The sequence below is a fragment of the Mixophyes fleayi genome, chromosome 3, assembly GCF_038048845.1.
Source record: "Mixophyes fleayi isolate aMixFle1 chromosome 3, aMixFle1.hap1, whole genome shotgun sequence".
In the NCBI taxonomy this organism is placed as follows: Eukaryota; Metazoa; Chordata; class Amphibia; order Anura; family Limnodynastidae; genus Mixophyes; species Mixophyes fleayi.
In genome coordinates this window covers 318,657,339-318,945,696 of record NC_134404.1, presented here as the reverse complement: position 1 = coordinate 318,945,696, position 288,358 = coordinate 318,657,339, and the positions used below count along the sequence as shown (strand labels likewise).

The 288,358-nt window shown below is 39.7% G+C and overlaps 2 protein-coding genes and 2 long non-coding RNA genes across 5 annotated transcripts; 1 reads left to right on the top strand and 3 right to left on the bottom strand.

Annotated features, from left to right (window-relative positions):
• Positions 1-62,705: 62,705 nt before the first annotated feature.
• On the bottom strand, positions 62,706-163,805 carry LOC142143026 (uncharacterized). The gene is made up of 3 exons (XR_012689470.1): positions 163,579-163,805; positions 64,287-64,439; positions 62,706-63,840 (listed from the first exon to the last, which is right to left on the bottom strand). It is a non-coding gene; the product is annotated as an uncharacterized LOC142143026 (long non-coding RNA).
• Positions 163,806-177,166: 13,361 nt separating this feature from the next.
• LOC142144842 (uncharacterized) lies at positions 177,167-201,314 on the bottom strand. The gene is made up of 3 exons (XR_012689793.1): positions 200,834-201,314; positions 181,462-181,551; positions 177,167-177,241 (listed from the first exon to the last, which is right to left on the bottom strand). It is a non-coding gene; the product is annotated as an uncharacterized LOC142144842 (long non-coding RNA).
• MSH6 (mutS homolog 6) lies at positions 201,014-216,331 on the top strand. The gene is made up of 10 exons (XM_075204107.1): positions 201,014-201,315; positions 205,004-205,206; positions 206,098-206,261; positions 207,747-210,279; positions 211,442-211,713; positions 211,897-212,014; positions 213,261-213,350; positions 214,967-215,121; positions 215,191-215,390; positions 216,168-216,331. The coding sequence occupies exons 1-10, from the start codon at positions 201,116-201,118 to the stop codon at positions 216,238-216,240; spliced, it is 4,008 nt and encodes a 1,335-aa protein (XP_075060208.1). The 5' UTR covers positions 201,014-201,115; the 3' UTR covers positions 216,241-216,331.
• Positions 216,258-267,072, bottom strand: FBXO11 (F-box protein 11). Of its 2 annotated transcripts, none has more exons than XM_075204108.1 (23): positions 266,737-267,072; positions 241,265-241,389; positions 234,533-234,614; positions 234,023-234,167; positions 232,739-232,868; positions 231,962-232,045; positions 231,544-231,676; positions 231,241-231,347; positions 230,553-230,664; positions 230,329-230,435; positions 227,044-227,181; positions 225,916-226,133; positions 224,937-225,022; positions 224,754-224,848; positions 224,465-224,587; positions 223,856-223,941; positions 223,434-223,510; positions 223,207-223,350; positions 219,935-220,045; positions 219,729-219,836; positions 218,511-218,619; positions 217,719-217,817; positions 216,258-217,643 (listed from the first exon to the last, which is right to left on the bottom strand). In XM_075204108.1, the coding sequence occupies exons 1-23, from the start codon at positions 266,825-266,827 to the stop codon at positions 217,514-217,516; spliced, it is 2,640 nt and encodes an 879-aa protein (XP_075060209.1). In that variant the 5' UTR covers positions 266,828-267,072; the 3' UTR covers positions 216,258-217,513. The 2 variants fall into 2 exon arrangements, with proteins under 2 accessions (XP_075060209.1, XP_075060210.1); XM_075204109.1 differs by having other exon boundaries at positions 234,023-234,164.
• Between the last annotated feature and the right edge of the window lie 21,286 nt (positions 267,073-288,358).

The window sequence follows — 288,358 nt, the reverse complement described above, 5'->3', positions numbered from 1 at the left end:
GGGGCTGATTCATTAAGGAAAGAAAAGCAAAAAAAATAGAAACTTTGGACCTTGACAAAACCTTGTTGTATTAGAGGGAGAGGGAAATTTAAAATATGGGGACAGATTTATAATTAGGGTAGATTATATCCTAGAACAACTTTTAATGTCAGTGAAAAAATAAAGCTATCAAGTATTTGAGTGGTACATGAAAAAACAGCCAGTATTCTCCTTATGGGCAAAATAATAAACTCATTTGCACCCCTTGCATTGCAACATGGTGTTGTCCAGGAGAAAACTTATTCATTTTTTTGCCTTAGTTCCCTTAATGTCTCAGGCCCCAAATGTCTAAATGAAAAAAAAAATTCCTGTGCTACATACATTTCAGACCATGTCATATATATCATCGGTGTCAGTAATGGAAACATTTCTAATCTTACTTTTATGTTCTGTCAGATGCAATCTAACCTTTCTTGAAGTCTGACCCACATAAGCCTTCAAAATGGCTTATTTTCCTGCAATTCTAAGGGGTTTATATACCTTTTAAAATGTCCACGTGGGAAGGCGTATGTGGGTCAGACTTCATGAAAGGTTAAATGTTATCTGACAGAACACATAAGTAAGATACGAACTGTTTCCATTACTGACACCAATGAAACGATAAGGTCTGAAATGAGACCTTTGCTGGAGGTTCCAGGTTCCTAGAGGTAACGTTGCGAGATAATTTCAGCCTTTTATCTTATCAGTGTCGGCTGAATGTCTATGTAAATTGAAGTATGATATCACTATCTCACTAGTCTCTACTAGGGATTTTCAAGAAGGCAGAATTGTCCTTCCCTTTATCTGTATCAGCCCTGTTTCATTGTTCCCCATCACTTACCTTGTCCCTACTTTGCCTAATAACAGTATATATTTGGTGTATGCCTATGAAAGAATGTTTTGCTAGCACAAACAGCACAATGAGTATTTGTCATCATGGCCAGACATAGCAGACACACAAGGTCAGTGTCTAGGGGTGTTAGAGAGGTGGATAAGGATAGGGATATTTGTGGTTGTGGTCTGTGACCTATGGCTGTTAAGAGGCCCAGACCTTCCACATTTAAGCTTAGTGCTGTAAGTTTGACTATTGTCAAATGCTCTGTATATGGCGCTTCCAAGGGAAAGGGGCTAGTATATTGTAATTACATTTAAATTTCAAAGTGTTCCCAGGAGACTTTAGAATTATGAATTTGGCATTAGATGATCAAGCATGAAAAACTTATCTAGAGTGGTCCATGGCTTGGCTAAAACCCAATACTCATATTAGTCCCCTACTGTTCCCCTTCACAGTGCACATGCCAAACTCAATACTCTTTAATCATCAAATAAGAGTATAAGAATACATTAGAGCAAATGAGAAAATATCAACTGATGTAAGTGCACCTGAGACAAGGATGAATTGTGTAGAATGGTAGTAATACATTCTGCTCTGCAATACAACTGGAGGTGATACAAAATGTTAGTTGTGTATGCTGAGGGTGCAAAAGGTTGTGTGTCTACAGGCTCTGATTAATTAAATCCAGCTATGAGTGTCACTACTCTATGCTAGAATGACAATGGTGCCTAGCAGAACATTTTTTTCTCCATCCATAAAATACTGATATCCTTTGAAGCTCATCTTTAATAGTAAATGTCAGCTTGATTACTATAGACCTAAGCTACAGCCCACCTCTAAACTTACATATTGTTGGTATCTCTCCTCTTGTGAATGACTGTTTGAAAACATGACCCTTAAACATTCAGGGCCTGATTCATCTTTGAATGTAACTTAAATACAACTTGCGTTTAAAAAACAAAAATGCACGTAACTTGTATGCAAGCGTGCCTGTAGTCAAATCTAAGCAGATCTCAGGACATGTTTCCATTGGAATATGGGTATAAGTACATTGTGGCTAAACATTACTGGCCGTATGTAGTACAGTGAACAGAGTGTAGGATACACAAATGAATATGTACAATATAAAGCGCGCATGCAAAAAAATATAAAAAAAGGAACAACTCTTAATACTATAATAATTAATAAAAATGTGTTTAAAAAAATATTTTTTTTCTTATTTCTTTACATGAAGTAACCTACATAATTCAGGATGTTCTTAAAGCGTACTGTATGTAAAATGCATTTTTAGATTTTCTCTTACTTGCAAACACATTGTCTGTGCTATCCGAGCTTGTACAAATGTTATCGCTAAACAGCACATACTTAAGAGAAATCCAGAATTTTAATCGGTCACATCTGCGTTAACTCGGCCTTACTGTAAATCACCTAAGTCTGACCGACCGTCATCCCCACCCCACCCACATTCCACCCATCAGGCTGTAGGCAGTTGTAAGTGTCATTTGCGTTCGGACATTAATTGCATGAAGTTGCATTTACTGGCGTAAGTCATGTTCTGGCTCATGCGCAGAGCTATTTCATGTAGGATATGCTACGAAAATGGATTTACATCGGAAGGTGAATCAGGCCCTCATTCTTTTCAAATAGACTGTTTAAAAAAATATTATCAGTTTTAGGGGCAGATTCTATTAGCCGCGATGTTCCAAGGATGTTCGCAACTACGATAAAAAGTAGCGCTCTCTTTTGCTAGCGTCTCTATGGGGCGTGAGAAAAAGTAAAGAGGATATTTCAATTAAAAAAAGGTTGCATGGTGTCTAGCGGTCATTCCGGGACACTATGAGGCAATTTATTTTACAATTGAATCTGCCCCTTCATCATCATCATCATCAGCATCAGGTATTTATAGAGCGCTCCTAATTCCACAGCGCTGTAGAGAGAACTCGCTCACATCAGTCCCTTATAGTCTTACTGTGATGTAAGGTAAACCAATGTTATGCAAAATTAGATAGATAGATAGATAGATAGATAGATAGATAGATAGATAGATAGATAGATAGATAGATAGATAGATAGATATTATTATCTGTAAAGCCTGAATAATAATCTGAATATGTTTTTGTAGTTGTGTAGAGAAAACACAACACTGAGACTTGTAGGAACATTCTCGTCATATTCCTGAGCATAAATAGAACCTCACTGTGTTTTCATTAAATATAAAAAAAAATTATGTTCCAAAATAAATAAATTATATGACTGAAGCTTGCTCCACTGGCAGAAGCAGTTTATCATTTGCCTCTCGGCAATGAACATTCTTTCTTATATTGTTGTTATTCTCTTTTACTCTGCAGTCACCAAACTCACAGAGTGAAAACAAACTTCAAGTGCACTACTGAGAAATCAACTCTCAGCTAAAATAATACAGACAATAAAACAACATTAGATCACATAGCTACAACATTAATATATCCTGTATACTTTGCACACGTGGCCATTATTTGTTACACAGAACTGACATGTAATCAAGCATTTTAACATAAATCCGTTTGTTTACAATGTCATATTTATATGAAAAAAACAACAGTAATATGGACAGTGTATTTGTAAACAAGAATGGGGGAGGGAAAGTCATAGAAGGGGGAGGAAGATGAGGGGAGGTATGCAATTGGATTGCAAGACTAGATGATAGTAACACGCACAGTACATATAGGCTGCTGAATCTGCAGAAAGCGTAAAGTTTTGAGGAGGCCTCAATCTGAGGTTGGTACATGTCGGAATCTTTTAACACTAGCCAGCAAAACAAGGTGAAGCTGAATTCAGCATATTTATCTTGGGAAAAGGTCCTCTGTATTTCATACTTGCCTACATTCGGCAAGTGTAGTCTGGGAGAGGGGCGTGACTGGGTGGGAGGGGGCGGGGCATGGCCAAACACGTCATTTCTCCCCGCCCCCGAAATGGAAATGCCGTTTTGTCACGGGATCGGGGCCAAAATGACGCGATTCACAGTGAATCGCGTCATTTGGCCTAGGCAGTTGTGGGAGACTTGCCTGCTCTCCCGGGAGTCTGTGAGACCAACCCGAATTTCGGGAGTCTCCTGGACATTCTGGGAGAGTCAACAAGTATGCTGTATTTATTCAAAAATCTATCTTTCTAAACCAGTCTGTGATAGAGAAGGGGCTGGTCTAAAGTCCACTGAACAGCTGTTTGCGACACTATTTAAGTGCTTCAAAAGCGAATTATTTTTCTGTAAATAGAGTCAGGACTTCAAAATAAAAAAGAAGTCAGAAGCCAAGGTCTTCTGGGCCAGTAATTCTGGTTATTTGTGCTGAAATCCGAAATACCTTCCGCCAAAAGCAGACGATCCATATGCATTCCTATCTATAGCTGAACTGCACCTCCAACAAGTGGAGGTAATATTTGTGGAGACCATGATAAGGAGGCTAGGGCACTTGTACCATTTGGTTAGGATCTTAAACTGCATTTCTATAATGGAGAGGTTAGGGGAACAGTCACGAATAATTTTAAAAATCTTTAACCAATGTTTCTCATCAAGAGACATTTTTACATTTCTTTGCCAGGCTTGAGTATACTTAGACAATAAAGTATATGTGGACTCAAGCATGACCTAGTAGATTTGTGAGATACTATGCATAGGATTTTGGGCAGTGATGCATAGGCCTCCAAGGCACCTGGGTGGTTTTGCTATGTAGGACATGTTCCTGACACAGATACAGCAGAAAATGCATAATTTCAAGGTAGGTCCACTGTTATTTAATGAAGAGAGAGAAGGGGTGCACCCTATTTGAGTTGACCAGCTGGCTGATTCTAAGTGTGCCCCCAGTATGACAACACCTATGAGTGTGTACCCATTGGGAACCTCCTATTGTGTAAGACTGAGGTTAGTGGGGAACAATGGTGGATATGTGTTTACGTGCCCTAAGCTTTCTCCATGTCTTCAAGGTCGGTGCAATTCTTGGATGTGAGGTTAGTCTAGTATCTGTATGTTTGTTCCCAATTGTAAAACGCTACGGAATTTGCTGGCGCTATATAAATAAATGTTGATGATGATGATTATGATCTTGCATCCAGGGGATTATGTCTAGTGGAATCAGTATTGCTTTGTTTTCAATTTCCAGCCACTGCTTAGTCTTAGCCTTTCCGATCCACTCCTGGATTCTATTTAATGTGGTTTCATAGTAATGTCTCTTGCATCTGGCACCTTTTGTAAAAGGTCATGCTTAAAACAAGCCCCCATCCATACCAAATAAAGTCCCTGATGGATTTGTACAAGACATGGAAGTATTGGTTTGGGATATGGATAGGTAAATTGTGGATATATATAATGCACTCTGAGAATGATATTCATCTTCATGATATTAATTCTTACAAGGAGAATGTGTGGGTTAACCATCCCTTTAATTTGGATCTGATCTTGAACATGTTTCATTCTTTAATTTAATCTTTATTGAAGCATATAAATGTACATCTTACAATGACTGATTGCAATATGAGAGACAAGTAATTGTATATAGCATTGAGATACAAAAACAGAGATAATTAAATGAGTATGCACAATGATTATACGAAAACAGTTATTAACAGAGACTATGTAACCTGAGACATTACAAGGATAAATACATGTATTTGCACACCTGGTAATTAAAGCAGCAATAATCAGAGCTGAAATAGAGGAATGACATCTTAAACTATTGAGAAAACACTTTGTGATGAGGCACGGGGAGAGCGACACGGCAAAGGAAACAAAACAAAAAGCATCCCACTTGAAATTACAGATATATCAGTGGATGTGGTCTTGGCATAGGTAAGTATCGCACAATGCAGGATGATGAAAGTACTTCCAGACCTGTTTGTTTGTGGAAGGTAGATGGATATGAATAAAGCGAGGGAACACTCTGGATCCACATTTGGTGGCTGTTTTTTCCTGCAGCTGCTGATTTCGGAGACTCTGATTCCATGTAAAATGGAATCAGACTGAATGGTCTAAATGGTCATAGGCAAATATCCAAACCTGTAGAAGTGTTTTATCTTATGACAGCTCCAGAAGCAGTGGAATAGGACAGTAATTGGAGTGTTGCATTTTAGGCATATGTGATTGTCAGAAAATCCTATAAAACAATCTTCTATATTGTGATAAATAGGACGTGCATATTGAATATTTCACTACAAGTCGTAGCAGGGGACATTTTATTTAAGTCCTATAGGGGTTGTAGCAATATTTCCAGTGAGAGGAAGGTGAATTGATCCGTAATTGATTCATAACATAAATGTATAATGTAAGGAGATTGCTTTGCGCATTGGGTAGTGCTGGAGAAGAGCACAGTTTAGGGATTATTACAATCCAAGCCTGAAAGTGCTCTTGTTGGTCTTGGAAAAAGGCAGAATTAACAGTCGGGTCACTTCATATTTATCTACAGCTTGTGCAAAGCTGTATGTTTTTATCAAATCAAGTCATTAAAGGATTTTCTGGCCAATTTGTCCTAAATCATGAAGGGATAGGCAGCCATGCCATCTAGAATTTCCAGGTATTGTAGTTAGGATGTAGATTACTAAGCGTTAATTTGTATTTATGTGGGACCATTAGCAGAAAGTTGTCTATGACATGTGGTGGAACCTCTTGGTCCTGTAACTGAAGGAAAGTGGTAAAGTTTGTCTCGGTGATGATTGTTTTTCTTGGGAAGTATTGGAATAGTTCTCTTAGTCATGAATTAAAACTCAGCTATTTCAATTGATAGGATTATGTCAGGGAGGTTAATTTCGCGATTGAGTTTAGATGATTATAATTTAATCAAACTTATCTTAGGCCTTTTTTCCATAGATATAAAGATGCAAAAGTTATTATGTAAAAGCTTGAGGTCTTAAATGTAATGACGCTAAAATGGACGGAAAGGGGTTTCTGCACAAGCTCAGCGGTAGCGGTCCATACTACCACACTATTAAGCCCTGTGCCCCCTGTGCCCACAAGGATTTTGATGATGTTGCATTAACTGGGTGACATTTAAATTATGCACTTGGAAACCCCCCTCTAAAAATCCTGCATTTGGCCCTAAAGAGGTACATTAGGCAGGTAGAGTAAGGACAACTGGAGATTATGATAATCCTCAAGATAATAGCACTAAGAGACCTGGTATTATTTGGACATAAGTATGTGGCCACTGCTGCTGTAATACTACTACTACTACTACTACTACTAATAATAATAATAATAATAATAATAACAATAATTTATTGTATATAGTGATTTTCTCTTAATAGGACTGAAATCACTTCAGCTAAATTTTGATTCCCCCCCAATCGATACTTTGTGAGAAGAGAGGAAAGAATGTACTGGAGTCTCATGGCCAATAATTGGCCATTTTAAAAACTATGATTGGACAGAATGATGTAACCAAATTTACATCTTTGACCCTGACCTAGTCCATTATCATCATCTTCATCAGCAGCTATTTATACAGCGCCACTAATTCCACAGCGCTGTACAGAGAACTCGCTGACATCAGTATCTGCCCCATTGGAGCTTACTGTCTAAATTCCCTAACATACAGACACAGACTGAGAGAGATTAGGTAGCGTCCATTTGATAGCAGCCAATTAACCTACTAGTAAGTTTTTGGAGTGTGGGAGGAAACCAGAGCATGTGAAGGAAACCCATGCAAACACAGGGAGAACATACAAACTCCACAGAGATAAGTCCATGGTCGGGAATTGAACTGGCAGCATTAAATTCTTGGGCTGTGATATATACCTTATAGCTTTACAGATATTGTATAATATTCATAGAATGCATTAACAATCTCTTCAGATTTCATTAAAAAATTGTGCATGAATGTTCTGAGTGTGTGTACTTCACTAGGGAGTTGTAAGCAGGCGCGGGCTGGGAGAGGGATGGCCGGGGGGCACACAGGCGGCCGCATCATATTGCAGGGGATGCAGCCGCGTCATTGATGTTTTTTGCATCCGGGGGGCGGCCGGCCGGCCTACCCCCCGGCCCTAATAGGCGTCTAACCCAGCACCCTGCCCCCCGGGCCAGCCCGCCACTGGTTGTAAGTCTTGTAACATTTTCTTCTTTATTTTTACTAGCTATATGCAGGCATGCATTATGGGACAGACTACCGGGGTCTGCTCACATCAGGAAGCTCCCACAAATTTTCCTCACTGCCACCAATTCCCTATCTAGCGTGGCATGCATGTATTAAGAGAGCTATGCCCACACTGCTCTCACTCTGGTCCTGTAGCCCTGTCCTCAAACCCTTTTTAAAGAATAACAATTTAAAGATCCCTTCTGCTGTATGTATGTAGCACTTAAAGGGAATACAAACGTACACTGTTTAACTGTGGAGAACAGAGCAGGTGGCTTACTGAGCACTTCAGTGCCACTGCAGACAGATCATCAGTCACTCTCCGACCAACACCCACTGCGACCGTTTGGCAGATTGCAGACAAAGCAAAGCTAAACAAATGTGCCGCAGTGCACTTTTCACCTGAAGATGGTCTGGTGCTCACCAGTAAAAATTCAAACATTTAATTTGTTGAGTTTCATAAAAATAGGCAGAAAGTGTAACAACACAGATGTTGCATTAAATAACCCCAACAACCAAATAACACGTTCATTTACAAAAAATGTCACTGATAATTTGGTGAATTGATAGTGACAGAATCAAGAGTTACAGCAATAATTACATTTCTATAGCAAATGAACTTTAAGAAAAAAAAGTATAATGGTTTATTTACAAAATAAAAGCATGTGCTGTGAAAATACCACCCAAATTTCAATCTCTGAAATTGTGCCTCTATAAATGAAGAAATTGTTTTTATCAGTAACAAAAGTAGGTTATATTACAATTCACAAATGCTATATTACAATTGGTTGAGGCAGCATATAGGAGTTTCTTGTTCCATGAGGTGTGCAATGGGGTTTTTTAAGAAATTTGGGAGTGAATGAATCAAAATGCAATTTTTGCAAATCACCGATATCCGGCAACTTTGCATGGAAAATTTAAAACGTCAATAGCTATAATGGCAAGATTTGCCTTTAGTGATTTTTTCAAAAATCACTATTTGCTACATTTACTCCTTCAAGTGTCTTTGTCCATTACTGATTATGAACATCTGTTCTTTGAATTAACTCTTCCACTGCTGCTCACATCACTCTCAGCTCCCATACGTGGATCCAATTGACATAAAAAATACTGACGTGGAAGCCAACCTGATTGACATAATATTGACGCTTTATGGTTTATATTGTATCAGTAAAGCAATAAAATATTCTTATGTATTATGTGTCCAATTCTGTTCTCTTCAGAATTCAGCTTGAAGGGGTCAAAGGTTTAAATGGTTTGAACAGATGTATTCTTAGCGCAGAAGGACAATCTTATTTACCTATAGGTTTAAAGAACAATGACGAAGGTCAGGCTAAATAAAGTGAAGTGATCCCAACAGTTATAACAATATTGGTTTATGTAGTTTCTTTATCTCAAGGTAGCCAATGTTTAATAGAAACTTCTTTACCATATTAGGAAAATGTAAATAAGAGTACAGATCATCACATTGTGTAACAGATACTATTCAAATGTATAAAAGCTTGTACTTGTAAGCACAAGGACACACTTCTCTGTGCTTGAGAGGCGTCCACATCTGATGTCAATGCAATAAAGACTTCATAATTATTTCAGAAGACTTTGAAAATACTTTTCGCTTTATCAATACCACATCAAACAAACAAAACAGAGTATAAATATATGTCTTACTAACATATTAGCTTCATCCAAAAATTACTTTGACAGTTCCCCCATTTTATAGTTACACCAACTATCATACTATATTTAATGAGTCTTTATTTGTTTATAGAGTTCTATAATTTCTTCTCCTGTACTACTAACTCTTTCAATTTCTTTTTTTTACAAAATTTCAACAGTACCGGTATACATTTTAATACAAAATAGATAATCAATAATATTCCTAATATAATGAGAAGAAATCTTCGTAATGAATGCAACAATAAGTCAAACCATGTACTAAAACCTTAAAACCAATTTTTTATCTAACTACCATGTATCTCCTGCAGATAACGTCATGTATCATTGCAAAATCTTTCTTCAATTTTCACTACTTCATCCATATATTTATCAATTATCTTCTCTAGATTATCCCTGCTATTTGTCAGAAAACTTTATGTTCAATAGTTCATTTGTAATGCTACATAATAACCTCCTGTTTGTGCAGTAAGACAGTTTAAGCTACTGTTCCCAAAGATCTTTTTGATCCAACATATCTAAATTTTGGATTTTTAAATGCAGGACTCTTCTCAATTTTACCTACAAGTTCACTTCTCTCCTCTATATGTCTATTAAAAGTGGTTCCAATCAATCCAAATCACTTCAGTTCCCAGGTTTTAACCTCTTGTGTACCTGTAAAATGTATACATAGAACACCTTCATCAACACATGTGCAAACAATTTTAAGCAAAGTGGTCGTGTTTCGTTATATCTGTAAAATTCAAAAGGTTCTGGCAACAATTCAGCATCTGGGGGTAAATGTATGAAGCTCCGGGCTCTTCAACAGCCGCGAGTTCGGCGTCTTTAGCGCTTAAATTTAAAGCAATACTGACACATACACATTTCAATTGCCAGTTTCTCACCACAATCTTCAGGTTCATCTCCAATCATTTGCCTTTTAATTCTACCAATACATATGTCATTATTATATGTTATTAGTTGTGAATAAAATGAATGATGAAGACAGTTCTGATTTACCATTTTTACGACTATATGCCCCCATTTCCTCCAAACCACTACCAGATCTTACCATCAGGTCCTCATTGAAGAAATTTACACAAATAATATAAGGTATAACAATTAAAGAACAGATCATGCCTATAGCAATGGCAACAGTAATAAATATATTATCCTTTGACTAATTTGGGTCTAATTCTTCTTCCCGAAACACATCTTTGACAGAGGCCTGAAACAAATTTATTTTATCTGGTTCGAAAAAATGTACTAGTCTCTGCGACTTTCCAGGTCAATGTCGGATTGTCTACCTTCTTGCAATGGGATATGTAAATCCAAGTATCTCTTTCAGGAACTTTCAATGCTGTGGTCATTCCCATTGATTTGTCAAACAACTAGAACATTAAACATTTCTGACCATAACATATTCTTCTGGCTTTATATCCTGAAAGTTCTCAATAGGCATTTGTAGTACAATCAGTTTTAAAGTCTCTTGTTGCTTTTGTAATTGCTTACTCATGTCAATCAGGTACTTAACAGTTACATCTTGAATGCATGATCTATCTTTACCATCTCTCCATATACCACTGGTATCTTGTACACAGGGCCAGACTGGGACTAAAAATCAGCCCTGGCATTTAAGGTACACAGGCCCACCTTAGCTCCAACAAGAAAGAAAACATGTGCCACTGCACAGCGGTGGCGCCGAACAGGGCGTGACCTCATTGTGTTGTGGGTGTGGCCAACATGGGGCATTGATACATACATTATAATAATACATTACATTTATCATTTTAGACAAATACACAGGCACTACTGTTAGAAGCACACAGCTTTGCCTTCACAAGCAGTACGTTGTGAAGCGGGACATACCTCCCAACTGTCCTTGCAGACCAAATCCTGACTAAGTGAGACATTCACCCAAATTCAGGACTGCCCGACCAGATTCAGGACAGTTGGCAGACTGTCCTGCTCTCTCCTACCTGTCTTGGTCACTTTCACCACTTGTAGCAGCTGGTTTCTTTAGCTCAGTTCATTCTTGTCTTGATCCTGGAATATTGGATGCCCTATTTTGAAAAAAAAAATGGATACATGAGATTTAGAAAACTCCCCGGTGTTAAAACAATAGCACTAACGTTTTATAATTAGGCCTCCCTCCAGTCCCCACAATAATAATATTCACATTTAATAAGTAGACCTATTTCCCTCCAACCAGCTCCAACATTAAATTAACAGTATACCCATTTACTCAAAAAATATTTCCCTCCCTCCAAACAGCAATAAATTAAATAGCATTAAAGTTTAATAAATATAGCCATTTTTCACAACCATCCCCGACAATAAATAATTCATATTCACATTTAATAAATAGCCCTCCTCCCCAATATCAGCCCCATATTCAACTGATAGCCCTAAACCACCCCAGCATTAAATTAAAGGTTCCTTCACCTCACCTTAAATAATTAGCCCCCACCTACACTCCACCATTAAATAGCAAACCTCCCACACTATATTAAGATCTTCCCTTCCCTCACATATTATATTAAAATACTGCACGCGCGCACACACACACACACACTATGTGAACATGGCCAAATGCACACTATAGCAACATGGGGCCACACAGAAACACTATTTGCCACACAGCCACACTATTAGCCACATTATTACCCACACAGACACACTATTACCCACACAGACACGCTATTAGCCACACAATTTGCCACACAGCCACACTATTAGCCCCACACACTATTTGCCACACAGACACATTATTAGCCACACAATTTGCCCCACAGACACACTATTAGCCACACACACTATTTGCCAAACAGACACACTATTTGCCAAACAGACACACTATTAGCCACACAGACACGCTATTAGATACACAGACACGCTATTAGCCACACACACTATTTCCCACACTATTACCCACACAGACATGCTATTAGCCACACAGCCACTCTATTAGCCACACACACTATTTCCCACACTATTACCCACACAGACATGCTATTAGCCACACAGCCACTCTATTAGCCACACACACTATTTGCCACACAGACACACTATTTGCCACACAGACACACTATTTACCACACAATAGCCACACTCACTATTTGCTACACAGCCACACTAATAGCCCCACACACACTATTTGCCACACAGCCACACTATTAGCCACACAGACACGCTATTAGCCACACAGACACGCTATTAGCCACACAGCCACACTATTAGCCACACACACTATTAGCCACACAGACACACTATTAGCCACACAATTTGCCCCACAGACACACTATTTGCCAAACAGAGATACTATTAGCCACACAGACACGCTATTAGCCACACGCACTATTTGCCACACAGCCACACTATTAGCCACACAGACACGCTATTAGCCATACAGACTATTAGCCACATAGACACACCATTAGCCACACAATTTGCCCCACAGACACATTATTTGCCAAACAGACACACTATTAGCCACACAGACACGCTATTAGCCACACACACTATTTGCCACACAGCCACACTATTACCCACACAGACACGCTATTAGCCACACAGCCACAGTATTAGCCACACACACTATTTGCCACACATACACACTATTAGCCACACAGACACACTATTAGCCACACACACTATTAGCCACACAGACACACTATTAGCCACACAATAGCCACACAGCCACACTCACTATTTGCTACACAGCCACACTAATAGCCCCACACACACTATTTGCCACACAGACATATTACACACACACACGCACAGACACTTACCTTGCTTCCAGCAGCAGCACTGTGCGCGCAGCCCGGCAGAAGGAGAATCAGTGACAGCCGCATACGTGAGCAATCACATGGGACGGCACCACAGGTGCCGTCCCATGTGATTACTGCATAGGCGGCTGTCACTGATTCTCCGTCCGCCGAGCAGTGCGCAGAGTGTTGCTGCTCGGCGGACTTGCAGACCGGCCCCACTGGCCATCGGCCCTTCTGGCATTTGCCAGAAGTGCCAGATGGTCAGTCCGGCCCTGCTTGTACGCATCCCTTCAAATTCCAGAGGGCCTCTTCCTGGGGATAACAAAACTTTTACATTCTGATTAATTTCTGATCAGTAATTAACTGAAACAACATCAAATTCATGTCCTGTGAAGAAAGGTTAGTTAGTAATGGGCTTCTTCGTACACATATTGCAACTTCATCTGTCCTTTTATTACTTAATGCAATTGTATCGGTATTACTTGCGTGATCTTAACACTTAATCACTGCTACTTGCCATGACATCTGAATAGAATCTAACAACTTCTTTACATATTGACAGTGTGCTATCGGACTACCTACTGCAGTTAGAAAATCTCTAAGCCACCACAATGCACCAAATATATACCTACTATCTGTTTACATGTTTAACTCTTTTACCTTGCGCCAACTCACACACTGTTGTGAGCGCTACTTGCATATCCTATACTTAACTCTCCAATCTTTTATCTATGATAACTACCATCTGTATATAAAATGAGATCTGCTTCAAGTAAGTGTGTATTCTCAATGTCAGATCTAGAAGTAAAGGTTCTAGTCCAAAAACTCTATACACTCATGAATGGGCATTCATTTAGCAGGAATCATATACTTATCAGTATTGTCCTGATAAACCTCCACCCCTTGTGCATGTTCATGCACACTAAGTAAGAACATATCTTAATTTATCATGATTAATGATCAACTCTTTAATTTTGACAAGTCTTAAGCCTGCACTCTAGGGTTGCAATTTAAAGTCTGTTTCTTAACATCTCTGCCAACACTTCAACCCCAAACCTTTTTCAGTCATTTATCTATGCTCTGTTATGAATATATATATATATATATATATATATATATATATATATACATATATATATATATATATATATATATATACAGTGCTGTAACTAGACATTTTAGTGCCCTGGGCGAAACAGGGCACCGGCGCCCCCCATATCTATGCACAAAAACTAATAAACCCTCTCTCTGTGTAATTATGTGTTATATATTAGAATTTGACTTACCGTCCCTCTCTCAGTGATGGGGTGCAATTGAAAAGACTGGTCCATCCTCTGTGCCCTCAGACAGGTCAGGTTGTGGGTTTCTCATTCTCTAGTTGTTTTACCTGGTCCTGATCTGGGGCATGGGGGTAAGCCATTCTAGAGAGGGGTTTCAAAAAAAATTGGCTTAAAACAAAAATAAAAATAATATAGCAAACACAGACAGTGGCTGACACACACACACACATACACAGAGGGAGGGAGTCAGAGGCTGACACACACACACACACACAGATGGAGGGGGGCAGAGGCTGACACAGAGGGAGGGGGGCAGAGGCTGGCACACACACATGGAGGGTGAGGGGCAGAGGCTAGCACACACAGAGGGAGGAGGACAGAGGCTGGCACAGAGGGAGGGGAGCAGAGACTGACACACACACACACACAAACAAAGGAGGATGGGGCAGAGGCTGACACACACACATATACAGAGAGAGAGAGGGGCAGAGGCTGACACTGACACACACACAAACACACAGAGGGAGGGGAGCAGAGACTGACACACACAAACATAGGAGGATGGGGCACAGGCTGACACACACACACACACACACATACACAGAGAGAGAGGGGCAGAGGCTAACACTGACACACACACACAAACACACAGAGGGAGGGGGCAGAGGCTGACACACACACAAACACAGGAGGATGGGGCAGAGGCTGACACACACACACACACATACAGAGAGATAGGGGCAGAGGCTGACACTGACACACACACAGAGGGAGGGGGGCAGAGGCTGACACACACACAAACACAGGAGGAGGGGGTACAGAACTCTCACAAGCAGAGAAGGAAAGCAGAGGAGGCAGAAGTTGTCACACTGTTGGGGATTTGTTGAGGAGATAGAAGATGCACATTTGTATGAAGCTCCATCCACTTTCCGAAAACTCTGCCCCTCAAAAGTCAGTGAAATGGGAGTTATGCTGACGCTGTCACAGAGATGGGGTGAGTGAGGGGAGAGAGACTGTCCTAAAGGAGAGTAGGAGAGAGGCTCACATACTTATTGCCCATTCGCAGAACCTGAGTTTCCAATGTCCAGCCGTTATACAGCATGGGATCTTCCTCGACAATCTGCAGCCTGCTGTAACAGAGCCAGGACACAGAGGCAAGTCTCGGGTGGCTGCTGTGCCCCCTTGGGCTTGCACCCTGGGCAACGGCACCGCCCGCACATACCTGGTTACGGCTCTGTGTGTGTATATATATATATATATATATATATATATCCATTCAATCCTTAGAAGATTTACTATCTTGATCTTTTGACCTTAATCATGAAGATTTACTATCTTGATCTTAATCTTGAAAAGTTTCTGCTAATTAAAAGATGGAAAGAAATTAATACTCAGCAGCATAATGATATTAAATATTAGTATTATTAGTCTGATTAACCATGTCATTCATGCACAGCATCTATTATTCGCAAGCACAGAATTATCACAAAACTGAACAACCTTTAGTCCCTCAGGCATCACTTCTGGTATTGCAGCCATTCTCTATTCAATTATTTGCATCTAAAAAACCCGAATTACTACTACCATTTGATTTTCTGTAAGTAATCGGAATCACTTTCTGTACTGGAATAATTCTCCAGCTATTTTATTTTTATCACGTGTCTTTTCAGACATAACTGTTTCAGAATCACCTAGATCAGACTTAGGTGACTAATCACCTAGATCAGATTTAGGTGACTGTAAAACACTCTTAATCGCTTCAAATCCTCAGCCACAGCACTCCACAATGGCAACCAATACTTCATAAGTAACTTTGTTTTATGATTATTAAATTTCTCAATTTTTGTTTGCACATTATCCAAAATATTTTTCTCAAAGGACCCTGGACTTGGAAACTGCTTATCACAAGGATTTGTCATATTCATACAGTTTTGAACAAATCTCTCAAAACACATATTTGTAGCCCCGCAGTTCTACAAACATATATTAGCAGTTTCATCTCGAAACTACTTTTTCTATCTAAACCTATGGACAATCTATTTCCCATAAATCTATTTCCCATAATTCACTTAGAATTTAACCAACACAATCTATAAATATTTATTTATTTATTTTCAATTAGATTGCGTCCTGCAGTCCACAATCCATAGTGACCCAGCAGTACCACTATCCATAAAGTCCACTTAGGCCCCATATCTGGGAAGAGAGCCTAAATGTCAATACTGTATTCAGTGACCACATAGATTTATTTACTCTGTATTTTTATTTCTTAACTTTTCAACACTTACTATCACACCACTCATACATACATACATACATACATACATACATACATACATACTTTGATAAGCAGTTCGCAAAGCAGCTTCCCCTGAAATCAGGCAAATATTATTTATATTACCTACACTCCAATAACAGAAATATTTATGATGTATTGTTTAGCAAAGTGGCAAACAACAATATGTAACACTCTAAACCAGCGGTTCCCAAAGTGTATGGCGCGGCTCCCTGGGGTGTAGCGGTGCTGTCACAGGGGTGCCGCGGCCGCCCTTGCAAAAGAAGAAGAAGTGAGATGCTGAAGGCGGGGACAGAGTTAGATACTGAAGGGGGGGGACAGAGTGAGATGCTGAAGGGGGGCGACAGATTGAGATGCTGAAGGGGTGACAGAGTGAGATGCTGAAGGGAGGACAGAGTTAGATGCTGAAGAGGAGGACAGAGTGAGATGCTGAAGGGGGGCCAGAGTGAGAGCTGATGAAGAGGGGGACAGAGTGAGAGCTGATGAAGAGGAAGACTGAGTGTGAGCTGATGAATAGGGAGACACAGAGTGTGAGCTGATGAAGAGGGAGACAAAAAGTGTGAGATGGTGAAGGGGGACACAGAATTTGAGATTGCGAAGGGGGACACAGAGTGTGAGATGGCGAAGGGGGACACAGTGATTTGATGAAGGGGATGCAGAGTGATATGGTGAAGGGGCTCAGTGATATGATGAAGGGGCACAATGTGATGGTGAAGGGGCCTAAATACATCTTATGTTATTTTGACCCAACTACTTAAAAAACAGGACTACACAGTAACTATTTTGGCTTAGGGGTGCCTTGGAAAAATTATGGTGACCCTAAGGGTGCCTCGAACTGAGAAAGTTTGGGAACCACTGCTCTAAACCATACATTTTAAATTGTGAAACAGTTACTATAAACAAAAAATAAAGTAAAAAAAATAAATAAAATAAAAGTTTGAATACACAGATTTTAGTGAAAAAAACACAACATAGCCAGTCTGCAATCTATGGTGTACATTTTGCAAAAGGATAAGCAATAACTTACCGTCCTCTACAAAAGAGGACTTTCACTTTCCACCAAATATTGCAAATCTAGCAATCCAAATGTCCTTTCCAAAGCAAACTTTATAGAGAAATCTCAGCAGTGCCTCCACTATTGTTAAAGCAATAATTGAATTTCTACAGCAAATAAACTTTAAAAAAAAAAGTATAATGGTTTAGTTACAAAATAAAAGCATGTGCTGTGATAATATCTCCCAAATTTCAATCTCTGAAATTCTGCCTCTACTTATGAACCAGTTATTTTATCAATGACAAAATTAGGTTGCATTACAATTCACAAATGCCATATTACAATTGGTTGAGGCAGCATATAGGCGCTTTTTGTTCCATCAGGATGCTGTGTCTGCAATAGATATTTTTAAGAAACTTGGAATGTCTTTGTCCATTACAGATTAGGAACATCTGTTCTTCGAATTAACTCTTCCACTGCTGCTCACATCCCTCTCAGCTCACATGCAAGAATCAAATTGACATTTCCACCAGTTTAACAGGAAAAAGCATATTAATGAAAGAGTCAGCTAGTCAAAACCTTGGGTGCTCATCTGCTGCACGTTTCAAATAACTCCTTCTATGGGTAATATGAAGGCACTTCCAACAATTTTGAGCAGCTGGTGCTTTAAATAAGGGTGTTCCTAAGCATAAAATTTAATCAATTACCCCATAATGATGGTAAATACTATGAAGCTAGTGTCTATAGCTAAAATCATTTAATAGCAATAAATTGCAACAAAGTCCAATAAAACTAAATTTAAAAAGTATAATATGATTTGTGGACAAAATATGTAATGTGATTTAGACTTTCTCAAAGCACTATAGAACTTAGGAGGAGATGATAAGCATGAAAAGATATATTGAATTCCTAGACACATCACTGATTACATTTTCTACTTCATACCATTATAATTATACATTTTAATGACAATTATGGATAGAATTAATTGTCAGAACACCAGCCATTTAACTAATTTAAAAAATAATTATTGTCTGTCCATGGCACAAGGATCATAAGGAAAGCTATAGTTAGTTTAGGACATATTTTAATTAAGAAATGGAGAAGTTTATCATGAACACATCTGCTGAACTGCACTATGGTAGAGCTTTACGACTTTGCCAGCTACGTTTTATGATAGTGAAGCAGAAACTGAATTCAAATTAAATTACCCTCCTGTGTAAAAGCTTCATGAATTTCCATACATTTGACATCCAGGTTGTATCATATGTGCTTTGTACATTGATTTCATAGGACAACTAAACCAATGATATAACATTTTCATATATAAACAATGGAGGTAACTATATCCATGTAGTTTTTCATGAACTTGAAATGAGCATCAATTATGATCGAAGGAATGTCTCTTATATTTGCACTTCAGGCTATTAGAGGTAAGCTTGCCCTTAAATTTTCCCTTTTCCAAGATGGGCAGTATGGCATCAAAGAGAAGCCATCTTGGATCCTGCTTCCTGTTTGTGCCTATAATAAGCACTTCCTGGATCAGACCTTTGCTTGAGTATCCTGCCTGCTCAGCTCCTGCTTCTTGCCACACTTCCTTGCATCCCTAATTACCCACTTGTATACCGACGCGGCAAATGTCTGACTACCCACTTGTATACCACCAGGCAAACGTCTGACTAGCCACTTTTGTACCGACCTGGCTAACATCTGACTATTCGCTTGTATATCTGTTTGGCCATTGGAATTCAGGTAATACCACCAGTATCGTTACACATGGTTGTATATTCAGTATGAAAAAACAGACATGTTAAAAAAATAAACATCTGGCACACTAACATACACATTGCATTAATCACACCAATTGTTTTAAGTCTGAATTGGTGTGATGAAATTAGTTTGACAAAACCTTAACCAGCCTGTCCCTCGTTTTTCACAAAATGTGGAGTATAACAACATGTACTTTTTGTAGCCCTGCTAATGTTTTCCAGCTCACCAGAGTGCAAATGCAGTGTCTAATTACATGTTTATAAGGGGACATTGTAGCCATGCCTATACAGGAGACTTTTTCATTTTATGTTACCCAATGTAAAAATGTGTTTTTTGTTATTGCAGTGAAGCTGTTATGCATTGTTCTCAAATTGAAGCCAGGTGAGTTATGGGTAAGGATTGAGTGGGGTCCAGTTTCAGGATACAGGTGAGGGGGTGGTAGCTGCATTCATTCTCCCCCTCCTTACTCTACAGGAAGTCCTGATCACCTGGAAGCTAATTCTGGCTTAAAAATCTTGTAAGTGGTTAATACTGTGAGTGTCTTGGCCTTTCCCCTTAATTAACTTGAGTATGTCCCCATTGTCGCAGTTTGCATTCCACCAGACTCCTTGGAGTCATCCCAGCAGGGGACCAAGGACTGTATTGAGATGAGAAGGGACAGCCCTGTAACAGTCCATTTTGACAGACAGCCACTCTCAGAGGATCCCACCATCTAAGGCCACACTGACTCAGCCCTTGGAGCGTGGGAAAACTAGAGGGTATAGAGGATAGAATGAGACACAGGGGAGGTTAGTCTTTTTTATTTTATCCTGGGAAGAACTCCAGCGTTGAGGTCTAGGCTTCTGCTGCACTATGCATCCTGCTGGTATATCTGCAGCTCAGATGGACCCCATGAATCTTGGATTCTGCAAGTCAGGACATCCAGGGGACTGTATCTCTTTAAGCTATTGGAGTAAGGGACAGATAATGTGATACACCTGCCTGGCATTTATTTACTGTTTATATATAATAGTCTAGTCTATGGTTGTTTTTATTACAATAAATGTACTGTTGTACTTTTCTAACTACATTTGCCTGAGTGACTATAAGAACCCTAGACGGTACTGGATAGGCTTCCCTGGCAAAGTAAGGCACCCCCCGGGTGGCCAGCCAGCGTGAAGTGGGTATAATTGGGCCAGAAAAACCTGGTATCTTCAGAATTGGCTAAGAGTCTCTTTTTTGACCCACTTTTTTCTAATGATATTACTTTCACTTGTACTATTTTTTAATCAGCTGTCTTTGGGACCATATGCAAACATGTAGTTTATTGGTAATAATTTGACAGAAATTGTTCAATACATTTGAGATATCACTGGCCCCATCTGTATTCTCACATTTATACCCAATAGGGCTATTCTCATGGAGGACTTACGAACATTGGGTCTGATTCACCTTCAAGTGCAACCTGAATGCATGTTGCGTCTTTAAAACAAATACGGAACTTGAGTGTACGTATGCTCTTATTTAAATCCAAGCGGATCTCAAGATAGGTTTACATTTGAATATAGGTATAAGTACAGAACACAGTGCAGGATAAACACATGCATATGCAGTATAAAGTCCTATAAGAACGCATGCAAAATGTTTTTTTTTAAAAAAGTAATTAACAACTCATGATACTATAATCATTAATAAAAATATGTGTTTTAAATAATACATTTTTGTTCTTAATGCGTACTGTACGTACGATTCCTTCTTTAAAGTTTCTCTTACTTGCATATTCTAGCTCTGTGCTATCTAGTGGCACACATATGTGTAGTTTTTACTATAATGACAATGCCGTGTTAGTCATCACTATCAGTTGGCACGAACACCTGCCCTGTAGCTGGTGTAAATGACACGGCTAAAAAACACATGCTTAAAAAACCCAGAATCTGAATTGTCCGCATTTGTGTTTGCTCTCCCTCAGCAAGCCCTTACTGTACATTACCTATGTTCAACCACCCCTGACCTCCCCGTTTCTGCCTTTCAAGTCATAGGCAGTCGTAAGTGTCATTTGCATTCAGACATGAATTGCATGCAATTGCGTTCATTGGTGTAAGTCCTGTGCTGCCGCATGCGCATCCCTATTTCACTCAAGATACGCCACGCAAATGAATTTACGTCCGAAGATGAATCAGGACTATTGGATTCATCCAAGGTGTAAAAGGTTAGCATTTTCAGCAGATGGGAGCAGATGTGGTCAAGCAGGTCATTCCTTTTAACAATTTGTGTATACATGTAGTTTTTGTGTTCTTAATGTACATAAGAGTTAATACCATGTGTATTTGTTTGTGTTTTGTTTTTGTGAAATGTGTTTGTGCTCAATACCAATTGCTAAGCAGATACATGTCATCAATTATTAACATTTTTCCAGCACATGGTGCCAAGCAAGACACAACGATTTATCAGCCCAATGACTAATTACATAGAGTAGTAGATACTATACCCCCTGGGGTTACATAAACAGTGGTTTTGCTACTTCCTTTGCTGCTGTTGTTTTTAAGTCTCCTGGTAATAAACAACAGACATGAAACCTCTGCATATCAGGGTAATGACACTATATCAAGTTAGTAGTTTATCAATGGATATTTATGTAATGTATTTTTTTTGTTTCTTGTATAATGTAATATTGTTATTATTTGCATTTTTATAAAGAAAAAAACACATCTATATATAAACACATGCATACACAAGAGACAAGAAAATATGTAAAATAAGCATTTAAAATGTATCCTTCTGGTTAATGATAAATAATGATGTCATTGCTTTTATTTATAAAGTGAAATAATAAATACTCTTTGATGTATTGGAAGCGTCTTCTCCCCTTTATTCTTAACTGTGTGATTTTGGGGTCGATTTATCAAACCTTCTAAAAATGAAAATTGGAGGTGTTGTCCATAGCAACCAATCAGATTCTAGCTATCACTATCTAGAATGTACTAGATAAATGATTTAGGGGCATATTCAATTCTTAAAAAGTTCCGCGGCGTAAAAACTATTAAAGTTAATACAGTAAAATCTAACTGGATTTCAGCTCGCGGCTCAGGGAGCTGCGAGCTGAAATCCAGCGAGTAAATTACCGTATTAACTGTTTTTCCGTGCACGATTACCGTAATAATAATTCTGCTGGACTTCCCCGCTACCTACCTGCACCTGGACAAGTCTTCTCACCATAGCAGTGGTACAACTTGCTGTACACAGACCACTGACTTCCCTACTACCTCCAAGCATCTGCTCACGTCCATCCTGATCTCCGTGTTCAAATCTGCCTTTCCACAATATCAGCTAGTCACTGATTCACTGACCAAGATTGCTGCAAGTCACTGACTTTCCTATTCTGTATTGGCATTCTCTTCTGCTGTGAGATATGTTCCGCTAGTCACCCTGCTACCAGAGGACCGTTGTGTTAACTTCACTACTCTGGTAAGCCCAGTCATCTGGTGAATTCCTGGGCAAGACTCCTAGTGCCCGTGACAATATACTTTAAAAAAAAAAAAAGATTGGTAGGGTGTGGTCTGCGTCATGTAGGGGTGTGGCCAGAAATAATGAGTAGTGATATTCCTCCTGAAACATTTTACCTTACATTTGTTGAGCAGTGGTCTCACTTGACTCATTCTGAAAGTGTTTTGTGATGGGATATATAACAGTCAGAAAGGGGCAGAAATCACCTGTGTATGAGAAGCACCTTATATAAACAATCTCCTTTGTTTCAAATCAAAACTAACATATTTCATTGAGGAAGGGATTTGCCATTGTGAGTGATGCACATATAAATTGCATGCCCAATTCCTTAATTTTTCCAGGGTCCAACAAAATGCCAAAGTAGGGGAAAGCGGAAAATGACCATGCACTTATTATTTATTACTACTTATTATTACTTTTAATTATAACTACAGATAGAAAATAAGCCTTTCTGTCTTTGAATGCTCCTGATCAATAGTCATGTGATTTTGTGCGCTAGCGTATGCTTTCCGCATTTCAGTCTTATGCATTTTATTTGTTTGCTTGATAAATAAAAGATTAAACAGTATTTGAAGTTCCTGGCTTTTGTGGTTGTATTATTAGATTTGCTTCCCTGTGATCCTGGGAGAGAAAGTACTATAATACACATAATAGAAAGGCAGATTGACATGTACTCTGTACATTGATGTCTATTATGTATTTTTCATTTGTTTCTTTGTTTTACAGTTGTCCATTTGAGCTTTGTCTGGACACAGTAATGGTAATTTCTTAGAATAAGCAGTTCCTTAGTGTGTTAGCGTATGCATATGTGAATTAATATATCGATTTGTGTGCCTGGCACATACATAGGTGCACAAACTTAGTTCCCTAATTGGGAAGTGCCCAAGTGTTTGATTTCCCGCCCAGATGAAAATGCACAAGGTGGCAAAGGCAAAACATCACTTTCCATCCCCTTGATTTAAACTTTTCCATTTATCTCCTAAACCACTGCTCATTTAAACTTATTTTATGTCTTATTTGAATGTTTTTATATTACCTTGCTATTTGTGCACATAAAAATGCGCTTTCTGAAAAAAATAAGCATACTTGGGGTAAAAGGTTTCCAATTGAAAGTACAGAGAGGTGCAGGCGGACAGAGAGACTTGTGGAAGGAAAAAGGATGAAGGAATGCACTCTCTCCACATCTCAACACTCATTTAAATATTATGACCTATACGACAATAATCTCATTGGTTGTATACGTGTGCAATATAATGAGAGCACCTTACCCACATTCCGTACGGAATGCTACTACTGCCCCCTCTTATCAGAAGGAGCAACATTATGCAACGTGCATGCACCCACAATCTTCACCTTCCACGCAACACTCTAACCTTCGTAAAGAGGCACATTGGCACAGAAGCAAATGCAGGGCTGATTCAGAATGATTTAGCAAATGCTCCATGTTCTTTTCTGCTAGATTTCCATAAAAATTCTGCTCTACTGATCTGCACAGTAATTGAATTCCATCCACCATTCTCACCCACCCATCTATGCCTCTATATACAGCCACCTGCTGCATCCTAGACACACGTACGTTTCTGTTATTACATAAAGCAGTTTAAGTTAGGTTTAGGGCTTGGGCTAGGATTTGGAAAGCTCCAGAAAACTACCCATAACCCAAACACATCACAAACTGTAACCCCAGCATAATCCTTCATTTTAAAACAAAGCCTGAAGGATATTTCATATCTCCCTGTGCTTTTTAATAATTTCCTGTAGTACATTTGTTCATGGGAAATCATATTCGAGAAAATATTTAATAAAAGTACACAATTGAAATATACATGATTTTTTTTAATTCAGACTCATTTGAAAAGGGCAAAAAACAAACAAACATTAAAACAGAGCCACGCACTGCTTGTATGTTGCACAAGTGGCCTTACTGTCCCCCCGGAGCATTTCAAGATGTACGCCCTCTTCCCGTTGTATGGAAACACACAGGGATGGGCCCACGCGTCCATGTTTGTGCATGGCCTGGTAAGTGCACATGGTTTAAACAGTAGAAACCTCACTACAAAGTCCCACCTTATCCTCTTTAGGACCAACCTCTACACTGAATTAAAATTTTACACTTCTAGTGTATGACATCACAAAAAAGCATTTACTTTTATTTGTGCCTTAGTATATTCTTTCACATTCTTCTTTATAAAGCATATAAATCTTGTTTATATGTATGCACTGATTTATGTGGGCCAAATATTGTAGTAAAATGTTTACTTCAGAACACATTTAGGCATGCATTATTAAACCGTTGTACAAAGCTATTAGCAAAGGTGAACATCCCTCCGGAAGATGTTGGTGCTTTCTAAATAAATAATAATAACATAGAGAGGAAATGACTAATTAAAAGAAGAAAGTCAAAAAATGACAATAGTATTACAGAGATGGGACTACTGTTATGAACTCAGCATAGTATATCTGCATAGTTGTCCTGGAAACCGAATTGTGCAACTAAATGAGCATCATATTAAGACAATTGTGACATTTTGGCATCTGCTTTTGCTGGAATGCCACTAGTGTTTTGCTGCCAGGAACTCTAGGATGCTTTCTGATGGTTTGTCACAGGAATGTAATCCAAAACTTCAAAAATTATAATTTAAAGAATTGGGATTTAGTAAATATTAATTTTAAACAACAAGTAGAGATGATTAAAAAATGTCTCACTCTCCCTGTTATTTATGTGTTTGTTCATTTTGTTATACTTATATGGAAGAATAGTGATTGAAAAGCAGATTGTTATGCATTGGTTTTTTTTCAAATGACCCAAAATACAGTTTTGCATGGGTTTAATTTATCAGACCTGCATTTAAATCTACGACCAGTGAAGGAATTACATATGGGCAATGAAGCCCAATTTGTGTTGTTAGTAAATGATGTGGCTGCTCCATTAAGTACAACATGACATGCTGAGAAATTCATAATCACAATCACAATATTCGTCCTACAAGACTCTCACAGGCCACAGGAGCCCTATAGGACCATCATTATGTCAGCTTCAATTCCAGACTTCTAGAGCAAAAATAAAAAGAGAATGTGATAATCGGATCTCCCTCTCTTAATCACTCACATCTATTTATAACTCCATAGACAGAATTTATTTATTATTGTCACAAACTTACTTGCTCCTGTGCTGCTGATTTCCCTGCCTCTGTGAACAGCTCAGCACTTCCTGGTTGGGCAATCACATGATCGTGGCTGGGAGGCGGCATATACAATCTGCAGACTATATAAAGCTCACCTTAACACTGCAGCCTTGTCAGAGCAACAAGGTACCGCTTTGTGTCTGGCTCTCCCTGTGTATCCTGTGCTGTTTCTGGTGTTTCCCTGTGTTTGACCTTTGGATTGTTTAACCTCTGCTTCTGAATCTGCTGCTGCCTGTGTACCTGTGTATCCGACCAGGCTATCCTTATTGACTACTCTGCTGCCTGTGCACCTGTGTATCTGACCCGGCTATCCTTATTGACTACACTGCTGCCTGTTCTCTTGTGTATCCGACCCAGCAACTTGCCTGAGTGTGGTGTGTCCCCAGTGTATCCGACCTGGAGTTCCACTGTATACGGCTTGGATTCTCCTGTATGTGCTATGTCTCTTCAGCTACTGATCCTGCTCCTCTGTGCCATACTACTACCTCTACTATTCTCCTTACCAACCGTCTGTCACCTATCATGTCAGTGGCCTAACCTAAGGGACTCTGGCAGCAAAATTCATCCCGGGGGGTTCGTTAGACTCCACACCTTAGGAAGGCCAGCGCTAACACTGACTGATAGAAAACTCCTGACAACCGTAACAATTATATGTCGGGATCATATATATTAGTTTGCTTACACAAATAAATACTATTAGATGCCCAAAGTACAACATAAGTGTATTGTTAGGTGTTACTTTCCTAGATAATCCAAGAGTATAATGGATATGTTAATATAAGATCCAGACAGTTCAATAATGCATAATTAAATATTCCTTCCATGTATCAAGGTTACAAATGCCATGGGCGTTCAATTAGATGAAAAATGAGTACTATAATAAGTAGTGAACCAATGATTGCAGAATTTCTGAATACACGTCATCTTACTAACTACAGGTACAAACATACACTCATCTGTGGATATCGGTTGTCAATTAAATGTAGGTTTTATTATATTTTAAGGTAAATGAAACACACAGCAGCTTTCTAAGTTTACTTTACATTAATAATTGGATAACAGGATAATTTCTTTCAAATTCTCCTTCATTACATTAAATCATAATTTGGATATTGCTAATAATTCATCATATCCTGAAATAAATAAATGGTTAGTGATGCCATGTAAATCACCTATTAGAGTATATTAGTGTGTGGCATGTCCCGCATGAAGGATTAGCATTATGTTTATCTGTTTCATTTTAATTCACTAAACATTTTGCACTGTATGTCATGCAGTGTGTGTCCACACACAGGGAGATGACGTTACTAAGCCCAGGGGCTGTCATAGAAATTGTGCTGCCCAATGCGACAAGCAGTGTCGTTAGTTATCACTAACTACCATTAGCATTTAAATATGAGGTGTCTGCAGTTTAAAAGACAGATATTGTAGGTTTTAAGCATTGCTAGATCTACCGAAATCGTAAATACCTTATATCAAGAAAGTTATTAACTTTAAATGAATTCCCTTCATTTAGCTGACCCCCGAAACTGGCTGCCTGAGATAGCTGCTCCAGTGTGCCACATTATGGGCACATCATTGACCATACCCCAAATGTTTTGATGAAAGATAAATTCCATGCATTTAATTCAATATAATTTTACTGTAATTAACGCACACGCTTTTCTTTTTCCATTCACAAGTGGAACCATACTGAGTTCTGCAGCACACTTATACATATGGAAATATACTTATATTATTTTAATAAATATTAAATATTAGGTACATATATTAACTTGGTACCAGTATTGCCAACAGGACAGCTAAAGTGTCAAAATTGAGTATAAAAAAATATCCTTTGATTCCTAAAACCCATTTTCTTGCCTATTTGCCCATAATAAAAATATTTTCTCATTGCCAGCGAAAGATTTCCAGAGGGAGAGTTCGACGGATTTAAGGCTTTTCCATATTTGATAAATAGACAATTCAGTCAGTAGAGGTTATCTGGTGAAATGTGCACATATTTTCATGGTACTTTCAAATAATTGACAGTCATAATTTGATGGAAAAAAATGAGTCAATAGGGTAAAAACGTACAGAAAGTACTTTTCCAAATAACTCAGCTTAGAAGAAAAAAATAGGATGTACTTGGTAATCATTTATATTCATAAGGGGGTAGTCATTAAATATTTAGGAAATAGGACTGGGTACATACTACAGGGTGTTTAGATGATTATTAGGCTAATCACACGATAAACGACCGTTCGGCCTAATATCGCAGTAGTGTGTACGCTCCAACGATGAACGATTATCGTTCCAAAGCTCATTGTATAGTTTCATTCGATTTTTAAACTGAACTAAAAATCTCGTTCAATGATGGAATGATGTCAAACCGATTCTGCAGTGTGTATGCACTCATGACCAACAGTGTAGTTAGATCTTTTCAGCCGATGGTTATGACAGATGAAGAGCACAGATCTGAAGGTAAATCATGCAAAACATGTTTAGTGTGTACACATGAATCAGCATGCTGATTCGGTTATTTAATTCTTCTGTAAAATCGTTAAGGATAACACATCGGGAGACATTTTGTATAGTGTGAACCAAGCCTAAGGGATTGCTTGCTACACATTCACTGATTTATGGGAGTTCTTGGTAAGAAAATGGTTGAGAAACCTTGTTCTATTAGCTGTTATTGTGCTTTGTCTGCTGGAGCACAATGTAAACAGAATATTCAGTATGGCCATTTTATAGCCTTGTGAAGTGATGTCATAACTCACATTAGTAATGCATGTAAACAAAGATATTATACATTTTATGTTCCCTGGCTGCAGACTCTTCCTTAGGAGGAAGCAACCTCAGCAAAAGTGTTAATATTCATCAGTACATGAGTTGTCAATACTTGTGTACATGGGTGGCTGATGATGTGTTGAAGGAATCCTGTGTGCTCCGTAGAAATCTGCTTCTATCAGCATATTGTTGCAGCTTAAACATGTTCTCCGAGCTCAGCGCCTGTGATCTGTATAATAGGTGCTGTATGAGTTGCTTCCTAAACTGATTTGCTGTGCTATTTTTACACAAAACTGACACAAAAGATTCTGATTTTGAATGACATTAGTTGGAGGTTAGTACATGTGACAATGGTGAACAAAACACATATAGACAACAGCATCATTAAAGGTACATTCTGTCCTTTAGATTAAATTAGCGCTTATTATACCATGTTCAGTTGTGGTAGCAGGTTTTCTTTAGTGTTGAACTAAACCCTGAAAATTTAGTTGTAAAGTTCTAAAATGCTATACTTATGAATGGGATAAATGAGTGTTATATATTGAATTAATTCAGCTCAGTTGACAGTGGGCTCCCAATCTTTACATGCTATAAGTTAAAAATAAAGTGTAGTGTAGCCCAGTGGTTCCCAAACTTTTGCCGTTCGCGGCACCCTTAGAGTCTTCATAATTTTTTCAAGGCACCCCTCCAAAATAATTACCGAACAGTCCCGTTTTATAAGTAGTTGGGTCAAAAAAACGTAATAAGTATTTGTCAAGACAGAAATACTTATTTAGTTGTATGCCAAAATAATACACATAAATCAAAGGGAAAAGAATATTTTTATATATTTTTTTCAATTATATTTCTGTCAAAGAATAATTTACAGCTAACACACTGTGCCCCCTTCATCCACACACTGTGCCCCCTTCATCCGCACCTCTCACTCTGTGCCCTCCTTCATCTCCCCCTCTCACTCTGTGCCCTCCATCTCCATCCATCTCACTCTGTGCCCTCCAGCTCACTCCATCTGTGCCCTCCATCTCGCTCCATCTGTGCCCTCCATCTCACTCCATCTGTGCCCTCCAGCTCACTCCATCTCACTTCATCTGTGCCCTCCATCTCACTCCATCTCACTCCATCTGTGCCCTCCAGCTCACTCCATCTCACTTCATCTGTGCCCTCCATCTGTGCCCTCCAGCTCACTCCATCTGTGCCCTCCATATCACTCCATCTCACTTCATCTGCGCCCTCCATCTGTGCCCTTCATCTCGCTCCATCTGCGCCCTCCATCTCGCTCCATCTGCGCCCTCCGTCTCGCTCCATCTGCGCCCCTCACTCTGCCCCCTTGGCCAGGAAGAGGGAAAAAAAATACTTATCAATCCGGAGGCGCCCGGGACCCAGCATCCTCCTCCCTCCTCGCTTCTCATTGAACGTCGGGCGTGATGTCATCACGCCCGGCAGTCAGTGACAAGCGGCAGGAGGGAGGAGGATGCTGGGTCCTGGGCGCCTCCGGATTGGTAAGTATTTTTTTTTCTTTCTGTTTTTTCCGCTATCTGGCCACGGCACCCCTGTGACAGCGCCGCGGCACCCCAGGGAGCCGTGGCGCACACTTTGGGAACCGTGGGTGTAGCCCCTTGGCGCTCAGCTAGTAGCCAAATTTGAGTAGTAGCAAGATTAATATAAATTATAAATTTATTATTAGTGATATATTGAATATTGTTCCGGTCAGAGCACACAAATGAGCATAACATATAAAAAATTGAATGCAAAATTGATAACAAATTTTATATATACAATACGTCCAAGGTATTGGACAAATGAGCCACGTCCACAAGCTGTATATCAGTCCAAATGTGGATGAATATATTTGTAGCAGGAATCATACACTATTGGATTAATCACAGTCCAGAGTCAAAAAGTGTGTGATATATAAACAGGTAAAGGACTTATAGAAAATATACTGTAGCAAACATTGCTGCTAACAAGTCATTTTACTTATTCATTTTTACATGCTGACTAAAGATATGACACAAGCTAATATATACTTGCTTGATATTGGAGGATCCAGATTTGGAGAGTTCACACTATACCAGGCGGCAATCGGTTTTGAGCGAAACTCTTCCACAAGTCAAAAAAGATAAATTGTGTATGTGCCAATGGGGAATACAGTTTTTATATAGTCAACCAATTAAGTACAGTACTTGCAGGTGTATTATACAAAAATGTAAATAATAACAAGTTTTACATAGTTAACAGGAAAGTTAATTATCAATAAAATTACAAATTTCATTAAAGCCCTATGGAGAAATGGTCTTTAATTGAAATATCCACTGTGTCTCACACCTTCTAAGTTGTGCAAGGTGATTACTGATCTCTCATCCTGTTGTAAGTGTTCAATTTCAGAAAAAAAAATATGAATTACAGTCATGTTTTTGGCAAAATGCTTTTACATTGCATGAGCATTTTTTTTATTCTAATATGTCCTTGATGCTCATTTAAGTGGGTACGAGAAGCTTGAGTTACTCTGCCAACATACATTGATTCACATAGGCACCATAAAACATAAATAGCAGTTGTGGTATCACAAAGCATAACTCATATCACTTTATAAATCGTATTATCATTAGGTTTTAAAAGCCTATACAAAATTCTATACAAAAAAAAAAAAATATTGCTTTGAAATTAGCTGTACTAGTCCAGAGTTGTCACGGAACAATGCAGGAATACAGCTAAGAAGCCACGAATATGGTGAAATACACTCAATGTTTATTTGCTGAAGAGTACAAACAGAAGGTATAATAATGAGCTTTGCAGTAATTACCCGGTAGACGGTTGATGCAGGTAAGCAGGAGGTATGGAGAGATCCCAAGCAGCAAGTGCAGAGGTAAATACCAGGTTCACAGGTGATGCAGGTAAGCAGAAAGTATGAATAGATCCCAAGCAGCAAGCAACCCAGGAGCACAGCAGAAGGAAGTAACAACAATGTAACAACAATAACCAGCAATGTATGCTGGGAGTAACAGGTATACATAGGGGAACACCCAGGTGTAAGGAATAATTAGTTCAACAAGGTTAACTCCTAAAGCACAAGAAACAGGCACAATAGCAGCACCTCTGGTGATCAGAGGTACTGCTGCTAACACATAAACACAAATAAAGTCCAGGAGGCAGGAGCTATCGATACAAAGCAGCAAGCTTGTAGGCAGGTCGTTACAAGAGGGTAGTGTTCTTTGATATGATGGCTATATTGTGATGCTTAGTTAACTTTAGAACCCATTGGCAGCCACCTGTCATTATGTCCTTTCAAACCATAAAACCCAACACAAACATTTTTCAATAATTTTCCACTATCTGCATAGCAAAGTAATGCCTCTTTCAACCTCAGCATGGCTCCGGAATTGCTGATGATGGTGATTACTAGAAGTGTACCACCTTCTTCGCACACTTTCGGTTGTATGGCCCATCCACAACCCACACCCATCTGACATTACATTAATCAAAGTTCCATTTGAATATTTTGCCATACTGGTACTGAGGAGGGGGGGGGGGGTTATGTGCCTGGGTATGGAGTCACACATCATAAATCAGGCAAGAGTGGTTACATGTTTTCAGAGAAGTCAATCTTCATCATTACTTTTTCAGAATAGGAGGCCAGGCGGTGGTTAAGAGGGACATGACTGTACAAAGTAGCTGCACTAGTGCCACCTTCTATTGAAAAATATGTTTGTGCCCCCCTCAGTGTGGAAAATTACTCAATTTGTTGTAAACTGTATAATCACTTTAAAATAAGGAACAATGTTTAAAAAAAGGCTGTTTGTAAAACATAGTAAAACAGAATAGAAATGCAATTGCTATGTAGATTCATATAGCTATATAAATGCAATGGCCTCATGTACATACTGTGATAGTTGCAGGCTAGGTGGTGCTAGATTTCAACTTCTTCATAGCCTAGAGTTTGGCATCCTCCCCAACAGCATTGAATAGGTGTGTAACCACAGCGGTCTGAGTGGGCCTGTGGTATGTCCTTGTGCAGGCAGGAGGGCTGAGATCTTGGACCAGTTGGAGACATGCCAACAGACTGTCTTCTGAGACCTGAATTCCACTAGAAATGAGCCCACTAGAAATGAGCTTAAGAGAGGCCTGCGTATCAGGGCCCAGACATCAGATCAGTTGGAGACAAACAGTGGTCTGTCCCCTAAGGCAGTGCATTGGTACTAGATTCTAACCTCAGAACAGCCGGATAACGTATTAGTTTGGTCTAATCTGTGGTCAGAGGAATTACAGTAGGTAAGTAGGCGTCAAAGTGGGTTCCTTAAGCAGTGATATTTATTAGCTCAGGAAGTCCTAAAAAGGACAGTTACATACACTAGTTTGAGGTGCTAGTGATATCCAGAAAGGTACAAATGGAATAATGATGCATGGTCAAACAGTGCTTGTTTTTATACAGTTTGGACACAGCCTGGCAAGAGGTAAACCAGACCCTTTTCTGACAGCAGGGCCGCCGAGAGGGGGGAAGCGGGTACTAATTACCCGGGCCTGAGCCTACCAGTGGTTCGGGCCGGGCCCTCACTCTGTACTCTTTTTTTATTATTATTATTTATTTTAAACTTTTTTTTTTTTTCTTTCGGACTGGGGGTGGAGGGGAGGGGGGGTCGGTGGCAGCGGCGGCGCGATCATGTGTGTATACAAATACTCACATGATCGCGGCGCCGGCGTCCTTTTCCCTTCCTCTGTATGCAGTGAATGTTATTCAGTGAAGAAGACAGAAGACAGAAGAAAGTCAGAAGAAGAGAAAGACACAGGGGGATGAAGGAAGGGGGGCAAATTCAGCATGGCACAGGGGGTTGAAGAAAGAGGGGGCAAATTCAGCATGGCACAGAGGGATGAAGGAAGGGGGGCAAATTCAGCATGGCACAGGGGGATGAGGGAAGGGAGGGCCAATTCAGCATGGGAATACTATTATTTTAATGTTGGGGCTGGAGGAAGGCCTAATTATTAATCATGGGTGCTATTGATTTAACGGCGGGGCTGGTTGTAACTTTCTAAATGTAGCCATTTTTTTGCAAATGGGTCCCCCAAAATTCCAAGAGCCAGACAAGCCGCAACTAAAGAAACCTGTGGCCACATGGGATGAAAGTGAGAAGAACGGGTAGGAGAGCAGGAGAGTGTGTGAAATGTTGTGATTCTAGTGGGACAATGTAAATTTTTGGTGAGTGTTCTGCCCAATGTAAGGTACAGGCCAAGACTGTGAATTATGTGTACACACTGCATTCTTTGTGTATTCTGCATTCTGTGGTGCTAGATGTGTTGAAAATCAGGAGTGCTTGGACGTATGTGATGCTCCAGTGAATTCAGGGGCTAGCGCTTTTCACCACCAGGCATGCCCCAATGATGCATAGCCACGCCCCAATTGTATGACCACACCCACTTCCAATTTCGCAAGTTAAAAATTTTTGCAAGTTCAAAAATGTAAAAAATTTTGCAAGTTAAAAAAGTTTGCGCACCTGTAAGAAGGGCCCCATGAATTTGTTGTACCGGGGCCCTGAATTCCTCTTGGCAGCCCTGCCGACAAGGCCCCAACAAGTCTGAAATATTTCATTCATAGACTAACATCAGGATGTGAGATGTTCTTTAAACTTGGATGTTAATAGCAATTTATACTTAACAAAATTTCCACTAATCTGTGATATTCTAAATCACATTGTGCAGACGTTTCCTTTCACTGTAACAAGGCAGGAAAACAGGTAACAACTCCCTGCTGTGTTTTCAGGATAAAAAGACGTGTTGGTCACTTCATATAAAAAGAATTAATTAGCATGAGGCTTCCTTTAGAAAAGCTATGCAAATCCAATCTCCTCCCCTGGCACTAAATACATTTCCTGTGCTGAGATACAACTCAATGTAAAAAAAATCAGTACAGTGGCAATTACATAAATTGGCTCCCTGCGCTATTAAATTACAATAATTTATACAATAAGTTACTTATAAGTGATCCAGCCAGAGTATGTATTGCTGGTACTGGAGGTGTAGTGCAACAAGACTCATTCATGATGATGAGTATAAGCTGTACTATGCTGGCCACTCTTCTTGGCTGTTTACTTAATTGGCATTTTCATTTGGTTTATAGCAGGAAAGAAGATTTCTAGAAAAGGAAGCAAATTTGTATATTTTTCTTATGCAGAATTCTGTCTCTCGTTTTCCCCTGTTTATCCACTTCCCAAAAATGTCCTCATCTGTACCATAGCATTTTTTAATAATAACATCACTGATTTTCTCCTTCCCTCCCCACAAATCTCTTCAAAATAGTCCAATGGCAAGCCCCAAAAACCCCTGTTGCTGTTTATTTAATGTTAAAATGGTGAATTAAACACCTTGTATTCTTACTTAATATATTTTCAGTCCATTGTCACAATATTCGAGGAAGGCAGTGGGTGAATGTTGGTGCCTCTTGAGATTTTTAAGCCGTCTTTCGCTGGAGGGCCTGGCATGGCTTGGCTGTTTTAATCCGTTTATTTATATTGAGGTGCAGACGGAATTCACAGCTACGCTTCCCTGTACTATGTTCACATAAAGGAGCAGAAAACACATATTTATATTTTTAGATTTTATAACTGTGGAAAATAACTTGCTTTCTAGCATTACAATTTCCAAGCAATCTGCCCAGTGATTTAAAGAAGAAAAATATATTTACATTTTACATGCTTTTTTGTCCTGCAGTTCGTGTAAAATACTCTCATTGATAAACAGCCATGAGAGCTCAACTTAAATTACTTCATAGCGTAATTTGTAAAAGCAATGTGACATGATCCAGTATTGCTTTTCCAACGTATGACTAAGTAGGAATAGATTTTTTTCAATATTGGTGTTTACAGCAAAAGGTTTAGATGACATCGAAGTGCTTCTTTAAAGGTTTCTTATTAATATAACTATCTTGATTTTTTTTAATTGCATTTTACTAAAAGACTAATATACAATTGTATTATCCTTAAAAAACAATTTTAAATGCTTATGGGCATTGGTATAAGTTGTAAGACAGAGCCTTTGATAAATTGGAAAAATATATATTTAAAATGAACTTCGATGCTCTGACATGTTAAAATCTAAACTGTCAGTAAAAGGAATAAAAATTACAATTTCCAACGTATAATAAATAGTCAAAATTGACCAAGCCTGTATTTTCAGTTAAAAACAACTACTGACTTTGGACTTCGGTTAATAAGCCCCTTTATCTTCAAGCTGACATGTTATAATTAAATGTAGCCACCCAACTACTGTGTTAGAGACATTGTGGGCTATTTATATTATGATGTCATGAAACACGATTTATAGGCCCGATAAATATATGGGATTTTTGTGCCTCATGCATGAACCTAGGCAAAAGAAAAGGCCTTGCTGTAAAGGGCTAGAAGAAAGATGCAAAGCAATATTAGCAATAACAGGATTTTGTTAAATGTCCTGGACAATGTAGAGGATATTTGCATATCTGCTGCCAAGTTGTGCAATTGCGCTAATATACATGCGCTGTGCAAATTTTTATGAAGAGTAAATATTCCTCGTTGTCTAATAAAGTGTATTGAATGATTGCTTGAATGTCAAATAATTACTGTACACAATATATACAATATTTACATGTACTTTCAAATGTCATATGCTGGCGTATAAATCTCTCCCTTATTGTCGTATGTGTGAAAGGGAACTCTGATTCTCTCTTTCTCTCTGTGCGGGAAGTGCAGAAAGTGCACAGAAGATCAACAGACAAGAGATGGCCAGCCCAATGATGAGGTAAGTGCAATGAGTGTGTGATATTCAAGTAATATTTGAAGAGAGGGGTGGTATTGGTGTAATGTGTGGGGAGAGGGGTGGGGGTGGTAATGGTATAATGTGTAGGTATAGGTGATGGGAGTGGTGTTGGTGTAATGTGTGGAAAGAGAGGTGGGGATGGTATTTTCGTATTGTGTGGGGAGAGAGGTGGGCGTGGTAATGGTGTAATGTGTGAGGAGAGGGGTGGGGCTGGTATTGGTGTAATGTATGTAAAGAAAGGTGGAGGTGGTATTGGTGTAATGTGTGGGGAGAGGTTGGGGTGGTATTGGTGTAATGTGTGGGCAGAGATTGGGGTGGTATTGGTGTAATGTGTGGAAAGAGAGGTTGGGGTGGTATTGGTGTAATGTGTGGGGAGAGGGGTGGGGGTGGTAATGGTATAATGTGTAGGTATAGGTGATGGGAGTGGTATTGGTGTAATGTGTGGAAAGAGAGGTGGGGATGGTATTTTCGTATTGTGTGGGGAGAGAGGTGGGGGTGGTAATGGTGTAATGTGTGAGGAGAGGGGTGGGGGTGGTATTGGTGTAATGTGTGGAAAGAGAGGTTGGGGTGGTATTGGTGTAATGTGTGAGGAGAGGGGTGGGGGTGGTATTGGTGTAATGTGTGGAAAGAGAGTTTGGAGTGGTATTGGTGTAATGTGTGGGGAGAGGGGTGGGGGTGGTATTGGTGTAATGTGTGGGGAGAGGGGTGGGGGTGGTATTGGTGTAATGTGTGGGGAGAGGGGTGGGGGTGGTATTGGTGTAATGTGTGGGGAGAGGGGTGGGGGTGGTATTGGTGTAATGTGTGGGGAGAGCGATGGCGGTGGTATTGGTGTAATGTGTGGGGAGAGGGGTGGGAGGGGTATTGGTGTAATGTGTGGAAAGAGAGTTTGGAGTGGTATTGGTGTAATGTGTGGGCAGAGTTTGGAGTGGTATTGGTGTAATGTGTGGAAAGAGAGGTTGAGGTGGTATTGGTGTAATGTGTGGGTAGAGGGGTGGGGGTGGTATTGGTGTAATGTGTGGCGGTGGTATTGGTGTAATGTGTGGGGAGAGGGGTGGGGTGGTATTGGTGTAATGTGTGGGGAGAGGGGTGGGGGTGGTATTGGTGTAATGTGTGGGGAGAGGGGTGGGGGTGGTATTGGTGTAATGTGTGGGGAGAGCGATGGCGGTGGTATTGGTGTAATGTGTGGGGAGAGGGGTGGGAGGGGTATTGGTGTAATGTGTGGAAAGAGAGTTTGGAGTGGTATTGGTGTAATGTGTGGGCAGAGTTTGGAGTGGTATTGGTGTAATGTGTGGAAAGAGAGGTTGAGGTGGTATTGGTGTAATGTGTGGGTAGAGGGGTGGGGGTGGTATTGGTGTAATGTGTGGGGGTGGTATTGGTGTAATGTGTGGGGAGAGGGGTGGGGTGGTATTGGTGTAATGTGTGGGGAGAGGGGTGGGGGTGGTATTGGTGTAATGTGTGGGGAGAGGGGTGGGGGTGGTATTGGTGTAATGTGTGGGGAGAGGGGTGGGGGTGGTATTGGTGTAATGTGTGGGGAGAGCGATGGCGGTGGTATTGGTGTAATGTGTGGGGAGAGGGGTGGGAGGGGTATTGGTGTAATGTGTGGAAAGAGAGTTTGGAGTGGTATTGGTGTAATGTGTGGGCAGAGTTTGGAGTGGTATTGGTGTAATGTGTGGAAAGAGAGGTTGAGGTGGTATTGGTGTAATGTGTGGGTAGAGGGGTGGGGGTGGTATTGGTGTAATGTGTGGGGGTGGTATTGGTGTAATGTGTGGGGAGACGGGTGGGGTGGTATTGGTGTAATGTGTGGGGAGAGGGGTGGGGTGGTATTGGTGTAATGTGTGGGGAGAGTGATGGCGGTGGTATTGGTGTAATGTGTGGGGAGAGGGATGGCGGTGGTATTGGTGTAATGTGTGGGGAGAGGGGTGGGGTGGTATTGGTGTAATGTGTGGGGAGAGCGATGGCGGTGGTATTGGTGTAATGTGTGGGGAGAGGGATGGCGGTGGTATTGGTGTAATGTGTGGGGAGAGGGGTGGGGTGGTATTGGTGTAATGTGTGGGGAGAGTGATGGCGGTGGTATTGGTGTAATGTGTGGGGAGAGGGGTGGGGTGGTATTGGTGTAATGTGTGGGGAGAGGGGTGGGGTGGTATTGGTGTAATGTGTGGGGAGAGGGGTGGGGTGGTATTGGTGTAATGTGTGGGGAGAGCGATGGCGGTGGTATTGGTGTAATGTGTGGGGAGAGGGATGGCGGTGGTATTGGTGTAATGTGTGGGGAGAGGGATGGGAGTGGTATTGGTGTAATGTGTGGAAAGAGAGGTTGGAGTGGTATTGGTGTAATGTGTGGAAAGAGGGGTGGGGGTAGTATTGGTGTAATGTGTGGGGAGGGGTGGGGGTGGTATTGGTGTAATGTGTGGGGAGAGGGGTGGGTGGTATTGGTGTAATGTGTGGGGAGGGGTGGGGGTGGTATTGGTGTAATGTGTGGGGAGAGGGGTGGGGTGGTATTGGTGTAATGTGTGGGGAGAGGGGTGGGGGTGGTATTGGTGTAATGTGTGGGGAGAGGGGTGGGGGTGGTATTGGTGTAATGTGTGGGGAGGGGTGGGGGTGGTATTGGTGTAATGTGTGGGGAGAGGGGTGGGGGTGGTATTGGTGTAATGTGTGGGGAGGGGTGGGGGTGGTATTGGTGTAATGTGTGGGGAGAGGGGTGGGGTGGTATTGGTGTAATGTGTGGGGAGAGGGGTGGGGGTGGTATTGGTGTAATGTGTGGGGAGAGGGGTGGGGGTGGTATTGGTGTAATGTGTGTGATTGGCATAATAATAATGTAACTCAGACACGGAATAGCATGTGGGGTCACCTGTCACAATGAATAGCATATAGGGACATCTGGAAAAGTTAATGACATGTGGATGTCACAGTGAGGGCACAGTAATACTATATGTGGATGGCATAAGATGGCTGGGACACTAGGTTGGGGCACCTTGTACAGTGAAAGGTATGTGAGAGGAAACTAGTACAGTGAATGATATGTGGGATGCATTTGGTACAATGGTTGGCATGTCTGGACATAGGGAAGGGCATGTGCAAGTACACTGGTGGCATGTCTGGTTTTGGTGGTGTTATAATGTTGTTGGAGACTCCCATATCCTTTAGGATGGCGGTAACACTTCTGCTTGAGTGTCATGGGGCAAATATACAGTCTTGCACTGTAAAACAATGCTTATTTATTATATTAGTAGCAATATAAAGTAGAGATTTTCATATTTTCAGGCCTTTCATTTTTTTTTCTCTTTAAAATAGATACATTTTTTGTATTGTATATGCCTTTTACAGTGCCTTTAAATGTGGAATACATAGACAAGGAGTCAAAGAAATCATTACAAAAAGGTGTTGTGACAAGATTTTATTTGCTTTGTTCTGAAATCTAACATTTGGAAACCTCCCCTCTAGAAATCCTGCGTTTGCCACTGGGCAGCAGTTTAGCCTGGACATCATTCTGCATCAGACATCAGTGCATTGGGACTGCAGCCAGCCAGAAGGAGGTATGAGTTATTATTTTATTTTACAAAAGTCAAGTGTGTGAGGGGCTGGGAAATGGGTATGGGAGGAGGCGGTAGGCTAAAAATTTGCAGAGGGCACAGAGAAATCTTGCATCGGCCCTGCTCATGTCAGTAATGAAAGCAGAAAAGAGGAAGTTTAAAGGGAAGAGAAGATCAATAAATATACTTTAGAAGTCCCTAGATCATTTTGTTCTCCCTGCTTATAATAGTTTTATAGACTGAAGCAGAATTATTTTGAAGGCATTCTAAAATAATCTATTGGGATTCCCTCTACTGTTATTTCCACACAGAAGAGGAAATTACTAAAGTGGTTTGCAAAGTATCACACAAGAGGAAGTGGTTTTCAGATCCATATCACCATTTGGAGGGGGAAAATTGCACCTGCTGTGTGGTGGTGTGTAAACATCTAAACTGCATGGGGTTTAGGCCAAAATGGCATATGGTTTATGCCAACTTATATGGGGGCAAAGAAGAATTCATCTGGAATGGCCCATTCAGGGCAAGCCTGGTGCTCTATAGCCAGTAAATTGATGATTTATTTATTATTTGGGAAGGGGGCACAATCTGGTACAGAATACATTAAGCACTTCAAACACATACAACCTTATGTTCACTTATCATTTTGATTATAATAGTATGAACTTCCAGGATGTCATCCTCTTGACAACTGGTGAGAAAATAATTTCAACTATAAACAGTTGATTGAAGTAATTATCTTAACTACAATACTGGTCACCATATACTAAGAATATGGGGCAGGCTGGGCTGGGGGGCAGGGGGCCATCTGCTCCCCGGGCTGGTCCCATAATGGGCTACCTTGGGCTTGGTCAATGGGCCACCTGCATTTTTATTCCTTTAAAATAGGCTGCCGAGTCGAGTTTTGTCCCCCGGGCTAAAATTTGCCAGCCCTCCTCTGCTACCAATATACCAAAAGGACAATTCAGTAGAATATGGTGAAATTGCATTCAGGATATATTTTTGGGAAGCAGGCTGATAATATGGTAAACAATTTTATACAGAGAGGATATTCTAATGGATTATTACAAGAAAACAGTAATCTACTGTACTAATTTGGATAGACAATTCTTATTCATACCAAAAGAAAGGAAACCAAAAGACATATCTTCAAAAAAGTTTCTTCTATTTGTGTCTAAATTCAATAGGAACTCCAGACAAAGAACATTTTGTGCAAAAACTTTCATATTTTTAAAACAGACCTATATTAGGGAAATTGATTGAGGAAAGACCTACTATTATCTTATAAAAAATATAAAAAAATAACTAGAATCTTAGAAATATGTTAGTCCCTAGTGAACTTAAAGATTTAAAACAATCAGTGGAAAAAGACTCTTGGTTTTCTCTGAAACTTTCAGGCTGTTTTAGATGTAATAGAACGCCCTGTTTAACATTTTATAGGCAATAAAGCAAATGAGGTTGACTCTATTGTCACAAAAAATAAATTTCAGACTCATCAATTTCTCAACTGTGAACCCCCTTTTGTCCTCCAATGTCTCTATGGTTTATAGTACATTGGGAGGACTTCAAGAGAATTGAAAACACGATTTCGGGAACTGCTAAGAAATATTTTTGAAAATATATTGATATAATTTCATAATGGGAACCCAGAAGGCCTGACAATACTGGATGCTGAAAATATAAAGAATACCAGTCAGAGGAGGACATGGGTATTGTTGGTTATCCAGGCCCTCTGGATATTAAGGTTACAGTACATTTACAGGTCACATTACTTCCTCAATGACATGTTGAAATTTAACTAGATCCTTTGAAGTTTCAGATAGGTTGTATATTTCTCTGTTATCCCTTTGATTATTTTTCTGATATTGTGGGTTCACTTATATTTGTATAGCTTATACTGTAGCCTGATGGTCCATTTTCTACTTTATACCATGTTTTGTTTATGGGGTGGTCACTGTATACAACTTTCTTGATATACCATCTTTTACTATCATTGTATACGATTTTTAAAATTAAAATGATATTTCCTATTGAATGTTTTCTAATGGGACAGATAAATAAGATCGATATAGAGACATTAGTGTTTATTGACTTTAATAACAGTATTAGTTTGTAGGCTTTTATTTTATTTTTATGTTTGTTATTATTACATATTATTTTTTTGCACTATTTTAAGGCACATATTATTAATTTATTCAATATAATATACATCATATTGGTCTATATACAATGCTCTATTTAGGGTTTTGCAAATAAGCTATTATCCTATAGGGATTACTGACCTATACTGAATCACTAGAAGTGCTGAAAACAATAGCATTCCTTTGTGACTAAAGATAAATATGATCAGTCCGAGAGTTGTAAATTGGTAAAGTATGTATTCCCCTCACACACCCCCCCCTTCCCCGCATTTATTGAATTAAATTGTCTGAACCAGTAAATAACATACATGTGTATCTCTTATTGTTAGTATGGATATTTATAGCTAGAATTATTACCTGGGATCTAATAGTATATATGATCTTTTAAATCTTCCCGATTATTCCTTATGAAAGATTGTATTATAATCAGATATTAGTGAGACATCACAGGTCATACCAATACAGAAAAATAAATGAAATTAGGCATCCAAAGTAAGGGTTATCCAAATGGTCTACCTTCACCTAAATAGTTAAATCAGATATCTTGTCATATCAAATTAAAGGAAATTCTCCTTTCAACTAAAAGTATGTAAAAAAGTGAAAAGAGTATGTTTTAGCTTTTAGTTGTTATGGAGTCTATTTAAGAAGTGCTGAAGAGCCCAGGTGCCGGTGTGAATACTGTTATCCCTTTTTTTGTTTTTTTTTGTCAAAGTGTTATCGCTGTAATTCATAAATTTCTCTAGTATTAACCTCATTACTAGCAATTACACCTTTAAGGTTTAAAATACTACTATGGAGGTTATTGTGGAGGTTAGCTTATCTAGCTGTTCCACTATTTATTAATTCAGGCTAAACCGTATGTTATAATCGGATGTGAAACATCCATTTTTATTTTTATCCCTTACATTCCATAACAGCCCAGCCTATTCAGCATTGGACTCTAGGGAAATTCCCAGAAAAGTGAATGTGCCCCCGCACCTAGATAGTCACAGCCCAATGCTGAGCAGCACTGGGACCCTCCTGGTATCCCCGTGGCCATTGATTACCAGGGTAAAAATTTCAAAACATAGTGCAAGCTGTTGTGGCACTACAAATTTCAGCATGCACTGGCAGTCCATGAGTGTTGCAATCTTGCGCTTGTAGAAAAGTGTTAGCATGCACAAAGGAAAAAATAATTACTACCCCTGTAGTAAACATAGATGAATTACAGTTATAGGGATTAACCCATAACATAATTGTTGGGAATACGGCCTAATCATAACTGCATTGTAAATACTGTGTATTAAATTAAGCGATTTATAAATTGAGCTACTAAGGTGTAAAATGTGAAGCCAAAGGGTCTGGTGTGTGTTTAATTGGTGGCTCTGCATACCCCTGTATTATTAGATAACAGTTGTCACCTTTACTGAGTAAATAGCTTCAAAGTCCCCTGGGGTGAGCTGCATCCTGACATAGGAAAGTTTTTTGACACCTAACAAGACTTTGGACAGACAGGAGGGAGCCGTTCACAACTTGTGGTCTTACACAAGGAGACCACAAGATTAATTGCTATATTTCATATAGGCAAATATATTTCAGTTTCCAAAATACCACTTGAAATCAACAAAAGTAGTGATCAACCACTTATTCATAAATAGCATAATGAAGGGCAGCCCATACGGCAAATAAAGCATGCTGTCACACAGAGAAGTTGAGGAAATGAGTATAAGCTCAACTAATACACTGGACCTAGGCCTATTTGGTATCAATGAATTGGAAAATTTTTAGTTGATCTATTAATAATAAAATTGGGTCTGCGTGACACTCCACAGGAAAGTTATATCACCTAGTAGAATTGGGTTTTAAATCAGGGAACATGCAAATTGTGGTTGCAAGCAGTGTCACAAACCACAACCCCTGGAGGTGGGGAAAGGTGTACAAGTGTCTTTAAAAAGCTGAAACCAGTTACAAGAAATGGTCAGTCTTTTGGGAAATCATCATTGATAAGCTGTCCATATTCATGCCAATTTCCCTTGGTGCAGATTATACCACTTGTCTGTAAGTTATACTCTGAATTGTACCCTTTTATTTTACATGTTTTGCTATGTATTTCATATCCATTGTTTATTAATTGTTTTTTAGAACCTGTAAGCATTGTTCTTTTGGTATATTAAATCTAAAATTTAATTAGCGCAGTCATTATTGTTCTAAACAAATTCAATGTCTGTTTAGAAGAGATAGATTGCTTAACTGACTTAACCCTTTAGATACCAGTGTGTGAAGTGTCAACTGTTTAGCTACCAGTGCACAGAGTGTACGCAATTGGGTACTTAAGTCATAGGTTTGCTACATGCCATATACGTAGCTGGTGGCAGTTGCGGAGAGGTGTGGAAGCATGTGTCTGTGTTGGGAAAGGAACCAGCTAAATCTGTAGCCTGAGAGAGAGGTGAGTGTGAGGCTTAGGCTGGAATCCTGTGTGTTTATTTACAGCAATGCAAGCTTCCAAGTCACGAGTGTGCAGAGTGCTGTTTGGGACTGGTAAAGGTAATTAGAATAGATTTCCTGAGAAAATAGAGTTGATATTGTTTGACTCTGTGAATATATGATAAGATATTAAATCAGGGAGTTGCTATAGATGGCTATCCCTGGCAACCCCCATAAGGCAGTAAGGCAGGGGTAAGGCAGGCCGGGGATGCGCCGACGGCTTAATGTGTGTGCACACCAGGTGTAATTACATCATTTTGTATTACTTTAACTATCTTAGCTGTATTTTTTCCAGTCTAAAAACGTAAGAAGTGTAATTTTAAATTATTGGCTGTAATTGCAATATCTCTCCTTCAGTCAAATGATACACAACAGCTTTTCTATACCTTTTCTTGATTTACAGACAAACACTAAGAATGAACACACAGCAAATATGGAAATAAAATAATGCGCCCAAAATCCATAGAGGTGAGAGGTAGGAGCATAATTAGAGTTCCCGATAATCCACAATTTATGTGGCAATTTGCACAAAATATTGATGTCTCTTAGTTAAATGATAGTTTTGTTGGCTTTGTGATAACATCTCCTTGGTGATCAAAATTTTGCATATTCTGCTATGCTTTCAACTATAGAAACATAAGAATGTTGAGGAGGAAGTAATGATAATTCCTTCTGATTGCTGTGAACATTGGACCTTGTCAGATGTTAATTATACATTTACATCTTCTAATGCTCTGTTCTTCCAGTGCGATACCACTCTAATAATAACTGGGGATATGATAGTAAATGATGAAGTACACTTTACTTTTATATTGATTATTACTTATCTCATTGTTATTTTTATTACTATTGGTTTTTTTACATTATCATACACAAATACACATATAACATTTTGTAAATTATATGTGTATAAAACGTGAGTTCTGATGTCATCCCTTATAGTTTAGCATTCTGTTTTCAGTTTTAACAAAAAAAAGCCAGAAGAAACCTCAGTGAGAGATTTCCTGGCGTTTTTGGATAAAACAAAAATAAAATCCCAAAATCTGATTAGTGAAGCTTGAAAGGATCATGCTGTTCTCATAGCAACACAGCCATATTAATATGGGCTGGTAAACAGTGAAGTGATGTTCCTGAGTTGATCTGCCACTCACTATTTATCAACATGGAGAAGAAATTGGACTGGTAAGTGAGAAAGGGAGTGAAAGATAGAGAGATAGAAAAACAGAGAGTGACAGGAAGAGAAAGGACAAGAATCTGAGAGAAAAACTGAGAGAGAGAGAGAGAGTCTGAGGATGAAATAAAGCACCTATAAGAGCTAGCCAATGGCTCATGAACATAGTATGGCATGAATTCCTACTGCTGCTCTGAGGGCAGGGTGATCTGGTATGTTTTGGTTTTGGAGGATGACAAGATTACCTCTGTAGTGGTAGCAATTGTTATTTGGGCATCCGAAACCTGACATAGGCGTGTTAAGAAAGAAAGGGCAGGAGAGAGAAGTGAGCAGCTCTGAACAAAGGTCTAGGAGAACGGTCCAGAGTGGTTACTTTTACAACTGTTCACCCTGGAAGTGGGGAATCCAACTCCCAAGCTAGGGTAAGATCCACAGGAGCGGCTTCTGTCGCCCAAACAGGGCTGGCGAGTCAGCACTGGGGGTTTTGTCAGAACTAAATAGGGGTATGGCAGATGAGAAGAAACTTCCTGGTCTATTGGACATTGCATTGTGTTATGCCAGGTCTGAAACCTGGTAAGACATAGCTGATCAGACATTTTGAGATAAAAGGGGGTGTTGCCCCAAAGGGATTGTCATGTATACTGTTGAGAATACTGCTGCTAAGACTAAATATGGTAGCAGAAATCGTGCTCAGAGCTTAAACCCGCCCTATAAAAAGTCAGAAAGGATGGGTCTAGGAGTTTGGGATGCGTTGATATCTTACGCAGTTGTTAGGGCATCTGGTAGATGAAATCCTGAGGACACCAAGGCCTCAGTTGCCAGCAATAAGGCTTCCAGTTAACCAACAGAAAGGAAGGCTATAAGCACTCCCCTATTGCTATTGGCATGTTGTAGGTGGCTGTCATTCACAGGTGAGGAAGTATACAGTAAGCAACAAAGTCTCAAGAGGTTACCAAATTAGAACTTCCTATTTAATCAGCTGAAAGGTAAAAAGTTGGAAATTGAGTAGAAGGATGCGGCAGAGGCAGCTCCATGGGGCGGCTCGCTTATTTATGGTCCCTTCAACAGGGTTAGGATAAATAGGAGTACAAAATATCTGAAAGTGCATGGCTTGCAACCAAAAAAGGTATCCCAAATGAAACAAACAAGTGTTCAAGTGAACACTAAAAAGCTTTAAATTTTTGACCAGATAGTACTCTCTAGGTTATGCAAATCAGAGTACGACCAAGAAACCTCTTTGTGGTTGCACTTACTTTCCCAAGCTTTAACACATGAATACTCCCCAAGTTCCAAATATTAAATTCTTAAAGGTTGTCTGGTCTCCTTGGTTATAAATCTCAAGCAAAATAGTTCTCATGCAACCAAAGAGACAAAATGAGAATCTCGCAACACACCTCTTTATTTAGAGGAGAAAATATTCTTAAAATCTATTTCTTATGCACTCACATAAAAATATAAAATAATACAAAGCACTAAACTTCACATAAAAACATTCCCCTGCTGAGGTAAGCGAGTTTCTCCTACCGGAAGTCCAGACACAGGAGAGCATATAGAGCATATAGAAGAAGACTTTGAAAGCATTTTTAATGTTTCTCATATGTTTTATGCTGCAGGTGTTCAGAAGGCAAATGTGTGTCCTATATAGAAAGTCCCACAAACACAATCTATTAGGTATACTATGTTTTTGTATGGCATGTGATAAATTGGTTATATAGTGTAAATTACCTCAAAATTCTGATTTTTACTATTCTTAGCTTTGCATATCTTGCACACAGTGTTAAAGCACTTTTAATCTGTTTATTTCTAAAGTTGGGGGTCCTTCTATATATAAATTTCAGTCTCGGGAAATTTAGATTACATTAATAAGGATTTTCCAATGTCTCTTGAATATCTTCTCTATTTCCTTATGCTGACAACTATATTAGGGAATGAAGGCCCATCCAAAGCTTTTCTTATTTATTTTATTTGTTTTAGAGTTCTTTGGTATCAGGAGAGCTTTCCTGTCTATATATATTACTTGCTCTTTTACTTTCTCTATACTGCGTTCATATCCATAACTAATAACTGTCCCTTCATAGCCTTTATTTGGGCTTCCAAAACTTATTTTTCAGAACAATTATGTTTTAATCTCTTAAATGAGCCCAAATTATAATTTTCAACCAGTTTTGGTTGAGTGAATAAAATAATTAGAATCAGTTGCTTTCTTGGTATGAATTTTCCAGTTTTTTATATAAATCATTAAATCAAGAACATTTACCTTTAGTGGACTACTCTCGAAGGTAAGATGTATGCTAAAACAGTTACTGATAAGAAGTGTACAAAAATGTTTTAAACTTTTCTTATTACCTTTCGAAGCATAAAGAATATCATCAATGTAACGATTCAAGGACACTAGGTTTGCCCCATAAAGGTGGCCAAACTTGGGAATCCTTTCAGTAAACCATGAATAAGATGAATAACTTGTGGTGATCCAATTGCCCATTGCTCTAATAATATTTTGAACATAATAATCACCATTTAAATAGAGAAATATATTTGTCAAATAAAATCTATGCCCTCTTTTGGGGCATTGCTAATACTTTTGTGGACTTTCGATAGGACATAAATCTGCAACAGGGAGGAACGTAACCTCTTCTTCTTTATTTACACCTTTTTCTTTATATACTTCTAATATACTTCTAACAGTGAATCAAACTTCCTCTGGATATTATGAATATTATCTGTAGCAACTCATCTTATGATAAGTATCTTCTTGATTGATTAATTCAAATCCTTTTATTCGCACATAAATATTGCACAATATATGCTTTAAAATATATATGAGAATGTGGAAACATGCTCCCTTATAATGGTGTCAATCAGGGGAGGGCTGGCAAATTCTAGCCCAGGGAGCAATACTTAAATCAGTAGGCTATTTTAATGGGAAAAAACTGCCGGTGGCCCAGTGACCCAGCCCAAGGTAGCCCACTATGAGACTGGCCCGGGGGACAGTTGACCCCTGACCCCCAGCCCAGACTGCCCCTGGTGTCAATAGATCTTCGGCATCTCAAGCTATTGGCTTTATTACTGTGGTAACGTCTGTCCTAAAGAGGTTGCGCAATGACGTGCACTGCATCTCATAAACATGGAATGGTGTAAAAAAATGTATCGAAGGTTAACTACTAAGGGACTTTAACATATTCCAAATTAAAATATTCCTTAATACACCATACTTATAAATGGAAACAATTAGACTTCAAAATAAGTCTGAGAAAAAAAAATAAAATATGAAGTTTTGTATTTTTTAAGGCATATGTCACTCACCGGACCGTGAGTGCCTCTTCCCGGACATTTAGGAACCGTGGCTGTCCTCCATCCTGAGGGTCTGCGCATGCGCAGCCCTTTCCTATACTTCAGTGTATGTCCCTTTAACTCAATTGGCAGATCAGGCAACACTCCCTATATTAAGCACCTGTGGTCAACACCACGTTGCCTGATCTTGGAGTCTCATTCCCCATGAGTCTCTGAAGGTGTTCCTATGTTTCCTCGTGTATTCAGCGCTGCTGATTCCTGTGGTTTCCAAACCACTTCTACCTCTGTGGTTTCCAAACCACTTCTACTACTGTGGTTTCCATACCACTTCTACCATCAACTGTATCATCGTGACTGTTGGCTGATTCCTATCCGCTGCCTCCGTGCACTACAGTCTTCTATACCACTTCAACGCTATCATATTCCATTGTGACTGTTTGCTGATTCCTATCCGCTGCCTCCGTGCACTACAGTCTTCTATACCACTTCAACGCTATCATATTCCACTGTGACTGTTTGCTGATTCCTACCCGCTGCCTCCGTGCACTACAGCCTTCTCTCCACATCCACTCACCTGTTCATCATCAAGTCTGTGAGCTGATTCCTATCCGCTGCCTCCGTGCACTACAGTCTCCAGCTTGCAACTCGTCTGTGTTCATCATCGTGACTGTTAGCTGATTCCTATCCGCTGCCTCCGTGCACTACAGTCTCCAGCTTGTAACTCGTCTGTGTTCATCATCGTGACGGTTAGCTGATTCCTATCCGCTGCCTCCGTGCACTACAGTCTCCAGCTTGCAACTCGCCTGTGTTCACCATCGTGACTGTTAGCTGATTCCTATCCGCTGCTCCTGTGCACCTCAGCCTCATCTCACCTCTCCCGTGTTTCCTCGAGACTGCTGCTATTATTACCATCTGCTTCTCTTCGTGATCAACAGCTCCTGGTCTACTCTGCTCTCCCGTGTTCCATCGCTATTGGTACCTGTTGGTTGCTACTGGTTACCTCCGTGTGTCCGCAGAGCCCTGCTGCTGCTGTCAGCGCTATCGTCCACCCGCTGCTGATCCTCTCTCCACGCCTTCCTGTGTCCTGCTGGTCTCTACCCTCCTGTCAGCATTGGATTCGTATCTCATCAGCTACTCCTCTGCTAGATCATCTCCATTCTCCTGGGTCCTCCATGAGTCCAGTTCCACGTTCTACTGATTCCTGTGGATTCGTGTCCCTGTTGGTCTACTTACCTGTGCGCTGCACCTACTAGACTCTTCCTCCCGGGACTTCTCACCCTGCCGGCCTCCTGCCGCTCAGGTATCGCTGCACTCCTATCTGACTGCCTACTTCTGAACCACGGTATGCATACTTCTCATTGACTGTGCTGGTGTATTGCATACCTTGCTGGACTGTGTTGGTTCTCCTCTGGAGTCTGCTATCCGCTGAGTCTATTGCCATCATTGACTGTGTTATCTTGTGCTGGATTACTTCAAGAGACTTTCTATATTTGCAGACCTGTTCAGTCATTTATATATATTGTGCATATTATTGTGGATCGTGTTTAAGGTGCCCGTGTACATCCTGTGTTGCAGTCTCTCCCCGTACACCTCCTCACATATATATTCAGTGGTACAACTTGCTGAAGGCAGACCACTGATCCCTGTTTCCAGTATCACCTGTTCCAGTATCCTCTCACATAGCAGTGGTACAACTTGCTATCGCAGACCACTGACTACCTTCACGTGTCCTTGTCCATACAGTTCCTCGTGTATTAATACCTCCATATTACCAGTGTTGCTAGTCATAGACTTTCCTGAGCATCTCATCATCTACCATTGCCTGTTCCGTGATCACCCTGCTACCAGAGTACTCTATTACCATCTACATTGCTCTGGTAAGCCTACCACCTGGTGATCCCTGGGTAAAGACTCCTAGTGCCCGTGACAGTAAGATCAGGCACTGACAGACCCAGATACGGAACCTACAGCCAAGGAGATGCTGCAGCATCTGGTCAGCCGTGTGGAGCAACAGGATGCCCGCCAACAGCTGTTACTTCAGTGTTATCAGTCATTAACCTCCCAAGGAACATCTGGACAGACTGTGACAGCTACTCCTGAGGCTCCTGTGCTTTCTTCCGTTTCCCCAGTGCCATCCCAGGTGTCTACAGCTTCCACGCTTCACCTGCCTACTCCGTTAAAGTACGATGGAGACCCCAAAACTTGTAGGGGTTTCCTGAACCAATGTTCAGTCCATTTTGAGCTCCAACCTCAAAATTTTTCTACCCATCGTTCCAGAGTGGCCTATCTTATCTCTTTGTTTTCAGGACAATCCCTGGCTTGGGCCTCCCCTCTGTGGGAAAGAAATGATCCAATATTACAAGATAGTGCCAAATTCATTTCTACATTCCGAAGTGTGTTCGATGAACCAGGTCGTGTGACCTCCGCTGCTTCCAGCATCCTCCGCCTACGACAAGGATCTCATACAGTAGGACAGTACGTCATTCAATTTAGGATCTTAGCCTCTGAACTTCAGTGGAACACTGAAGCCCTAGTTGCCGCCTTCTGGCAGGGGCTCTCCGATAAAATTAAAGATGCACTGACTACTCAAGAGCTTCCTTCATCACTTGAAGATTTGATCTCTCTATGCCATCGTGTTGATATGAGATTTCGTGAAAGAGAGGCTGAGAAAACAACTTCTGCTAAAGCACCTCTTCGTTCTAACCCTCAATTTCGTCCAGTTTCACCCTCTGTGATTCCCATGGAAATAGGACGTTCCAAATTATCTTCCGAGGAGAGGAAACGAAGAGTAAAGAATAGACTCTGTATCTATTGTGCTGGTTCCACTCATATTCTCAGCTCTTGCCCTAAGAGATCGGGAAATGCCAGGCCCTAACTAGTTCTGGAGAGGTGAAGTTAGGGTCCCTGGAGTCCTCTCCATCTTCCATGAAATCTAAAGTCTGCGCTTTTGATGTTACGATTTCCTGTGCTACCAAAACCTTTGAGTCACAGGCATTGATTGATTCCGGAGCAGCAGGAAATTTTATTTCCAAATCGTTAGTAAATCAATGGTCTCTACCAGTGATCACCTTAAAAACACCCATTACTGTGACGGCTATCGATGGATCACGTCTCATCAATGGTCTCATCACCCAGAGTACGTCTCCAGTAACACTTCAGATTGGTGCCCTGCATCATGAAGAAATATCGTTTTTAATCCTTCCTGTTACGACAAGTCCGATTGTCTTAGGCCTTCCATCTCTCCCGCTGGAGCTGGGTTCTTCTTCGTCAAAAAGAAGGATGGATCATTACGCCCTTGCATAGATTTTCGTGGACTCAATGCCATTACTATCAAGAATCGGTACCCCATTCCGCTGATCACTGAGCTATTCGATCGCATCAAGGGAGCCCGTATTTTTACTAAGCTGGATCTTCGTGGTGCCTACAATTTAATCAGAATCCGTTCCGGTGACGAATGGAAGACAGCGTTTACCACCAGATACGGGCATTACGAATATCTGGTAATGCCTTTCGGGCTGTGTAATGCCCCCGCTGTTTTTCAAGGCTTCATCAATGAGATCTTTCGGGACTTATTATATGTATGTGTCGTCGTCTATCTGGACGACATATTGATCTTTTCTCAGGACCTGCCTTCTCACCACCAACATGTGGCAGAAGTCCTCTCCAGGCTACGAAAAAATTCATTGTTCTGTAAATTAGAAAAATGTTCATTCGAATTGCCCCAGATTCCATTCTTGGGGTATATAGTTTCCGGAGTTGGCCTGAAGATGGATCCAGATAAGGTGAATGCTGTACTACATTGGCCCCAGCCAACTACTCTTCGTGCTATCCAGCGTTTTTTAGGTTTTGCCAATTACTATAGACGCTTCATTCAAGACTTTTCTTCCATTGCATCTCCTATTGTGGCCCTGACTCGGAAAGGGGCTAATCCTAAGCAATGGTCGCCTGAGGCTCTTCAAGCCTTTCAAACACTCAAAGAGTCCTTCTCTTCGGCTCCAATCCTTCGACAGCCTGATGTGACACTCCCCTTCTTTCTGGAAGTAGATGCCTCTAATGTGGGCTTAGGAGCCATTCTCTCCCAACGCTCTGAACAGCAAAAATTCCATCCTTGTGCCTTCTATTCTCGGGGTCTTCTGCCCGCAGAGAAGAATTATACTATTGGGGACAAGGAGTTACTGGCTATCAAAGCGGCATTGGAGGAATGGAGATACTTATTGGAAGGAGCTCGCCATCCGGTGACGATCTTCACGGATCATAAGAACTTGTCATATCTTCAGTCTGCCCAATGCTTGAACCCTCGTCAAGCAAGATGGTCTCTTTTCTTTTCCCGTTTTGAATTAATAATAACCTTCAAACCAGCTGCCAAGAACAAAAAAGCTGACGCTTTATCTAGAGCTTTTGTGACGTCCTCTGACATAGAAGAGGTTTCCAACCATACCATTCTAGACCCCAAATGTATCTCACTGGCTGCTTCATCCACCAAAACGCTACCATTTGGGAAGACCCTCGTGCCTCCTACTCTAAGGAGGAAAATCCTTTCGTGGTTCCATGCCTCTCGCTTTTCTGGACACGCCGGTGAACACAAGACCTTTGAGATTCTCTCTCGAAGTTACTGGTGGCCTTCAATGAGGAGAGACGTCAAAGAGTTCATTGCTTCCTGTGAATTATGTTCCCAATTCAAATCCTCCCGCAGAACTCCAGCAGGGTTGCTGCGACCACTACCCATTCCGTCCAAACCGTGGACCCATATTAGTATGGATTTCGTTACTGATTTACCACCTAGTAAGAATCATAACACTATTTGGGTGGTGGTGGACCGATTTTCGAAGATGGCTCATTTCGTCCCTCTGTCTGGTTTGCCTTCTTCGTCTATCCTGGCTGAACATTTCATTAAAGAGATCTTCCGCATCCATGGATGTCCGTCTGAGATTGTGTCAGATAGAGGAGTACAATTCGTTTCCAGATTCTGGCGAGCCCTTTGTAAAACCTTGGGCATATGATTAGCACTCTCATCGTCTTACCATCCGCAATCTAACGGACAAACTGAACGTGTCAATCAAGATCTTGAGACTTTTATAAGGATGTTCTCTTCAGCCAATCAAGACAACTGGGTAGAGTTGCTTCCTTGGGCTGAATTCGCCCATAACAACATGTACCATGAGTCATCATCCAAAACTCCATTTTTTGTGGTTTACGGTCACCATCCGTCTTTTCCGGAATTTCCTGCCCTCCCGCCCACCCAAGTCCCTGCGGTGGAGACTGCTTGTCAGACCTTTAAAAATATCTGGTCTCAGGTCAAAACCTGTTTAAAGAAGACATCTATCAAATATAAATCTTTCGCAGATAAGAAGAGGCGGGCTATTCCACCACTAAAAATTGGAGATCGTGTCTGGTTATCTACTAAAAACATTCGTTTGAAGGTTCCATCTATGAAATTCGCCCCTCGTTTTATTGGTCCATATAGGATCATTCAAGTAATCAATCCAGTATGTGTGAAACTTCTTCTTCCTAAGAATCTTCGGATTTCTAATGCCTTCCATGTGTCTTTACTCAAACCTCTTATTATCAACCGTTTCTCAAATCCTCCCTCAGCTCCGCAGCCAGTTCAAGTTCATCAGGAGGAGGATTTTGAAATTACTGAGGTACTAGACGCAAAAATTTCGCGAGGAGTCCTCCGTTTCCTCGTTCATTGGAAGGGCTTTGGTCCTGAGGAGCGCTCTTGGATCAAAGCTGAAGATCTTAATGCTCCTGCCCTTTTGAAGAAGTTTTATTCCAAAAATCCGGACAAGCCCGGTTCCAGGCGTTCTGTGCCCACCTTTAAAAGGGGGGGTACTGTCACTCACCGGACCGTGAGTGCCTCTTCCCGGACATTTAGGAACCGTGGCCGTCCTCCATCCTGAGGGTCTGCGCATGCGCAGCCCTTTACTATACTTCAGTGTATGTCCCTTTAACTCAATTGGCAGATCAGGCAACACTCCCTATATTAAGCACCTGTGGTCAACAGCACGTTGCCTGATCTTGGAGTCTCATTCCCCATGAGTCTCTGAAGGTGTTCCTATGTTTCCTCGTGTATTCAGCGCTGCTGATTCCTGTGGTTTCCAAACCACTTCTACCTCTGTGGTTTCCAAACCACTTCTACTACTGTGGTTTCCATACCACTTCTACCATCAACTGTATCATCGTGACTGTTGGCTGATTCCTATCCGCTGCCTCCGTGCACTACATTCTTCTATACCACTTCAACGCTATCATATTACATTGTGACTGTTTGCTGATTCCTATCCGCTGCCTCCGTGCACTACAGTCTTCTATACCACTTCAACGCTATCATATTCCACTGTGACTGTTTGCTGATTCCTACCCGCTGCCTCCGTGCACTACAGCCTTCTCTCCACATCCACTCACCTGTTCATCATCAAGTCTGTGAGCTGATTCCTATCCGCTGCCTCCGTGCACTACAGTCTCCAGCTTGCAACTCGTCTGTGTTCATCATCGTGACTGTTAGCTGATTCCTATCCGCTGCCTCCGTGCACTACAGTCTCCAGCTTGTAACTCGTCTGTGTTCATCATCGTGACGGTTAGCTGATTCCTATCCGCTGCCTCCGTGCACTACAGTCTCCAGCTTGCAACTCGCCTGTGTTCACCATCGTGACTGTTAGCTGATTCCTATCCGCTGCTCCTGTGCACCTCAGCCTCATCTCACCTCTCCCGTGTTTCCTCGAGACTGCTGCTATTATTACCATCTGCTTCTCTTCGTGATCAACAGCTCCTGGTCTACTCTGCTCTCCCGTGTTCCATCGCTATTGGTACCTGTTGGTTGCTACTGGTTACCTCCGTGTGTCCGCAGAGCCCTGCTGCTGCTGTCAGCGCTATCGTCCACCCGCTGCTGATCCTCTCTCCACGCCTTCCTGTGTACTGCTGGTCTCTACCCTCCTGTCAGCATTGGATTCGTATCTCATCAGCTACTCCTCTGCTAGATCATCTCCATTCTCCTGGGTCCTCCATGAGTCCAGTTCCACGTTCTACTGATTCCTGTGGATTCGTGTCCCTGTTGGTCTACTAACCTGTGCGCTGCACCTACTAGACTCTTCCTCCCGGGACTTCTCACCCTGCCGGCCTCCTGCCGCTCAGGTATCGCTGCACTCCTATCTGACTGCCTACTTCTGAACCACGGTATGCATACTTCTCATTGACTGTGCTGGTGTATTGCATACCTTGCTGGACTGTGTTGGTTCTCCTCTGGAGTCTGCTATCCGCTGAGTCTATTGCCATCATTGACTGTGTTATCTTGTGCTGGATTACTTCAAGAGACTTTCTATATTTGCAGACCTGTTCAGTCATTTATATATATTGTGCATATTATTGTGGATCGTGTTTAAGGTGCCCGTGTACATCCTGTGTTGCAGTCTCTCCCCGTACACCTCCTCACATATATATTCAGTGGTACAACTTGCTGAAGGCAGACCACTGATCCCTGTTTCCAGTATCACCTGTTCCAGTATCCTCTCACATAGCAGTGGTACAACTTGCTATCGCAGACCACTGACTACCCGGATACCTCCACTTGGATTCCATTCCTTCACTCAGACAGCGGTACAACTTGCTCTCCACAGACCGCTGACTCTCATCACCTCCTCGTTGCTGTTGGACATTCCTCCTCACCATAGCAGTGGTACAACTTGCTATCGCAGACCACTGACTACCTTCACGTGTCCTTGTCCATACAGTTCCTCGTGTATTAATACCTCCATATTACCAGTGCTGCTAGTCATAGACTTTCCTGAGCATCTCATCATCTACCATTGCCTGTTCCGTGATCACCCTGCTACCAGAGTACTCTATTACCATCTACATTGCTCTGGTAAGCCTACCACCTGGTGATCCCTGGGTAAAGACTCCTAGTGCCCATGACAGCATATTTCGATAATTTTTGCATGTGAAAAAAACAAGAGCAAACCCAGAATCAATAAACACTAGCGGGGCTCATGTAGAGTCAGACATGAGTCCAAAATGGAAACGCAAAATGTGCAAAAAGCAATACGTCTCAGTCTATATGCAGATAGGCATATCTGTTGTGGTGGCTTCCCCCCCTGGTGCAAGATCCGTGCTGATCATCCTTGCCTTGTTTGATAAAAAAAAGGGTAAAAAAATGTAAAATCAGCTTTAGTGCTGCCAGCCTAGGCTATTAGGGATAAAATAGGGAGGATGAACAGCATGGGGTCCCCCTGAAATTGCTAATATTAACATTAGGTTATGCCAGCCAGGGCTGGTGGCATGACAGCACGCAAGCCCAGAGAATGGGCTTGCCCTGTCATAGCTCCAACCAGCTTTAGGCATGTGGCTGAATTCCCTATGAGGATCTGGTCAGCAAAAATAAGTCCCCACCAGGAATTACCAGCCCGTGCTGATAGCACTAGGGCTATTCCCACACCCTCGGTGGGTGTGGGTTAATAAAGAAAAAACATTGACTGGCATCACCTAGTTCTAGTGTCACGGTAACAATAAGGAAAGATACACAGTTAACTGCCCACAGGGGTTGGATACTGATGGCTGGTAGCAGGCAGATCCAAAGAGGAGAGTACTGATGGATCAGGAGTGGAGTTGGGAGGAAGAGAGGTCCAGAAGTGTAGTACCTGATGAAGATGGATATGAGAAATGGGTCCGAAATGTATGGAGAAGAGGATGCACAGAAGTGTAGTTTCTGATGAACACCAGACAATACAGGGAGACAACAATGAGAATTAAACTTCATGGTATAGAGATACAGTTCAGATATCCGTCCGTTTGTCAGACTAAATAGCAGAATATTTATAGCGAAGTTCCAAGGGATTAAGCAGTAACAGATCCAATATTACAGAGCCAAGTCAGTAAGCACAGTTCCAAGGGGGCAAACGGTAGCAAATCCAATAGTCCAGAGCCAGGTAGGTACACAGTGTAACAACAATCAGTAAAAAGAGATACAGGGGGTTATCCTGTAGCAAGTCCAATAGTCCAGAGCCAGGTTGGTACACAGTGGGTCAAAAAGTCTGTAAGCAGGGTTCCTAGGGATTAAACAGTATCGAGTGCAATTGTTCAGAACCAAGTCGGTACACAGCATAGCAAAAATCAGTAAGCATGGTTCCAGGGTCTTAAACAGTAACAAGTCCAGAAAGTACAAAGGAAAGTCAATGCACAGAAGAATATAACAAATACAGAGGCTGGATGGTAACATAATTACCTAGCAATGTTGACAGTGGGTCCCTTTTATAGTACCTGTCAGGGATAAGCCCCTCTAGCTACTCCCTTATTAGATATCTCATCATATATTCCAACTGTCATACAATATATCACCTCTATTTTGTCAGGAAACTGCCCCTGAACCCCTTTATCGGACACAAACCGCCCTCTGCGCACTTGTGACTTGGAAGCTTACTGTAAGGGAACACACAGGATTCCAGCCTAAACCTCAAACTCACCTCTCTTTCAGGTTACAGATTTCACTGGTCCCTTTCCCAACACATACACACTCTTCACACCTCTCAGCAACTGCCACCAGCTACGTATAAGGCCCATAGCAAACCTATGACTTAATCACCCAATTGCGCACACTCTGTGCTCTGGTAGCTAAACAGTTAACCCTTCACACACTAGTTTCTAAAGAGTTAATTCAGCCAAGCAATCTATCTCTTCTAAACAGGCAACAAATTCATTTTAGAGCAATAACAGAACTATTAAATTATTAGATTTAATATACAAAAAGTACAATGCTTACAGAGAATAAAAAAAACAATTAGATAAAGATTTGACATACAAGTAAAAAAATGCAAACAGTTATAAAAACAAATGGGATGAAAGTACAGAGCATCAGTTACATATAATAATCTGTATGCCTGAGGCAGGCAGAAAAGATGGACAGTCCTTCAATGAGATTGATCCCTAAGAAGCTGTCAACTTGTCCCTTCAAAACACAGGTTTTTAAGCAAACTCAAATGGGACGGCATTCACAAGGGCCGTGTGGATGCTAATGTGGGGGCGGAAATGTCCCTTGGGTGTCACCTAAGGCTTGTTCAAAACTATTCCTAAGTTTTGACCGGTCTTTTTTGAGTTTTTTCTCAGATAGATCCCAGAGACATAACTTCCCCTTCAATAAACCGGTCATAACTTCCCGCACATTTAAATACCAAATATGATGGGCTTACAACAATATCCGATCTCGTCCTGAAATACATGTGACTATGGCTTTTCTCTGCATAGTTGGTATCTATGTTTTAAAACCCTTGTGTGGTTTTTGCCCCTCAGTACGTAGTGGCAAAATGATTTCCCAAAATATGAAAAATTAAGGCATTTCCTTTCAAGTTCATATTTCTATATACCTGCTTAAAGACCCTACAGGTTTTACAGGAAACTCCAAGATTCTCACCTAGGCATATGAATCTCTAATTTACACCTAGTGGTTAGTCTGTGTTTAAAATACCTATTGAAAGGAAGTCAATTAGCTAGTGGAATACATGATCACAAACAATGGATGTCTGTGATCTGCATATCTTAAGCTGGTGTCCTCACAAAGGGTTTGCCTAACTTAATTACCTCCTACTGGGCTAATTGTTTTCTTTTTCAAAATGTTTGGTCACACATTTATCTGAGTTGAAAATCAGGTTAATTTTATATCCATGCAATGTTTTATTTGGGTCCTGACATTCAATATTCTATTTCATCATATCAGATTTATGCTCTCATCCTGACAGTACCTGTAGGTGCATCTTGATGACATCAGCAGGAAACTTTCAGAATGAATAGGAAGTTCTGCACATGCGCAGAACCGCTGTCAAGGGTTGCTAGTCAGCGCAGGAAGCCGGACTCGACTTCCAACGAGCTTGAGCAAGACAGATGAAAGCAGAAGAACAGTAGTAGCCGGCAAGCCGTGAGAAGAGGCTTGCCCTGACAGATAAGGTGCAACATTTTTGGAGCGGGTACAGACACGCTGCTGCTGTAGTCCCCGCTGGGGGTGACAGGTGGTATTGCTAATTTTAGTGGGACTTCATGCTTTTTGACCCCCAGATCTTGCCAGTACCAGCCTAGGCTGGCAGCTCTAGAGCTGGTTTGGCTTTTTGGGGTTTGAGCAGGGCTGCCTTATCAACATTAAAGGCCCCCGGGAAAAGCAGTGCACTGGGGCCCTACCTATGCAACCACTCTAATTGATGTACAATTAGTACGTGTACGTTGTTTTCGTCAAGGTTAAGATATGTATTTGCAACAGCAATATAGCATGTACAGATAACAGCTAATACTGAGGTGATAAGTCCACCTAAATGTTTTAATAAAGAGGGTTTGAAGGTTATGAATAAATCTCCCAGGATAATATGCTGAAAAGTTTGTAAGCCTATGGAGCCCCTATGCTCGAGGGGCCCCCAGGCAACTGCCCAGAGTGTCAATGCGTTAAGACAGCCCTGAGTTGAAGGCGCTTTTTTTTTATTACGTAAATTATGTTCCACTCTACATAAGGCTCTAAATTCCTAATTATAATTAGTTACTTCAGTGTTCATTAGGAAATCTTGTTTATTAAAAGAAATAATGCATCCATTACTGTAAAGTATTACTGATATTAGAAACCATCTTGGATTTCTGTGGCCTGTAAAAGAAGACACTTGGCCTGTAGCCGTATACAGAAAAAATGTTCTTTAAATGAATACATTTGTTAAACTAAATTGATATACCTACACCTAAACTTTCTACTCACAAATCACAGCTATAACCAGTTTTTATCTCATAAAGTCATATTATTGCGATGGTGCATGTAATTGTATTAATCTCTCAGGCTTCAAAGCTGTTTATAAATTAACCATTAATATACTTTGTTTTGTCATTTCTTTTGTATTACATTATGTTAGTTATTTAAAACATTTTTGCATCTAATGTCTATAGGGAATATTAAATAAAAAAAAACAAATCTATGAATATATGCTTTTCAGAATATGTATTAATTGATCATTTACTTTGTGTGGAAAACACTAAGCAAAATGAGTTTAGAATTATCCTGGTAATTGCTAATAACCCGACTAGATCATTATTGAGCTTGTTGTTTGATAAAAACAATTTTGTTAAACTATGTGACAAGTAAAATGACACAAGTCATTTGCTATGACACAATATTTAAGATGGAAATAATTAGTTAAAGTCTAATCATTACTATACCATTAGGGGAAATAAATATATATTGCAACGTTTTATTTTCAACATAATAACATATTTCTAGTTAATTGTTGTAATTAATTTAATTGCATGTTGCTCAGTTATAGATGTCCATCACTTAAAGTTTATAAATACTTCGAAGCTATATGAAGCTAAATTAAAGACACAAAATAATATATCAACTGCAGTATGCAGAATTAAGCTTGCATAATTTTCACATTATTTTCATCATAATAAATTGCATTTTATTTATAATTATGATTAATCTCCTCTGACTGAACTGAAGCTCTATTTGTATTTCCATATCCAAACCTGAATTTATATATTGTGCTGTCCAAGATAACAGTGATTGAAGAATCCCTAAATTAATAATTGTGCACAACAAATTCTCATTCTCTCCTAACATCCTCTTTAATAGTTTGCATTAAAAAAGTTGATACAAAGATTGAAAAAACCCCCACAAAAAACAACAAACGCATAGGCATAACTTGTGTTCTGTGGTATACATTTGATTCATTAGGTTTATTTCATTAGAGATATTTTGAAAATGTCATTTATTATTATTATTATTGTTATCCATCATTTATGTGGCACCACAGTGCCATACAGCAAGTGGGACACAATTTGTAAGCAAGACAAATAATATAAAAATGTCATAATAAAATAGGATATAATAAAACATGGGGTAACAGACAGGTTACATGGTACAGTGCAGAAATGGAGGAGGTTGAGGGAGGGATATAGCAGTGAGTAGCGCAAAAGAATGCTGGCTAACAGAATAGAACAAGATAGAGAACTAGCATGAGTGATGAGGTATAATATTGTGCTTTGGGCAAAAGGAACATTTTGAGCGGGGGACATTAGGACATAGGTATGGAGGTGTTAGAGGGTGTACACAAGAGGAGGGAGTGTGGGGACAAGAGGAAGGGGGGCACAAGAGGAGGGAGTGTAGGGACAAGAGAAAGGGGGGGCACAAGAGGAGGGAGTGTGGGGACAAGAGGAAGGGGGGGCACAAGAGGAGGGAGTGTGGGCACAAAACGAGGGAGTGTGAGCACAAGAGGAGGGAGTATGAGCACAAGAGGAGGGAATGTGGGCACAAGAGGAAGGGGAAACACAAGAGGAGGGAGGGGAAACACAAGCAGAATTTACAATCTAATGGGGGAAGGGGGCTGAAACAAGAGAGGGTGACACAAAGAGAGGGGGTAATTGAGGGAGATAGAGGGGTTATGGGGTGGATTAGAAGAGAGGGATCGAGCTAAGTCCATTTTCCTGTGTCTTCCTTGTATTAAGCATACACAATTAAAATAGGATATTCTTGTAAATTAATTGGGAAACTAGACTTACATTAGGTACCACTGCTACATGCTGTTGGGCTTTAGCATTGGTACCCCCTCATTGGACAGTGTGAACTAGAGCTCTAGGATGACAGCTCCTGGTGGTGAAGACATTCAGGTAAGTAACAGAAATAGGGTAACATTGAGGGATAAGGTGTTTGAACCTATTTAAACGTCCATATTCAGAAAATATTTACATTTTACAATCCCTCAAAAAATCTCCTTCAGACAAATGTATACACATGGGGTGTGCATATATTTCTCATATCACAATAACAAGGCAAAGCCCACCAAAGCTATAACATACAGAGTGGGGGACATTTTAAGTAAAAGAGTGTTGTTGCACCTATCAAGATGTTTGCTTTAATTTATGGTCCTGCACTAAAAGGGACTGTAAGAGGGAGATGCAAACCAAAAGGTAAATAAAATGCATGGGAATGAGTATACCAAAGCAAGGCCAGTAATTTTCCTTTTTGCATACAAAATGACATCTATCCAGGTGATGTTGCCAGTTGTGCGGACGGACATGGAATTCATTTGGACAATAGATGAATACTGATGGTAACATGCTTAAATAGCTTAATGCCTGTTTTGGGTAACTCACACTGCAGAAGCATAAATAAATATAAAATATACAACCCTGTTGATTAAATAAACAGAATGGTTGTTGAATTGTAAAGCTTGGAAATGAGCCTTTCATGTGAATGTTGAAGAGATTGTTCAGAGCACAAGCAATCTGGGGTTTATGCCAAGTAGCCTTAATTCAGATCTTCAATGGAAAGCTGTTTATAAATGCATTTGTTGAGCCTTTGCACACTGAAAAAGTAATGTAAGTAAAGTATTAAACATTTCCTCACTTCTCTGACTTGGATAATAATAAAACAAGGGTAAATTGAGATATATGTAAATAGCCATTTTGACGAGAAAAGGTATTTTTGCGAGAAGTGACCAAAGGAGCGAGGGAGTGCCCGAACCAGTATCCTACCTACAACCACATGGCATCTTAATCCGACTCTGCAAGGAGTGCATGTCGAATGCACAACTTGTGCATTCGACACAATGCCATCCAGATCTGCCAACCTGGCAAATCCATTATATGCCCATAAGTGTGTACACAAATGTATGTTGAATGCAGATGAAGGAGACGTGCGTTCCATACATTGGAACTGTAAAACAGTTCCAATGTATGGAAACCAAATATACATTTTATTAAAACAATAAACAAAATAGTGGAGATTTTATAATATTAAGGACTTGCTTACCTGCCCCCTTTCCCCGATACTCCTGAATTCTGGGTAGGTTTTCCTTGAGAGCAGGCCTCCATGACGTGGTTCGTGGTGAATCACTGTGAATTTTGGCCCTCCCATGTGACAATATGATGCTTGCGCTGAGCCCCCTCCGTCCTCACACTTCACCTAACAAGAAAACAGTTTGGATTTCACTGGAACAATCACAATTTTAGGGCTCTGTCATGCCCATGGCCATGTTTATCCTGTGGGTGGTAAGGCTGAGTGGTATCATCTGTTCACAGTTGCTCTGCATAGTGGAGCAGCGGTGAACAGGTGCTACTGGTGTGTATGGTATTGTATGGGTGTTCAGAGAGGAGGTTGCTAAGGGTCAGCCAAGCATTTCATCTCATTCTCCCTGTCCTGATTCCAGCATCTCAAATATTGGGGTGTATGAATATATGTTAGATAAAGTTTTAAAGTTTACTTTATGCAGTTTCTTACTTTATCCATGATTATTATTCTCACTATTACATTTCCACTTAAAATATTTTTCCCTTATTATTTCATATTATCTTCTGATACGATAAAATAAAAAAGGGGAAGAATGGCTCTGGGTGAGCCTGAAGATCTCTGCTGTTGCCAGGGGAACGTCACAAAACAAAGCTGTATCTCTGCACTCGTGTCAGCTTCACAAAATGCTAGATTCAGACATGGAAAGACAAAAAAAAACATAAATTCAAGCACATGAAATGCAATCCTGCCTTTTATCTGGTGAGTTCATGTTTTAGTACTATATGTACAACTGGTATTATTATTATCTTTAATTTATAAGGCGCCACAAAGTGTCCGCAGCGCCGTACATGACATATACAGAAATCGGTGACCAATGACACAACATGATACAGAAAGAACAAAAAATGAAGAACAAAAATCTATACACACACACACACACACACAGGAAACATGGTAATTCAAATCAAATTATTTCTGGGACAATGAGTGAAAGTAATGGTAGAAATCAACGAGAAGTAGGCCGAAGCTTAAGAAAACAGGGCTAGGGAAGCAGGCCAAGAGGTACAGGGGGTGATGGAATAGTAGAAGGAGCACACATATATCTATCATGCTACAGGTGCTACACTGTACATGTACATCCATATTGTTTCGAAGAGATAGGGGATTTTATTCAGGATTTTGTAATAATTTTAAAGTAACCAGAGATTTGAGTGTAGGTTTATTAAAACTAAAAATGGTAAAGTGGAGATGTTGCCCATACCAACCAATTAGATTCAAGCTATCATTTTCTAGAATGTACTAGATAAATGATTGCTAGAAGCCGATTGGTTGCTATGAACACTTCCACTTTTCCTTTTCAGATGTTATAATAAATCGACCCCTGGGGGGTTGCATTGTATTGTTTATCTGTCACTAACTAGAATATTAGAATGCTCACTGGGTCTCATTTATACAGTGCAAAACAGCCAAAAAATAATCTTTGGTGGTGCTAATACGCCAAAGTACTTGGGCTTGTGGAGCAAAATGTTGGCATTTGAGAAGGAAAGAAAATTTGCACTGGCCAATGACAGGGGTTGGGTATAATTAGGGCGTTCTAGGCGTATTTGGCATAATATAAAACAAAACTTCAAAAACACAAATTTCCACAAGTAATAAAGCCCGCACCAATGTCTTCTCATTCTCATGATTAATTTAAGCCATAGGGGGAATACAATTGTGGCGCGCGCTGTGCACATTGACGGCAATTATTATAAAAAATCTCAGCTCATGGAGTTAGAGGAAAAATGAGAGAAGACTTCTGTCAAATCTCCGCCCCAAAGTGTCTCACGGGCACTCCAGAGATACTTCACCGCTAATTTGATTCTCCCCATTATGAGGTTGAACCAGTGATGGGCAAGAGGCAGCCCCCCAAACCTTCACCTATGGCCCCCAGCTTCTTTCTGCTTTATTGTCAGACTTGTTTTTTATATAGTTTGTAACACTTGTTTAAAATGCCTGTTGATATGTTCAAATAGGTGTCTCTTTCTATGTTTAAATATATTCTCCTAACTTATTACTGAGATTACGGATAATGTGCGGACATTTTGAAGATTAGAAGGCCGCCCCATGCGGACCCTTGAAGTTTATCAGGTTACCCATCACTGGGCTAAACCAATACATTTTTATGAGAATGATTGAAAGTATGGTTTAATGGAGGGGGTGATCCTAATATGGTAGGAGGTGATATCTGCTCTTTTACACAGTGCACCTCTTCAGATTTTTTCTGCTTCTCTGAACACCTAGACACACTTCTAGTTTATGGAGGTGTTTCCAGAGAGTGAAGAGTGAGCTGTGTCTTGATCTGTGCTGGGAAGACCAGCTAAGGCACCGCATTGCAGAACCAACGTGTTTCATAAATGAGGTCCGATGTAATGTATATCTGTTATGAAACTCTCTAGTATATTATTCCCTATAATGCTTTCTGTATTCTATAGTCACTAGAATATTCTCTGTATTGTAAACTGGATACCAGAAAGGTTCTTGCATTATATTCTGGTCACGTGAATTATCTCTGTATTGTATAGAGTTCACTAGAAAGTGCTTTGTGTTGTATAGAGGTCACCAGAATGTTATCTGTATTTTATATAGGTTACTAGAATTCTCTTAGTACTGTGTAGAGATCCCTGGAACAGGCTCTTTATTGAACACTGGTCAATAATGGGACTTTGCTGTCTGTTTAGATCTCTTTGAAATTAAACTTGTTCATATATTTCATTGGCAATGTAATACTATGCCGACATTTGACAAATCAGGCCCACTCACTTGCAGTGAGCAAGCTTGGAGTAGCTGTTTGTAGCCCACTGTTTTTCTTTAGTGTCATGCCCACTGCAGAAAAAAGAGAAGGGACACTTGTTCCTCATGTTTGGTGGCAGCTGTTGTCTCCAAGAAGGCAGAGGAGATCACCAAACCCAAACGAGGCTCTTTTCTAGCAGTGAGCATGACACTAAAGAAAACTACTGGGCTACATATAGCTACTCCAAGTTCACCACAGGACGCTGCACAGAAATTCCAGTCGACAATGACTGCATTATTATTGGAGGCTGATTATGCTGCTGCTTTACAGTACTGTCACCTTTGCTTTCACCACCTGCAATGACAATGGTTATTCTGTGACCTTACGTATGAAGACTGTAAGCTCAGAGTCGTCTTTACCTTCTGTTTTATGTCATTGCATGTCATTTGTTTGTGTCACGATCTCCTCAATGTATAGCGCTGCGTAATATGTCAGCACTTTACAAATAAGAGATAAAAATAATAGTACAAGCAGAGCCAGCACAATCTACAGTCTGACTGGGCAATAGTTTGAGGCATCTGTTTGTTTGGGTAGCCAAAATAACTGATTTTTTTTGCATCCAATTACATAACACAACTTTCCTCCTCTCCAATCGGTCCTCTGCAGCGGAGGCTGCGTTCACCATCCCAGGTAATACTCCTGGGCGCTGTGACAGTGCTCTCTCAGGGGTACATGCAGTGCCGTAAACAGACATTTTAGTGCCCTGGGCGGTCGAGACAGGGCACCGGCGCCCCTCATCTAAGTGGGTGTGGCCAACCTAATGTGTGGGTGTGGCTAGCACTTTACTGAAATTATATATATATATATATATATATATATATATATATATATATAAAAGAGAAATGGAGGAGGAGGCGCACAATAGTCTAGTATATTAATATAATATTGGAATCACACAGGAATCCACAATAGGACCAAAAACACCAGTGTAGAGGAAACCAAAAAAATTAGTGTAGAGGACACCACAAAAAACTGTAGTATACCCAATAATGAGGGTATAAGTGTACCAGATGTATAGTGGCAGCTTATTAGCTTATAGTAACAGGACTTGTAATATTTCCATGTTCTATAAGTGAAACCCACATAAACCAAGACACACTTGTGCAGATATATGCGTACCAGAAATCAGTATTTTTCAACTTGTCTGTGTAGAGATCTCACAGCTGATCAGGGATAGATCATAAAACTGGATGCACAGCTGACAGCCTCAGGAAAAAAGGACACACAAGGGACCATAGATGTATTATCAATTAGTACATTTTAATAATAAAAAAGTAGCAACTTACAAGTTGAACAGCAAACACAGGAAACATCTCCCAATATAATGGGAATCTCAGTAGTAACTTCTCAGCAAATTCTCAACGCGTTTCGTCTATATAAATGTCAGACCTCATCAGGAGAAAAAACAGAATCAATATATATATATACATATACATATACATGTACATATATACACACAGTGGTGGGATTCCAATAAATTAACAACCGGCTCTCTGCCCTAATGATCATTTAAAGTATGCAAAAAATATATAGCGATAGGTATTCTAATATTTTATGCACTTAATACTCAAATAAGAACAGCAAAACTGTGTGTGTGTGTGTGTTAAGGAATTTATACTATAAGCCCCAATGGGGCAGGGAGTGATGTAAATGAGTTCTCTGTACAGCAGTGCGGAAGAAATTCATAAGTTTAGTTGTTTTATGTAGAGGACAAAGTATATATTTATTTTACACAAATACTGAGCATGAATTTAAGGGGGGGTTCACATATACTTAATTCGATTTGTGATACTAAATTGTCTGTGTTATTCATATAATGCCTCAATGTAACTCAAATACTGCAGTATGTGTAGGTTTAAGTTACTGTAATATATTGTGAAAAAAATTGTCATGTGTTATCCTTGTCTCTCAAACAAACATAGCGGCAGAAGTAGTTGAAATCCTTTTAATATTATGAATTTACTTCATATAATCAAATTTGATGAGAGAGAGAGAGAGAGAGAGAGAGGGAGAAACTAACTTACAAGAGTTTGGTGCTTCTGCCTCTAAGTTCCGCAGTGGAAAGCATGTACGTTCCACTGACAGGCAGGTAGCGGGCGGCTGCTACGCCCCCTTGGCCTTGCGCCCTGGGCGACCGCACCGCCCGCACCACCCTCGTTACGGCCCTGGGTACATGTTATTTGATGATGCCATGTTTATAATTGGTTTCTCCCATTCTGTGATGTTAGCTGCTACTACACAATCTGTATGAAACACAGTCTTTTGGGGGCCTCTAAGGGGCACATTTATCAATGTTCGCATAAAGTGACAAATAGTTTTTAATCCTTATCGCATTGATAAGGATTGAACTATTTCTCAAATTTATGAAGAACCCAACACAGAAACAAGAGAAGTTGGCGCTACAGGATATAGCATACAGGATACCTTAAGGATCCTCTAACACAAAAAGTCACTAGTCCGTAAAAAAGAAATTCCCAATAAGACATGTGGATTCTTCTTCTTTAACAATCCCGATTATTCATACTCCTCAGATGAAAGTGCATGAAATGAAATAAAAACAGACATAGCACAAACAGACGTGGTAGATATTGATACAAAATCAGCCGTGAATGTCCCGGGTAACAATCCTTCGCTGCACGTCTTGTTACCCGGGACATTCACGGCTGATTTTGTATCAATATCTACCACGTCTGTTTGGAAGATTTGTAGGGTAAGGGTCCGCCCTTTTTTTCCTTTGAAGCGGTGTCTGACTTTTAAAGTGCCTAAGAGTTATGTATATGAGGAATAAAAGTTGTGAGGATTTTACACCATGCAATCTTCCTTTCCTTTATTAATATGATGGAGTGGAGGGTTGCGTTATGAGATACAGATAGAAAATGAAGATGACACATGATCTGATACGTCTGACTTGATCTGATTCTGATACGCTCTATGTTCATTGCTTTCTAGTAAGTGTATACCCTTGAGGGGTTGAATTAGACCCTCTTCTATCACGTGGTGTTTTTGTGAAGTAATATAGAAAGCACGGAGTGTTAAAGGGTCTTATGTGTGTACCTATGATTTGTATATACAGGCTGTGCTATGTCTGTTTTTATTTCATTTCATGCACTTTCATCTGAGGAGTATGAATAATCAGGATTGTTAAAGAAGAAGAATCCACATGTCTTATTGGGAATTTCTTTTACGGACTAGTGACTTTTTGTGTTAGAGGATCCTTAAGGTATCCTGTATGCTATATCCTGTAGCGCCAACTTCTCTTATTATTGTGGTCTATATATTTGTTTCAGTACTCGAGGGATTGTGTACTATAAGGGAAGAGGCTGCTTTTGGATAGACTGCGCAGACAGACATCATTGCTTTATTTTTTGTTTTCCAACACAGAAACAGCAGTTCCGATAAACTGCTGTTTCTGTGATGAAAAAAAACATACTTACCCCGCCTCTTCGGAATGCACTGTCTCCAGATCTCCTCCTTGTCCTCTTCGTTTTCCTTCATACTGCAATTGCGCATGTGCAGTTCGAAGAACAAACATCTCCGTTCTGTCTCTGCAACTATAGTTGCAGAGAGAGAGCGGTGAGTGACAGGGAGGGATCATGTGATCCCTCCACACATACGCTGTCCAGCTCTGCTCTAAGGAGCAGAGCTGACAGCATTGAATTTTTTCAATTAGGCTAATGTACGCCAGCTTCAGAAACATGACAAATTTCCGAAAAAAAATTTTTTCGGAACTTGTTAGATTGCAAGAGAGAGCAGTCACCATACTATTGAATGGTGACTGCTCCCAAAAATGAAGCAGAATGCAAAGCACCAGATATCCACTATATCTGCTGCGATGCACCGTTCTTAAATATGCGGGACACTACGAGTGCCATGGATTTTACGGTAAGTGCCCGAAAGTGTTACTTCGCTAGTTGTTAAATATGCCCCTAAATGATTCTAATTTGGTAAAAAAAAAATGATCATACTTGCCAATTGAATTTCAACATGTGGTCAGCTTAATGTTTTATCCTGGAGAAGTTATCAGAGATTAGAAAGATTCTTAATGGAGTAAAGAACAACACAGCAGGCGAATTATACTGTATCAAAGGATAAAAATGAACGTTGCAGAAAACTTTTTGTGATTGATCTATAATCTATTTGTAGCTTACCATTTCTCTGAGTTTGAAAGGACTTGGAAAAAAGCTATTATTTAGGGTAGACAGATAGCAAGGAAGCTGTTGCAAAGTCATATAATGAAAAACTGTAATAATGAGACTGCACAACATTGAAATGATTTATCGTATCTTTGGCACTTGAGTTGCTGTGCATTGTAGAACAGTCTGACATAGAAATAACAAGTGTGTCTCTGATATAAATGCTTTGATAGAAAACCCAATGATTCATGAAGAGAACAAGGTGCTGAATATTTGTGACTTTGGTGGTATTCCGCTGGGTTATGTTCTTTCTAATAATGTAATATTATTGCATCATGCATTTTGCAGAATATTGAAAATGACTAACCTTGATCATCCCATTAAGACTATGGAGAGAGCAATAACCTTTAAAGAACTGAAATTGATATTATTACAATACCCATGTGATACTAATATATCAGTAAACCCCTGTAAATAATATCTGTCAGTTCTGATGTAGTCGCTTATAATCGGTGAATTCTGATTTCATCACTTCAGTGTTCATAAGGAAAATGTGCGGATTATAAGGAGTAACGCCACTCATACTGTGAATTATTACGGATATTAGAGAGCAATCAGGGGGTAAATGTATCAAGCTGAGAGTTTTCCGGCGGGTTTGAAAAGTGGAGATGTTGCCTATAGCAACCAATCAGATTCTAGCTATCATTTTGTAGAATGTACTAAATAAATGATAACTAGAATCTGATTGGTTTTTCAAACCCGCCGGAAAACACTCAGCTTGATACATTTACCCCCAGAAGTTTATTTAAGCATTTGAGTCTATGCCCCAGTAGAGCTTACAATCTAATTTCCCCTACCACACATTAATATACCAGTGTGTGTGTGTGTTTGGAAAACCCAGACAAATCCCAGAGAGAACATACAAACTCCATGCAGGTCGCACACCGGCTCATCATTGCACCATCGCACATTGAATTAGGAAATGATAAGCAGTGTGCCAGTGTCCACTGAGCCACCATAAATAGAGCAATGGTCACATGATTTTTTTACTAGTAATACATTAAATTGTTCATTAACCCCTTAGTGAGGTATCGTATGCCTTTTCGACCAGAATAAATGTCACAATTTTGTATACAAAGTTAAACAGAAAATAACTTATTTACTACTATGAGTTGATTTTTTTTTTGTGTGTAATATACACATTTCTGTACTGCGTACGTGCACTAAAAAAAGGTGTCTGTATATAGATCTCTGCATGTTGCATACTTGCGTGCCCTTACATCTGGAGAAGTGGAATGGGTAGCAGCAATTATAAGCTGAGCACACCAAGGGCATGTTCACGTAAGAGCCTCAACACGTTCGTGTACATGTGATTGAAACAAAATCATAAGTGGGTACAATAAGGGCGTGGTCATATAAGTACAACAAAATTAGACATGGACAAATCCCCAGATATGCCTGTTAGAAGGTGTATCTATTGCGGGTGCTGAAAGAATAGTTTAAAGATATGTGATGATGATGATGGCCAACAGCAGTACTCTCTAGTCCCTTCTAAATGGCTGTTTGTGTATTGACCTCTCCAGTTGAACGTAATTAATTAGTGTTGCGGCTATATTATATCAAGCTGCAGCAAACTTTTCAGATTACTTATTTGTCATGTCCATGAAATACTATAGTAACGAAGATTCCCTTTAGATTTTTGGGGAAAATTGGACATATGTTGCATTTATTAATAGCAATCAAGACAATATTCTCTTTTGTGTATATGAGATGTCATTACATTATTATATTCTATATAAATAGTGCAATGTGCCTTTAGCATTTACCACTAACACTGTTAAACCGCATCTCTACATTGTCATTAAGCATAAGTATACACATTTATATGCCAGATGTAGATCTAAATTTGCACCTGGCCTAAATATTACTGTTTTTAAGTTGGATACATCTTGAGCTATAGCCGACTCAACATAGAAAATTGAGCACGCTTTGTTTGCGCAAGTCTTTTTATGTGTATTTTTAGTGCACAAATGTGTCCAAATGTAAATGAGGCCCTTTATGTACCCAAGTAAATTTTACATTGTTTCTTTTAGAACAGATAGGACTTTCGTTTGGGTGCATAATTGAATCTAGTTTCTTATGTTATTGGAGTTAGACAGGGAAGATGAAGAGAAATAATTAATTTAACCACGGACATGGTTATCTCTGAACATTTAGTGCAATGCCACAAATATTCCCCTAAATGTATTGGGAAACTTCTAACATGGGACAAATACTCCCCCCCCCCCCCTCTTTTCCTTGATGGGTCTCTCTTGCCTGGAAAACCCATTGCTACACTGTGTTTACTGCCGCTGTCCATAATCAGACACTAGTGGTGGAGAACTGTGGCTGCCTGTAGCATTTACTAAACAGAGAGATGTGTGATTGGGACTATGCACCTGGCTTGATTGGCAGTGGCATCAACGAAATCAAGTGCTGCATTCAATACAAACCTCAAAGTAACAAAAAAAAGTTCCAGGTGGAAAACACATTGTAACACTCACATACTTGAAAAATTGCTGCATTTACAGATAATCTCGCACCTAATAATACAATAAGTTATTATTTAAACTGTCAATTTTTTTTCACATGTCTTATATGCATAGACTTGCCAAAAGGCTAAATGGACTAATAATCCCACTTGATTTAGCTCTTAGCTTCTGAAGCTGATAAACAGCGACATCTATTTGTATAATGAGATCTATCTGTAAGTCTGATGCTATACAGTAAACAATTACAATATATTCTAAAACTGCATTTATGTACTAAGCAAAATAACGTGAGACTGAGGTAGGTGCAGGTAAGGTTTGATAAGCAGACTAAATTAAGCTACATGTTAGAAAATTCTAAAGAAACTCTGGCCTAAAATAAAAAAAATAGTAGAGACTCTCTAGTCTTCTCATTAAAATATAGCCATCAGATCTAGGTTGGGGGCTGTATTCAATACAAGGTGACAGCAACCTTTTTGTTTAATTTGTGTCACCTTCAACTGTATTGTTTTTTTTTGGAGGGGTTTTATAGTTTCTGCTTTTTGTATTTCATTTCAACTCTGACAGATGAAGAAAGAAGAAATGAAGATTTTATATTCTATTTGGACTGTAACAGATCAAGCAGAAAATAAGATTTTTTTTAGATTAAATAATTTGGTGAACACGAGCTTTGGGGAGTCATTTATTCAAAGTTTCATTTACTTAAGTTTAAGATGTCCCAATCTTGTACATTACCCTAGCCACCTCAATTTAGGGTGGTTGAAAAGAGCCTCAGGGCTTTCCAACGTGTGGATCAGTAGTCTTTGGGACTACTGTAGTCTTTGGGACAGGCACACTGACTGGCCTGAAGCTGGTTTTCCCTATGGCAGGGAAAAACATGTGATCTCTCAGTGGAAACCAAGGTGGCTGTCATTGGGACTAGTTGAAGATTTTTGCTGGAGTCTCAATATGGAGACTTTTTTGTTTCTTTAAACATATACAATGAGTTCCAATCTAAAATTAGAAAAGCCTGATTTTGAAGTTGTCAAATCACAGATTTGTTTAAATTTTCCTTTTAAAAATGTCAATTGTTTATATTAAGAGACAAATGTATTAATAGTACATGGCAGGACTTCTATAAAGGTGTTGCAAATCTTGCAGAGCTTTGCAACACCTTCCCTACGGTGTCATTTTTCTGCTTTTGTCTCATAATCCCTAAATTTTCTCACAAAATATTCCTGTCAATCTTAGTCATGGGTGACCATCCTTTCACAATACATCCTCTTGGGGGAGTGGCTTTGTTACATGGAGCACATCTGACATACCTGAATGAATTGTATAATGGGGACATAGCTTAATACAGAAAGCACTCGTACTGTCTCCTACAGTTGATTCAGCTGCGGGATCGGGGCACCACCAGTGCAGAGGTTACTCAGGAAGGGCAGCAGGCAGGTGTGAGTACATCTGCACATACAGTGAGGCGAAGACCTTTGGAGGATGGTCTGGTGTCAAGAAGGCCAGCAAAGAAGCCACTTTTTTCCAAGAAAAACATCAGGGAAAGACTGATATTCTGCAAAAGGTACAGGGATTGGACTGCTGAGGACTGGGGTAAAGTCATTTTCTCTGATGAATCCCCTTTCAGATTATTTGGGGCATCTGGAAAAATGCTTGACAGAGAAGGAAAGGTGAGCGCTACCATCAGTCCTGTGTCATGACAACAGTAAAGCATCCTGAGACCATTCATGTATGGGGTTGCTTCACAGCCAAGGGAGTGGGCTCACTCACAATTTTGCCTAAGAACACAGCCATGAATAAAGAATGGTACCAAAACATCATTCAAGAGCAACTTCTCCCAATCATCCAAGAACAGTTTGGTGGCGAACAATGCCTTGTCCAGCATGATGGAGCACCTTGCCATAAGACAAAAGTGATAACTAAGTGGCTCTGGGATCAAAACCTCAAACTTTTGGGTCCATGGCCAGGAAACTCCCCAGACCTTAATCCCATTGAGAACTTGTGATCAATCCTCAAGAGGCGGATGGGCAAAAAAAAAACCCTACAAATTCTGACAAACTCCAAGCATTGATTAGACAAGAATGGAAGGCCATCAGTCAGTATGTGAGCCAGAAGTTGATTGACAGCATGCCAGGGTGAATTGCAGAGGTCTTCAAAAAGAAGGGTCAACACTGCAAATATTGATTCTTTGCATAAACTTAATGTAATTGTCAAAAAAGCCTTTGACACTTATGAAATGCTTGTCATTTTACGTCAGTATACCATAGCAACATCTGACAAAAAGGCCTAAAAACACTGAAAGAGCAAACTTTGTTAAAACCAATACTTGTGTCATTCTCAAAACTTTTGGCCATGACTGTACATATCACTGTATACTAGATTTGGATAATACAATTAAAATTTTAAGGTATCATACCTATAATTAATCATGGCAATTTTAAAACTGTGAGAACAGCAAATATCCACTGACCTTCTAAGAATAGGCTTTCTACATGGGGAGCTTTCAATGTTCTGAACAAAAATAATGATATTTTCCCGTTTCTTTCAATTACATTCCTTATACCATCTTAGTTATTCCAGTCTACACTCTTTCTGAATTGATAACATCGCAGGACCCTTTGAAAGTGATACAGATACATTTCTTTGAAAACAATGTCTACAAAAAATACAATGTTCAATTGCAGTACAGAAGAAAATGAATGGAAAAGGTGTTATTATTTGAATTTAATGCCTTTTCATTGCTCAATAGTTTTGCAATAATTTTTTTACATTGTTGGTCTATTATAAACTATTTTTCTTTCACAAAGTGAACTGAAAGGCCAAGTCTGGGTTTACATTTCCTCTACGTATGTTGGCAGAGATTGACCTGGCAAAGCAGTGTTGATCCTAACCACTCTTTGTCAGTATCGCCAAGGTAGTTGAGTAACGCTCAGCTGCCTAGGCAAGAATTTTATTGATAAATTACCATGAAAATAGAGTAAATAAGTAAATAAGTGGTGATATAAAGTCATTGTTATCACCGCTTGTTATTAAATAGGCTCCTATGAGCTATTGTACTGAATGACTGAGAACAAGAATTTCTATGACTGTCCACGTCAAAATATGTGAATGAGCAGGAGGTTATTGGTCTCCATAAGGCTTAAATAAAAGATCACTACTAAAATTATATATCATACAAGTTAACCCGTGCATGATACTCATGCATTCTAGTCAAATCAAGCTACTTAAGGTGTTAAAAAGGTTCTTGTCATGCATTTGGGCCATAGCCCAGGCCTCCTCAGGGGAAGAGCGTTACTTCCCGACGCAAGCGCCCTTTTTTAACGTGGTTTTGTCCACATGTCACCACCTCATAATTTTTCTCCATCACCTCATCCTTCATCTTCATCGCCACATCCTTCATCAAGCTACTTAAGGTGTTAAAAACTCCCCACTGTCACCCCCGGCAACCAGCAACCACTCCCAACTGTCACTTCTCCTTCAAGAAATATATAGGTCAGTGTATAACTCTGCCCAGCAGGTGGCGCTGCAGCTTGGGTTTTTTTTCACACACGCCACTAGGCATTTATATAGTAGATATATAGCTCTCTACTGAGCTACATAAATTCATTTAAAGCTATAACCAACACATTATCAACAGTCTGAGTCCACCTCATTTAGTAACCCTTCAGGTCTAATTGCCCATCAGAACTTAAATTTTTCCTTCCCCCATACCAACCCACCACTACCCCTATGTTCCCTCCCCCACTGTACCCACTCTCCCCACAGGAAAATGCCCACCAACTAAAACTAAACCAACAGAACCAGACCAGCACATTCAAGGACAACAGGTACAACCTACGAGGAAAATAGGTACATTTTACAAGAACAATAGCTACACACTACAAGGATGTCATTACATTTTTAAAACATTTTCACCACACACCATCTGTTAAAACAAACCGACCACTACTATACACACCATCCAAGATCTACCACAAGGCAAATCGGAGGTACAGTATATACAAGGTGAGCTTTTCGCACCCCTCTCCTCTTCTCTCCGAAACAGATTGACAACGTACCAACCTCTGCACCAAAGAAACCGCCACTGACAGCTCTACGCCACAGGGCCTGGAACATCTGTCCCCTTGGTAGGCAACGCACCAAACATCACACAACACAGATGATCTGATACCATTAACAGACTCCATGGGGCCTGCTAGCTGTGAGTGAAGATTCTCTGCACATGTGATAAGTCAATTTACCACATATCGCTCCACCTAGAGGAACTAAGTGATGCAGACTTCATGGGGAGTGCAAACTTTCATAAGCTTTCAAACTGTCATTGCTATTTGTCGTCTCTTGGTATTTTGCTGATCCTCTTTATTACTCAGCACCATTGTACTAGCGCTTCATTCTTTCCTTAACACCCTGACCATTTTATATAATCCTGCATTTTTTCATTCTGATATGTCCATCAGGGAGTGAAACGTTTTTGTTTTGTTCTGTTGTACAGACATTTTATGACTTCGCTCGCTGCCTTGTAGTTTCTTTTTTATGGGGATTGCCCTCTCTATACCACAACCATGACCAGATGAAAACTGATTATCAACCTCTTCCACATACGAATTAGGCACTTTGCCCGTCAACCAACAGTAACAATGCTAAGTCTTCTTACTGCAAATCATACTACACACTGTAGTACCCAAAGGTATCTTCTTTCAATGCTTTCTGGACCTCCAGCTTGTTCCTTTTGGAGACTCTCCCCAACTGACAACTCATCATCAGAATGATTCCAAATGCTGACTTTTTAACAAATTACCATTTTTCTGAGACAGTTTCTTGGGACCAATAAACTCACCCTGTTTACCAGGAGCTGACACTTTGTTCCTTCCTATAGTCATCGCCTTATTGGCCAGCTTATTATGCTCAATCTCCAGAGCCTGGTTGACCTGGTTCCCAAACTCTCTGCCACCTGTTTTGTCTGCTCATGCTGCACAGACAGGTTCTTGATAACTTGTGCATAGTTCTGTTCAAGCTCCCGGACTTGGACTTGTTTGCTGAGACTTTCTAATTTCCTATTAATCTCCTTCAACATTTTTATCTCAGAAACTCTGATTTTTACTCAGCGTGAGTCTGCAACAAGCAAAGAGATTTCTGTTTTTCTTCAAAGCACTCCTGCAGAGCCTCATTTAATTTAACAACATATTGTTCACATTCTTTGTGTTTTATGTTCAGATGTTCTCTCTCTGATTTATACCCCACAAGTTCCACTTGTAAAGATTCAATCAAACAGTCTCTTTCAACATTGGAGTTTGATGGGCTACTTTCTCTCATGCACACTCTTTTTCTTTTAGTCCTTATGAGGGAGACACTTTGTGTAACATTGTCCTCTGTTCTAGAATCAGTCATTTTAGCTGTGTACCAAAGCTCCTGGTGCAATCTGACTTTGTTGCGTTTAATCACAATCACATAAGAAACTGGGTTGTTAAGTAATACACACAATGCATTTACATAATACACACACATTCAAATAATAGATTGCTGACCGCTTCCTGCACTGGGATCCACCCACAGAGCTAAATATACAAAATAGATGAAACACATTATCTTCCCCTCTCCCTATCCGCTCCCTCTTCATGGCTCCTGGGCCTTCTTCCCAAAATGGATCTCTGCCCAAGGAATGGCTAAGTACATTGACTGCAATGTTAGGACTATGTGATTTTTGTTATTAAGTCATTCTGGGAGCAGTGAGGTAAATGGGGACAGGGGTAGACTGTGAGACTATAGTTGATAGTGGACAGTGCTGTGTTTGAATGGAGTTTGTATAGTTTGTGATGTATGAGAAATGGTGAGTGTGACTTGTGTGTTGTGAATGTGTGAGGCTGCATTATGATTGTATGTGATATAAATGTGTATATTAATTGAATGGCTCCAAAGGTTTAAGGCTACTGGCTGTACATACAATCGTTATGAGGACTGTTATATACATAATGACAATGTGGTATGTGGAATGTTTGTGAGATTTATGCAGATTGTACCAACTACAATGTTGTATTAATGGTGTTTTATTAGACCAGGGGTCGGCAACTCCCAGCAGGCCTGCCAGACGTGGTATGTAGATGATCTGTTTTTACCAGCACGCTGGTCCTCAGTCCACGTCCAGATGTTGGATCTACGCACTGTTATAAGACCTAATGTACAGCTGCTTCACTCAAGTGGCTATAGATGGCCAAAATGGGCTGATGCACATGCACAGCAGTTCCTCCCATGAACTGAGGATGTCTGGACCTGTGAACTGACTCCAGAGCCACTGCTATAAATGTTTTATTAATGTATGATTGTATTGGTAAATTGTGTGTGTATACATGAAATTGGTGGCACTACTGTGTGGTATAATAGGAACTGGGGGCACTACTGTGTGGCATAATATGAACTGGGGAACTTCTATTTGGCATAATATGAACTGGGGGCACGACTGTATATATATATATATATTTGTACAACAGGCTTGAATAGATTTTAGCCAGCACACTTATTGGTTTACCCTACCTTCACTCACCCTACCACCTATTCTTCTTTTCTCTCATTTGTAACTTTCTTTATCAAATAGAACATTGTCAGGACTAATTATCTCATAGCGACAATATCTCAACAAATTTCAGAGTGTGCAGCCAACTGATACTAATAATGCTCATTCCTCTTAGCCAATAATTTATCTTACACTCCGACTATTAGGGTCAATCAGGTCAGTAAAGGGGTTTATATATTGGTATGATATGTGCATCTAGTTCACTAGGGCTCTGTCAGGGTCAATCAGGTCACGTTAATTAATCTCAGGGGTTTAAGGAGAACACGACCACCCAATAAAATAACCAATAATATTTATTCCTCTAAAGTGAATATGGATATTCAAAACTTTACCCAGCGAGGGAGATTAGACTGGGATACTGGTTAAATAATTATTGGCTCTAACTCATTATAAGTTAAACACTCAGACTTACACACAGATAAGTGTAAGTAGGGTAAAACCATTATAAATCTCAATAGAACAGCAAAAAATATCTACATTAATTTAGTGGGAAGTGGCAAGCACTCTTTATAAGTAATATGTAGTGTATTATGTTTCTGTCTACATAACCTTGCAGACAAAAAGAGTTCCTGTCACGGAATTGCAGAGATGGCCTCTAACCAGTATTAAAAAGGAGGCATGCAGTCTAACATACCCCCGGTATTCACCAGGGACCCCAGCAAGGGAGTTTGGGCTTAGCTGCAGAGGGTACACAGGTCGCAGTCTCCAAGACAGTCACAGTTGTAGCAACAGTAGTAGGCAGGTGTAGTCAGGCGGTCCTGGTCTAGCCAAACGAGTAGTGCAGTACTTAGGGAAGATCCATAGAAAAGTCAGGACCAGCCAAATAGTCAAACCAGCTGAGCAACAAAGTACCAAACGTGACATAAGAGAGTAGTAGCAGACAAGCTGAGTCAGGACCAGGAACACAGGATCAGAAGTTTAGGAAGTGCTGTAGTAGGGAGTGAACCAATACGCTGGCACTCAACAGGTGTCAGAGGGCGCTATATATAGCATAAGATGCACCCTAATTGGGTGATGGAGAGCGGAGGTAGCGCCCCGTTGCCTAGCAAGGGGACGTGATTGAACTGGGCATGCGCACGCATAGCGTGCAAAGGAACAATGGAGCGTCCCGTTGCTATGCAACGGGATGCAGCTGCCGGGAATGTGCAGGCGTCCGTCTCCTGTAAGTGCAGAGACGGTGCCTGACAGTACCCCTCCTCCACTAAAGAAGAAGAGATGAAAGTCTGATTCTTCAAAAACTTTGACAGCATGTAGGTCTTTCTTATCCACCCATGACCTCTCTTCCGGGCCATAGCCTTTCCAGTGGATGAGGAACTGAGTCTTACCACGAATAGATCAACCTCATATTCATCGCCCAAAGCTGTCTTGATGGGAGGAGGCGGAGGCTGAAAGTTGGAGAATTCATTAAGAATCAATGGTTTTAATAAGAAATATGAAATTAATTATGCACATGGAGTGAAGGAGGTAGATGGAGCTTATAGGTAACCGCATTAATAATATGGGAGATGCGGAAGGGAGCAATATATCGGGGAGCAAATGTCATAGATGGCAGCTTGAGTCTGAAGTTGCGCGTACACAGCCAAACCTTGAGCCTGATTGATTAAGGATCTTAAATGAAGAGGTATCTTATTTCAGTCTCCTGGACAAAACCATGCTACAATGCAAGGGGTGCAAACTAGTTTTCTGTTTTGCACATAAGTTAAATACTGACAGTTTTTTCATGTAGCACACAAATACCTGATAGCTTATTTGTACACTGAAATTTAAAGTTGATATTTGTGTGCTACATGAAAAAACAGTCAGTATTTAACTTATGTGCAAAACAGAAAACTAAGAGAATCACAAGGTACTCATAGTGCCTGTCTCTCATATTAAAGGCGGTTTTCCACTCGTCACCTTGGCGAATATGAATAAAGTTATAGGCCCCTCTAAGATCCAGTTTGGGGAAAATCTGTGCTCCACGAATCTGATCAAAGAGTTCTGATATGAGGTGTAATGGGTAACGTTTTTTTGAATGTTACTTTACCCAGGAAAGCTAAAGGGTTATTGACAATGGTCAGAAGGTCCAGCTGAGGCTAAATGCCACTTCAAAACCTATTTAAAAAAAATTCAATAAGGATACTCCCCTCAGTGGTTTTCATTAACATTTTGTTCATCAATGCACGGTTATACTCTAGTGTTCACTGATCCAATAGAAAAAAGGTTGTTAAAAAAAGTTGTTGCTATTCAAACGGTTTACAGTAAGCTCTGAAAATCATCTATGTTCCACTTAGCAGTCCATAGATTTGATCATATATTAGTGGCTTTTCTTTGAAGTTGGCAAGATCAAAAGAAATGACATATTAATATGGTATTGATCTCTGTTACAATCCGGATGCCCCTGCCTGACAATAAGGCTCACTTTTGGAGATTCCATTTTTACTTATACCATACCATTCAGAAAATTGGGATGATACAATTTTGCGAGGCTTCAAAGGCGGTAATCTACCAATGACAGAGGAAAATGGAAGAAAATAAATCTATAAAACAGGCAATGTTGAATTGTTATAACACTTATGATTCTGATCTGAATGATGACCTCTTAGATACAAACAGTCATGCAGTTATAGGAAAGCTTTTTATTATAACAAACCAAACTTCAAATTGACTATACCAGGAACACATTTTATAGATAGGTAATCGTGCAGGCAAACTTTTAGCCAACATGGCAAAAACTGCTAAATGTAGAAAGCACAAATCGTAGCCATGAACACAAACAGTCAAACACATTTATTATGAAACCCAAGCTAACCGCTGAGCAGCAATAAATGGTTGAAGTGGACATAACTCAGAAAATAGTGGCAGCTATCTCTAATGAGAAACTACACAAATAACCAGAACCAGTAGGTTTTACTTCTAAATATTATAAAAGTATGTAAGTGGAAATTCTTCCTACAATAATTGAACTTTACAGGTCATGATTGTCTTACCAAACTTTAAACATAAACAACTTTAATATTAAACGAGGTAAAGTCCCTAAGTCAATGATATCATTTCATCTAATTACCCTCCCTTAGCTTGGACTTGAAGATCTTAGCTAAAATCATAACATGTATAATTCAATCCATCATTTTCTTACTGTTGACAGAAAAAATATTTCTCCAGTTTGTGCTACGAGCCGAGACGGAGCCTCTAACCGCCGCAACTCGTTGTTTCAGTCTGCCCTTGTTCTGGCCATCTCCATGATGACCGGGACACACTTCTGGTTTTGCCTTGGCCATTGCTAAGGCAATAGTTGGGACACTCTGCTGCTAATCGCTGCGTCCCGGCATGAGGGGTAGCCAGGCGCGTGCGCATCCTGTTTAAAAATTAATTACCAGCCTCCTGAGACTAATTTACCCTGCTGTGCCTCCTGGCTTCTGATTGGGTCCTCTATGTATTTAAAGCAGAGAGGGCTTAGCCTCCCTGCTGGTTATAGCATTCAGTTCCTGGCTGCTAACCTGCTCTTGTGTACTGTGCTGATTCCTATATTTATTTTCTATGTATGACCTTTGGCTCGTTTCCTGGACTGCTTTATTGCTGGTGGCCCTGACCTTTTGCTTATGACTCGCATATCCTTTCTTTCTGCCAGCCCTGAGCTTTGCCTGAACCTTACCTAGCTGCCGGCTTCTGCCCTCGGACCTCGGCCATTTCCTGACCATGGTTATCTCCTGTCATCAACTCCTACTGCACTACAGCGATATTCATAAGCTTGCACTACGCTAAGTTTAAGACCTGGGGGCATCATAAGCTTACATCCTGTTCTGCAAGCTTATGATAATCAGCCAGTAGCCATAACAGTTTGTCGGAGGTCATCACCTTGTGAAGGGCATTTGTACAGCAAAAGCAGCAGATGCATCATTGTCAACCCACTTCTACTAGTATGTCATTCAGTTTAGATGCAAACGTAGTTATGACTTTACACAACTATTTTATAATATAACGACCACTTCCCTATTGATAAAAGGACTAGTGGGGGGAAAAGTAGAGATGTGAAGAGGCACACATCAAGGCTGCCCTATGTTTACATTGCTCTTTAAACCTGGTCTTGGATCACATGTTATGAGTCTTATAGGACTGGCCACAACTGTGGAGCATTCTGATTGGGAACAAGACAATTAAAATAGCAGCTTTTGCTGCCAATATATTAGAGACACTATGTTCACTAATGGTAAGGATTAAGGAATTTGGAGCAATCTCAGGGTTCACAGTTAATTTTATGTCTGGGCAATTACAATTAATTGGGAAAAAACTATTTCAAATTTAGTGTGGCAGTTACAGGCTAGGGGGCGCTTGTTGACCACCTGGGCAAACTTAGGAATATAGGAACATCCCACACAGGAGGGAAAAGGTGGGTTACACACCTGTCTACAGCACCTGGGTAGAGCCCAGATTGGGTTCATGCAGCTGAAAGACCTGCGGACTGGAGAGAGGCTCAGCAGGCAGCCTAGTACAAGTGAGAGAGAGGTTTGACAGCACAGCTCTGTGAGAAATGTGAGGAGACAGCCAAGTACTGGGCTGTGGGAGAGCTTGCAAAAGCTCAGAGGAGCTCAGCAGAGGGGCTGGAGTGGGTCATTGTTTAACCTGTATAGAGATGGCAGACAACAAGTCTGCAGGAGAGAAACTGTATGATATAGTGATTGGTTAGAGAGGTTCAAGGAGCAAGGAGGTACCCTGAGTAGGGGCTAGGAATTTATTATTTTTATATTATTTATGCTGTCGAAGCATTTTATATTTAAAGTTTAAGGTTCCTAGCTTGAGACTATTAAATGGCACCCAAACACACAGCACTGACTGAAGGCACAGAACAGGTCCAGGAAAATAGAGGAAATATAGAACTTTGGCCTAATGTGACGAAACGTCCTGTAAACTGAGCCATAGAAGTTTGACTCATCTCTATTACTTAGCAAAATCACTGACCTAAATTTAGTATTTGCCATTTAAGTGGTATAAGTGTTTCACATGACTGCTTGTAGAGTGTATCACAAAAAGCAATCAACAAAAATAAGTAAATTGCATATACAGTGGTCGAAGTGGGCCATACTACCACTTCTTCCATTGCTGTTGGTGCCTGAGGCAATTGCACATTCATACTGAGCTATCAATCAGCTAGATGTGACATCTGAGACATTGGGACTGGGTGAGAGGAGTCCTGAGAGGCCTGCAGCTCACGTCTGATTTGTCAATACCAGTGCCATGCCGCTGGCTCTAATGCCTACTTCCACATTCAAGCCGGTGGCTCGCTTCACATGGGACCAGCACTTACCCCCTGAGCAGTTACACGTGACTTATTTGTATGGCAAGCCACTCTGCTCCCATGTGGTCAGGCCTGCAGCCTTCATCTCAGTGCGCTTCATTGCCTCCCTGCAGCCATCTTCCTCGCAGGGATCACACCCTTCTTGCATTCCCATATGGCCATGATCTCGCTGGTCTGGACCTGTCAACAGATGAGACCACCCCAGCTCCCTTACTTGAACAATTGGGTGATGCTGATGCCTGACCCATTTTGCAGCCTTCATTGTCCATTACCTCTGACAACTATCAGAGGTGGACAACTATCCCTCCTACAGATAAGCCCCAGTACCAAGGCAGAACCAGCAGAGCCTGTAACTCAATCTATGGTACCAGTGTGGAATTCTCACCTGGCCTGTGCCTCTTCCAAGTGGCATACATCCTCCAGCCTCCAACACTGGACATAGCCTTTCTTATTCTTCTTCTTCTTTACTCTAAGACCAGCTCCCTCACTTTCCAAATACCTGGCAGGAACTTGGCTAAAAGCATATCTACTTTCCATCAACCTCAAACCCAACTGCAAAATCCCATTGTCCTGTGACTATCTACAGTCTCCAGCCTGTGGCTCCACATGAGCCTCCTACAGTGACACCACTCAGGAAAACCTCAAATTCCCCAATCAGGCACCTCGTCAACTTCTATTTATGACTTTAATGTTTATTTGATGTGATGGAGCCCAATGACTCTCAGGATAATAATAAGAAATGTAATGAGCATGATGAAGACAGGTTTGTGGGGGCATGGGAGTTACTGTTATGGGAACTGGTGTAGAGGCTATGGGGTTAATGTTACATGGGAACTGGAGGACTTAATGATATAACTATCAAATTCCATTTGCATTTTTTATACTGCCTCTTTTAAATTTCCACTTAAACCACTGTGCATATTTATAATATACAGTATCTTAGTACTATATAAATCATAGTAATATATTAGTAAAATATGGTATATTAACAATTTATAGTGAGTATGTATATGTATATACTTTCATCAAGTTTTCTAATTTTCTTATAAGATAACCAGTGTAAATTTTTTGATCATAAAAATAATGTATTAATATTAACTTATTTTTTAAATTAATGCAATGCAGCCAGCAATTGAAATAATTGCTCTGGAAGACAGATAATTAATGTCTAATACCCTAGACATGATTTTATGCAATGACATATCATTTAATGCAGACAGCTATTTTATCATTTCTAATCTTGGTTTATTGTTATGATTTCATATTACTGTACTTTGAAATTTGTTGCAGATATGTAGAAATGATAATAACAGTAGAGAGATGGCAGGCTGGGCTGGGGGGGCAAGGGGCATCTGTTCTCTGGGCCGGTCCCATAATGGGCTACCTTAGACTGGGTCAGTGGGCCACCTTCATTTCTTTTCCTTTAAAATGCTAAAATTTGCCAGCCCTCCCATGAGAAAGATGCAAACCTCCTTCAACTCCTTTTCTCTAAGAGTTGATTATAAAATGATAGTTCTCATAACCATGATTCATTTTAGGACTGGCTAAAGGGCAGAGCAGCTGACGTAATTGCGTTAGGCATTAAGGTCTTACAGGTCCTGGTTACAATATTATTTCATTAGTTAAAAAGATTATTTCCTAACTTGTTGCCTGTGAGGCTACAATTTCTGTACCCAACAAATCAGCAAGAAGTGGCAGGCAGTACCTATCTGCTATTTTCTACCCTATGGTTTCATATCCATTTTTAAAAAATGATTTATGCTAAAATTAAACTTTTATTTGTCTTTTCTTTATAAATTGAGTTTTCTTTTGTCACTAATTTGGAAATAATGGTTTAGGATCTGAAGAGAGGTAGCTGGGGGGGGGGGGGGAAGAGGAATTAAGTGAAGGAGCCCACATGTTGCTCTCACCTCTGGCCAGAACCGTGCTTTATCCATCGCTATGCACGCCTCTTAGTCAGTGAATGCAATAAGCATCAGTAAGTGAAATGCACATAGGATGGAACCATTAGAAAACCTTATGCAAAGGAAAAGGTGCTGCTCTTTGCAGCCAATCACATTTAAACTGTCATTTCCTAGTGCAGTTCAACATATTTTTCATATAGCTTTGATAAATGTCCCTAGTATGTTTCCAATTGTGTATAACATTATTAACTATCTGAATGCAAGTATTGCCCTTTGTCAGCAACCATCTCTGCTGGCTTCTTTAGTCTTCCATTCTTGGAGAAGCAACGGTTTGTGCCACTGTTAATGGGAACAGCCATCCAAAACATGGGACCCTCTGCTTTTTCTAGTTATTTATAATAATGTTCAATATGAATCCATTGTCCTGAAAGGGTAATTCCATTAAAAGACGGTTTTATCCATTTATGATAATTGTGCCTGATATTATAATTAACCGGATACCTCTTGATATTTGAACTAGAATTTTCTACCTGAAATTGCCTGTTGAAAGCTGAAAAATTGTTGCTGCCATTTAACAGGTTGTGAATAACTGATCTCCCTTAGCAATATCTGTAGTCATGGAAACAAGCAGAGTAGTCCACCGTTTGTTCCCATGGTTACACTTTTTATTTTGTAAGGTCAGTTATTCACAATGAGTGGGTTTCTCAGTTTTTAACAGGCAATTAGGAAGTCCTTTTTCAAGTATTAGAAGTTAATAGAGTGTTTGAGTACCAAGCAAAATTATTTTAATTAGGCAACATTATATTTAAGTGGAGTTATCCTTTAAATACATAAATATCTCTTTCCAACAGTAGGCATCAGAAAAGTTAATAACAGTAAATCTAAATCATACATTTTTTAAGTTGGGAAATATTAATTTTGTGTGCACTTTTTTAAGGTAGTCTTAAAGACAATATCTAAAAAAAGAAAAGGGTACATTAGCACTGTGTTTACAACAATAAAGTTAACCAGCGATGTGCAACAGGTGGCCATAGTGTTCAGCAACACAGCTGGCTTCACGAAAGATGCAGGGCACAAAATCTATCACAGGAAGGAAGGCTAATCCTCCCATGCAATTTAAAGTGCAGAAAACCAGTCACATGCTCCTGAAGATGCAAATTTACCCGCCGCAGGGACAGTCTGAGCTGGTCACATGTCCGCTACAGCGGACAGAAGAAGCTTCCCAGCTGCTTGGCAACCAGTCTGGACATAGCAGCGTGGCCACCAGTCATAAAACATCCTGGCTGCCTCTCTCTCTCTCTCTCTCTCTCTCTCGGTCTCTCTCTCCCATCAGGATTTTGGATTAAGATGAAAATATGAAAGTTGAAAGTATGAGGGATGATTACAATGATAATTAATCAGCTACATTGCAATTTTCACTATATGGATAGTATAGAGTAATGATGTGGGAGCCATGTGGGGGAATGGGTGGAAGTGTTGAATGGAGAGTAATAAAGAGCAGGTGATTGAATAGCTGTCATGAGAGAGGAGAGTGGTTCAAAATCAGTATAATTTCTTCCTACTTGGAATGGCAGACAAAGCATTAAGTAGAACTAAAAGCACAGTGATGAGATAGGGGACTGAAATAACTGTAGCATGGGTAGGGAGTGGTTGAGTAAGTAGTACAGCAGGCTGATTAAACATAGTGGATTTTGCAGTGAAAACAAACTAACAGATAAAACAAACTTTCATGAGATGAGAAGGAATTAAGATCAGAGTCCAAAACAGTCCTCATGCTGCATGGAGCTTGTAGCCTGGGTGAGCTGAAAACATCAGAGGTAGAATATGGAGTTTCAAGTGAATACTGACTGTAGTCCTTGTGTAGCTGAGTTAATAGGCAGAATGTTCTTCTCCTGTTTAACTCCGGTATAACTCCGAATTATTCTATTTAAATTTGTTACACTTGTAACTGACACACTTACAATTAGACACACACTAACTATGCAGCCAACACTGGCTATGCAGCCATTCTACAATGAATATATCTGGTTAACAGACACATGTGATAAGTATTCTTCAATTAAGCCCTCAATAAACTCCCCCAACCAACACTAGCCATAAAAGGTTTAAACAAACAAACAGTGAAAGGACAACTTGCAATAGGGCTGGGGTAATTACCATTAGAAATAAAATTGCACTTTCTTAATTTCAGATCAGACTCTGTTGCAATAGGGCTGGAGTAATTACCATTAGAAATAAAATTGCACTTTCTTAATTCACAACATAAGAACATCTTTTCGATGTAGTTAATTAATACTTAGATATTAAGTATGTGATTCTCCTTCACTTTGGAACTAAACTCACCTGTGGGAAGTAGCACGTGCCTGCAATATTAAAGTCACTCACTAAATGAGGTTGATTAGAAAAAAGACCATATGCACGAAAAGAGGGGTGTGCAGGGCTGGGGAGCAAGACATGTGTCCCCCGGGCCCGACCTCTATTGGTGGGAATGGAAGTTTAATGCTACTGTTCTGGTAATGGGATATGAAGATCTGAGGGTGAACATTCTGAGGTTGGCCTAAAAGGTTGTACATGGGCGCAAGTACATGCTGGTACTTGTAGTGCCATAAGTGTGCAGTATAAATGGTGCCCCCACAATGATATGATAAGCCTTGCACATTCAAAAATATTTTTTAATGTCCCTGTTATGAATTGTATTGCCCCTACTAATATAATTATGATAAATTTATATTGCCACCATAAGATAATTATGAATTAATATTTCCCCGTTAATCAGGAAATATATAATACATCTACGGTGCTTTTCTTATGTTGTGAATGGCTTAAGTCTACAAAGTCAACCCTTTTACTGGTGGTTTGGCAAAAATGGTTTTAACCGGATATAGTTTGGGACTTTTCAAATTTTTGGGATAACTAATCCTGCAGTTTGGAGCTGGATAACTAATGCGATATATGGCAGTTTCAAAATGTTCTCTTTCACAACTAAAAAAAAAATAACTATGTATTTTATATGTTAAAGTTGTGGATTTTACAGAACTTTACAGTAAAGAACCGAGTCCACCCGAACTTCACCGATCCGAGTACCGAGCTGTCTCGGCTCAGTACTTTCGAGATGAGACAGCTGGTTTGTTGTCTGTTGCAACTAGAATTAGAGGATCAGTTTTATAAACTATACATAATTTGGATGATTAAAAATAATTTAGTCCTACACTTATGATTTTTCATATACTTGTTATTAGATCTTTTTATAGTATTTGTTTAGCAAATACGTCCAGTCTTTTTCCTCTCACTATTTTTTCTCTTGCCCATTCACTCTTTCTTTTTCTGTCTTCTTTTCAAAATGTTTAGCTCTCCTTGTTCTATCTTGCGCGCTCTCTCTTCTTTTCTTCTTTCTCTGCTTCTCTGTTTCTCTCTTGTTATCTTTAAAGTTTCCTTCCTCTGTCTTCATTTCACTCTTTTGCACTTCTTTTTCTCTCTTTTTCTCTCTTTTTCACTCCCATCTCTTTTTCTTTCCTTTACACTCTGTTTTCCTCTCTCTTTATTGGCTTATTCCTCAGTAATTTTGTCTCTCATTTTCTTTTTTTCTCTCCTTTTCATGCTTTATTCTCTCTCTCTCTCTCTCTCTCTCTCTCTCTCTCTCTATTTCTTTTTTTTCTCTCTCTCTTTCCTTTCCTCCTTCTCTTTATCTCTTATTCTCTATCTCCATTGTCCTTTCTTTCCTCTGTTCTCTCTCTCTCTCTTCTTTTCTCTCTTTCCTTCTCTGTCTTTCTCTCCAAATCTGTAGTTTCCTCACAGCAACAGTTAGTGGGAGAGAATATTTTATAGTGCGTTCTGTGTTTCATGTTTAACTGAATGATATGTAACTACACCACTGGGAGAAGTCAAATGGAACAAAATTGATTGGTAGAATTCCGCCAGAACACTTAAGTCTAAATTCCACTGAGAAAACTGCTAAATTCTATGTCCAATGGCAGAATGAGATGAAAATTTCACAGAACAGCTTTGTAATTGAAATATTACTCATGTCTAGGGTTAGGATTAAGTTTACTATGATAAAGTTAGTATAATTTTATTATTTTTATAATTTGATGCTTTGACCCAGAAACTACTTTACTTTACTTCAAGAAACTCACATTAAAGATTGAAGATTATCTTGTTTGAAACAAGTAGACTGAGATAAAAATCCTTTTTAGGATCTCCCATCAAGACTCTATTAGTAGTAAATGGTTTATTGGTGGTCCGTCTTACTTTATCTATATTAAGATCTATAAGCCTACTATAGTGGTTGTTCCTCTCCTGAGTTTGCTTCAAAAATCGCTACATACAACACGCTGCATCCTAGCAGCGTGTTTAGTAAACACATCACTGTTACACTGTCAGAGGTCCCGGCTGTCAAATGTGTAAAAATAGATAAAATGTTTTTTTTTTAAAAAAGCGTGGGGTCCCCTCGCCCGTGCACTATTAACCATAGTGCTGCCAGCCTACTGCTGGTTATGTGAAAATCAGAGAAAAAAATTGCGTAGAGTCCCCATGATTTTCAAACCAGCCTGGGGTGGGTGGCACTATAGCAGGGGGACATGCGGCAGGTGTATCCCTACCATAATGACAAACCAAGCCCTGGCTGTTTAGCGCTGGGCTGGATTTCCTAGGGAGTGGGGCCCGCAGAAAAAAACGAGTGCCCCCCGACCCCTCTAGGAATAACCAGCCCAGTGCTGAAAGCACTAGGGCTCTTCCTACACCCCTGGGTGGTGGGTGTAGGATAATAACGGCGAAAGTAATGTAAAAAAATAAACAGACGCCATTTTGTTTGTGGAACTACAAGTCCGAGCCAGCCCGGGCTGCCATAAACAGTGTGGGCATGCTGATACTTGTATAACTACAAGCACCAGCATATCCATGGCAGCCAGGGCATGCTGGCACTTTGTGTTTGACATCGCAGCAAATCGCCAGAGATGACCAGCAATTTTTAAGATCAGAGTTAAAGTCACAGTTTAATACATCTGGCAACTTTTGGACTAAAATTGCGCATTATCACCCGCGATTTTCCGTGATTTAAAAACACTGAAAAAAATCGGACCTTGATACATTTACCCCAGCTGTCATTTTGTAGGATGTACTAAATAAATGATAACTAAAATCTGAGTTGTTGCTATAAGCAACATCTCCACTTTTTCAAACCCGCAGTTTAGTAAATATTCCCCAATGACTTTGATTTGTAGCTTTTTTCACAAGTGAAGTACTATAAAGTTATTTCTGTGAACAGACTTTTTAAAACATGTGTGACCAAGAGAAAAGGCCACAGCTGTAAAATAAAGAGTTCATCATATTTATCCTTTCATCTTCTAGATGTAGAGGAAATGACAGACAATTATGGTGACAAGTAATAACTGGAATAAAATACTGATTTCATCAGAACAATATTTCAGATCAAAGGATAAGAAGCGATGTAGGAGTATGTTGGTACTTCTGCAGCTGGAAATTATAGACTGTCAACAGACAATGCTGAAACATTAAAACAAAAGTAGAATAGCTTCACTAAAGCTTCCATGTATTAATGAAACATGGGAAGACAATGAAAAAGAAAGATTTACAGCAGGAGATTCTGTTTGATAAAACTATCATTAATATGTACTGTATGTACAGTGTTATTTGAAATTAAAGTCCAGTTTGGTTTTACTTTTTGGTTTTGTTATGAGACTCTTTATTTTAGTAGGTCGTTACTATATATATGTACAGCAGGCTTTAGGGTACATACACATGTTTTTTTTTTTAGCCATACTATATTTACTGGAGTGCTTTCAGTTAGTTTAAAACATGGATTAAATGAATCTGAAATAGAAAAGGGGCTGAATAGTGCATCACTGGACCCCATAGCAAAATTTGGGTAGTTTCTGTTTTCGCCATTAGACTCCACCCCCCCCCCCCTCTCTTCTCATATTTCTTGTATTCATTTTTTTCTAATGAAATACATTTATCAGGATGTTATTAATGTCTACTGTACATAAAACGCATTTATATAGTTGCTCTTGATTGCAAACACATGTTGTAGCATGCATACACATCCGTCATCGTTACTATTCGGCACTCATACCTGACCTGTAGCTGGTTCAAGTGATACAACTGAAAAACACATACCTGAGAGATGCCCATAGTCTGAATAGGACACTGCTGTGTGCCTGAGCTTGGCACGGCATTACTGTACATTGACTACCTGCATATGCCCATTTCCCTCCCCGCCCTGCCCATCAAATCATAGGCTGTCAGAAGTGTCCTTTGTTTTCAAAATGAATTGGATGTTCTTGCATTCACTGGCATATAGTTTGTTTCTGGGCATGTGCAGTGCAATTTAATGCAAAGTACGGCACGAATCGACATTTACGTTCCTTAATGACTCAAGCCCATACTGCACAGATTTTACCAGCACTGACCACATGCTTTTTCCAGTAATACCCCAAGCATTTCATACCAGTTGTACTCCCAGCTACCAGTAATGATCCTTGCTCTTGCTATACAAGCATTATCCCCCTGACATTTCCTATGTCACTTAATAGTAAGATAAACTTCTCCAAAACGTATGAGACAGGACCAAAAGCTAGAAGCCAACAATTTTGTAAGAAAAGGCATAATGTGCACAATAGTTCTGGTTGTGTGTCCACCAGTAAGTACTAGCAATCACCAACATGAATGCCTAGTGAACAGTTATTTTTCTCTTATCAGAAAACATACTTGTAATTTATGTAATTATATTAGAATATAAATTTCTTGGCAACATTAAGTTTATATCCTGCCCTTGCCCTTTTCTGTGGCCCAAAATTTGAATTAACAAATTATATAATAATGACTTGATATTGGTACAGTCACGGCCAAAAGTTTTGAGAATGACACAAGTATTGGTTTTCACAAAGTTTTTTGCTTCAGTGTTTTTAGACCTTTTTGTTAGATATATGGTATACTGAAGTAAAATTGCAAGCATTTCATAAGTGTCAAAGCAATTGCATTACGTTTATGCAAAGAGTCAATATTTGCAGAGTTGACCCTTCTTTTTGAGGACCTCTGTAATTCGCCCTAGCATGCTGTCAATCAACTTCTGAACCACATACTGACTGATGGCCGCTCATTCTTAGCTAAATAATGCTTGGAGTTTGTCAGAATTTGTGGGTGTCTGTTTGTCTACCCGCCTCTTGAAGATTAACCACAAGTTCTCAATGGGATTAAGGTCTGGGGAGTTTCCTGGCCATGGACCCAAAATGTCGATGTTTTGATCCCCAAGCCACTTAGTTATCACTTTTGCCTTTTGGCAAGGAACTCCATCATGCTGGAAAAGGCATTGTTCGTTACCAAACTGTTCTTGGATGGTTGAGAGAAGTTGCTCTTGATTTTAATACCATTCTTTATTCATGACTGTGTTCTTGGGCAAAATTGTGAATGAGTTCACTACCTTGGCCAAGAAGTAACACATGAATGGCTTTGGGATGCTTTACTGTTGATGACACAGGACTGATGGTAGCGCTCACCTTTCCTTCTCCGGACAAGTGTTTTCCCTGATGTCCTAAACAATCTGAAAGGGGATTCATCAGAGAAAATGACTTTACCCCAGTCCTCAGCAGTCCAATCCCTGTACCTTTTGCAGAATATCATTCTGTCCCTGATGTTTTTCCTGGAGAGAAGTGGCTGGCCTTCTTGACACCAGGCCATCCTCCAAAAGTCTTTGCCTCACTGTGTGTGCAGATGCACTCCCAGCTGCCTGCTGCCATTCCTGAGCAAGCTCTGCACTGGTTGTGCCCTGATCCTGCATCTGAATCAACTTTAGAAGATGGTCCTGGCGCTTGCTGGACGTTTTTGGGTGTCCTGAAGCCTTCTTCACAACTATTGAACCTCTCTCCTTAAAGTTCTTGATGATCCGATACCTGGTTGATTTAGGTGCAATCTTACTAGCAGCAATATACTTGCCTGTGAAGCCTTTTTTGTGCAAAGCAATGATGACTGCATGTGTTTCCTTGCAGATAACCATGGTTAACAGAGGAAAAACAATGATTTCAAGCACCACCGTCTTTTTAAAGCTTCCAGTCTATTATTCTAACTGAATCAGCATGACAGAGTGATCTCCAGCCTTGTCCTCGTCAACGCTCTCACCTGTGTTAATGAGAGAATCACTGACCTGATGTCAGCTGTTCCTTTTGTGACAGGGCTGAAATGCAGTGGAAATGTAGTTTTTGGGATAAAGTTCATTGTCATGGCAAAGAGGGACTTTGAAATTAATTGCCATTCATCTGATCACTCTTCATGATATTCTGGAGTATATTCCAATTGCCATCATAAAAACTGAGGCAGCAGACTTTGTGAAAAAAATATTCCTGTCATTCTCAAAACTTTTGGCCATGACTATAGGTCTTGAACAGACAAGTAGTGTGAGTACTCTCATATATAGCATAGAAAGAGTCCACAACTGTTTTCTATAAAAAGTTATGCAAACAATCCCACAGAAATTTGTTACAAACACTCTAAAGTTTAATAATATTTTCAACTAAAATACTTCCTCCAAGATAACTCCTTACAGCCATGAACCCTTCCGGCAAGAAAATGTTACACTCCAGGGGGTAAATGTATCAAGCTGAGAGTTTTCCGGCGGATTTGAAAAACCAATCAGATTCTAGCTATCATGTATTTAGTACATTCTACAAAATGATAGCAAGAATCTGATTGATTGATTGATTGATTGATTGATTGATTGATATAGGCAACATCTCCACTTTTCAAACCCGCTGGAAAACTCTCAGCTTAATACATTTACCCCCAGGACTTCAAACTTCATTTACAAGTGCACAATTACCAGATTGAAAAAAAACCTATTTCAACAATGAATTAATTCAGCTCAAGTAACTGGAATAGTAAACGAAGGGGGAAGTTTAGGAGCAGAGCAATTTGTGCTAGGTTGAAGGGGCCGTGTTGGATGGCCTGCTAAAGGAGCAAATTAGAACATTGTATTGCATAAAATTACCCTTAGGATGTAAGGATTGTAAAAATATGCAGATTGCTAAAGTTGAGTCTTTAAAGATGTATTATTTTATTCTAATATCTGTGCTCTTTTGTAGTCTAATGTTACAATATACAAGCTATGATATAATAAAAACTAAATAATACTTGTAATTTTACCAGCTGAGAGCTTGGCTCTCAGTTGGTTAATTCAAATAAATCTATAAAGGGGACAAGTCATGTTGTGCATAGTAGTGTATAAGACTATGATTAGAAGTCAAAGAGCTAAACATTCTAATCTGGTTTAATGCCTTTATGTCACAAATAATGGAATTTTTCTGCATTCTCCTCAGAGCATTTGTTAAGTTTGCACTAGGCATTGACATGAGGTTAGATTATATTAAAATGAGACTATACAGTAGCAGATACACAGCAATGTATGGTCGGCAGGGAGTACTGCAGAAGGGAATAATAAATCACAAGCTATAACACTGATGTCCAAAGGTTAGTTCACAGAAGACAGAAGGATGAACTTCACTTTAATGAATATATACAATTTCATAAAAAGGTGACCTTATAGTATTATACTTTATTACACAAATGCCAAACAAGAGCACAATTCATTTATAGGAAATACAGAATTCACCAGGTTATGTTTAGATTATTGGATTACACTATGCCGCAAGATTGTTAAATTACTTGCAAACATTTGTCCAAAGAAGAAATATTTTTGATCTCATACCAAGTTAAAAATGTTCTAGCTGAGTTTAATAATGGATATCTGGGGCCTGATTCATTAAGGATCTTAACTTAAGAAACTTCTTATTTCAGTCTCCTGGACAAAACCATGTTACAATGCAAGGGGTGCAAATTAGTATTCTGTTTTGCACATAAGTTAAATACTGACTGTTTTTTCATGTAGCACACAAATACTTGATAGCTTATTTGCACACTGAAACTTAAAGTTGATATTTGTGTGCTTGGTTGTTTCAATCTCAGTTGTGGTAACACAGAATTAGTCCCCAGAACTGACACTCTTGCTGAGTGAAACTGAAACTCTGTCTATCAGTTTCCTGCCTCTGTTCTACCAAGGTCACTCCATTTACCTGATCTCATTTCAGTCCAGGGTCTACCTCTCAATTCTACCCTGGACCCTGTCACACTTGGTACTCTTGGATGGGCAGACTAAAATGGTACAACTGCAAGGATGACTCTCAGAGTGGACATCCATGTTCTCAACACTTGACTATCTAACAAGTCAGTCTGAGAGCACTTAGCTTGTTTGCACCTCTTGAGTTTCCCAAACTCTCATCAGCATTTCTGATTTATATGGCCATCACTGAGCTCCAGAGCCTCCTTCTCAGAACACAGAAACTAGGCAGGCAACAATTACAATTACTGGATCCTGGAGCCAACCTCTCATCTCTCAGTCTCACTCTGGCACTTGGCTACAACCCACATCTCTGCTGCATAAGATTCCAGTGACATGCATCTTGATGGTAAGGTCATGCATCTGAAAGGCCAGGAAGGGATCCTTCCCCAGTGGAATTCTATCCTAAAGGAAGCCTCTAAAGGGATTTTTTTCCTAGGCTCCAGCATGGGTAATTAAAGCCTGTCCTGCCAGTACACTCGATTCCTGTCCCAGAGGTGATACACTCAGTCACACCTCACTCTGAGGCGCCACTCACATACATGCATACAAGGGGGTGTCACTTATCAATTCTAAAATCTCAGTTTTTTGACAATTGGGGGCAGTCATAATGTGGGTTGTAATGTGATGTTTTTGCTGAGAGCAAAGGAAATTATATGATAAATGCTTTAATCTGATTGTCTATTGTCAAGTGTAATATGTGAATAACTTTCATTTTAAACTACTAGAATACCAGCTAGCACTGAAAACTGAGAAAGCAAAATAATAAATAAATAATCCCAGGAACAGTGTGATACATATAAAATATGTACATTCAATATAAATATAAATGCATGGCAAGAAACAAAAACACCCTATGAGAGAAATAAGAATCAACAATAAAACTACCACTGTGCTTCTCAATATAATCACTATGATGAAAGTCTTCAAATGTTAATTAAAATGTTATTTATTTATACAAATAGGAAAATGTACAAAACATATGTAATATAAACATACAGATGCAGACCCAAATGATTACAATATAATCAAAAATGTATTTCGGTAATAAAATAGTATAACAGACAAGCCTCAATATTGCAGTGGTGAGCAGCAATCAGGCAGAGGAACTCATGGAGGAGCAGATCCTCACTTCCTCTATATTGACTGTGCTGCTCTATACTGTAATTTATTGCTTTCTCGTAATTCGTGGAAGCTGAACCTCTTTAAATATTGGATCTAAGAACTCAGGTTGTGAGAATGGAACTCATGTTTAAAGGTAAACTTCTTCTTTTTATATCTGCATTATGTAATTGATAAATTCTTTCCTCTGTCGCTGTAATGCCTTTATAGAATTACAATCACCACTACCCCTAATATGTAAAAAAGCTACAACTATTTGCCCTTAGTACAGAAATAACCTCATAAGAACTCAAGCAAACAATCAAACCACGCAAGAACTCATCCACCCAGGTGCCGATGGCTTCACAGTGGTCCTCATGCACCTCCTTCTAGGCTTGTTCAAGTCTATTATCCGGGGCAGAAAATTTGATGAGGCCACCACCAGAGCGGATGTCACAGTCATATCTAAAGACAGCTGTGATTCTATCTTGTGTTCTAGCCACAGGTACATCTCACTACTTAACGTAGACCTTAAACTATTTACAAAATTGTTAGCAAATAGACTAACCGCAGCTATACCTGGTATACCCTGTACAGGTAGGATTCATTCCCGGCCACCAAGCAGCAAACAACATCAGAAAAGTCATAGATTTCATCCATGCCACTAACAAGATTGCAGTCACCACTCTGGTGTTGGCCTTTGATGCAGGAAAGGCCTTCGAATGGGACACTTGACCATTTATGCGCAACACTCTACGGGAGATGCACTTCTCCGTTCCTCTCCTCAGAGGCATCTCCGCACTTTACTGTAACCCAAAGGCGACAGTCCTTGCAAATAACTGCTCCTCACACCCCTCCTCCTGATCAAAACAGAACCAGGCAGGGTAGCCTCTTATCTCCACTCCTTTATGTCCTCACAATGGACCCTTTACTGTTTCTCTCCAGAGCAACTCTAGTATCATGGGAATTAAAGTTGGCTGTATGCGCAGATGACACACTCTTTACATTGACAATTACACACATCTCTGACCTATCGTCATTGCTGAAATTAAGGGATTTGGCTGGATATCTTTTAAAATAAACACTGATAAGACAGAAGCCCTCCTCCTTAATATCCCCAAAAATATGTTGCAAATACACAAAGTTAATTTTAAATTTAGATGGCAACCTCACAAGATGAAATACCTAGGAACACACGTAGCCGAGTGAACAACCAATTATTCATAGCCCAATTCCTACCTCTTCCAGAAGCTCTATAAGAAGATCTGCACTCCTGGTTCTCCCAGTGTATTTCTTGGATAGTTATAGTAACAGAGGTTAAGATGAACACTCTTCCCAAACTTCTTTAGCTCATCCAAACCCTAGTAGAAACTGAAACAGCTTCCATCCTTCTCAAAGATCTCCAAAGTAATGTCACAAGCTTCACCTGGGCTGGTAAAAGACCTAGGGCTAGATTTACTAACGGGCGTGTTTGGCCGCGATTTTCCGGCGGTTTTGCATGTCAAACAGCCGGATTTACTAATAGGCGATTTTAAGCGATGTAACAGCGGGATATAAGACTCCAAGCCGCCAGTGGCTTGGAAAGAAACATGGCGCTTTTCCTTGAAAAAACGGCGGTTTTGTGATAAATTCATCATTATCGTACTCATGGTCTATAAATAGACCTCTCGCAAGAGCTATGCTCAATGCATATCGGGGTTTCTACAGTGTAGAAGCTGTTTGCGGCGGTCCAGCACTTTTTTTATTTTTCTTCAATCAAGCAAGAAGATTTGGGGATGTTACAAATATGGGGCCCCCCTGGTTGAGGAATAGAAGACTGCAAGCAACAATGGGCCCCCCCTGGGCAGAAGAACAGAAGACATTACAAGCAGGACTTTTGGAATTACAATTTTATTTGGACAAGGTCAAGCAGGACTTTGGATACAAATTTAATTTGGACTTTGGTGACAGTCATTTTTGGATTAAAAGCTGCTGACAACAGAAGAAAATTTCATTGGTGGGTATATCGGGGATTTATTATTTTTAATAAAATATGTGGTGTAAATGAGGGTGTTTACTGTCATTATTGTGGGTTTATTATTTTTATTAAATGTAAGTGATTTTAACAAGTGTGTTGTGGTTTTGTGGAACTACAGGCTCCAGACAGCCGTGGGTGTCAGGGCATATTGGCACTTGTGGTTCTCCAAGTGCCAACATGCCCTGGCTGCTGTGGGTATGCTGGTGCTTGTAGTTATACAAGTAGCAGCATGCCCACACTATTTATGGCAACCTGGCTGGCTGGGAGCTGTAGTTCCACAAAACAAAATGACGTCAGTTTGTTTTTTTCACACTTATTTCGCCGTTATTACCCTACACCCACCGCCCAGGGGTGTAGGAAGAGCCCTAGTGCTTTCAGCACTGGGCTGGGTGTCCCTAGGGGGGGGCCCGCTCATTTTTTCCGGCGGACCCCACTCCCTAGGGAATCCAGCCCAGCACTGAACAGCCAGGGGTTGGTTAGTCATTATGGCAGGGGGACCCCTGCTGCGTGTCCCCCTGCTATAGTGTCTCCAACCCCGGCTGGTTTGCCTAGTGCTGGTTCCGTGAAAATAGGGGGGACCTCACGCAAAATTTTTCCCCGATTTTCACGGAACCAGCAGTAGGCTGGTAGCACTAGGGTTAAGACTGAATAGAGGGGGGACCACACGCTTTTTTTTTTTAAACTATTATCTTTTCTTTACTATTTTGAAAGCTGCCAGAGCTCCGACAGCATGCATTGCTGTTTGAGCAATCTCGCCGCTGACAACCAGCTATTTATTTTGGTCGTTTGAATGGAGCTTTTCCGGCGGTATGCCAAACCCCTCCATAGTAAATCCAGCTGTTAGTATGTTCATCATTGTTAAAATCGGGATGTCGATTTCTAAAGTGGTAGTTTTGAAAAAAGTAATTTCTGGCCGTTTGGACGGCGGATTTGCCTTTAGTAAATCCGGCGATGGCCAAACCGCTGGCAAACTAGCCGAAAATCAGCTGTTTGAGCAACCCGCCTGTTAGTAAATCTAGCCCTAGAATTCACCCTCAAAATGCTTCACACACATCCAAGGGATGGAGGCTTGGGCCTCACCTTCTTTTACAAGTACTGTCTCGCTGCCCATCTCACGCAGATTGTGCTAGCCACATGCAAACGCTCAAACCAGACTGTGGGTAGACATAGAAGGTAAGTTACTTCATATGCTTTGACCTTTCGTCGTTTTCTGGATAAACCAAAAGGACTGCCACACAGCCCGCATGCCTCCATCCCACACTTCATTTTTCACTGGCGATTCGTAACAATTGTATTAGTATCTTGGATCTCATAGACAATCTATCACAATCGGCCCGGAACAAGGGGTCCTATATACTTACCTACTCCAGATGGGGGTCTCCCTCGTCGGTCCGGTGGCGTTGGCCATCTTGGTTTCGGGTCTGCACATTCGCAGATCCTTCCTTGTATTTAACACCATCTCTCTGCTCCCATTCATCTAGCCCTCCAATTAGCTCACTATTTAAGGCACCTGAGCTGACACTCAAGTTGCCTGTTCTTTGTTTGTCTATCCTGACTGTGCAAGACGTGGCTCCCTTTGCTTCAGCTGTTTGTTCCAGTGTTTGTTCACCACTGCTTCAATGTAACCCATATCTGGATATATGCTCATAGCGTTTAACCATTTGTTCCAGTATTCCTACACAACTGTCCAGTGCAACCCATCTCTGGATAGCTGCTCATAGAGTTTACCATTTGTTCCAGTGTTTTTACACTGCTGTTCAGTGCAACCCATCTCTGGATACCTGCTCATAGAGTTTAACCATTTGTTCCAGTGTTTCTACACTGCTGTTCAGTACAACCCATCGCTGGATATATGCTCATAGAGTTTAACCATTTGTTCCAGTGTTCTACACCTCTGTTCAGTGCAACTCTTCTTTGGATATCAGCTCATAGAGTTTGACTATTGGTTCCAGTATTTCTATACCGCTATTTAGTGCAACTAATCTCTGCATATCATCTTATAGAGTCAACTACTTATTCCAGTATTCCTACCCCACTGTTCAGTGCAACTCTTCTCTGGATATCAGCTCATAGAGTTCTACTATCTGTCCCAGTGTTTCTACCCCACTGTTCATTGCATCTCATCTCTGTGCATCATCTCATAGGGATCAGCTATTGTTCCAATGTTCCTCTACCGTTGTGCCCTACCACTGCCCCACAAATTCTGTCTGTTGCTTTATGGCCCTCACTGCTGTAATCCCTCTTGAGCTCATCTCCTACATATAGGTTTCGCCTGACACTCTCCCGGAGGGCCACAACCTGCGGGCAGAGGCTGTTCAGCCCATACCTACTTGCGGAGGCTCCTGGTGAAGACAACCTGCCTCGTTAGATTCCGCGCCTTCGGATCAGAGTAGCGTCAACTCAGACAGACCCAGAGATCCTATTTTTTGTCGTTAACCGTGACACAATCCATGCAGGATGGCCCCCTTTGGAACAATCCAGAATTTACCCGAGGACTAGACCCCAACGCTTTTGTACACTGGACAAAGCATAACATTAAATTCTTCCGTGACATAGCGCACCTGAATTCTCTGAACTTCAGGATTACTTTACCTACGAATGTTTTTTACCTACAAGTCCATCACTTCTACAATAGAAAAATTAGGCAGTGGATTCCTCATCTCCCCTCTGCACTGGTAGCCTTTTCCCTGGGCAGGTCCACCTCCAGAGAACTAATATTAGTCTTCTACTCATATTTTACTAAACACGGCCAACAGACCAAACAACTCCGTGAGCTCCGCTGGGAGTAAGACATGTGAAAACTGGTACTGAATCCGTGAGAGAGTTGCTAGGAGCTCAATTTGCATGCGAATAAAAAAAAATGTGCATAAATTGCTGTTCTGCTGGTACTTAGTGCCATCAAGACTTAGCGTCATTTACCCCTCGATGTCCAACTCCTGTTGTTGTGGCACCCTGTCCCATATATGGTGGAGTTGCCCCAAACTTAAAAATTTCTTGAAAGTAGCGCGCAACCTAATCGCAACTGTTACTCAAGTCTACCTTCCCCGCAACCTCTATTATCATCTACTCCCACATCCAATCCCTGTTGTATCGAAATACACACAAAAGCTGATAGGACATATTTTCACAGCAGCCAAGTGCCTCATAGCCTATAAGTGAAAAAACGAAGATTCTCCCCCCCCCCCTCTACTGCTCAAGAGCTTATTAACAAAACCTGGCAAGTACACAAACTGGAGCATATCACCAGTATAATACATGACCACCCCATTCACTTCTCCAGTGGCTCACCTGGAACATACACTATGATGTTAGCCCATCTCCTTCTGAGTGAAGGATAAGCCTCCATACTCCATGCCTTCTTCTCATTTGTGATCCAGTCGCCTCCACTTTCTACCCACACTAAAAATCCCCCGATCTCCCCCCGTCTAGCTTCTGTTGAATTCAGATTTAATTCTTCTACAAAATGTTTTATTGTTTACTAATTTGATTATCTACATACTGTTAAGCTTCTTTGATATGCCGCTCATGTCTCCTCAAACCAAATGTACTTATTGCTCAATTGAGAAAGTATCCCTTTCCCCTCCCTCTTTCTTCTGTACCCTCCCCCTCGACTTATCGTCGTAATTGAAAAAGCAAATGAAATTTTACCTAAAAAAAAAATGAAAGAATGAAAATTACCCAAATTATGCCAGCAGCATCAATATTAGTGTATGGGTTTATTACATATATAAATTAACTTCAATACATTTTTGATGGCTCAAAGAAAATATTTCCTTAAGTTAGAATGTACTGGAAGGTGATGAGCTGCAAAATGTCTGAGAAACACACACTGACCTTGATTCACACGGAAACGAGACATGTTGTTCTGCAAACGCTCATTATTATTATTATCATTATCATAATATGGATTATTGTGAGTTATGCATCCTTGATGTTTATGCTCATATTACAATAATCACAGGCGCTGTCATAAGCAGAATTTAGTCTGTAGTAAACATGTATATATTAAATATAAACGTATATTCAATGTTTTAGGCTATGTAAGTGTCTGAATTGTTTATATTAGGACAGCTCTTTGAATTGCAGTGCATCATCCTATGTAAGATTGTTCTCTAAATGAATTAATCTTCTTTTGTTTTTAACATTCATTCTGGCCATTCATACCTTCTGAAATCGTCTTACTAATTTGCCAGACAATTACTTTCTATAAGAAATTGGATTCCAATGGCTGGAGTGAGGAGACCATTACATTGCAGTCGAGGAGAAGCAAGTTCAATTGAGGTATTAGGTATATTTTCTCTATGGGTTTTGCTTTGGTAACTGCTCTCTATCTCCCAAGCAGTATTTTTGGAGAAAAACTGAAAAGTTTAAATTAATAATAGTTGGTGGTATCCAAAATGGTAGGAGGCTGGAACTGGATGTGACATTTACACTTTGCACAGTGCATTCTTCAACATTATTTGTCTGGCTGCACAAATAGGATCATTTGTAGATTTTAGAGGCATCTACCAAGTGCAGAAAGGAGGTGTGCACCTTGTTGTGTGCAGAGAGGACCCTGTAGGTTCACTGGTACAAAATCAAGGTATTTTGTGATGCACATCCACAGTGCTTGGTCAATTAGCTGACTGCAGTCTAACAAATGTACTGTATAGCTACAATAAAATCTTTATCTTCTATACTTGTAAGCAATCATGTATGCCACTGCTGATCAAACTTTTTTGAAGGGCTTTCAATGGCTGTTAGGAATAACTTTAGATAATTCAGTTTCAAATACATAATTAGAGTATAATGTAATTATAAAGATGGATTAGGGTCAGTTCTGTTAAGCCAACTGATGAAAGCTTAAACATCATGTCCACAGAGTATACTAATAGGCTTCTACAGGAAGGTCACATCAGCTTTTACATTTCATGTTTCCTCATTTTAAATGAATCTTGAGGAGATCAACACTGTTATGTGATTACTGTCTCGTCTTACATTGCAGAGGTCCACGCAAAATATTTTTATAGAACTTCTAAACATGAAGCATATTTACAAAGTTTTTTCTTCTATACATTTTAGCCATTTTAGGTTGGAAAAAAGCCACAAACGTCCATATAGTAACATGTAACTCTTTGCATCCAACTTATATGACAAATAAATATGAAAAAAGAAATTACTTTTTCTTGTGTCATCGATTTAAAAGAAGCAAATTATTGTTTATTAGTGTATTATTTTTTTAAAAAAAAACAAAAACCTAGGTTGGGAGGATCCAACTCTCCAGTCACCGGCTGCTCCTTACATTAGGATTTCAGTCACTGACACAATAGGGGGAATTCAATTCCCCCGCCAAGTAACGCTGCGCTAAACCTATTACCGTTAATACGGTCATTTTAAATCTGCTCAGGGAGCCGCGAGCAATTGCCGGCATTGAAATTACCGTATTAACGGTACTTACGCGCACTATTACCGTAATAATGGTAATAGTGCTGCGCTACTAATGCGGCCAATTGAATTCCCCCCCAATAAGTGGAGTAGGAGCAGGACAGTGAGAATACCCCATCTCTTAGTCACCACACTACAGTGATTGCAGGCAGGAGCATCACCCTGAACTCCTTTGTCCAATTCCTTCCTGATGGAGGTTGGAAGAGTCAGAAGGCAGAAAGACTTATGGGTAATGTTAATTGATTGCAGCCCTTTCAATCAATGACCCACCTCTTTATTTGCTATTTTTTGTTTAGTGTAGCACAGTTTTGTTTCAATTCGTCCACCTGTGGAGAAAGACTGGCCTTATTGCCGATTTTGCTGCGATCACTTGCTATCTGTACCCCTAGGAAAGAGAGAGAGGTGAATATCATGTGCAATACAAATAGGGTGTGTTCAAAACATGTAGCTAGAGTAAGGCGCTGAACCATCCAGACGCTTCTCTCTCGATTTGTTATATCCTGGAAAAGAGGACTATTGTGCAGATACCCTGCTCACGCCACCATGACAAATGTATCAAGAAAGAATGCAACAAGGAAAGGAAATACCGCAAACTACTCTTGGTAGCTATCTGTCTTCCTGACTGCTGTCTTCTGCACGGTATCAAATGCAACAGCCTTCCCTCATAGCACTAACCCAGCCAGATAGTATATACCACCCAAACGAGTGTAAACAAGATGTGCTGACTACTGGCTGATCTAGAGGGGGCTATCAAGGCTATCGGGGCAATCAACCACCCCACACACACACACATCCATAACAGCAATCTTCATACCTGAAAATTGCTGCTGAGATGTCCAAGCATCAGGTAGAAAGAAGGCGGGGCCAACCAGGGCCTACCAATCAGAGTGAACTAGGGGTGTGGCAATGAGAAATCACCCCCCCCCCCTCTAAAAAAAAACATCTAGTTCTATCCCTGATGCTGACCCAAACAAAACTCTATGTGGTCAACGACTGTGCAACTGAACTAAACATAACTAGATGTAACACACTAGCTTAATTCTCCACTAAATAATAACATTAAGAAATAAAGATTATACATTTGAGGATCAATGGAAAACAGCTAAGGCATGTTGATAAAAAAACAAAAAATATAACATAGGGCTTCAATATTTATTTTCTCACTGAAGTGAAGATTGCCGAAATGAGGTTCTATCAGTTATGATTTGTAGGAAAAAGTTTTGCAGTCGTGACAATTTCACAGAGAGTAAATATTATGTTCTGAAAGGAACATAATACCATGTTATATTTTTTGCATTTTCTGAATAGAGAAACCAGTCTTCCCAAATTGTGTTTTTGAAGAATGTGTTCAGAAAAGAAGTACTGCCATCACAGCACACAGAACACACTAACAACCAAAGAATAAGAGGCAGTGGGTCCATCTCCTCCAGCAGTGAATTTACATGAACAGAATCTCACTAAAAAAAAAACTGTCAAGATGAGCTGAGCAAAACGGATATTTTCAGCAACACAGAAAAAAAATTCAGCCCACCCTTATCAAGAAGCAATAGTTATTAAAGTTTATTGTTAGAAGGGCATACACTTAGGAGGGATTGGCTATTAATATTTGGGAAATAGTAAAGAAAAAGTAGAGTAAATAATTAAAGGCAGACAGATCTTATAGCCTGAATTAAAAAATCAGATGAATGAAGGTATTGGTGAATTTTAGTTACAGGGAATCATGGGACAGGTGCAAAGTTACTCATTTTTTTCCTTAATGAATCAGGACTTTCATCTCTAAATACCAAAATCACTATAAAATCTCAAGTTACCAGGGCATGGAGCAAAACATAAAACACTGTGACCACCAGGAAAAACCAAATAGATTTCTCTATTTTAAGATATTGCCTGAAAATTAGCAACATATGTAAGTGACTTACTCTTCAAAATAATTATACATGTCTGTTATATGTTTATACAGTTAGTGCTCCTATCTGTCCTAGTTTTCTTGGATTTCTGATCATGGAAAGCTGTAATATAATGTTTCTTGCCCAAAGTTCAGACTTATAACACATCTATAGTTATATTATATTAGTGAGATTGGTGGTTATAGACAATAAGGGGGTATTCTATACAGGTGGCAGTGGTGCACGCAGGGGGGTTTCTGGGTCTCCAGAAACCCCTCCCCTCCGCTAAAGAAGTGCCCCTTTACTATCCAGCAGCCGCGGCGCTGTCAAAGAAGCGTTCGCGGTGGTGCTGTATTGTATACAGCACAGCCGCGGACACTTCTTTGAAAGCGCCACGGCTGCTGGATAGTACAGTGCTGCTGTTTTTTTTCTTTTCTTTTCCTTTTTTTGGGGGGGGGGAAACCTCCCCTTAAAAATCCAGTGTGCTCCCCTGGGTGGGGGGGATTTTAAAATGTGTTTAAAAGGGGCTCAAGTGTTGGATACACTTTTTTACCCTGTAATTTACGTAACTCTGTTCAGTCGGGCTCATCTCAAGATGCCGTCAGCTGTGCCACGTGTATGTCAGGAGTAACAAATGTGTATTATTATTATCGTCGATTTGTAATGCGCCACAGTGCTTGGCAGCGTGTGTATACTTACTCACCACGACAGCGTAGAGAGAGAGTAGCGATTGGCTTGACAGTGTTAGTAGTAAATGCTCTTTAGCCTATTTGTGCACAATATGATAATGCCATGAGGTGTCATACAGACAATAGTGACTGGACACAAGTAAATATATGTAAAAGATAAATGCAAAAGATGCATTTAGCATATAATATAGAATTAAATACAAATACAAATTATCGTATGTCGTTCTCCCCTTTAAAATTCAAATGGGAATCCTATTTATGGCTGCTTTCAAAATAGAAATATCAATTAAGTAATGTAAATAGATGGACACAACTTCATATAATATAGCAGCCACGCTAATGAATTAAGTACTCAGCTAGAGTGATTAATCTGCAAACAGTCAATCAGTAGTGGATAGCTAGTGTTGCTGATCATCATCCCCATCATTTACTGCATTTGGGAATAAAAGGTAAGCAAGGGGTGGCAACTTTAAAGTAAAACAAGCTCCATGGTACAAGGATGTCCCAGTTCACTGACTCAAAATTGTTTGAACCCTACACACAGTAAGCTAAGTGACTTTCTATAATTGCCACTCAATGCTTCCGTTGGATGTCAATTGCAGTGAAACTTTCGAAAGGTGTCTTTCCAATTAAGTACGTTAATCAAGTCGAGTCTGAATTCTAGGAAAATCATCATTGTGAGTTATAGATTTTCAGCAGCAAAAATAGGACAATTCTAGAACAGTCTGGACACTTGGAAGCCCCTATATACATGATTTTATTATGGCCCAACACAGCTTAACACAGAACATGTATTCATTAACACATTTTGGAAATATTTAATAAGTAGAAATATGTTCCACTGAAGGCATGCTTAGGGCTATATTTTCTATTTATAAATCTGGCAAGCTCTAAGCTAATTAAGCCACAGTGCAAGCGTATGATAAGTTACATGAAATATTTGTATTTTGAGAGAAAAAATGTATTTTAACGGTAATTTTAATACCATGGACTATCAATTCAAGTGAAAAGGCAGAAAGATTAAGGGCTAGATTTACTAAGCTGCGGGTTTGAAAAAGTGGGGATGTTGCCTATAGCAACCAATCAGATTCTAGCTTTCATTTATTTAGTACATTCTACAAAATGACAGCTAGAATCTGATTGGTTGCTATAGGCAACATCCCCACTTTTTCAAACCCGCAGCTTAGTAAATCTAGCCCTAAGTCCCTTAGAAGAAGAAAACATATTGGGCCTGATTCATTAAGGCACGCATACTGAGCGCAACATGCGTTTGTGTAAAGACCCACGTAAATCAGCTCTGCGCACTCCCGAATTCAACAAGGAACAAAAAGATACGTTGATGAATTCAGTTGTAGGTCTGCTCTGCTCTACTACACAAGACACTGCAAGATACGTTAAATACCTATGTGGAATATAAATTCGCAAAAGAACGAACAGAAAGAAAAAATAAATAAGCATTAATGACAGCACAGTTAAAAACAAGAAAAAATATTTTCCCTTATATTTTTTTCTCCATTAAATACATTTATTAGGATGATCTTAATGTCCACTGAATAGAAAATACATTTTTACAGTTGCTCCTGATTACAAACACATGTAATAGCATGCATACGAGACTGTCATCACTAGGACTTAAACTAGCTCTGTACCTGGAGCAAGAGCTACAGCATAAAAAAAGAGTAACTTTGAGATGCCCAAAGCTTGATTCGGAAATGGCTGCATACGCTGGAGCTTGGCACGTCCTTACTGTAAACTGACTATGGCGAACACCCCTTCCCCGCCCTGTCCACTCCCAGAAACCGTAGGCAATAGAAAGAGTCCTTTGCGTATGTAAATGCATTGAACGCTGCTGCATTTAGTTGCGTATGGCCCAGTTTTGGCCATGCACAGAGTGATTTTGAATGCGATACTCACAAAATCAGCAGGTACGTGCCTTGATGAATCAGCCCAATTGTATGCAAAATAATCAATACTGTAATAAGAATCACATGGTTACAGTTTTATTTCAGTTTTTAAACTTTCATATGCTTTATTCTTTCTATGTGCCTTAGTTTACCGGTACTTATTAAAAAAGGGTTTCCAAGTTGGCATGCATAATGACTCCTATGAGAACACAAATGCAAAATAGTTTAAAAAAATTAAACATGCTATTCATTGTTAATATCCGGTACCAGATATTATTATTAAATTAACTTGTTGAGTGTCCTTATCTCTTGAAAGAACCTAATAATTATACACAAGTATGATTTTTTTGTATAGTTACATTGTTTTGTTTTGCATACATTGAATAGTTGTGTTATTTTAATATAATTTAAAACTACAATCAGATATTTTTTTATTTGATACACTTATGAGGAAGCCAAGTAGACTCCTCCAGAATATAGCAAACAAATTCCAAATTCTAATTTATTTTAACAAAACAGAACTATATAAAAAAAATTGTGCCAGAGGCTACACTGAAAGCAAAGCTGGTGTGAGAGATAATGAATCAAGATTATTCATGTTGTTTTGTCTTAATGCGCTCTTATGATCAGTACATGACACTGTGCTGGATGCATTTTTCATGTGGATAAATGGAAGAAAGCAGCAAGGTGAGGAATGGTGTTTTATTGTTCTCGTTTAGCATCTAATAAACCAAATCACAACATCTGAAGAAAACCAGCTGATGAGTTTACTCAGAGATGTAATCAGCTTTGAACTTGCTATATATGCAACACAATCTTGCAATTAACATAGTTAATAATCCTCAATTAAACTTAATTACCATAACAAAAGCAAGTCAGTTTTTTGAGAAATAATTATGTTCCACTAAACAAGCAATATCAGTTGAACCACTAAGCTGGACACACACTCTGTGATATTGCAGCCACTAACAGTCATTTGACCCAATATGTTGCAGTGGGTATGGACTAAAAATGACCTACCACTGTACTGTTAAGATACAATTTCAAGACCTGACTACCTATGAACCTGATAGAATCACCACAATCATCTCAATCTTAGACCTCTAAAGGGACTAGAAAACCCTTATTGTATTATGGTAATGACTCCTGTACTATTAGAAATGTTTTTACTGTTCTATGATATTATGTGTTAGGAATTCACAGGAATACAAGGTGATGTTGTAGTAAAGACAATATGGAGTTTATTTCAGCTCACCCCATATAATGGTGGTCTGACCACAAGCACACTTGATATTGCAGCAATCAACAGAAGACATGTGGCAACACAGGCTCTGCTGTAGTGCAGTGATTTGTCATAGGCAAAATAAAATGCAGGAATATAACACAATCTTTGTGGCAAAGCAGTTAGATAACACAGTCTTTGTGACAATGCAGGACTATAACACAGTCTTTGTGGCAATGCAGGACTATAGCACAGTCTTCGTGGATCAGTGCAAGTGCCCCACAGGGAGAGCAATGATAATTGCCTCACTCTGTGTCTGAGGATACTGTGAAGAGGCCAGAAGTTCACAGGACACAGATACAGTAACCAGGAAGCTGGCATGTAACACTATCACTGGCAATAAGTGCAGGACAGGTGAGAGCTTATAAAGTGCAGCCTTCCATTCACCACTCAAAGGGAGACACACCTAAACTGTATAGAAGGTCTGAGTAACAAGCAGAATGCAAAACAGATGAAAACCTAACAGTGTTCATCTCTCATTATGTATGTAACCCATCCCATTCTTCCCTTTTTATGTGTATCCTTCCCCCCTCCACCTTTTTGCTCTTTGTACCACCCCCAAGCTTGATAAAAAAAAGTTATAAAAAAATATTGATGTTAAAGATATAATTGCAAGTCACCCTTTCAATTGTTGCAAATGGGAATTTACAGCAGTTATGATTACAAATTGAGTTATCATGGTAAAAAAAATATGCATTATATTAGGTTATGTCAATCAACTTGACAATAAATGTAACAGTATTTCAATGGTACACAAATCTACTGAAAAACTTCCCAAAACTTAATGGAATTTATTAAACCGATTTAGGGGTTTTACCTTTAGGATGATGATATTAAACTATAATTTCAAATACAAGCCAGTTGCATTTTTTATATTAATTTTTGTTGTACAATTATTTTTAATATATTTATGAAATAAAAGTCACTTGGGCCAAAGTACCATTATGCAGGTATAGAATAATCTTACCATAAGATATAGGGGGCCTATTTAATAATTTTCGTAATTTTACCCCGCTAGGTATCATCTGTCATTGCAGCAATAACGGATGAATTTTCAGGGCAATTTACTATAAAAGTAATGTCATGAGAGGGCGTCCGATAGGAGGCTGTCCCTGCGATAACTCTTATAGTGAGCACTCTAGTTTCTCAACTGGAGAGCAGCAAGACTGCCAGAGAGGGATCCGAAGTCCCCTCTCCTGCGATGCTCTTCCCATAGGACCAAATGGCTAATGCAACTGTGGCTCTCCACAGGTTGGCCAGACCTGCCTTAGAGCATGTGATGCCACGCCTAGCAGACCTAATCATAGAAAGAGTGCATATTGCATATACACAGGACACAATTGCCCACAGGCAGCTGATAACTCACTGTCCTGTGACAAATATTAACTTTTATCCCCAAGCTGAGTGACATAAACGCTCTTTATGACATAAGTCAACCACATGATCAGCCCTGTCAAAGCTGTTAAAATGAATACTAACACTTTTAGATATCAGTGAGAAATCACAGTTTGTGTTCACAGGAACGACTCAAATTGTTTCTTCAGTAATTTTGTACTAGTGCCGGATGGGTCTTTTCAAGGTTAAAAAAAACCAAATTGCGATATTAACAAATTTACTGTGTTCCAGTGATTTCACTCCTCAACCAAATAAATAAAAATAAATAAATATTCTGTATTTCAACATATCTAAAGAACGCAGAATCACAATGAGATTTTTAAGAAGCTTGTAATATTTCTTCGTACGGTACCTTATTACAACACAAGTTTGAAGACCTAATACGTCTATACATGTTTACGTATGATTGCAATGAAAAAAATGATTATTGGTTTCAATACCACTTAATGAAAACATTACTTTTTTACTGCAAGGTACCCTATATGACCATCTACATAGTGCATTTATATAGGGCTCCCGGGTGCCCTGGTTTTACCTGGAAGGTCCAGTTTTTCTTGTTGCAAATCTGTTTCAATACAGATCCCCACGCACCCAAATAAAAAGAAGGAGTGAGAATATGTCATTATAACTTTAACAGACTGTGGAACTATGGATTAGATTCTATAGACTAAGCCAACAGCAGGTATCATGGGTGTCCTCATATTCTGTCCTACATTAGCACAAACTATCATGTTTGGATGACAGAGAGATGCATATCCCATCCTTCAACAGTATGTGCAAGTAGAGAAATAATGGAAACATAACAAGGGGCAAGAATTGTGGACACGCAGCACTGATAAGTATGTCAGACACATGTGGATACATTTTAAAGAATACACATTTAAGGGTAGGAGAGTAGTGGACAGAAAGCTGCAGAGGAAAGAACACAGGGGTACAGGCACACTGCAAGTCCAAAGATCCTGAAAGGAGAAATTGTTGGGCAATGGCAGTGGGAGCAGATTGTAGAAGAGGAAAGTCTGGTGACGTGTTAGGAAAATGGTCAGATAGTAATGGAATTAAACAGGATTAAGCTTTGCAACAAGCTATTGAGATATTCATGGTTGAAGAAGTTGTAAATGAAAGTTAACTTTTTACAAACAAACTGATTGTTCCAGAGGGCAGAAGAGAATTGAAATTATTAGTATTAATGTTGTTAGCAGGATTGTATGGATTGGTCCAGAGATACGTTACCGGCAAGAAGCAAGGGAAGCTTAATAGTAGAAGACTTGGCTTTGATTCTTTGGAATAAAAGAATATATCTTTTAGATTTTCTTAGAAATAAAAAATGCAAGAATCTCCATTAGATTATGTCAGGACAGTGGTGAATGGGAGTATTTAGTGTTTAATTGAACTCTATTTTTACACATGTGAATTTGTGTTTTATTTACCTTTTTATACTGTTTGTATAACGGGAATGGGTCTTACGGACCTGGAGTTCCCTGGGGTGGCAAAGACTCAATATTCCTTATTGCTCTGGTGTCCTGGGAAGACATGTTATCCCCTTTGTTCAACAACAGAATCTACTGTTTCAAGTCAGTTGTTTGACCATGATCATTTACAAACTTCTGGGTGAAATAGAAAAAATGTAAAGAGAATACTAACCTTAACCTTAATCCTTACATCTCCCTAGCATTAGTCCAAGTCGTAAATTTAAACCTACTACAAACTTTAACCATAAACTCAGCCCGAGCTGTATTACTTAGAGAGCCTTCACAATCTAATAATGTAGGAAACCTGCTTTGTGCTAAAAGAAATGTCAAGAGAAATATAATACCTCCTTTCTTGAAAAAACTTGATACACTCTACTATTAAGACACAATTTGAAGATACCCTTCATTTATTACAAGGGGGAATTTACAGTGACCATGATTGCAATAATTATAAAAAAATATATACATTGTATCAGGTTATGTCAATCAGCTTGTTAATAAATATAATATGTTTTTAATAATGCACATCATTAAATCTGCTGAAAAATATTCCAAGATTTACGGAATTTATTAAGTCTAACACTATGGGGTTTTACTAGTATTTCACCTAAAAATCAAGTGCATTAGTGATATTAATTTTGAATTGGACTTTTTTTCATATATATTTGATACAATAAAAGTTACTTGGACATAAGTACCATTTTTTCAGATATAGAATAAACTTACCTTGACCTATGTGATGTCAAACCAAGCAGAAAACAATCACAGGAACAAACTATATACAGGACACACTTTCTCACAGGTAGCTGATAATTGACTGCTCTGTGCCAACCACTAATTTTTATAACCAGGCTGAGTGACATCACAAGAGCTCTTTATGATGTAAGCCAGTCACATGATCAGGTTGGTCAAAGCTGTTACAAGTTTATAATGAAAACTGTCAGTGGATGATCACAGCTTGTATTCATAGGAATGAATTTTGAAATCAAATTACTTGCCTTGTACTTTGTTTCTGAATGTCCTTGTCTTTTTCGATTTTGTTTATTAGTTTGAGTATTTACATATACATATAAAATACTGTCCTTACATGTTTCACGTGGCCAGAAGCTGTTAATGAATGCCTTCAGTATGATGTTAGTGCTACTACTTATCTGAGTAACAAAAGTTCTTAGTTGAGTGCACAGTCCTTGGCACTGTCCTTTTGATCCAGGTGTTTGTCCTTTGCACAGGGGACCTTGTGCTCTTATTTGGATGCTCTAAAGGATGCTGCAAATAGACTGCCCAGCTTATGCTCCAGGAAATGGACCCCAGTGGCTGGTGGCTGTGAGAGTTAAATAGATCTGTAATGTACCAGCAAAGGGATATCCAAATGGCATTTAGAGTCAAGAATATTAATGGTAATATTAGTGTAAGGAAATTGGAACCAAAAATCAGGATCACTTCCCTCAATAGCGTAAAATACAGCAAGGGGCGCTGACAGTTAGTGCCTAGGGGTATCAGTAATTGTGGTCAGGTCATATGCCACAGGTCTGGTACGCCAAGTAGTCAGGATAATATCAAGTCCCAGACTGTAGTTACTAAAGATAAGGCAACTTTGTTCAGCCCACACAGGCTTCAAGATATAGATGTTGGGAAGGTAAAAGTTATGGAGAACCAATACTCCTTGTCAGAAACAAGCCAAGGGTCTGGTACACAGGATGACATGAGGAGCAAGTATAATGCTAGATGCCGGAGAACAGGCACACAATAGTCTGGATTTTGCATCAAACTGGCTGCGGTGTGTGACAGATGCAATGCTTCTATCTCTACCCTTCTGGTCACTTGTTTTCCTTGTCTTTTGGATCTCTCTTTTCCGGCCCCTCTGTAAGTCTCTCAGGTCACAACTACAGGGTACAAATCTTCCTGTCAGCTTCTTGCTTCAGCCCCAGTACTCTTTGCCCATCAGATGTTACAGAGACAACAGCAATGTTCAAACTACTCAACTTTATCGCAAACTATCATTTTCTAATATGAACATCTGACATATCTAGTAAATTTACATCAAATACTACTACATTTTTTATAGTTTCTATAAAAAAATCTTTCTTTCTAAAATTCTTATACACTAAAACTATTTGTAGTGCAGTCCACGGCACTGCACAAGTGCTACTATAGTTAGTGGGACGTGAATAGCGGGCTTGGGCAAAAGTACAATTATGGATTCGGCCAGAGTTGGAGATGCGTTACCTGCAAGAAGCAGGTGAAGATTAACAAAATAAGATTAATAAGAGATTTGGCTTTGATTTCCCTTTGGATTAAAATAAGATCTATTATAGATGTCCCTGTGGATCACCAATTAAGAACATCTCCCATGTGCAATACAGATTAGTGACTTTTTTTTGCAAGAATTTTCATTAGATTACAGTAGGACAAGGAGAATGAAATATATTTTTTTAGAATGAAGTGGTGAATGAGGGTTTTATTTACATTTATTTAAACTGTGTTTGTATAACAGGCTGGGGTCTTATGGACCCCTTACTGTTACATCGGAATCTCCTGGGGTGTCAAAGAGTACCAATATTCTTTATTGCATCCTACCCACAGCCCAGGGGTGACAAAAAGGGTACCAGTGCTATTCCGTGCAGGGCTGGTAGTCTTTGGGATGCTGACCAGAGTGGATCAGGTTCTTCTATTACAGGGCACCCCACCCTGTTAACAGTGGGAACCAGCCCAGGCTGTCAGTGGAGATTTTACTTGCAGGAAACCCAATTCTATTGAAATGAAAATGTATCAAGTGCATATCAACTGCAAGTATTCCGCATGGCAACCACATATGGGATGCATGCACAAATAAATAGTAGTAATAGTAATATCTTCTTCTGGATCAGTCATCCGATCGCAAGCCACATTATAGGAATGCAGGAAATTGCCAAAGCAGCTCTTCTATTTGGGTGTATATTAGACCCTACACTTATTAGTGCAAATTCAGAAAAAAAAGACTGCAAGGACTTGTATAATAGTATTTCAGCAATGACAAATTCAGCAATGGAGCTCTTGTCTTTGGGTGTATATAACACCATACACTTTTGTACACTACACCTACTCTCTTTCTCAATCTATCCTACCCCTTCTGTATCCCTCTCTCAAATGGCGCTGGATCACCGTGGAGGACGGTATTTATACATTCCAAAACTCGGAAGTGCCGAGCCAACGGCACAGTACTCGGATCCCCTTAGCTCGGATGGGCTCGGTTTTCTGGAAACTGAGCCTGCCCATCTCTGCTAAGAACCCAGCTAACATTTTTACCATCTTTGCAGCCGCTAAATTACTAGCTCCACCTCTTTAGCAATTATAATGGTTTCCAAACCGAACTTTGTGACATTGTTCTCTCAGTGCTCTTCTGTGGGAACTTGCAACTAGAGAATTGCTAATGTATTCTAAACAGGTTGTGTAGATTGCAAGGAGTGAGAAAGTGAACTGGGATCGTACAAGGACAACAGACATGGTTAACAAGGAGGGGGGAAAACAAGAGGTAAACGGAGGAACAAACAAAAAGTAAAAAAGGAAAGGACAAGCAGATGTGAGACAAGAGGGGGCAGTCATAAGGGAAATTAGGCAGGAACAAGGAGGGCAGGCATGAGGTGGACAGACAAGAGACAAGTTGGATAGCTTCAGCAAAACGCCAGAAAGAGAAGCAAGGCAGAGTAAGGACCTGATTCAAATCAGAACATAACTTGCATGCAACTTGCTGTTTTAAAAAGAGCACAGAACTTGAGGGTCGTTCAGACCGTATTCAAATGGAAGCGGATCTAAAGATGCATTTCTATGTGAATCTGGGTGTAAGTACACTCTGCCTACATATTATGGGCCTGATTCAATTAAAGCTATCAAGTATTTGTGTGCTACATGAAAACACAGCCAGTATTTAACTTATGTGAAAAATAATAAAATAATTTGCACCCCTTGCATTGTAACATGGTTTGCCCACAAGAAAATTTACTCCTTTTATCCCTTACTTTCCTTAATGAATCAGGCCCTACTTGTCTTATATAGACAGACAGAACAGAGTGCAGTGTAATATAAGGTCACATCAGAATGCATAGAAAAAAAGAAAAGAACCACTCTAGACAATGTAATCATTAATAAAATTATGGGTGGTTTCAAAAAATATACATCATTTATTTTTTACATTAAATGCATTAATCAAGATGTTCATACTGTACATACAATTAGTTTTTATGGCCTATCTTATTTGCATACACATGTTTTGCACTAGCTAGTGGCACATATACATGTACTTTCCCAAGACTATGCAGTGACAGTCATCACTGTCAGTCGGCACTGGAACAGTGATACAGCTGAAACAAATGTATTTAAGAGCAACCCAGGACTTGAATCAGCCGCATCTGCGTTGGCACACCCTCAGCACGCCCTTACTGTACATTGCCTATATCTGTCCGTCATTCCCTCCCCTGTTCCTCCTTCAAATAGTAAACAGTCATAAGTGTAATTTGCGTTCAGACATGAATTGCATGCAATTGCATTCATTGGAATAAGGTTCGCATCTGAACATGCTCAGAGCTAATTTCACGCAAGGTATGGCAGGAAAACGGACTTATGTCCGAACATGAATCAGGTCCTAAGTCATACCTGCCTACACTCCTGGAATGTCCGAGAGACTCCCGAATTTGTGGGAGTCCTCCCGGAATCCTGGGAGAGCACAGCAACCTCCCGGATTGAGCCCACTTCATTAGTGCAGTGGGTAGGGCGGAGCTTAGTAATTACGCATCATTGTGGCCTATTGTAGTTGACCAAATGGTGACATTTGATAGGGGGCAAGGCCAAAATGACGCTATTCATCGAGCCCTGCTCCCATACACCCACCTCTCCCTGAATCCCCGGAGGACAACCATAAAAGTTGGCAAGTATGTCCTAAATGCCCGTGGAAGGTGTAGGTTTGACGTGTGGGGTGTTTGTGAGTTTGGTAGGTTGTATCTATTTCACTGCACTGACAGCAGAGCCCAGGAGCTCTTAACTATTTCACTGCCATCCCCAACCCCACACTTGGTACTAGTCACTGCTGTTTGGCTTGCATAGTAAACAGTTTATACTCAAAGCCTGTTCCATAATTTGATAATAAGGTAATATGACTAATAAGCATGGCTTGCTGTAGTCTTATTATGTTTAATGCAGGGTACTGTAAGAACGTATCTTCTCTTATCTATATGAATACCCATCATACAAGAGGAAAGTACAGATAGTCTACTACAGTATGGCTCAGGATGATTCCTATACATGTGTCTGACACCATATTAAATGCATTTTTTGCTATGGTAGCTAATGAATCCCCGAAAGACATGATGCCTGTTGTATAAATAAAATATCCAATGGGCACTGAACTGAACGTTCTCCTTAGATCAGTATAATTGGTATTAAAGTCTGTATGTGTCACTTTTAAGGAAGGAACGGGTAATGACGCTTTGATTAATGCAAGCAGTTTTTATTGAAATCATTAGTGAACTCCAGCACTCCATTAAATTGTTCTAAACTAGCAAGTAACAAGATAAATGTACTTTCTGTGGGGAAAGGAGCACATATAAAGAGATACTATCAATCTTCTTGACATACTTTGAAAACAGGAAAAACATGTGGAAATTGCATTGGGAATGGATGTAGGATAGGATTTGTTAACTAATATTTCACTGTTTTCAAAGTGATATTTATTATTTTTTACAGCACATGCACTTAAGTTTTAGCTACAATGAATGAAAAAAATATGCAAAATGAACGAGAAAACTGGAAGGTAAAAAGAAAACTGCCTTACATGCATTATACCACATGGCTTGGAAATACTTAGGGGTATATTTACTAAACTGCAGGTTTGAAGAAGTGCAGATGTTGCCTATATCAACCAATCAGATTCTAGCTGTCATTTTGTAGAATGTACTAAATAAATGATAACTATAATCTGATTGGTTGCTATAGGCAACAACTCCACTTTTTAAACCCACAGTTTAGTAAATATACCTCTTAGGGGCATATTCAATTGTCGGTGGAAACGCCGAAAATCTCACGCTCCGCGGCACTATTACTGTTATTACGGTAATAGTGCGCGTGAAAACCCTTATTACGGTAGTTTTCTCGCTGGATTTCAGCTCCTGCAAGCTGAAATCCAGCTAACTATTACCGTAATAACGGTAGTAGTTTTAACACCGCGGAAAATGGCGACAATTGATTATGCCCCTTAGAATCTTATGCTGGTCACACAGTTTACTAGCACTACCGAATCAGCAAAAGACCCAACAAACAGCGTCATCGGCCTATCTACTGTGGTTCATATCTTTTCCAATAAGATCGTATTTTGATAGCGCAATTAAAAAAAACTTAATTGGTTGCTAGATGCAACTACAGAAATAAAAATGTATTTATTTCATAACATAAAATATTAGCGCATACCTCTGTGCCCATGGGTTTTGCAATGGTGAAGGAAGTTCATATGAGTTTTGTGCAGCTTATTAAGAATCAATAAACGAAAGTTCACTTTACAGATTCAACGTCACTTAGCATTAAAATTCTGGGTGCCGTTTCACCTGTACGTCCTGTAATATTTGAATCACAGTCGTGTGTTTGTCCCGGCTGCCTCGTATTATCTCTTTGATTTGATGGAGTAATACAAAGGGCAAATCTGTCAGACTACAAGAGAGGTCTGTGGGAGCTTGGCTTAAATAGACATTCTGTATGACATTAGATTATGGAGATATGCGAAAAGGGCTTCATGTAGAAAATCTAACTGGCACAGTATGTATCCCTTTAAGAAAACCAAATTGCTGTTTTGGAAGAATCTGCTGTTTCCAAACTTTATTAATTTGCCACCTCTAATCCCTTTAATCCTTTTACCCTTTTAGATAAAACATGACATTAAGCAAAACCTTCTCAGCATAAGCAATGCTCAAGTCATTTTACATCAAGGAATGCTTAATACTGACATAGACATGTTGTAACTACTAATTCATAATCACTAAACTTAAAATATCAATTGTTCTTATATAAAAGAGCACTCAACCACATTTTTTGGGTTTAAAGGTATATGTAAGCACACTGTGACACTGAAGGTGTACTAAAGTTATAGTCACTGGAGGTAATGCCAGTGCAAATATGTGTACCCCAACAATGTGAGTATGTGATAGCGGATTGCATTGCTTGGGGCTGGTTTAGGGTTCAGGTTGCTCTAGGCTTATAAGCTTGCAGCACCCCCTTGTATTCCACTCCAGGCTAATACGCAGTAGGTAGAATCAAACTCATCCTTAATTTAAAATCTGGCTTTCTTCAGCCAATGTTTACTTACTCTGTTTTCGATTCTCAGCTCCACTTGGCTTTTTAAAAGGGCCACGACAATCTTTGTCACTCTCCTAGTTTTCATTGAAATCAGAACTGTCTAGCAGCATGGAGGCATGGACGAGAGCTATGGAGGGTGAAGGTATGGGGAGGGGACTGTCACCCATGCACCATCCTTGTCTCTTTTACTCACTTATCCTCAAGCACTCACCCAAAGATGACGCATTGTCTTCTGCCTTTACCATACAAATACATAAACATTAAAACCTTACTACATTTTTCTTTTCATGGTTTCTTTTTACTTCAGAAAGCAACTATTCTTTTATATTTTAAAATTAATTTCAGTTTATACCTCTCGATGTTACAATTTTGCAACCCAAAAAATGTAGCACCCCTCTCACGCCCTAGGTTGCAGTCTAGTCAGCCTATTGGATAGCCAGGCCCCAAATTTTTCTTGCCAGCCCTGGCAGTCTCCTATACTTTTCAGTCAATAAATTACTGTTTTTCATACTAATAGATCAATGTTGTGTCTACTGGATCAGATAGTAATCTATCAAAATAGATCCTCACACTTTTTTTTTTAATTAGGCACTCTCAATGTGTACTGCAAAACATCTTAATTTGCACCTCGATAAACAACCCAACGTACATCTCATGTTTGAGCTCTCAGGAGATGTTTCCACAAACTAGAAAAGTGTCTCGACTTTGTGGAGAGGTGGGTAAAAGCTGAAGATGCACATTGTCAAAAAGTTTAAATGTCAGATCAAGAGTCCAACCTCCAAGCATTTTAGAACCAGTATTTCCAGTTTTGTCTGCTAAAATAGTCTTGTGTTTGAAGTCATTATTGGTCTAAATTAGTCTTTAGAATGAGGAAAGATTAGGACTGTATTCATTACACGTCTCACTGTTTGAAACTTTGGTATACATTGGGCAAAGAGTACTTATAAATTAGAGATGGGCGGGCTCGGTTTCTTGAAAACCGAACCCACCCGAACTTAGGGGATCCGAGTACCGAGCCGAACCGAGTACTTTCACGCTAATTCGGATTCCAAAATAAGGCAAAACATCATTGTGACGTCGTTAGATCTCGGATCTCGTGATTTTTGTAATCTATAAATACCGCCCTCCACGGCAATCTAGCGCCATTTGAGAGAGGGATACAGAAGGGGTAGGATAGAGTGGCAAAGAGAAGAGCTCCATTGCTGAAATATTAATCTACAAGTCCTTGCAGGCTTTTTTTTCTAAATTTGCACTAATAAGTGTAGGGTCTAATATACACACAAAGAGAAGAGCTGCATTGGTAAATTTGTCAATGCTGAAATCCAAATATACAAGTCCTTGCAGGCTTTTTTTTCTGAATTTGCAGGCAAATTCAGAAGTGTTATATAGGTAACAGACAAAGAACAGTGCTCCATTGCTAAGAGTCATTGCTGAAATACAAATAGGAGGGCTAGCAGACTTGTCTTGTGAATTTGCAGGCAAATTCAAATGCATTATATAGGTAACAGGCAAAGAGGAGTGCTCCATCTCTAAGAGTCATTGCTGAAATAGAAATAATAGAGCTGACTGTCTTGGTCTAAATCTGCAGTTACATTTTATTGTACCAAAGCTCACTCAGAAACAGGAGAGGTGGCGGGGTTCAGTGCTGAAACAGAAATTGCAATAATAGGGCTGTCAGTGTTCTTCAAAGTCTCTAGTGACATTGTATTATGCCATAGCTCATGCAGAAACAGGAGGGGTGACATTGTTGTTGTCACTCTCCAGTCTCAGTCATGATGATACTATTCCCTCTACCTCATGTGCTAAAGCCTATGTTCAAGTGCATAGTGGTTTTAAGTCAGGGAAACAAAAATGTAAATAAAAAGCTTGTACCTATTTATAGAAAAAAATACCTGAAAGCTGAAAGTTTACTGTAGAAAAACATAAAAATGCCAAAATACCATTCTACCCAAAATATTACCAGGCATATCAGCATCAGGTAACTCCCCTATCTTAGCTAGATTTCAGCACCTGCAATCTACACTGTCATCATATTTACCCTTATTATTGTGTACATCTTCCTCAAACAATACGAAATCATCCCTGCTGGAATCCACCATCACAGAAGTCTGTGTACTTTGATGCAATTGCCGATAATGGCCTTCCTCATAGAATTTGTAGTTCATTTTGTGGCAGAGCTGTCATGATTTTTGGGCAATTCTTTTAGAGCAGAGAAAATGTCAAAATGTTGTGCTGACTCATATGTATCTGCATCTCCACTGGGTGTCTTGGGAAAGCTAATTTTTTTCCGAGAAGCAGTTGCCAGAGAAACTGAAGGGGCAGACGTCATTACAAGATGTTGATAGCTCTTGGATCCTGGCAAAGCGAATTAAGTCCGAGATCTACAATTACATTATAGTTAGTGGATTTGCTTAGTTTTATTTCATCCTTCAATTTCTCTAGCTGCTTCTCCAAAATTATAATTAAGACAATCACTTCACTCAAGCTAACCGTGTCTGCACACTCTTCACAGGTGACTACTTCGCTGAACTAAAGTACATTCTCCTCAAAATCTAGTCTTCTTGCAGCTGCTGCATTCTCCTACATGCTGTTGCAGAATCCCGATAATGACCCTAAATTTTTTGGGACACAAACAGCATTTCTTGCATGTCATTGTAATTTTTTACTTCTGTAACAACAAGTTGATTGTGTGAGCAAAACAGGAAATGTGATGGAATTCCCCCCCGCTGTAATGCTCTAACAATATTGGTGTCGTTATCAGAAATCACATATCCTCAGGAGAGTCCAAGCAGGATTAGCTATGTTGCAATGACATTCCTTACTTTTGTAACAGATTGTCAGCTGTATGCCTCTTAGTGAAGCCGCTGATACACAGAGTAGCCTACTTCTGAAAAATGTGACATACTTGGGTACATGCTGCTGCTGTTCCTGTTGGTGAAGGCAAATCACCAACCCAGTGGGCTGTCACAGTCATATAATCTTTAGTTTGCCCAGTTCTGCTTGTCCATATATCTGTGGTTAAGTGTACAGTGGGTAGAATGGCATTTTGTAGCCCAATAATTAAATTTTTTACGAACTTTCTGGTAGAGGTGAGGAATAGCTTTTCTAGTAAAATGGTGTTGTGATGGAATTTGGTAATAGGGACAGAAGACCTCAAGTAACTGTCTAAAACCAGCAGCATTAATAGTGGACATTGGACGCAGATCTAATACTAGCATAGACCCCATGGCGTCTGTGATCCGCTTTGTGACTGGATGACAGCTTTCTTACTTTCTTCCTCTAGCAAAGGATTGTTTAACAGTCAATTGTTGTAAACTACTAGTAGTATTCTTCTGGGTTGAAGATCGACCCCCAGCAGCAGCAGCAGCAGTGGACTAACGCTCAATAATTCTTCAGAGGAATCATGGTTAGTGGAGGAGTCATCTAGAATTAGGAACTTGGATGCAGGACTAACTCCCATCACTTCTGGGGATATTGATGATGAAGGTGTGTAAATTGCAGGTGCTGGTATATAGATGAGAGAAGGGAGGTAGCTGATGCTTGGTGTTATTTTTTAACATACGTTTCTGATTCTCCCAACAGCTTTCCATGAACTCGCTTCAAATGCCGTAACATGGATGAGGATTCTAGATGGTTAAGGTCCCTACCTCTACTGAGTGTAGCTTTAAAAACGCTACAAATGGCTAGACAACTGTTGTCAGGATTTGTGCAAAAATAATTCCACACTTAAGAGGTGGCTTTTTGGTCTTATGCAAGAACTGCTGCAATCTTTGTTTGAAAGTGTATGAAAATAATATTGTGACCTGTGAGGTGGTCAAAATTGACAGCAAATTACTTGAAATTAGTGTTATTGAGGTTAATAATAATGTAGGATCAAAAAAAGAGCAAAATTATGTGATTTTAGCATATTTTAGCAATTTTTTTTTAAAAAAAAAAATACAGATCCAAAACAAAACCAAAACCAGAACACACAAGGGTGGCTTTGCCCAAACCAAAACCAAAACACAAAGCTAATCCAGATCCAAAACCAAAACTACTTCACACGGGTCAGTGAGCATCTCTAATATAAATGTGCTTCTCCTCCAAAGTACAACTGGATGGCACAAAATACTTCCCATTAAAAGTATATTTTAAGTCTAATCTCAGACCTTTAATGGAGTAAGGAATGCCCCTAAACATGACCCCTCACCGCCCCTTTTATCTCGTTTCAATAATCTTGCTCTGCAGATGAAATGTCATTTTTGCAATGCTCCACAAAAGTAAGCACATTCCGTAGGTACAAGCCGTTGTGCCTGGAATGCCCCCTGCAGACCATTACTATATATGGCCTATGTTAGTCCACCACTTACGACTCCAGTTCCCCATCTCAAATACTAAGCAGTCATAAGTGTTATTTGCATTAGGACATGAATGGCATGCAATTGTGTTCATTGACGCAAGGTCCGTTTTTGGGCATGCACAGAGCTTTTCACAGAAGATACCCTAGGCAAATGGATGTATGTCCGAGCATAATTCAGGACCACTGTGAGTATGTCACTGCCCTACTTCATGTAGGATGGAGCTGGGGCTGGTGATTCCGCCTGTGAGCAACACAAAACAGCGTGAAACTGGCCAGACTCATTCCACGGTAATTGCACTGCTCATGAAGGGCATATGTGTGTGTGGAGTGGGCCAGGCAGCGCCCCCCACTACCGCCGATCCATGGAGTTCCTTCTGAGCGTGAGTCAGTGTGTATGAGAGAGGGAGTATGTGTGTGAACTCAGCTTAGCATAATAGACACCCACCCTGCTGCCGGACAGACCATTCCCCAACTCCATAGGCAAACAAAGGGGAGGGGGGTTACTAGTGCCTGGGGCACTGAATAATTGAGGTGGCTGGACCCTGCCCCCACTTCACATGGCTCTGCTTGAAAAGGGAGTGTTGCGTGCACCTAATAGTAGTGCACACCGCATTGCTCATGTATATTATAGGGAAAGGAAGAGTTGGAGAGCAGCCAAGCACTGTCTAATATTATAGCCACGACCCCATGCATACTGGTCATGCCCACTGGTGGCATGGTGTGGAAACCCCCCTCTACAAATCCTGCGTTTGCCCCTGAACTCACCCTCCCTGCTGCCAGACACACCATCTGCCACTCTTCCTCCCCACTGTTGCTGGACACACATCTGCCGCTCTCCCTCCTCCTTCTACCAGACACTCTATGGGCCGCACTCCCCCTCTCTGTTGACAGACACCCTATCTACCACACTTCCTCTCTCTGCAGCCATGCTTCCAGACATCCCACACTCCCCCTCTTTGCTCCAGACACCCAAACTACAACATGACCCCTCCCTGTTCATTGCCAGCCAGCCCATGCTGTCACTAGCCCCACCAACACAAGATCACATTAACTTTGTTACTATTTTAGCTTTTTAGAATTAAAATAGCAATTTTGGTTGAAAATTGTTAAATATAGATAAGATATAACTGATATAAAATTCATAATAATTTTTTAACTTATTTAATTGAATAAAGTCTGTTCTTTTCCTTTGGTACTTGTTAATAATACGAACGTCACAGTAGCTCGCAAGTGCTGTGCTGCAACATACACTTGAGGCGATGTTTTCAAACTTTACACGTAAGATTTATTATGGCGTTCATATAATTAACAATGATCAAGAGAAAAGAATTTATTTGCTGGCAAATGACCGCACCCTTTCAGTGACGGCCCACTGCTTTGCGGCACCACACACACAATATGTCACGGGCCCCTACCACTGCATTCCCTTGGTTGGCCCATCATGTGCCAGTCCAACACTGCTCCCATAATCTCCATACACTTTGTACAAACATCCCATGGCCCTGAACAAAACCATATATCATCTGTATGAAAGAGTAAGATATAAGATTATTCTACCAATAATCTTAACTCAGATGATCTATGTCACATATCCTCATCAACATAATCACACAAGTAGACAGATCAGGTTTGTTTACCATAGGATGGATAACCTCTAGGTGTGGACAGTGTCTGAGATGGATTAGCTGAAGAGAATAGAAATATAAGGCTACCAGTCTAAAACTCATACTGGTATTAAACCAGAGAAAAATCGACTACTTTACAGTTTTATGTAATATCTTTATTTCTGGCTATTTTATCGAATGACACTTTATCCCCCAACATAAAATACCCCAAAGCAAAACAATAGCCAGCAATACATGATGTGTTATTAGAGAACTAACAAGAGAGGCTTTTCATTATAACAAGTATTTAAGTATATTTCACAAAAATAGCATTCCACTGTTATAAATATGCAATTACAGAGGGCAAAAATCCCAGTGAGCTTTTATAATTTAATTAAAACAATGAAGGAGCACTTTAAACCGAGAGCAGCAATTATACACCACACAAGGGTTCATCTGAACTGAAAGAGTCTCCCTGGGTTCTTTCTGTATTCATCATAAAACCTCAATAAATAATTTTGCATAGAACAGTGCCTGTGCTGGTAATTTATAATTCATCTCTGCTCATGTAACCTGGAACTAGTATTTAACCTATTATTTATATAAACATTCCAAAAAAAAAAAAGCTATTGAATAACTTCAATCTGGTGTCCCACTTTCATCAATCACAAGTATCTTGTTTATTTAGTAATCTTATACAAAATCATTTTTAAAAAATAAATCATTTTTGCGCATTTGAACCTCATGTGATTGTCACTGTGCCATGGATGTCACTAGCATGTGGGAAAGTGTGAATCTTTACTTGAGAGAATGATGTTTGTGGGGCCGTGAATGCAATGTTTGTTGACTCCATCCATAAACCCATCTGAAATTGTATGTTAATTTTTTTTTGTGATGCTACATGTAGCTCTCCTTCCATCTTTGTGGTCCCTAATGGCTTATACGGCTTTCAATTAAATGTGGTCCTGTCCATTGTAAACTTAAATGCTGAAAATCAATCCAATCAGATATGTTGGTAAATGTGGTAGAGTCGCATTACCGAGATGAACATTAGCTATTTAAGTCAACTGGTGAAGTGTGCACCGGTGACTACTTTTATATGAGTAAGTATCCAAAGCTGATATCCATATAGAATATAAAATGTATTTCTAAAAATCACAGCTAGGGGATGGGGTTTCTGTCCAATTGTTTCCTGGGTTCCCTGCTGAGCTTGGCTCCATTTGGTCTGGAGATAAGGGATGCAAAACAATGGTGAATCATACACCATACTCAGGGGGCAATCGCTGATGATGAGCATATAGCTGGAAGGGTTTACTACCTTTCTTGAATTAACTACTAAAGCTGGATACACACTACAGGTTTGTCACCCGATTATCGTACTGTAAACAATGCAACAATGATGGGCAAAATCTGAAATGTGTTTGCACTCACGACCAGCAGTGTAGGCAGATCTCCATAGAGTTTGCAGAGTCATGATCTTTTCAGCAGCTGGTTATGACAGTTGAAGAACACAGTTCTGAGGGTAAATCGTGTAGGCGTTAGTCACATTCACAATTATTTTGCACACTGGGAACATTAACACACATGAGAATTTAATGTAAACATTTTATGGTTCCTATTAAGACGGGGTTCCAGGCAGGGCCAGACTGGGCTGGGGGGCAAGAGGGCATTTGCCCCACCGGGCCGGTCCCATAATGGACTAACTTGGGCTGGGTCACTATGCCACCTGCATTTTTTCTCCTTTAAAAATAGGCTGCTGAGCCAAGTCTTGCCCTCCGGGTTAAAATTTGCCAGCCTTCCGCTGGTCCCCGGCGGGCACAATATTTATTAAATGTGCCTGGTACCTTCCACCTTGTCACAGCTATGTATGATGATTATTACTATCAGCCGTGTATGCCATGTCCGCCTGCACTAATGGGCCCAGCTTTGCTAGAAGAGATCGGGGTGCTTACCTGAGCTGCCATGTGTGGTTGATAATAGTTTTTTATATTTTTGCAAAAACCTCTGCAAAACAGTTAACCTATTATACTATAAAGGCGCTTATAAGAAATGTTTTTCAATCCTAAGGAGGCACACACATAAGAAAGCCAATGCTGGTAGGCATACAAAAGAAAAAGAAGTGATAAGATGGTGAAAGAATGGGCAACGGGACACCCCTGTAACACTAATGCCCCATGCATATTCCTATGTGGCCTTTACACAAGCCTGGGCCTGTGCAACCCAACATAATCTCAAAATCTGTCTCTGCTATTTGTTAGCAAAACCAAGACCTACAATGTATATAATATATGTGCTTGAGACAAGTATGCCTTCTATTCTGTCATTTAGTGTAGTTTTATATGCTAGCTCTGATTAATATGGAAAATTGTTTTTTCAGACATGTGATTTATTTTCATATACATTCTCCAGCAATACTCAAGTCATAGTCTAGCTTGTGGTGAGAGCTGTCAATCATCCTCTTTTTCTGAGAAGTATTTTCTTTTTCTTTAATGGCATTTTCATGTGTATCTATTTTTCCTTGTGTTTATTAAGTTAAGCTTTAGAATTAGAAATAGTAATACCAAACCTACATTTCCATGGGAAGAATAATGCTTAAATCCCCTGAAATGAGTCTTTCTACTGCACATTAGAATAAGATTAGGTGCTCTGCAGTCTAAATTATTTATATTGTCTTCAAGTAACACATTGACTATTACCACTCATTCCTTTTGCTGCAGTATGGCAAGAATTTGTAAGTAAGCTTCTGCACCACAATGTTTTAGATGAAGCATAAGAGCAAAACAACAAATAGTTAAATTATTCTTGTCTTCACACCAACAGTATAATAAATCAGACTGACTTTGTATAGACGGTACTAGGGAAACCTAAGAAACTGTTAAGTCAAAATCTGCTGTGATAGGATGTATTCAAAGAGTAATTATTCAAAAATGATGATGATCAGTTTAATTCATTAATGCAATGTACTAGAAGTTACTGGATTAACAGTATCAGCATTTATTCCAGTAAATTGCAGTATTCAGAATGAATGATTTTAATCATCATTTTTGTGTGGAGTTAAAAATCTTTTTTTTTTTTTCGAATTTTGTCGTCCCTTTAAATAAATATACATAGGGGTGTATTTTGAAAAAAAAAAATGGTGCAAAGTTAAAAGACCATAGCAACCAATCACATATTTATTTTTATATTCCGTGCATTAGAAATGTAATGTTAGTTAGAACCTGATTGGTTACTATTGAAAACACCAAATTTTACATCTGCACCAGTTTAAATAACTTTCCAATTTATAATTTGCTTTAAAATTGCATGTATTTTTGCTTTTTTGTGATTTATACAAATTCAGATATTTGGAAATTACACAGATATCACAGACTGCCTCAATATACTGGCAATGTGTGGTTCTCAGGTTGTTGCTTAAAATTAATTTTTAAAATTAATTACAAGCAGCTGGTCAGGAGGCCATTCCCTGATCTACGCAGCGGAAATGGAAAAGTGTGCAATGGGCCTGTGGCTCATGGTGAAAAGGCTGTAAGGTTGCAATTCAGAGTACATGGTTAGAGTCTTGCAGCACCAGGTTCCTCCTGGACATTGTCATGGACATTGACAGTGTCTAGTGTCACTAGAAAATCTGTTTCAGAAAACTGATCATGCTATTTTATCAAAAAATTGGAACTTTATCCTGCGTCCCTGCATCATTACAAAGTGGGTTTGATGGTGTATTGAGACAAGGGGCTAGATTTACTAAGCTGCGGGTTTGAAAAAGTGGGGATGTTGCCTATAGCAACCAATCAGATTCTAGCTATCATTTATTTAGTACCTTCTACAAAATGACAGCTAGAATCTGATTGGTTGCTATAGGCAACATCCCCACTTTTTCAAACCCGCAGCTTAGTAAATCTAGCTCAAGGACTGAATTAGTAAGAACCCTTAATGTCCACAAACAAAACACGTCACCTAGCTATTATGCTCACTATATAAGAATCTGATCTGCAATACTTATTTTGTATTCCACTGAGTCTGCCCACAAGAATTCCAAGCTGAAATATTCTAAAAAGAACAGCTGCAATATACAGAATGATTCTTCGTGATTGAAAGTTGCTGTCCAGACAACAAATCAGGTGCGCACCTGTTATTTTGTATCGGAGATACTAACCAGCTAGGACAGGGGCGGCCTGGTCTGGGGGGCAGGGCATCTGGGATGGGGGGCAGGGCCCCTGGACCGCTCGGTCTGGTACATCCTTTGGGCCGCTGCCTGTTTGTGAATGCGGTGCCGTCCGCATATACAGAATTCCATTCAGTGCTCACATGACACTCGATGCGGTCGCATCATTCATCGAGTGTCATGTGATACGGCTGCCTGTGCACTGGATAGCATTCTGTATATGTGGACGGCACTGCAAATACATAACAAAATCGCTGGACAGTGCTACAGCGCTCCTCCCATAGCCTACGGGAGCCCTGTAGCAGCAAATCACTGAGGGCCAGGGTGTCAGATAACACGTTGAGCTCTGCCTCTCCTCCACATATATAAAATATAGGATATATATTCTTTATATAAATATACTATATTTTTTACTTTAATTGTATTTTACAGTTACTGGGTACTATATAAACTGAAAGTCAGCTAGATGGCATAGGATCGTTTTTATCAGTTGAAGCAGCAAAAATGTAATAGGATTTGCCATTTTATATTTTATTAATCATTACTAAAGTAAGTACTGAAGCCTGCCTCTAAGTTTTAATCAGATTTCATATATATATATATATATATATATATATATATACACATATATATAAATTACTGATTAATAAGATAGTGGATCCTCTAACATATTTGCTGCATTATATATATTGCATATATGTATGTAATATAATCTAATTATGAACTTTTTTTTGTGGCTTATTTTTCTATTGATCATATTTGAAATGTGCATTATCATTGCTAATTTTAGTGTGCGTTATCAAAATTATTTTTAATGTGGGGTAACAATTGTATTTGTAATGTGCGTTATCAATGCTAGTTTTAATGTGCGGTATCAGTGTTAGTTTTAATGTGCGATATCAGTGCTATTTTTAAGTTTGCATATGTTGTATGTGTACATAACATTTTTCATTATGTGCATTTTTGTAAAGGTTATTTATGCATATATATGTTTTTGGTTACATTATTTATTTTCATTATTTATAAGAATAAAGTACTGCTGATTAAGTAACACTAAATTAACCTCTTTTTATCTTATGAAATATATATTGTACTGAAAAACACCCTTCAATGCTGGGCCGTTACTTATGGGCCAGTGCTGTGTGCTTGCCCCCCAGGCTAAAGTCTGCCAGCCCTCCCCTGAACTAGGAGACAGCTGGAGCGGAGGAGTTCGGTTGAAGTAGGAACGAGCACAGACTAGTGTTCTGGAGACTGTAAGTGCAAGACTTTGCTAAACTCCTTTTTAATCCATAATTATGCCGGTATATGTGTGGAACTCCTCCCATTGTATTTTCTCCGTGATGATAAATGAATAACAAGTGCAATTTGCTTGTGAACTTGGACTTAGTCGACTGTTGAATACAATACTGTCATGGAATTTATTGTCGACTCAGAGTTCTAACATTTGAATTATTTCCAGAGAGATTTTTAATTTGCAGTATCGGTTCCTTCATTTATTTATCTTTTATGTTGAGGAGTTTTGATTTAAACCCTTGTGTTTTTATATTTTGTGGAGTATTTTACCTTTAATAATGTTTTTATATCATATATGCAATCGTAGGGGAATGTTATAAAATGATTTACATTTGCAATTGCCTTGGATGAACTCTTTTTATATTAATTGATCATTAATCACCGTGTGTATCTTCCTCTCTGCGCTGTGTGTACATTTTATTTTAAGGACCCTTAATGTACCTCCTTTTCTCCATGGTGACTAATAGGTTTGCCTGGATGATGAGGGAAGGAAGCAATGAATCCTGGTGCAGGGACAATAGCTGCAGATTTCCAGAAACTTTCTGCCAGACTATAGCCCTTCTTTTTAATAAAGTATTGGAGCAGGCTTCTGACCTTCTGGAAGTCCAATATATCCTCTATGATGTATTCCAGATGTCTCAGAACTGGAATGGGTGGTGGAATATTTCAAGGTCTTGTTGAAAACAAGCAGATTTCTAAAAGGACATAATGAACACTAGATGTATCCATTTAATTGGTGAACTTATATAAGGCTTTTTTGTAAGCAAATTTGGCTAATGAGAGTAGTTGTCTTATTGGAAATTAATTTATGCCCATAGATATTGTTCCAAGGTGTGAATTACTCACTCTGTTTATTCATTTGACTGTGGGTGGTAAGCTGTGAAGTGATGTCTCTTTATTTGGAACATGGCACAGAAACCCTTCCAAAACTGTGCATTAAACTGGATGCCCCTATCTGGGCACACATGGAGGCAGTGCATTTGATGAAAATTTGGGCTATACTTTCCTAGAATATGACAATTTAAAGATTATGATTCAGTGAGTCTTATACCCAAGTCTCTATCCCAAGCTTTATTATACTTGACTCATGAAATTATATGTGTACTCTGCAGAATAATTCCATAGATAAGATGCCATGTTTAGGGTCTTTAAAGACAGTACATGCCAATTCAAAAGGAGAATATTCCCTACTCCCTATTATTCTCTACTAGGTTATTTTCCCAACCCAAATTGTGTAAAATGTGTTTTATTTTCTAGCAAGACCACTGCTTACGTACATTGAGGGAGAGTGGTTCTTGTAACTCTAAAAATGGGCATACCTCAGTAGAGCCCATCATCTGGACCTATCGTGGGATGCTAAATATTTGGAATATCTTGTATCAAGCGAGATACATTCAGCGGTATAGATGATGAAGAGTTTTCAATATCTATCCTCTAATAACCTATAAACCATGGTAATTTCTTATCTCCATGATGGTTATATCTCATGAGAATACCATGCTTGAATCAACACCCTAACTAAATCTCTGACTATTTTCTGAAGTTCTATAAAGAAACTATTGTATTTAAGATCAGAATAATACAGAATGTTGCAGAGAAAATTGTAGGTTCGCCTAATCTGTGACCACAGTAATCCCTAGCTATTGAATTTGGTAAGGATGCCAGGTGAATGGAAAGGAATGCTTATTACTGAACTGGAGTATGATGTCAAGGGCTTTTGACTTGTAATAATTAATTAATCTTAAAACTGGAATATTCTCCAAATTTGTTGAATTCATTCATTACACTTGGAATAGCAGTTACAAGATTTGTTATTGCAGCAAACAAATTTGGTGCAAAAAGTGCAAATTTAAAATCAGTATTAATTAATTGCATGTTATTATTTCTGTATAATGGTAGTTCCCCAAATCTGAACATCCTGAACTCATCTTCCATCCTTGGTTTGAGCGACCTAAGCACCGCTGAACATTGGAGTGCACTTTTAGGAATTATTTCCATTCATTGCCATTTCCTTTACAAAAAATGTTTGTTTGTTAGTAAAAGATGTTAATAATAGGGATTTTCCTTCACATGTTGCTTTCATCCTGGCATTCTAAGCAGCTGTGTTCATATAATGAAAAGCATTCTTCATATTTATGCCCTCTGGTGTCCCGCCAGTGCTTCTGAGAAAATGCTGATCGCCTCTGTCAGAGATAAACTTTCACTAAGGCTCAATGCTAATAATGGATCAAGATCCAATTATTTCTGAACGAAAATCTTTCGTCTTCTGTATTCCTGCACCACAATGCCCTGAAATAGACATCGTCCATTTGTGTAGTCATAAAAAATGCTATGGAGAGAATAGTTCTTGGCATCTGAATCTGCATTTTTGTGATCCAAAAATATGCAGTGGCTGACCCATGAACAGTCCCAGAAATTATCATCATCATCATCACCATTTATTTATATAGCGCCACTAATTCCACAGAGCTGTACAGAGAACTCATTCACATCAGTCCCAGCCCCATTGGAGCTTACAGTCTAAATTCCCTAACACACACACACAGACAGAGAGAGAGAGAGACTAGGGTCAATTTTGATAGCAGCCAATTAACCTACTAGTATGTCTTTGGAGTGTGGGAGGAAACCAGAGCACCCAGAGGAAACCCACACAAACACGGGGAGAACATACAAACTCCACACAGATAAGGCCATGGTCAGGAATTGAACTCATGACCCCAGTGCTGTAAGGCAGAAGTTGCTATAGGACCTAGTGACTGCATGCTATACCCATGGCTTAGTAAGTCACAATTATGTTCTTAAACCTTATGACTATATGTCTGTCACATGGGGTCATAGCAGAATTTGTTATTAAGGAGTCGTTGCATATAATGTCCCCAGATCAGATTAGCAGCAATGGAAACCACAGGATTGTGGTCCATCATTAGGCAAACCAGAACATCTGGGGCCAAAAACACATTCATGCTTGAAAACAGTTGAGGTCAGTATCAGAAGCCTAGGTCGAAACCGGAGAATCGAAACATGGGACCAGTACAGGTCAGTTCAGCAAAGTTAAAACAATGATCTGGCAGTTGGTTAATGGGAGAGGACAAGTTTAAATAGGCTGATATATCAATTGATTGATAGAAGCTGTTGAACCACAGGTGTTACTGGAATCGAATTGAACGTAGAACCTATAGGTTTGCACAAATTGGATATCATCAGTGTCTGCAAATTTCTCCTCAACTGTAACTATGTTCTTATGTATTTATTAAACACCATTTTATTATATTATAGTCATCTGCTATGTTTGCTATTGTCTATTGCAAATTATAAAGATTTGTTAACTACAGATATTGCAAACATATAAGTATATGAATATCAATGTGTGCATAATTATATGTATTTTTATTTCATACCCTTGGGAGAGGAAATGTTATTTCTGGCAAAACATATGAAATTAACATAAATAAACAGTTGCATTTCAAATGGAACTCGAGATAAACCGCCGGGGAAATATTGTGAAATAAAAATATTTCAATCTCTATCCTGTGCCACCTGTGCAATCCGCTAGGACATCTGTGATATACAGGCTGCTGTGCATTCTGTTTCTTACTCAGACCTTCTATGCAGTTCTGGTGTGTCTCCCTCTAAGTGCTGTACTTTATTATCTCTCATCTGTCCTGTACTCATTGCAAGTGGTAACGTTACATGCACTAACTTCCTGGTTCCTGAATCTGTGCTTTATATGTTTATGACCTTGCATCAGGAGTTCCTGGTTCTGCTTTCACTTCGTCTGCATCAGCATTTGCTTCAGAGACTGTTATTTCCCTGCATTGCCTCAGATTCCATTATATTCCTGCATTGCCTCGGAGACTGTGTTATATTTCTGCACTGCCTCATTGACTTTTGACTATAACTCTTCCCTGGATTACCTCATACCCGGTGTTCTCACCAGTCTACTTTTTGATTACTGACAAATTCAGTGTACTTGAGCTCTGTCCATTATTATATGCGGTGTACTGCAATAAACTCCATATTGTTTTACTACAAAATCACCTTGTAATTCCTGTGATTTCTTTACAAGAGGGAGATAGTTTGAAACAAGTGAAGAGATGTTGATGCAGTTTTGTTGATGACATTGTTTATTATTAGAATTATTTTAAATTTCAGTAAAAAACAGGCAACCAATGTAGAGACTGACAGAGCAAAGCAGCAGTGAAAGAACGTTTTGCAAGGAAAATCAGACTATTCGCTGATAATAAGGGTGAGAGTCTGGTTCAGTTAAAACTTATAAGGAGGATATGAACATGAATGATGGGTCATTTGGTAGAAGTGTGAATGTGGGGAAAGTAGTAGTGCAACCCCTCCTCCTTGTTTGCCTCCTGGTCTGGGGGTGTGGGTGAAATAGAGGCCACCATGTAAAAGGGCTACAGTAGAGGAAGTGTCTGATTGCCTGAGTCATGTTTCTGTTATTGTCAGAAGGTTGAGGTTGTTTGAGAGAAATGGGTAGTGTGATACAAACAGAGCATGAAATTCATGGGGCACATTTAAAGGATTATGAAATAGATGAGAGTCAGGTGACGTGTTTGAGGTTTGCTGGATTTCTGTAGTGTTCTGAATAAGATATACATGTATGGGGGATGTGGGATATGTGAAGGGATCTGCCAGCCTTGTTTCCTAATAGATGTAAATACATAATGGCTTTGATTGGACTGATTTGTGCCTTTTAGGAATGGGAAATTGCCCACTTGCAAGAACATCCCAATGAATAATCAGACAGTCAGTGACACAGAGAGGAGGAATAATTTTTTTTTTTCTTTAAGCAGATGGAAAACACAAGCAGCTACGTATATACTGAACAAATATAGGATCTCAAGAAACCTTTCTAGTTGAATACAGGTGTAAGTACGCTCTACCTATAGGGTACTTGCCGTATGCAGAGAGACACAATACACTACAGGATATGATCAATGACATATGTATATATAAGGTCCCATCAGAATGAACATATAAAGAATAAAATTAATAAATATATTAATACCTATTAATAATATGACCATTAATAAAAAACATTAAAAAAAAAAATATTTTTATTTTTTCAATTATTTACATTAAAAACTTTTATCTAGATTTTATTAATGCCTACTGTATAAAATGAATTTTTACAGTTGTTCCAGATTGCAAACACGTGTTATAGCTGCATTCGTGACCGTCATCAATATCACTCAGCACTTACACCTGCCCTGTAGCTGGTGCAAGTGACATGGCGCTTTATCTGGGCACCCCTCCCCTGTTCCACCCTTGAAATCGTAGACTGATGGAAGTGGGGTTTGCTATCAATTTCCCAATATGTGGCAAGAGTCCCACAAGTGGACAGTATTATATTATAATTATATATATATATATATATATATATATATATATATATATATATTATATTATATTATTATATTATACTACATGCAAAAAATATTAGTGATTTCAGGAGTTAGGTTATGGTAATTTGAGGCAAAATGGTAACGAATGAATGGTGCCATGTTATAAAATTATGACACACCCGGGGGTAAATGTATGAACCTCCGGATTCTTCAACTCCGGCGAGTTCAGTGTCTTCAGCGCTTAAATTTAAAGCGGCGCTGCCTTGTAAAGGGAAGTTTCCCTTTACAAGGCAGCGCCGCTTTAAATTTAAGCGCTGAAGACGCTGAACTCGCCGGAGTTGAAGAATCCGGAGGTTCATACATTTACCCCCAGGTGTCTCATGAATACTTACTACATCTATATGTGCAGAAAAACAGAGTATAATAGTGCAGACTTGGCTATTTCAGTCACTATCCTCGCTCTATTTCCTGCCACAGTGATGGACGCCTTCCAATCCCAGAAATGCGCGCCCGTCACATAGCAAGGTAAGTGACTTCCGGGTGCTATGTCAGTCAGACCAATCATGCACTAAAGTTGCTAGGATGTATTTTCAGTTCTATGGTTGGCGCTCAGCTGGTGTAGGATGTCACTGGAATTGTAATTAGCCTGCCTATTTAAGGCAAATTCTGGCACTGCACCAGTTTTACGTCACTTTCCTGCAGTCTTGTTCTGGTTCCTCTATGCAATCCATGCTACAATATTCCTTGGGTTCTAATTCAGTCTTGGCTATCTTGGTTCTGACATCTGCCTGTTCCTGACCTTTGCCACCCATATTGGTTCTGTTTGGATCTCCTGCTTTGACCCCAGCTACCCTGACTACTCTTCTGCCTCACGAACTGGCTCTGTTTGGATGTCCTGATTCTGACCTCGGCCACCCTGATTGTTCATCCTGCTACTTATGTGGTTTGTTCATTATGCTCTACTGGTGACTCCAGTTATCTCGCTAGCAACTGGCTCTGAGGGCCATGACATGTTTCATGCAGCTAAGACCAAACTTCCTTTTAGGAGTCCTTGGTGACCACCAGGGACATGTTAGACTCTGCACTTCTTTGCACAGTACCATCATCTAATTGCAGGTAACACATCCATTTTTTCCAGTGATTCATGTGAGGCTAACATACATGGCTTATCAAAGCTCCAATGTGCTGTTAGTGGTTAAGGTCCTAAATCAAGCACCTCGTGCTTTCGCCACTGCATGCTGACTAGATATAATAATAACTGATATTATAGCTATTAATAAATATAGCTTGCATCCGATCTATTAGTAATAAAAATTAGGGACCTATTTGAGCCTCTGATGATGCCTATTAGTCTCTTCTGGTTAAGAAAAAATGGAAAAAGTGATAAATTAAACTTAATAAACAACAAGATAATACCTATCCCTGCTTCTGTTTCTATAACTAAGGCCTTGAATAAAAATAGACATATTTTGTAGTAACAAGAAAAATACAGTTCCAGGTCCATTTTCTGGGATTGCTCTATATATAAATTTAACCATAGGAATAATTATAGAAAACTATATCTTTGTTATTTTTGTCTGGTTTTCCCCTAGGTAATGGATGAATGTAAAATAAAAATCTATCTATTTCGTTTTATTGCCAAAAGAAACCCTAAAGCTCCCAATACATGATCAATTAAAAAGTAATTCCAACAAAGCCATTGCAGTGCAAAAACAAATTTTCTCTGGGACGAGATGTTAAATTCTTTTGGACTTTTCCCCAGATCTTGGTCACCTGGATTAATAAAGAGTTTGCTTTAGATTCATTAGAAGAAGAAGTAATTAGAATGAGTTTGGATGTCTGCCATAAATGCAAAACAAAGGTGGTCCCAGTAGATGGCAAACTCATCCAAATATAGATAATCCGCCCAATGTAACTAATTCTCTGACATATAACACCTTAAATATTGTTGGCTCGCTTGTTTTCCTGTTTTGGGGTGAGTTAGCAGAGGAAAGTAGAGGAACATAATAGTCTGTTACCTACACTATTACAAAATGCTTTCCACAATTTGGAAATAAACAGTGCCACTCTATCATAGACCATATTTCCTGAAATTCTATGTAATTTCAAAATGTTCTAAATAGATTGGCTAATTCACAAGCTAAAGATGTCTGTAGAAGAAGAAAAAAATGGACCATCTTGCAAAAATGGTCAACAGTAATCTAAATCACTGACTATAACATCCATAAATAAAGGTGTCCATGGTTTATCAGGGAAGATACCCAGAAGAGAGAGATGTCAAAGATTTCAGCCTAGAGCATATTGCAGAAGAATCCTTATAGACATCAAGTGGGAGGCAACCAGATCTATGAAGAATTAGAATAGTTTTCTTAACACCTAGATGTTCTGCCAGCTTTGAGTCATGTGACTCAGACCGTTTGTGTCAAATGAAGTCTTACAAAGAAAATATTTGGAGTTACATTAAAAAGAACATGATCTTGACTAACAGTTTTGAAGAGAGGTCAGAATAAAATGACAGGGTAAGTGTCTGCTTTTGTTTTAACCCAGTAGATAAGTGACAATTGAATTTCACTGGATAAGGAAAGGTGCCTATTTATCCTGGGGAGAATTCAGTATCTTGGCTTTTTTAATTAATTATACTCTTTTATGATGCTTTTCATGATCAGTAAAAATCATAATATGATTAACCACCCCCTCCAGCCAATGTCTACATTCTTTTTATTACATTTTATTACTAGAATTTCCCTATTACTAAAGCCATAATGGGCTTTAGTAATTATATGATATCATCTTTGGAAAAAGAACTTACAAGAATATCACCTAGTGAAAGATGTTTTAAGAGTATGGTCCCTATTGTAACTCAGAGTTGTCTATTCAACTGCAAAGGGTCACTGGGAATCCAGATGTATGAGAATGGCTACCGAACTAAAGGCCTCTTTTAAAACTTGAAAAGCTAGAATAGCTTCAGATGACTAATTTCTAGGATTATTTACCATTTTTAGAAAGTGACATAATGGGAGCAACTATGATAGAAAAACTCTAATAAAATGTGTGCAATTAATTAAAAATCCTAAAAACCCTTTATAATTTTATAATTAGTAAACTAAGAAGGGGGATACTTAATCTGCACTAGGACTTGGGGCCTGAGTCATTAAGGAGAGCAAAGCATAAAAAAGGAGTAACTTTTCACCTGGGCAAAACCATGTTGCTTTGGAGGGGGAGGTACATTTAAAATGTGGGGTAGTGCATGTCCAAGATCAAATTTAAATTTCAGTGTAAAAATAAAGCTATCAAGTATTTGTGTGCTAGATGAAAAACAGCCAACTTTAATTAATGTGCAAAGTAATAAACTAATTTGCACCCCTTGCATTGAACATGGTTTGTCCCGGAGAACATTTATTCCTTTTTTTGCCTTACTTTCCTTAATGACTCTGGCCCTTGGACTCCAAAACTACTTTCATAATATATATATATATATATATATATATAAATCACTTTGTTATTGCAGATGATGCTCCCTTGAACATTAATACAAATACGTAGAAATAAATAATGTTCATACCTGGGCACTCAGCTGGTCTGAAGTGTGCCCGTGCCATATATCTTGTGACATGGGCACACTTCAGACCAGCTCCCTAGACACCGGTCACTGTCTGACATCGGTCACACTATACAAAAGAAAAAGACAGGTTTAAATAATTTACCCTCCTCCTACAGCCCTAACTTGATGGACAAATGACACTCCCACCTTGCCTTTAAAAAGGAGTCCTCTGCGGGTGCTCTGATTGATTGCAGATACACCTGTCAGCTTGTTGCTAGCTTTGGAAAGAAATGCTATTAAACCACTTCAAAATATGTAAGTTAAATCAGACTCTTTACTATTATTTTGTCACACATATGTCCTCTACCTGTGTATCTTTAAAGTAGGTGCACTATTGTACAAATGTGTAACTCTGCAGCCTTTCTCTGCAGATTGCCAGCTAAATACCTAACTCCTCTTTTAGAAACCTGTGGCAAACCACTGCAGTGGTTAAAGTGGGCTGGTAGTGGTATGCCATACTGCCACTTCTCCTACTCCCTAAATTGTCAAATGCAAATTCCACTTCCATAGATAGACAGATAGATAGATATAGCGATATCACTGTGTAAATACGTTCTCTTAAGTTCAAAGCAATGTGAATTGTACAATGTTGCTCTCTGTAACAGTTAGCAGCGGTATTAATCTGCTCCTGCTTGCTTCAAGTTCAAAACCTAAGCAACTAAGCAATCTGTGGTCTCACATTCAGTTCTGGGCTGTTAAGATAAACTCCCCACAGCTTCCAGTGTTCCAAAGTTAGTTCAAAGTTTCAATCGTCCCGCAGTGAGTATAAGTAAGTGCACCTGCTGACTACAGTCCCAGTGTTCTATCCAAGTTTAAGTTTGTAATACCCATTAGAAATTAAAGCAGTGTGACCAGATAGAGACTGAAGCAGGTTTTTCCGTTTCACTAAATTTTCTTTTTCAGTGAAATTGCTATATGACTGTGTAAAATTCACAGTTCTACATGTAATGTATTTGGAATTTAAGTTCAAATTACATAACTGCTGAATGGCAGTCAATTCAAAACTGTACTAACTGTACAGCAGCATTGCTATGCTTCATTGAAATAGCTGAATAAGGACACCCTGTACTTCTCGCAGTCATTGAGACTCAGAACTGTGCCAGCGGATGTATTTATATAGTGACAATACACAATGCTAGACTCACCAACCTAGTTTCCAGTTATCTCTTGGGTCTCATGATATGGTGATTATTTCCAGTGTAAAAGTCTTATTAGGCATCTCAACAGCCATAGATGAAATCACGCTGGGTCAGCGATTACCAGATGTGTGTATTGCTGGCGATTCTTCCCCTTGAATAACTGTTAATAAATCAATAAATAATTTTCTAAGGTGACATTTTCAGAACCTAATTATATAGGGCCTAATTCATTCAGGATCTTAACTTGAGAAACTTCTTATTTCAGTCTCCTGGACAAAACCATGTTACAATGCAAGGGATGTAAATTAGCATTCTTGTTTGCACATAAGTTAAATACTGACTGTTTTTTCATGTAGCACAGAAATATCAACTTTAAATTTCAGTGTACAAATAAGCTATCAAGTATTTGTGTGTTACATGAAAAAACAGTCAGTATTTAACTTATGTGCAAAACAGAATGCTAATTTGCACCCCTTGCATTGTAACATGGTTTTGTCCAGGAGACTGAAATAAGAAGTTTCCCAAGTTAAGATCCTTAATGAATCAGGCCCATAGTCTTTTCAGCATCAGTACTTCCAGGGCTTGATAAATTGGGCACAGGTGGTGGTAAGAAAATATAAAAGAGCTTGATTATCATTCCTGAGGCCCACCCCTAATGCAACAATCAATTCAATGGCTAATCACATAAATGTATCCAAAGTAAACATTCACTAGATCGTCTTTCACTCTGTATCGACTAACCACGTATGGAATTCTGAGCAATACTACTCAGCTGACTTGCGCTCTTGCCTTCAGTTTTGCAGAGCTTTCTTAGCTGACGAAGGATGGTCAGGATCACGATATAGGAGACCTAGGGGCAGATTCAATTCCAAGCAGAGTCCCACCGGAGCCTCGCGCGTTGAGACTCTGCCTTGATGTCTGGCATGAAATATCTGCTCATTTGTTCTTGCACCTCATAGAAGCTTCAGCAGAACTTGACAGCTCATCGAATTGTATTTGATAAAGTCCCATAACAAGACTTGAACATTCAACCCTCAATATATAATATCTCAGGAGTTTAGGGGACTGGGAAAGAAATGTGAATAATGGAAGAAATAGAATAAGTGAGAGAAAGGCAGGGACATATCAGAGAGGATGGGGATGCAGATACATTTAATGACAACATTGATACTGAAATACAGGAGGAAACAATGAAATGAGAGAGATAAAAGTAAGTTCTTACCAAGACGGCCTAAGCTATCTATCACTGTGGTGTCTTTTCCCACCTTTCTCCATTCCTTTACAGCTAACCCTTTTCTTTCTCTGTCAATGACATTACCTATCTCTCACCTTAGATGTTGAGCTGGAACCTTGCCATTGGTAATGTTAATTAAGGAGGGACTCAACACACAGGAATTCTTCTCCACAGTGCAATAATGAATAGCACCTTGAATGTTTATAAGAAAACCTGGATGCTTGCCAGGGATTAGCGTGCGCACAGAGAAACGTCTGGCTCTTGTCCATAAGTTTTATGAATAATGTTCAGCACAGTATGATAGAGGAATTAAGGACAGCCTCTGGTCAGTTTATGTGCTCTAGGAGGGCTATTTATAAAACATGTCAGATTTTCTTACATGCATTTCTTCTGAACCACAGAATCTACAAAGGACAAAAGGAACGGCAACTTCTTCATGCTGCATGTGACTGCAATTAGGGAAAAAAAATCTATATAATAAAAATAGTAAAATGTATTTCCCGATTAATTCTAAAACACATCTCAATTTCTCATGGTTTAACCAGTCTGTGAAACATATTATTACAATTATACAGAGTCTATCAAACTAAACGCACAACATGTTATTGTACTCAAAATTCTGACCTTAGGGCTGTGGTGCTTTGTATTCTGACTGCATGAATCTAAACTTCAAGGAGTCAATATGTTAATAATGACCTGTCTCTCTGGTGAAGTGATGAATGGAGCCTCTATTGTTTTCAATTGACTTGGCATATGGCAGTTTTAACCTTTTTTATTATTGACTCTGCAAAATATAGAATAGCGTTTTATAATCAGACGATAATGGTATAACTTTGAATCAATGAGTGTTTATTTTAATACTGCAGACATTGCTAGGAGGTACGTCTAAGAGATATGTCTGTCATAGCACAGGCATTCAATATATGGAATACAATGCATTTGAGGATGGGCTGGGAACCAGAAAGCCCATTATGGCAAAATTTCCACTTCTCTAAATCAGAGGAGCTCAACCTCAGTCTTCAAGAGCTACCAACAGTTCATGTTTTCAGGATTTTTTTTAATAATTCAAAATCTATTTTTCTGTGCCAGTAATTATCCCATATGTTTCTACAGACAAAAATCCTGAAAACATGACCTGTTGGTAGCCATTGAGGACTGGGTTTGAGCACCTCTGTTCCAGATGATTAAAATTTGGGGGAAAATAATTTTGGATTAGACATGGGATTAACCAGAGTGGGGCAATTTTATATGCAGGAAATCACTTAAAATCCTTTGAAAAAATTAACATTGATAGCCCTACAACTCATGTTTTCAGCTATTTACAACTTTGCCATGCCTTGACAAAGCAGTTCAGGTGAAAGATGCCTGTCCTGTTAGGTACTCCTATGAAAAACACTTATTAGCATAGGGGCACAATAAATTAATCTCTGCAATTTATACTTATTTAATAATACAATAGACTGAGGTTTCTGTATATTTAAAGACTCCAAAACAGCTATGATTGGTCTAACAATGAATAGTTTTCAATAAATCATGTAGGCAGTATGTTATTAACCTCATTACCTTGGCCCGTGGGTCAAGACTTCCAGGGGCAGATAGATTTGGTCAATGATACTATTGGCCACCATTGATTTATATAGACCAACAGAATGCTCTTTTAAAACTCTTATCTGTCTGGTACAAACGGACTGGTCCCAATACGCATTAAGTGGGATAAATAATGATTATATGTGATTATTTTGGGCGCCCAGTTCCTTCTTTTTATAACAATGCTCTGCACTTATTTCAGCTATAATATTGGTGAAGGAATTACACAAATGCTTATATTGTATTGTTTTCTATAATCCAACTTCCTTGTCAACAAGGATATTATATACTGATTGTCACTGCAAATTATGAGACTGTTAATATATTTATATTTTATTTTTGTTTTAAAAATGTAATAAAATTATGGTGTATCTCTGACCTATTTGGTAAACACCCCACAGTGTTAAAAGAAAAAATGTCAAGGTCTAAAATTAAAGGTGGACTTGTCTTTCCCAAATTAGAATTTTATGAACTAGCTTCCTTATTGGATCTGATTAAGGACTGGCTTCTTCCGGACTCGCACAAGCCTTGGGTTGACATAGAGAAACTCTTCTCAACGTGTCAAACTCTTTGGATTCCAAAAAGAGGTCCCTAGCAGGCATTTCCTTATCTATCTAACATATGCGATTCTCTTAAGGTCTTATTCACTAGATTTTGGCTCTGGCTAAATTGATTCAGAATCTGAATTTATTGAACTGGCATTCTGGGGGTATTGTAAGCATATCACCTCCTTGAGGGCTCCACGCTATTTCCTTTTTCCCATTTGCAGGAACAATATCATATCCCTTCCCATGACTTCTATAAATATTTACAGGTCAGACACTGGCTTCAGTCCCAGGTGGGTTCCTCACCACCCCTGAAACAGCCTCCGCCCTCCATAAGCCTCTGTCTCTCAATACCTTGACATACAGGTAGCATCTCTTCCTAGTATGTGCTCCTCTTGTTCTCTATAGAAGTTGACATGCTTTCTGTACAGTTTCAATGGGAAGATGACCTTCATTTGTCCCTGTCAGACGAGGATTAGGAGCGTATTTTTCAAAATGTCTCTACAAAGTCGCAATGTATTAATCATTTAGAAATGTTGGTTAAGCTCATTCACTGAATTTATTTAACACCTGAGAAGATCCATAGATTTAAACCTACTGTCTCTAAATTGTGTTGGAGGAATTGTGGTGAAATTGGGAGATTATTCCTTACCCTTTGGAGTTGCCCACGTTTACGTCCTCTCTGGTCTGAAATATTTGCCCTGATTGCACGGGTAGTGAATATCTCCCTGTCTCCTTCCCCAGAAGTGGCCCTTTTTCCCTATTATCCCCGCAGCCTGAGCGTCGTGGGTGGTATATAGTAGGTCACATCCTCATCACTTTGAGACCTGCCATAGCCCAATTTTGGAAGTCTCCTTCCCCCCCTTGTCTATTTCAGAAATTACGACCAAAATGCGAAAAAGTTCCCCTATTCATCTTCCGTTTCATCTCTCCTTATCAAATGACTCGATTGGAGCGATTATTACTCTGAGCACCTGACCCCTCCAACTTCCTCGTACCCTCAGTGACAGCTTGTTAGTCTTTGTTACATACCATGAGTGTTTATTGATGTTCTCTGATGTACTGATATAGTTATGCATAATTGATCCCTCCCCATTTTTCTTGTTCCCCTGTCTGAATTGTGTTTATGTTTTTCTCCTTCTGCATATATCAAAAATTCAATGAAATTATTATTGGTAAAAATGTAATAAAATAAGCATAATTTTAAAAAATCACTAGTCAAGTATGACCATATCTAACAGATGCAGTAATGGTAACTTATTCGTGCGAGCAAACTGCCCTTGTAGCACATTTGCTATTTTATTGGTGTTATTTTATTTTTTAGAAGAAAATGTGATTATTTATATGTCGAGAGCGTGTATCTGCACATCAAGATTTTTTTTTGTGTCGGGTGCAGAATTCAGCATCTTCCGAAAGGATGAACTAAGCAGTTTGTTTGATTGGATAACTAAAGTCAGACTGGGCGCATGATCGCAACTGAAATTGTGTTCAAGTGCAATCATTTTGTTTTGCACGATGAGATATTTAAATTAGATTCAAGTGGAAAGAGAGATTTTTTGGGGGGTGGGCATTCCTTGGTCTAGAGTGGCTGCAGAACATTCTTCTCCCTGCAAAGGGACTTTTTACAGGGGCTAAGGAGGTAATTTGCCTTATACTTTTGTACATGACCTTATACTTTTGTATGAATTTGTTTTTAGAACCCATGTACTTTTGATGTGGGTAAGTGCATTTATACGCCAATAACGAAAGAATTTACCCTTATCACCCGACCAAGACAGGAGCCCACCAGCTTGCTAAGGCCCCAGACTCAACCTAAAAAGCTGGTTGAACTGGTGGTTCTAGAGCAATTTGCACAAGTTGTCCATAGAAACATTAAATGACACTTGTCTTCATGCGGAAATGAAGCCATATCTATTGAAATTAAGATATATGGAAGGAAAGCAAGGTTGCAAGTGGGACTTGTGCCACTGCATAAATACAAAGGCGCTGGCCTTCCTTTAACACACTGACGTCCACTGCTAAGAAATCAACTCCATCTCTATTATGAGATGTTTCAACAACGTGGGCCTGATTCATTAAGGAAAGTATGTAAAAAAATAAGTATGTTTTCTCCTGGACAAAACCAATGCAAGGGGTGCATATTGGTTTATTATTTTGCACATAAGTAAATTACTGGCTGTTATTTCATGTAGCACACAAACACTTGATAGCTTTATGTTTACACTAAAATTTAAAGTTGATCTAGGACATGCGTACCCTAACTATAAACCTGTTCCAACATTTTAAATTTACATCCCCTCCAATGCAACATGATTTTGCCCAGGTACAAAGTTACTCTTTTTTTTTACTTTCCTTTCCTTAATGAAACAGTCTCTGTGTCTCCGTCCTGTTGATTCCAGACTGCCATTATTGCAGGGACATATAAGATAAATTGCCTTATATGTGAAGAAAAACAGAGTTTAAAAACATATATTGTAATTCTAAACTATATAGTGACATCATGTCCATCATTAGTAAAATGTACCAGGAGAGCTATACAGCTGTGTAGTCATTTAACTTGTAAAGTACAGATAATCAAACACGTTCCAATGCAAATGAAGCTATTGATTACTAGTGGGCAATCTAAGGGGATTATAGTTCAAGCATCCCACATACAGTTTACTCTGTAAATTACAAAAAGGAAATATTAATACATTGCAAAACATATCTGACTGAATTGGTTTTAAAAATGCAGAAAAACTGTGTGGATGATAGAAGTATACAGATCAATTATTTTACATTTGTATACTACAAAGAAACTTAAACTGCAAATTAACAATTAACTATTATCAGTTCTGCATTCGAGCTTACATGCCATATTCATTCTTCCAAAAATAGTAGGGAGATTAAAAGCTAAATGCGTCTTTAAGGACTTTTTTTTTCTCTAAAATGGATATAAAGGACCCAAACAGTATTTATTGCAAATATGAATCTTATCTTATATTTTATCTTTAGATACTCTCTCAAGCAAACTACAAAAGGCTGAAAGATAATAAAGTCAGCTAGAATTTTTGGTTCGCAAATACAATTAAATTAATTACAGGATCAAAACAAGTCCAGAAAGGTGAACTTACGCTTTCTAAACTAATTCGACAGCTGTAGGAGATTCTACGCAGCCATATCATAACACACAATTACCCTGTACCAAATTTTGAGGGAGAAAAAACAGATATACACAGTAAAATCCCCATAGCGGCGGCAGAGGCTACTCCAGCGGTAGTTATGCCACTGCTAACCAGTGTATATGGGCTGTATAAACTCTACCCGTTATAAAGTTTAGATAAGGTAACTATGCTCCTTAATTAGAGTTCTGTTTGGGACACTGGTCTAGTGCCTTAGTATGCAATCTCATGATATTCCAGGAGGTAGCACCAGTTATTTTGCAAGGAGACAGCTGACAGGTTTTCTAGAGTATCTCAGAGAAGAATGATATCATTTTTGTACCTGTCACTGTTGTTTATGGCAGTATGATAGCAGTGCTAACAATGCACCCACATTTGTCTTCCACTTTCTCAGTACAGTCTACGTGTTCTTTGTACTTATAATCAGGGGAAATTATAGACCTGTGATTCAGAAGTTATAATCATTATTAGTAAACTCTAATATGTATATTATCCTTTATATTGCCATAGAGGCTACTAATAAGAGAACTACCGTAATCGGGTTAATGTAATACATCGTACCTGGATACAAAAAATGTTTAGAGATATTCTAAGGAGAAAAATGCTTGTAATTATAATTGCTTATTTTCCAATACTCGGGACAATGTGTACTGGACCAAAGTAACCAATAAGTTATAAGCGGTTTTTTTATTCTAGTGCAAGTTTGACCAAGAAAGCAAATGTCTTATTTGCTGCTGTAGTTTAGAGAAAAAATTGCATTTAAACACAATAATAACATCAACCGGAATGTGAGGCTCCTGATGAAGTTGAAACCAAAACATTTATGTGATGTGATTATAATAAAGTAAATACATGAAAAGAAGACGGATAGCATGTTTGTGGGGACAGTATATTTTGTGTTGCGTCACTTGGAGTGTGAGCTGAAACATTCACCTGGTTCACAGTAATTCTCGTATAGTGCATGGATATTGGATTGTGTTCGGATTCTACTGTCGTACTTTGATTATTTAAAAATGTCAATCAAATATAAATTAAAAGCATCTGTCCCATTCCATTGACAATATCCTTGTTATACACCCCAAAATGTTGTTTATATATAAGTCATGTCCCACACAGTACACATTAATCACATGTTAGGTAGACATCACAAGTTATATACATCATTAATCAATTATATTACTATTCTTTTCCTCCATGTATTTCTGTGTCCTCTTAGGAGTTATATCATCAACGTGACATTCCTCTACCTCCATATTACAGGGTTCACTGCGTTCTGGGAATTAAATCAAGTATTACCTTCATTCAAAATTGTCTTCCATCATCATCAGCAGCAGCAGCTATTTATATAGCGCCACTAATTCCGCAGCGCTGTACAGAGAACTCATTCACATCAGTCCCTGCCCCATTGGAGCTTACAGTCTAAATTCCCTAACATACACACACAGACAGAGGGAGAGACTAGGGTCAATTTGATAGCAGTCAATTAACCTACCAGTATGTTTTTGGAGTGTGGGAGGAAACTCGAGCACCCGGGGGAAACCTACGCAAACACGGGGAAAAAATACAAACGCCACACAGATAAGGCCATGGTTGGGAATCAAACTCATGTCCCAGTGTTGTGAGGCAGAAGTGCTAACCACTAAGCCGACATGGCAATTCCAGTCATAGTTGCTTATTTTAGTTGTCCTCAGTTATGTCAACAGATCTGTTGTGTACATGCAAATTGTAACTCTTGTTGTATTCAAGGAAATGATTTAAATAAAAACTCTTTATCAATGGTCCCTTTCAAAAGTGGAGGAACTTGAGCAATACTCCAAAGAAGAGTGGTCAAAATTGCAGTGACCAGATAGGTAAGAGGCTTAGGCAAATAGATCACCGTTGTGATTACACCTACAGATGCTTCTCGCAAGTATTAAAGCAAGACAGTGATTACTTATGTAATCAATTCTTGTCTTTTTTTAATTCATTAAAAAAAGCTTTAGCATTCCTGTTTCTGTCATTTGACATCATATAATATTTTATGTTGTTCAGTGGCAGTGACTTCTGAATAAGTACATTTTGGGCAAAAAAAAAGGAGTAACTTTGCACCTTGGCAAAACCATGTTTTATTGTAGAGGTCAATTTAAAATGTGGGAACAGATTTTTACTTGGGGTAGGTCATGTCCTAGATCGACTTTAAATTTTAGTGTAAAAATAAGCCTATCAAGTATTTGTGTGCTACATGAAAAAACAGCCAGTATTGATTTATTGAGGAAAGTACTCATTTTTTTTACTTAAGTTTTCTCCTGGACAAAAACATGTTACAATGCAAGGGGTGCAAATGAGTTTATTATTTTGCACATAAGAAAAATACTGGCTTTTTTTCGTAGATCAACTTTAAATTTCAATATACAAATTTTACTGTAAAAATAAAGCTAGCAAGTATTTGTGTTCTACATGAAAAAACAGCCAGTATTTTCCTTATGTGTAAAATAATAAACTAATTTGCACCCCTTGCATAGCACAATGGTTTTGACCAGAAAACTTAAGTAAGAACACTTATTCAATTTCTTGCTTAACTTTCCTTAATGAATCAGGCCCTGTAATATGGTTTGTCCAGGAGAAAATTTACTCCAAGTAATGAAAAAAATAAAATGTCAAAGAGTGAATATTTTTATAGCCACTGCCCCTTAATATCTCATATGAGTTCAATTCATTGATATAAACATGTTTCTCATTTATTATTTCAGCCCAGGTAACTTCAATAAAAAATAGATGGTGAGATTTACAGCAGAGCATTGTGGGTAAAATGAGTCACATTGGAGGGTCTTCTAACACTTTAAATAAAATAGGTTGGTAAACCATGGTGTACATCTTACAGTATGTCACAGATAATTTCCATTATCGTTAATGGATAAAAGTATAACAACAGTCTAAATTATGCTAAGAGGTTAAATGCTACAACAATAAATACATCACATCTGTAGCAACTCAGTAAAGAAAAAGATACAATTCAAGTTTTTTTCTTTTAAAAGATTTTAAATAAATTGGTTTTGATGCACAAAATCATGTGTATGATTTCATATAATATATTTTCAGACCGATAAAACTAAAACAGCAAATCATAACTTTTAAGATTAAATAAATTCATGCACCTACAGTAAAACTTATCCGATAGACACTATTGAGATAATAGCTTGTTTAATCAGTTTAAGCTTTATACAAAGAGGAAGTGATCAGCGTGAATTCTGTGCAGGGGAAAGGAGACAAAACACAAAAAGAAAACTAAGAGGGTATAAATCCATCAGATGTCAGTCGCTGCTGAGCTATAACTTAACACATGTCAATGATATGTCCAAGCAATTATTCTATTTACCTGCTGTGAGCACAGGCAGCTGCATTCAGAATATTCACATGACACGTAATAAAGTATTTATGGATTATTAAGGATCGTTGCATCAGAATGGTAACATTCAGCAAATACATGCATACTCTTCACTGTCAGTTGAAGAAGAATATTTTGTCTATTTACAGAGTAGCACACTTCCATCTTGCTTCATTCCACTCACAATATACTGTAAGGAAAAATGGCAGATTCTAGTGTTATAACTGGAGGCAGGATGAAGCCAGGGGAAATCACTAAAGTAAGACGTAGAGGAGCCCACATTTTGTTGTGTGAACCCTGCTTATTGTTTCCTATTAAACCCATACTTACCTACTTTCTTCAGCTCCCTTCCGGGAGCCAGCCAGTGGAGGGGGGCGTGAAGGGGCGGGGTGGCCGAAATCGCGTCATTTCGGCCCCGCCCCCTGTGACGTCATGACGCAAAATGCGTCATTTGACAGCGGGGGCGGGGCCAAACGCCGCGATTCACCGGGAATCGCGGCGTTTGGGATCTAATTCTGCCCACTTCACTAGGAAGTGGGGCACTTCCTAGTGAAGTGGGCAGAATTCGGGAGATTGCCACACTCGCCCGGGAGTCCGGGAGACTCTCACAAAATGCGGGAGTCTCCCGGACATTCCGGGAGAGTTGGCAAGTATGATTAAACCCTGAGAAGTGTCACTTTTCTTCTTCTGTACAATGGAACATGTGACATTAATGGATTCGGAATTCCTCTTGATAAGTGAGGCAATTTAGTTAATGACATTAAATATTTTCTATAAGTTCATAACCGCAGCCATTACTTTACATGACTGATCTTACTACTTTCCCGAAACGTACCTTGTGTCTCACAACGTTGTCATTCTGTGACTTTTATAGTCCTGGCACTGGTTTTTAATTTTTTCATACAATGACACCTCTGCCAGACAACCTCAACTATAAATCTTTATAGGCTTCCTTATTCATTATATTACATGAGCAACTGGCAGCACGGTGGCACAGTGGTTAGCATTTACTGCGCTGGGGGTCATGGGTTCAGTTCCAACCATGGTCCTATCAGTGTGAAGTTTGAATGGGTTTTCATTGTTTGCTGGTAGCTTGATTGGCTTCTGATGGAATTAACACCCCAGTGTGTGTGTGGTAGGGAACATAGATTGTAAACGCCACTAGGGGCAGGGACTGATGAAAATGATTAAACATTCTCTGTGACAAGATCTATATAAATAACTGTTATTAAATAAACTTGTAATGAACACCCCCTAAAACTGTTTTGAAGATATAGAATAACCATCCGTTCACAGCAAAATGGTATAAAATCGTGTCCACCAGTGGTGAACTAATTGATATGTAAAATAAATCTAATATAACAAATGGTTATAGACAAACCCACTGGGGTTTAATAAAATTGCAGTTTTTAATAAACGATGGCAGATCGAGAATCTGCGTTTTTTCGGAATTGCAGCTTGATAAATATACCCCTTGGAGTTCGATTTTTTAAAACTGCATAAGAGATACACTTAAGAAGCATTGTGTGAGTGTTTAAATAAGATTTTGTTATGTCTATTGAATTAATATCCTACTGTATGTTGCCTGGTGAAAGAAAACTCCAGTAGTCTAGGATAATATTGGTCTCTATTGAATGCTGTCCACTGAGTGACATATATATATTCGGCCCAATACTGTTCACCATAAAGCTTTTTGTACATATTCCACTTCTGTCGGACTCACCATTGATATGAGATCTTTAAACAAGGCAAATACCCTTGAATGTATTTTTAACATGGGAATTCAATATGAATCAATGATGAGAGTCATTAACAAGCATGAGCAGCCGAGCCTGCAAACATTTAGGCCTTTGATAATATTATGTAAAGTTGACAGTTCTGTTTTTTCAAGTTTTTGCATTAGTAATGTTGCTGCTGCCTTTCTGTAGCCGCTGACAGCATTAAACAAGCATTGCATGGTAGTAGAAATCAGCATCACAAATACAAATAGACATCTCTTTTACTTTTTAGATTCCAGATATTGCTGTGTGAGCTTGAAGATGCATCCTAGATGCCAGCATTGAGATGTAATAGTAAGTTGACATTTGCAGAACATAGATATTTAGCTATTTTTTAGAAGCAGTTATTTAGTAATACTCTGGCAGAACTGAGCATTGGAACAAAGTAAAACACTGGCATTGTCCAGGTAACCTTCTTGTCATCCATAAGTTTACTTCATCTAACTTGTGCCTAGCAGGCCTAGCTGTAACAATCCGAAGAATAACTTCAAGTGACAACTAGGAAACTCCTGTGAAGATTGTGTATTACAGATCATTTTGGTCAACAAAATGAAAAATAGCTGTACCAAAAACTTAAAATGTATTGTTTGGTTCACTAAGTCATAATAAAATACAGAGTTCTTCTTACCTGGGGAGTGGAGTTCCCTGCAAAACCACAGTGAAAGTAAATAAATGGAACATGCAAGGCCTGCTTAATGTTCAGACATAAGTTCCTTTCTGCTGTATCTTGCGTGAATTAGCTCTTCGCAAGGTCAGAAATGGACCTTTTGAACGCACTTGGATGAAATTCATGACTGAACGCCAATAACACTTACGATTACCTATGAGTTGTAGGGCGGAACAAGGGAGGGTAGGGGTCTGGGGCACTGGGACCTGAGTGGGGGGGGGGGGCTGGAAATGGATGAAGTGGTGTAATGACAATCCTCACTGCTGTACTACAGCCACCCTATCTACGGCAAGTCCATCATTGCCGTTTATTTATATGGCACTACGGATTCCGTAGCCGAACACAATCATACAAATAATACACACATCCATGAATGCAATTAACAAAACAAATTGCATGGCATACAAACACAATTCTGCATAAGACATGACACGGACAATGACAGGTACATGGGTACAGAGAAGAATAAATGCATGGATGCAATTAACAGAACAAATTGTATGACATACAAAAACAGTTCAGTATAAGAGATGACAGGGACAAGCAAGGAAGAAGGAAGAAGCGAGGAAAAAGCTTGGATTAGCATCTAAGAACATATATTAATTTTCAACTATATAACTGGTCTAAGTTACTACCAACAGCTGAGTTTGTGTACAGCAGTGCTCTCAATTAGTCCACTAGCCAAACAACTTTTTTTGGCAATTGTGCTTTTCACCTAGAAGCTTACCCTCCTTCTTGGACTGGATGTGCTTTACCAGCTATTTCTGAGATACATCAAACCATGTATGAGACATAAATCTTTACTTAAGGCTTTTCAAAAGACTCAACGTTCTTTCTACTTTCAAGCGGTCAAGAGTAGGTCTCCTCCATAACCATATCATGTGTGCTAACATGTATGGTTATCTACTTAAAATCTTCACCTCGGACAACCAAAATTAGCAAAACAATATGTTGGCCTTTTCAAATTATAAAGGTACTCTCCAAAGTAAATTTTGAACTCCAGTTATTGAATAATGCAATAGTATTTTAGGCATCTTTATTAAAACCTTCAAAAATCTCCATCAGATGTTCAAGTTCAAGGGCATCTAGAATACATGGTGGAGGATATCTTAGACTCCCACAATGTCAAAGACCAGCTTCAATACCTTATCAAATGGAAAGTCTATAGTCTGTATTCCACACTCAACTTTGTACTTAAAGGTACAGTGTCATTTTTATTTTACTTATTGTAGAGACTGTAATTTTTCGCTTCTGCAATTGAAATACACAAGTTTAATATTTGCTTTAACAAATATCTGATAGGGAAATTACCTGTCTGATTTTTAATACATTTTAATAGTTACTAATATTTTTTAAAGTATGTTTCTCAAAGATCTGAGTACCTTATTGCATTCAGACTTTCCCTCGCAAGTCCGAGATGTTTGTGATGTTTTAAAGAATCTCTGGCCAATCTGATATTTGAAATGTTCACAGCAGCCCAGGCTACTTCAGGATGAGTGTGCTGATCTTGTAGGAGGCAGTGTTCATCCGTGAGATTATGTTGGTAATGACATAGCTGCACGTGACATTGGCAGTCATGATATAAAGAGGGGAATGGAGGGAAGCAGGAGGCCACAGACTGAAAGTTAAACAGTGGAAAGAGCAGCGTCTTGATGCAGGAAGATTGTGGTGTCAAATGCACTGCCATATGAAACAAAGTTCACACATTCAACTTGTTTTGTTGTTTAGTTAGTGGGTTATACAAACTTGTGTTCCCAGCAATTACTTTTATGAGGCCAAATACATATACTTGTTTTGGCACATGATTGTATTTCAAATAGAAAAATGATTAGAGATATAGTTACAATTTACCTTTTGCATTTTGCAGATATGAATGGGGACCAAATATGGCAATCTTTGTTCATGTACCGTTTAATGTCTTAAATTGACCCAGGGATGAATTAAAAATCATTAGAATGCAGCCTATCTCATGCTGACGTCATTTACAAACTTGATAAAAGGGGAGGTGACAGCATCTCTGGTCTCTCACATCACACTGATATGCCCATAGCTCTTACCTTAATTCTCACAAGCGTTCCAGTGTTCTCCATAAATTCTATGGGTCTGAATTATTAAAGAAAGTAAGGCAAATAAAGGAGTAAATGTTCTTTGGGACAAACCATGTTACAATGCAAGGGGTGCAAATTAGTTTATTATTTTGCATATTAGTTAAATACTTCCAGTTTTTTCATCAAGCTCAAAAATACTTGATAGCTTTATTTTTAGACTGAAATTTAAAATCGATCTAGGACATGCCCTATCCAAATATAGATGATATGAATGTATCTAACACAATACTTAAGTGTCTCTGTGACCAGTGGGACGCTCCTAGTTCAGAGTGAGCTCAGTGGGCACTGGAGGAAACCACTTGGTTCGGTTTCCTGGGCTTGGTTTCCTTGAAACCGAACCCACCCGAAGTTCGGGGATCCGAGTACTGAGCCGACTCGGCTCGGTACTCCGCACCTATTCGGATTCCAAAACGAGGCAAAACGTCATTGTGACATCGTCGGATCTCGGATCTTGCGAGTTTTGGAATCAAGTGATAGTGATCACTAAAGTGATAGAGTAGAAATAGGAGGGTGGGTATTTTTCTGAATTTGCACTACAAAGTGTTTGGGGTCTCATATACACCCTTATAAAAGAGCTGATTTCTCTGAGTGCTGAAATCCTAATATAGCACTGTATTTGGAAACCCATGTACAAACTTGCTTTGCAATACCTAAGCTGCCCACCCTCCATGGTGCACTCACAAAGAGTTTTCAGCACAGCCGGGAACCTTGTCAGTGATCGACGTAGGAATGTGGAAAAGATGAAGTTCATCAAAATGAACTACATCTTCCACGAGGAAGGCCTTTACCGGCAAATACATCCAAGTACTGACGCTTCTCTAATGGTGGATTCCAGCAGAGATGAATTAATAGTCTGTGATGATGATGTACACACTGATGAGGGTGAGGATGATGCTGAAGATGATGACGACAACATCTTGACAGTGTAGAATTCATTTCACAGCACTCTTGGGGCTAGATTTACTAAGCTGCGGGTTTGAAAAAGTGGGGATGTTGCCTATAGCAACCAATCAGATTCTACCTTTCATTTATTTAGTACCTTCTATAAAATGACAGCTAGAATCTGATTGGTTGCTATGGGCAACATCCCCACTTTTTCAAACCCGCAGCTTAGTAAATCTAGCCCTTGGTCTAACATGCCTTTAGGGCCTGGAGAGCTGGTTTAGTGGGGGCCCAAAGAAATCAAGCCCTTCAGCCACAAAAGTGGCAGCCCTTGTTGCTGAAGTGCTTGGTTTGTTAAAGTGTGTAAGATCCAACATATCGGTGGGTGGGTGGGTTCCATCTTGCACCATTAATCTATCCTGGCACTGATGTGTGCTTCTGCCATTACTCTAACAAGCCCATTGTTAGCTTGTTTAGGGAGGGCCTAGCAGTGATTAAACTATTTTTCTGAATTTGTACTAATAAGTGTCGGGTTTAATATTATACACCCTCATAGAAGAGCTGCTTTGATCATTTTCATTAATCTACAAGTCTTTGCAGGCTTTTTTTCTTAATTTGCACTAATAAGTGTAGGGTCTAATATACACCCAAAGATGAGTGCTCCATTGCAACATGATGAAGAGGAAAACAAGCAGGTTTGACTGTAGAATTTGCAGGCAAATTCAACAGTGTTACATTGAATAAACATGTAGGGGGAGAAGGAGAAGAGGGAGATAGAAAATTAGTCATCGTCCTCTTACTCCAGGACTGTCAATGGTGTTATAGTCTCTTAGTAGGCTGTGGATCAGCCTGCGACAGTCCTGGATGATCATCTTCTCCCTTTCCAAGATGAGGCCATTCCTGGCAAGCCAAATAGCATCCTTAAAGCAGTTCATTAGGCTCCAGGCCTCTTGGATTGTCCCAATGATGTGGGTCCCAGGAAATAATCTATAAAATACCGAATGGTATGAAAGGCAAGTTCTGGGCACACTGTCCTTATGTTCATGTTCCAAGGCATCCAACAGTGTCTGTGCAGTGGGGCAGTCCCAAAACATACGCTGTGCTATTTCACTTTTGGTGATGTAAAAGGGGCAGTGAACATATCGGCACAGGTTTCGGGAGTGCATAAATGTCCTGAGAGGCAGACATCCCTGGATAGCCATCCATGCAATGTCTTTGTGTCTATTAGTCAGCCTCTTAGGGGCCACATTCTCCCACACGTGTTTTGTTGTGTTTGCTATCAGCACTTTACCTGAAAGGTACCTAAATAGATTATAATTTTGTGGGAATTGGGGCTGATTCGAGCTCACTGATGAACTGGCTTTTTGCTGGGAATTTCAATGGCTCTTTTTAGTGCATTGTCTGGCACCCTGGATTGGTATGTGTCTGATAAAAGCACGCATCCCGGGGGGGGGGTCAGCGCTCGTTGCCATATATTAGCTGTAGAATTACCTCACTTATCCAAGAATCAGGTGGAGCGATCGTTACCTTATATTAGCTGTAGAATTAGCTCACTTATCCAAGAAACAGGTGGAACGTTCAAATGAACCATAACGGGTTTCATGATCCAAGGACAATTCCATTTTGCCCCACATTTCTTTTCTGCCACTACTGTGTGCCAATGTGTCCTAGATGTGCTAGGAACTGCCATGTGTTTGAGTCATTGCTCTGTCATTTACCATCCAGCCAGATTGCTGCAGTATTTGGCTGAAAGTATATGAAAAGCATATTGTGACCAGTGAGATGGTCAAAATTGAATGGAAATGGCTGGAAATTAGTGTTAGTGAGGGTAATAATAATATAGGTACAAAATAATACCTAAATGATGTGATTTTAGCCCAAAAACTGGAATTTTTTAAAAAAATGGCTAAACAAAATCAAAACCAAAACACGCAAGGGCGGTTTTGGCAAAACCAAAACCAAAACCAAAACCCGAAGGTAATCCAGATCCAAAACCAAAACCAAAACACGGGGTGCATCTCTAGTTACAATGACAATATGGGTAACTAAATCCTAAAACACAAAGGTGCATTACTGCTGTGACTAACCTCATAGATCACAGAACAAAAATGCATTAACACACTTTAAGCACTAAAATACACTAATCACAATAATAAATGTTTATATAGCAAACAATATTGCTATATAATATAATATATAATATAATGTATGAATTAAACATGAGGCCTGTACAATTTGCCAGGGAATCACTGCCATTACTGAGCAATGAGGCACAAAGTGATATTATTCATTTCTCGTGTATTCAAAATCTGCATTCTCATGAATATTGTTTTTTTAGTCTACAAAGTGCCTGCATACACAATGCTTAGCAAACTGTCAGACATTATACACAAAGCTACCTGCAGCACGTATCTACAGCTATGTATTGAATAACTGTAGACCATCCTGAAACTATGCTTTGCAATAAAACTACCAAAGCGGATTTCATATCTCTCCAGCAGAGATAGTGTTAAATGTTTTACCAGCCAAGGATTTATTAGAATGTAATTTACTGCAAAATCATACTTCACTTTGATCATAGCTAATCCAATTACTGAAATGTTAATATGCATAAATAAATAATATATGCAATGTTTAATTCTTATAAAGAACAAAAACCTGTAATTTACTTAAATATAACCACCTTCTGAAATCGTTAGAGTGTAATAGTGAGTACATTTTCTAATATAAACTGGTAAATAAAGTCCAAATTAGGTAACATTGGTTTTATATATGTTTTTTTAACATTTTATATCAAGTACAGAAGGGAATTACACAATACGTGCGTGCAGAGAAGCGTGAAGAGTAGAGCACATAAATGGGCAACGAGAAAGCTGCATAGTCTGAAAAAACTAAATTTGGTCTTTAAAAACCATAGCAGTGACTATTAAAAAAATGTTTTATTCTGTGTTTGTGCGGAATATTTGTGTATTGCATACCAACAACTATAAATAAAGTTATTTTAAAAAAAAGGTTTCAGTAATCTAGAGATTTACTAGTGCTGAATAAGACCATACTTGCCAACTCTCCCGGAATGTCCGGGAGACTCCCGCATTTTGCGAGAGTCTCACGGACTCCCGGGAGAGTGTGGCAATCTCCCACATCTGGCAGAATTCTGCCCACTTCCTAGTGAAGTGGGCAGAATTAGGTCCAAAACACCGCGATTCACCGGGAATCGCGGCAATTGGCCCCGCCCCCTGCTGAGAATTGCCGCGTTTGCATCATTAAGTCACGGGGGCGAGTCCAAAATGACGCGAATTTTGGAGCCCCGTCCCCATCACGCCCACCTCCCCCGACAGGCTCCCGGAAGAAAAATTCAGCAAGTTGGCAAGTATGAATAATACTCATTTTTAGATCTCAAAGTATTTTTGATTAATTAAAAACAATATAAAATGGCTTATGACCACTGGATGCAGAACAATACCTAGGGCTTCACACTAGGAATCAAAGAATAATGTAATATAGTGTATATTGTATAATAATGTAAAATTTAGTTTTTTATTCTTTGAGAAATTTGTTTTGTTGGCCAGTTTTATCATTTTTTATGAGATTGGCCTGGAATTGGCCCATGTGCAACCACAAAACAATGAACCATCAAAAAAAACCCAGAAAATTAAAGCAGCAAACCATTGCACGGGCTTGTGTGTGTACAGTTATTGCCCACCACAAGGTTACATGGATACTTTCTTCTGCTTACCCACCAAGTGACTGGAACTGTCCAATTTCTCCTCCAAAATATGCTGCCACAGAGCTGGTTGTTTAGCAATCAGATCAGATATCGAGTTAACATGGTGTCAAGTCACGTGTTGCTATGTCATGTAAGATGTCTGAAAATATGATTGTCTGGAATAACAATTAAAAAAGATGCCTCCCTTTTGTTTCCTGATATAAAGATGATATATGTTGATAAAAATATCTCCCTTATAGTATAAAAATAATAATTTACATTATATATGTTGTATTATATTTATTATAATATATATATTTATTATATTATATAGTAGAAAAACTGTAATTTACACTTGTTCTCTGCAGAACTAAGGTTAACTGTTTTGCAAAGAGCTGCAACATTGTTGCAACAAAGAACAAAAAAAACAATAGTCCTGGCTGCCTAACAAATTCCTGCACTGAAAAGGAAAGGACATGGGATATGTGAGCTCAGACTACTGTCTCTTCAAATCCATTTGATGAATGCTGGCTTAAGTCTCCAGATCACAAACAACTTTAATATGTGCTTATTTTGTACCAGAAAGCAGAAGAGAAGTTAATTACAACAATTTGCAATTTATATTTTTAATAAATAAGAGAGTTTTTTTGGAGCTCTTATTTGAAGCTAAGATATTGCTATGTGTAGTGACAATGTGTATGTAAATCTTAAATCTGTCTTCATCTAATGAAAGAGTGATAAGGTGATAAAGAAAGTGCAGAATCTCATTGATTCTGTGATGTTACTGACCAGCTCGTTTCGAACAAAATCAAAAGGGCTGTGGTTTAAAAAAAGCCTATGAAAAAAAAAAAAATACTCAGGACTACTGTAACCAGTAAAACATATTTAATAAAGTGTCAGTAAATATCAATTGATAGAAATCTTAAATTCAAAATATGTAGCCATACCTTCCAAAAGCCCTGAGCAGAAATCAGGACAAAGTAGGTTATGACTCCAGTCTGCTATAAACCAACTCAAATCTGCCAAATTCCATTCGTTGTTAAAGATGTCCCACCAGTTTGGAAAATTGGGACTGTCCCATGAAAATCTGGATTGTTGGCAGGGATGTGTAGGGTCCTGGTGAAATAAAAGGGTTCCTACTTACAGTAAACAAAATCCATTAGCACATTTGTATTATTATTATTATTATTATTGATAATATTAATCTTTCATTTATAAAGCAGCAACATATTCCACAGTGATATATGGTAGGGGAATAAAAATAAACATTGGTTAACATATAGGAATATTATATGATATTACAAATTCAGTGAGGACTGTGCTCACAAGAACTTACATTATTATAAGATACAATGGAATATACACAAGAAGCAAAAGTGCATGTTTTAGCCAGTGGACCGGCCATATATTGTATTAACATATAGGGAAGTGAGATTATCACATAGCGGGCTAAACAGCAGTATTGGTATTATGTGCAGAACACAGGATCAAGGCAGAATACAAGGTTGTTAATGAATAAGGGCCTGATTCATTAAGGAAAGTTAAGCAAAAGTAAGTAAGGCAAAACCGTGTTGCATTGGAGGGGAGGTAATTTTAAAATGTGATGGCAGATTTATATTTGGGGTAGGGCATGTCCTAGATCAACTTTAAATTTCAGTGTACAAATAAGCTAACAGGTATTTGTGTGTTACATGAAAAAGCAGCCAGTATTTTCTTTATGTGCAAAATAATAAACTAATTTGCACCCCTTGCAATGCAACATGATTTTGTCCTGGAAACTTGAGTAAGTAAACTTACTCAATATTTTGCTTAACTTTCCTTAATGAATCAGGCCTTAAATCACATTTGCATTAATGTATACTCAAATATTTAGTTTCATTTAGTTAGATATGTATATTTACTTAATAAGTTTTGTAATACTTTATAGCTTAAAACACAAGAATTGTTGTGGACTTGGAGGGGAAGTTCACGAGTTTTACAGAACTTCTCCGCTTTCTTATCCCCCCTCCCCCCATTCAGGAAATAGGATGCTTCTCTTTAGCTCTATGGGAGGGGATTGGTGAGCTCCCTCTCCCCAAATGCCATCACGATGAAAATCAGCTTGATGTGGCTTCTGGCATCACATAATTGTTGGGATCAACAGGGGGATCAACCATGTTTTCCTCATGAGTGGGGGGATTAGAAAGAGAGCAAAACATAACATCCATACACAAGCCAGTGCCCAAGCAGCTCTGTTTTATGGCATGTTTTTGGAATGTGGGAGGAAACCGGAGTACCCGGAGGAAACCCATGCAAACACGGAGAGAACAGACAAACTCCACACAGATAAGGCCATGGTCGGGAATTGAACTCATGACCCCAGTGCTGTGAGGCAGAAGTGCTAACCACTTAGCCACCATGCTGCCTATGTCCACTAAAAGAGTTGTTCATGGAGACCTCCAGAGTGATACCATGACTATCCTGCACATTGTTAATAGTCAATGCATCCAGCCCCCTTCTATATACGAGTAGAGCAGTATCAACTGGATTAAAGTACCGCTTCTTCCACTAATAGAAGGTAAGGTTATGGCATCTCTTTGCTTCTCATTCTCTTCCATCCTCTCTTCCCGTATAATACATACTGTTGCTTTCTAGTACACCAAGTTCACTCTCAAGGACAAAGCTGCAGAGCTGCCCCTGGAGAACAATTTTACAGCTCATTCCAGAGAGATAAACCCAGAACTGACTTGGTAGCAAGCATGTAGTAGAAGAAGCTCCTGCTCTAAGACAGTGGACATTTCTTAATTAGTACATAATACTACTGATTGTTTTAGATGTTTCGCTGTAGAATATACTCTATATATGCTGATGACACTGAAGTGGGTTGTACCTGTAATTTGAATACATAAAAACAGACTGACCTGATAAGTGCAATAGTCATAACAATGTTTACTGGTGCAGAAAGAGTGAATACTGTGGAGGAAACAGATTGCAAAGGTAATCATTGATAAATAATAGGTTATCATTGTTCCTAGAGCACTCCAAAGATTGTAGTTGAATTACTCTCATATCTTCTACAGACTCTGCGTGGATTTCTATGTAATTACTCCAGTAGTCAGCATGATTCCAACCCAGAAAGCAGCTGTATAAGCTGAGGCCTAGTAGTACTCATCCATCATCAGGATACTGACCGTTCACCATGAATTCCATTTAACAGAGAATCAGAAGACTACATTTAAGTAATGTCAAAGATATCAGTAAAGAATAGTCCAGAGGCGGAACTAGCGAGCTGTGGGCCCCGATGCAGAGAGGTGGTGAGGAGGGAACCGGGACATCCCACCCTCTGCATCTTCCATGCAGCGGGCCCCATTATCTACATGGGCCACGGTGATAGGCTCCTGCCTCACCGATGGTAGTTTCGCCACTGCCTTGGTCCACTTGTTAGTTAGCTAATGCCATTGATGTATTTGGAAAGCAGGAAACAGATTTAGCACATATTACTGAGGTTTAAGAAAATATTAGTGTCTGCAACTGTAGCTTCTTGGTTTCAAGCACACATTCAACTACAGAAAAACATTTATAACATTTTAGCCTTTCCGTCCAAAATTGTACCAAATCAGGACCCATAATTTTACACTTTTACAAGCTGCATCAGTTTTGCCAGAAATAACCTTTTTTGTTTTTTTGCTTGTTAGATAGCACTTTCATTTGGTACTATAGTCAAGTAAATATGTACTTGATTGATGGGCCTTATATGGGGATAAAAAGGCACTTTAATGATTGTTTCCTTAGCTGCTATCACAAAATGAATTCAGCCTATGAAACAGTTTAATCAGTGACTTATAACATTTACACAAATACCAATATGAAATATGAGCCCTTGGTTGGAGGTTTGTGTAAATTTTGAACCATAATAAAATGTGTATGTTAATCTTCTTTGTGTGTATGTGATTTGTTTTTACTCTTTTTATCTTTTTTTACCACTTTCATTTTTCTATTAAGTTTATCTGGTAAGGCATGTGTTAACATGAAAACCCATGGACTGTGAAGCAAATGCATTGCACTGTATATTAGAGCCGCCCTAGGCTAATACACCCGTAACGCCCCCCCCCCCCTCCTTCCCCACCTCCAAGACAGTAAAAAAAATTCAGGAGTATTTTCCAGCAAACAAATTTAGACAGATTCTCTTACCTGTACTTGCTGTTCTTTCTTGCTTGTTCTTGCAGCTTTGTTGTCATTTAGCTGTCTTCTGGAAAGTAGTGGTCCTGTTTTAAATATGTGCAAACATTACAGACCCTCAATGATTAGGCTCTTTAGAGGGCATCCTCATGAACGCTACATAATGCAGAGATCATACCGTCTACAAGCGGCCAACTCCTGATCCCCCAGCCATTTCATTACATCGCGGCGGCCAACTCATGACTCCTCTGCACACTGTCCCCCTCAGAATACACTCTGTCCCCCTTTCTGCACTCTGTCCCCCTCTCTGCATACACTCTGCCCCTCTTTCTGCACACACTCTGTCCCTCTTTCTGCACACACTCTGCCGCCCTTTCTGCACACACTCTGCCGCCCTTTCTGCACACACTCTGCCCCCCGTTCTGCACACACTCTGCCCCCCTTTCTGCACACACTCTGCCCCCCTTTCTGCACACACTTTGCCCCCCTTTCTGCACACACTCTGCTCCACTTTCTGCACACACTCTGCTCCACTTTCTGCACACACTCTGCTCCACTTTCTGCACACACTCTCCCCCCTTTCTGCACACACTCTGCCCCAATTTCTGCACACACTCTGCCCCAATTTCTGCACACACTCTGTCCCCCTTTCTACACACACTCTGCCCGGCTTTCTGCACACACTCTGCCCCGCTTTCTGCACACACTCTGCCCCGCTTTCTGCACACACTCTGTCCCCCTCTCTGCACACACTCTGTCCCCCTCTCTGCACACACTCTGTTCCCCTCTCTGCACACACACTGTCCTCCTTTCTGCACACACACGGTCCTCCTTTCTGCACACACTCTGACACTCTGCCCCTCTTGCTGCACACACTATGCCCCACTTCCTGCACACACACTCTGTCCTCCTTTCTCCACACATACTCTGTCCCCTTCAAAACACAAATCTACTTACCTGTCTTCTTCTCTTCCTTCGGCAGTCAGTTCCTTTCACTGCAGCTCCTCACTAACATAGTCGGGATGTGATGATGACATCAGCTCCGACAGCCAGTGCGGAGAGAGGGGCAGGAGGAGAGGGGAGGGAGGAGAAGAGGGGAGGAGAAGGGAGGAGTGGGAAGGAATGGGTAGGAGGAGAGGGGAGGAGGGAGCGACAGTGTGGAGGAGGGAGAAGAGTGCCTCTGTGTGCACATAATCAATAGTGGGGGGAAAAAAAAGTAAAAAAATAAAATCTTAAATGCTGTGTTGCGCCTCCCCAGGTCCCAGCGCCACAGACTGCAGCCTGATCAGCCTATTGGTTGATCAGGCCCTGCCAGGGGTGCATTATAACGCATGGACAGGGCAGTTCTTCCCATGAGAAAAGGTGAGAACCTCATCTCAAGGGGTTCCATCTTAAGTTGTCTTTTCACTTCTGGGTCCCAAACATCATTACTCCACCTTCCCAGTACTCTGTAATAATTAATTGCAGAAAGAGGGCAGAAAGAGAAAAAGGTGATACAAGTTTCCTGCTTCCCATGCAACAACTAGAGTGTGATGAATGACAGCGTGAGAAGAGCACAGACAGTAGAAGATACATACTTCAGTATGAGTGACAGCGGGCTATACACGTCACTTTCTTGTTGGACAGGCCTAGGCAAAATAAGTGTGTTTCAAATTGAGATGGAAGAAGGCCAACAAGAGATAGGTGCTCCTTGAATGGAACATCAAATGCGAAGTTTGTTAAGGGGTAATGTAAAACCGTCTTGACAGTGTACACCATATACTGCAATGCATATAAAGATACTCAACAATGATTACCATTTTTGCAGAAATATGGACCCACACGTTTAATTAGGACCACATTGGAGAAAAGAGCTTGCTAACATGAAGAGCACCAAAAAAGCCAAGTGGATCTTAAAAGTGCATCCTCAAAAGGAGAAGTGCAATTTGATTCCATGGCTGTCATAAGCGCAGTGGCAATCCAAATGTCAATCCATCACCTCGACCCTCTGCTAACTACTTCTTACTTCTAACCGTTTTATACTTGCCTTATGAAGAAATGTTTAGTGAAGATGTGCCCCCCAAAGAGAATAAATAGAAAAGTGAAGGCACACGCGATTCTGGGTGATGTGAAATTCAACTTTTGCAACAAAGGAGGCTAAGTAAGACACTGAGACACTGATGTCAAGCTCTCCATGGACCACCACTCAACCCAAACTTTTACATGACTGCTCCTTGTTGCAATGGAAGAGTAAACCAAGCTCATCAGCTGCTGTTCACCTGATTTATAAGAAAGCTGCGTATACCATTCCTATTAGGACGATCTAGGGATTAAGATCTCTGAAAACCTGCCATTGAAAATGAGACAGAACTTCTGCAACAGTATTGTGCACACTGTGAACGTGGCAAGCCTGAAACCATATGTGAAGTTCTAAATAGTACAATACTAAATGATAAAAGGAGCAGAGCACATGTGGTTAACATAAATCATTCTGACAGGCTAAAAGAAGATGTCAGGTAATTACCATTTTCCTTACTTTATTTCTTCAGGCTGCTGTTCCCACTGTGTCATGTCACTACCATGGCAACCACAGTCACACCGCAAATAATGTAATCAGCAGAGAGGCTTTGGAGCACCCCTCTTACCTCTAACTGCACTGTGAGCCATACTTGTCTGCCATCTAGAAAGATTTTGAAAAGGAGATAATGATTTGTAGGAGGACAACCAAGCAAAATCAGTTGCTATATAATTCCAAGGCCTGACAACAAAAGGGACTATTTAACGTCTGCAAAAAGGACCTCCTCCCAAGAGACTGGGTTATCCTTAAAAAATGTGTAGGACTTTTAACACCTTTTGTAGCCAAGGGCAACCTCCGGCAAAAACCGCTGCTCATAGGTCATATTTCATATTTTCCTGCAAGGAAAATCTAGAAGGACCAACTGTGGCTGCATCTGCTTACCTTATTGACTAACACAAAATGATAAACAAGAGAAACCAAACCAAGCAACTTGTCAGATGGAAGGTGGAAAACCATACCAACTGTCAATCTTGATACAACATCATCAGAGGGCCAACTGTGTTCCCTCCAACATAGGGACATCAAGCAAAAATGAAAATGAATCCAGCAACAAGTAAGACTGGCAAGGCTCACAAACATGAAGTTATCTAAATAATTAGTATATCTGAGATAACTGTATCTAGTGCTACCACTTGAGAAAGCCTAATAAGTGAAAGCAGTCTATATTGATGGCAACAATTGAAAAACAGATTTATTATCAGACAACCAACCTATCAAACTAAACACACAACTCTGCAACAGCTTGCTTGCTAATTCCATTCTACCATCCCACCTTCCCCATGTGGTAGAATTAAGCAGGATTTACATGGTTCCTACTTGGGTTCCATGCTTGGGGAGAGAATCTCAAGTTGGAGAAGAGAACAAAAGAACATAGAACGTCTTGAAAACTGCTGGGTTCCTTTACATCAAAAATCTGCAGGTCCATACAAGTGCTGCAGTCAGAAACAGTGACTGCTGTAGACAAAGAGGACAACATACAGCACTAAGACCCATAGCACAGGTATACATGACATGATCACCAGCACATATGACTCTCTGTGTTGGTGGAGCAGGCCGAGCAGTAATAATGACAATGTTAGTAGGAGCTGCTACCACCACGTGAAGGGCAGAGGAGGCTGCAGATTCGGAAGCCCAAGCTTGAGGGGTCAGGAATGTATTATCCCAGAGACAGCCAGGCGTCAATCAATGGTTATCCCCCTGGATTGCAAATCAAAACCTGTGCTAGGCATAACAAGGGTTATGACTCAGGCGAGAGGAGGGTGGGAACACTTCATGTACCTCTGAGAGGCCCAGTTGGTGGAGGCAGTCACAGAGATTGGGATAATTGTCAGAGGAGCTGGAATACAGAATTTCCCAAGTAGGCAGTCAGGCCTTTTAGAGCCTTCTTGGGGCACACTATCCCTAACCTACCTCAGGGAACTGCTATGCCTTAAAACCTCTACGCCCTACATATGTTAGTGGAGGAGGAGAGTATTATGGGTGCTAGGGGAGGTGCAGCAAATGTCACCCCAGGTGTCTTAAACAGTTGGAATGAACCAGAAAAATCAGATGAAATATGTATATAAATGTTGCATCACCTTCCTTAATAAGCTTAGAGTTTCTTTTAGTGTGCAATAAATTTTAATGGATTTTTCTTGTATCAATTCCTTGGGTAAATTAAGTGTTTCTTACCAGGTCAGACCTTGGAAACGCAGCTGTCTCACTGTGGTTCAATAGCAATACAAAGATAAGGCCCAAGGCACTCAGTTTTCATTTAACAAAGGTTGAACTCTGCAGACATATTTTTCGTTTCAACCTAATTTGCTTTATAACTGGTGTAAATGTTCAGTTATCCGCACAAACCTCTACGCCCAATATGAATGATCTGTCACGGCTAAATACACAGGATGTTCCTTGAATATATACGACTATTTACTATTGCATTTAAAAAAAGAGAGATTAATCAAACTATGATTGCAGTAATTGTTCTAAGAAACACATTTTGCTGCTATAAATTATATTACTTTTTAATAGAACATCTTAAGAATGCCTCCAAACATGACCCATTTCATCTGGCACAATATGGGGTCTGCTGCTAATCTTCCAATTTATTTTACAATTGCAGTATTGAGGATGAATTTATTACAGAAGTTATCAAATTGACATAGGTTACTGCAGAGGAAGGATGCGCAGCTACTGATGCATTACAAGACCTGCAAGCCAGTTGTAGGTCCACAACTGCTGGAGAGCCGCATGTTGTTTAAACTTGGGTTACTGAAATTTAGATTATTATCTCACATGATCTTGAACAATTACTACACCCAAGACCGTTTATGGTGTTTTCACTGCTTGAAGATGCCTGTTGATTGTCACTCTCACACCATGGGGGCAGAACAAAAATTAAAAAAATGTTGTTGTTTTTTTAAAATCCTCTTGACGCACCATGACATCCCCAGACTGTCAATCATTCTGGGAGACAACCAGATCTATGAAGAATTAAAATAGTTTTCTTAACACCTAGATTTTCTGCCAGCTTTGAGTCATGTGACTCAGACCGCTTGTCTCAAATTTAGTCTTACAAAGAAAATATTTGGAGTTACATTAAAAAGAACATGATCTTCTCTTACACTGAGAGGACGGAGAAGGCAGTGATTGGTCAGTGAATGACCCAATTGTTCTGCCGGAAAAAAAAATTCTATCTGCACTTGTCTCAAGTGATGATGTTTTTGGCTGCTGCCGGATTGTAGGATATTGGAAGGAAATTCTAACCTTCCAGATAAACATAAAAAGCAGGGAATCCCAGGCGCATATAATTGTTTTGGGACAAACACCTTGTATAGATATATAGTATGTATAATAACAACGTATGTACCTGTTTCTAAGTCAGAAAAAGTAGTGGACGATGGCAGAAGGATCGTATTAAACCACCTCAAATACTTTGCGGTCTGGGGGTAAATGTATCAAGCTGTGATTTTTTTCAGCAATTTAAAATCAACGCCAAGTCCCCAAGTCGCTATATGTATTAAGTAGCAATTTTTAGTCTGATCTTCCAAACCGCTGTTCATCTCTCGTAACTTGCGGCGATTTAAACTCGCTTGTGTTTAGCTGAAAATAGCCACTTTCAAACCAATACTCCTTTCTGAATGGTTGCAAGTTTTACATACAAAACTCGTACAGTTTTGACCTCACTAACAACATAAAAATCAGGCTACTTCCTTTTTTGAGTTGATAAGGGTTTCAGTAGTTAGAGCAGGTGACAGTGTAGGAGAGAGATTAGTTTGTGTTAAGGAGTGTGGAAAGTGAGGTTTGTGGGGGTTTTTCATTATTATTTTGTTTAGTTGCCCTTGTTTGTCTGTGGGTTGATTAATATTTATTTTTTGGGTGAGTGTTGTTTTTTATTGCTGTTTACTGTATTGCCCCTTGGTTTGTGAGTGTATTTGTTTGTTCTTTTGTATTTCCCATGTGTCTTATTTGTCAGTCTATTTGTTTTTTGGTTTGTCTGTCCCCTGTGTGTTTGTCTGTCAGGATGGCAAGAGGCAGGAGAGGTGAGGAGGCTAGGGACTGTGGGGAGGAGGAGAGAGAGAGAGGCTAGGAGGTGAGGAGGAGCAGAAGGAAGAGGCAGGAGAGGTGATGAGGCTAGGGACTGTGGGGAGGAGGAGAGAGAGAGAGGCTAGGAGGTGAGGAGGAGCAGGAGGAAGAGGCAGGAGATGTGAGGAGGCTAGGGACTGTGGGGAGGAGGAGAAAGAGAGGAGCTAGGAGGTGGGGAGGAGCAGGAGGAAGAGACAGGAGAGGTGAGGAGGCTAGGGACTGTGGGGAGGAGGAGAAAGAGCAGCTAGGAGGTGAAGAGGAGCAGGAGGAAGAGACAGGAGAGGTGAGGAGGCTAGGGACTGGGGGAGGAGGAGAGAGAGGAGCTAGGAGGTGAGGAGGAGCAGGAGGAAGAGGCAGGAGAGATGAGGAGACTAGGTACTGTGGGGGAAGGGAGAGAGAGAGAGGCTAGGAGGTGAGGAGGAGCAGGAGGAAGAGGCAGGAGAGGTGATGAGGCTATGGACTGTGGAGTGGAGGAGAGAGAGGAGCTAGGAGGTGAGGAGCAGGAGGAAGAGGCAGAAGAGGTGAGGAGGCTAGGGACTGTGGGGAGGAGGAGAGAGAGGCTAGGAGGTGAGGAGGAGCAGGAGGAAGAGGCGGGAGAGGTGATGAGGCTAGGGACTGTGGGGAGGAGGAGAGAGAGGAGCTAGAAGGTGAGGAGGAGCAGGAGGAAGAGGCAGGAGAGGTGAAGAGGCTAGGGACTGTGGGGAGGAGCAGAAAGAGGAGCTAGGATGTGAGGAGGAGCAGGAGGGAGAGGCAGGCCCTTCTGTGGGCAAAACTAAATCCGAGTGCAATGTGCGGTTTAGTTTCCAGGAAAATTGTGCCCTCATGCACAGTTTAGTGCTTGTGCATGAGAGGATTTTGGCGAGCCTAGCTGCAAAGGCCAAGTTTGCACATAAGGAGCAGCTGTGGTCACAATTATGTGACGCTGTTAATGCAGTGAGCCCCATTAAGTGCACCATAGAAAACTGTTGCAAGCACATTAGTGATATTAAAATGAGAACAAAGGAGTAGGTGACCGAGGAGAGGGGAGCAGCTGCACGGACTGGAGGTGGGCCTGCTTTTGGCATGTCCTACACAACTTACGAGGAGGAGTTCAAGCAGCTCATCTCTATTGAGCTCCTCGAGGGAAATAATGTGCGGAACACCGACAGACCTGTGTCTCAACCAAAGACTGGTGAGTACTGTACAGTGGTGCAAATCCCTTTTGTGCAAACAATAATCCGGCAGTATGTGAATGTTTGATCTTTCTGCACCAGGCGAAACTGGAGTCTGAGCATTTGTAAAAGTTTTTTTTTATGTTGAATGTTTGTTGCACTAGAAATAAATATTTATATCAAACCTTTAAAAATTTTCTACACACAGCCTCCACCAAAAAGCAGACAGCACCAGCAGCAGCTGCAGCTATTAATCATTTGATGTAATGACAAGCATCTGTAGCTGTTTTTTTCCTGATAATGGTTATTAATGTTTTTTTTTTACATTTTCTAAGGAACATCACAAGGCGCCAAGGAGACCACACCAGAAAGAGAGAGTGCAGACGTGGAGTCAGATGACTTCATAATCTTACAACCCACCGGCACATTACCAGAGGTTGCGGAGCCTATGTGGGCAGTACAAAGTCCACCAACTTCCACACCCAGCCAGCCTCAACCTTCTCTTGTCCCCAATTTGGCTGAACCATTAGGGCAGTTTAGCAGGGTACAGGAGAATTTGGTTGAATTCCACCAGGACTCCCTGAGAGGTATTCAGCGCCAATGGACAAAAGAGTTTAGATCCAATATGCAAGACACCCAACAAAGGATGTCTACTCCATTGGAACAAATAGATGCCAGCATGATACAATTAAACACAGACAAACTAACTGGGGATGTGCATGAAATTTAGTCTCTGTGTGTGGACAATTATTGACAAGCCTGCCAGTGTCCTCATCAGCTGTTGGCAGCACGGTCAACACAACCCCAAGTCCCTCATTACCCGCTATTCCTTTGCGTAACAGTGGGAGAATCAGGGGTAGCAGACAACCATCCACCAGCCGGGCCAAGTCACCAAGGCCAGCAACAAAAAAAAAACACAAAAAAATAAATAAATTATTATTTGTTTTGCATTTATGGCAAAGTGTCTTTTTTACAGACTGTGTTATTTCTGTTTATTTACAGTTAGTTAGTTCATATATTTTTTTCTTTATGCACACTGATGTTGTTTACTTGGGTATTCTGGGTACAGTTATTATATTGTTTTTATCATTCAATAATGTCTAAATGTATATTTCAACCAACATACATATACCCATAAAATGAGGTTAATGGTGTTTGCGTATGATATTCATAATGCTGTTGGTTATATAAGAATAGGAAATAATTAAAAACAAGGTTACTGGTAATTACACAATAATTAAACTTCCTTTAAAACAATTCTCACCTTTCTATGTCCTGCCCCCCCCTCCCCCTTTGTATTATGAACATCAGCTGCTGGAATTAGCTCAGCTGATTTGTTACTGTATATTGCCGGTGTTAGGGGAAGACTTTGGTTTAAGGCCAAATTATGCAGCACACAGCACCACAACACCATACCAGCCACCTTACCTGGGGCATAGAGAAGCACCGCCCGATGTATCAAGACTTCTAAAGGGCAAATGTAAATTCTATCACCCCTCTATGACAGAGGTGTCATAAACCAGGATTAACACTCATATCCCGATTCACCTTCAATTAAGCATAAATACATGTAGATGACCAAGTAATTCAATTACTTCAACTTCTCCTTTCATTCCTAAAATACTGCTCTGTTGAGCCTCATTTAAATTGAATCAATCATGAGAGTGAGGGGATAATGGGACGTCTTTATTACATGGGTCACTTTCACATTTGAACTTTTAATAACCCATCTAGAAATTTGCCTAGAAACGTATGCAACAGAAAGTATTAGTCAAGGACCGAATTCCGACACCTTTCAAGTCATTTTGCAGGGAAAAGAAACCCTGTATCATCGCGTTAAACAGGGACTGAACCTATAAATTCTACACTCTCTCCACCCATTGAATCTCAATGAAATATCTTGTCCATAATTGCCTACTTTTGTTTTCTCCCCTCCAGGATCTCCCGGAGGGGAAGTAAAGTGCGACTGTGGAGGATGGTGGGGTGCCACGTTAAATGCCATTTTGGTCTTGTGCCATGTGACACAGTTGTGTCATTTAGCTTGGAAGGGGGGAAAATGATATGATTTGCGGAAAATCATGTCATCAAGGCTCCCATAGCTCCCACTGCACTAGGAAGTGGGCGTGATGCAGAAGAGTGGCCTGCTTTCACAGCAGTCTAGGACACCTACCTGGAATTGGGAGTCTCCCAGATATTCCGTGAGAGTTGTCAAGTATGATCTTGTCCATGAAGATTAAATTTTGTTTTTGCCTGTATCCTGCATTTAGCAAGGAGAGTGCCAATCCACTGAACTCCTCCCATTAGAACATACAAGTCCTTGCACCCAGGCACATGCAGATCCATGTGCTTCCAGCGTGTGCTTCCGGCAGAATTGTTGTGTATGTGCAAAACTAAGCACAACTTCACAAAACTGATTTGTGCTGTGTGTGGGCTGCATTTTGCAGCTTCATAAATTAGCTCCAATCTGTCTCATTTTCAGGATTATAATATTTTTTGCTTATACTACTGTACTTTCATGTGTAAGAGGCCCAATACTAGGGTTACAACTATTAGGAAACAGCTAATAAGCACTATTATTTATTTATTTAATGTATCCCACAGGGGCTAGAATATATTTGCTTTATTACTGCTGCCCTTCACCAAGCCTGGATGACCTATGTTTTTCTTAATATTATTATTCTTAATATTATTGATTATATCATAAATATTATTTATTCTAAGAGTACATTTTACACTTGGCTATGTTTGCTTTTTGGAACACTTGAGAAACAGTTTGCAATGTCTCAATTACTGGTAAATGCAGCAACAAAGAGAGAAAACTAATGCTTTGGGTTGACTGCAGAGGCAGCAGTCAGTTCTCATTTCCACAGGGATTTGAGTAATGATTCCTAAAGCTGTTACTGCACTTTCTAGAGCTGGAAGTATTTCTGAGGATCCGACAATACAGACACGCCAGGTGTGCTGCTAACGCTTGTCTTGTAGAAAAAGGTCTCAGTAAAAATACACATGATGTAGTTAAAAGACATGATACCATACGCATCAGAGAAAAAAGTAAAAAATAGACTACACCTATATATAATAAATATGTATAAAGTTCACCTTATATAAAGTACACATATTTGGCATTGTTATACTAAAGAGAAGTAGTCAATTACATTATGGGAAGCCGTATCGTTCCTGAAAAAGAAAAAAAAATATATAAAATTTACTTCCTAAACCGTTAGAGAAGAAACTCATAACAAAAATAAGCATCACTAACAATTCAACTAACCCACGTCCCAATTTGTCCAAAGTCTGCCCAGATCTAATCAACCATGGCCCCACACATACAAAGCCACACCCACTTTCCAGCAGGCCTAGCTCTTTTCTAGGTATGAGAGTCTAGAATATACCGCTAAAATCTGGATAATTTAGAGGTATAAAACTATTTGCAAAATGAGAATGAATGTGAATATTAATACACTAGAGGGAGATTTATCAAACCGTCTAAAAAGGAAAAGTGGAGGTGTTGTCTATAGAAACAAATCATATTAAAGCTATCATTTATCTAGTACATCTTTTGAAAATGATAGCTAGACACTGATTGAATGCTATTGGCAGTACATCCTCTTTTCCCCTTTAGATGGTTTGATAAATATACCCCTTTGGCTTGTGTATTCTAATGACATTTTAATCTCAAAGTAGATGGTAGAAAATGGTTTTAATGAGTGATCTAGCATGAAAAAAATATGTGCTCTCTCACTATTGAAGCTCCAACCTGTAATATCTTGGTCCACCAACAGTTTTTGAACACCAAGGACCAAACTAGTATGGTCTTCACCTATAACAAGACTTGTTTCCCTTAAAGCTCAATATCATCTTGCAAATATTGGGGGGGAAGGAATCCATGCACAATTTTTTGTAAAATAATTGATTGAGATGGGAAATGGTAGTAAATAGCAGAGCACTGGACAACTTTAGGGTGCTGATATGCAAATTATTAGTTTTGGATGGGTCACTACATCAATTAGTTCAAGGCATACTATGATAGCATAAAACACACCAAAATAAGGGAAACAAGTTCTACCATTATACCAGCAATGACTACATGCCCCCAGTGTCTATATTATATTAATTAGCCTGTTACATTATTCCAGCATTATGATAGAAATGCCCCCAGGACATGCCAGCAATGCTCTCATTAGATCAGCATTGTCTAATTTATGTCAGCCAAGCCTACATTATACCATAAATCCACAAAATACCCTAATCTATACCAACGGTGCCTACATTGTGCCAGAAATACCCTAGTACAGTGTTTCCAAAACCCAGTCCTCAGGGACCCCTAACAGTGCAGGTTTTCCAAGTGAAATTATTATACCACCTGAGAATCTGTTACAATGTATCAGTCAGTAGTGAATACACCTGTGCTCCAGCAAGGAGATATGGGAAAACCTGCACTGTTAGAGGTCCCTGAGGACCGGGTTTGGGAAACATTGCCCTAGTGCATACCAACAGTGCCTACATCACAGGTTAAATTCATTCTACCATCACTGACACATTATAAAGGAAACGCTCACCATTATATTAAAAAAGTGCCCACCATGCAGGTTTGTGAAGCTAATATACTGTATATCATCATCATCTATTTATATAGCGCCACTAATTCCACAGCACTGTACAGAGAACCCACATCAGTTCCTGCCCCACTGGACAGACAGACAGACCTAGAAAGACTAAGGTCAATTTAATAGCAGCCAATTAATCTACTAGTATGTTTTTGGAGTGTGGGTGAAAACCCACGCAAACACAGTATTATACACTGGGCCCACCATCCTCGCAGTCAAGTCCTGGCTTATCTGACTATCCAGCCCACCGCTGCTGCCCGGCGAGTAGCGCTGCTGTCCCTGATTGGCGCCATTGGAATTGGGCCTCTGCATGTGCAGACCCATCTTTTGAATTCTCCTATTTCCTTTCATTGGTTGGTGCCCTCTAGTGGCCACAGTATTTAAAGCAGTCAATTCATTCATTGGATTGTCAGTTCTTTTGTGTCTCTCTACCTGTGCAGGCGTGATTTTCCTGACTCCCTGCATTACCTGTTGCTATATCCTCATCCAGTTCCTCTGCCGTCAGCACCTCTGGACCTAAGCAATAACTAGCCGCAGACTATTGCAACCTGTTGATTCCGTTACGGTGCTTCCCTCACTAAAAAGGGCCCACTTGTAAACTGCCGCTGGCATTGCTACACTCTGATCCAGTTTCCCTGCAGCCTGCACTTCCTTAGGTGCAACCAGCAGCAGACTATTGCACCCTGTCTTATCTCCACCTCTGTTGTCTCCCTACTGCATCTCGCTTAGCACCGACTGAGAGAACCACGACCTGCGTCACGAGAGCGGCTAAGTCCATATCCCCTTGCGGGGAACACTGGTGAACACCTTTCGTGTCGTTAGACTCTGCGCCTTCCAGTAGGTGGCGCTAAACTAGGCAGATCCGGGAAAAAGGATCCTCTTGACCATCGTGTTGTGACACACAGGGAGAACATACAAACTCCGCACAGATAAGGCCATGGTCGGGAACCGAACTCATAACCCCAGTGCCGTGAGGCAGAAGTGCTAACTACTAAGCCACCATGCTGCCCATATCTTACCTCTCATGTCATCTCTGAATCGCACTTTTAGGAATTGGCTTCTCTATAGGAGAAGATAGGTAAACATGGAATGTGATACTCAGTTGTCCGGTCCTCAGGACCTGTACAAGCCTGTGATGTTCACTGGAAGACATAGGGTACCAGACAGCAGAATGGCTTTGACAGAATAAATAGTAGTGGTAATAGCAAGATGAATCACAGGAAATCACATGCTTGGTTTTATATATGTGTATATGGCTATAAATTATTACACCCCCTACCCAGCTGAATGCAATTTGAAAACACCAAAATAAATACATTTTGACACTGTCATTATAATATATATCCTAGTGCAAATGCCCCTAAGCAGACAACAAGACACCGTTACTTATATTAAATTCGATAACAAACAGAAGCAGATTTCCAATAATTGTGTGAGCGCAGTATCTGCAGAGATGAGTGCACATGACAGGGACATTCCAGGCAGTCAGGGTCAGTGAATATACTGTACCATCCAAGTCTTCCCTCAAGAAACAAAGAGGTGACAAGTAAATCACAATGGAAAGTATATTTATATCCACAGCCTTATACTGGAACACGACATGATGTGACCTTGATGAACACTCTCCAGAGACTACCAACTCTGTGCTGAAAACCTCTGTGGGAGCCATGGGAAATGAACAAGAGGGTGGACCTGTATAATGGTCCCCCTGTCCATTATATGAAATAGTAACAAAAAAATAAACCCATACACAATTTCAAAGTAAATATTAATAGAACAAAAAAACACCCCCAAATCCTTGTCTACAAATTTACTAAAAAATATAAATAAAAATGGTCTACTAAATTAGTTGTTGATAAACTGTTGTCCAATGGGAAACAAATTAATTTTCTTCTGTATTTATTTGCTGTAGTCCAATAGGAAGAGAAATTAAACAAGACAAAATGACCCACACGCTAACACTGCCTGGCTCTGAGTGATTTAAGCAGGGGGTCCACAGAACTCACCTTTGGCGCCAGCCAATCATGAGCAGTTTCCTACACTGGCCACTTGTGATAGGCTGGCAGTGAAGAGGCATCCCAGGGACATCAACAGAGACTGATTGAATTTATATTGTGGAGTGGAGCCCCATTCATTTCAAGAGCCTATTCAACATCAAAATGGTTTCTATATATAGCATACACACTCAGGGGCGGGCTGGGCTGGGGGTCATCTGCCCCTGAACTGGTCACATTTAAAATGTTCCTAAAAGGCTTCTGAGTCAAGTCTTTGTCGTCCAGTGCCAACACACTGGAACTCCAATGGAGTTTAAAAATGAAAACCTCATAAATGTTTTAAATCAATCTCCACAATTAGAAGGCTAATAACAGTTTGGCACATTAGAGAGTTTGGACAAATAATTTTTGGCATTTTTTATTGATATAAAACTAGTGAAATGTAACAATCTTTAGTAGATTCCTTCCATACACTTTTCCAGCCACTTCCGATAAGACAACAATTTAAATAGAACTGCACCGAGTGTTGACATTTCAAGAGTTCTATTTTTCCTTCACAGGCATTGCACACATGCATTAAATATGCCAATAATTATTTTGTTTGTGGAGAAATTCCAAACAGCAAATGTTAATTTATCCCTTATGTTTCACTCCTACGCTGAATGAAGAACATATCTCTACACTCTGTTATCAGTCTCTCCATTCATGTATGTTGCTTCATCTGCAGACACATGCACAGAGCACAACGGCTCAAAATAAATAATACAATATGCAGCACACAGAATCTTTTACTGACCTGTCTTTAGCTGTCAGAGGTTCATTTAAAAAAACAATCCAGAATACAAAATATATCATTTGTTACCATGTTTCTGTACCTGCCTAAAACCTAGAAAAAAAGAGAGAGAAAAGTCTCCTGAAGGAAGTGACCATTGTTTGGGTTGCATTCCTGTGACGTCATCAAACTGTAGGAAGTCTGCTAGCTTTCAATTCAGGCCCCTGATTGGCTCTGTACGATCACATGGGATTAGTGTTACAGTTTAATGTCCCCCATCAACAGCTACTTTACTTTAAATAAGGTCTACATTATAATTGCCGGAAGTACCAAACAGAGGGGAAGGGGAGCAGTTATATAGCTGGAATGTTATAAAAGTCATTGTTGGCTAACCTGTGACACTCCAGGTGTTGTGAAACTACAAGTCCCAGAATGCTTTGCCAATATATAGGAGCTTATTGGTGGAAGGGTATGCTGGGAGTTGTAGTTTCACAATACCTGGAGTGTCACAGGTTAGCCAACACTGGTATAAGTGCAACTATTTATTTAAATTGAAAATTTACTTTGGCTGTAATATTGATGTTCAATTCCTAAAACCTGCATGACAATTACAATGACTGCTTCTAATACAAATGTATCACATGAATATGTTATGCATGGCGAAGACATCTGACTTTATTAAAGGAGGAAAACACCACAAAAGTATTATATTATGAGCATTAATGCATATTATACTTTTTAAATAAGTCATTAAAATGAGACTACAGGGGCTTCCTAAAACACTGTAGCTTATTCATAATAAAGGGCTATTTAAATCCGAGCTGTCGTTTTTCACATTGGTGTCTATATAAGTCAACTTAACCCAAAATGATCATTTGTATATATGGAACATGAAGGTAAATGCACCATTTAGCCCTGACCTGACAATGCGTAATGACTGCTCCTAGATGATGGAGGTGTGTGTGGCAGTTCTTGGGGGAAGCTGCTGTGCTCTCCTAATGAGAGTTTGTGTATCTGGTGCTAGGGAAGCAGCAAGTACAGCACCCTTTATCTTTCTTATTAATCTGGCTTGTCAGAGACTACTCTGTAAACTAAACATTAACCCCTGCCTCACAATAGGGGTGCTGCGTAGCATCCAAAAAGAAGAGAAAATAAATGCTGTCCTGAATTAATACTACTGGAGTTATTGTTTAATCAACTAAGGAAGATTATAATATTATAAAAATAAACTGTGATCACAACTACCAATAAAAAGAAGACTATTCAGCCTAATGACCATTCTCTATAAAGAGAGGGGAATTCATATTACCCAATGATAAGATTGTCAAGGAGCTGATGTTGGACCGAATGGCTGGCCCATTCCAGGAGCCTCCCATTTAGAATTTAGTAATTTCACCTATGGGGCTGGTTCCTAAGAAGGCAGCAGAAATGTTAGGCTGATCCAGCTTATCTTACCCAGCAGGTGATCAGTCCGACATCAATCCTATGCCAGGGCTGTAACAATGGTCAAAAAGCATGGAAAAGGAAACCTTATGGAAAAATTAGACATAGAATCTGCTTTTCGAATATTGCCGCTGCACCCTGGCAGCTTAGGTTGATGGGTTTTTCAGTCTGATGGGTATTATTTCATAGACAAGGGTTTGCCTATGGGCTGTTCAGTATCATGTGCATTTTTTCAAAGCCTTTATCTTCTTTTTGCAGTGGTGCTTAGAATGAAGCACAAGATGCAAATCAGTGGTTCATAATTTTTTGGTGGCAGGACCAATGGAGTCAGATCAGTGTAAGAATTGGCTGTGTGAGTTGAAGAATGTGCTTAAGTATTTTGAGTATTGGAGCTGTAGGGTCAGACATGTCGGGGGGGGGGGGGGGTGGGGCAGGCATTGATAGAGTGAGAAATAATGTGAAACCTGTTATTGTCAAGTTTATTACCTCCCGTGGCAGCAACAGAAGCAAAAACCGTGGTTCAATTGTGCAGGTTTTTTAGGGGAGTGATGGGGTGCACCTTTAAGTTGTTGCACTTTTTTAACAATATGCAGGAGGCGCATAGGAGGTTGTTACAGGAGGTCGTAGCGGTGGGGGGCTTCGGACCCCATAGACAGGGTCATGAGGACCTTGCTTGGGGGGAAAGCGGCGAGCAGGGCATAGAAAGGGGGGAGCCAGCAGGGCCGGGCAGTATCACCCCAGGAAGACGGCCGCACGCCTGGTTCCAGCTTCAGCGGTTGAGCCAATACGGGTGGCGTGCCAGGTTTCAGCAATTGGAGGGTGATTTATGCCAAGAGGGCTGGTCTCAGGAAGACGTTGCTGCGGTGCCTACATGGTGGGCAGAACACACCCTATTTTTCTAGAGAGACGTCAGGCAGTATCACCCTGGGTAGACAGCCGCACGCCTGGTTCCAGCTTCAACGGTTGGGCCAATACGGGTGGCGTGCCAGGTTTCAGCAATTGGAGGGTGATTTATGTCAAGGGGGCTGGTCTCAGGAGGATGTTGCTGCAGTGCCTACATGGTGGGCAGAACACACCCTATTTTTCTAGAAAGAACGCCAGGCAGTATCACCCTGGGTAGACGGCCGCATGCCTGGTTCCAGCTTCAACGGTTGGGCCAATACAAATTTGGAAGTGTTTAATGAAGCTGAGACCAAAATAATTTTTCCAAATACTTGTCTCAGAGTCTTTCTTTATTAGCTCACTACGTGGGACGCCGGTTGGGCGGCCTATATCCTTTATAGCATTGTTATTGACTTGGTCATCTCTGATTAAGGCTCTGTAATATACTTATCATCTGTAGGGTTATTAAAATAGAGCCTGTTAATAAAAAATCATAGTCCAGTTGAAGATTGAATTGGCTCAGTACTTGTTGTCCAGCTCATGGGCTACCTACCTGGGCAGGTGGCACGCTGGTACAGTACTTAGCATTACTGCTTGTCAGGGTGCTATATGTGTGGAAGTTGTATGTTGTCCACATGGGTTTCCAGACACAGTTCAAATGAATATTGGCAGGTTAAATGTCTTCTAACTAAAGTGACTTTAGTGTGGGAAGTTAGATTGTAAGCTCCAATGGGGCAAGGACTGATGTGGATGAATAAGCATCCTCTACACAGCGCTGATAAATATTTGGCACTATATAGATAAAGAATAATAAATTATGTCTATAATCTCATTAATAGTCATAGATCTAGCTAATAAATTTAAGGTATGCCAAAATGTAATATTTTCTCTAAATCTAACCCTAAACATACATCATTGACAAAGTTAGTAGGACATTTCTCAACTTATAAATATATTCATATATGTAGAAATATCTTAATTCTGAATATTCACCATTGCTCAATCTACAAGTAAAAGAGACCCCTCTCTCAGATAATTTTGTGCTAAAATGTTAAAAATAAAATGCTGTATTGTATAGCAGTGCTAAATGCAAAATGTGTATTAGTGGTACTTTTGGAATACATTTGCAAATTATCACTTATGTCATCACCACCCATATAGCTAACAAAATCATAGGTGTGGAAGATGTAAATGGTTTCACCTTCTGTTCTGATGTAGTATACTGAAATTATGTGATTTATGATTTGCAAAGGAATGGAGTCTACTCAATTCATCATTATGTGGCAGCATGGTGGCTCAGTGGTTAGCACCTCTGCCTCATAGTGCTGGGGTCATGAGATTCATTATCTGCGTGGAGTTTGTATGTTCTCCGTGTGGATTTCCTCCAGGTGTTCCAATTTCCTCCCACACTCCAAAACATACTGGTGATTTACACCATCATCAGGAGTCAAAACACATAAGTCTAACAAAGGAAATGGTCGATTTAGGTTAAAATCACATAGGTTACACACATCAAAAAGTAAATATGGAAGCAAAAATACTTGACATTGTTAAAAGCTGCATTTATGGCAGAGTCCATGGGGACATATTTACTAAACTGTGGGTGTGAAAAAGTGGAGATGTTGCCTATAGCAACCAATCAGATTCTAGCTGTCATTTTGTAGAATGTACTAAATAAATGATAACTTGAGTCTGATTGGTTGCTTTAGGCAACATCTCCACTTTTATCAAACCTGCAGTTTAGTAAATATACCTCTGTGTGTGTGTGTCTCTTGGCATCCAGTTGGTAATAAAGTACCATTTAACTTTTTGTGTTTTCTTTCTCAGAAATTATCATTTGTTTTATTTTTTTATCCAAATGTATTATTACCTGCACTCAGACACAGACATTTATAACAAGGAATCTGCATCCCAGACACCACTCACAATTTCTTTCTGGAAATGCCAAAATAATAAAAGTGAACTATGAAATTTAATCATGACATGGATTTGAGCTTCAATCCAAAGGACAATGGAAAGGAGACTGTAAAATATATTTACAGCATGGGTCTGAATGCTCAGGCAATCTGTAGTTGGGCATATGAGAACTGTGGAATTATTGGGGGCTGGCTTTACATTTTTGGGTTATTTACACTTTTTATTTTAGTTAAAAAAACAAAGCCCTTATACATCACGATAAATTGCAGAAACATCCACACTTTTCCAATGTGACAAAAACACTGCAATACTATTTAACCATTTGATGACTGCAGTTGACTTATAATTTCTTGATCTAAACCATACTTGCCAACTTATTATTAAAGTCCACGAGATCCTGGTCAGGGGGGGTGGCGCGAATGGGCGGGATGTGGTCAATTGCATCAATTTGGCCCGGCCCCCGAGATGAAAACGTCATTTTGTCGCAGGAATGGAATGATGCAATTCACCGAGAAACGTGTCATTAAGGCTCCCATCCTGCCCACTTTACTAGGAAGTGAGCAGGATGCTGGACATTTGCCTGCTCTCCCAGGAGTATAGGGATAAATTTATCAAGCTGCGGGTTTGAAAAAGTGGAGATGTTGCCTATAACAACCAATCAGAATCTAGCTGTCATCTTGTAGAATGTACTAAATAAATGACAAGTAGAATCTGATTGGTTGCTATAGGCAACATCTCCACTTTTTCAAACCAGCAGCTTGATAAATTTATCCCCGGGAGACCCACCCGGATTTCAGGAATCTCCCAGACATTTGTTTAGATCATACTTGCCAACTCTCCCGGGATAATAATAACAATAATAATAATAATAATAATAATAATAAAATACTAAACTTTAGCACCTTGTTACCCACAGGCAGCTTATATATGGACATTCTGAAGAACACCATCTCTGGAAGGCCATTGTTGAAGTGTGCCATAATGGCTGGACCACCAGCTGTTGTGGTGTACAAGCATTGGTGGTTCATCCCCTTAGTGTTATGCTCTATCATACCTCCCAACTGTCCCAATTTTGGCGCGACAGTCCCGATTTTAGTGGTCTGTCCCGATATTTCGCCAGCAGATAGAACCTTGGGGTAAGGGAGATTTTCAATGGGAAGCTTAGTGCTTTACAGCGCTAGGCAGCACTCTGGGGGGGCGTGGCCATGCCCCCATTAGAAAATGGCCACGTTCCCTGCCCTGCAGCTGGGGACTGACATGTTGGGAGATATGCTGTATCAGGTCCCCAATGCCAGACCATACTAGGTACTGGGGGCAGTGGGGCACCTGCCCCCCAGGCCGTTCCCTTAGTGGGCTACCTTGGGCTGGGTCACTAGGTTGCCTAACATTTTTTAACCTTTAAAATGTTCTTAACAGGCTGCCAAATTGCGTTTTGCCCCCCGGGCTAAATTTTGCAAGCCCTCTTCTGTACACGGCATGCACACGCTGTGGGTCATCAGCTGCAAAATGACAAGACCAATCACGTGGGCAGTGATCAGTGGTTTCTCTTGTAACCCCTCAACTCCAGGGCGAGTGGGCCTCATTCTTTGCAGGTTTCGGCTGTAGTGAGCGGGTCCCTAGACCTGAGCAGTTAAGGGTTAAAACATCAAAATGTTTTTCCTACACAAGACACATCTCAAATACATAGAAATGGGCCTAGCCATGAGTGTACAAAACAGCTCCAGTCATGAACGACTCATAAGGTACCTTCTCCTAAATAACTGTAAGCCTAGTGATATGCTATATTTCTGTCTTATTAGCAATCAGGATCAAGACAAATGTTTAAATTGGACATCCCCATTTATTAGCATAGCTGTAGTCTTATATTAATCCGCGCTGTATCTATTTATGTATACAAATAGAAGAACAATCCTATCTACTTGACAGTAACTGTGAACAAAAAAATAACTAGAAAAATAAATACTATATTAAAAATTGTTTCAAGAAACTACGAGATATGGAGATTATTTTCTAACAATCAAAAAAAAATTGCAATCATAAATGGAAAATATTCCATCTAAAGCGAAAAAAATAACTACATTTGGAAACCATCTGCATAAAAAAGTATTGTCTTGTACAGCGACATTTTTGCATAAATATTTATTGTAACAAATATGTAATTTACTATAGAAAGAGCAGAATGCGGAAAGAAGGTAAGAAGAGGCTTCTGCCAGCACTTTCACTCGTCTTTCTGCTGATGTCTGGGAACATTGAATAATGTAATTGTTGCATAGTTGTGTTTTATTGAAGGCAGTCAAACATTGGCAATTTTTTTGCTGTATAGTGCTATTCAGAGTTTCTGAAAATCCAACTGTAATGCTTTCTTTTTCTATTTTATGTTCTTTCTTTAAATGGAGCCTGCCTACTTGTCACAGAATGTCGTTATTAATTTAGCATACTTGGAAGCTTTAACTAGAATGTTCGATAAGAATCTTGTGTTATTGCTTACAGTCTACAGACAATTATTGCTACAGTGGGGACTTACATTTGATCATCAGCTATGTAAAATTAAAGCCCATTTCCATCTCAGACAGTGCCTCAGGACACGTCATGTGGTTCCTCAATATTTTGCTAAGAATCATGGGGGATTGCCCCGACTTGGAATGCCAAAGTGTTAGTGTGCAAACATGTGCAAGATGTTAAGTTATGACTCCCAAAATAATTGAGCGTCATAACTCTTGAATGATGCATAGGCATATTTGCCTATTTTACCGGAATTTCCGGGAGGCTCCCAAACTTCGGGGAGTCCTCCTAGACTCCTGAGAGAGCAAGCATTCTCCCGTACGTGATGGGGTGGGACTTAATGACGTGATTTTTTTCTTAATCAAGCCCCGCCCCTGCTTTGAAATCCTGTGAATTTGAGCATTTCTTAGCAGGGGGCGGGGCTATGGTGACGCAATAGCTTTGCCCCCTCCTACCCCCTGTCACATGACCTCTGCTCAGGGATATCCCGGAGCAGAGGTTTAAAAAGTTGGCAAGTATTTAGGGTTCCAATTACCAGGGTGTTAGACAGTCGCGGCGGCCGCGGGCAGCGCCGCGACACTCATTACCTTCTTCCGACGTCCCGGCCGTCGTCATGACGCCCGGGGCGTCACTTCCGGTTTTTCGGGCCGACCGTTGCCAGGGCAACGGTCGGACGCCGAAAATAGGCTGTAGGCGCTCCGGCAGGCTGAGTAGCCGGCGCATGTGTAATAGATCAGCCTGTGGGCTGATTAATTAGCAATACAGGGGCGTGATTCAGAGCTAGGCTCTGATTGGTGGTCTTCACTTCTTAAGGCAGTGAGGTCTGCAGCCTCACTGCCGGTTATAGCCAGTCTGCTGACCTGCTCTGTGCCTTGTTCCTGTCTCTTGGAAATCCTATTGACTACCCGTGTATGACCCCTTGCCTGGATTTGGACCCTGCCTGTGTTTCTCGTGACCTTGACCTCTGGCTTGTATACCGACCATCCTGTCTGCTCGTGACCCCTGACCCCGGCTTGTTTATCGGATCTGCTATCTGCTGCCGGCCCTTGACCTCTGCTTGGACTCCTCTCCGCTTGCCTGGGTTCTCCCCAGCCGGTACACACTTCACGACCCTGTGTCAGTCTGCGGCCCAGTCTGTCCCCACCATCAGGGGCTCCAGTGAACACCTGATTGGCAGAGTAGATTCCGGGTTGTGTTGTGCCGGCTAGAGGGGTTCCTAACACAGGGTCCAGATTAACTCACAAGATCATCATTACATTGGTTGAAGAGCAACTAGGATTGTGCTTTTCAGTAGACGTGCCACTTGAAAATGTGTCCCAATACCTGCTTTCCTTAATCTCTGAGGATGTGAAAATAAGAAGTTGTTTTGCGGGGAGAAAAGTGCTCCCCACTTGGGTACACTCTATTAAATATACCTTCTCCATATCTTCGGCATCATGTAAATAATCTTGTCCTGCAAAACAAGTCTTTTTTTGCTTGCAGGTGCACATCTAGGTGCATTTATGTGCAAACTACACCCCTAAGCCAAGAAGCCCTATCCTAAAATATATAAAATCTTGCACGCAGGCAGATGCCATCATCATAGCCCAAAAACCTATGCATGTCTCAATAAAAATGTGTGTATTTGCAAATATATAGGGACGTGCACATTTTCACAGGAAGACTTAACAAAGAGATCACGTGCCTATTAGCAAGTAACAATAGATTGGCATTTGCCGTCCTTGTTTCTATGATTCCTCCCCTCCCCCAGATGTAAATTAGTGCAATGAAATAAAGATGACCATACACACTTACCATAAATGACGTTCTATCGGTCAATAAAGTCATTTTTGGCCTAACAGTGCACAAGCCAGAGTGAGTCAGAAAGATCCCTTATCTCAAACAGATTAGGATTATTCACATAATGAAAGGGCAGAAATTCCATCCATCATCTGACCATACCTTGTGCTCTAACATGCGTTCCATGTGCCTGAGCACAGGACGTACATGCGTGTGGCCAAATTGGACATAGACCTGGTCGCTCGCTACTCAGATCTACCAGTGTATGGTCAGCTTTAGAAATCATAGGATAGATACACCTCCTGCTCAGGTCAGAGTATTACATAGCCCAATACTGCTGTCCTGGATGTACCAAATCCTAATGTGCCCCCTAGGTAGACACAGTGGTACATATGCAGTGATACCTTCTTAGATCGGATGAATGTTACTGTTTGTACCAGGTGTGGCTTTGGATCAGAATCACTGGTTATACAGTCCGGCAATCCATAAAATATATTACAATCATTCACTATCTTGATTTCACTTTATTTGAATTGACTCCTCTTCTTTCCCTCTTCTCTTTAGTTGAATTTGCCCCTGCACTGTGAACAGGAAAGTTGAGACATAGCAAAACTATGATTAATTGTTAATTTCACCAAAAGCTGAAAATGTGAAAGGCGGAGAGGGGCAGTGATGGGTGTGCACATGTGGCGAGGTGCCCCGCGGATGAGGTGCCTGTGAAGAGGGCGAAGAAGGAAGAATAAGGAAGCTACTCACCATTCCGGTGTTCCAGTGGTGAGTATTCTTCTTCTTTCCTTGCAGGTCCCGGTGGCCGCGGGCAAGTGAGCCAATCAGGGCTCACTTCCCGCTGCTGGCTAATTAGTGGCCGGACAGACGAGTCAATCCTGACTCGCCTCCATTTGAACTTTTGTCGCCGTCGCGAGCCAATCAGGGCTCGCGGCGATGGCCAATGATGTTGGCGCGCCCGCAGCTTTATAAGCTGCTGGGTGCCGCGATCTTGAGAGAACAGTCCGGTGGCGGGGGGAGATGGACGTTCCTGGAGCGGCACAAGAAGAAAAGAAGACGCCGCAAGAGAAGCCCGCCGGAGAGAAGAACGAAGACGTCGGTATCAAGCCAAAGAAGAGCTCGCCGGAGGGGAGGCCTTGTAAGGGCTAAGAGCGCCCCCATCAAGAAGACAGCAGGGACACCGGCTGAAGGGTCTGGAAGACCCGAAGATGGCGAGACAAGCAGAGTTCCTGCACAGAGCAGGTGAGTATAAAGATACTCGGTTAGGCTGGGCAGAAGGCCTGTGGGCATGTTCCGGGCACTAGGCCCGTGCTGCGCTAGGTGGGCATAAAGCAAGCTCTGGGCAGTTAGGCGTTAGGTAGGTTTTTCTTATTGGCCATAAGGCCCTTAGTGCAGGCAGGGCACAAGGCCCTTAGGCTAGTCTGAGCTTTAGGCCCCAATGAGGAAGGTTATCAGGCCCTGGGGTTTATCTGGGAGCAAGGCCCACAGCTAGGAAGGGGCAAAGCCTCTGGTGCGAGACAGGGCACCAGGCCCTGAGGCAGGTATGAGACACAAGGCCCCAGTGATAACCTTTGGGCACAAGGCTCAAAAGGTAGTTGTAGCGGGGCGCAAGGCCCTAGAGTTTACCAGGGCGCAAGGCCCTTGAGAGCGTAACAGGGCGCAAGGCACTTCAGTGTAGAGAGGCGCAGGCCTCTAAGTTAGTGGAGCGCTAGGCTCCTGACAGAGTAGCAGGGTGGCAGCCCTGTAGTTGCAAAAAGGAGATTGGGTCCTTGTGGTTAGAGGGACAGTAGGTCCTGGTGGTTAGCAGGGCAGTAAGCCCTTATAGTTGGTAGTGGGCAGTAGGCCCTCATCTAGCAGCCCTGGTCAAGGGACACTTGGTCCATTGATAGTTAAGTGGTTAAGTTGCTGGGAGTAGCTTACAAAGCCTCTCTACCCGTCAAAAGGGCATCTAAAGTCCTGAGTCCCAAGACAAGGCGGCCTTAACAGCCAGGTTCGGCCCGCGGGCAGAGGCCTGTGGAGCGACAGAGTGCCAGTGGACGACTGAGGACGTGTGAGTGAGAGGATTCCGTTTGAGGAGAAGAAAGGTACGGTGCGTCCCGTAGTGGTCCCTCAGGATTGGGTGAGTACCAGGGGTGTTGGGGAAGGGATTGTTCTGTGTGGCTTGGTCTCCCTTGTTTTACAGGCATTTGGTTGTCAGGCAAGGCCTTTGGAAGACCCCTGCGAGTGAGAACCCCAGGAGTAGCAGGGATCGAGGGAGTCGCCGTCGCAGACCTGCTTCCGTGAGTATAGCCCAACGAGGGCTGTTCCCATAGTGCACTCACCTTGCGGAGCTGCCCCTCCCGTATTTTCCCCCTTTCCCTTACAGCATAACGAGTGCCCGGCACACAAGAACAGGGGCCCTTTTTACTCGGACATCCCCCTCCCCCACCTTCTCACACACAGAACATCAGGAAACCCAACAGAGTCTCAGTGCTGGACCCCAGAGAAGTAACCTTCAGAGACTGTATTTCACCTAGGATATTCCGCCCAGTTAACCTTTAACAATTAACCTTTAATAATAATATGGAAGAAGATGGGGCTGGGTGGGAAACAGCAGGTTGGTAAATATTAATGGCAGTGATAATGGTACAGTGACACCATGATTGGATTATCCCCATAAGAGCCTGAATATAGTTGTGTTGACCTCACCAGTGCCTGCCTCCTTCATAACTAACTGGCATGCTACATGTCTACCTGTCAGGTGAACATTTGGCTACATAAGTGCTGACAGATCACATGTGATGGGGATGTGCATGTTTTCTGCAGTATAACCATAGGCATTATAGCTATACTATCAGGGGCCTAGGAGACAATTTGATATTTTTGCAGCTACTCTGGTGATTTATCATTTCCTGAATCTATATTACAGGGAGCATGCATAGACTGTCATTATGGCATCTGAAGGAATACATAGTGCTATGCACCTACAGTGTCATAGAAAAAGTTTAAGTACATTTATGTAAAGTGAGGAATCACCATGGCTTTTTTTTAGTTGAAGTGTGACCTCTTGTGGTATCTGTGCTGAATTGCATGTCAGATTGACTAATATCACTGTTAATTGGAAGTTTTTGAACAGGTTTGTAAACAGGTGTCCAACCGCCATATTGTCATATTGTATTTTGTATCCGACAGCCTTTAACTGATTATTTACGTTTATTATTTTGCGCTTAAGGAACATACTGGCTGCTTTTCCACATAGTACACAAATACTTGATAGCTTTATTTTTACACTGAAATTATTATTATTATTATTATTATTAATTTTTATTTATTTATTTTATTATTATTTATTTATAAGATGCCACAGATTCAGTAGGGCCTGATACAGAAGCAAGTAACAAATAGATAAGGTAATACATATAAGTAACACAGATGAGTGTGAGTAATGCTACAGGGACTCACACGGAGTGCAGCAAAAGACGTGTCAGAATGAACATGGGAGTCAGACAGTAGAGAGGACCCTGCCCGCAAGAGCTTACATTCTAGAGGGAGGGGTGGTGAGAGACAGTAGGACCAACTGGGAAAAGATGGAGGTGGCAGACGAGGAAGAGGAGAGGTTGAAAAGAATGGTTAGGAGGTGGTAGGAAATTTAACGTTGATCTAGGACATGCTCAACCCCAACTATAAGTCTGTCCCCATATTTTAAATTTACCTCCCCCTCCAATGCAGCATGGTTTTGCCAAGGTGCAAATGTACTCATTTTTTCCCCCTTTGCTTTCCTTAATGAATCAGACCCATTAAGTGTATTCAATAGCATGAATCAATTAATTAGTAGTGAAAGACATATCATATTACATATTGCATAGTCAGTGAGGTTGAAAAAGACACAAGTCCATCAAGTTAAAATTTAGCTGTCCTCATCTAGAGAAAGGCAAAACATGATTCTGCTTAAAATGGACGTTCCTCCATTTAGAAGCCTCCTCCAGATAAAATGCCAGTGTCGGATCCTATTCCTCTTAACGCCATCCCATATCTTGTAATAATCACTTACACAGAAACGGGAAGTGTCCTCTTTTGAGCTCTGCAGGAATAGTGACCTAGGCCACTCGTTAAAAATTTGAATGGTTGTCTAGAGAGGCAGCTGATTGGACAGGTGATTTCAGTGCACACTACTTGTCGACACCTGTCTGAATCTTAAGTAGCGGTTCAAGTCCTACCTCTCTCAGATGTAATTTAAGGATATCATTCACCCAGCAAAACACTGTTCAAATAATATAAATTTGTGATTCATATTATAATTATGAACAACTGTATTTATGGAAGTGTTTTTTTCTTGCAAAAAAAAGTTAAGTTTATAAAAGCATAAGCACAGTTTAATGTGTATATAATAAATATGTCTGTTTATTGCTATAAATCAGTGATGGATAACCTGTGACACTCCAGGTGTTGTGAAACTACAAGCCCCAGCATGCTTTGCCAGTAGATAACTAGCTGAAAGCTGGAAAAGCATGCTGGGGCTTGTAGTTTCACAACACCTGGAGTGTCACAGGTTAGCAATCACTGCTATAAATTGTACAATAAGATTTTGAGCTCAGAAAGTTGAAACTTTGAGTTTCATGCAGTCTTGGAAAAAAAATTCTGCTATCAATTTATAAAACATCTGTAAGCCTAGGGCCAGTTATCCACTGGCATTCAAACACTGCGCCTGACATGTATTTTTAATGCAATGCATGCAAAGCATGTTAAAAAAATAAAACCCATTCTATTCGTCCACTCCCATTTAGATTTACACTTGCATCTGCATTAGTTTGTGCTGCAGTGAAGTCTTTTAGACCCTGCTTGTTCCATTTCAGTGCATTCAAAGCATGTCACAGCACTGAGCGCTGAGGTGCAAAAAATATGTTGATCTTTATGGGAGCATACTGAGTACATAGCCAGTGTCTATGGCCAATTCATTCCTATGACTCATTCATTTTCAATGGGGTTGTGCCTTCAGGGGCACCAAAAAGAGGTTGGGGAGAGCTTGGAGGCTAGAGCATCAATGCCAGGCCTCTACCCAAATTCTGCTATGGATCCCGGCCATGCACTGTTCCGCCCATGAGTCCAAGTGAATAAAGATGTAAATGATGTAATAATTTACTTTGGATTTGGCAGTATGTGCATTAGTGACCACCTCTGTTAGAGCTGTTAAGTGTTGTATGTGAAAACAAGATTGAAAAAGATGAAGTATAATATGGAAAGTTGGAAAGTTAGGTGTTTAGCACTTAGAAGTTCTTAACTAGTAGTCACTGCGTGGGAGTTATACATACTTGTGTCACTGCGTGGGAGTTATGTATACTTGTGTCGCTGCGTGAAAGTTATACATACTTGTGTCACTGCGTGGGAGTTATGTATACTTGTGTCGCTGCGTGAAAGTTATACATACTTGTGTCACTGCGTGGGAGTTATGTATACTTGTGTCGCTGCGTGAAAGTTATACATACTTGTGTCACTGCGTGGGAGTTATGTATACTTGTGTCGCTGCGTGAAAGTTATACATACTTGTGTCACTGCGTGGGAGTTATGTATACTTGTGTCGCTGCGTGAAAGTTATACATACTTGTGTCACTGCGTGGGAGTTATACATACTTGTGTTGTTACGTGGGAGTTATACATACTTGTGTCATTACGTGGGAGATATACATACTTGTGTCGCTACGTGGGAGTTATACATACTTGTGTCGCTACGTGGGAGTTATACATACTTGTGTCGCTACGTGGGAGTTATACATACTTGTGTCGCTACGTGGGAGTTATACATACTTGTGTCGCTACGTGGGAGTTATACATACTTGTGTCGCTACGTGGGAGTTATACATACTTGTGTCGCTACGTGGGAGTTATACATACTTGTGTCGCTACGTGGGAGTTATACATACTTGTGTCGTTACGTGGGAGTTATACATACTTGTGTCATTACGTGGGAGATATACATACTTGTGTCGCTACGTGGGAGTTATACATACTTGTGTCGCTACGTGGGAGTTATACATACTTGTGTCGTTACGTGGGAGTTATACATACTTGTGTCGCTACGTGGGAGTTATACATACTTGTGTCGCTACGTGGGAGTTATACATACTTGTGTCGCTACGTGGGAGTTATACATACTTGTGTCGCTACGTGGGAGTTATACATACTTGTGTCGCTACGTGGGAGTTATACATACTTGTGTCGCTACGTGGGAGTTAAACATACTTGTGTCGCTGCGTGGGATACTTGCCAACTTTTTCCTGTAGCCTTCCGGAGAATCCGAAGAGGAGGTGAAATTGACTTTGAAGGGGGAGAGAGGTGATCCTCATCATTTTGAGCCCACCCCCATTTGATGATATAACGCAATAGTTTTATTTTGTCATGGCAGGGGGTAGTCAATGTAACGCGAATCGCATTGTGCAGGCCCCCATCCTGTGAACTTCACTATGACATGGTGCGGCAGAAAGGCCTGCTCTCCCGGGAATTCGGAAGTCTCCTGGAAATATGAGGTTATGACATATATATATATTTGTAAACGTTACAAAGTGCCATTTCATGTTGGATTTACTCATACTTCGAGGTTGTGTCCCTTATCAGTTTTGGAAGAACGGATTATTATTGAATCGCCTTCTGCATTATATAAAACAACAGATGTGACATTACAAGTAGAACCTTTGCATACCCTGGTTGTTTGGTAGAGTTCCGTCATCTGTGACTTTGTGTTTTTCTTTTATTAGACTTTGCACCTGTTGTGCTACCTAGTCATTGTGCAGTCACTTCCTTTGCCACATTTAACATATTGCTCTACATATAGCAACCTGAAAGCAAACTGTCACTTTTCCATTTCACCGATCATAGCAAATTGTGGTGTACTTATGCAAATGAGGTGTTACTCCTTTTATTGTTTGTGTTTAGTAGATGCTATACTCTTTTCATATGGGATTTCGATTATTCCCATATATTACTTTTTAAGGGGGATATGTTGCAAGAGCTCCAGGGAAAGCTGCTGCTGTTTTTGCAATTATGTTGATTTTTGTCCTTGGCAATTTTCATTTTTCACCAATTGTGCTTTATCTCTTCTGTAGCACTATATGCTGGATGTATGCTTGTTCAATGTAAATATTAGCATCTATTGTCGAGAAACATTAAAGATTAAATAGAAATCTTAACCATACTGCTTAATAGTGCCAATTTGCTATGGACATACTCATCTGCATGGTAAAATAGGAGGGTTGGTGAAGTATACAGCATGGGCAAGATTGAATATGAGGGTGTCTGGGTGGATTTGTAATCTAGGTGTTATGATTCCTAGTATGAACTCAAGGAGAGGCAACAAATATTGAAAAAAACAGAGGGTATATGTACTAAACTGCGGGTTTGAAAAAGTGGAGATGTTACCTATGGCAACCAGATTCTAGCTGCCATTTATTTAGTACATTCTACAAAATGACAGCTAGGGGCGTATTCAATTGTTAGCGGTAACGCTGATAAACGAGCGCTCAAAAAATCTTACCGTTAATACGGTATTTACTCGCGGAATTTCAGCTCGCCACTCCCTGAGCGGCGAGCTGAAATTTCACGAGTAAACTACCGTATTAACGCTTTTCGCGCGCAATATTACCGTATAAACGGTAATATTTTTTGAGCGCTTATTTATCAGCGTTACCACTAACAATTGAATACGCCCCCTAGAATCCGATTGGTTGCTATAGGCAACATCTCCACTTGTGTCTTTATTATGGCAGAGTTACTTGGGGAACCAATAGTGCAGACAATTGTAAACAGAAACTCGGTTCATATAAATTGCAGGTTTCAATGGCAGGTTTCAATAGCAGAAATATCGGGTATACTCTGATACACAAATAGGAACAGGTGCCGTGAATGGCAGGATTGATTCATAGTTCTGATGACAATGTAAAGTTCAAGTGCAGGAACAAGGAGACCGAGTTATACAATTGCCAGGAGACACCAGATGATGGAAACAGGTATCAGAATTCCAGGTACCGGATGAAGGAGGCTGGAATCAGGATTCCAGATAGCCAAGAGGCACAAGGCACCGGATGAAAAGACGGGTATCACAGACGAAAGGAAGAATCAAACACCAGGCAAAGGGTCAATCCAGGCAGCAATATACATAGGCAGGGTCACAAGCAACATAGTCAATCTAGGAAGCAATCAGGGGTGGTTAGATCACATGCAGAGGTCAAAACCAAGTATCAGACTAAACAAGTATACACATAAGACTACAGACAAAAAGCAGCAGGCAGGAACAAACAATGAACTGCACAGGCTGCAGGGAAGGGCAGTCTTCTTAAAGGCTACCCACAGGTGCTTAGCGTCCAAGAGTATATAAGAGGCAGGTAAGAGAATGGTCTGAGTACCACAGCGGCACCTCTGGCAATACAGAGGTAGTTTAGGCTAGCTTCAATGTAATGGCAGAGTCCTAACACTAGGCAGATCAGTGGCACGGTTTAACAAGTCCCAATTTTCAAATATAGAATGTTTCGGTATATGTAGGGCTCCCGTAATTTTTATATGAAAAACCGGGCATTCGTGTGACTTTATACTTAGGTCCCAAATAAGGAATAACATAAAATAGTTATATGAGCCCATTCTCCATGCTATATTAATGTGGGTTCAACAAGAGTATAAACTATGGGACAATTGGGTATTAAAGATTTTGGGTGGAATAAAGGAGACTGTCGTGAGGAAACTGCACATGTTGCACTCCACCGCCACATGTAATGAATGCAATCTTCTGTTATGATTAAGTTAAGCACAAAACAGAAAAGTTTATTTTAATGAAAGGTGGTACTAAAGTGTCAGGAGGTTGGATTCTGTTTGCAGGTTAGTTTAGCACAATGCACCTCTGTAAATTTTCCCACCTCTCCAAACACCTTGGCACATTTCTAGGTTGCGGAGGCATTCCCCAAGAGCAGAGAGTAGACATGAACCCTCATGGCCTTGGCAGACCATCCAGGTGCTCAACTAAAGGATTGTGTTTGTGCTTTGTAATGCATTTACTGTTAGGTACATGGATTTCTTATAGTTCTGACCAGTTGTCAAGGTGGAAATTTAGAAGTGGCGGTAAGAAAAATGTAATGGGATTGTACGGGAATGAGCGTTACAATGAAAGCAGTAGAAGAAGTGGCGGTTTGGCATACCACCGTATACACCCTTACTTCGACCACTGGGTTTGACATCAAATTCATCCTTTTTCCATATATTTCAGCACATCAAATATAATGCAAAGAAAACTCATTTAAGTTTGGTAGGAAAAATATTGTGTTTTTCACCTACTAACACAATGTTATCTTAAACAACTACCAGGAAATTAATTCTATGTGCACAGTGCAAATGCTGGTTTTTAATGTGCCTATTTTTGTGATTACACCTGTTTGTATGGGTAAGTATGGGGATTAGCACAAGACTAGAGCTGATCTAAAGTGCCGCCCTCTCTAGCTGCTGTCCACATGCCCCTTGGCATGGGATTTAAGTCATACGATCGTATGTTTGCAGGTGGGTTCTGTAACAGAATCCACCTGCGAACTTCTGTTACAGAGTTGTGAGATATTGAGGTTCCACAGCAACATAATAGAGGCTCCAAATGTCAATGTCGGTTTGTGAGGAGACATTCCTGGAGGTTTTAGACTGCTAAAGAATTCCAAAGGGTAGTTGGCCGAGTCTTCATTATTAGTTGCACTCCCTGGGGAAATAGCGTAGCAGTTTCTCGTTTAAACCGTGGCGGTGTTACTCTTTGGCGTAAAAAAATGCACAATATTTCATGGAACTATTTAAGTCTAATAATTTGTTAGTTTGGAATAAAGGTGTTATACTATATGTTCAAACGTATCACAAATGTGTGGCCAATGTTAATTTTAACATTTTCATATAACATTTAGGTTAAAATAAGCTCACTTTGGACTGAGATATGTCTTAGCAGACGCAGTCACAGCAATAAACAATGTGTGTGTATATATGCATTATACACAGCTAGATAACTGAGTGTTTTCTATACCAAGCATTGGCTTTTATACCAACGCTGAGTGACATCACAAAGGCTGTTTATGACGGAAGTCAGTCACATAATCAGCCTAATCAACCTGCCAGTACCTCACCAGTGAATGCAAAAGTTTTTTACAGGAAACAATGAACGCTCCACAGACTGAGACCTAAGCTCCAATCAAGGTGTTTTGGATGTTCCCTGTCATTTGTAAACTAACAGGTACCAGTGTTTAAACTTTCTTGGTATTCCGTAAGTGAATTAAGCATTTTGTGAACATACATACATCCACTCTGCTTGTATTCATGATGGTAAACTAATGTTCAGACAATCCAATATATGTTCCAGCCAATATGGCCCCGGTGGCAACTGAATAGGCTGTTTCTGAATATTATGCACCTGGACTAGATTTGTATTGGTACATACTAGGACAGTAATAGGCAACATGAAACCCTTCAGGGGCCCAACTGACCCCCTCTAAGCTTTAAAACGGCCGCACATTACCCTTAACCTCAGTGATAAATTACATTTAATCAAAGAAAGTGACACCTATCTGTAATAACATAACAGCAGGCATTTTAAACAAGCGCTGCAGGTGAAGGCTTGTAGGGCTGCAATTATTGGAAAAAACTGCACTCACATTTTCAAGTGGGCTGCTCCACAATAGCTCCCATTTCCATACTAGCTGGCACATGTTAAAAAAAAATAGAGAGGGCTGGACACTGATGAGTAGAACAGAGCATATATATATATTATATATATATATATATATATATATATATATATATATATATATCCAGTACCAATAAGGGTGGCACTCAAAAAAAAAAGTTTCCAAATTCCAGATTTTCTAACGTTTCACTTAATCTGTACCTTTTATCAGGGATGGGCCTCTTGTCAGACTTGCAGATTGCAGCCTACCGCAAGTTATTGTGACCAACTGTAATACAATAACAAGGCCGCTGCGTCACCATAGCAACCCCACTGACACTACACGTGCTCTGCCAGCCTTCCACGTCCCGCCTCCGCCGCTCGCTGATTGGCTGCCCCGGCGCTCCACACATCCGGTCTGTGACGGTTCTCCCTCTGGAAGACTTTTCCCGCCAGCTGTAAGTCCCGCGCTGTGCAGAGAGCAGCGGGGAGGAGACCGTCGCCATGTCCAAGCAGAGCACCCTGTTCAGCTTCTTCGCCAAGTCACCCCCCATCAAGAGCAGCAAACCCAAGAGCGGGGACTCCGCCTCGCCCACCGAGGCCGACGTGCCGCCTCTGGGGAGTAAGAAGTCGGGGTCTTTTCCTAAAGAGTCAGCGGGGGATCCGAAGCATGGAAGGAAGACCCCCCGGGCTTCCACGCCAAGGTACCGCTCCTGAGTACACCATAGTGTTATATGATGGGGAGAAGGCATGTGACCGGATATTGTGGAACAACAAGTCCCAGCATGCGCTGCCAGCTAGAGGAATACGGAAATTAAGACTAAGGCAAACATGTGGCTTTATGATGCTGTGGAACTACAAGCCCCATAATGCAGTAGGGCGGTATGCCAGACCCTGCCTAACATGGCACCACTTTCCTATACCTCAGGCTGGTGGGATGTGCAGGGAGTCCACAATAGCTGAATACTCACATAGGAACAGCTATATGTTTATAATACATTCTCTGAAAATGTATCACACCTGAATTTGGATATCTAAAACTATGTAATTTAAGTAGTGTGGTCAAATGTAAATCAATGACTTGCCATTAGTTCAATCCTTATTTTGAAACTAGTCTCTAAATGGATTAAGGAATCCATATCTACATTTGTTGAGTGAGATGGAGTATGCACGGTCACATAGGTTCCAGTCTGGCTAGTCTAAGGAGGTAGCACAACACTCTCAGGACCCTTCTGTATAATTCAATGAACTGGTCTTTGAAAGCCTATATGATAACAGCATGAAGTCCTGTGTACAACCTTGCCTTGCTGTAGATCAGTTATGCACAACCTGTGGATTTTAATCTGCATTGTGGTCTCTATCTGTTTTGTGTGGTCCCTAGGTTGTCATTGTTTTTGGATCTCTAGTAATAGCATAAAACAAAAAAAGTTGATCCTCGCAGCTATAGACGGTGGTTGCTGTTTCCAGGTAGTGTGGTGGCGCAAATAAGATGTAAATTTAATATAAATATTTAATTCCTCTGATAAATACAAGTTTGACTTCATAGTTATACTGAGGAACAGCTGAAGAGACTTGATGTCATTGTATTCAATTAAAATAGGTGCAGAATGGTTTTAAAATTTCTTTAATGTTTCCATATCTACAACCTAAAACTATCCTGATTTGCTTTTAACTTGGCAAATAAGAGTGTGATGTTCAGTCTTTCAGTATCTGTCAATGATTTATTAGCCCTAATACTCCTTTCCAATTCTCCACACACAGGGCTCAATTCATCTTCCAGTGCATTGTGACTGTAACTTGCAGGCACATACGCCCTCATTTAAATTCAAGTGGATCCAAAACGTTTCCATTTGAATCTGGGTATAAGTATGTTCTGGCTATACGTTACTTGCCTTATACAGGCAGACAGAACACAGAGCATGATACGCACAATGCGTATGTGCAATATATAGTCCCATCAGAATGCATGGGAATAAAGTAATTTTTTATAAACTTAATTTACAAACATTAATACTATAAGCATTAATAGAAAAATGTTAAACTAAACTAATTATTTTTTGTACATGAAATACATAAATTTGGTTGTTCTTAATGTGTTCTGTACCTAAAATGCATTTTTATAGTTTCTTATTTGTAAACTCATATTCCAGCATACCTACGTATCAGTCGGCACTTACGCCTGCTCTGTAGCTGGTGCAAGTGATACGGCTAAAACATACGCACCTGAGAGATGGCCAGAGCTTGAATCGGATGAACCTGTGTGTACTTGACCGCCGCATGCCCTTACTGCAGATTGTCTGTGTGTCCAGCCTTCTTCAACTCTTAAGTCATAGGCAGTCGGAAGTGTAATTTGGATGCAGTTGCAAGTCAGTTTCTGAGCATGTGCCGAGCAATTTACATACCAGATAAACACACAATGGGACTTGCGTCTGAAGATGAATCAGAATGCCTTTGACTGAGCCAGGGTGTTATCATCATCATCATCATCATTTATTTATATAGTGCCACTGATTCCGCAGCGCTGTACAGAGTACTCATTCACATCAGTCCCTGCCCCTTTGGAGCTTACAGTCTAAATCCCTAACATACACAGACAGAGAGAGAGAGAGAGAAAGAGAGACTAGGGTCCAGTTTTAATAAGAGCCAATTAACCTACCAGTATGTTTTTAAAGTGTGGGAGGAAACCGGAGCACCCGGAGGAAACCCACAGGGAGAACATACAAACTGCACACAGAGAAGGACATGGTCGTTATGAAGTAAAATATAAAAAAAACAAAAAAAACACACAAGGTAATAGAAATCCAGTGATCTCCCCAGAAAATTTTGCCAGCTGGGTGGCATTAAGCAGCAGCCCGGTGGGGGCTGTTCTAATACTTTGCAATAATATTGAAAAATGTTGGAGGTTATTACCCACACCTGCCAGAACTGGTCAGACTGGTGGTCAGTGGTGTAACACACACTGCTGGCTGTAGTGCTCACATAGTGCCTGTTCTAATAGGAGGAACAATGGTTTATTCTGTTATAATAGGATTCTGTTGAGGTCCAATAGCCAGATGGGAAGTAAAACCATCCGGGTGGAGCACCTGGGAAATAGGTGCTAGGGAGAAATCTATATTTTAGGCTTTGTTAAAATACAAGACCAATTGAATATATCAAAGTACCTACATTACATTTTAGTCATAAAATTTGATTTTGATAAATTGTAATAAAAGCTTAGTGTGTGTGCTACCATATTAAATGGATTTTTGTAAGCAAATGTATACTTTAGTTTTGAGTGGGAAATTGATTACAAGCAACTCCTGTGGCTTAAATTTGCTATTGCACACTGCAAATGCTGCATTACTTTGTGTGATTTGTAAGCCAAGCCAATTAAAATAGATTGATGTTGCAGGGGATTGTAAAGTAGATGCTGACATACAAGGTAGCATTATATGATTTCTGTGTGAATACTTAAATGTCCAGTTTAAAATTTCAATATTACATGAAGTGAAAGTCTCTCTATCAAACTAAAAGTAATGACGTGGTTGAAATTGTTTAAAATGACAACTGATTTATAATATTTGTATCGTTGTGCTATGTAAAATTAAATATCATTGAGCACTTAAAATAAAATCTCAGTCTGGAAGATGAAGTCAAAATTGTTTTCATAGTGGATGAGTTGGAAAGTTTTTGTCTAAATATAATTGAATTGTGTGTACCGTAATTGTACAGTATTTAATTACAGCATGCTGCCAAGGTAAACCAGCAAATATTTTCCTGTGGGTTTTTATGCAATACAACCAATTTGTGAATGGTTCTTGTAAGAAGAGTACTTTTGTGTTGGGAAACAAAGGCAATGGATACAATTGACAATTCTGATTTGTAAAATACGGTAATGTGTGGGTAGCTCTAGAGCAGGCCTGTCCAACCTGCGGCCCTCCAGGTGTTGTGGAACTACAAGCCCCAGCATGCTTTGCTGGTAGACAACCAGTTGATAGCTGGAAGGGCATGCTGGAACTTGCAGTTTCACAACATCTGGAGGGCCGCAGGTTGGACAGGCCTGCTCTAGAGGTATAATCAATTAGCCCTGATCCTCCAAACTTCGCGACTGCTCATGTTGACAGATACTACAATATCTCCACATCGTGGATTTCTCCTCACATTTCAATGTGGAGAGCGAAGAGAAATCCGCAATGTTACATCGCCGCAGATGGCCTTCACAACCATTTCAGAGGCACTCTGCGGCTAATTGAATATGCCCCTCAGAATTTAGTATGAGTTTCATAAATATCAGAACTGTTATTTTAGCCCCTGAATACAAACACTATCTTTCACACTAAAAGTGGAGGGATGTTCAGAATTAAATTGAATTAATTCTAAATTATGTATATTGTATGTTTTTGGTTTTTTTAGTGTTACTTGTGATTTTACACCTGGCGACCTTGTTTGGGCCAAAATGCCAGGTCACCCGTGGTGGCCCTCTTTAGTCTACAACCACCCCAGGGAAGACGCTCATCTCCGAGGAAAGGGAAAGTCCCTTCATGTTCATGTGCAGTTCTTTGATGAGACTCCGACCAGAGGATGGATAGGTGCAAAATATATGAACAGCTATTCAGGTACACTTAAGTGGCTGCAATTTTGTTGTAGGTTGGGGCATATCAGACAAGACTAAGAAAGCTCACTGCTTGTAAACTTATTTTTTTATACAAGACCTTCACTAAATTCTCTTGATATATGGTTGTAAATGACACTAACAAAATGCAGTTCCATTCGAATTGGTTCCTGAACATGAGCCTCAAATTCAGTGGAACATTCTGAAAAATTTCTTAAAATTTACTGGACCGCTAAATCTGAAACACAAGTTGGCAAAAAGCTGTTTGTCACATTGATAAATATAAGGGGGCGCATTTTTCTTATTCACTGTTGTCTTTGTGTTTAAGTCTGTTGAATAACATAATAATTATTTATATAGCTTCTTTCTCCTAATTGGAGTTTACATTGTTGCACAGGGTGAGGCCACCATCTTGGCTGCTTTCAGTTGTTCTGTGTAATCATTTGCATCAGTCCCTGCCTCATTGGAACTTAGTCTACATTTCCTATTACTCTTGCACACACTAGGTCCATTTTTGGCAGAAGTCAAATAAACTACCTATGTTTTGGACTGTGCGGAAACCAGAGCACCCAGGTAAATCCATACAAACGGGGGAGAACTCCACATAGATGGGGCCATGGTAAAACTCGAACCCATGTTCTCAGCACTGTGAGACAGTTATGCTAACCACTGTGCCACTATCATTTTATAGATAGTCATCAATATTTATTTGTATAGCGCCAGCAAATTCCGTTGCGCTTTATAATTGGAAATCGCATACATACTAGTAACTGTTAGAGGGCTTAGTGTCTGCTGGTAGAAATTGTTTTTTTCAGTGTTCAATTCAGAAAGTTGCTGTGTATGTGCAGACCACCTGAGTTCTAAATACTATCACTTATTGTTATTGTCCCTTTAGGTTCCACAGCTTCAGAAGCCCGAAAGGGAGGAAGGTTTTTTAGTACCAGACCTGATATCATAAGAGCTATGAAATTGGCAGATGATGCCATGAACACGGACAAAGAGAAGAGACTGGCGCTGGCAGTATGCACAGAACCATCTGATTCAGAGGAGGAAATGGAGGTAACACTCGTCTAAGATGAACATAGTGATAACTGATGTTCCTATTTCCTTGCAGCAGCTCTGTAAAACAGATGTGCCACTTATTAACATCACTTACACAGTGGCACACATGCTGATACCATCTAGTAGTGTGAAGACTTAAGTAATGTAGAAGTTAGAGTATTATACTGTCCAGGGTTTCACTGGAATATTTTTCACTTTTGACTATTTTAGTAGTAGCTATAAGTCAGAGAATGCTGCAATGCTTCACTAAGGTTCAATTAAATGCAGATTATTGGAAATCTGAAACGGGAATAAAAGAATCACCTGTAGTTGTCCCCTCTGTGTGATTAAATGATGTGCCCAGGTAGAGCTGTCCTTACTATGAAATGGTGTACAATATGTGTTGTCCGTTTACTGTGGTCTTATAAGAATGTCAGGCAAGGATGTATATACGTTTTCACCTTCTTAGTGGCCAGAGATTGATAGGACTTTTCGGGGCGTATTCAATTGTCAGCGTTAACGCTGCAAAACGAGCGCTCGAAAAATATTACCGTTTATACGGTAATATTGCGCGCGAAAACCGTTAATACGGTAGTTTACTCGCGGAATTTCTGAGCTGCGAGCTGAAATTCCGCGAGTAATTATCGTATTCACGGTAAGATTTTTCGAGCGCTCGTTTTGCAGCGTTAACGCTGACAATTGAATACGCCCCTTCATGTCTTGAAATAAAGCTCATTTGATTTCAAGTGTTATGTGTAAAAATGGTTGAGATCCCAATTATATTCACTCTATTAATGAAATTTACCTCCAAATTTGACTACTGTTCTTAAATATTGGGTTACCAATGTATGCAAGGATTGATGCAGTTATAGCAGTGTTTCCCAAATATGGTTCTTGTTGACCCATTACAGTACAGGTTTTCCCTATCTCCTTGCTGGAGCACAGGTGTATTTATTACTGACTGACACATTGTAACAGAACCACCGCTGGTACTAATTTCACTTGTAATACTGTGAGACCTGGAAACCTGGCCTGTTAGGGGTTGCTGAGGAAAAGCTGATGATAGTGTCCAGAAGCAAGGATATACATTTATTATCTTATCCCCTGTAGCCAGCATTAATTCAGTGTAATTTGTATCTAAGTGCCACTCATTACATCTATTATGTTATGTTAGGTGTATGTTACTCAGTCTTTATAGTGCTGTAGGTCTCCCACCCGCACACTTTCATCTAGGCATCACTAGTGATGTTAAAGGGTTCCCCTTTATGCAAAACCTCATTATATTCAGTTTAAATGTAGTGATCGGGTGGCCAAGAACCACATTAAATGGTTCCTGGACCCCTTGTGCTGCCTGTTTAACAATGATGGCAGAGCACAACACTGCTGCCAGATGTACACGTTTATAGAAGTTAATTTCACAAAACGTAGAGCTGATTTGTTTCCATTTCTTTCTGATATTTCAGTACAAATTACACCTTTGAATTACTTTATTTTTTTGACCAGGTAGAGGAGAGTTCTTCTGTAAGTGATGAGGAGACTCCTGAGCGAAAAGCAGACAGGCCACTTCGTCACAGTAGGAGTAATGGGAAGTCCAAGAGACGGAAAATTATAATCAAGTCTGACAGTGATGCCAGTTTCTCTGACGATGAGTTCAAGCCTGATGCTAAGGATTCTGCTAGCAGCGATGAGGCCAGCAGTGGTGTAGATGAGAATACAGTGTCTGAACCAGAGTCTATAACAGAAGACAGTCCGGTCAAGGCCCCTGTGAAACGCAAGCGGGGAAGTAGTTCAAAGACTCCAACCTCGAAAAAGATTGTGCAAAACGATGTGGCAGAAACCCCAAAGAGAACAGTCAATGTGTCTGCAGAGGCCAAGTTAAAGCTGTCCTCTTTTTCTGCTCCAGAAGCCTTTGAATCACAGGCAAGTTCTGGAGGCACTGGTGGGGTTTCTGTGTGGGAGCATGAAAAGTTTGAATGGCTTCAAGATGGGAGGAGGAAAGATGCTAAACGCAGGAAACAGAGTGATGTAGATTATGACCCAACCACGTTGTATGTTCCAGATGACTTCCTTAATAAATGCACTCCAGGCGTGAGAAAATGGTGGCAGCTGAAATCTCAGAACTTCGACAGTGTTATATTCTACAAAGTTGGGAAATTTTATGAATTGTATCACATGGATGCCGTTACTGGTGTCAATGAGTTGGGCCTGACCTTTATGAGGGGCACTTGGGCTCACTCTGGCTTCCCAGAGATTGCCTTTGGACGTTTCTCTGATGTTCTTGTACAGAAGGGATACAAGGTAGCCAGGGTGGAACAGACTGAAACGCCAGAGATGATGGAAGCACGCTGCAAGTCCATGTCTCATCCAACGAAGTTTGACAAGGTTGTGAGGAGAGAAATATGCAGGATCATTACAAAAGGAACACAGACTTACAGTATTTTAGATGGGAACCCATCAGAAAGCCATAATAAATACCTTTTGTGTTTCAAGGAAAAAGCAAATGATTCCTCTGTTCAGCAGAGAGTATATGGTGTCTGCTTTGTGGACACGTCGGTGGGGAAGTTTCATGTTGGTCAGTTTCAAGATGACCGCCATTGTTCAAGGTTCAGGACCTTAGTAGCTCACTTTCCTCCAGTTCAAATCTTATTCGAAAAGGGTAACCCATCATCGGATACAAAGAAAGTTCTCAAAAGCTGCTTATCCACTTCAATTCAAGAGGGGTTGCAGTCGTCCTCTCAGTTTTGGGAACCTTCTAAAACACTAAAGATCTTGGCTGAAGAAGGTTATTTTGCAAAAGATGGCAAAGACAACCATGGTAATGGCACTTTACCCCCAGTTATTAATGGCATGATTTCGGATAGCGACTCCTTAGCACTTACGCCTGGTGAAAATAGTGAGTTAGCACTTTCCGCTCTAGGGGCCTGCATCTTTTATCTGAAAAAATGTCTTATTGATCAAGAGCTGCTCTCTATGGCAAACTTTGTAGAGTATGTTCCTGTTGACGTTGACATTGAAAAAATCCAAAGTTCGACGAGCTTCTTTGCCAAAACAAACCAGCGCATGGTTCTTGATGGGGTTACTCTAACAAACCTAGAAATTCTCCAGAATGGAACAAACAGTTCTATAGAAGGCACACTGCTAGAAAAATTAGACACATGCTTCACTCCTTTTGGGAAGCGCCTTATAAAACAGTGGCTGTGCGCTCCTCTCTGCAACCCCAACTCCATCAACGATCGCCTTAATGCAGTGGAAGATCTCATGGCTATCCCAGAGAAAGTGTCTGAAGTTGGCGAACTCTTGAAAAAACTTCCTGACCTTGAAAGACTCCTGAGCAAAATTCACAGCATTGGCTCTCCACTTAAAAGCCAGAACCACCCGGACAGCAGGGCTGTAATGTACGAGGAGACAACTTACAGCAAGAAAAAGATAGCAGATTTCCTTTCCACTCTGGAAGGTTTTAAGGTGATGTGTGAGGTTATAACAACTATGGAAGATGTGGTTGATGATTTTAAGTCAAGTATCCTTAAACAGGTTGTTGCTCTTAAAGATAAAAATCCTAAAGGGTACTTCCCAGACTTATCAGCTGAACTAAAACGGTGGGACACTTCATTTGACCACGAGAAAGCTCGAAAAACTGGTGTGATCACCCCTAAAGCTGGCTTTGATCCCGACTATGATGAGGCATTGAGAGATTTTAAGACTGCGGAACAGAGTTTGGCTGACTATCTGGAGAAGCAGCGCAAAAGACTTGGGTGTAAAAGTATTGTTTATTGGGGGACCGCAAAGAACCGCTACCAAATGGAAATCCCGGAGAGTGTAACAGAACGCAATTTACCGGAAGAGTACGAGTTAAAATCTACTAAGAAAGGTTTTAAACGTTATTGGACAAGAGCCATAGAAAATATGTTTGGTGACCTTGTCAATGCAGAAGAGCGTAGAGATGCAGCACTTAAAGACTGCATGAGGAGGTTGTTTTATAACTTTGATAAAAACTACAAAGAGTGGCAAACAGCAGTGGAGTGCTTTGCTGTACTAGGTAAGTGTGCTTAGTGACAACTTTTTTCATTTTTGTATTTGATATTGTAAGTTGTAATAACGCGCTGGGACACAGATGTTGGTCTCGGATTCCACCCACTAGAAGATGTCCAATCTCACTCTTTTCCCCATCCATCTTCAACTGAAATAATCCTGTAACTCTGGCCTCTCCCCTGGTGGAGAGAACCTACTGACCCAGGTTGAGGAGTGGCCAGTCTATAAGCAGGGTCCCTGCAGCTTCCCAGGTGCTCCTGGTTGCTTTGCCACAGGTACAAAGAGCACTCAGGCAATATGTCTTCATCTACTGGCATCCAGATACACCTCAAGAGCACTCCAGGCACACTCCCACACATAAGATGTAAGAGGTAGAGACTATGATGGAGAGCACATTGTCTGGGGTAACTCCTGACTAATTGCACCACTGGCTGCAGCAGTCAATTGAACATGTTCTTACAGATATTGATGAGGCCATGCGGTTTTTGTTTTTTTCCCTACATATATATGTGCAGCTTGGTGGGGGGGCAAGGTCTTAAACAATTAAATGGCTCTCCAACAATTGGCTCATCAGCAGCTTTACATGGCATGAAAACATTGCATGCTTTCAACAATTTTTGATGTATGTGTTTTATAGTATATTGTAGCTAATGTCAGAAATTTTATTTGATGTCTGCTTTAGACAACTTCTGGCATTAGCTGTAGCTCATACTGTAACCCCCACCCCCTTGGATCCCCTGAATTTAATTTCCCATCACTGGCCCATTTATCCCTACCCTGTAATTAATTTCTCCTCAGTCTCCCTCCCATGTTCATCTTCTGTTCTGCTGTAATTGTCCGTTCCCCCTCCTCTTTATTCTGATACCAGGGATATTTTGTATAAATGTTAAGCTGTATAGGAGCTGAGGTTTCTATAAAGTGCCTTTCTCTTTGAAGGCATAGGTTTAACCCAACATTGGTGTATTACAGAAAAAACAAATAAATGAAAACAATGTGTGCATGTTTATGTCCAAGCATACAGTTGATTTCTAGGTTCCAAGGATGAGTTTGAATGTAGGATGGGTTTTAATGTAAGGGTTTCCTTTTTTTAATAAATAAATAACCTTTATACAAAATGAAAAGTATCCATCCTCTGACTTGTGGTAACATGTCATCTTTCTGTGCTGCAGATGGCCTCATATGCTTGGCTCAGTACAGCCGGGGTGGTGATGGACCAGTTTGCAGACCTGTCATTTTGTTGCCTGGCGACACCGCACCATTTCTGGAGCTCAGAGGATCACGTCACCCTTGTATAACAAAAACCTTTTTTGGAGATGACTTTATCCCAAATGATGTTGTGATAGGTTGCAAGGAGGAGGAATATGATGAGGATGGTGATGGGTCCCACTGTGTGCTTGTCACTGGCCCAAACATGGGTGGCAAATCCACTCTGCTGAGACAGGTAAGGGGTAGGTGTGCAGGCGTCATCGTTGTGTATATTACACATCACTGTAACAGGATTATAGAGCACATTAATGTCCACAGATTGCATTTGTATTTACTATCTTCCTATAGTCATAAAAAGCAGGTTAATCTGTTTGTGTCCATTGTCCTATTGATTGAGTGATACCATGTTTTGTTCCAGGCTGGTCTGCTGGTGGTTATGGCACAGTTGGGATGTTACGTGCCGGCAGAAACCTGTAGATTGACGCCTGTGGATCGGGTATTTACCAGACTGGGCGCATCCGACAGAATCATGGCAGGTAATGCTACTTGATTGTTTTATGTTATGCCATTCAGTTTAACTGTGTAATGTATGTTTACTGACAAATAACCAGCATTAAAGCTTTTAGCGTAAAGGTGCCCATTTCCATGCAAAACACATGTATGGATGTCACATAATGTAAGCATGTGTGTGGCTCGCAAAAGATCAGTCAGGAATATGATCATTGTGTGGGTGGAATAATTTTCTCTCTGTAATCATTGTGTGAATGGCTTTTAATGCCGCTTGCTGTAAAGTATATGACCGTCTAACTATTGTAATAAAATGTAGAGATGTATGGGGGTTTTAATGAAACTTACGGGAGGTTCACAGATTAGTTTATTTTATTAAAGTCTTATGTTCTTTTCATCCATTTGGGTTAATAAACAAAAACAATGTTTGAACTTATATTTTTGTGTTAAGAAATGCAGGGTCTTGAAGATTCTTTCAGTGCAAATGGAAAATCACTGTGACTGTTTCAAAAGACAAGTAAATGTGTGAGATGTTTTATTACAGACTGGGGGACACTTTATTAAAACTGGTCCATAGGGAAGGTGGTGTTTCCATAGCAATCAACCAGCTTGTAAGGCTATGTATCCACTGATTTGTGTCTTGGCAATTTTTTAACTTGTGCAGCAGTGTTATACTGAGTTGTAACAAGTAGCGTTCAAAATGTTTCGTGTGTGGAGACACGGTTGAAAACGAGAGAACCATTTCTAAACTGGTCCATAAAGACATATTGCATGTGTACGCATGTCAAACGCCAGTGGGTACCTAGCCTTAGTGTTTCCTAGTTCAATATGGAATATGAAAGTGACCGTGAATGATGACCCCTTTTTTGGCATCTGCTTTCATAAGTCTACACTAAGCAGGAGTGTGGTGGGGTTTTGTTTTTTCAAATAAAACACTAGTTTCACTAATTATTTTTCATGCTACTAGATGCAGTTACTTGAAGGAAAAGAAAAATCAGAAGGACAAAGCCTTTGTGTCCAAAATAGCTATTTTTGATACACATTTTAATGTGGTAGTGACGTGAACAACCCTTACTATCGTCACTAAGCCTTACTGACTGTTGCATCCGATATCTAGTAAATAAGACACGTGATGGGTAACACAGTTTGTGGCTGAATTAATAGAAGTGGTTGAGTGTTTTTGTGCATGATGGTAAAGCCGTTTTGTTTTTGGCTGCCTGCAGTGTTTGTTTTATGACCGAGTATTTTGTTACAACAATTCTATCTCTTCTGTAGGTGAAAGCACATTTTTTGTGGAGTTAAGTGAAACCTCCAGTGTACTCCAGCATGCAACAGAACATTCCCTGGTGCTCCTGGATGAACTTGGTATGTCAGTGTACACTGCTATGCTTTATCCTGCATCATATAGCATATAAGCAGTGCAATGCATGTCAAGCACATGCTCAACTTTTGAAGACAATGAAAATGTAATGAGGAAACAGGACAGTACTTATAACAGCATGAGTTTATGGAGTAGTCCATTTTATTTGATTATAAAATGAAAACCATTTTGTCTCTTAGGTAGTTTATTGTAATGAATTAATCTCTAAAATATATATACACAAAGTAGGGCTGTGTACCTTTAAATATTTGTCTCCTATATTTCCAAATAGATAGGACTAAAGATTTGGGTTTTTTCCCCCACCCAAATTACATAAAGTAATGCAAAATATTTAGTCAAAATTGGTTTCTACACCAGCGCTGAATGATGTACAATGTGATTTTTGAAAATAATAGATTTACATTTTTTTTGTTTAAAGTACAATTGTATTGAATGGGAGGAAGCCAAAGTCTAAACCAACTTTTCAATGTTAAGGCTACTTTGTGTGTGATTGCATTTTTAATGTAAAATAGAATTTTATGTTTTTCTTTTCAACAGCAAGTGAAGTACCTTTGTAAGCATAAATCTGATTTTCTTAGCTATCCTCCTTCACAATCTAACTGGAGGAAAATCAGGTACAGCTGCCAGGCATGGCTTGTGATAGCACTGCAGACCAGGAGGGAAAGTACAGCATAGAGCTCATAGGTTCATTCCAAAGCCTCTCTGCTCACTACATAATGTGCCTGGTTATCATGGAATTTCAGGACTAGAATTACATAAACATGCTGTATTTGCATTTTTTTTTTCTCATTCAAAAAAAAAAAAAATAGTTTAAGCTAAACACCTAACAGGTTTCATTTTAATTAAAACCCCACACGTTTACTGGTCTTTAAAGTTGTACTAACCAGATGTCTTGTTGCCAGGACTGGTGTGGTCATGTGATTGTAATAACCCCTCTCACCAAATGGGAAAACTGAGACCACTGCATGTAATAGTTTCTATTTACTGCCACTGTGAGTGTTCCACACTAACATTCTGTTCTGCCATTTAACCTCAGTAGTAAGACATGTTAATTAGGCAAAACTATAAAAACATTTTGCTAAATTGATTTGACAAGGACACAAATTAAATGTGGTTGAGGAATTATTCATACCATCAGTGAGCATTATTTCTAATTCTCCATAAATTCAGCAATTAACAGTAAATCCACTGAAAATGTAATTTTAAGTTCTTATATCTACACCCCAAAACTTGTGACACTTTTAACTATTCCCCATGGTCGTGGCTTCTGCCAGCATTAATAACTGGGCATAAGTTATGCTCAAATATACTGTCAGGTTGTGAGGTGCTCTGTATATAGGTAGAAATATGCACAATGGTGCTGTGACATCCCCTCCTGATGACTGTTCTATTGAACTTCAGATTTCCCACACAGGTTTAGGGTTGTGGTGTGTTAGGTAAAAAAATATTTCAGGGGAGATATGTTGAGTCTTAAATATAACACATAACACTATAATAGCCAGCCTGACGTGTCTCTAATGGTGGATTTGCATTTAATAATGCACCTGTGTGTCCTTAACCACAGTGTTTCTATAACAAAGTTCATTGTTGTACTCTATAGGAAGGGGCACAGCTACATTTGACGGAACAGCTATAGCCAGTGCCGTTGTTAAAGAACTCTCTGAAAGAATTAGGTGCCGAACTTTGTTTTCAACTCATTACCACTCACTAGTGGAGGATTGCTCCCACACAGCAGCAGTACGACTGGGACATATGGTAAGTTACAGTTCTGCAGTCAGGGTACAGTACCATTTTGTTGTACTAGTCTTTTGATCATCGTTTTAGGCTTGTATGGTTGAAAATGAATGCGAGGATCCCAGCCAGGAGACCATCACTTTCCTTTACAAGTTTATCAAGGGAGCATGTCCAAAAAGCTATGGATTCAATGCAGCGAGACTTGCCAACATTCCTGATGATATCATTCAAAGTGGACACAAAAAAGCAAGGGACTTTGAACGAGTCACACTCTCAGTGAAGATATTTAGGTATGTGGTAACTATATTTCCTGTAGAATATCCACTTATGGTGTAAAGCAGACCTGGGCAATCTGTGGTGTTGTGAAACTACAAGTGCCAGCAGAGCATGTGGGAGGTGTGGTTCACCACAGTAGGGGTGCTTCATGTGGGCCAGGCCTGGTGTAATATGACTTTTTAGAAGCACTGTGTTTGTTTACCTGTGCTAAAGCTTATACTTCAGCCTGTGCAGAACAGATTACCAATTTAAATTAGTTATGAATGAAAATTAACTGTGGGAAACACAGTACCTTATGTAGCTGTCTCCACTTAATTGTACGCAGCCCAGGTATGAGTTCTAAAGTGGAATAAAAATTTGCACGGCCGTAGATATTTAAGGGAGCTGCCATATTTTTGAATGGTAACTGTTACGAGGCTTAAAGGGCCAATAATAATATTCAGAGAATACTATGCAGCTCCTTATGAATACAAAAGACGTACTGATCCATGGAGTAGGATAAAAGCTAGACCTGGTTTTTTTTTTGTTATAAAACAGAAGGTTCTAAGGTTAAAGCTGCACAAGAACCTAGAAAAAGCCAAAGCAGATTGGCTTCCTCTTTTCACCACCAGTTTAAACCAACAATGCTCTAAGCCTTTTAAAATATTTTATTATGTAACCTGCCAACATTTTAATACTTAGGGAACTATTCAGGGAACCCTGCCTTGGTACCACATATTCTACTAATCACACTAATACTAACAACCACTCTAACCCCATGTGTTAGTAACACTGATCTTTCTCTTGTGCAGGGAGCTCTATGTGTTACTGCAGAGCCCGACATGGGATAGCAGAGCTATCAACAAATTGCAGAAGATGATTTAATAACTTAAAGGTACAACTGTGTTTTTGGTGTTTATTCACAAGGCTGGTTTTCACACGTTATGATCTAATAAACTTTATTTTTTAAAAATGACCATATTTCCATTTTTCTTTCCTAGGAAATTAAACCCCTTTTTTTTTTTAATTCATACCTACCCTCTACATAATGGTTATTGAATACTCCACAATATATTAAGTCTAGATGTTATGGTACATGCATACACTTTCAGGCTGTTTGATTACCCACTGTCACCAATACATATAAATGGGGAAGAAATAAAAATTAAAAAATAAAACAAAGCTATGACTATATGCTTGTCTCGGCTTCATAAAGAGCAGGAAATCTCTCAATTTCCAGCAGTGTAAAATTTCCAGGCTGTTCAAACAAAAAATGAACAGTAACATTACAAGAGCAATCTGAGGAGACTACAGTAACCACCCGCCAGTTTCCAAGGGGAGCGATGGAAGCGTGCACTCGCAGCTTCAGTGTCTCCTCACATAACCGTCCTTGTCCGGGTATTATGTAGATGAAGACTGTTGCAGGGCAGAGGGGACGAGAGGAAAGGAGACAACATTCTAACTTTTTCAAAAGGATACCAGAAAAATTGCTGGATTAAGATTAGTGTTTTCCTCTTTCATAGAAAGAACATAGATACTGGGACATGAGTACAGTTTACAGCAATGCTATGGTGTGCTAACAAAACAGGACACATTCAAGTACAATAAATTTTGCTTAAAATTAAAAAAAAAAAAAAAACTACATGAGATTAAAGCATTAAAATATCTCAATCTGAATAAATCTTAAAAAAACAAACAAAAACAAAAAGTCAAAAGAAACGCAGAAGTGCTAGCTCACATTTTACCATGTTACAAAAAGCTATTGGTACCCATGTCCGTGTGTGTGTGGCAGCTACAGGAAATGCTGCCTGTCTACAGAATAGGCCTACCTCTGACTGGTACCTGTAAATACACCAGCAGAGGATACAGGCATCTATACAAAACAGTAGCTTTTTTTTTTCTTCACTTCTGTCCTTCTGAAAGTCTTCGAGTATAGTAATGCTTAAAAAAAAAAAAAAAAATGCCCAGTTCTTCCTTATATCCTGAGTCAACATATTGCCTCGTCCATCTCTCTACTTCCTTGGTTTTTGGCAGGTTGAATATGATCGTATCATCAGTGTTCCAGAAATGGGCAAATTTTTTTGTTTCATTTTTTTTTTCCAAAATAAAAAGTGTTAACAGTTGTTAGAATGGCAGGACTTCCCCCTTTGTAATAAGTTCAGTTGTGTTGCAAAGTATTAGATTCTATAGGAGGAGCAGAGTCATATAACGTATCTGTGTCATGTGTGGGCTCTCCGGCTAATGTACAAGGGTTAGACAGTGTTCCAGCACCACAGTCACAGAAGAACCTAAAATAAGAGTTAGCATTAATAAGACAGCCATTTATTTTAATCATTATTAAAGTGGAGAGAATTTGCACTTACCTATCATGTCTAATGAACTCTACGTCATGCCCTTGGTGACATTTCTTAATGCAGTTCACGCAGATGGCATTACGGTCTGTGGTGTTACAGGTGTGACATCTAAGGAACGACAAAAAAAAAAGGTTCAAGGTGCAAGAGATAATTGCCAGGAATCTGCTGACAAAACTTCATTTTATATCTGTCAAAGCTAGAAAGTGTGTGTGTCATAACGACAGTTCCAATTCAGTTTTGCTTAAGGATCCACTTGACAGCACAGTCTTTTTAACAGTAAACTAAATGTGAGATAGATTGTGCAAATCACAACAAACCTGAAAGTCCTTGCACCTATAGTCTAAGTATTTGTTATAACAATGCATACTACCGAGACACCAGACTGACCTCAACTTATTGTGTGACTCAAGGCAATAAATACACTGACTCACCCACATTTCTGCACACTGCCCTAATATGCTTAGCAAAGTGTTTTACTATTTTTCACTTCACACCATAAAAAAAAAAAAATCAAATGCACCAACCCCCTTTTCATTTTGTACACTTGCAGAATTTGTAGCTAGTTAACTTAGTGTTAAGGTAAAAACAACTCATTGCTAGCACTAGGGGATGGGAGTCAGTGCATTCAAGAATCACATCCCCTTTTTCTTATGTCATTACAGAACACTTATATAGTAAGTATTGGTATGAGAACTCTCAGGTTTGTATAGGTGATGTGAATGGGGGAATAATGAAGTATCCAACTGCATCTGGGTCATTTTAATTCTTGGACAACTATGGGGCCAGAAAGAAGGTGGTTACCTGTAAAAGTCATGCATTGGGTAGCTGGTATAACTTGATATCTTATATAGACACTGGCCTCTATTGACTGCTTTTTCTATGGCATCTTGATTGTTCATTATTTTGTTATCTGTAAGAATTATCAGAAAGGTTCTAATTATTATTCAGATTTAGCCAGCAAAACCACATTAACCCATTCTAGATTTAAAGATTCAGAACAGGAAAAAAATTGCTGAAGTGATCACAATATGCAGCCCCTATGAAAACACCAGTTCAAAATATTGCTAAAATCTATTTAGCATTCACACTAAGACTAATAAAAGGTCAAGTTAACAGATGCTTTAAAGATCCAACTCCTTCCCCCATCCTCCCTTTATTGGGTCCCAACAACAAAGGAGTAGTCCAAACTAGAGTCAAATGTCAGCTTCAGGCTGATGGCATTTGTGCTCCCAGCATGATACGATTTGTGCTGGTCACTGAAATGTTATCTGCCTGAAGCGGCTTAATGACAAGAGCAAGATGCATAGTTTCATGGACACCAACAGCACATAGAATGGTGTCCCAGGAGAGAGAACCCTAATTTAGACAAGTTAGGGGTAACTATAAGAAAGGTAGGATTAGGTTTAACGCTTACACCCATTAGAGACAGTCATTTTGTGCTGGAATATTAACTTGGGATGTTTTTTGTAAACTGATTCTCTACATTCTAGTTACAGGATCCCTGGAATACTTGGGAATTGGGGTTTTTGTTATTTGTAGCACTTATCCTATAGTGTCCGTCATTTCCCTCCGTGCAGTATGTAGTAGAAACTAGAAAATAATATGGGGTGATCATATCTGTGGAATGACATTACTGAGCAGCAGCGTTTAGTGTTGTCAGATTTACTGATAAACCACCCCCCCCCCCATTCATAGCCAAATATTGGTTCAGCCTACAAAATGGCTACTTCCATGGGGTGTAAGCGAGAATCGCAAATTAAAGCAATGAAATGGACACATTAAGAATGTCTGAGCATACACCCAAGCTATTCTCTTTATACAGGAGCAAACAAAAAAAAAATTAAGTAAAAACACTTATGAGAGGGAACATCTTTTACATATACAGGCATATTACACCTTTTACTGCACTGAGATATGCCAAATATGTATCCCATTAAGTAGATGCTTTGGGGTCATTATGTTATAATACACTTTTGTACTGTGTAACATGGAATAGGTAACTATATAAACTAGATATACCTTTCATTGTAACATTGACTCCAGATGCCAGAAATAGCCCTCCAAAGCGGTTGTTAAATATCTGATTACCTTCAAGGGTCGCTGTTGCATGGTTTGTAATTTCAATACCTGCAAACGGGAACAAGATTTCATGGGAAAGTGATGCATATAGGTCATTTTTAGCACTGAAAATATATTTCCATGGTTCCGCCAGGAAAAACACCAACCTGCAGCAAATCCATCGAATATCCTGTTTTTCCGTAAGACGGGGTGACTGTTGGTGCTGATTAACACGCCGGCCTGAGCATTCCTGAAGATGTCGTTCTCTTCAAGTAACCCTGTTACATAAAGACTGATTATAGAAGCACATAAGCTATTGGAAAATCCAATTATTGACATTATATATAAAATTGAAATCTTGAAAAATATATACAGATCAGAGCTAAAGATTTCCAGTTGTTTGATCTATCTAAATTTGTTAATTGGATTCTGCAGGGTTAGTTGAGGTTTCAATGTGCTTTACAAGTGCAGTTTTAACTATCAGTGAATTCACTGTAATGTCATTACTCAGCAAAATGGCTAAATTTTATTTGATATCTAACTATTCAATTCATCATTTGTCTCAACTGATATCTTTTTGATCTCCCAAATTAATGTTTATCCTTATGGGGCTTCTTGTCATCAGAGCAAAATGTCTATTGTAACACTCTGAAAGAGACTGTAAAATTTCAGAACAGAGGATTATAAGATCCATATTTATTCTCTAGTTAGTAAAGTCTATTTTTCATTCATATAGCTGAAGCGTCGGATCATTACAACACCAAACTAGCCGATCCTCTGACAAAGCTCTGGCGAAACGCGTTGTAATCTCTGCGTGCTACGCATTGGGACTGCCTTTGTGAAAATGAACCGATTTATAACTCTAAAGTACAACTATAATATCAATGAAAAATTAACATTCAAATCAAAGAACTTGCAGATAGTTCAACTAGCCCAGGTTAATAAACGTGTGTCAAACAGTTGCGATTGCTAATAGGAAGGTACTCATATATACTTTAATTAATGAACTAGCTAACTATATCCTGCTGTGAGATTGGCAAACAGTCACCTCCTTAAGTAAAAAAAATTATGATTCAAACTATTGACATATACAGAAATGGAAGTTGCTCAATCAATTTATAGGCTTATAGCAGGTGCTTGAAAGGGTGGGGTTATCCTAAAAGGAACAAACACACAAAGAATTCCCCCAGAACACTGCTATAGCCAGCAACAGATCTGCCATTTCTACTGTAAATAAAAATGCAAAAAAGTCTTAGTTGCACATGTTTGCAAATGTATGTTAAAGCCATCCGCCACTCTACGGTGCTTTTGCTAATAGGGTGGCCCTATCTCTATATATTTGGGCCAAACATATGTGGATTTTAAACTGAGAGCTAACTTGTCAAACTATTGATATTAACAAAGGTTACCAAACCCAGCAATATTCTTAACGTCAGGGTTGAATGGTAGCATTAGTATAAGTGGCTTGCAACTGAATTACAACAAGCAATACTACACCTGAAAGTTTACTGCAACAGAAACTGAGGCGCTTCGAGTCATCCGGTCTGTTAAAGTGATATTAGACTGGAACACTAGTACTGACAGAGCAACTAGTATGGGCACAGTTTTAATGATTCGGCGCATCAGCTATATGAATGAAAAATAGACTTCACTAACTAGACAATAAGTACTGATCTTATTAATCCTTGGTCTTAACCAACTAGCTCTTTTTCAGTTTTTACATACTTTTCGCTCTGATAAGAAACCCCATAAGGATAAACACTAATTTGGGAGATCAAGCAGATATTCGTTAACAGACAAATGATTAATTAAATAGTTCGATATCAAATATAATGTAACCATTTTGCCGAGTAGTGATGATATATTTACAATGAATTCACCGATAGCTAAAACTACATTAGTAAAAGCATAGTGAATCATCAACTAATAGATAGAATAGAGATCTGAATAGAGGGCTTTTTGACTGAAGTAGTATCCCTGGAGATATAATTAACAGAAGGTAGGGCCATACTAGGCATTTCATCAACCAAAGGAGTCTATTGTTTAAGCATTCTATAGTCTTTTCACTTCACAGTTCTTTCTATATTCATATTTTGCCACTTTATGGACTACAGTGTATGGTAGTTTAATCATGATTTTAACTGATGAAAAATAATTTTGATTTTTATTTAAGAAATAATTGATATGCTGTCAGTGAATGAGTACCCTCACTACAAGAGACCTTCTCCCTATGTATTACTCAGGGGCTAATACTCCTGCCTCACAGTACTTGGGTCTAGAGTTCACTCCCTGACCATGGCCTTATCTGTGTGGCATTTGTTCTCCCATGTTTGTGCGCGTTTCCTCTGGGTGCTCCGGTTTTCTCCCACACTCCAAAAACATAGCAGTGGGTTGATCGGCTGCAGAAAAAATTCAGCTGTGTGTGTTGGGGTATTTAGACCGTAAGCTCCAATGGGGCAGGGACTGATTTGAATGACATTCTCTGTACAGCGCTGCGGAATTGGTGGTGTTATATAAATAAATGGTGATGGTGAATACAGATGAATCTCCCTCCTGATCAGTAAAGATTGAGACATAACAGCTAATTTGACAACTGTGTTAAGTAGCGCATTTTATGAATGGATATACCTCAAAACTGCCATCTGTTTAAATATAGCTATATGCCAGATAACATTTTTTACAAGTCTGTATATTTAATGTATTGTGTGGAAAAGACCGGTCCCTACATAACACAGCTAGTTTTTGTTTAACAAGCTCAGCTTCACTAAGACAAATACCCAGAAGTGTTGTCTGAAGATCAGAATGTGATGCGGATCCAACTTCTAAGCAGTTATTGTAGAGACACAATGGGGGTACGGATAAACAGAACACAGGGGTTTACTATCATTTTCTACACTGAATCCGGTTGGTTGCCATGGGCAACAGTACCTTTTTCATAATAAACTAGAATAGTAGAAAAGTGTCCTGCAATGTGTCTCCCACCTGCACTGCCATTCTTAAAAGAAAGAAAAAATTTGGGGCAGTGTATTTCCAATAACTACAAAACCTCATTTAAAGAATAAAATCCATGCAAATAATTATTCACTTTTCAGTGTTCATTCACATCAAAATATTGGATTAAAATCAAGATCATTAATATATGGTTGAAAACAAAAAGTGAATTACAGCTAATTTTGTTCATTCATTTACAATAAAAATAGTTCAGATGAAGATATGTACTGCAGATTATACAGCGATTTCTCCTTCATGCGACACATGCAGCCAGGCATCATGACACAGAATGACCGGAAGACGCGGCTTTAGCTTTTACTAGACAAACATTCTCTGAGAATTCCGACACTTCAACATCCCCGTGTAACGCAACTACAGACGTCTAGTAAACAAAATTAAGTATGTGGGGTCAGATGCTGGTGCTGCGTGAAATAGGAGCACACTTCACCTCTGCCTCCATTAAATATACAGATCCCACCATCTCTCCCATCATGAATCTTGTTTCGTCTTAATGTGGGGTTGCTGTCTGTTTTAATCCAAACGCCAGCCATTGCATTGTCAAAAATCTCATTGTCTTCAATGAAGCCAAGCCCTGTGTAAAAATGGAAAAATTAATGCTGTTTCTAGATGTATATAAAGCTTTCTGCACACACCAGTTTTATGTAAATAACTTACCAGAATTATACACAAGTATTCCACCATTCTGACCTCCCCAGATTTTGTTGCGTCTTATCTTGGGGTTACTTCCCGTTCTAGAGCAACAGCAAAACAGAGTGTGATCAATTCAACATAAGGTAGGTTATAACACATAACTGGTGAATATAACAAACCAGTTAATGCAAAGACATGGAAAATCCCCTAAAACGTTTGAAGTTTATGAATAGTTGAACTTTATAGAGCAACTTCCTAAACCATTCTCAAACAGGAACTGCAAGTCACCCCACCTATATAGTCTGAACCCACAACAAGGAAGGAGGGGGCATCACATCATTACACCACAAGGAACACTTAAAATAAAAAAACAAATAGGGCACATCAAGCACATTCACCGGCAGCTGACATTTGTACAATACTTTTAATACAGGAAACAATCTTACCGTATTTGAACCCCAGAATACATATGGTTATAGATGTCATTGTCTTCTAACACGCCATGCCCATTGTCATAGAAGTACACTCCAACCTAGGAAACAATTTGCACTTTATTATAAAGGCATACCATATTCCCCAACTGGTGACATTGCTTGTAGTAGAACTAAAAACAAAAACACAATAAAACTTTGTAAAAGTTGATAAGTGCCTAAACTCCACACCCACTACTATACCCCATTGTATCGCAGTGTCCCCCAATGGCAGGAAAGAGAAAGATGAATTAATTCCATTGGTAGTCATCCTGATTCCAACACCACCCTCTTAATAACAGAAGTTTAGCCAGGGTTTAAGCTTGGGGTGTAAAGCTAAAGCAGTGGATAAAAACTTAAACCCGTTCACAATATCAGCCCTGACTTGTCAGCCAGCAGCAGAGAATTTATCCTCCAGTAGGAAATGCAGAATTGGTATTTCAGTTGTAAAATCAATAAAGAATATTTAAAGAGGAGAAAAAAAAAAAAAAGAGTGGCCAGAGTATGTGTGAAATGTTTGTTGTGGAGGGGGAAAATGAACAATAATACAAAGAGATCCGAAATTAGGCAGGACTCAATCTGTACCTGCTTCCCACTGTGTATTCTGTTCCTCCGTAGGACCGGCGTACTTCCTGTTGTCACCCACACTCCAGCCAAGGTATTACTATAAACCTCATTTTCTTCAATCACACCCTGTCCCTTTTCATGCTTTAAACAGAACATAAAAACACATTAACGTCTGTACAGATCACAAGACACCTATTCATCACTCTTACAATGTAGTATGCCACTTCCACTGTACACATGCATGCTTGGAATCGTTGGGTTTCAGATTTTAATTTTCTGTAGGACAGGAAAATATGGAGCAACTTACAACGTAGATACCACCATGCTGACCATCATGAATTTTGTTGTGTCTGACAATAGGGCAACTGTTTGTGCGGATCTGTATGCCGGCTAAAGCATTGCCTGTTAACATAAAGGAAAATCAATACCGAGAAAAGACAAAAAATAAACATGAAACATTTTTTTAATTTTAGTTTCTATTTTTTTTTACCATAAATGTCGTTTTCTTCTATAAGGCCTCTTCCATCGCCAAATATATACACACCACCTTGATTTCCATTAAAAATTGCATTTCCCCTACAAGAAGATCAGATATATAAAATTTGTAAATGTACCTGCAATTTTGAAAACAAAACTTATGTAAAAGTCTCATTTCATGGTATGAGTGATTTTATAAAGTGTTGGCTGTAAGAACTGTACATTGGTCAGGATATTGTTCTGTATATTCAGCATGTTTGTTTTTTTTGTTGTAGAATTATGGGCGCTCCATATTTACTCTGCGCCTATAACGATGTACTGATGCCTGTTTCATAGAACAGTGTTCCCCACCTCCTCCCCAATTACACAGCTCACTCTTGCATAAGAAGATACTAGAAGGAAGTCACCTGACAGAACAAAATCTTACACTGTAAAAGCAAGATTTTGTGGCTCAAACTTGTTCGAGTAAAACAATTTGACTACCAAAAAAAACCCCATAGGAATCCTATTTACCCTTACCCTCTCTGGTTGTGTACCTCCAGACAAAAGCCTTCGGCATTTATATTAGTGAATGGTGAACAAGCCTTGTGGGCTAAAAAAATCTGCAACAATCATCATCATCATCATCAATAGCCACTGCTGGGAAATCTACAGTCTGAAGTCATGTTTCTCAAGAGAACAGCGAGCATATATCTGACAGTATATGGTATAGTCTCATGAATATTTAGATATATAGAAGACTACTCTTGTACAAATGTCTAAAAATGTACTTTGCTTAAAAAGTTTGTGAACCTGCGTAATGTGTTTGACATACACACCACTTATTAAATTGTTATAATATATTTAACCCTTTCACTGCCAATACCGTTAATTCTGCAACTAAAATGTATCGCTCATCATCATGCATGATGCAAGGATAGTAAACATGCCAATAGGCAATCAATGGTCACCAGAACTATGGTCTAGGTACTTAAATAATTGGACATCCTTACCGTATGGTTGGGTCACTATTTGAGGTAATCCAAACACCAGCAAAATTGTTTGCATAGATTTTGTTCTCCAAGAACTGTCCTCTCCCTTTTTCATGGACATAAATTCCTCCTGTCTGTCCATGGTGAATCTCACATCTAACCACCGTTGGGTTGGCATAGGCTTTTACCTCAAAGCCCGCTATTCGATTTCTATGTATGTTGCAGCTTTCAAAGTAGCCCTGCAAACATGACAAAGGGTTTCATCATCGTAAAGTAAAAATATCCCCCTTATAAAGCAAAGTTTCTTTTCACTTTTTTTTTTAAACAAAAAAAAAAAACCCAAGAGACTCAGCAAAATTATATGCACACAACTGTTCTGCCATTTACATGGAGCACGTGTAGACACTGTTCTTTGAACGAGAGAATGGATTAGCAAATTGGACGGTGTGCCATTTGCCAAATGATCTCGTTAAAGACTAGAGTATTCTTCCATTTTCCAAAAACATCTCAGACATGGAATTACTATTTCACTCTGCAAATTATTTAATTGGAATTTTCCCTTTTTCAGATACATGTCCTTTATTGGCATTAGAGAATGTCCACCAAAAAATAAAACCACCACAACACCTACAGTTTTGCAAGAAGGTATGACAGGGAGAGCCCCCGTTAAAGGATAAAGACAGACAAAACACACATTTTTGGTAAAATTACTACATTCATCTTGTATACCCTTCATATGCACTCCCAGTTAAGCAGTCCATTATCCCCACTACATGTTCTAAGAAGCTCTACTCTAAAAAGTATGTCTCTGCCCTAGTTATTCTGTAACATAACAAGGTGGTTGAATAGGTCATAATGAAATGCCAGAGGAAAGTCTTAAACCCCACAGGTCTGGCAAACCGTTTCTTTTTTTAGTGTGCGAAACATTTTATTAAGCAAGGTAAATGTACACTATCTGCTTGCCAAATAGCATACATGAGTAGGTAATGGATTATTTGCAACCTACAGATATATACACAAATACATACATAAATATAGGCATAAATACGGCATGATATTGCATGGTGCTTATCCAAGGAATGGTCAATATATACACACACATTTATACAACACACACACACACACGTGGGTGTGGGAAAAGTAACTTACCATGCCGTGGTCGAACGTGAACACACCAACATCCCGTCCATGGTGAATGTGATTTCGCCTAATGATCGGGTTGCCATGATTCTTGACCCATATACCAGCTAGAGCATTATTGGAGATTTCATTGTCTTCATAGATACCCTGAATAGAAAAAAAGAAAAAAAACAAGTCATCTTACAGTTAATTTATTTTCCTCACAGTACTCCATGGCAACTTTTACTATGCGTTAGCTTCCTCTTTTTTTTTTTTAAGTTAGGGACAGGTCTAACAAAAGCCCCCCATACACAGTATATAACAAGCTCCTCCCCATCCTCTACATCTTTCAAGCACTTTCTAAACAGTCTTCTGAAACATAACACCCCCCCTCCCCCCATCTAAAACAACCTGGGTGGGAATACAAGCAGCTGCCATGGAGTACTTTGAGGAAAAGGAATTAATGGTAAGATGATTTGCTTTTTTTCCCCCTTCACTCCTCCATGGCAGCCTTTACTATAGGATGTATCCAAGCAATACACAGGGGAACAAAAACAAATTAGCCAGTATATTGCTTGCATAAAGAATTTATTTAGTGCTTGACTAAAGATGTCTGCCAAATTGAGAATCTGCTCATAAAACTTGAGGGCAATAATAACTGGAAGTTATGGAAGGATGTCCATCCTGCTGCTCTGCACTTCTGTCACAGAAGCCTCAGCCACCTTTGACTAAGATGTAGCTACCGTTCATGTTTAATACTTCAGGTTCTGCCTGGGCCGTCCTCTTGTATATATTTGTACATCTCTGATCCATCTGGACATAGATTATTTAGAAGGATCTTTTCAATGGGCCTACAGGTATCACAAACACTTCTTGTTTAGAGCACAGGAGTTCAGAAGGACAGAATATAGAAATGGCCCTGACCAATTCTAGTGAATGCAGTTTATTTTGTGTCTCATCTTTAGGTTGTGGAAAGAAAGCTGGTAGTATCTGCATTCCACATCAATCAAGAAGTATGGCTACATTAGATGGAAAAGCAGGATTGGCTCTCATCACTGTATCTCAATACATATTCAGAAAAGGTTCCTTGCACCATAGTGCTTGTAAATGCCCAAATCTCCTGGCAGATGTAACTGCCAGTAGGAATAATACTTTTAGACGTCATCCATTTCACCGGCCCTTCCAGTAGCTGTTCAAAGGGGTCATCTATACGCATATTAAGGAATAGCTTGAGGTCCCATAGCGCCACAAATGGTCTGATGGTCTGAAGAATGGATCCTTATTACCGCTTGAAAAATATGTGTAATTAGTTCCTCCAAAGCCAATTTAGTACCCAAAAGGTCACTTGGCGCAGACACGCCTACTTTAGTGTGGCATAATTATAGCCATTTTTGCCGCTTCCTCCGTGACGATTTGTGAAGATCACCAGGGTTCCAGTATACGCAAATATTTTCCCTGTAATGGATACTGGAAATGTTGTAAACAAGAGCAGTTTGGAAAGCAAGCCAAGATATTTATGTTCAATTTCTTTTCTCTCTGTGACCACGCATCTTGTGCTAATTTCTGAAGACGTGCTCACGATCCTGTTACACTGGATTCTGTTTTACCAACACCTCCGGCTCTGAAATGGATATTCCTCTTATCACTAATTTTGTGCTTCTCCACCAGTTGAGAGGTCTCCCGGTTGTTTCTAACAATGTTATTTGATCCAGTGAGAACTTTTTGTGATGCCCCCTCATCCAGAGCTCTAGTTGGAGATCCCTCAGACCCACTAGTCTACTCCTATTGCTAAAGAAAACATTCACAATAAGCTGCAGCCCTTTCCCCCATCTTTGTCCGATAAGAAATCTGTACTTGTCTTGCCAGATAAAGAACTTTGGCACGCCTTTTTTCTGACAATGATATCCTGTTTCGTGTGGTGTCAATTTGGACTTCCAGAAATTTCATCTGTCAAGTTGGAACAAGAATATTCTCTTGTTCATGACCCATCCAGGTTATTTTAATAAATAAATATCATCTTGGCTGTTCTGAGGTGGACTATCCTTTCTGAAAGATATGGCTGTATCCCGACTCATTTATTTCCCTAGTTCTGCTATCAATGTAACCAATATCTCAGTGACATTACCAGCCTGAAAAGTGTGTGTGCGTAAACTGAAAATAGAGCCCCACTGTCCAAAATCTGAGAAATTTGCTGTGCTGTATTGCTACAAAAACATGAAAGTAAGCAACCTGAAACTCTATGGATTTCATAGGTACCCTTTGCTCATGGCTCTTATAATGGAATGCACGGATTCCATTTGAAGATGTTTGCAAATTACAAACTTGTTAAACCTTCTCAAGTCCAAAACCATGCGAAAAGCTGCTGAATCTCTCAATAAGGAACAGCCTGGAATAGGCGTTTCCTCTAGTGATGAAATCAGGAGAAATTAAAGAAGGTTCCAAAATTCCTGGGGAATCCCACTGAGTGTATCCATCTTCCATATCTATACTTGTTAGCGATCTGGTTCTTTTAACCATTTGCAATGTATACAAATATCTTTAATTTCAAATGACTTAACCATGCAATAAGCTCTTTAAATTGTTCAAGAGGCTGAATTTTTCCTTGGGTTTGAGAGCTGCACACAACACAAACTTGTGTAATCACAAACCCTTTGTGCTTTGTTTTCCTTTTGCTCTTGACAAGGTCTGCGAGAGTACTGAGAATGAATATTTTACTATTAATGGACTAAGATATGCATATATAAAAACACCCCTGACTTAGGGGCTTACCTGGAACATGTGCTCTTCAGCGAATTGGGATTCATTCTACTGACCGTCAGGAGGAAGCTTGTATTGTTTGGACGCTAACACAGCACTCTCCATTTGAGCAGGGAAAGCTTTTTAGTAGCAGTTCCTAGTCCCATTGCCATTTCCAGGTATGCAGCGATGACCTGCTGACCACGCACACAACCCTCCAGCTCTCCAAGACAAGATTTTTTTCAAAACACTATACACCTACCAACACCGCCCCCAGAGGTAGCAGCATGCCAGTTCCCAGGTTGCCAACCTGCCCTCAGTTTACCCCACAAGCGGTGCATTGCTGGAATAAGAAAAACCCAGGTAATCCCTGCACAAAAAAAAGAACAAACCTCTAGCTGACCTGTCTAGCTAGAGACAGAAAATAAAATGATGTGGACGAAGGGGAGGAGCTGGATTATATATTGACTGTGGCGTTTGTTTGGCCTGTCTCTAGCTAAACAAAGCCTGTCATGGAGGAGAGAAGGGAAACTTACACAGAAACTCAAAATAAGCAGCAAATTAAAGAATGTCATTTACCTCTGCATGGTCAGTGATATACAGTCCTACATTTTCGCAGTCACTGATGTTACAGTGTTTGATAGTGGGACACGCCCCCTGGCCACTCACACATACTGCCGAGCCGACTGTAAGAGATAATGGTGAGCAACAAACACTCATTAGTAAAATGACACGTTAAAGTATGCGGTGGCAGCATGATAACCATGACCTCAAAGTAGTAGGCAACACAAAATGCCATGTACCTGTGCAAGTACTGCGGATGATACAGTGATCAATGACTGGACTGCAATTCACTGTAATCTCTAAACAATGATGGGCATTATGGTGCTGAGCAGATTTGTCATCAGGGTTGAACTGGAATGAAAAAAAGACAACACTTCATGAGACACCTGAAAACTGTATTTAAAAAAAGTTTTGATTCTAGCAATAGTCTTACAAATATTACTACAAAACATAATATTTAAAACATAAAAAACCTATTAATATGTAAACGCATCCCAGACCTATAGCTAGGTAACGTATACAACAATTTGCATGAAAAACATTCAGAGTATTAATACACATTTTACATATACAGGAAACAATAGAAGACGACTGCCATTGGAATACGTTTATCTAATCTCTTAGACACTATGGAAGGACTTACCCAGTCACCTGACAGGTCAGATATGTCCTTGTCATGTTTAGCACATAACAAAATGACAACATTCCACCTTCTAGTGTGTAACCAACATAAATCCCTCCCTGCTTGCACTGCATGCACATTAGAATAATCTTATAGGTGCAGCTTTACATAAAACACAATGCTGTCCTTGCACCTCATATCAAGGGTGGGGTGGCAGCTAAAATTGTAAATTTGAGAAAAAGAAAAAATGGGGGAGATGCAATTTTCCTCATAAAACGTAAACATCTGCATAAGAGAAATCTTACCCTGATTGTCATATACCCAACATAGGCATCTTCTGAACCTTCCATGAAAACAAACGTGGAGTCTCTAGTGTTTTCAATGATCACTTTGTCAGCAACTTTTCCTGGTGCTGTAATGCAACATAATCCAAATAATTAGCCGTGCAACATTTCATAATCACCAACAGAATAAGCAGTGGTTCATCTGGGGGACACTTATGAAGGTCTGGCTAGAAGTTATGGCATACAGCACCCTACTTAGTAGTTAACATCACAACATTTTGCATAAGTGTCCGGCACTAGGTTTAGCATTTTGTGCAATGTTACCTGCGCCAATCATGGTGATTGGAGACTCAATGTAGATCCATTCATCCGTGTAGATACTAGAATGCACAAATATGAGTCCATCAAAGTGAGCCTCCTGGACACCGCCTAGTGCATCCTCAATGGTATCATAATACTAAGAGAGAGAAGAGACGGGAATGGTATTACAATAGTGAGAAAGACAGAAGAGAGGAGACGGGAATGACATCACAATACTGAGAGAGAGATGGGAAGGACATCTTAGTATGAAGATGTCCTTCCTGTCTCTTCTCTCAGAGAGAAGAGATGGGAATGGTATCATAATAAGGAGAGCTAGAGCGAAGAGACAGGAATGGTATAATACTAAGAAGAAAGAGATTGGAAAGAAATCGCTACAACCACCTTTAAAAATGTGCCTCTTAAACATCTAAACTGAACTTACCAACATATTTTCTCGGCCTTTATATCTTGTGGGATTGCTGTAAAAATGTTCCGCAAACCCTGGTTTAACATGCGCTCCTTTGTACTGTAAACAGTGAAAACCACTCATTAGTGAACTTTAAACGAAGAATAAATTGTAAGATCTCATTTGGGTTATTAAACAACTTTTGTTTTATTCCACTGGCAATTTTTAATATCAAAGTCAAACCATATCAATTTTGGCTGAATTTTGGAACTAGGAATAAATAGGATTTCAGTAGGCTGCATTTGTTAAGGGCATTAGAACGCATATGAACATAAGATAATATTCACACCTTTGCATTTATGGTTGAGATTTTGTTAATAGGAGTTTACTTCACTAGAGGCTAGTCTCTGTAAAGGTAATAACTATGCAGTACTTATTGTGGTTTTGGTTTTTAAGACACTATTGCATTTTGTTCAAAGAAAACAAATCCAAAACTTTTTGAAGGTATAGATCTAAAAACAAAAAAACAAAAAATAGAAAAACAAAACCGAAAACACTTAGGGCTAGATTTACTAAGGTGCGGGTTTGAAACCAATCAGATTCTAGCTGTCATTTATTTAGCACCTTCTACAAAATAGCTAGAATCTGATTGGTTGCTATAGGCAACATCCCCACTTTTTCAAACCCGCAGCTTAGTAAATCTAGCCCTTAATCTGAACAGGGGTTCAGTTCTGTTAAAGCCTTATTCAGTTACAGCCAGTACTAGCACTATGATTGTGTTACAGCGAGTAAGTGAAGAGCCCCACTCCATACCAGCTGCTGAAAGCTCTCCTTCCACGGGTTTGGATGCTCATATTCCTCAGGGTTAATCTGAAAGAATTTCCCAGGTTCAGGGTGCATCATAGGACGCGTGTACTCAAACACTTCCATATATAATCGTTTCCTGTAAGTGAAACAGTGTGATGTTAATACAAGTCTAACCAGCTACGAGCACTCTCACCCATCCAGTGATGTCACAGTAACACAGAGTGGGAAGGTAACAGTGATTACACAGAACCACAGTGGAATGTTTAATACTGAACAAAAAAACACTTGTGTTTAATGGCATTTTTATCAAAATAGGAGTCTTTACAATACAGTCTAGTTCCTGTACAAAGGGAAGGCAAGCTATCTGGGCTACCCTGTCACAGTTTAATATACTCAGACTACATGAGTAATTGAATTCTGAATTTAGGGCGCTTGTGTACTATGCCAGTCATAATAGGGGGGTGGGAGTGGGGATACCCTTGCTCCTTTGCAGTCACAGTTCCTATAACCATGAATGCAAGTTAAATATACAAATAATTAGCCATTTAAGAGCTCCTTTCCATACCAGCTGTTGAGGAGCATCACATTAGGTGCAGAGCATTAGGCTAGGAGAAAAATCAGGATTTCAGTGCTTCCATATAACTTACAATTTCTCTGTTCAACTATTTTAAGTATTTTTTGCTTCAAATGTTTTAAAAAGGGTCTTCAGGCTCAATTACACAAGACCAGTTCTATTCGCATCAGCCTTAACTTGTGGCTCTTTGGTTGTTGTGGAACTGTAAGTCCCAGCACACCACATGCAGCTAGAGGCCAACAGGGCATGCTGGGAATTGTGATTCTACAACAGCAGGAGAACCATATGTAGATGAGTAATATTTTACCCAAATCAATGCTCTAGGCAATAATTGGTGATGTAAATATCTAAAAAAATAGAAACGGTGATAATGCCACCTACATGTCGGACATGTACCAGATCGATTCAAGCTGCGGCTACCTGGTGAAAGTTGGTGTTAACATTAGTAGTATAACCTACACAGTCACAGCTGAAATAGTTACATCTGGCAACAAGAAGTCTGCTTAGAAGACACTTCCTCTACTGTTTCAACTTGGTTAGGCCACACAGCTCAAAATAGATTTTTTTTAATTATATTTTTACCAAGCAGTCTACTGGGCATTTGTGGCATTAAAATGTGCACCTGCACATTTAGGAACAGATACAGCACAAGTTGGTTTTTCTGGACAACCATTTCTAAAATCATACTAGTATCACATCAAAACTCTTCCACTTACCATAAAATAGGATCATTAGCAAGTTCACTAAAGCGCTTGCACACACAAGCTGCTCTACAGAGGTCCTGCTCCAGCAGGTAAGAGAAGATCTTTAAAACCACTTCATCTGGCAGCTTTTCTTGGAGATACTGTTCTGCGGGAGCTGCTATTAACATATTGAAACACGAACACATTACTTGCTTATTGCTTACCCAAGCTTTTCATTCTCAAAAACAACGTAAAACCAGGAAATATTTTTACACCAACATGAACACAATCACAAGAATAAACCATTTGTGCTTCATAAAAAAAAAATATACATACAAAATAATATAATATAAATACAATATAAATATAAATAAATTACAAATAAATTTTGAAACAGAATAAAATGTATATTTTAAGTTCATAAACTATATGTAAGGCTTAGAACATTAATTCAGCATTAAAAAAAAAAAACAAACAAACACTGAGTTACAAGGTGGTAAATGTTACATTAGAAACACAATAGGATTGAAGCAACCACCTTACCAGGCAAATCTTGGGATTTCCCAGATACTCTTGCACGCTTTGCTCTATGGCCAAAGTTTTCAGTTGTCGACGTTGAAGCACCCTTTTGAGAACAAAACGGTGTTAAATAAAAAGTTTATATTGCCTGCAATCCAAATAAACAAAAAAACGGAATTGTTCTATTATTCCACAATGCATAGAAAGACACATATGAACAATTCAGTCTGCCATACTGCTCTTATACCAGGACGTACATAAAAAATGACCGAACTACCACTGAATGTTTGTAGAACTGCAGGGATTTACAGACCAGTAGCATTTCAACAACTAATCCTAAACTGTAGTACCACACTTCACCATAAGAGCTTCACAGAACATAACTTATTTGACAAACAAGTGTCATTTCCTTTTAAACAGAAAAGAAAGTGAAAGGAAAAAATACATGGTTTCATTTCTCTGGCTCCATCTAGGCCTGGCCATGACGCAATGACAGCATGTGCCACAGCTGGCCTCAATCCGGTGATTCGAAATTGGCACAGAGGAAAATCAACACGATGGTTAGCACCTCTCCAGGACATGGAGCTATTACTTCACCTATTCAAAAGCGATGCAATGTAAAAGGTGTACTTCTCCATGTTTTTGTTTTCTTTTTTTGTTTTTAAAATACGCCTGGATGAACAGCCAAATAAAATTGCAGCTTTAGACAAATATAAAATGGACAGAAAAAAACAAAAAAAAATAAAATCCCTTTTATATTCACTTTTCAACTTATTAGTTTATGCACATTTCAATGCTTATCAAGGTGTAATAAACAACTGTCCTTGTCTAAAAAGGGAATTTGTAGAAAATAAAGTTTAGCTGTTACAAAAGGACACAAAAAGAAAATATTTATCATTAGTTGCATTTAATATGGGTTCACAGAGTGTCCAAGTAGTATTCCCAAATAGCTATATACCACTAAGGCTACGCCTGCTGTTTGATATATGCCATGGCAAACTTGCTTATGAAGTTAGTCAGACTCTTTACTAGGTGTCAGAGGAAACAGTTTTGCCAGACCACAAAAAGCTTGTTTAAACAAGTAAAATACATAGAATTTACATTGTTAAAAAAAAAAGTCCCAAGCAGACAGAACTGTATGCACGACCGCAAAGCAATGTGTCACCAGAGGGGGTGTGGCCATTCCATGCCATGGGTGGGGTCATATCACATAGGAAGCAAGCCATGCCCCGGCTCTAAACACAATTCCACAGCCCCACCCCCCGTAGCAGTACCCCCATTCTCCCCCTGTAGCAGCAAGTTCTCCTATAAATTATTCACCTGCCCTCCAAGGTCCTGAGACTTCTCCTCTCTCGCAAGACTCGGTTCCTCCATCGTACAAGGGGAATCTGGCAGAGAATCAGAGTGAAGCTCATCCATTTTAATTCGCTGCCAGACTGACCTGTCTGATTAATGCCCGGTATCACTGTGGTACAACGCAGGACAGAAACACTATGGCATGCGGATGGCAGTTGGAGATGGCTGCACATTAGATCAGCTCTGTGCTAATTATGATCTTCCCACAAATGTAAAGACTTGTGAAGACAGCGAGAAATTGCAGTTGTGCCAAGGAGTCATCACACCAAGGACAGGGTTGTTTAGAAGATATACTGGAATACCATCTCAATTCAGCTACTAGAGCCAGGGAGTTTAATGGTCATAACAGTCAACCGTCATTGCGGTTACCATCTTTCTCCTTTGATTTTTGCTGCCACTGAACATGGGGAACAGTAGTGGGGTTTTTTCCCCCAACAGAGGGCATGACACTAAAGAAAAACACCAGGCTACTCACAGGTACTCCAAACTAGCAGATCACATACACTCTTGTGGTTAAGTAAGAAAACAAAAGCCTTCTATAGAGCCAGCAGAGGATGGAGGTTCAATTAACAATAAATGGTGAAAGACTTATGGTTGACAACAGCTGTTTTAAGATTTCTAGTGACCGTTTCATATTTTTTTTGTGTTGGTCTTCCGCTGTCTTTCTTCACTCGAAGCCTACCACTGATAGCGGCACAAATGCCAGTCGCCAATGTCTGCTTTCTTACTGGAAGCTCACAATACCACTGTACCACCTACGCTGTCCCTGCTACCTTCTGCAGCATGTGTTCTCTTGCAAGCTGATTTGAGCAAGGCAATCTTTACACTGTTTTATATTAGTGTATGCAGTTTGTGTCATGTTTCTCTCAATATACAGCACTGCTTAATAGGTCAGCATTATAAATAAAAAGATAATATTTATGTCTCCCTATGTCAGTCATGCTTCCAAAGGATAGCACAATATGGCCTTGTGGATCACATGTTTTACACCAAAGCACAAAAGCCCTGGAAATCTATGAATAATTATATATGGGAATGATCAGAATAAGCAAAAATCTAAAGGGAATTCTGTCTCCTGTTGATTTGAAAAGACTCCACAAAAGTATTTCTGCTTGTCACTTGGTGAGATCTTGATCTACTTAATTAGCACAGATCAAGGAGGGGAGATATTTGTATCATACCTAGGAACAACAGGCATATCCTTGCTGGAATTATGTGTTATAAAGCCCAACGGGCCAGCATATTATACATGGCATGCACCCTACAGATTTTACAACAAAGCCAACACCCCCAAAAATTGATTACACCAGAAAAAAAACGATTCATCAAGCCGGCATGACATCAAGAACAACTTTCATAAATGGCAATTGTCTTGTACTGGAGATGTTTTACCTACTTCTGGCTCAACAGCTGTAGCCTGTTATCATATTCAATGGTGTTGGTAAATTTGTTAAGTTCCAGAACTTAACTGCCCTTACATTAAAGACCCTCTCCCTATACAAATGGTTAAACAGTCTTTCATTTGAAATTAATGACTCATCATACTATCTTTTTGCCTCTACACATCAGCCTATGTTGCTACTCTCACCTGGGCGCCTGCTGAATATCTCGCCATCCCCATAGAAACAAATGCTCCTGCCAAGAATCACTAGACTTGAGGCCGATATTGCGAGTCTCAGATATCGCAACCAATTTTATTAGTTGCCACTGGATGCCCAACTTAAGTAATTGTTGCTTAGTTTTCTATAGATGTAGCGATTGTTAAAAAATTATTTCTATATTGTACAGAACTAAATTCATGTAAATATAAGACAATTAATAAAAACACAACAAACCTTGTACATGTATAAATATGGTAACAAGCATACAAACATGTTCTATTAAAATAAAGTTTTTATGCATCGTTACATTGCAGGTCTTACAAGTGATGGGTAAAAACAAAAAAAGACAAATAATGAAATCAGTTAGGAATTTGTTTCTCTCATTGTTCGAAGCATTTTATCAAAGCTCTTGATTAATTTTTATTTATTTATGAGACACATTCAGTAGCACAGGACAATCGTACACACACAGATAACATAGCTAATACAGTAAGCAAAGTGACAAATACATGAGGCAGAGACGCATCAGTAGCACAAAGGAGAGCGAGTAAAACCGTAGGGACTCAAACAGAATGTAGCAAATGACATAAGAGAAGACAGACTGATATGAGCCAATAGGTAGAGAGAACTCTGCCCGTAAGAGCTTACATTCTAGAGTTCTGATATAATATGCACTGACATGGCTGGCAGTGCATGATCACAAAATGAGCAAGATACCAAAGAATGATCCAGTCAGATTGATTGTATTATTCCCAGGCTTGTGTGTAAACGAGATTGGAAGAGGATGGTTATAGCACACGTGACCACCTCTCTGGACTGCACTACCAGGCTGTAAGATCAGCCCACCAGCGGCCAGCTACATAGTATACAGTACTAACTGAACGTATACTTCAGCAGAGATTACACCTCATCTCTAAACATTTCAGAGAAACAGAGAAAATCATACTGCTATGACAACTATGAATCCCTTTACCTGCTGGAGTAAAGTTGGCTATAAGAAGGCATAAAAACTACAATATGACAATACAGAGGTATCACCACACAATGCATGCTTTAGAGAGCCATTTCCAAAAGCACAGATGAAATAATTAGCATATATGGACCTTTTATAAGGAGTCAGCCACCAATTCACCTCTACTCTTGTAAACATGCATGAATATTGGTGCCCAAGGTAGGTCTGAGAACTACAGATAAGGTGTACAGCGAGTACTTCAAATGTCTTGCAGGCTATAAGCACTGTGATATTGCTAAGTGTTTGGCCTGAAAACGACTCATCCCACCCAAATATCGAGTATATTCATAAATACAGTCAGCAGTTGACTAAAGATAATCTCTTCTGACAATACTAACACCGATAAAATCAAACCGGGCTAAAACAGGCAGATCCTGTAAAATTTAACCACATATGTGGCTAAATTAACATTAACCTTTATACCCTACACTTGCAGTGAGCATCTAGTGTACAATAATTTTAGTCAACCTCCCACATCCATTTAGACTCTGCCCCACTTTAGTCACCTTTTATAACCAGCTTTAGCGAGAAGAACCAATTGCCAACACAGTATAACAGGTAATAAGCTGCCAGCATGGTCAATGTGTTGTACAGTCTACTCTACAGCACCTACTCCCCTGCACAACCCCAATACCCAGTATTTCAGCAATGATTAGATTTGATCACTCCCGTAATACATTCTGATGGAACCGAATTTCCCAAACGTCATAATACAATTACAGCAGGAGGGCAACGGCTCAACACAATGCTGGGTAAAACAGAAATCAACGCATATTACCCCATAGCTACAAACGATACACACATCTCCACAGACAACACTACGGCAAGGGAAGGTACAAATGCTTTAACAACTGGATACTAAATAATGGCTCATACACAGGGATATTAATATTCTTAGAATGCGTTTTCATGCTCTACAATATAATCAGCACTGTGGAAGCACTCATTAAGTACAACACATATCTTCAGGGAGGTTGAGGACTGTTATTTTAATGATCTGCTAAAAGTGAGAACAATGTATAAAGTTTTTAAACAAGCATTTTTGAGTTCTGTGCTTATGAACCTTTAAAAACTAACAAACCTCATTGTTCACTTTTGAACAATTACACTGTCTTTACAGTCCTATGTACTGGGCAGAGACTGGATGACTTCCAATAACTTAGTTACTGCAATAAGTGCTGGAGCAAACATGGCACTACACACATTGTGTCACAAGACAATGATGACAGCAACCGTTCCCATAACCACCACATCCTAGAAGTAAAACATTCATCCTTTGCTTAGTCCCGCACAAGTTAACATTTCATATATTTCTCAATATTTTATTTATAAATCCATATGTATGCTAAAAGCAGGATGTAGGCCCATTGTAAAATTTCAAGATACCAGAATAATCTAGTTTTTAAAAAAAAAACATCCTTACACCTCTGCATAGGTAAAGTCATGTTACTGTTTAAGTATTATTTAGCAGCCCCTATGGAACAGTGCTCCTAATGGCCAAAATGTCAAACCAAAAAAGACACAGATTAACTTTGTAAAAATATTGGAATATTTTTATTTATCAAGGTCTTAATACTGTCTGTATATAATTTATGTAAGAGTTCCATAACAAGACAGCTAAAAGATCCAATAACAACATATTACATATTTGAAAATACCAAAAGCATTGATACACACAAGGTTCAACACATGAGTAGAGTCTTACGCCTGGGATATAAAGAATATTGCATATACTTTTGCTTTAGTATTTAGATATACACCAGAGCACTGGTGACATCAGTGGGAGTCACAAACGCAGGCAGAGTTTCGTTACTTTTACATCAGTGTTTCCCAAACCCAGTCCTCAGGGACCCCCAACCATGCTTGTTTTCTAGCTCTCTCAGCTGGAGCACAGGTGTAATCATTACTGACCGACACATTTTGATAGATCCACAGGTTATAATAATTATCTCACTGGTGACCTGGAAAACCTGCACCATTATAGGTCCCTGGGGACTGGGTTTGGGAAACACTGATCTACATTAATGGAACTGCTGATGGAGAGGTTATCAACTGCCGACTTCTGCTGTGTGTCAAATTAAACAGCTATACACAGCTATACGCCTTAACGTGGTTCTGCTTACATTGCTTTAGGGCTTTAAATATTTGGTTATTTGTAAGTCAATAATCAATATTAACTCGCCAATATCAAGTCATCGCTAAGCTTTCAGTAAGAAAGTAGTACTGGGGGGAGGGAAGTCACTCCATGACATCCAAATTTATTGTTTCTGTAATCAATTGTACTGTGTAGGTGATTTTTAACTAGTTTCCTTAAAACAACAAGAGCTACAGATACAGCAACTCGAATGTGTAAAAATGTGGGTTTTGCAACGGCTCCTACAAGAACGCCCTGTGTATTCAATAGTAACTAAAAGAATATGACATATTGTTATGGGGGGGTTGTTAACGCCCAACAATTATGCCAAACTCTTAACCCCCAACAAAACATTAACAACTATCTTCACAGTTTGACCAACTATTAGCACTTGCTGCTAGTACTTGGTATTTGAAGGGATATCACTTGTAAATGGAAGGTTTAATTATTCTAATAGACAATGTAAAATCTACAGTCAGGAAGTGCCTTGTACTTCAAGAGGTACATTACACTGATCATGAACGGACTGATCATATAGATAAAGTTTTACAAACTCCTTAAGGATGGTTCAATGACACTACATTTGTTTCATGCAGTTCTGCCCATTTAAAGTGTACCAAATATAGTTAGTTTCAAACGGATTCTTCCCTTACCTCCATACTGCTTTTTGTAGGACAAGCGGTTCTTTTAGGGACGAGAGTTTTTCTGCGAAGTTGATATGGACTATTCTGTGCACCAGGACCTGATTCTTCTGCAACCATGTCTGCAGGCACTTCATCTGTACAGAGAGGAACATGTGTTAGCAAATGCACAATGACTAATGGTTTAAACAATTAGGCCTTTTGCAATGTAATCATAAAGCATATTTAAAAAAAAATATGTGTGTGTCACATTTTCAAAATCTCATCTTATGCATATGTATCAATGTTACTTCAGGAACAAAGTTTGTTGCTTACTCAAGTTAAGCATTGCAATACAAAGCAGTATTTGAAATGTTTGTGTCCATATCCCCCTGCCCAGGTCATAGAGCAGCTATATGTACAAACTGTGAGCAGGACCACTGAACAGAAGCAGCAATGGTTGGTCATCTAGCACACATACCATCACCTCAGTATTGCCCTGGGTACAGTGATTTTTCTCCCCAAACAAGGAGTGCAGCTCTAAATACTTCCCCTGGAGTCACTTGTGGCAGCCCCCACATGACTAAATGAGAATGACAACTTAACTTGTCTATGAAAGGACAACATTTACATGACTATAGGACTTTAAATATTGACAAAAACAGGAGAGACTGAAAATAAGTTTACAATGATGAAACCAAACACAATATAGAGTATGTATTGAAACGAAGGCCATACATAATCACTTGCATTTAAGTTAGACTGATTACATTAAATAGCTATATAGAATGTTTAATTAGAGATCACTGTAGGCTTCCTAGTGCATTTAAAAAAAAAAAGGCAAAAAATGTGTAAGTAGCTTTCTTAAAAATACTGACAACTAAAAAACACTAATCTGTAGAGTAACACAGAAAGTAAGTGTTTCTAGTGTTATACCCAATTACCTATGTTTTACAAACATTAAAAAGGTATACTAGCTGTCTGGGTATTAGGCCCAATGGCTCAAACTGAAATAGCTGAAAATTGCCAATATGTTGTATAAAAAAGGAACCGTATACTCTGTATTCTCTTGAGCAAGGAAATACAAAATAATTATTTTATCATTGTCAGAAGTCAATAGTGTCCCGAAATTCATCACAGTGGAACATTTAAATCACACGATTACATTCAGAAGAAAAAAAGAAAAAAAAAAACTATAGTTTATGAAGGTCATATACCTAGAAGTATTCCTAAGGTCTGTTACAGCCACTTCATATTGCTGTTAAAACGTTCAGAACTGCTCATGTACAAGACATGTAAAGAGAGTCCAGGCAAAACAAACAAACCATAACCAAACGATAGAAATATGTTCTCAAAGCCTCCTGCAGCATAATGTACAATGTACTCAAGAAGTTCTCAACATTGAACTTCATCATGTTTTACAGAGTCTTCTCACTACTGAAGGCAATGTTGAAATTGCACAATCCAAATGTCTGATAGAAAGGGTCATTATAGCTTATAAATATGTGCATACATTATTTCTGAATCAGCATTTCACATACATCCTTAAAGCCTGTTGAACGTGCACAAAAACACCAATGTGTACAAGGCCTTAGGAAACCGTTCAGCTTGTATAAGGTTACTAAACAAATGATGTATGTAGTGTGAAATGGAAGGGAACGGTACAGACAACACAACATACAGGAGCACAGCATGTTAGGATACCAGCTAAATTAACTATAGCTGGAAAGGTTTTTACTTGTAGAATACTTTAATATTCAAAAACTACTACCAAGCCTGATAGAAAACACAATCATTCTTGTGAAATAAATTAATGCAAAGTAGCTTATTAAAATATACTTGTCTTGGAGATCTTGTTACTCTGTAATATAAGCTGGGGATGCAATCTTACAATCAAATGAGTGCTGCACTGCCCAACTAGTGCCCGATAACATGGCAGCATCACACCAAGGGTGGTGTAATCATTGCAATTCATTAACACGAGCAGCACAGACAAGCCTGATCTGTGTATCTAATTTTAGTAAATAGTGTTAACTGCATGGCATTATTCTTATACTGTGCCTCATTATCCAACTCTTATGACATTTGTCACCTACTAAATCAGGGATGGGCAAGAGGCGGCAGCCCACCAAGCCTTCAACTGAGGCCCCCAGCTCCTTCCTGCTTAATTGTCAGATATTTTTTTTTTTTTTGTGTTCTAGCTTGTTTAAAATATCTGCCGATAGGTGGCTCTTTCTTGGATTCCTTGTATTGCTGTAATTACAGAGATTAAGGGTATTATTGACTCACACACTTCTGGGGACAGTCCCTTGTAAAATGCTGCACAAGCCGTGTTCCCAAGTTACGGAAGTCTACAGAAGCTGGTCAGGGATGAGTCTACCACAATGTGAATGTGTGAAATAACAGACAGGACAGCCTATGGACTATGTTGCCATTTGGTAGGACTGTCTGGTATAGATTTACAATCCCTTATGATATATTATGACATGTTACAGTACCTGTATGGTTCATTTCTTGTAATTGCACTTTGTTAGACTGAAGAATTTTATCATACCTCCAAAGATGCCCTTGTAGACCCATTTTTACTTCAACAGTTTATTTTAGCTACCCCAATCATAACGATTACTATTTTCTCTCTTTTCTAAAGTAAATGTTAAGAGTTTACCACATAATTAAAAGTGAGGTTTGAAAATCTTGAGTTAAAAATTATTTTGTAAGGATTACATTTTTCCCATGTAAGATTACTTCCTATTCTGACCCTTAACTGCAGAGTGGATAATAATTACCATATACAATACTGTTGAATTGCAGGGGCACAATGAACCTATCTTATTCACCCATTAGAAGTTTGAAGCACTCAAGTATAACATTTGTTTTTCTATAATTGTGCTTAATACAAGTAATGCATATGCTGAAGAGTTCTGCAATATCCCCAAGGAGATTTTACAATGTGCTATGTCTGCCCCACTTCTATCTCTGTGATCTCCCCAGCACCTATTTCCCGGGTGCTCCACCCGGCTGTTTTTACTTGACCCTGTTGGGTTCCAAGAGCCGGGTGGCCTTTTATAATAAAATAAACTATTGTTCCTCCTATTATAACAGGCAGTGTGTGAGCACTACAGCCAGCAGTGTGTGTTACACCACTGACCACCAGTCTGACCTGGCAGGTGTGAGCAATAACCTCCAGCATTTTTCAATATTATTGCAAGGTATTAAAAGTGCCCCCAAGCAGCTGCCGCTTACAGCAACCAGCTACTTCTTAATGCCACCAGCTGGTAAAATTTTCTGGGGAGAAAACTCGCTACAGATGCGGTCAGACCCCGATAATGTCATTCTACACATCAATAAAATCAAGCCTCACTTACTGACAGAATTATCACATAAAACAGGCAGGAGGACTTGGGGACGCAACAAGACAGTGGGACAGACTGACCTTGCGGACAAATTTAGTACCTCATTTACATAAAGTAGGTAATCCCCTAAAACAGGATTATACTAAAATGTACTATGTAAGATAAAATTGATGTGGTTTTTTTCCTCACAGGTTTATCTTAATGGTCCTTGGATACAACAGACAAGCTCAGGTCTCTGCACTCTACACAATTTTATCTACTAGCAGTTTTGTATCTACAAGACAAAGTTAATGTTACCTGAAGGTGCACTTTACAACTTTAGTCTATGACTGAAATAGCACAGTGGTTTATATTGCTGTCTCGCAGCACTATTGTTAATTTTTAAAAATTGGCTCAAAGTAATTTTTCATTGTGGAGTTTTTGAGTTGTGGTAGTAGAAATCAGATATTAACTTTGTGGTGTTCTATTAAACTTGAAAATGTTATATTCAGCTGTGACAGCTGTTTCTGTTGTGTGTATTTTTGTAGCCATTAAAAACATGGTTAACAGGGTAATTTATATCTAGACAAATACGGACTTGATAATTGTAGCGGTTATTTCATTACTTTTAACTTTAAGGGGGCTATGAGAGTTTTTATTTTCCCTGCCGCATAGAAAAAAAAAAAAAAAAAAAACTCCCGCGGGTTTTTGACAGCAATAGTGACCATTTTGAGTTAGCGCAGCGGGAAAACTCGTACAATTTAATCCAAAAAGAGGGAACACTGACCCCCGCACGTTAAAACTCCCCTTCACTCCCCTAAAATCTCGCAAGCAAAATTTTTAACGCCGTCATGTATAACACAAAAAAAAAAAGGTTTTCCATACATTAGATTGCATTACACATTGACAATATCTACATTACAGTACTTTCTTTACCATATTTTTTTATTGAACTATTTTTTTACCATACAATCATCTATACCATGTCAAAACACATTACATTTGTATCAAAAACCATACATAAATATAATTAGTGATTTTTTTTTTATTTCTTTCAATATTTTTTGACAAGAAAATCAACTTACACAAGTTAGCCATTAGTGACAAACATAAGTTTAATTCTTTTTCAACATTACTACACGATTTCAAATACTTTTCAGAGGTTTTTTAATTTTAACACACCCCACGGAGGTGCGAGATAATTTCCCGTTTTACCCACCGCGTTAAAAAACAATTGAATAGCTTTTAACGCAGCTGCCTCTCGCACACCCTATACTTTCAATAGACCTACTGGAGCGTGACAGGACCATTTCTTGAAGGAAAAAAAAAACGTAATGGAATTGAGGGTAAGGTTAACCCACTTAAAAATTATATAAAAAAAACAAACAAAAAACAAACAAACAAAAAAAAACAAACAAAAAAAAACAAACCCTCGCTGACAATTGAATAACCCCCTAAGTCGTCACTGTTCTCCTGAAAGTGACAGGGGCATATTCCATTTTAATCTCATCTAGCATGCTGCTGTCTCCATTCATTTAAAAAAAAAAAAAAAAAATCATTACAGGAAGTTCACTTTAGTATACTGTGCAGCCTTTATCTTTTATTTAAATAGTGCTGATATTTTTCATAGTACTGCACATTATAGAAAAACAGAAGGTAAAGATGGCTCTGCCCAAGTGACCTTACAATCTACGAGATGCAAGGTAAAATGCAATAATAATTGTAGCTGTTAATGGGGGAAGTGTGTGTTTGTGGAGATGTGAATGTTATTGTAGAATCTTAAGACAGTCAGTTGTTGACAACCAGGACTGTCCTTCACAATTTATACTATTCAGAGCTCCTTCCTGCTCAGCTTTTGGAGAAGGCTTTCCCTTGTGTTGCACAATCACTCAATTTAGTTGCTGGGGTGATGGCATGAAAGCCAAACTCCCCTGGATCTTTCTTGAATTTGGTGAGAAACGGCACGTGAACGTGCTGCTCCCTTAAGGTGAAGGCTGAACAATGTATCGACAAGACCTAGAAGGGCTATCGATACTCACTGCTGGACAAAAAGCCAAAACACCTCTTCCCCATGTACGACAACTAATAAATCCTCAAAACAACTTGGTGTGACAACTGTCCTTAGCACCTCCTTGAAACTTTCCAACTGTCATCAACTTTTTTTATTAGCTTATGGGGGAAGGGGAGACTAGAGAGACCCCAAAACCATCTCTCACTGCTATCCACGCACATCAGTCATAACCGGTTTGTAGAAATCTTTTCTGCTGAAGCTTTGACATTCATAATACAAACCATGGAATGTAGTAGAATCCAACTTGATTCTAAGCTTTAAGAAGTAGTGGAACCGTAAAAAACTAAAAATAGATCTAAACACATAAAAACCGCAGCATGCTGTGTGCACGCAAATAAACTTGAACCTATAGGCTTTACATTACATAGGACAAAAAAAAAAAAAAAGGTTATGTTTATATGCGTTTTAAAACTCCTCTAAAGCTGCCAATACACACATTTAAGAAGGTGAATTAGATTGATTACAAATAGCTGAATGTGTGAACCTAAAATAAATTAAATATCCTGACTAGGCTTGATCCAATGTCAATCGTGACTGGTAGAAAATGCGGTCAGATGAGGACTGCAAACACTGCGGTCATCAGGCAACAACTAGCTGACCACTGATGGCGAACAGCCAGAACTGTCCACTTCACCTGTGTGGTCATCCGTACAGTGGTACTGAAGCTGTGGGTTCGAGTGCACAGAAACGGTTTTCAGGTCCCACGGTCACATCCTACTATGCATCTTTTGCTGCCCTAGAGAAATATAGCATTTTTAACTGATAAAATGTAATAGCAACAAGGTATCAAAAAGTCCACATAGTTTCCCATAGATTGTAAGCTTGCGAGCAGGGCCTCTCTCACCTCTTTTGTCGGTTTTACACAGTTTATTAGTTTACTGTGTTTGTCTTCAATTGTAAAGCTACGGAATATGTTGGTGCTATATAAATAAATGATAACGACGAAGTCCATATTTTCCTAAAGACAGTGTACAAACATTCAAAACACATCCATTGCAGTGTTATTCTAAGAAGGGGAACAGGTTTCCATACCTTGCTAACCTACTCCCTCAAAAAATTCAAAGAAATCTTGCATACACCCTTGAAGCATGAACTGAACACAAAGGGTGAACCACACCCATTTATGTCACTGAAATTCAGTTTTCTAAAAGGTGTACGATATTATTGAAGGGAAAACAAATGGCCAGTCCATCAATACATCAGATACAATAATGAAAAAGGGACCCCAAATGCAAGAACTGTCTTCATACAATTATCCGTTACCTCAAATAATCCCAACTGCAGTAGAAGCCATTATTCCTGTCACAGCCCACAGAATAACCTGCTGCTGTTTATTTTAAAGCCACTGCTAAGAAGGGCAATAAATAAGTCAATTTTCAAGGTTGTCGATGAAGCAGACAGCACAAGAAAATGACACTATAGAAATCAAGAATGAGAAGACAAAAACGTGTCAGGGAAGGTAAAGCGATAATCCTGCCTGTCTGCTGTATTGTGCTGCAGAGATTCCAACACTCTCTGCAGCATGACACAAGCTTCTGACCATGCCAGGTTATTAACCCCAAGACTGCCAGTCTCATACTCAAACTATTAAAATATGTATAAAACTGACAGGTGAAAAACAGGTCAGACAAATGCAAAACGATACAAGTGTCTCTTATATTTTTCTTTTTTATAGAACGAGAAAAAAAAAAAAAAAAAAAGTCAAAAGCAACATTAAATATAGAACAAGTCTAACGACTCATACTAATATTTAGGCATTTGTGATTCATCATCCATACCAGCAGTAATGGATAACGTTTTTTTGGGGTTTTTTTTTTTATACAAACACCTTTCGGCTTCATTAACACTATACCAATTTAAAGGCACTTAGCCCAAAATTTAGCATTTTAATGTAAAACACTCACACTTTAAAAATCACTTTGCAACTGTTTAAACTTTGTTCCAGAAAATACAAATGTTTCATATTTTAAGCAAACACCATTTTTTATCATTAATTCAGCCAAGTCCAGCCTCTTAAAACTTAGGCAAGTTTTTAGCACTGGTCTGCTGCACACACTGGGGCATATTCAATTGTCCGCGTTACTCGCAAAAGTAACGCGGCTTGCGCACTATTACCGTTATTACGATAATAGTGAGCATAATTACCGTTATTACGGTACCTTTAACACCGGCGTACTGCTCGCAGCTCAGGGTGCTGCAAGCTGAAATCTGGGTTGGCATTGCCGTAATAACTAACACTTTTTACACTGCGCTACTTTTGTGAGTAACACGGACAATTGAATATGCTCCACTGAACATAAAGAAAAATGTAAAGGGCTTTCCTCAGATTTTAAGATACAAGTGCTGCAGAAATAAAATATGAATTTGAAAATGGTCAAAATGCTAAAGTCAAGCCCATAATAGAAGTTGATATTTGCAAATGTTACAAGGCCATTTTAAAATGCCTTTTCACCAAGTAATGCAACAATTAAAATCTGATTCAACAATGCAGCATGATGCAAATACATAGTTGGCCACCAATGAAGTAGTAGGTTCAATTTATATTGCAATCTGATTGCTTAGCTCAGGAACTAAAATTCCAGATCAATCAGATTTGGCCTCAAATGCAGATGGCCCAAACACACACTCCACTTGCTACAAAGGGAAAGGCTATTGTTTGTTACTACATTAAGGCCAGTTACTCAATGGTATAAAAGAAGGCCTTTAATAGCATTTTGTTGACGCTAGTAGAAAGATGTAAACAGGTGTGGGGATACACACACATACCCGCTTTCACATGCCGTTGGGAGCAGTGGCTTTAGGACGCTGCCCAATATTTGAACAATGTTCACTTGAGCTTAATGAAATTATTTCCTTCTATTAAAGAAAGTTTAGTGGGGGGGGGGGAAACCTCCATGATCATATAATTTTCTTACAACTGCAGTTATGAAAAGAGATTTAGCATTTATATATTTGTTAATATTTAAGCAACTTGTATTGTACATTAAGTGATCCTTTAAGAGACAAGTCATTTGTTTACCCTACTGCTGTTATCACCTGTTCACATTAGTGACATCACATAAAATGGGGAAGTCTCATAAGTCTTAATATTTCCTATGTGCAACTGCTGAAGTCAGACTTGTGGCTGCACAAACCAAGCAAGGAAATTACAGCCCTTTACCATAGGATGGAAACAAATGTACAACAGATCTTAAAAACACACAAATGCACACATAAAAAGGAGCAATTTCATTATGGAGGAAACAAGCTGGAGACATGAACTTTATTTAATAAGGTGGTGTGTCTGACATCACAAGATTCCTGTACCAGAAGCCCAAAATTCCTACTCTGTTGCTAAAGGATCCCGTTACTTCCGCCTTCTAACACATCCTGCAGCTTCCCACTTGCCTCCAATCCCCTTCTCCTCTTAAACACTGACTGACTGTCACATGCTGCATGAGACAAGTCACCAAATCCACACACTTACCAATATACTGTATTTACACCAATTTCAAAATTGGTGGACATCCAAGACATGAAGGCGATGACTGAATAAGGCGCTCAGATCAGACGCAATTTGAAATTGGGACAATAATGGAGGGAACTAACACTTGAGGGAAAATGTGCCACCAAGACAACTCTTTGCTTATTTTCCACCTAGATACTGTAAGCATGCAGGTCAACGTTGTGCCATCTCAGGTGTAGCTTCTGTAAAGGATTTGATGTGATTAGGGATCATGTAGTAGATCCAGGTCGCATAGCCAAAATGTCATAAGGATTACAGATTAATGTGCATGTTATAAGATGTGAGGGTACATAAATGTGGAATTACTACACAATATAGTCTTGTAGCAGGCAGAAATCAGGGGAACATTTACATTGCTATACACCATTGTTAGAACACATCCTCCCAAACAATTAGCAGGGACCTCTCAGATGATCGTGTTAGCAAACTGTACATGTACTATTTTCTGAGTTTCCGTCAGTGACATTTTATTTTTGCCATTGTGAATAGCATGTATCAGCATGATGTCAATATCCGCAGCATCTTATTCTCATCACCATTACACTTTCAACAACAAAACGCTAATAAAGCATTTGTCTGGTACTTCCACAATCTGCAGTAGCAGTATTGCAAGAACAAAATAAAATGCTGTTTTTTTTTTTTCAGAGGCAGCCTTGATGTTTAAAGGGAGAACTGTACCTTTCACAGAACATTTAAAGTTACCATAATACAAAGGCCTTACAACGCTTGCAATCAAAATAAAGATGGCCATTACACAACTGGAAAGCATCTAAAGAAGTATTCAATTTCTCAAAAATATCAAACTCTTAACACGCTACTGTTTCATTGCCTCCATGTTAACTGGTACTAGAGGTATCAGTTTTGCCATACTTTAACCTTATTGCTGTCTAGAGTAACTGGAATAGGAAAGTCCACATTACAACTGGCTCAGTTGACACCAAATCAATGCCAAACTGAAACGTGCCAATAATGGTAGTAAACATGTTCCTATGCAAGCCCTGTGAACCAACACAGAATGGCAACTGGTGAAGCAGTTGCTACTCCAAAGAGCAGCCAGTTTTCATTCAAAGACATGGCAGGTCTATTAATAAACATCTAGCTTTCATTCACAGCCACTGCAATGGCTTCATTCTGCTTCACAAGGACCCAAGCAGCTCTGAAGGTGATCGGTGGAGGTACTTACACTCTGTACCCCCATTGTTTGTTGTATCTAACAAAAGAAAGTGGATCTCCAGAGTTCTACAGGGAAAGGGGGATTTGGGCACATTACTAATTAACTCTTTCGCTGACACTTCCACACACTACTACTCACAAGTAGCCAAGGAGACAAGAGTTAAGTCACGAATGCAGCAACCTACTGTGGGCGACTGACCACTTAAAGCAATCACAGTTACTGGAGGGGCAGCAGCACTAGCCTATTCATGTTCAGGGACAAATGTCATTTTCTGCAGCTGGTCCCTGGGTGAAACATCTGGGTGTGAAATTTCTAATTATTTTCCTCTGCCCCGATTTTATTTTATTTTTTTATTTTAAATTCCATATAAATTTCTTTTTTTTACCACCATCTGTTGGAATATAGTGTAAAGCATACATCATGGATATCAGTATTAAAAACTATACAATGTCTACTCAGAAAGTGTCTAGTTTGGGGGGGGGGGGGGCTGCTATGTGTCCAGCTAAAGGGTAAAAAGCCAGCAGACTGCGGCTAATAAAAGGGTCAGAAACGGCCATTTGTAATTCGGGAAGATCCTTCCACTTTTTAATAACCAAATAAAAAACACACAACAACATAATAGCTACAAGTCACAGCGTAAATATTTGGATGATTCCCAAAAGAGTAAGCATTTTCTACAATAAGACAAATATTGTGGGTGAACGGCAAGGACACTTATGGAAACCCATAGTGTTTGTTTTGAACTGCTGCCTACATTCTCTTCATAAATAATGACATGCGTCTCCTGACAAAACTAAAATGGTTACAAATGGCAATACCGTTATTTTTCAGGATAATATGAAGAAACACTTCAAAAAATATTTATTTTTGTTTTTAAAACACAAACTCAACCTGATTAGCCACTGAAAACTAACAAATGCAAAAAATTGTATCACTAAACCACAACTGCTTGTTCCCACAAGCTTTATATGGATTCAAGCTGTGCATCTATACATCATACAGGCACACATATACCTCCCTGCCGAGTTCTTTAAACTGTGTGCAAGTATACCTAGAAGAATTGATGCTGTTTTCAAGGCAAAGGGGTGGTAACACCAAATATTGATTTGATTTAGATTTATCTTCTGTTCATTCATTTTGCATTTTATTGATAAAAATAAACTATTAACAATTCTATTTTTGATAGCATTCTTACTTGGTAGCATTTTTCTACACCTGCCTAAAGCTTTTGCACAGTAATAATATATATATATATATATATATATATATATACACATACATACACAATATGTATGTGCAAAGCAATAATCCGATAGGAAATTGTAGAATTTGGCCAAGCACATACATGGGTTGAACAGCTGTATACAACAGTGTACAGTTACCAAGGATGGACTGACCAAATGCATTCAAATGCAGTCATGTGACCGTACTAACCATTCATTCCAACAAACAGATTTCAATCAGATGTTGACTGGTAACCGAAGCCTTTTTGATCCCACGCAAACTTATCAGGGTACTTGGTAGCAGCGTGACCAACCACATTACAAAGTATTAAGTGAAGATAAACTTATTTTATATGTTAATTTTATATTTTATTTTTAAGGTTCACATTTATTTAAAAACACAAAGCTACATTTTTCGGTTACAATAGATAAACTAGCAGAAAATACAGTTCACTTCAACTGTACTCATTTTAATAGACACACCCTAAGAAAGGTCTTCCCGTGTTCCCCTATTTTTAACATTTTGCTACTTTGTTTAACTTTCTCTACTTAAAAGAGAAATTAGAAGTGAGGGTGTGTATTTTTCTTCATGTCCGTAATGTTCGTGGGTAACAATAGGCCACTACAAATATATTTACATTAATACGGTTTGCTGTCTTTATTGTACAAGAAATTGAATTTGTATACACCAATCTCAGAGTATGAATACTGCGAGAGTTTGGTTCGAATATTTTTTTTTTTATATATATTATATATTACACACACACACACACGCATAGTAGGCCTATCTGGGCATATATTATACCTACTTTTTGGCTATAGCTATATTACTTCCATATTTAACGCTTTCTGTAAATTGGTGTGATTTTTCAGTTATGTAATTTCTAGGGAGTAACAACATTTCCCTGCAGTATAGATGCTTGATCATTTTTTAATTATTCAATACCACCAGTGGTCACGTTTTTCTGTCAATAATAAAAGTTTAAGCAGCTGGACATCCTTTAACGCTTTTGCTGTACTTGAAGCATGAATCCTGGTGATGTCTCAAGTACCATGCACAGACCCTCTCTCTCTCCCAGTATGCTAAAGTAAGATTCATGAAATACAGCCTACCAACTCCCTAGGAAATGTGAAAACTCATGACTGAAAAGGAGCATTTGTTTAAATAAACATAGAAAATTTACAGATATGAACCATAAAAGTAAAGTGGCCTCCACCCTACATTACAGACGGTTGAAGCTACTTCCACAGGTTCTGGCACAGGCCAAAAAAGCAGAGACTACAGTCATTTGAGTTGCTGTGACATCACTGACCCTGCTCTTGTATTTCCCAAGGTAGACATTTGAGATTAAACACTCAATATTCCATGGACATAATTCAGCTCAGTAATACGCAGCCTAATATATTTAGGTCAAATCACTAGAGATAAATGTAAAAATATTTTGTTCTGACTGAATCCTTTAATGGTTACGGAATTGTATTAGGTTCCTATTTCTCTGCCCAATGTGTTATATATATCGGTCTGCAACTATGTTTGATAATGGAAACTAATGCTAAAAGCAGCCGCTCTTAAGTTTTGTAAAGTAAAACATACTAATACACAATCTCCAACTTTATTTGAAATGTTGAGTCATACTTAAATCATTCTAAATCAGTGGTCAGGGAACAGGGGTAAATTACCCCAAATGGGGTAAAAATGAAATTCCTGGGGGTAATAATGCTGCCAGTTGGATTGTAGACCCCTTTAAATGTGAAATTGCTGTTGTACCAGAAGAGCCTCAAGGGTTGGCAGAGGCACTACTTGAGCTTTGATGCAATAATGAAGCACGTATTGCATTTGAAAACAAAGCAGATCTGTCATATTTTTGGATGTCAACAGCTGCAAAGGCATCAAAATTGGACATGAGGAGGCAGTCAAAAAGTTGCTGCCTTTTGCAACAACCTACCTTTGCGAACAAGGATTTTCCATTCTAACGAACATAAAAACAAAGCAGAGAAATCGATTGGACGCTGAAGACTGTATCCAAATTACTCAGACATCAAAATGCCCCAATATTGATGCTCTCATATCGAAAATGAAGCAACATCATTTCTCCAAAACCTGAAGTTTTGAAGTTGAAGCTTTCATATAGATTCAATAAAATTTTGACTTCCAATAATTAATAATATATGATTTCCTTCCTTTCAAATCAAGGGTGTAACATTGGCGTATCTAAATATATATGAGGGTAAAAGGTAAAAAAGTTCCCTGACCCCTGTTCTAAATATATCTGATCAGCAGCAAAGTGGCTGGAAATTTAAATCAAACATAGGTAACTATGGTAGTAACAGTCACTTACTAAGCAGATCAAGTGGGTGCTAGGACTTTTATTGTAGATCTGCAATTTTTAACGTCAACTGTATAGTCTCTCGATTTGTATACATGTTGGCTTGATGCTTCACTCACATAGAAATGCATGATGAGTTTTATGTGCTGATTTAAACTTTCCAGCACTTCATCGATTACAGCACAAGATTGTGAAACAAACTAAGGTTCATTATTCCACATTTCTTAGTGGAGGAGTGATTATAGTGAATGAGTCGCTGGTAATGCCATCTCCCACATTAGTAGCATCACCATTCACAGTTAAAAAGAAACGTTTGAAAAGTACCCTTCGCCTACACACAGTTGAAGCTGTCATCTTGCGGAGTGAATCAATAATCATAAGAACAAAGTCTGTCTATTCACCAGTGATATCACTGAGGCAAATGCCTTATTGCTTAGTGGTATCACTAGATTCCAGTAAACAGACTACATTGGGAATAATATTTGTTCAGCCAAAAAAAAAACGTTGCCTCCAAGTTATGCTAGACCATAGGACCTGGAGGAAAGAAACATATACACTGATCAGCCACAACATTAAAACCATTGACAAGTGAAGTGAACAACATTGATTATTTCGTTACTATAGCGATTAAGGGTGGGATATATTAGACAGCAAGTGAGCCGTCAGTTCTTGAAGTTGATGTGTTGGAAGCAGGAAAATGGGCAAGTGTAAGGATCTAAGTAACTTTGACAAGGTCCAAATTGTGATGGCTAGACGAATGGATTAGAGCATCTCCAAAACAGCAGGTCTTGCGGGGTGTTCCCAGTATGCAGAGGTTGTTGCCTACCAAACGTGGTCCAAGGAAGGACAAGCGGTGAAATTGCGACAGGTTCATGGGCGCTCAAGGCTCATTGATACATATAGGGGCATATTCAATTGGCGGGATCGCCGAAAATCCTGCCGCGGAAAAACGAATACATGGAATACGGTAATTTGTAGCTGGACTTCAGCTCGCGGCTTAGGGATCTGCGAGCTGAAATCCAGCGAGTAATTTACCGTATTACATGTTTTTCCGCGCACGATTACCGTAATATCGGTAATCGTGCGGGGACCGCGGGATTTTCTGCAATCCCGCCGACAATTGAATACCCCCCCTTAGTAAGCAATTGCTAGGCCATCTGCTCCAATACTACAGAATGCTGGCTATGATAGAAAGGGGTCAGAAGAGACAGTGTACTGCAGCTTGCTGCATATGGGCTGTGTAGCCGCAAACCGGTCAGAGCGCCCATGCCGACTCGCCCACGGTGAAAATCGCATAGAATGGACATGTGAGCACCAGCAATGGACCATGGAGCAATGAAAGAAGATGGCCTTGTCTGATGAATGTTTTTACATTATGTGGGTGGCCGGGTGCGTGTGCGCCATTTACCTTGGGAAGAAATGGCACCAGAATGCACTATGGGAAGAAGGCAAGCCACCGGCGGCAGTGTGATGCTCTGGGCAGTGTTCTGCTGGGAAACCTTTTGTCCTGACTTCACGTGGATGTTACTTTGACATATTCACCTCTAAATATTGTTGCAGACCAAGTACACCACTTCATGGCAACGGTATTCAATGACGGCAGTGGCCTCTTTCAGCAGGATAATGCGTGCTGCCAACTGCAAAAATTGTTCCAGAATGGTTTGAGGAACATGACGGAGTTCAACGTGTTGACTTTTCCTCCAAATTCCCCAGATCTCAATTCGATCAAACATCTGGGGGATGTGCTGAAAAAACAAATCCGAGCCATGGAGGCAGCTTATAGGATCTGCTGCTTATGTCTTTGTTCCAAATACCACAGGACACCTTCAGAGGTCTTGTGGAGTCTATGCCTCGATGAGTCAGAGCTGTTTTGGTGGCACAAGGAGGGACCTACACAATATTAGGCCGGATTTAATGCTGTGGCTGACCGCTGATATAGGGAATTAGAAAGCCTGGGTTAAGGAAATTTAAAGCAGCAATCCCATATGGAACCTTCAGGTTTTTTTCCTTTTTCTTTAAATAGCAAGTTAACTGTCCTTTAAACGTGCATCTTCTACAAATTGCAGACAGGCTCATAGCATGTCATTTGAAAACAGAGGGTACAGACAGAGCTCAGAGGGCCTTCCAAAGCCCCTCTGCTCACCAAATGTACCATTGTGACTGTGGTTGCCATGGTAGTCCAAGACATAAGTGAATTATAAATCATTAACAGCCTGAAGAAATAAAAAAGGAAGAATGGTAAATCAACATGCTTATTTATAGTCTGCCAGAGTGATATTGGAGGAGAAACGAGAAAATGTAGTTGCAGCTTTAATACAAGACTGGGGAACTATAAAAAGAATAGTTCCTTCTTAAAAGACAGAAAATGCATTAGAGCTTATAAAGTTTATTGTATATGTTCTAAAACAATAAAGATCCGCATTTATAGCACTTTGTGATGGGCAACTATGGGCATGCTTCTTTGGTAGTTATCACATTCTCCTTATTGATATGTTTATCCACACTGAGTTGCCTCATGTAGGCAGCACGGTGGCTTAGTGGTTAGCACTTCTGCCTCACAGCATTGGGGTCATGAGTTCAATTCCCAACCATGGCCATATCTGTGTGGAGTTTGTATGTTCTCCCCGTGTTTGCGTGGGTTTCCTCCGGGTGCTCCGGTTTCCTCCCACACTCCAAAAATATACTGGTAGGTTAATTGGCTGCTAACAAATTGACCCTAGTCTGTCTGTCTGTGTATGTTAGGGAATTTAGACTGTAAGCTCCAATTGGGCAGGGACCGATGTGAGTGTGTTTCTCTGTACAGTGCTGCGGAATTAGTGGCGCTATATAAATAAATGGTGATGATGGATCTAGGCTGGTTACCAACTGGAATTGATTTAAAGACTCAGGTGCACATTGTTGTCGCATGTCAAACACGTGATCAGGGAGAGGGAGTCAATGGGAGAAACTACTGACTTGAAGTGAACACAAGTAAATGGGAGTACGAAAAAAGATTAAAAAAAAAGTTGCGAAATGCAAAAGTTACGATGTCACTAAAACCAGTGGGCTCCATTGCAAAAGCCATTTACATGCTTTTGCTAGCCTTAAAACACTAGTATAAAATGCACACCGTCACTGCTGGCTATTCTCATTCTCCAAATTACAGCACATACATACAGACATGCCATTAGACAAAATGCTTAAACTATGTTCTGAATGCAATTCCAAAATCAAAAGTAAATGAGAGCCATTTAAGGCCTATGTTAAAATGCACAAATTTTGCAACCAGTAGAAGCATGAAAAATATCACTGTAGAACAGGGCTGAGAGTCCCAGGAGCCAGATAGGCAGAAAGCCTAGAAATGTACAGATCCAAACTGTTGAATGTTTAGCTTGGCTAGTGGAGCAGGCACATTACATTCTCTATACACAAACTTTGTGTTCATAAATAAAAACTGCTTAACAATGTATCACATTTCCTGCACATTGAATATCGGGACATTACAAACATGCTTAGAAATGTATCAGAAAACCTAGAAAATTCACAAGCCTAAAGTAAATCTACAGGAGCAGTGTAAATACATGAAATTACTATAGCTGAAAATCACTATATAGGAGACAAAATGAGATTACACAGTGGCACAGCCAAGCATACTTGCCAATTGGATGATGAGCACACACAGTTACCCCTATTTCAGGATTCACCAAACACGAATTTAGTACTTTCACAGGACATTAATCTACTCCCTCTTCAAGAAGTTTTGGCCAAACCAGTATCTGGGTTAGCTGGGAAGCAAAAAAAAAAAAAAAAAAAAAAAAAAAAAAGATTGTGAAAAGGTAAAGCCACCCCCAGTATAATCCAAAATCCCTACCAAACAATAGGGTCTTGACAAGGAACACACTGGGTCTGAAACGACAACACAGCAAGTGCCAAGACTTTGTGGGGGAGGGAAACACTGCGGAATACACAGACAACAGGGGGCTAGAAAGACATTTGTCTCAGCAGATCACTGACAAAGCTGAACTATCTCCCAGTACAAAAAGGCAGTAAAAAAAAAAAAAAAAAAAGTCGACAATTTTCTGTTACCCAAAACGAAAATACACACACACGAAGCAATGTGTGCACATGTAAATATTTACTTTGGAAAATGGGTAGGGAAACCCTGCATCACCAGGTATAGATGAAATATAGAAATATACCAAATCTAGACATTGATGGCAGGAACCTCAGCTTTTGTGTTCCTGAACTACAACTACCATTATATAGATCCAGCGACAGGATGAGCAGGATGGGGGATGAACCAGTGACATCTGGAGGACAGATGGTTGCCTATGCCCAGTATAGGCCCGCTTACTCAAAATTCATGGACTCCCTTCATTCGTTGTATGAAGATTTATAGAATGAAACCTTTATGTTATACTGTCACAATAAATTATCGTTTTGGGTTTCAAAATGGTCAAACCCACGTCATGCTAGCCATTTGTTTAATAATGGGGGGGGGGGCTTATTTTAATACTTTATTTTATTTGGCCCACCTCCCTCCTGCGCTAGTAAATTTCCTTTGTGCCAGGCTGTTGGAAAAAAAATACATGAGGGATTGCCTGTATCCTGATAAATTGGGGTTTTATAATTAAAGCACTTATCCTTCTCTACTGAACCTGCAATGTACTGTATAACCCCTGGATCCCGGACCACAAAGCATGTACAGGTTGCCAGGACATTATGAGCTTCATCACTAACTGAAGGTGGCAAATAGCCGTATATCACACCCCAACCTCTTCATCTGCAGCCAATAGCTACATTTTATAGATTCAGAAGAAGCCATACTCAGGTTTTCATGTGGTTGGCATTACTGACACTGCTCCTGGGTTCAATTTGAGTAAAGCCCTATCTATGAATAGCTTGTTTGTGCACCCATAGAAGTGTGTTTGCCCATAGGAGGTGTACAAGGAGCAAGACAAAAAAAAAATGATACCCAACTTGATGGGTCAATACACCTTTTGTGGCTCCTTAAAGCTGCATCCCCACCTATACATTAGTAACCTACCCTTCCCCCTCTCCCTGGAGCTTCTGATGCTACATAGTGCAGCCATTTTCCAGGGCTCCTCCATTTCTGGATTATTGAACAGGCAAATCTCTGACTGCAGCTTCTGAGTAGTCCTCCTGCTCCTCCCCCTTTGCAGCACCATAAAGCCCCAGTTTTCAGCCAGGGCTGTGAGATGGTAGCAGAGAAACCCATGAAAAAGGGGAAAGAGAAGGGAGCAGGTCAGCGACATTTAACAATTAAGTGGTAATGCAGCTTTAAAGTAACATTCAGACTCCTAGATTTGACAGACTTCTGAATTTTACATTTTGTCCACACCTGCGTGATTTATAGACACAAAACTAAGGTAATTCCTACAGGTAAAAAGGGCCAAGTTATCAGAACTGGACAATAACGTTTTAGATGTAGAATTCGAATAGTCTCTAAGGGCAAAATCTTAGCCTGATACAGAAAGAAAGACGCTAACCATTGAAATCCATACTTCAAAATGTCAGGGTCATTTTAGCTATCCAGGTACTGAAGTTTGTTCAGTCATGCTTGAGCTACATAGTAAAGGATCTCACCAAGTCCAATGGACAGAAGAAAAAGCAAACATAACAGATGCTATGTCAATGGTTACATGGTTAATAAATTTGATACTAAAAAGACATTCCAGACATTCCACAGAATCAGATCATAATATTAAGTGTAAGATCCATTTACATACACTAATGATTTCCAAGTGGTTGATATATTGCCAAGATTTACTATAAGTGATATATGGGCGAGAACTGTAAAAGAAAAATTATATATATTTAATGTAAACATTGAAAGATTCTACAATCAGATAGCAGATAACACTGCTTCAAAGAAGATGCATTTAGCATCATGAAACACACCTATTAGGAAGTTCTATTTCCAATCTTTGTATTTTATACTGGGATTATATTGGTACAACAAACAATGCTAGCCTCTTGGATCACAACAGCAAGTTCAATGTGCAGAGAAACTATAACAAAGCCCCCTATAGTGTAATAGAACCAAAGTCTGGAAATGAAAGTGTGTAAATTTATTATAAGTAGCTTATTACCTTATAGATATTACATTCTAGAGCTGTGCTGTCACATGCTTTACAGCTCTATGGGTCTGAATACTATATTGTTTAGTACGTTTGTTTTCAGTTGCCTTTGGTTGGTTAGTTGATTGTACAACACATAATCTGTCCCCAACTCCCTTTGGCTACTACTCCCATAGCAATGTGTGGATATACACAGATACAATCAAAGTCACAGCTGCTAGGTGCTAATTGTAGTCTATTTAAATGAAAATTCTTAAAATTTAATGTACAGTTAGTTGAATGAATTATAATACTGAATATTACATATATGGAGCCAGCAATTCACATGGTACGGTGGATCCACTAATGTCTAATGATCCAGCAATATTTGCCTCATTTATGCTGCTTCCTGTTGCAAATAGGAAGTGGTGTTGTTAAAGCACCACAAACCTTCAATACATGCAGATGGAAAGTATACTAATAAAGGGGCGTTTAAAAAAAAAAAAAAAAAAAAGGGGCCATATTAGCAGGAGTGAGGAAACCACTGCTGGCTGCTTACAGAGATAAGGGCACCAGCCAAACTGGGAGGGGAGGAACATCAGACAACAGGTAAATAATATTCAGTATTAACTTATTGAACTATATGTCAAATGAATTTCAGTTTTTGAGAGAGCAAATTGGAATACGGCAAGATGTGTTTTAATAAAGTATGAGTATATTTATATAATGTAATATAATGGTATAACTTAATTGTACATTGCAATTATACTTTATTCCAACTCTACTAGAGAGTTTTTGGTTGTTTTTTTTTAAAATACATAACAAGTACACTTTAAAGTGGACATATTCGCTTTTTAAAATATCCTTTGCAGCAATGAAGTTTTCTTCTCCTTCCCTTACAGTATATTTAAGCAAGGGTAGACAAACATAGGGAAGTAGTGTCAGCACAACTGACATTTAATGGGTGAGAAGTTACAACCTATAGGAGATGCTTTTCAGGATTGGGTGGTTACTTAGTTAGCACCTAGGTGGTTAAAAGTCACTGTATAACAAGTCATACCAATGAGCGTCTAACTGGAGACTCTGGGTTAAATCTAAGTGACAAGTTCTTGTGACCTTGTACACATCAATCTCCTTGTGCCTCAGAAATTAAAAGCTTGTATGTAAGCTTAGCCTTGAAAATTTGATGTGAAAAAAAAAGGAAAAAAAAAACACTAGAAATATATATATATATATATATATATATATATATATATATATATATATATATATATATATATATATATATTCTAGTGTTTTTATATATACATATACATATACACACACACATGTATATGCATATATACACACACTTGCACCTGTCACAGGACACTCTGGGGGGCATAGTGATTATCATCATCATCATCATCATTTATTTATATAGCGCCAACATATTCCGTAGCGCTTTACAATTGGGGACAAACGTAATAAACTAATAAACAAACTGGGTAAAACAGACAAAGAGGTGAGAAGGCCCTGCTCGCAAGCTTACAATCTATGGGATTACTTAGCATTTATAGCACCACTGCCAGTTACTACTTTCTAAACATTATTAGTATTGTCTGTGGGGTCTGGAAACCAGGTGGATTTAATGTTAAAAGAATAACACGCAAAAAAATTGTTAACATTGTGAATGTTTGCGTTCTCCACTTATAAATGGCAGGGGGTGTTACAGGGTATGGTTGTCCTCCCGCTCACCCCCCTCTCCACTGCAGCGATACACAGGCCTAATTTTCAACCACGGCTCTGAGACCAACCACGGTGCACTTAGAAAAACAGCTGCATGGAGCAGGCACCGGAGCACAGAGGAATGGCGCCCTGGATATCTTACCTGGGATTGCAGTTTTAAGCAAAGAAAAAAATAGCTATTTAGGCTACCTGCAATTAAGTCTATTTCTCCTCTGTTACTTTCTTGCCAGGTAGATAGGGGAGGGACAGATGCGTAAGGAGCTGACCGATATCTATGGAGACACATCCATGCAGTAAACACAACCATATTTCCAATGAAGATGATGGTACAGCAACAGGGAAACAGAACATGCCCCTTTAGACATGCTGTGCATGGTGATTTTTAGTCAGAGGCTAAACCCCTGACACCAGCAGGTTATAAAAAGTAAACCAGTAGAACATTCTATAAAAAAAAACCAAAAAAACAATGTATTCTCACTTTTCAAATTAATTTCATTTTCCACAATATATTAAAATGCCTTTTAAAGCACATATATCAGCTAAACAGTGGTAGTAGAAATGTTATGGGCCGAACAAATTCATTCTTAGATTGGAACCAAAGTAATTCTGTAAGAATTAGAGGAGAAAGGTATTTACATCAAAGGCCATACATCCCAACCTATTGATTTTAGGCATTGATCTAAAAATAACAGGGTTGGGCAATCCCAAAGGCCAAATACCTAAAGGTACAACAACAAACAATTCATGACAGCTGGTGCCAAACTGTTGGGATATGTTTTTGTTGATGACAATGGAGTCTCCACTGGATTCTAAAAAAATCCACCTTCCTCCTAGTTTTCACCAACTCCTTTACTCTACATTACCGTATTTGTCAGCTGCCGAATAGCATATTTTTCAACACTTGCTCTTTAAAAAATGATACTTGAACAAGATAAAGAGAAGAGTATGGAGACTCCTGACAGACAAGCATCTCTATATTTTGTGGTTGTGCTATGATCACAACATTGCATTATGCAAAAAAAGCTAGTGTTGCGGTTATCCTCAGATGCCGTGAACATAACATACAGAAGATCTGTACATTTTTAAATGCTCATAGTGTATTTCTCAAGCTCTTCTACAATATTATCCTCCCAAAGAAAAGGCTAAATACAGTATTCAATAAATTAACATTTTTCGTTTTAATTTAAAACTTCAAGGCCAGTACTCAAATATTCAGTCTATACAACCAGCGACTTTTGTTTATTCACATCTGTAAAGAATAAATATTGAGCATTCCTCCCCCATCCTTGTCACTGTCCCCTCTACACGCACACTACGTAGTAAACCTCCTAAACATAAAGCTTGGCCAAACTGTCAATGCAAGATGCAATAGAGCAGAGACTAGACATAGCACCCGTGTCAAATTTTTTTGCACACATTTGTGAAACAAAAGCCCAACTTACTGGTAATGTCTCTTATCCCTACTGGCTTTAAAATACATATGTGCTGCAATTTTAACGCTAGTACAATGCATATAAACCGTTAGTACTGTAATTAGAACGGGAATTTCTGCTCACGGCTCTCAGCTGTGACTAAAAATAAGCATTGAAATTACCGTACCAACGGTAATAGTGCACGGGCCACCTTACTCTAACCAATAACACGGTCAATTGAATTCCCCCCCCCATGCATGTTCAAAGCATCAGAGGCCAAGGAAGTCTCCATCTGAACTTGCATTTTAAATGCAAATCAAATGCCAGTGGGTGTAAGTGCTACAGGCACATAGCAGGTGGGGGAGGGATTACAGCACTGGACATACCTATTGGCTTTTTTTTTTATTGTACTGCTGTAGCATTTTTCAGAGCACTACCATTTTTGTGTTTACCGCTTGAGAATACATCGGAAAGCCTAGACCAAGCCCTAAATGGAATAAAGAATATCAAATGCATTTGATTTGCATTTTTATGAGCAAAAAAAATAAAAAACTAATAAAAAGCCAGCAAGTTTAAGCCTAAAGCAATCTTTGCAACCCCTTGCCCACCCAAAAATGGGACATTGCCACAGTTTAAAATCATAGGAACAAAAGAAATGTTTCAGTGACACGCTCCGGCTAGAGGAAACATGAAATATCTACCGAAAAAGGGTCAACTTAACCACCTGTGACCAACATCCCATGTTGGCATTTACTAAAACATACTTAATTTCTACTTAAAAAGGTAAATTCCCTGGCCATTGTATATTTTTAATATATAGACTTTGCTAGGCTTGAGACAGTTATTTACTCATCCTCTCATTAGCACAGTGTCCTCAACTGTTAGTTTCTAAATATAACTTTATTTATTTAGCTATAACCATAAACTATTTTACCAGGAAGAGTATGTCCAGATCACATAGCTGTAGGATGACACAAATCAGTCACTTAGAATGTTGTGTGGCACGAACTCCCACTTCTAAAAAAAATTGTCAGGTAAGCAATATGCAAATTTTGTGATGCACCTTATACATTAAGACAGCTGACCACAAAAAATGTAATAAATATTATCAACCTAAATAGAATGTGTAAATACAATAAAGGAGCCTGTTGTACGATTTAAAAGACCAAGGCTTCAGGTCTAAACAGGTCTCAATATAGGTTTATTTATAGCAAAATATTATGTAAAATACCATTATATTATAACACAAAGGCTACTCAACAAATTACCATTATGGAACATGTTGAGAACTATAGCCAAAAAAGATGTTGTTCCATCGAGGACTACAGAGACTCCACCAATATTTATTTTTTATTCTTGGTTTTATCTATTTCTGGCCTAAGTTAAGGAGATTAACAAAAGTACCAAATACGCTAAAACAGCACTATCATTCATGTCTTGAGACTACGTTTGCCTAAATATAAAAAAAAAGTTATTTTCTGTTTCCCTGTGTCTAAAAACTGCAATACATGAACCACTGAAAGGGACACTTCTTGTTTTGAATTTCTACACTGTGTACAATATAGAGAACACTCATTCATTCTAGTGTCATTTTATTACAAATTAAAATAAAGGGGGAAAAAAGGGAAAATACATAAGGTGTTTAACTACTGTGGACTACAGGTTTCATGGGTACAGAAAATGTATTTAAATATAGAAGACAATTGAACACCAGACTCCATAAACAAAATAAAAGCATTTAAAGACCTCCAGCTGAATAGTCAAAATATGTAATTTCAATTCTCCAAACAATGAGTATTTACATTCTAGAGCTACAGTACCTAACACAAAACAATGACCTATACATACATTGGTTGTATTATTCTTCTTGTTTTGTTTTACTGGTAATCATTAGTCCCATAACCCCAATATCACAACACTACCTGCAATATACTCGGTACAATACACTGCCAGCAATAGCATTTCTTCCTCATTAGCAAATGCTAATGAGCTACTTGACGTTTGTTGGCTATTTACAGAAGTCAAACATATGCCCTGCTATTCTATTCTCTCTCTAGATGGCCAGTACTGACTGACAAGGAACCATACTACCATCCTAATATCTGCATTTAACAAACTGTCATTCTCCTGTATTGAACAATTTGCAAACATTCCACTATAAAAAATTATTTTGAATAATATGGATACACATTTTAATCGGTCCTGCTCAATCATTGTGGGAAATTATGATTATTTTATAAAACGGTCAACATACAACAAAGCATAAAATCTATAAAGAAACGTAGACAATTGCCATGTAACACAAGTGTGTACAGATATAGATATATATATATATTTACACACACACACATTTTATACTGTTTATGGTGTCAGGGGTGTATGAGGTATACACAGGGCAGACACCCTCCATGGTCTGCCAGCCTTGTGTGTGTGTGACCAGGGTAAGACATGGCTGCTGCTCTCTGGCTGCTCTGCGGTTACTGGGCCGCGGTCTACAGCAGACAAAGCGCGGCCTAAGGCCCGAGCCCAGCACAAGCCACGCACTTTCCTGGCAGCGCCCCCCGAGGCTGCTGAGGGAGTAGGCCCCGAGCCGTGCGGCCTGGGAATGCGGCTGTAATACCACCCCCGGGACCCCCCCCTCCTCCTCCTCCCTCCCCCGCCGCCCCCGTCTTACCCCGCTCCCCAGCGTTGTTTCTCTCCGGCTGCACCGGGCGCGGCCTCGACACTCGCCTGGGTCTCCTGTTTGCTGCTCTGACCGAGTTCATTTGCTGACTGTCGGGGAGGAGGGCCGGGCTCCTGGCTGCTCACAGAGCTGGGCTCGCCCTGAGTCGGTGCCGAGCGGTGCGGGGTGAGAGAGAGAGAGAGAGAGAGGAAGATAAGAGAAGAATGCGACCTGCGGCTGCTATCACAGTCCTCGGCTCCTCTGTCCTCGCTGTACGGTCCCCCCGCTCCCTGTGGCCGGTGTCTGGAGCTCTCACAGGAGCCCCGAAAAGATCCCCTCCCGTAAGCCCCGTCTGTCCGCGGCAGGAGGAGCCATTGACACCGCCAGAGACACAGTCACACAGCTGGGGGGAGGGGAAGACGCACAGTCACAGCCTGCCCCCCCTCTTACCGCGGCCAATCACAGCCCTCGACACAACGCGCTGCTGCCTCCGCAGCCAACGACAGCCCCCGACACAGCGCACAACCTCCCCCGTAGCCAATCGGCAGCCCTGTCTCTCTCACACACACACCACAGCCGGACCCTGGCTGCAGGAAGATGGTGGCTGGGGTGGAGTTGCACTGAACACTAACACATAGCTGGGATGTATGTACACATATTTATATGCGCGTCCGAACCACCGGGGTGCGGGCGGCTGTAATTAGAGGCATGTCGTGGCTCACAAGCTGCCATGATTTGCCCTCTCTTGCCGGTAATGGCTGTCAGGGTGAAGGTCTTGCTGGTGACGCAGTGTTCCAGGACGTGACTCCTCTCAGCCCTGTTATCACATACCCCCAGCGTGTGCAGCCCAGCACTGACATCTTACCCTGGGGTCACCCCGCCAGTTTTCTAGCACTTCACAGCTCTGATAAAACTTTGGGGATTTCGCTTTGTTTATATTGTTACATTTACTAAATTCATCTCACTTGTCATTTTATATGTAAAACCTAAACCTTTTGTTTAGAAGTACACATCTAATTTCATTTAATATTTCCGGCTGAAATGTTATATACACAAGAGATGGGAATATATGTAATATACATCCTTATTTGGTGAGTAATGATGTCATCATTTATATTTGTAGACTGGTGATGTCACTTGTGTCACATGACTGATTATGAAAGAGGTCTGTGATGGAATGTATAACTGAGTAAAGATAATATAGTCCTGGATATGAAAATAACCTCATACAACTTGGTCTGTGTCAAATTAAATCTTGCATATTATATGACATAAGCTCATGTTAGCTGCTGATGGCCTTATATTTTAGTTTTGGTGCTATATTATTCCTATCTTATATATAAAAATAGTTGGTCTTTTTTCGTCTGTCCGGTTATGCATATGGACACCCCTGCACTGATTGTGATGAAACCAACACGAGGTGGTTCCGTTGGATTCTGGACAGATTTTAGGGGAATTAGGGTCCCGGTAGGACCTCCAGTATGCTGGGCAGAACTTTGACAAAGGGAGCCTGTTCTAGGAATTCCACTGGATAGATTAGAACTTCACAGACTAGTAACATTGGATCCCAGAAGACACGTCTGAGATCCAGGTCAGACGTCCCGTTGGTGTAAACTGGGCAGAACTTTGACCCGAGGATCCCATTCTAGGCTTTCCACTGGATGGATTTGGATGATATTTAATATAAAAACATCAACACTGAGTTGACAGTTACATCCAACTCATTGATAACTTACTAACTTGAATATATATTTATTTATTTATTTATTTTTCTCGAGGTTGAATTTATACAGGACTGAGCATTTCAGTTTTAGTAACCATACCTAAAATCTGAAGTTGTTTCCAACTGCATGGAAAATTGTTGGGATTGGAAAGACACATCCCCAAAAGTGGATCAAGAGCCAGATCAAGGGGTATATTTACTAAAGTGCGGGTTTGAAAAAGTGAAGATGTTGCCTATAGCAACCAATCACATTCTAGTTATTTAGTACATTCTACAAAATGACAGCTAGAATCCGACTGGTTGCTATAGGCAACATCTCCACTTTTTCACACCCACAGTTTAGTAAATATACCCCCAATAGTTTACTTAAGAGAGGGAGGGCCTTCATTCATTAGGCTCATTTTGGGTCTTCTGACCTGTCAGTTAGAGAACAGGCTAATTAATAGTTCCACCTGCAAGGTGTAATCTAAGGGTATCAGTTTGCTCAGTCAGTCTCATTACTTGGGGAAAGAGGCTTAACTTCTCCATTGGGAGAGACAACTGCTATTTGTAAGTTAGCTGAACTTTCCAACTGCTGTTTGTGAGCTGGATATTAGCTCCTTCCACAATTATAGAGGAATTGTCAAATGTATTAGTTAAAGTTAGGCAGAACGTCATTTATTTTGTTGTTTTAATTTGTTTAACCTCTTTAATAAAACTAGCTGATCCTACATGTACATCCTGCATTGGACTGCTGTGAGTTTTTATGGCTGATGGGTGGAAAAGTCCCATGTCTAGAAATGGTGTCTGTAGCCTGATCGTATATAAGGCTATGTTTTCTTTATTCTATTTAGGACCAAAATGTTATCTACTATGTACTGGGTACATAAAAGCACTTTGTGGCTAGCAAAAATGTGCAAATTTGCTTCTGTGCAAACCATGTTGTGATTAAAGGAGTACAAATGCATTTTTTGCATGTAGCACAGAAATACTGAGTAGTTTAAGGCTTACACCGTGAGTTATATTCCTAACTCTGAGGGCTAGATTTACTAAAGAGTGGTTTGATGAAACCACCATTTTTCTGCATTTTTTCCAGAGATTTTAAAACTGCCGAATGTACTAAAGGTCCAAACGGCCAGTTAAAAGGCTGAAAAACAGTTTAACAAACCACCACTTTACAAATTGCCATCATGGTTTTTAACATGATCAAAATACAAACAGCCACATTTACTAAGATAAGATTTACTGACAAACCCCCTGGAAAACTACCAGAAATACAGCCATTAAAAGAGGTGATTTTGAGAGGCAAGATTGCTCAAACCTCATTCTGGTTGAACTATATTACCATTCAGAACACAAGAGGAGGCACCATTGACATAAATTATGGAGGCAATCATTATTTATTGATTAAAGATCAAAATTAATTTGTAATTTATGGGGCAAATTTAATTTTTCATTAAGGGGGCAATATGAATATATAATTATATTAACTGGGCAATACATTGTGATTGCTAATGAGGGCTAAAATTATTTATGGTGTACTACAAAGTACCTCCATAACATAATAATACAATAATATTGCCCCCTTACTATGAAAAATAAAATGTTGCCCCATAAGTTAATGATAATTCATTTTGCCCCTTAATAAATAATGATTTCTCAAAAGTCAGTTATGCCTCCTCTCAGGGGCAGGCTGGGTAGGGGGGCATATGCCCCATGGCCCAGCCAAAAAACTATAATTTTGAGCCAGTCCCTAGGCTGTACTTGGTGGCTGACCCCTCCACCGGGACAAGCCACTTTCACCAATTGGCCGCAGATCCTAATGATCCGACCCCCCTCGCTCCCTTCTACTATGTAATATGCTCTCTATTGCTGTCACATGGGATGTGCACCACGTGACAGGTGCCGTCCCATGTGTGAAGAGACTACACTGCGCGCGGTCGGATGGAGCTAGGTAAGTAGTATAGTATATTTAAGTGTGTGCACGCGCCAGCCAGCCACTAATTTAAATATTTTAGCTGGACGGAGACCTAATTATAAAATGTGGGTGCTATTTTGCTTTAACACTGGGGCTGGTTGGAGTTTTTTAAATTTCATGTACCCATTTTTTTTTTCCAGATAGGGCCCCCAGCATTCCACGATCCAGACAAGCAGCAACTGATCCAAAGACACCAGCAGCCACAGGTGGTAAAAGTGACAAGAACAGGTAGGAGAGAGCAGGGGGTATATTTACTAAACTCCAGGTTTGGACTGGAGATGTTGGCTATAGCAACGAATTAGATTCTAGTTATGATTTGTTTAGTACATTCTACAAAATGACAGCTAGAATCTGATTGGTTGCTATAGGCACAATCTCCACTCTTTCAAACCCGCAGTTTAGTAAATAAACTACCCTTTAAGGATAGGCCATTACTTATGGGCCAGTGCTATGTGCTTGTCCCCCAGGCTAAACTCTGCCAGCCAGCCCCTTCCTCCTCTTATGTTCTGAATGGCAAACTAGCTCAACCAGCATGTTTAAGCTATCAAGCCAATCACAATCATGTTGAAAAAAAAAACTATTATAGCGTATTTGAACAAACTGCCAGCAGTTTAGCTGTGCTCAATACGCCAATCATCACTAGTCATTTAACATCCCAGCCTCAAACCATCTTATAGTAAATGTGGCGATTTTGAGCACTAAACCTCCGGGTATATGTGGCAGTTTAAAACCGCCACCAAACACGATCCTTAGTAAATCTACCCCTCAATCTTAATTAGCTTCTTTTTTGCTGTTGCTTTTTCTTTCTTCTTACTAGTTGGGGTGCTGGATGATCCCATGTTCACAGCATGGACTGGGGTGTTTTTCCCTTCTTTCTGTTGGAAGTCATAAAAAAAGTTACCATTATTACATCTCTGAATCAAACATTATTTCAGTGTTAAATATAACTTAAAGTTTTGGTACATTTATCAGTAACTAATACAACAAAACTCAAAAGGGTGTTTTTAAGCCAATAATTTATTGAGGGAACGATGGAACATTGGCAAATGTGGAAGTGTGTATATACTCACGACCAGCAGTGTAGGCAGGTCTCTATAAAGCATAAAGTTATGACAGATGAAAAGCACAGGTCTGAAGGTAAATTGTGTAGGTGAGCACACATGAATCTGCATGCTCATCAAGACTTTCAGTCGTTGGTTAAACCGTTACAGAAATCGCATCTGCTGTAATTTCCTGTAGTGTGTACCCAGCTTTATTTTGTAAATGTTTACCATCACGCAGGATACATGTAACATGTTATGAGTAAGGGCCACTGCAAGGAGGCTAAATGGGAGAGGTATGTGTCCTAGGCTTCCTGCATTGTGTACTTTAAAACACCAGGGAGAATGTAGGTGTGTGGGAAAAGCTTCCCCCAGCGTGTTTCCATGTTATTATTATTATCATTTATTTGCTAGGCGCCACAAGATTTCCGCAGCGCCGCACATAGTACAAACAGTAGATTATACAGGGTATAACAGTACAGAACAATAAACAAAAAAGTACCAATACTTCAGAAACTCCAGGCAGACTGATGCAATAAACACGGAGCAGAAGAACGGGTAAGGAGACAGGAGGGAAGAGGGCCCTGCTCATGCGAGCTTACATCCTAAGGAAGGTTAAACAGGCCAGGCACAAGAGGAAACCAGTTGAGGCAATGGGAGAGAGGGGAGAATGAGCAGAGGAGATGGGGGGTTAAGTGGATGGTTGGTAGGCTTTGAGAAAGAGGTGAGTTTTGAGTGCACGTTTGAAGGAGCACAAAGTAGGAGAGAGACGGATGGAGCGAGGGAGGTCATTCCAGTGAAGAGGGGCTGCTCGGGAAAAGTCCTGGATTCTGGAATGGGAAGAGGTGATCAGAGTGGAGGAGAGGCGGCGGTCATTGGCCGAGCGCAGGGAGCGGGCGAGAGTGTGAATGGAGAGGAGGTTAGAGATATAAGGGGCAGTAGAGTGGGAGAGAGCCTTGAAAGTGGTGTTGAGGAGTTTGAAAAGAATTCTGTAGGGGAAGGGGAGCCAGTGTAGGGCAAGGCAGAGAGGGGAGGCAGAGGAGGAGCGGCGTGAGAGGAAGATGAGTCTTGCGGACGCATTGAGTATAGAGTGGAGGGGGGAGAGATCGGGAGTGGGGGAGGCCAGTGAGGAGGAGGTTACAATAATCGAGGCGGGAGATAATGAGTGCATGGATGATGGTTTTGGTGGCCTCCTGAGAGAGAAATGGACAGATGCGGGCGATGTTGTGTAGTTGGAAGCGACAGGCTTGGGCAAGGGAATGAATGTGGGGGGCAAAAGAGAGAGAGGAGTCAAGGGTGACACCCAGGCAGCGGAGTTGGGTGACAGAGGAGATGGTGGTGTTGTTGACGACAATGGAGAGGTCATGGTGGGAGGAGAGGCTGGGTAACAAACCATGGTAAGGGTCCCTGGTGTTATATATGGAGAAAGAGAAGGGTGGGTTCCATACATAAGGCCCAGTCCGGGTCTTCTGGTCTGCCAGTCTCAAAAGAGACTGATCAAGAGATGCACCTGTGATGTGCCTGTGAAAAAGCAGCTAGAATATGCAATCATTGTCTCAGACCTGGGGAGGAGGTGAGTTGCCCCCAGAGACACTCTGATATGGTGAGCAACAATATATTGACTGTGTGTTTGGACACAAGGTCCAAACACCTCAGAAGAGGGTCTTGCTAAATGTATTGGCTAGTAAGACGGCTAGGATTTTGTTTGCATTTTGTCTTGCTTACAAGCTGGTGAATAAACTGGCTGTGTGTGGCTGTTATCCTGAAACCTCTGGACTTGTGTGGTTTACCAAGGAGATAGTACCCACTCCCCTTATTTTACTAATATATATGTATATATATATATATATATATATATATATATATATATATATATATATATATATTACATTAAGTCTGGAAAATTAGTATTGAAAAAAATTATATATAGCAAATTTCACATCCACTGATAAATCAAGCAGAAGATATAAATACAACATTTTTGTCCTGTTAAACAGTGGGGAAGGAAGGAGCAGGGTACATATCATAGTCATGGCCAAAAGTTTTGAGAAAGACACAAGTATTGGTTTTCACAAAGTTTGCTGCTTCAGCATTTTTCAACCTTTTTGTCAGATGTTGCTATGGTATACTGAAGTAAAATTACAAGCATTTCATAAGTGTCAAAGACATTTTACATTAAGTTTATGCAAAGAGTCAATATTTGCAGTGTCCATCCTTCTTTTTCAAGACCTCTGCAATTTGCCCTGGCATGCTGTCAATCAGCCTCTGGGCCACATACTGACTGATGGCCACCCATTCTTGCCTAAACAATGCTTGGAGTTTGTCAGAATTTGTGGGGGTTTTTTTGTCCACCTGCGTCTTGAGGATTGACCACAAGTTCTCAATGGAATTAAGTTTCCTGGCCATGGACCCAAAATGTCGATGTTTTGATCCCAGAGCCACTTAGTTATCACTTTTACCTTATGGCAAAGTGCTCCATAATGCTGGAAAAGGCATTGTTCATCACCAAACTGTTCTTGGATGGTTGGGAGCAGTTGCTCTTGGAGGATGTTTTGGTACCATTCTTTATTCATGGCTATATTCTTAGGCAAAATTGTGAGTGAGCCCACTCTCTAGGTTGAGAAGCAACTCCACACATGAATGGTCTCACAATGCTTTACTGATGGCATGAAACAGGATAGATGGTTGCGCTCACCTTTCCTTCTCCGGAAAAACGTTATTCCACATGTCCCAAATAATCTGAAAGGGGATTCATCAGAGAAAATGACTTTACCCCAGTCCTCAGCAGTCCAATCCCTGTACCTTTCGCAGAATATCAGTCTGTCCCTGATATTTTCCCTGGAGAGAAGTGGCTGCTTTGCTGGCCTTCTTGACATCAGGTCATCCTCCAAAAGTCTTCGCCTCAATGTGCGTGCAGATGCACTCACACCTGCCTGCTGCCATTTCTGAGTAAGCTCTTCACTCATGGTGCCCCGATTCCACAGCTGAATCAACTTTAGGAGACAGTCCTGGCACTTGCTGGACGTTCTTAGGCGCCCTGAAGCCTTCTTCACAACTATTGAACCTCTCTCCTTGAAGTTCTTGATGATCCGATAAATGGTTTATTTAGGTGCCATCTTACTAGCAGCAATATCCTTGCCGGTGAAGCCCTTTTTGTTGCAAAGCAATGATGACTGCACGTGTTTCCTTGTAGGCAACCATGGTTAACAGAGGAAGAACAATGATTTCAAGCACCACCCTCCTTTTAAAGCTTCCAGTCTGTTATTCTAACTCAATCAGCCTGACAGAGTGATCTCCAGCCTTGTCCTCATCAACACTCTCACCTGTATTGAAGAGAGAATCACTGACCTGATTTCAGCTGGTCCATTTATAGCAGGACTGAAATGCAGTGGAAATGTTGTTTTTGGGATAAAGGTAATTTTCATGGCAAAAGGGGACTTCAATTGCAAAAGGAGAAATTAATTGCAGTTCATTTGATCACTCTTCATGACATTCTGGAGTATATACAAATTGCCCTCATAAAAAATGAGGCAGCAGACTTTGTGAAAAATAATATTTGTGTCATTCTAAAAAACTTTTGGTCATAACTGTACACATCGAAGATGAAAATCAGCACTACTCTGTAGTTGCTTCTGATTGGCTAATTGCGCATTGACCCCTCCAGCTGACAGTACTTAAATCATTAATGTTGCAGCTATATTAAATCAAGTCTCAGACGTCTATTTACATTACTTAACTCGATATTTCCATTTGGACTACAGCATGAAAGAAGTTTACCATTTGATCTTTAAAGGGGAAAAATAGATGATCGCATTTAATTTAATTTGTGTTTGTATTTAACTACATTTTATACTGGAAATGCAACTTCCATATATATTATTAACTGTCCACACAATGTTATCTTCTGTATAACACATGATTACATCATTATAATGTGAATACAAAGGGTAATATGACTTTAGCATTTAGTATTGATACTATAAATCTGCATCTGTGGGGAGTAAGTGTACACATGCCTGACGTATGTTTGGTGCAAATACCACAGCTTTAGCGCTGTACGCTTCTTGAGATGTGTCCCACTAAACATATACTTGTAAATATGCTTTTTCTGGCATGCATCTTTTCCTTCCTATGTACAGGGCACACACGTATCTGACTCTAAGCCCCTATAAGTTTATATATAAAAAAGAAATATACAAATGTTTTGTGGAGTTCAAAAAGTCTTTTCAGTCAGGTCTATTGCTTAGAATATTTCAATGCAGATTAGAAGCAAGATTTACTAAGATGCAGTTTACTGTACCAGTTTCAAACCCGCCATACATCAGGTTAAAAATATCAACTGTTGTATATGTGAAACTGCAAACTGCATCACTATGCAAGAGATGTCTGGTGGTTTGATATAAACCTAAACCACATGCAGGTTTAAGCAAACCTGGATTTCAGTCAGGGCCTGATTATCCAATAGGTTATCGGTTAGGGTGTGAGGCTTTTTTTTTGGGGGGGGGGGGGGGGAGTATGGTGCAAATTTGTGACAGGGAGAAGTATAAACTGAAATGTTATTTTAAATTATAAGAGAATAGTTGTTCTCCAAAGTAAAAAAAAAACAAAAACAAAAAAAACATGAAAGAAAAATGTAAGGTTTTAATCTTGATATATCCCCTTTGTAAAGGCTAACATAGTAGTAATATAGTTGATGAGGTTGAAAAAAGACAATAGTCCATCAGGTTCAACCTATTTTGGATCTCCTGCAATCCCTCACTTATATTTGAAATTGATCCAGAGTAAGCAACCGCCAATCTGTTTCAATTGTGAAAATCCCCCCAGACCCAATATTACAGTCCTATTTTTACCCTATATCCACTACTGTCCTTCATTTTAATGAACGGTCGTATCCCTGGATACACTTTTCTGCAAAAAATTTGTCTAACACTTTCTTAAACATATCTATTGAATCTGCCATCACAACCTTCCCTGGCAGTGAATTCCATATCTTGACTGCCCTTACTGTAAAGAACCCCTTTGTTTGCTGGTTGTGAAATTTCCTCTCCTCTCACCTTAGGGGGTGACCGCGTGTCCTGTGTATAGTCCTTGGGGTAAAAAGTTCCCATGAAAGTTCTCTGTATTGAAACTTAATGTATTTGTACAAAATAATCATATCTCCTCTTAGACGCCTCTTTTCTAAAGTAAACATGCCTAAACTGGCTAACCTTTCCTCATAACTTAATGACTCCAGACCCTTTATCAATTTTGTCACCCTTCTCTGAACCCTTTCTAGTTCCAAATTATCTTTTTTATAGAGTGGTGCCCAGAATTGTACTATATATTAAAGATGAGGTCTTACCAACGATTATACGATATACAGTGGTAAAATTACTGTGTTTCTTTGCATCTATACCCCTTTTTATGCATGCCAATACTTTGTTTGCCCTTGCAGCTGCTGCTTGGCATTGAGCACAATTGCTAAGTCGACTGTCTATGAGCACTCCCAAATCCTTTTCCATTATAGATTCTCCTAAATTAATTCCATTTAATTTATAGATTGCGTTTTTGTTTTTGATCCCTAAATGCATAACCTTACATTTATCTATGTTAAACCTCATATTCCATTTGGCCGCCCAATCCTCCAGTAGAGAAGCTACATCTTGCTCTGATTTTAATACCTTACAGAGTTTAGTGTCATCTGCAAAAATAGAAACTTTACTCTCTAAACCATCACCAAGGTCATTAAGAAATATATTAAAAAGGAGTGGTCCCAGCACGGAACCTTGAGGAACTCCACTTAAAACTTTTGACCAATTAGAAAATGTTCCATTTATCACAACTCTCTGTTCCCTATTCTCTAACCAGTTTTTGATCCAAGTACAAATGTTGTTTCCTAGACCCAGTTCTCTTATTTTGAAAACCAACCTCTTGTGTGGCACTGTATCAAAGGCCTTTGCAAAATCTAAGTACACCACATCTACTGTGCTGCCCTGGTCTAAGTTCGCACTAACTTCCTCGTAGAAACGAATTAGATTAGTTTGACATGACCTATCCCTCACAAATCCATACTGATTCCCACTAATAATCTTATTGCGCACCAAGTAATCCTGAATACCATCCTTTAATATACCTTCCAGTAGTTTCCCCACTATTGATGTCAGGTTTACAGGTCTATAATTCCCTGGTTGTGATCTCGTCCCCTTTTTAAACAATGGCACCACATCTGCTATTTCGCCAATCCCTTGGTACTGAGCCTGATGAGATTGAATCTATGAAAATTAAGAATAGCAGTTTAGCTATTTCTGAGTTTAGCTCCATAAGAACCCTTGGGTGTATGCCATCTGGACCTGAAGCTTTATTTATCTTAATATTCTTCAGTCAGCTTTTGAATTCTTCCTCTGTAAACCAAGTATTATTTAATGGTATGGTTTCATTTCCATTTTTATGTATTATTCCTAGCATTTGTTCCTCTCTAGTAAATACTGAAGAAAAGAAAGTGTTTAATACCTCTGCTTTTTCCTTGGTATCATTTATCAATTCACCTATATCACTTCTTAGGGGTCCTATATTATTTTTTATAATCCTTTTGCCATTTATATACTTAAAAAACTTTTTGGGGTTTGTCTTACTTTCTTTTGCAACTTGTTTTTCATTTTCTAATTTAGCCAATCTAATTTCCTTTTTGCATGTTTTATTACATTCCTTGTACCTAAGGAAGGACTCCGCAGACCCTTCAGACTTAAACAATTTAAATGCACGCTTCTTACTTTGCATTTCTTCCATTACCTTTTTATTTAGTTACATTAGTTTAGACTTAATTCTTTTACATTTATTTCCAATAGGAATGAACTTATACGTGTATGTTTCCAACAACATTTTAAAGACAACCCACTTTTCTTTCGTATTTTTTCCTTCAAAAACTTTGTCTCAGTCTATGCACTTTATAGACTCCTTTAGCATATTAAAATTTGCCTTTCTAAAGTTTAAAGTCCTAGTTGATCCCTTATACTGTTGCTTCTGGAAAGTACTTTCAAATGAGACCATATTAAGATCACTATTTCTCAAGTGTTCCCTTACTTGTATATTTGATATTAGGTCTACATTATTTGTTATTACTAGGTCCAGTATAGTCTGGTTCCTAGTTGGTTCCTCTACTAATTGGGACATGTAATGGTCTTTTAGCGTGCTCAGAAACCTATTTCCCCTAGCTGTACCGCAGGTCTCAGTACTCCAATCAATGTCCGGATAATTAAAATCCCCCATAATTTAAACTTGACCTAGTTGTGTAACCTTTTCAATTTGCTGTAGAAGTTGGTCTTTCTCACTCATACTAATATCTGGCGGCCTATCCCTATCAGCAACTTCCCTGAACTTTTCCCTCCTCTGGATATTTCCACCCACAATGCCTCTAAATTATCACCAATTTTCTCGCAAATAATTTCCTGAATACTTGATATTAACTCTGGCTTAATATAAATACATACTCCTCCTCCCCTTTTATTTACCCTATCCCTCCTGAAGAGAGTATAGCCTTCCAAGTTTGACTGCCCAGTCATGTATATCATCCCACCAGGCCTCCGTATTGCCTATAATATCATACTGCTCATTCATTGCTACTAGTTCTAACTCCCCCATTTTACCTGTCAGGCTTTTTGCATTTGCAAGCATACACTTAAGTCTATTGCCTCCCTCAGGTATTTCTTTTTGCTTTAAAAAGGGCCTCTCCTTATCGGCTATGCTTTCCTTTCCCCCCTCTCCACCCCTTGACTCTTGTTAAATTCCTCCTTACTACTCTCAATGTCTATCTCATAAATACTTGCTCCCCCCCCCCCGATGCCTAGTTTAAAATCTCCTCCAACCTTCTTACCATCCTCTCCCTTAGCACAGCAGCCCCATCCTCATTCAGGTGCAATCCATCTCAACAAGATGGCAACTGACTAAGAAATCAGCCCAGTGCTCTAAGAATCCAAAACCCTCCTTCCTACACCAATCTTTTAGCCACGCATTAACCTCCCTAATCTCCCGCTGCCTCCCTGGACTAGTGCGTGGCCAATACTACCTTGGATGTAGTTGCCTTAAGTTTGCGACCTATGTCCCTGAAATCATTCTTTAGGACACCCCTTCTTCCTCTAACTCTGTCATTGGTGCCAACATGCACCAAAACTGCCGGGTCATTTCCAGCCCCTCCCAACAATCTGTCCACCCGATCCGCAATATGCCGAGCCCGAGCACCCGGGAGACAACACACTGTTCGGCATGCACGGTCCCGGTAACAGATTGCCCTATCTACCTTCCTAAAAATTGAATTCCCTACCACCAGAATCTGCCTGAGTCCTTGAGTAACTTTGGTCCCCTCTATGCTGGAGATACCGTTCCCCTGGTTGCTAGAGGAAGCAGTCTCACCCAACTCTACCAATTCTGAACTGCCTTCCACAGTATCTTCATCCAATCTGCCAAATCTGCTGGGATTGCCTAGCTCAGAACTGGCCTGCCTCTTCCTCCATCTGTTACCCCTAGTAACTGTTACCCAGCTGCCAACCTGTGCATACTCCTCTGTCTCTGCTACACTCTGCTCAGCTAATGCATTAACGGTGAGCTGTAAGATCTGCTGCAGGTTGGCAATCTCTCTCAATGTTGCAATGGTCTGCTTTTAGATCAGTTACCTGGGCTTCCAAAGAGACCAATTGCTCACATTTCTCACAGAGGTATAAACCTTGGTATAATTGCTCCAAGTGTGCATACATATGACAAGATATGCATTGACTGAGATCAAGCCTGCTACCACTCATCTTATTATGGCTAACCTAATTTCTTATAGCCTACAGTGAACTCGAGAGTACTAACCTTTGCTAGCCACTTACCAGATTAAACTCCTTACTGGATCTAACTCCACACTTTAAACAAACAGCACTTGAACTCAAACAGCAGTGGAAATCACAAGCTCAATGCAATCGCTTACCACCACCTGTTAAATAGTGCTTGCACTAACCAGCTGTATCAACTAATGCAGTTAAACCACACCCACTAGCTCTAACAGAAAAAAACAACAAAATAACACTTAATAAAAACATACAGAAAAACAAATCCCCTTCAATAAACACTCAGAATAAGTCCCCAATGTATATCACTCTCTCAACACAGCACAGCAATCCTTACTGGATCTAACTCCACACTTTAAACAAACAGCACTTGAAATCAAACAGCAGTGGAAATCACAATGATTCATCCTTGGGCGGGTACTTGAGGATAAGCGAGTAGGAGAGAGAAGGATGGCGACTGGTACATGTGTGATATTCCCCTCCATCTTCACACCTTCACCCTGTTGGTTATACCTTCTGATGTTACTAAACGTGTTCAGCTGTGTTAATGTGGATGTTAAGCCACAACGGTTTGGTAACTTAAACAGGTTTCTGTTTATTAAAGATGTTAACAGATGAATAAATGCAGCTACTCACAGTTGGTAACTTGTAGTATGGCAGTAGTTCAACAGTTTGATTATAGTTGAACTTATACACTTGTGTATACAGAAGCAGGCTGGTTAGTAATGCACTTAGTGGTTCTCTATCTGCACGTCCGTGCAGGTTATTGTGGGCATACAGACTCCTCATATATATATATATATATATATATATGTATATATATATATATATATATATATATATACATACATATGTAGTGGGGAACCTCCGGTCACCTTCTATGTGCGTCTATGTATATATATACACATACAGAGCACAGCTAACAGTATTGCTTCCGTTATTTTTACTGGTCAGACAGGAAGTGCCCCCCACTTCCTGTTTCCTCACTAGACAACCAGAGATTGTGCTGCGGTTGTCATAGCAACGCAGCAAGGGAGACGGAGTGAAAGTGCTCCTATATACTAACACACACTGAGTAGCGCTCAGCCTTCGTTCTGCTATAGGTTCTAATTTTAATGAGTGACAAAGATTGCCATGACTCTTTTAAAAAGCCAACTGGAACGGAGTTTAAAAACACAGAAACACGAACATTGATGAGGTGAAGAAAGACTATTTTAAATTAAGGATATGTTTGTTTATACCTCTGGCATATTAGCCTGATATGGAAGGTGAGGAAGTGCTCTGAGTGTATTAGCCTAGGGCGGCCTGAACCTTTAATCAGACCCTGTTTTCTATCCAAACCACATGGTAATACCCATATATGAAGTGAGTATCCAGTTTTACCATGCGGCTTTCAGTTGGCTTGACTTCAACACCTTAGACCGTGTCTCATTGATATGAGCCACAGAAGAGTTAGAGATAGATATTAACTGAAAATTGATTTTCTTTAAACACAGTAACCCTGTGGAACACCCAAAACACATGCTGGTCCTGCTTTAAGTTTCTCTTTTAATTAACACAGTCCTCCAAGTTTTGCAAAGCAAACAAGCCAAGAATGCTAACAATTTCACCAATCATCACCATGACAAATGAACATTATCAGACATGCTTTGTCCATTTTTATAGGCAACATGCTCTAACCGCATGCGATTTGAGCAGTCTTGCCACGTTTAAAGTAGTTTAATTTTTTCAGCACTTGTGAAGTTTTCCAAACCACTGCTTGATATATTGTATGTTTTCCAAGTCTTATAACAGACATTGCAGTTGGATCTTTGGCGGTTTTAAATCATTCAGTTCGTGGTTTGCAAGCCACATGATAAATGGTGGTTTGACAGAACTGCACTTTGATCAATTCCAGCCTAGGAGATAAAGCATTATCCCAACAGAAACCATGTACTATAGAAGTAAATTTATGTTATGAACCCCACAATCAGCAACTGAAAACCCCTATACAAAACCTAAGGCACGGGATGTTTTTGACCATTAGCAGCCACCATTACCAAAACCACAGTGGTACTCAGATGTCCCCTGGACTTGATCCCAGGAATGTATAGTTGTTAACAGCCGTGAGTGAGGTGAGTCAGGGAAACTTGCACCTACTGAGTAACACTTAGACAAAACAAGAAAAACAGGACACAAAAGAGATAGTCAATTAGCAGAGGTCAGAGGGCAGGAGAGGTTCACGAGGTCAATAAACAGACAGAGAATTCAAGGGATCCAACAGCAAGGTCCAATAATTGTAGCCAAGGTCAAACACACTAAAGCAAGCAGCAGAAGATATCACAATCTATATAGAATACATATATATGAACTAGCCTTGGTGTTGGCTGATCAGCTGCTGGGTAGAAATCGTGTGAGCAGAGACTGCTGGCTGATCAGCTGCTGGGTAGAAATCGTGTGAGCAGAGAGTGTTGACTGATCAGCTGCTAGGTAGTGAGCAGTAATGAGTCTTGCAAGAGCTGATAAATCAGCTGCAATGTGAAATCCCTGTTAGCAGCAATGTGAGTATGGTTGCTTAACAACCTCCAGCACACAGTGACACAACTCTGATATATATCCGGATCTGGAATGGATTCTGAGAAAACAGAGCAGCAAAGCATAATGTAAAATATGTAAAATTAGAATATTAAAGAACATAATTTTTCACTTAGGGCCACGGAGAGTGACAAGGCTGTAATCTAAGCATTGTTATGATTTAATCCATGTCAATTTAGGCACATGTGTGGCCACATAGTTGTTCATTCTGCAGTCATTGATAAGTGGGGGTGAACATAGAGGTGTGCAGACACATCTACTGTATATAAGGCCTGCATTCTGTCAATTACCTAATCTTTGACATTGGGTCCTAATTATCCTTTTCTGAACTTCACTGCTATTTGTTACTGACCTTTCTTTTGGATTGTGATTTTGTAACTGGCTGTCTTTTCGTGACCAAACTTGCCCTGTTTGTTATTAATTATTCCTCTTTTGACTGGCACCCTACTAACCCTATTAACAAACAACTTGGCCTCATGCACAAGACAACCAAACTAGCCTTGGTGTTCAAAAACAGGATGGTGAGCTCAGATCTGAAAACAACTGTTTAACCTATACACCAATGATCCTGCAATCCTTATCATTCTCAGGTTTTTATTTGGCTAACACTGAAAACAATTGTTGATTCCAGGGGTCCAAGTTGCCTTCGTAGTTGCTTAAAAGGCTTAACAGCATTGACAGCTTGTTTGAAGCCATTCCTGATATTTGTGAAGATTTGTTTATTTTGAACACCACTGGCACTGAAACGCCACTGCTGGTCAATAATCAGCGAGCCACTTCTAGAACACAAATTTCACCCTTCATCTCTGTAGGCAAGTAACCAAACATAAGAATCCCTCAGAGAAGAGATGAACCCAGTAGAATTAAACTGGTACCCAAAACTTCAATCATTGATGCCCATGAAGATAGCCAGATTGTACAGGTTTCACTATTCAGTGGGTGGATCAAGCAAACGAGTCACAAAGGCACTTTGTTTCCTGTTCCATGCAATCCATCGGATCATTGTTTTGGGCTCAAGCTTATGTTATTGCTACATGTTTTAGCTCTTTTAGTTGTTGGCTAAGTTGATACCTTTCACAGTATACTGCATCTCCACCCAACTGCCCCTTAGATTGTACGCTCCTCTGAGCAGGGCCATCTCTCCTCCTGTTTCCACCACTTCTAACTCTGCTCTCCAGCTACTTAGCCCTCCTCCTCGAGGACCCTCTCCCTCCCGTCCCGTCTCGCTCCCACCTCCCCCCTCTGAGGGTCTCGCTGTCTTCCGCGCCCTCCCTGTTGGGCTCCTTCGTATGCGGATCTTCCCTCTCCCTTCCCGCACCCTCCCTAGCTGTGCATTGAGCTTACTGAGTTATTGTGCTCACTGTTTACTGTACTGTGCTGTCTCACCCTGTATTGCAGAGCCGTAACTAGGGCGGTGCGGGTGGTACCGTCGCCCCGGGCGCAAGCCCGAGGGGGCGCAGCAGCCACCCGCTACCTTCCCCTCTGTGGCACTTAGTAAAAGAAAAATGTTAAAAAACCAATAAAAAAAAAAAATTGTGGTCCCTCCCCCGAATCGCGGCACTCCCCCCCCCCCCCCTTCCCGCGACTCTGAGGGTAGGGGGGGGGTCAGGTGCCGCGAGTTGGGGGGGGGTCGGGTGCCACGAGTCGCGAGTGGGGGGGAGGGGCTAGTGTGCTGGCTGGATATCAATCTACTTAGCTCTCATACACTGACCTGCAGGAAACAGCAACGTGGACTGTTAATGAAACAAGTGAACACTGGAGTCCTAAGTTAAAATCAGTAACAGGTTAGAGACGATTTGCAGAACTTGTTCCTGTGTCTCTCCAGCTGTTGGAGAACTACAAATCCCAGCATTCCCTGCCAGTCTGGAGATGCAGGTCTTGTAGTACCATATCAGCTGGAGAGCAGCAGTTTGCATACATCTGGTTTGTGTATACTCCTGTGATGAAAGGAAGATAAGGGGTTAATGTATTCCCACAGCCCCAAAGCAGAACTCTGTGACTGTGAGATAGGGCTGCAAATGATCCCACAGCACCTGACATGTCTGTTGCCGAAGGTTGGACATTCTGTCCCTGGAATGCTGTTTCCTATATATTGTTACATTACATAGTGACAGGCAGTAATCACATGGGGGGTATTCAATTGTCGGCGGCATTAAATTGTATTAAGTGCATTAAATATTATACCTATCGCTATATATTTTTTGCATACTTTAAATGGTCATTAGGCCAGAGAGCCGGTTGTTAATTTATTGGAATCCCACCACTGTGTGTGTGTGTATATATATATATATATATATATATATATATAAGAATTATTTCAGTAAAGTGCTAGCCACACCCACACATTAGGCTGGCCACACCCACTTGTCAAATGCCACTCCCACTTAGATGGGGGGCGCCGGTGCCCTGTCTCGCCCAGGGCACTAAAATGTCTAGTTACGGCACTGCTGTATTGTAATTCGTTTGTCCCTTTACGGCGCTACGGACACCTAGTGGCGCCCTATAAATAAAAATTAATAATAATAAAACTGCCAGGCAAACAGGCAAACAGAAGTATAGGCTGCCTTATATCTAACTAGTCATTTCAGAAGCGGATAGAGTGTCCCGGACAGAGTGCATCCAAGAAGAATTTTGGCATGTGACTTGGTAAGAAATGTACACTCTGAACATCAGTTATAAACTGAGTTACAATCCACAACACCATTTGATTTTTTTGTAGACATGCCATTATGATTGCAATGATTACATTTCTACCCAGTAATATGTTTATGCATTATAAATAAACCATAAGCATTTCTATTTCCATAAATAAACAATGCAAACATTTTCAGCATCTGCAATACAAATTGGAACAAGACAGTGATTTATTGGCAATTACAGAATAATTATTTTCCTAGGAAATACTGAATCACCCATAAGATAAAAGTGTTACCTGTTAACTCTAGTGTAAAATGGTAAATCACATTTTCTTCCAGGACATCTTCATATTACAATTTAGTAATTCCATAGTATGTAACTAATTATTGTAATATTATTAGTCAAAACTAAATAGGATAGAATAATTTGATTCTAAATGTACCTTTATATACTTTGAATATTCAGTTTATTAGGTATAAGCAGGAGTGAGTGTGTACACCCAATATAGACAGAGAATGGGCACAATTAAAGGCAATATTCAAAGTGAACGTATTAGTGGACACCAGACTTGCCAACACATAATAGTTTCATGGGTGTATTGAGAAGGGGCCTTTATCCAAATAACATGTAGCCAGTGGCGGTTCTGTGGTTTGAAACAAGCTGTTCATAAAAGAAGCCGAATGAGACTGACACAGTTTGTGCATTGTAACACAGACTACTGCCAGTCAATTAACATATGAATGCAACAGTGGCATTGGAAAGGGACACCAGGGGGTAAATGTATCAAGCTGCAAGTTTACGGCAGGTTTGAAAGTGGAGATGTTGCCTATAGCAACCAATCAGATTCTAGTTATCATTTATTTAGTACATGTTATAAAATGACAGCTAGAATCTGATTGGTTACTATAGGCAACATCTCCACTTTTCAAACCCGCCAGAAACTCGGAGCTTGATACATTTACCCCCAGAAAGCACATCTCGTACCTTATCACCAAAAAGGCAGTTAATGACCCAGCTCCTGTCAGTGAAAAAACATCATGGTGCTATTGCAGTGGATAAAGGAACACATATTGGGCATTCGAGGATTGGAGAAACATTGCTTGGCTGATAAATCATAGTTTCCTCTTTTTATGATGATGGGAGGACCTGGTTATTATAAAAACTGCATGTGTCTCCAATATGTCCCATAAATGCAAATTAGCAGGTGGTTAATCTACATATTGGGGTCAACAAAAGTTCTGTTCTAATGGTAAATGGGAGAGCATTTAGGCAGTGGTAGAATTAATGCCGCTGTAGGGTGTGTCCCCGCTATGGGGCGCACAGGTGAGTAGAGACCAACAATGTTGGGTCAGCCTCCCAAGGCCCCTGCATTGCTCTCAAGGAGCAGCTTGTGGGACTTTTCTGAGCAAAAGTGCATCCAGCGCATACTCAAAGGAAGCCCCCGCCGAGGGTGGAGTGGTCTTCGCCCAAATGTTTCTTTAGAGTCTGGTGATAGGGTCTGGCGATCCTGTGTTCCGTCCCTATAATAAACTGGTCACATACTCTATAGTATACCATGTGGAGAATTACTCCAAATATTGGTGTTTAAAAATGCCAGAACATTTAAACAATGGGCAGCACAGTGGCCTAGTGGTTAGCACTTCTGCCTCACAGCACTGGGGTCACGAGTTCGATTCCCGACCATGGCCTTATCTGTGTGGAGTTTGTATGTTCTCCCTGTGTTTGCGTGAGTTTCCTCCGGTGCTCCGGTTTTCTCCCACACTCCAAAAACATACGGGTAGGTTAATTGGCTGCTATCAAAATTGACCCTAGTCTCTCCCTCTCTGTCTGTCTGTGTCTGTGTGTGTCTATATTAGGGAATTTAGACTGTAAGCTCCAATGGGGCAGGGACTGATGTGAATGGGTTCTCTGTACAGCGCTGCGGAATTAGTGGCGCTATATAAATAATTGATGATGATGATGATGATACAACCTGTATTTTGTGGAATATTAAACACTCCTTACCAATGTCATCCAATTCCAAAGTGTCCTCTATGCCAGTTTCTTGCCTGGTTATATTATAAGTTTTGGTAAATCCATTTGACATTAAGGATATTGTTCCTTAGATTTGTCATCCTGGACTTGTCCCCCTCAAACCCCTTATTATTTTCATTCCCTTATTTTCTCTATTTCAACAAATATTTACCCACAGCTATTGTTTTTCACAAATAATGCGCAATTTATTTTAGGGACACATCCTAAATTCTCACATTTTAATTTTGGAAGTATATATGACAGGTAAAGTCATTATTTGTGGAGTTGCATTGCATTGGAACCTGACACATTAATGTAACAAGTTCATCCATCCCTGTGGACCTGAGGATCTTCTAATTAAACCTTAGTAGCCTCCCACATCCAGTTACCTCATTTGCTTTTCCTGCCCAACACAATTGGCTCACTTCATTTTCCACTGCAACCAAATACAGGACCCATGTCATTTACTACACCATTGGCAAACTGAGGGGGGGGGTTCCTAGTGCCTGGAACCCCCCCCCCCCGCCAGCCTGGGGTACTGTATGCTTGAGGTGGCTGGACCCTGCCCCGGGGACAGCCACTTTGCAGCTTGTGTTCAGATCGTTTCTGTCTGCACTGTTCACAGCCATCTCTCCCCAACAAGTATTGAAAGCAGCAAGAACAGGTAGGAGAGAGCAGGACAGTCTGTCAACTGTTCTGACACACTCATTCAGGACTTTGTCCTGATTTTAGGGATAGTTGGGAGGTATGTCTCACTTCACACGGCTCTGCTTGAAAAGGGAGAGCTATGTGCCCCTAACAGTAGTGCACGCAGCATTACCCGTGTATATGATGGGAATAGGAAGAATTGGAAAGCAGCCAAGCACTGTCTAAAATTATAGCCACGCCC

Excerpts from the sequence above, each read along its gene's own strand:
- MSH6 (XM_075204107.1), top strand. The coding sequence starts at position 201,116 with ATGTCCAAGCAGAGCACCCTGTTCAGCTTCTTCGCCAAGTCACCCCCC. Across the intron at positions 205,207-206,097 it reads ATATATGAACAGCTATTCAG|GTTCCACAGCTTCAGAAGCC; the intron begins GTACACTTAAGT and ends TTGTCCCTTTAG. Across the intron at positions 213,351-214,966 it reads GGTGCTCCTGGATGAACTTG|GAAGGGGCACAGCTACATTT; the intron begins GTATGTCAGTGT and ends TGTACTCTATAG.
- FBXO11 (XM_075204108.1), bottom strand. The coding sequence starts at position 266,827 with ATGAACTCGGTCAGAGCAGCAAACAGGAGACCCAGGCGAGTGTCGAGG. Across the intron at positions 232,046-232,738 it reads AGGAGAGCTTTCAGCAGCTG|TACAAAGGAGCGCATGTTAA; the intron begins GTATGGAGTGGG and ends CACTGTTTACAG. Across the intron at positions 224,849-224,936 it reads AGAAGAAAACGACATTTATG|GCAATGCTTTAGCCGGCATA; the intron begins GTAAAAAAAAAT and ends TTATGTTAACAG.